Below are 273,746 nucleotides of genomic sequence, written 5' to 3' on the forward strand. Positions count from 1 at the left end.
CAAAAATACCTCAGGTTCTATTGAAAGGCTTTTCCTTCCCCTGTACATGTTTTGTGAAAATGAGACAAAAATACAGACATGACAAAGTACAAACTCCTCTGCTTCTTCTTCTTCTTCCGCTTCTTCTTCTTGTGTGCTTGCATGGGGGCTGAACGGGGAGGGAGGGGGGGGAATCCCACCAAAACCAGACGCAACAACACATTACGGCATCCCATACGAGTCCTGGAGCCTCGCTATTGATTTTGTGTTTAACCAACTCCACTCTGACCACAAAACACGGCTTCATTGATTTTTTCCTTTTTTCAAATTGGGCCGCTTGCTTCTAAATGCTGATGGCATAGTGAATTATTTAATATGGAGGATGTGATCAAAAATAACTTTAGAGAAAGGCACACCAGTCCCATTAGGAAGTTTACACCGAATGATTGCCTACAGCGTCATATTATTAGAGAATGAGAGACCTTGAGAGACCCTAAAATGATACTTTGTGATAAAAGCACAAAATTCATCAGCTAAGTGTACTTGAATACGAGGCTACAACCAGGACAGCGTTAGCTTAGCCTAGATTAAAACTGGAAACACCAGCTCTGCCGACTCGCACCTCTGAAGCTCAGTATTTATCACATCATATGTTCTTTATCTATTCTGTAAGAAAAAGAAAATATTTTAATATAAGTTTCCTTGTTATTATTTGGGCTACAGATGCTAGAATGGTATCACCCTTCTTCTCTAAATCTCTTTAAAAGAACTAAAAAGATTTCATCAAATTACAATATTTCCATTTGAAAGGAGTACTGTGCATTTAAAAAGTCAAAGCAACAGAAAATAAATTAACTACATCAAATTTATGCGAAATTATTAATTTATACCCTTTTTTTTTACCTCAATAAGTGAATTTTAGTTGTTAATAAGGATTCAGAAGCTGAAAAACAACTGGTCGGTTCCTCCATCATTGATGCCGTCTTACAGCAGAGAGAGAAACCCAGAGGCACGTATGCGACAATAATAAAAATGTGTCTGAGAATAGGTGACCTTTGACTCACACCTCCAAGCACCGTCTCCCTGTTGTTCCCCGTCTCCTCTCAGATTGACTCAATGTCTGCTACTATCCCGCTACTTCCTCTTTTCCTTTCCCCCCCAGCTTCCTTATTCCTTATTCTGTCTGCGGGCGCAGGAGTGGGGGGGGGGGGGGGGGGGGGCGGCGGGTGGGGAGTGTGCGGTGTTTGCCAATGATGTGATGTGTTTGAACAGCGCTCACCTCCAGGGGATGAGAGAACGAGGTGAGCCGGTGGTGTATGTGTGTGAGAGAGAGAGAGAAAGACAAAGAGAGGTATTTGTCCCCAGAGGACACAGAGTACACCGATGTTCCAAAAAAAAAAAAAAAAAAGAAGCGGTGTCCAAAGTTTGGTTTCGTGATGTCATGGTGGAATTTCACCCTGTGCAATCAAACAACATCCTAAAGCCAAAAACGTCCAATCCAGCCGGAAAAAAACCAGCGTGTTGTTCCACAACGAACAAGTGAGGTAAGAAAGAAGATGGAGCAAAAACACACACACACACACATACACACACACACACACACACACACACACATAATAAGGATGCAAAACCAGATGGCCCTTGGCCTTTTTTACAACGTCGTCTTAATGAGCATTTTACTGAATCCAATAGGAGACAGCCAGAGGGAATGCCATTACCAGCATCTCCAGCTGAGTCCCTCGGCTCTTCCGTTTGTGTTTGTGTCTTTATTTTATTGCCAACATGGGAATTCCCCATCACAAGACCAGTATGGTAATGGGATGCAGAGTAAATCCCGCTCTCCCTCACTTTCGTTCCCTCTAACCGGTCGGCCCGGCATGTTTGTGTCTGTATTCATCGCCTGGATCATAATGGATAATCCTTTCACAATATGCTTCCGCCGTGTGTGTGTGTGTGTGTGTGTGTGTGTGTGTGTGTGTGTGTGTGTGTGTGTGTGTGTGTGTGTGTGTGTGTGTGTGTTTCAAGGTGCCCTCGGCTGGAATTATATAGATATGCATCTCAGGTAACCTGCCCGTCGACAGTCTCCCCTCCGCTGTGCTGAATCTGCACTTCACTGCAGGTTTCTTGTTGCCAATGTACCGTCAACGCCTTCACCGGCCGGAAATAGATTTTGATGCCATTTTCGTTTTTTTAACATATCACTTTTGTCGAACCTTCATTTATAACTTGCTGATTTACTAAAATAAAATAAAATAAATAAATACATGGGAAGGTTAAAACAAGAATTACAAGATTAATGGAAATACTTGCATTAGGATACAAAGTGTGAATTTCCATGCATACATATTAGATAATCACATGTAAGTGTATTTTCATGTGTGTATAAATGTGCAATGCATATATATGCAAAAGAAAACCCAACCAGTCAGTGAACTGTATTATTTTAATTTGCGATCAACGTGCTGATTATTTACTCGACCAATCATATGTTACGTAAAAGTTTAGAAAATAAAGGCCAAGGTAATACCTTCAAATGTCTTGCATTGTCTGACCAGCAGTCCAAAAAACCTATTCAACATTAAATTATACAAAACCGAGAAGCACTGGCGTGCTGTGAACCAGAGAACATCTGGAATTTTTGCAAGAAAAAGAAAAACGTTCGTTATGCTCTTATTTAATTGGGTTGATCCTTTCATGTGTCACCTATCTGTGTATACGCATGTCGTGTGTGTGTGTGTGGCATGCGTGCTGCGAGCGTCTGAGCATGTATCCTCCCTCTCTCACGTCGGCTGATGGCTCCCAGACGTGTCCATGCTGAGGGGCTGCCTGGCGCCGGCTCCCAGGCCTTCTATATGGAAACAGTTAGGAGCTGTTACGTCAGTCGGCTCTCTCTGTCTCTCTCTCTCTCTGTCTCTCTCTCTCTCTCTCTCTCTCTCTCTCTCTCTCTCTCTCTCTCCACTAACACACATGTGCACACACACACAAACATATTTTCACAGAACATGCCCACGTTCCCGTCTCCCCCCCGTCGCTCCTCCGTTCATCCTCCAGCACACATCCATCACACACCATCGCTGCTCGAAAGTTGCGTCAGCACAGCATTCCACACTTTTCCACGCGTCACCGAGGATGACTGACTCCAAACAGCATTTCTTGCCCTTTTTTTCCATGGAAAACTCGTGTCCTTATATAACCCTGTAGTTTGGCAGCCCGCTCGCCCTACTCTCTCTCTCTCTCTCTCCCTAACCTCTCTCTCTCATTCCTGTCCATCTCTCACGCAAGCGGGCAGCAGCCCTGTGGGCCTGGAGGAGGCCGGGCGGCCGGGGCGGCCTGTGGTAGTTCCCCTCTCGTCGCTGCCAGGTCAACAAGAGCCTCGGTGCAAACACATGTGTCCAATATTGTCTCATTCACCAGTCCGTCTTCATTTCAACATGACTTAGAACCACAGAGAAATGAGCAGAATCAATGACGGCGGGCGGATCATTAGTGCAGTTTTCTGCTGCAGCAGGCAAGTGTGTGTGTGTGTGTGTGTGTGTGTGCGTGTGTGTGTGTGTGTGAGGCGGCCTGTGGTGAGGAGGAAACCCTGGCTGGCTCAGCAGGCCGCAGGTAATCCAACTTAATGCAGTTAGCGTTGTCATGGCCACCTGCGTATTACACACCACAGTGTTACAGCAGACAGGGGAGGAGGAGGGGGGGGGGGGGGGGGGGTGTCTGGACTGGCAAACCTCTGGAAAACAAAGGCTGGAAGAAAACACACTGTGCTGTTTTGGAGCCTGGATATGAACAACAACCAAAGTGCTGACAGAAATGGGTTCAAGTCATAGTCGGAGGTCCGTCTGCTCGATTTGCTGTTCAATATGATTTCTCTCTCTCTGGAGGAAACTTGCTTGATTTGTGCACAGACACCAGAAAGTAGACAGACGGCTTCTTCTTTCCTTTTTTTTTTTTTTTTTGTGATTACTCAGACAGCTGTTGTGTAACTGACTACCGCCACCTACTGCTGGCTGCCTGTCAAAGAGGAGATCAATACTTTTGTTCCACTGGTGAAGCCAGCAGCAGATTGCTTTCTTTCTGTCTGTCTGTCTGTCTGTCTGTCTGTCTGTCTGTCTGTCTGTCTGTCTGTCTGTCCGTCTGTCTGTCTGTCCTCATGTTTCGCTAAGCTTCCGCTTTCAGCAAAACTAAATGGATAAAGATTAAAGAAAAGGAGAAAGTATCTTAATTTCCTCTCTTCACTGTGTGAATGTGTGTGTGTGTGTGTGTGTGTGTGTGTGTGTGTGTGTGTGTGTGTGTGTGTGTGTGTGTGTGTGTGTGTGTGTGTTCAATGTGCTGACTGAAGCAGCTGGTGGTGCTGACATCTGTCTCTCTGTCTTTCTAACGGTGGAACAAACTGCGACTCCCTCCCAGCATCGGCCCCATCAGCACTCCCGGCTTCGGTCAGCAGCACACAGCGTCTCCTATATCTCAGCGTCTGCACCTCCAGAAACCACATCCCGGGACCACCACAGAAGAAGAAGACGGTGCTTCAGGTGGAACGGGGCACGCCAAAGTCAGACAATGCCTCATCTCCCCCGACTGTTGGAGGCACAGTATGAAAACTCTAATCACGGGTTTGACACATGTGTAAGTGTTAACAGTCACTTGTTTAAAGAGCGAGCCAGTTAAGTGGTAACTGCCCCTTTTTCTCACTGTTTATGTCCTTTTGGAAAATCTACAACGATGCACTCTTGTTTTATAGTTTTCTGTTTTGAAACTGCGTCAAACTGAAGGTGATTCATTGGAATGATCAGTGAATTATTTAAAACATCTTATCGGCATTGACCATGAAGGTATTCCTGACTGAATCAATAATACAGAGCAGTCATTTGTCTACACTTTAGATGGAGTATCAAACTTTACTTCAGCGTTAGAGGAGGGTAAACTTTGCTTCGGATAAAGGGAAAGGGATTTTTTTGTAATACAGCAGTGATTTATCTCCATTAAAATGCACATAGTTGTATTTTTTATTAAAACATACTATTAAAATGCTTCATATCTTTGAGGAATGTCCTCTTTCAAACGTATAAATTAGAAGTTCGTTTTGTCTATTTTGTAAAAGATCATCAGCTATTACAAGAGACATAATGATATGATAGAAGATCAAATAAGCGTTTGTAAAGAGCCAGCAATGTGAGGTAAGAAGCAATTCTGTGGCCATGAATCTGAAAACCAGTTAAAACTGTGTTTTGAGTGTAATATTTTAATAAAGACGACGTACATTTAGACTTTATCTCCATCATCAAACATCATGTGGTTGTTTTTTAAAACAGCAGGGACACATTTTTTTAATAATATATATGGTTGATGTTTATTTTCTGTTGATTGGATACAGCTCATCATAACAAGTTAAAGACAAAACAACAAGTCCATTTCCTGTGTACACACTCATCCATAATTAGACGTGGCGTTGGAGGAGGACTGGTTTAACAAGCGTGAAGACACGAGGACTTGGATGTTGCTAAGACAAAGAAGAAGCTCACACACAGCTGACTGTTTGCTGCTGACACACAGGGTCTGTGGCTGCCGCTCTGTTATCATTTCTCCTCTCTCTGCCCATGACCTCAGAGCCACATGCAAGCTATTTCTGTTGAGTCGCTTCTGGCAGAAAATGACTTCATGTCTGATTTGCTTGAAACAGAAAAAGGGGGCTGGGGTGGTGGAAGTGTATCACCATGGAAAATGCATTAGAACCGGATGCTTTGGCTGTTCTGTAGACTACTGAGGCAAAACTGTGCATCCATTCGTCTACTTCCCTTTATGAAAAAATCCAGAATTGCTCGCAGTGCCTTCGGTCCACAGATCCCACCGGTTTCACTTCTCTACGTTTCTGTTTCTGTTTCAAAATCCCTCCTCTTCTTTCCCGCCACCTCTCGCCTCCTTTCTGGGACGAGGGCTGGAGCCAGGTAGGTCTGCAGACATGAGTAATGTGGCTGAAGCTGACTCACAAGTCAAGACATCAGCCGTCAGTGTGGAGCCAGCAATGACACAAGAAACAAACACACACACACACACATTATGTAGCGAATCGACACAGACTTGGCGGTGCCGAAATGATGAAACCCAGTCATGCAAGTGGCCATTATCATCGCCTTAAATTATGTGATCATCATGGAGATTCTGAAAATGAATCCATCAGTGATGAGATCAGACTGCTAACAGTAAACATGTGCGTGACACACACACACACACACACACACACACACACACACACACACACACACACACACACACACACACACAGTCTGCGTGCACAAAGCCACTTAGGTTAATGCTTTTGTGTTTCACTTGTGACATAATATACAATTTTGAATTTATCATCACGGAAATTGCACTCTTATTACGGTGACGTGCTGATCTCGAGTCGTTGTTTTTTAATAACACAGGCAAGAGTTTGGAATCAAACACAAATAAAAAACATAGCTTTGGTTTTTTACGAGGACAATCAAATGTCTCTGAAAGCCACTCGTTTCTGTGTTATTCATGTAAACATACAGATACGTGCGTACACAATCCTCATCGCTAAACATTTATTATTCATGCAAGAGTAATGTGAGGTGTCTCCGATTTTAATGCTTCCTAATGGATTTTTGAGTTACCGCTGCCAGCTATGAATAAATCATATCAGTCATGGGCCAGCCAGTCCCTCACTCACCCTGATCTATAGGTATGTGGTGTGTGTGTGTGTGTGTGTGTGTGTGTGTGTGTGTGTGTGTGTTTACCGACAACTTCTATACTGCTCTATAGACTTTGTTCACAGAAAACATTTTGACGCGTTGCACTCTGAAAAAAACGACGGCTCAGGTGGACACCTGAATGCATCTGCTCTGAATGTCATTAATAACACCTGGGCCTTTCTACAGTGGCACGTCAAAAGAAAAGCCTTAGGCGGATGCTTATGCACTGACCTCCCTGCAAATTACTTTGATAGTGTAATTGAAAGACTCACAACAAATCAATTTCTCACATTTCCTGTGACAAGGAGCTTTTGTCTCTGTCATTTTGGTATGTCATAACAGGAAACGCACAGGTGTAATTAATAACAATGGTAATTGCTACTTATTATCTTGGGTGTTCCTCCTTGGGCTCCTTGGAACACTTAGAATGATTATATACTACAAAGGTTATTGTAGTAGTTGTTGCTGTGCTTTTTAAAGTAATACAACGCATTCCTACTGTGACATTTAATGTATGTATGTTGTACAGTTTATAATATTCAATCCATGCAAACACAGACAAGCTTAATCAACGACGAGTCTCAGCTAAATTGGAATATAATAATAAGTTTGACAATGCGAGTATGTAATGGGAGGCTTTTAAATCGCATTGCCTTGAAAAGTTGTTTTTATTGACTCTGCCTCTCAGATTAGGATCCGGGACCAACTGATGTAGATCTCTCTCGTGCGGCGCGCCGACTGCGATGATGGGGAATGGGAACATATCGACCCCTGGATGGCTCTGTATCGACGGCTGGATGGATTTCAGGAAGTGACCTTGGCTAACTCAGACGAGCACCTGACCAGAGCCCGGCTCGTTTTCCCACAGAGCACTTCCCTGGCACCAGCCGGCCCTCTGAAAACAGACTGCGGCTCGTATCCTTGTGAGAGGTAAACATAGTTCTCTGGACCGATCAGGTCATTGCAGACAGAGCATAGGTCAGCGTAGTCATGCCGCAGTGCCGTCATGAACTTGGGAATGTAAGTGGCTCATAAACTGTGGGTGTCAAAGAGAGTCACAGAGGATAGCATTAGCCTCTTAGGCTCTATTCTCGCCCCAGTAAAACAGTGTGAATCTGAAGCAGCTCAATGGAATTCAGACATCGTTCATTTTATTTTTTACACCTGCGTTTTCCCACTGTGATATGTGTCTGTAAAGTTTCTCAGTTATACGGGGTCATGGCCAACTTTAAAAGCTTTATCGTAGCCAACTGGACTTTCTTAAGGTGAAGCTCTTTTGCCTCTTGGAGGATTCTTAGTAATGCACAGATACGATAAACAAAGATTATTATGTTTCAAGATAGTCTCTGAGATTTCGGCTTCCAACCTAAGAATCCCAGAATATTTCATACTTAGTGAATAGTTCCCATAAGGACTTTCATAGGTCATTGTGTAGAATGAAGTTCTGAAGAAAATCATTCATTGTGAGCTTGGAAAATATTTAACCCCAACCCCAACCTGAACCCCAATTTTCACATTTTTGTGGGGCCATTCATTCTGATTGGACGACCGTTTTTTGCTTATATCTCAAGAACGGAGGGTGGTAGAGACTCGGGAGTGGGTGGCGTCTGACCTAATTCGACCCTTCTGAACATGGCGTGTCTGTACGACTTACCGTTCTGGAGATACCGCCAAAAAAAAGGAATTAACAAACCCCAACCCTCACCCAATATTTAACATTGATAAATAATAATAATAATTCCATTCTACCATTTAGATAAATCAATTTATGATGGCCTGTAGAAACAAAACAAAAATATGTAGTATTTTGGATGAACCAACCCTTTTAACTGCTTTTTCTGGCGGCCTGGTGTCAACAAACATCCCACACCGCCCCCGTGTGGCTTTTAGCAGCATTACATCGCGTTTGAGCGCTCCGGCAGCCTCCTGTCGATCATCGCCGTAACTCCGCCCCTCGCTGTGCTGATTGGAGGCGACCAGGGCGCTTGGAGGGTCGGCTAGCCAATCGTGTGACTCTGCCTCCTGTTAACAGGGCTCCTATTCTGAATGCCCTCTCAGTCACCTGCGTGCTACTGTTATTTATAGAAGCCCGAGGATGCTGAATGGAGGAATGGAGGATGAAGGGGAGGAGGAGGAACCAGGGAGGAGAGGGTGAGACCGAAAAAGAAGAAGGAAGAGAGGATGGCAACCATACGTCTCGCTCTAATGGTCTCTCAGACAGAGAGGCAGACGGGAAGAGAGGAGACCAATCATTTTTGCAGTGCAAAGTACAAATTGATCCCATCTCTGCAAACCGCATCGATGTAATTTATGGAATGGGTGAGAGAGAATATGGACTGGAAGAAGGGAAAGAGCTATTAAAAGCGATATGGAATACATGTTTAAGGGTTAAGGTTAAGGCAGGGGTACATGATGAATTACCTATATATTCCTGGACCAAAATAGAATTATATAGGACTAAATCATATTTTGTATTTCTAAATAACAGATTCAGTATCTTGTAAAAAAAGAAAGAAAAGAAAGAGCAGTCAAGCTCTGCAACTAACGATTACTTTCATGAGCAATCCATCTGTCAATTATGTTTCCGACTCATCGCTTCGTAACTTAATTGTCAGAAGATATTTAAAAAAAACACCCACACACAGTTACTCAGTGCTTAATGTGTCTTCTTGTTCTGTTCAAGTACAAACTTAAACATTTATAATCCTATAAATCGGAGAAAACCCTCAACTTTGATGAACTAATGCCAGCACTGTTCGGCAATTCTGCTTGGTGAACAACTTTAAAGATGAATAAATCATAGTCGTAGTAGGGAAATGACTCGATCAGTTTAATCAAGTCATCAGCTGTTCCAGCAGGACTGTTTCTCAGTATGTGTGGTTGATGAAGCAGCATAAAGTGAGGCAGTTGGTTGTTTAGATTATTAAAATGTAGATCTACACTACGATGCACAACCAGAGCAGTAAAGCTGATATATAATAATTGAGCGAGTGATACATTGGTCTTTTCTGTAACTGCCCCGCCAGCACAAGACAGCAGTGAGGGCTCAGTGCACACGAATGCCTTCCCTGTTGAGATATATGGCCTCCAAATGACATTTCTCCAGGGGTTTTGTTTGGAGAGTTCTTCTATTCAATATATTACGATGATGAAAACTGCACGAGGGGTCACTAAAGGCAGCGACGTGAACAGATTATAACTGGTGGGCCCCGGTGCAATAAGCGCTTGAAAAACTGCTGACCTACGACCTACGGGAGCACGGTGTCTTCTCAGGTTGCCATCGAGGTGGCACACAGCAGACTGTAGGTGGCAGCTTCATTATAGGACCCCGAGACCTACCAGTGTTTCTGAGCTGGCCCCAAGACTATTGGTGTGTCATGTATGGCGTTTGTGGTGAACTGACTTTAAGATAAAACGGCTGCTTTTGTGATGCACATTCCCCAAACCGATTCACATTTGTTGCCTTTCTTTGTCCATAAATAATTATACTGGAAGAGTGTGCACTTTTAGTATATATAGCTGCTTTAACACCATTGTGCACCTCCGAACACCAGCTATGATGACATGGTAATGAATAAAAGCAGGTTTTCCATAAAGCAGTGGTTACACTGAAAATAAAGCCTCATTGCAGGCTGGATTTTGTGTTTTGTGAGGAAGGATGTCATCTTTGATTTGAATTTTCCTGCAAATTTATTTTAATTTGATTCATCACCTCAACCTCTGGTGATGTTTTGGGGGCCCTTTGGCGTCTCTGACCAAAGGCGCACCAGCCCCCTAGAATAAAATGGCTATTATTGTGTTTTCACTAATAAACTCAGTGATCATGTACCCACTAAATACTAAAGTGTGTTAAGCTGTAGGCCTAGATGTCTACACAATTATTACGTGTATCTAACCTGTCCACTGCGCATCCCGTTACATCCATGTTCACACAGCCCTGCGTGACACGCGTTTTACGCACAGCGGAGACCGAGTGGGTCGGGTCTCTGTGTTTACTTCCGGACTCCGATTTAGACTCCGCTCAGAAAGCGGCGGCTTCAGTGGAGGCTCAGGCTGTCAGCCAGCACGGTAGCCATACAAGGCTTTCATGACAGAGGTTCGCCGAGTTGACCAGCGGCATCCCCCAACTAGACGAGCCCCTCGGCGCCACCGCACACCGGACACCGCGACTCCGGGCGGACCCGCTGTCCTGCATCTCCCTCCGCTTCCTGCTCAAAGTCACTCAATGCTGCGCTCCCGCTCCCAGCTAACAGACCGATCGGACTGTGCTGCTGCCACTTCATGATCCGAGCCAGCTGAGGATCAAAACAAGGACAATTGCTCAAAGTTTAAAGCGGCGCTTGCGTTTAAACTGACCGGGGGATCCAGCGGCTGCGAGAGACACACGGGCCCCGGGGAGTGCGACGGGACTCGGGGGTCGGGGGAGAACCAGGCAGCCAGGGCAGCGAGGGTGGTGGCTGGATAAACTAGGGGGGTCGCCTCCAGCTCCTGGTGGATTCATCCCCTGCCAGCTAACGTTAGCTAAGCTAGCTACAAACAGCGCCATGGATTGGTTAATGGGGTGAGTACAGACGGCTAACGTGCCTAGCCAGCTTTACTTCTCCTCTGTCGGGTCAACTGCGCAGTCTTCGCGATGCCGACTGCGAGTTCGCCGCAGAGTAACTGACGACAACCGACAGGTGCATTGTCGCGTTGAACGCCGTTGGATTTCCCACTCAAACACAGTGATGTAGCCGCAAGCGGGTAGCATGTTGCCTAGCTTAGCTTAGCGCTGCGATGCTAGCTTGGTTAGCGAGGCTGCCAACGGCTCTCATCCCGCGACCAGCCTGCCGTTACCCAGGGCCGGCCGGGGGGGGGGCATCTCTGTGGCCCGCAGCCATCGAGCCAACGGCGGCAGCGCCCACATTTAGGCAGTGAGAATATATATAAATAAATATCTGTAGAGGGGGCAGTGTGCTGTGCAGGGCAGCCTATTAATAGGAATGATTTAACACGGCAAAATAGCGCTAACGTTAGCAGCCTTGCCAGTCTTCCTGCTAACGCGGCGGTTTTAGTTTTTATTTCCTGTGCAAGGTGCGCTGGCCGCTTTCACGGGACCGGCCGTTATCAGTCACGCTTAACGTTACACAACGTGTTGCTTTTGGCACACAAGCGGGGTTTCTTGTTGGTTTAATTGATGGGTGTCATAACTGCCACACTTATAAGATGTTAATCAACTCGTGTTGTCCTGTAGGAACTGATTTAAAGCATCATGGTATTGGGAGCAGTGGGCAGTTACTATACAGTCTTGGGGTTACTCTACTCAAATACACCCGACAGTGTCCAGGAGGAAAACTGGCACCTCCTCAGCTACCAGTCAACACTCCATACTTGGGTCTCTGCAGGGACTTGAACCAGAGACCTGCAGGTTCTCGAGCCAAGTGGCCACTGACTGAGCTTCTCCTGCCAATGGGTACCTTGGTGAAAGATAAATAAACATGTTGCTTGACTGCAGTGAGTAATCTCCCTGAAACGCAGTCTTTATGGCGAGGTGCACAGTAGGCTACTGTAAGTTAAGGTGTATTTATTTATTGATTGCCCGTAATGGTGCAGGTGACCCCTGAAGGTTTTGGGGTGAGAGCTGGTGGCCAGTATTACTAGATGAGATACACCCATCTTAATCTGACACCAGCTACAGCCAAACATCAAGCCCATGATCGTTGTAGTCCGAAGTCACGTGCGACATCCACGTTAAGTGACCAGCCCAGTCCACTATCAAAGAACTCTGATGTGTTCTCCTGCATTTACATTTGTATTTGCTATGCAAATTTAAATGTGCCAGATTAGTCTGGTCAGAGTGCCTGTGAGTAAAGGTCTGTTTAACACATTTTCATAGGCATGGGTGAGATTTAATTTCACCTTGTGAGGCTTATTTCTGAAACACAGTGGGATCAGATATTTTTTTCCAAAAAGGAGTATATCAGGTCTTTAGAAAAAAAAGTGTTTGGACGGTAAGGTGAGATTTCCCTTTTTGCTGTCTGGTTATCAGGTTGGCTGCCTGGCTGCAGCACTTTGTGAGCAGGTCGGGGCCACGGGAGGGTGGAGGCATGTTATCAGGGGTGGTTTCTTCACGTTGTACCATTTTGACTGGGAGATAACGATGCAGTCCCTCTACATCCCCAACCAGAGCACCGGTGTTTACTATTACCTCTGGTCCAACTGGTTTGTCTCTCTGTTAGTTAGCTAGGAGGATAATAGAAACATAATTAATAGAAGATGAAACCGTTTTAATTTTCAGTAATAACTCCTCAACTGTGAGGCGTATGAGCAAAAATTATTTTCCTTCAATGTTTGGTTCATATATCTATCTCAGCCTCGCTCATATTTGTCTACACAAATGCACCATTTTTTACAAAACTTTTGTTTTGGGCCACAGATTAAATCAAGTCTTGTTAGACGGTGAATTTGGATCTAAAACGTTTTTTGTATTTCTATGGATTGTGGAGTTTTGGTTGATGGGTTCACTCTGAAAGCTTTCTTTTTATGATTTTCCGTCCTCCTCCTGACACTGGTTTTCTTGGTAACTGGTTCTTGCAAAGACTTGTCTCAACTTGCGGCAGTTCTCTCTGTTGCAAATGTGATTTATAGGTTTTAACCACCTCGTCATTTTTTTGACCCTCAAACGCTTGGTGATGTCAGACCAAGAACTGGTTTGCTTAGTGATCTGTTTAATATTCAAAGCAACACCCAGTTACGTTTTGGTGTTAGAGGAGGTGATAAAAGCGAAGAAGAACCACATAACAGTAAAAACAAAAAAATAGAGAGAAGCTAACAGTCAGGAATATCATGAATGTTACTAAATGTAGGTGGTTTTATTTCACACTGACTCAATCTAAGACGTAAAATACCTTTTTTTTGCATGTAGTGGCATCCTTAAAATAAGTCGATGTGTCATTTTGTATATACTCTCATGGAAAAATGAGCCATGCTTATATATAAACCAGAATTGTTTAATCATGACGGGTTGAGTATGGTATCTTCAATGTGTTATTACTATCAGCTGTCTATTTATGTAATGCCTTTTGCTCACTGACCATGTCTGATGGCATTTCTGCATCGCTCAGAATTGTGTTTACAATAATTTTAGAACCGCACGTTGTCTTGTGTGTGTGCGCGCGTATGTGTATGTGTGTGTGTGTATATATATATATATATATATATATATGCGGGTAAGGTGTGTATGTGAGCTGAATGCTTTGGAAGCAAGCGGGCATGCGTCCTTCGTGCGTCACTGACGGAGTGGGGTCCATGAATGAGTTAACCAAGCGTGTAATCATTCTGAATTCAGACCCAGGGTGAAAGGAAGCCACAGCCAGGACCTATGGAGGGAGGAAGTGAGGAAAGGAGAGAGAACGAGCTCAAGGTTGATGGAAGAGAGAGAGAGAGAGAGAGAGAGATGGTGGTCAAAGCAGCTGATTTGGGGAGAAATGTGCAGATGAAGGGAGAGAAACACGGGGAAAAGCATGATGAATGAAAGGGGAGCGACGGAGGAGGGAAAGGCGGGGTGATCTAAAGACATGGAGGAATGGGAGCAGGGTTTTTGACCGATGGAGGAAAGGGATATGGGCTCTTTTTGATAGAATGGTTGGTTAGGGAGAAAATGGAGGAAATTAGCAGATGGGGGGGAGGGAGTAGGTGATGGGAAGGATGAAGCTCCACAGGGAATCAAATGGAGGTTTGGAACAGATGATGGCCTGCTAGTGGTGGATAGATTGAGGAAAAAGAGGTATAGAGACAACGATATGAGCGCTTATGTTTTTTTTCCTGTGGTTTCTTCAGGATGCTTCACAATACACCTCTTAGTGATGGTGTGTATCGCCCATGTGCTTGCCTTGGGCTTGTGTCTGCGATCCACATTCAGCGTATCTGTGTATTTATTTTGGACGGAGCGCATTATTTCAGAGCCGATTGTCCTCATTCGTCCGCATTCAGAGTTAGACAGGACATTAAATCACTGGAGAGACGCGTGACGCCTAAATGTGTCTTTTCCTGCCGGATGCAACGGGCAGGCTCTGACAGATGTTTAATCCCCTCGCTTTTGAGTGATGGATTGGTAAAGCTGAAAGGAGAGTGAGAGAATGGAAACGGCAGCTACAAAAGTGGAGCGCCACTTAAGTCGGCCTGATCCGAGTGAGAGTCAGAGTTAACGTAGGCTACACTTACTGTAGCTCGCACTGCATCACCTGCGACTTAATGGGGCATCATTATCCTGCATCATCGGAGTAATGCAAGTGATGGTATGAAAGATGCATGTGATGAAGGGCTGGCTTGTTGTTTCCTCTCATTTTGTGTGAAATTTGAGGCATGATGTTTATCGTTTTTGTCAGGTTCTCATATTTGAGAAGACAATCGTTTATTTTTGCAAAAACAAGAACCGATTCTGACTAAGGCCGGATTTTGAGTTCTTGTCAGATTCTCCGTTTTGTTTATTTATATTTTGCTCAGATATATAAATAATTTCCTGATTCAAATCAAAATGTTGCTTATTTTATAGAGATATTTTAAGACAACATTGGAAAACGATGCGTTTGGTATTTTTAGTAGCGAAAAAGTGTTAATCCTCCAAAATAAGCTCTCGAAAAAAGCATTTGCTTGTATAGATATAGATAAAAAAATATGTCTCGCAGTTCAAACGTCACCAAAGTGCAACTTCAAGCAGACGGCATTTTGTCTTTGAGGTCTGTTCTGGAAAATGTTAAAATGCCTTTGAAGCAGGCGCTGCTGCAGTCGATACTGAGAGTTAAAGCGAGTTAAGGCGACGTCAGGTGATTGGCCTGATGGCAGATAGAGAAGGGGAATTTACAAGAACCACTTATAGGCTGAACTCGTCTACAGTGGACGATGTCTGTCTAGTTCACTGTGGCTGTCTAACAGTAAATATTAACTGCAGAATGTTGTTTTGAAGTGTTCTTCATCGTAACAACAGTCAATTAAGTGTATATTATTGTAGTATTTAGTGGCACTCAACACGTGAAAAAATAAAGCTAAATGTCAGGTACAAAGATGTTTAAAATAACCGATGGCTGTAACATTCACCTGTAGTATGATTGACGTTCTGCAACAACTCCTTGTGTTTCCGTGTTGAGGTTGTAATAACCTTTAAAATGTGAATTTGGAGTGGAGAAAAACACTTTGCTACTCCGTATCTGACAGGAAGTGTAGTGGCTCTACACAAGCAGAATCTTAGCAACAGTATTCCAGTGAAATGGTCTACAGAAACAGTCTTTCAAACAGATTTTTTAAAAGCCTTTGTACATTTTTTTTAATATATTGGTCTCAGAAATCTCAGAAAGTTTGCATATCAACCGATCTCTTCATTGCGGCCCTGAACTCGAGCATGAGATACCGTGATAGCATTTTGGGTGGCGGTGGTTGTAGTTCCAGTAATTGAGTAATCTCCCTTTCATGCTCCTGACTTGCTCTGCGTGTAATGTAGATGTTCCCAGTGTGGATTTTGCACACTGTCCTCAAGCAACCCCCCACATCTCTTCACCAAACATCTGACTCTGCACACACTGCTGCACACTCTCTCAGCCCAGGTGGCTGTTTCCACTGCTGATAATGCATTGTGACAGATGAGCAGACATCATCTCAAAACAGTCTGCAAAGCACCTGCTGGAGAATAGAAACTAACCGCTGCTGTCACCGTTGTTTGCATGGTCTAAACTGGGATGGGGACCGACCTTGCTGTCTTTACGTCTAGCTTTACAGCCGTCCGTGTGAGTGTTTCTCTGGTACATTATACTGTTATAAGGGCTGACCCTGGGGGAAGTGTGGTAGTCAGTTTTTTCCAGAAGGTCTCAGTTTGAACCTGGGAAAGAGCTCTTAACCAGCTTGTTACTGTTACAGTGATGACAGCTTCTGTTGGCTCTCCCTGTGTCAAAGCCCACAGTGAGAATCCTGCTCTATTAAGTATCAATTTATTGCGCCTGGCACACGAGTTGCTTTATGACTACACACACAGGGCCAAGTCTTTTTAAGACCGTGCAAGCCACCCAAACATTTTAGTGACAATATTTTTTTTGATTACAAATTTTCCGTGCGGTCAGCCCAGTATCTCTAACACATATCGGCTCTCCACAGCACCGACTCCTGAGCGAAATTACACCCATGTTTCACCCCAGTTGTTTTGTAAAAGTGTCTTCCTTTGACTGATGGTGTTCGGTGCATCACTTATTCATGAACAGTTTTAAGTTTCACGTGTTAGTACTGGAGTTGAGCTGTTGATCAAACTGTCACCAACTTTCTGTGGAGTCCTGAGCTTTTCTGTCTTCAGTTACTGTTAAATGCAATCCAGTTTTATAATGCTACCATAACTACAACTGTAGCTTTTTGTGTGAAGCTTCACGGTGCCTCAGAAAAATGTAAAGCCGTCAGATAGGTGTTGAAGTTCGAAAATATGAGAAACACCAATGTTGCACATCAAATATTGCCCTACAGTTGGTTCAACAACAAATATGAAACATTCAGTATTTATTGCAGGGGATTTCTGTCGAATTGCAATCAATTGTATGAATGAATGAATATTTAATTGGTTTGCGTGCCTCAGTTTCCAGTTGAAGCTGATAAACTCCCTGCTTTAATGGAGTTGGGCAGCGTGCTTGGGACTATTTTGGACCACCATGATGTGCTACCGTGCTGAGGGATTGGCTGGCTGTCCTTCTCCCTTTGACTCTCTTCTCTCTCTCTCTCTCTCTCTCTCTCTCTCTCTCTCTCTCTCTCTGTCGCTCTTGCTCTCGCTCGCTCTCGCTCGGGACACTGATGTGCAGAGACGGTTGCGTGCTTGACTGCTGCCTGAGCTGGTCTGCCGCAGCCGCAGAGAGCAAGACAGTGTCGAACAAAAAGCTAGCAGGGGATTTGTCTGTATGCGGCGCTGAGCATGTAGGAAGATGGCTTATATGCAGAGAAATACTGAACAAGCTGCATCGTGTGGTTTTGGGAAGGAAAACGGTGGAGAGCAGAATGGAGGGGCAGAGTGTAAACAAACAAGTCCTTAGCTCCCGTCTCTGACATCAGCCCCCCCCCCGCCCTTTGACTTTTGGAGGTGTTTGCTTCTCATCAAGTTTGCGTCTGTATTTTGGTGCGATGGATCCCTGCTCTTCCCTGGCAGCAACACCACACCGTAAAAGCTCAGCTGTCATAGTTCAGAGGTGTCGATGACACAGGAAGGTGACACCTAGAGCAAGTAGTTGATCTAGTAACAACCACAACTAGCAGCTCCGGCCCACCGGCAAGAAGTGCAGAACAACTAGCATTTGTCTTCTTTTAACTGATATATGATATATAAGATATTGCTCCCATTTGCAGTTTTCAGCTAGCTGGTGTCTGCAGAGAAGGCCTGAATACATTTTAGTGAGCCCTCTCCAGGCTTGAAGACACAATACTGTATCATGGAGTGTTTTTAGGACATCAGTGTGCATCATTGTGGAAGATATAAAGGCTCTATTGAATGCCTTTTTGAGTAGGCAAATAGCCTTGGTACAAGAACACACACTCTCTCACACACATACACTCTCTTTCTCTCACACACACACACACACACACACACACACACACACACACACACACACTCACACACACACTCCTGAGTAAATACTACTGTACTCTCTGGTTCGTCTCTTGAGACGTCTCTCTAGTTCCTTGTCTTCCCTTCCCTTTCCCTGAGGCAGGGACACAGAGAGGCCCAGAAATTAATGTGATACCAGAATGACTCGGCAGTTTGCCCTTCACTGAATATGCATAAGTGGATAATTGGAGAATCCGAATGCACGCACAGCTGTATTAAGCACTTTTCCCGAGCACTTGAGATGGAAAATCTGCGGTGCTTCTTGCCCCTTGTCGCCGGTATGTTCGAGGGAAGACGAGGTTTCAAAAGCTGGAGGACGGTGCACACTGTGTGAGTTTGGTGCAACTTAATACTGCGATGGAGGCTGTAAATGCAACCCAACTCAATTCCCGACTGCTGGCTGTGCTTGTGAAGCTTCTCAGCCCACTCAAATAGGTCCTGACCTGTTCAAAAGCATGAACGGCCTGCGTTTCACAATATCAACTGCACAGTTTGCTGACATTTAACCGGCAGGTTCTGATGCATATAGTGTGGCAGCATCTTAGGTGCACAATAGACCTTCTTTTTTTTTTTTTTTTACATAATGCGCCTTTTATATTTGGAGATCTGCAGATGCACTTTGTTATCATGTCCACTTTGAAGATGTTCTGCTCATTTAGGCCACGCTGTTGTGTTGCTCCTGGCATGGCCTGGGTCATCATCAGTGTGTGTGTTTGTGTGTTGCCTGATTTTGACTTGGCAGGAGGGCGGCGCCATGCTGTGACTGTGTTTACTCTTTCGTAACGCTCTTGGCAGCCCTGCCCAGCGCAAACAACTGGCACTGCCATCACATGGACAGGCAGGGGACAAGAAAAGACTGGCAGAGGGCAGGGACAGTCATGACTAATCAGCTACTCCCGCTCTCGCACTCTCCTCCTATCCTGCTATTGGTCAAAGCTGGACTTCACTGGTTTCTCCAGGAGACTGGCTGCCACAGGCCTGGGAGCAGCTTCTGTTCTGTCAGAGAGTATCATAGTCATGGGCTGCTGCCAGCTCGAGCTGTCTTAAGATCAGCTAAAATAAGTTGAAGCCCCTGCAGCAGGATTTAGGGTTGTTGTTACCATCCACCCACGAGGGACACACGTTGCAGTTGGCTGCATTTATTTTCAGGATGCAGTCTTTCAGATTCAGTTCGCTTTTAGTTGTATTAGTTTCAGTAAGAGGGCAGCTTCTCAATGTTTTGTATGGGATGGTAATGCAACATAAAGTGACACGCTATCAGTAGGCACATGTATAATCCTCATCTTATTTAAGCCTCATCCCACAGAGGCACAAATATGGTATCTAACCTATTGATCGGCCCTACAATTTTTGGGAATTAGCAACTCTGCTTGTTTTTCCCCAAAGCTTAATATCAAGCTTAGCTTAAGCTTAATTATTTCTGTCTCCTGAGTGGAAGCAATGTTTTGAATTGAAAAACACCAGAGGAAATAAGAGCGAGACAGAGGAAGACGGGGCAGCTGATAAGGAGGAGAGCAGCAGGAATATAGAACGTGAGGGTATAAGGCGGAGGGAAGGGGGGAAATGCAGAGGCGGAAGGTGAGATATGGAGATAAATGTGAAGAGGCGACATGGGTCAGAGAGCTGGATTAGAAACAGCAGAGGTCTGCAATAGAGGACATAGAGGGAGATTTAACAGCGGGGGCCCGGTCCGCCAGTGACAGAGAGGGAAATGGAGTTTGGAGCCGTGTGCAGGCTGGAAAGGAAGGTAAAGCTAACAGAATGAGAGAGAGAAATGAAATGAATTGGAGCCCTTCCATTCATTGGTTTGATTCCGCAAACTTTGAAAGCAATATTTTTGAGTGTTTGCCCAGCAGAACAGTAGGTCCTCGTTCAACCAGTTAGATAAGGGACGTAATTTGTCTTGGAGGAGGAAGCCTTTAATTCTGGTTTTATTTATTTTTCACCAGAATGTGGTCAGCACCCTCGGGGCAAGGCTTCGGCTGAGCGGTGAGCTGCTAAATCTGTGCAGAGCCAGTGGGCCGCTAGCTTGGTTTGTCCTTGGTGGCTGAGGCTATGCCGCTAGGCCGGCCCGGACTGTAATTGGATTAGAGATCTCTGCGTTGCATCAGGCAAGGCAAGCAGAGTATACACACACACACACACACACACACTCAGCACTTGAGGCTGTATTCCTCCTCCTTTATTCCCTCTCAAACTTTCTTCTTTCCTCAGCACCACGGTATTTTCTTTATCCCCCTTTAATCAACAACCCACCCCCTTGCCCCTGGCGGTTGTGCATGTGTAGGTGTGTGCTCGTGTTTGTGTGCACGTATGTGGATCAGCCCCTGGGCCACGGATGCTCTCTCTAAACGGGATTACAGGAGTGGCAACGGAGCCCATGCCCAGAACAGGGGGGAGAATAAAAGACAGGAAGAAGAGAGGCAAAAAATAGCCGAGTGTAAATATGATGCAAACCCTCATACTGAACATGATGGATGTGAATATAAGGATGTCCTACTGTGCTTGGAGTGAGGGTGCTGCTCTTGATCTTTTCTCAATTGGGAACTTCCTGTTTAGCAGCTTTGGACAGGAAGTGAAAATGTTGTGAAAATGCACCCGTATGCCTTTATCTGTGAAGAGTTTTCTTAAGAAGAACTGAAATAGAGCTCGTGAGCAGTTGAACTAATTTCTTTAAACTCAGTTAGATGTTAACTGGACACAGTGTGTCTCTTATTCTCTCCGTTTGCCTCACTTTGTGGCTCATACTGAGTGATTTAAGTGGCACGGAGGTGTTTCCTTGAGGGATTTAAGTAGCTGAACAACAAACAACAAATGAATGAGTAGGGGAAAGTTAAATTCCCAGGTCAACAACATTACCAGTAAAACATTACAGTAGTCACGCTCTTCACTGTGCAGTATCTTCTTCCAAGGACACTCTCTCAGACAGAGTGCACTAAAAGCGATCAGGTGTTACTGATCACTGTAATACATGAGCAGGGCGTGGTGAGGCGTGTTATTTTTTTTAGGTTTGTTGGACAGGTTTAAACATGAGATCACTGAAGAGAAGGCACGGAAGGGAAGAGCCTGAAGTTGAGCAACCCATTAAACATAAAAAGGATTTCCTGCGTGTGTTTGCACATGCATATTTGTGTCAGCACTCATCTATCACATGTGGATGCAGTTGAGGCGAGAAATTAAACGGCGGCACTGAGATTAGAGAGGCGGCGACCGAAGAGGCGTAATAGCAGCGAGGCCGCCACCAGCAGCCATATGTTTCATGTGTGTCCGCCGTATGGCTGGGATCTGCCCATATGGCCTGTACATCAGGGGCGTAGCTCTGATGTGGGATGATCTCAAAGGAAGGACACACATAGTAATTGATGCCAAAACACTCAAATCCACACCCAGCCAACATCGCTCAACGCCGAGGGTTCAATCCCGCGCCACTTACCAGCAGGGAAAATAACAGCAGCCGCAGTTACAGATTACACGATAGATGAATTTGCAAAAGTGTTCAAAGGTAACATTCAGTGTCTTCAAGCAACAAATTGAAACCTCTATTTGATTGATTAAAATCAAAATGTTACTAAAGAGGTGGGCCGGACTAATGTTCACTCTCACACCAACAGTCAAAGAAATCAGTGCTGAAGATCAATAACCAAAATCAATCTTTAGGTTATTGGATTTATGTAAAACTATAAAAAATTCCCGTTATATTTGTATGCAGCCCATGGAGATGTTAGGAACCGCTTGTTTCGTCCAACCAACAGTACACATTGAACTGCTGCAGCTACTTTCTTTGCCTTTAGGATGCAACATCAGCATCTCTATCTGCAGATCTAAAACACGACCTTGTGCTCGGCCCACTGAAGCCTGCTAAAGAGTGTGAGTGTGTCACAAGCCTGCTCCATGAGGTACATCTCATACGAATTGTGGAGGAAGATGTTTGTGAGGGTTTGACTTTGAATGAAGGCAAAGGGAGTGCAGAGAGGGAGCTGATGTTCGGGGTCATCTGATTCCCGCTGGTGGGTTAGGGTCACCTTATGGGAGCTGCTGACGGGGCTTCCGAGGAGTGAGGCTGAACAGCTCCGAGGCTGGACACCATACGAAGATACAATACACACAACAGAGGGTTTGACCCCTATACGTCCTCTGATACCCCCTTGAGGAAGTTTGTGTGTAAACACGGATGCGTCTGACTGATCGGGGATCGTGCTCCGTCCGTTTTCATACACACTGTTCCTCATTATAGTCAGTCACTGCTCACATGGATGTCACAACACTGGCCTTTTTCTTCTCTGTTGTGCGCTCGCAGCTGTAGACATGGTAAACGTGACCTTTTCTAAAAAAAGCCTTTTTGTAATCACCGCTGGTCTCTGAGCTGGGCGGCTCATGACAAATGCTAACATTGAGCCAACAGCCTGGTAGCATTAGGAGCTAGGTTAAAAGCTAGCTGCGATTAAGACTGGCTGTAAACACCGGGTATTATGAAGAGTACAGGCGTGGGAGCAGGGCCAGCAGTTTAATCCAGGAAGCAAAGGGAAAGGGAGGAAGGACTTCTTCTCACCATCGCATCCAACTCCATCTGTCAACACAAGAGCTTCACTGACATGTATATTATAGTTATAACTGCAGCTAAGTAACAACTGTAAGATTCTGTGAGATTTGACTTCTTTAAATGCCAAAGTCTTCCGGTTTGCATGTTAATGGAAGGCTTAGGTATATTAAATATTATATAACTGAATCTGCACAAACATTAAAATTCTTCATATGATACTCAGCAGTAATGCTTTTATTTTTATAAATTGGAAATATGTGATATAGGATGAGAAATGTATATTAGACAGAGATGTTGATGTTAAACTCTAACCAGGAAACAGCAAAAATGGGGAGTCTGCTCTGCTCTGCCCTTCTCTTCCTTTCCAGTTTCATCCTCTTATCTCCCATGATCTATACCTGGCCTTGTTTCCTACTTGCCGTCTGACCCGTAGTCCCAACAGGAGGGTTTCTACCTACAGTAGCCGCCTCGCTCTGGAAGCCTGAGTGGACTGAGTCATATATCAGGGGTGTGTGGGTGTGCGGAGCAGAGCAGGCTACTACAGATTAGAGGTGAGAGGAGTGTGCTGCTGATTTATTACCGGCCGTTAGCTGGTTAAATGAGGCTAAGTGAGCTGGCCGGCTCGGGGAGGTGAGATGGAAGAGATTAGCCTAGATGAAGAGCAATGGAGGGAGAAGATCACTGACTCCTGACCTCCTTGTCTTTTGCATACCGTTTCTCTTCATTTTCTACCTCGCCCCGCCTCTGCTCTGCTACACTGTCCTCCTCTTCACGCTCCCCACAAGCAAACTCTGTGTCGTCTAATTATTATGCAATAGGTCAGTGCTCGTCATTGTCGCTGACAGTGTTGCTTGTTCTTTGCGTCACTGCAGCCCCGACCTTGACTCGGTCACATTTACATAAGAAATAGACCACATGTCAAAACAGTTGTGCAGTTGATTTCCTTCTGTGGTTACAATGTGTCTGTTGGGGAGGCATTGAATGCTGTCAGGTGGTATTAGTCCACATATTTGAGCCACATCAAGGAATCACAAAAGAGCAACAATTATTTGATTAATCTGCAACTATTTTGATAAAGGATAACCTAGTTTGGTCACCATAGCTTCTCTAATGTGAGGATTTGCCACTCTTGGGAAGTATAGTAACGATAGACAACATACAGGGACACCAGGTAATAATGTGGAAAGGGCAATAATAGTTTGTCTTCCCCCCTCCCCCCTTTTGCCATTTTACAATGAAAATGCAAGCTTTCACTGAAAAAACAGCTCTTAAAGGAGTACTCCAGCAATTTCATATCGACACTTAAAAAGAAATAGGCCTATCCTTCATTTTTTCAGCTGGTGGTATTGCTGCTCTGTTCCTTTTATGTGCACATGTTTGTCCTTCAGAAATAATCATTTTTTGTGGTGATTTCTTTTATTTTCGTGTGTGGTCAGAATTGACGTATTTTAGTCCCCAATGGGCATCAAGCTCCAAAAAGCTGGATCCTATATTTCCCACAGTGCAACTTAATTGCATCTTTCCTTTCATGTACATTGCCCCCTTCTTTTATTCCAAAAACCACACCCCAGGTAGTAATGCAGGCTGTCTGTCTTATAAGTTTGTAATCTCAAACCCCTAGCCAAGATGGTTGAAATGCCACTTTAATCATCAAACACTGACACAATACAGAGTGACGGTGACTACTACTCTACTTGTGAAGCCAAGAGGGACAGATAGAGAGAGTAAAGGTCTATGTATGGCTCTCGATGAGGCTAAACGCTTACAAACCGGTGTGCTGGATATCCGCTTTGTAAGCTATTCTACCTTCAACCTCGTTGATGATGTGTGTTGCGTGTGAGAGACAATGAGAACAACCGAGAGACATTCTCCACATCCGTTTCCTCTCGTAGAGGAACAGTAGGTCAGGGGTTTTGGTATGCTCTGTTGAATTTGTGTGTTGCTCAGGGCCGAGGGGGTGGTGGTGGAGATACAGTGCACACAGATGGGACATTTCTCATAGTCACTGGAGATTGCATGTAACCTCTGAGTTAGTGGTGGCTCTTTCATGTTAAGAAATATTGAGACTTGCTGCATTGCGCTTGATTGTTATACGTGTTTTTAAAGTGAGATTTGGTGCAGTCCGACGCTGCCTGAATGAAGGGAACGTTTTGGAGGCTATAAGGTCGATGTCTTTTTTTTTTTGGTTTCTTTGCTTCTCTTTTTTCATGTTATACTTGATGTTATTGCAGTGATATATTGCTTATTTGGCCTGGGTGTGTGTCCTCCCGTACACCCGTATCTGTGCCTCTGTTTGCATATGGCCTCGTGTGTGTACGTGTGTTTTTTTCCCTTTTATCTCCCTCTCTGCCCCACCCTTTACTGTAATGTGCTCTCCTTTCCTCCTCATTGTTCTGCCTCTCCGCCAGACCAGGGAGTCTGGAGCGTGAGCTTGGAGGAAGTCTCCGTCGCTCGCTGTAGAGAAATAAAAGCAAACAGCGAGATGCACAAACACAGGAAGTGCCGCCTTCCTCGTGCGGGCTCCCGTTGGGCGTCTGTCACTCTGCGCGGCTTATCAGACAGCGGCAATAACAGCTCCCTCTCTAACCGCACATCTTTTTCTGACTCTCGGTCTCCATCTCGCTTAGACGGCGTGTCCCGTCTGTCGTCAGTGATAACCACTCGGTGCAGCTGCACTGCCTGCCTGAATACTGGTTACCAGCCTTCGTGCCGTATTTTATATGTTAACTCAACAGTGTCGTGAAGTGGCCTCTGGGGGATTTGACGTGATGTCATGCCATGTGCTGTTGTAGTTTGCAGCTATCACCAAAGCTGATAACCGTGATACTGATTTAAGGTGACGTTTTACTTACTTTATACTTAATTGCAGCAGTTTCCTGATCCTATCCATCCCAGAACTTTTAATAATGCACATCATTGTGCTTCTTCTCTGTTTCGCCCCTAGCAACAGCACATGCCATATTACTTGCCTCATATAACGGTGAGACCTTTACTTAAGCTGGTTATCCTTCTGAAGTGCATTTCCTAACAGCTGGAAGGTGAGTAGCTGTGGTCAAAGGTGGTTAGAGGTCACTGGTCTCTTCAAAGACACACACTTTTGAACACACACCACTGCACATACCAGCTGGAATAACTGCTGGCAGCTGTGGAGTACACACTTCAGCAGTGTGTGCGTGTGTGTGTGCGCATGCGTGTATGCATGGAGGCAAGGAACCTGTTTCAGTGTGGACATTGGCTACCTGGCCATGGACCAGTAGCATCCGCTCAGAGCTACTGGGACGTGCTGCATGCTCAGTGCGCGCTTTCTGTGGTGTTTTCACAAGTAGACTTTACTTTAGATTATAGTTGGGGTCCATATTTAAGCATTTCATTAGCTCCACTACATTATAAGGGTTAAATAATATTATTTGGGGAAATAGCAATAGTCTGCGTTCATTATTTTTGATTGGATCCCATTAAAGATCGCCTCTTTTTGGATGAAGCTCATGGGGATCCTTATAAGGGGAATAAAATAAATATGACCTTGATGTAGTGTCTTTTTTTCTTTTCTTATTTTCTACCACAAGAGGGCAGCACATGTCCAATTCACATGACTGTCCAGTGGGCAGGGATACTTTCAGCAGTTAAGTAACTTTATTTGATCAATCAAATTGATTTTAGTAGGTCATGAGTTCACTGTTTTCCAAGAGAGGTGTGTGTGCGTGCGTGTGCGTGTGCGTGTGTGTGTGTGTCTGTGTGTGTGTGTGTGTGTGATAAAAAAAAAAAAGATGTAGCAGACAGTTGGTGGTGGCATAGAGACAAATGTAGATAAAAGTGGATGGAAGGTGTTTGGAAGAAGAGAAAGAGGAGACATGCGAGAGAGATCCAATGAGCATGAAATCAGATCTCGTTGCATAATCATGGCTTACAGGCCTTCCCAGTGTGCACTGGGCTCTGTCTGCTCTTTCCAGTCCAGTAGCACGTGACTGCATCAAGCGGCTGCAGTATTAAACCAGCAATACCAGTCCACCACCAGCCAGAGGCAGACACGGAGATCAATAGTTCTGTTCTTCTCTGTGCTCGGGCACAGTCTGTTATTTTCTATTTTTCCTTGAGTATTTTTATTTTTTTTTTCATATTTTCAAGTGAAGTTTAGGGGCTAATTTGGATTGTCAAATCATGATTCATCAGTGGTTTCAAGCAGCAGTAATTCAATGCTAAAGACACACTGATGGTTTATGTTATCAATTTAAATCCTCTGTTCAGGATTTATTTCTCTCCACTGACATTGAGGAGGAAAAAGCCCAAAAGCGTTTAAATGTATTTCTCCACATGGGATGCTATATAGCTGCTCAACGACTCACCCTCATGGTTTTGTTGCCACTACAGTTGCCTTGTTTCTCCATGTCTCTCTCCATTCATTAGATCCCCCTCAATGTATTTCACATACCAGCAATACCAGATGTCACCGAGGCATCAGCACCGCTTTCCTTCTCCTTCCTCCCCTTGTCTTTTTCAATTCTTGTTTTAATCTTCTATCCTCACCTCCCTCCCTCCCATCGCTGGTGCAAAGCCTTTATTCACATGCCAGCAATACCAGACCGCATACCGGTCAACAGGACATCAGTGACTGCCTACACCTCTGCCTGCTGCCTTTCTCTCATCGCCTCTCCTGAGATCTGACTCACTTAGCACATCAGCTGCAGAGAGAATGAGAAAGTGGAGATGCTGGTCTGTTCTCTCCGCATGAGCGCTGCGTTATTTCTGGATAACAGCAGGTGGCGACGTAGTCTCACCGCCTGTCTCAGCAGTTCTACACTAAGCGTCTGTCAATAGTGGTTTCAGTCTTCTCTACACTATCAGGAATTACATTTTAGTGAGGAAATACAGATACAATATTTTAGTTTGCTGACCTAAAAGTAGTGAAATGTGAAAACGAAATGTTTTTCTTTCACAAATTTGATTTTTTTGGGGGGGTTTTTCAAAGCTGGTAATGTGCTTTACATTCTCAAAATGCCGAAGCAATGGTCGGTGTATGGGTACGGTTGCACCTCATTTCCTGGAATTTTAACTGAAACCAAAGCTGTCTAGATAGAGAAAGATAATACTGATTGTGTGCAGAGCCCCGACACGCCCAGACATAACATTTGCCTTTGGGAGCATCCAGGAGACCTTTGTGAAATACATCAACATCACTGTCATTTTGACTGGTATTTCACACAGAACTCTCACAGGTTTTGATATGCAGAGCATCCAGTAGCAGAGCATATTTCTAGTGATAGATGGCCAGACAGAGGGGCCCGCTGAGGTACCTATAAAAGGCAAGTTACTAGTGTCCCCTCACTGTGTGCCAGCCTGTATGTGAAAGACGGACACTCAGACAGACTGAGCGACTCCTGGCGTCACCCAGCCTGGCCTTATATATAGGCCCTTTCATACTGCGCCCCCTGGCATGGCCCCAGCTCCCATATACCTCTGAACCGTTTGTCTGTGTGCTGAAACATATTTAGGGTGTGTGGGTGAGAGAAACGGTACGTTCTTGGTACTTGGCAGCAAGACCATGTGTACATTAAATTGCGTAATATACACATGTTGGTGGCTTCATAGGGCTCATCTTTTTTGGCTTTACAGCAGGAAGGAAGGTGTGTGTGTGTGTGTGTGTGTTCTCTTTCAGTATTGCCTCTGTGCTGGGGAACTTGGCACATGCAGTGACATGGTCTCTCTAAAGCTCTCCTCTCACACATGCACTCAAGTTGCTGGAGCCTCAGGTGTGTGTGTGTCTCTGTGTGTGTGTGTGTGTGTGTGTGTGTGTCTCTGTGTGTGTGTGTGTGTCTCTGTGTGTGCGGTCCAGCGTTTGACTCTGCAATGTATTCCTGGAAAGCCTGTGTAGGAGTCGAGGGGCCGGGGCTATTCCACAGCTGCACCACGGCCAGCGATGACGGTGTTCTGGAAGCTTCTCGGTCACTTGGAATGAGGCAGAGAAAAGAGACAAGTTTTATGAGCGTCTCACTTTCCGCTTGATACCAACAATCCACAGCTTCCTCCTTTTTGACGAAGAAAGGAGGCGGCTCCGTGCGTCGATGGCAGCCTTTAAGGCCGTTCGTATGCATGGGCACACACTTACAGTTAACATTGTTCTTGCCCAACGTGCACCAGGAAGACGATTGTGGGGAGGGGTTGAGCTGGATGGGCAGAAGGGGGGGGGATGCATAGAAAAGAGGCTTGAATAGGGATTGCGAAAGAAGCAAGAAAGCTCAAATTAGCTTAATGAAGGGGCTGCAAAAGCAGCAATAAAATCAAGGGAAGTTGAGGTGCAGGCGATGAATAAGTGCAGGAAGGGGGAATGGAATGAGGGGGGGGGGGGGTTGTTTTTAACTGCGTCAATAAAGCTTAGGCTAATTGTGCCTCTGTAGTCTGCAGTATTCACCCTCTTTTCCTTCCACCATCCTCCCTTGTTATGACTCCAAGCCTTCCCTGTCCCATCCCCTCCAGAGTCTTCTCATCTTCTGTTACCCATTTTCCTCCCATAGTCCTCTTCCTCCTCCTGCCTCCCGTCTTCCTCCTCCTCTCCTTCCTCCAGTGGCTGTTGTGTAACTCTGCAGTGACTGACTGAGCAGCAGCGATGCGATGCGATTGATCAGCAGTTGTGGTGCCAGGCTGCTCTTATTGTAATAAATGAGCTTGGAGCATTTGCAACCGGCCCTGAGTGCTTTTGCGGGAGTGGAGGACTCATACACACACACACACACACACACACACTGCACTGCACTCCCATGACGTAATGCTCTACGACCCCGAATGCTCTTAAAATCACCGCTTGCCTGGATTCATCATTTTTGCACTGTAATCCCTCCAGACCTATATGCACAAAAGTTAATGAGACATTTAATTTTTGTTATAAGCGATTTATTTAGTAGGGATGGTGCTCGGGATTCTTTCAACTGGAACATTTGCTTCTAAATTACTTGTTCCTTTAATTAATCTCTGCTGTTGTAATGATGGAGAGGATTTATAGTTTTGAGGCTTTCAGCTGAAAATAGCTCCTTTTATTCTTCTTGTTTTGTCGTCACATCACCTGCAGATAGCTTCCTGAATGTTCTGAAGAAATTATTGTTTTTTGGGTGTCTTGAAGTATCAGGCCCATAAACATCTTGGATTTTAATCCAGTTTGGGACCCAATGCTTCCTCAATTGTAAGAAAAACTTTTTTTTATTTAATTGTTTTATTTTCGATTGTTTCTCTTCTGCAAATTCTCTGTATTTTTTTTTTTTTTATCAACTACCACACAAATCCAAACTTGACAAAACAAGAGCTTCGACTCACCTGAGCTGTTTCCACTGTACACACACTCCCAGAGGCGTTAAAGATCAGGCAGCAGGCTTGCTTCCCTGAGGGTATGTATATACACTCTATCATCGTAGAGCCATTCCAGTGTCACCTCTGTCTGATCAAAGTCACTTTGAGCTATGCTGCCTGTCATTTCCTCCACATTTTAACATTCCTGCAGCTCCTTTTTATTGTCCATTCTCACCGTGTTTGTCAGAGAGGAGGCAAAAAAAATAAAAAAATGCTGCAAAGCACGGGATATTACTCACGGTCATCTGGTCATTGTCCTCACTGCAGCACCTGGTGTGAGGTCAAGAGTTCATCGGTGCATTTGTAATTAGCAACAACATATGTTTTTATTTGTATTAAATCACATAATCTACTCTGTGTTAATAATTTATCGATTTAAAAAGCTTTGATTCTTCTCGTGGAGTTTAGAGGCATGTGTACCAGCTTCCTGTATCACAAACTGTAAAAGTGACTTGTCTCGTGTGTCCAACAGAAACACTTACACTTAAAAAGGCCACTTGGATTTAAACGGCATTAATGGATCCTCAGTCCTATTATTAGCCTTAAATCTGTCTCACTCCTCGGTGTTGACAAGAGCTGTGCTGGGGTGGTGGAGTCTGGTTTGTGTTCAGCATATGGAGGAATATACATGTGTGCATAGTGCGTGTGTGTTAGTGCGTGTGTGTGTGTGTATATATATTATATATCCATACATAGGAAACGCTGCTGTAACATGAGCCTCCCCAGGACCCTGAATGAGGAGGAGGAGGAGGAGGAGGAGGAGGAAGTTGGCTCGTATCGATACCCGTTTTATTCATGAAGGACTCGCCGCGTTGTACTTTTTTTTTTTTTTTTTTTTTGTACGTTGCTTTTACTTTGTTTTTATGTCGCCGAACTGAACCAGAGGAGTGGATCTAGATGTGGTCACATTGAACGAAAAGGTTCAAGTTGCATCTTTTTTGCGAGTAGAAACGCGGTGATTTGCGCCAGCGAGGCAACAGTACACAAAGCCGACCCAGCCTCAACCAGACTCCGTGTTAAAAACCACTCATTCTCGCTGCGGACCGCACGCACGCCACCGATACGAGCGGTTATTGTTTTAATGGACACGCCTGCAGTCTGAAGAGACGTTAACCCTGCCCCGCGGAAACTACACCGAGGGGGGACTGGAGGAGGAGGAGGAAGAGGAGGAGGAGGTCTGGGAAGAAACGATAGAAAGGGAGAAAGGTGCCGGAGGAGTGAGAGAGGACTGCAAAGAGCAACTCCGTATTGTTCCGCGTTTTGTTTGTTCTGCAGCCGTCCATAGAAGCGAGGGAGGGAGAGAGAGAGACGCGGCGGGGTTTGTGTCTTTCGGGGTGCGACAAAAAAGCTGAAACAACCGTCAATTCTGGATTTCTTCATCCGCTTCCTGTCGTCCAGGATGAGGTTTAAAAGGAACGGGTCCTATACGCTAAATAGGTAAGAGGGCTGCTGTAAATGTTCGCGAGCGGTAACTTGGCAATGTGTTGTATCCATATGGAAGGAGAGGAAGAGGAGGGGGAAGAAGAGGGAGGGAGCCAGGCAGCACGTTTGGTCATATGCTCGGCTCGTAAATCGCTTCACTTTCTCTGTGATATTTCCATGCAGGCTTACAGTGACTTTATAGTCTCTTTGTTGCACTTTCTTTGATGGCTCTTAAATCGTGCTAAAGCGGACATACTTTTTCATTGCAACACTATGCATACACACAATCTGTAATTGCACCATTGAGGGCTCTTTATTGTGATCTGTATCTGATGAAATCACTATGAAACTTGCATATATATAATTTTTTTCAGTTTTGATGACTCGAAACACTTGATTACAGCTTATCAGACAATGCCAATATCACTTTAATACCTTTTCAAGGGTCCCCCGATTTCAGTGTGGCACCCACATGGGCTTCAGTCTCTTAAACAGGATCAGGAGAAACCTGTCGGTCTCGTTTTAAAGTGTAAAGTCTCTCCCTTTTGTTTCCTCACTTCCATTATGGAAAAGAGCGAAATGATCTCTGCTCCCCTTTGTCTTTCTCCTTCCCCTCCACAGAAATGCCCCCCTCTTGCTGTCCCATCACCTAGCAACTTTGTATGTGTATGTGTGTAGCAGTGTGAATGATGTGCACTATGTGTGATCTGCCCCCCCCCCCCCTCAACCCACTTTCCCTTGACATGATTGCAACGGCCTCTATTCATATCCTGGTGTTTCTAAACCCGGTCACGAGTCTGGTCTTTCCCCCTTGCCCAGTGGTTCGGTCTCTCTCTCTCTTCTCATTGTGCTATCTCTCCAAGTCACATGTTTATAAGAAAACATTCTTTCTTTGTCTGGTTGCCATCCGCCAAACCGAATCACGCAGCTTTCTTGAATGCAGCAGATGTCTTTTTTATTGTTTCTGTGGATTTTTCCGATAAGACCCGCAAGTTTTGAGGAAGTACTTGTACTCAAGGCGAGCCAGTCGGAAAACTCGCTCATATTGTTGAAAGTGACGGTTAAAAAATGATGGCGGTTTCACTTCTCGCTCTTTTCCCCTGGCACTCCTTTTCCCCTTTGCCTTGTTACAGGGCATATGGCCTTCCGCTGTACTGGACACACACACAAAACCCACATCCTGACTTTTTGGTAGTGAAACAAAGGGAACTAATGAGTGCCAAACACCCACTTCATCACGCAGCCGAAAATGTGAGAACGATGTTATCGCCGTGTTCCCCTCCTGCTTTTCTCCCCTCTCTGTTTTCACTTAGGAAGTGTGTGTGCAAGAAAAGTGTGTGTTGCTACCCCCCCCTGCGATCATTGTGTGGATCACGTGTGTTGCATGTGTGTGCGCGTGTGCAGGTGAGAGGGATGAGGTAATTAAATGGTGAAAGAGGAGGCCTGTTAGTCTGTTAGCTCCTGGTGACAGGACTCCAGGGAGAAGGAGGAGGAGGAGGCGGTGTTGGAGGAAGGATGACGTCATGGGGATGTAAAAGTGCTTTGCTGCGGTCGGTCTTTGTCGTCATTTATCTCACAAAGAACAGGAGCGGGGGGACGTTGTGGAGGGAGGAAGGAGCAGCGTTGCCCTGCGGTGTTGTCTTATATCCGCTAGCTCTGTGTTGAATCCATCTCACTCTTCAGGAGTTCTTTGATAAGCAAGTGACAGATTAAGAGCAGAAGCGTCCCCCCCCTGTGGCCGCTACATAACTCCGTTACTCATCTTTCAGTCATTTTCCCGGCAGGATGTAGTGATTTTTGTTTTCTCCGAACAGAGCTGCGTCGGCCTGTTTGACATTGAGCTCCAGTGTTCACCGGGCTCGGCTGCCTTTTGTTATGGCCGGCTAATCCTGTGTCTCGTGTGACCGCAGCCTTCGATTATACCATCGCACACACCTGACCGCCGCAGTCCTTTTTTAAAGCGCGTGTGTGTGTTTTGATGTGCAAGGTGAACGGCAGAGGGCAAGAGAAAGTGATTGCTCTATTTGAACGATGCGGGGAAGAGGGGGCAAAGGGATGTATCGAGCCTCGTGATTCACCCCCGCGTCCTTCACCTTATTTGCCCACAAACCCAACACAACAGGCACTCCGCAGTGATTGGCTCACTTCCTGGAGGCTTGTCTCCGCGCTAGACCCCTCCCATCCCGTACCTCTGCATCATTTGTGTGAATGAAGAGTCACGTGGGGATCCTGCGCTGCGTGTCTGTGCACGTGTGCTGGCTGTCCTCGGTGTTGATTCAAGAGTTGACAATTAGCTATCTGCTGTTATATTTTGAGTTACATGTCACTTCCTGTTTAAGCGCATGAAGGGGCTGTCACATTGCCGCACTGATTAACTGCGTCGAGAGGTTTGACTTGTGTGTTTGTGTCTGTGAGAGCAATGGGTGGAGATATGATATTTAGGATGTATACAGATGATTGAGATTGCTCCCTCTCTCTCCCTTGCAGTCCGGCCTGTACTGCCCAGCAGTCAGCAGTTTGTTTATGGGACTCTGTTTGCCAAGCTAATCTTCCCGCCTTTCAAGTGGGAGCCAGCAAGCGAATGAGAGAGAGGGAGAGGGAGGGAGGGAGGAAGAGAGAGGGAGAGGGAGGAAGAGAGAGAGTGTGAAAGTGAGGCAGTCAGTTGCAGTAGTTGGAAAGGAGAGAGAAAGAGAGAGACATGGTCAGAGAAGTGCGTCTGCTTTTGTGAATCATTTTTTATTTTTGTTGTTGTTTTTGTTTTGGAAGTGTATTTCTGTGTGTTTGCCCGGCCGATTCCCCGATCGGCCTGCATGCGTCCATCCGTCTGTCCTGAGTGACCCGTGTCAAAGCCGTTCCAGTAGCCGTACCGCTATACAAGGTGCTATGCCGGAGCTGCTGCACCTGTAGCCGAGTTTGCGAGAGAGGAGCGGCGAGACGGGGGAGGTTAAAGGGAGGAAGGGTGCCGTCGGTTCGGTGCCTCGTCACCCCGGCTCTGCTTCACCACCGACTGGATGGGGGTCCTGGTGTGCTGCGACTGCTTCTTCTATCGGTAGTTAACAAAGTCACTGTTCACTCTCTCTTCCCTTCTTGACCTTGCCTTCCCCCTTGCTGCTGCTGTTGTTGTTGTTGTTGTCTGTCTTGGCTTTTTAGCATTCTTCAACTTGCATTGTCAGATCTATATTAATGCACCCTCCTCCCCACTCGCCCTTTCTGTTATGCTGCTGCGGTTTTGTAGGAGACATTTGAGGACAGTGCTGCTGTAGCAGGCAGAGATTCTGCTGTAGTCAGACACAAGGGGTATCTTGACTTGTGGGTGGGGAGGAGGGAGCTGAGGGCCGAGGGACAGTGATGGCAGATAGCCATTCCGTTATAGCTCGTTGAAGGGGCGGTGTGTGCTGGATGTTGTTTGGGTACTAGGTTTGTTCGGTGGCTAGGTAAAGACTAGTAGGAGTGAAATGGCATGCAGCCAGAAGTCATTGAGGCTTGCCCAACTTTCCCTCTCATCATCCTTTGGCTGTGCAGCACTGTTTGTATGAACACAGTGTCCTCTTACACGGGGGCTGGGAGGTGCTTTTTCATTTTTTTTCTGTTTTTGTTGTTTGCAGAGCATTGACTTGACACTTTGCTCTTTTTTTCCTCTTCTGGTCTAACCACCAGGATTGACCTTCTCTTCGGTTCTCTATCTGGAATAACTAATAATAAATAATAACTAATCGTGCACATGCATAGCTGGTCGTTGTGCTGGAGAGAAAGGGGGAGATGATTTAGGTTCAGCTCTCTTGCAGCCGGAGCAGAATCTGGATCTGGTTCCCCTCTCTTGTGGTTGTGGGGTTAGCCAGCCTGAGTCTGCCTGGACTGCTGTATAAAGTCTAAATATAACTTTCTGGTTCTCCAAGGAGCGTTTTGATGGTGAGGGTAAAATTGTAGCTTTAACGCAGACGCACAGCACAGCTGGAGTAAATTAGGCCTCGCTGGGATTCAGAACTTTGTTTACACTGCACTGCTACTCCTAGTATGAATAACGGCGTGCCATTTATGTGCGTATGTGTGCGTCATGTATCTGTCAGACTGCACATGTGTTATACAGTATACGGGAGGCAAAATGCACACAGAAGCCTTGTGAAGGCAGGAGCTCGGGCCAGGAGTAGGCCTACTTATGTTCTTTTCTCCCCCCGTGTCATGATCGAGGCAGGGGTGGGACCTGGACAGGGACCTGACTCATTAAGGCAAATTGGGCCGGCATGTCTATTTCTAGCGTTTCCTCTCCATTGGCGTCTCTTGTCAGCCAATCAGGCGGCTTGGCGGTGATGTTATATGGCTTGATTGATGTGTGTTTTTGGAGGCACACCCATCCAAACAGGTCCTCATTGACCTCGGCCGGGGCCGGCCCTCCGTCCCTTGGGCTCCGGTGTTTCAGCTTTCAACAGTAGCATTGTGTGCAGTCGAAACTGCCTGCCAGCACTCAGCGGTACCGCTAATGTAGATCATCCTGTTTAGAATTGGGCAATTGAACAGTCTGTCATCATATGACGTAAAGTACAATTTGTTGGAATTGGCCATTTCTCAGCCTTTGCTTTTTTTTTGTGTTACAGTATGGAGCAACGGCTTGTTCTATCAGAATATACAAGCCCTTCAGCCTAAAATGATTGAAATATAGAATATCTAATTTAATTTAATTCTGAATTATGTTTACTATTAAAACTATTACTACTATAGACAAATGACAAAGATTATTAGAAGAATTTTTGTCATCACATACATGTAAATACATTTTTTTCATTTTTTCATACTCTACATACAAAAAGACGAAGTATACAAAAAAACATTATGGTTTTACTGGGTTTATTTGAAGAGACTCAATGGAAATCATAGTCGAACATGTGTTCAAGGTTGTGACACCGTTTTAATCTTATGCCCCGTGTGTTTGCTGTCTGTTGACAGATTAGCCAGTCTGGTTAGCATTTATGTGTCAGTAGTCCAATATGGAGTGATGGAGACGGTAACTGATTCTGAAAGTAAATTAGATGTGGCTTTTAAGCTCTCAACACTTTGTGTAACCAAGAGAGCAGAAAAATAATGACTATTCTGCATTTTTTTTGCATACATTAAAGTGTATCTGCAGCCAAGCTTTGTATAAGCTTTTGTGACACCTTGTCGCCCACACGATAATCTCTACCCATTTACATAGTTTTTCTTACTCTCTCACCCAAACTCCCTGTATCAGTTTTCCAGGCCCTCCTCCAACCCAAAAGTCCTGAGGCAACTACCACAGTTGGAGTTGAATCCTGGGTCAAGTCCTCATACAGCTTTAGTCAATTTTCTGCCCCTCTACAATAGTGTCAAAGGTTTTGGCCAAAGGCCATCCTTTCTCCATGCACAATTGCAGCATGAAACAGAAAATCAACTTACCTCTCCGTCATGAGGTTTAATGTCTCTTTGCCCATAATATGTATTACTGTTGTTGACATCTAACAAAAGCCTGTGTGTGTTTGCACTCTGGATCAGTTCATGAATGTTCTAATGTGTGCTGTTGAACAATAGTTCTAAGTGTATCATCATACTGTGTGTTGTATTAGCAGAGCGGGCCGGACTGTTTTCCATGTGTCTCTCATTAAGCTGTCTTTGGCAGGCCTGGTTGCTTCCACGGAGCCGAGGCGTGCAGCTCAACAAGGACACCATTCTCCACTGACAAACCCCGCATTCGTTCCCCCCTTAAGTCCAGCAGACTCCCCTCTTGCGTTGCTGCCCCTTTACTCAGATGGGGGCTGGATTGAATCAAGCTGAAACGCTGCAGTCTTTGAAGAAGGTCGGGCTGCCTTAGCTAGCTAAATCGTTATCTATTATAAGCTTTGCCTCGCGGAATTGGATGCCGTTATTCCCCCGTGGACGTTTTTAAGGTATAATCAGGCATCTCTGTCATTCTGGCTTGACTTTTACTCAACAATGAGATCCACCCTTTCATTTTTAAATGGCTTGATGGTCTGATGGAAATCAATTTGTAGAAAAGAACTCAAGGAAAAATATTGATCCGCTCATTTTCACTCTTGAGTAATCGGTTCCTGTTTATACTGTAACCCAACTTACTGGTATATTTATCATATAATACTTACTGCAAGTAAACAAATGGGGCATGCTGTCTAAAATCAAGCATGATTCAGTGGCGCCCTATTTATCATCATTAAGCTGGAGCACAGATCAGAAAAACTGGCATAAGGTTTAGATTTGTATACAAACGGTCTGGTTTTTATCCTCATCTTTTGGATTTCCTCTCCTAGTTCCCATGATATTTCTAAGCTTGCCTTCTTTAACTGTAATCATAATGGAGGTCAGATAAACCCGTCCTAAGGTGCCTTTGGTTCACGTGATCCTGTCGGGACGTGTGTTACAGTAGACTCATCAAAGGACACCCGCTGGTCAGCACACATACAGTATAGGAGGTCTGTCAGTGTAGAAGTCGTGACTGACTGTCGTCTGTTTTCACCTGCAGCCCAATCACTGTGGAGGGCAGACCTCACACATGGGGCCAGTTGCATAACACAGACACAGTGTGTGTGTGTGTGTGTGTGTGTGTGTGTGTGTTTGTGTGTGTTTTCAGGAGCAGCCTAGTCCTGCTGGCTCAGGAGATGGAGAAAGAGATGGCCTTGCACTCACCTCACCTCCGCATTTAGATCCACACAGTCAGCAAGCACGCACAGTCATGCACCCGCTCAAATAAAAAGAGCTTTTTGCAACTCCTTTTGTTGCTGAAACAACTTAATTCAGGTTTTTTTTTTCCAAAGGGGGAATCATAGCACAATCAGGGAACATACTGAGAACACCTAATCTGTGCTGATCAGACAAGCATGAGGTGCGGCGTAGAAGTTGTCTGTGAGAGGCAGCAGGTTCCCTGTAGAAATGGAAAAAGTCACAGGTGCTTGGAGGCCCAATTGGCAAGTGGAAAACAGCTTTTTTTTGTGTTTAGTCAGGTGGCGGGAAAAGGGTGAGACAGAATTAATCATCAAACCATCGGCCTGGAGGATTTGTATGTGCTGTAAAGGTGACAGGGAAAGTGGTTGTAGCAGTTGATTGAGCAGCAGCCTATGGCTTCTCTGTGCTGTCTCTTAGGACCAAGAGGCCCATTTTCAAGGGAGACAGGAAGTGCTTGGGCGCCTCACTTCCTGTTTGTTGAGTTTCTCCCAGGAGAGAGTGAGAGGGAGGGGGGGTGGTCTGGTGCAGCCTAACTGAATGGAGAAGGTGGTGGTGAGTAGGTAAGCCTTCCTTATTCACTCTCCATCTCAAACTAAAGCAAAATCTCTCACACACACACACACACACACTTGCCTGCTGCATAGCTGTGTAATTGCCTCTGTGCTGCAGTGCCTTTGGCAGCTGTGCCCCCTCATTTGTTTCAATTATCTAACGTCTGACATGTCGCTGTTGCCAAGGGTAGACCCGAGAGGAGCACAAGAAAAAAAACAGACAAGGAAAGTTTTAAGTCATCTCCAGAAAAGCAACTTTAATTATCAACAGATCGCATTGTCATATTTCACACCTTTTAAAAACACAGCTGGAGCCCACCAGCCTCATGTTCCAATTCGTGACACACACACACATTTAATTCGTCTTTATGAGACTGCATTTAATCAGAGAGTAGCTGTGGCGAAGAGGCTGCTCTGGAGCGAGCAGAGTGCTGACTCAAGCAGGTTCTGAGGTGACGTTTGTAACATTTATTCACTTAAAGAACCTCAAGGCTGTCGGCCAAACCAGGACTAACCTTAAATACCCTTTTGTGCCGCCGGAGCGCTTCTGATTTTTGCCAGTGTAATAGACTTGAGTCGTAGTATTTGTTCCTCTTCTCTTATTGAAGTCTTTTGTGTCGCAGACAGTTGTGCACAATGCACTAGCGACCCTCCCATCCCCCTCTGGGAGAGGTGATGTCACTGCATAAGGTCATCTTCCCAGGTGGGAGCCAGTTACACCTCTAAGCCAATCAGAGGCTTGTTTACACCTGAATCCCCTGCCAAGGAGACGTGCTCTACTCCAGTGTTAGGAGCCGACGATCGTATCTGCTCATAAAAAGGGTCCGATTATATTTTTCCCACCACAGCTCATCCTTTTATCAGGACGTGATGCGTCTGTGGAGGGCGGGGGGAAATGGAAACACCGCTGCTCGTCAGTGAACTGATGTGCTGCAGCATAGCAGGAGGGCCACATGATTACCTGCTCCAAGGACATCTCTTGACCTCTCTCGTGTCCCAATCCTTCTCTTTTATTTTCCCGTTCTGAGACCAGTAGCAGCTGCCTACGCCCACTTCCTTCACTCGCTCATTGATGCACCATCTGTAGACAACAATAGTATTGTTTCCCTTGTACATATGACAGAGGACATGCTTTAATATTTTCTCTGTGCCAGTCTCTCACAAAGGGTGGGGTTTTGCTGTGGCTTCACTGTCACCTCAGCAATGCCCTCAAGGCCCAAAACATGCAAGTCTTTGTCCAGTAAGCCTCCCCCTCCTTAGAACAGCCCCTCCTCTCCTCTGTTGTGGCCCCAACATTGAAGTATATTATGCTGTCACCACATCTTACCTAACAATAACAACAACGACGACGACGGCGTTCTGCCTTCGCCCTCTGCCAAATACGTACACACTGTTTTTCCTCCTGATTAGCCCCCGGAGACTGATTTTTACTGCCATCCCAACATGATCTTCTCTCATAGCTAATTACTGGAAAACTTGGTGGAATGCATGCAAAAGTAAATTTCAGCCTGCATGTGTATGTGTACTGTCTAGCTGTGGGCTAACCAGCTCTACTGCTTGTTTTTGAGCTGCTGCTGTTTGGCTGCGGTGTTGTTGTTATGGGTGGATATCCTGGTGGGTACATCACGCCTGCCTGACTTCCACGGATCTTCCTTGGAGAGATCAGACTTCCTCTCTGGGCAGGAGAGGTGTTTTCTTCTTAAACAAACACGCATTCATTAATGTACTCTGTACTCCTCTGAGCAGATTAGATGTTTAAATGCACACAGAGCATGACAAGGCATCTTAAGTCTCCAAGTGGCAGTAAGAATGAAAGTGGGTGGATTGCTCTTCCACTTGCATATTGTCCATTAAAGCAGCACAACAGAGCATGATACTTACATACATTAATACCAGTGGTCTGAAGAATAAGCCTCCATGCTTGGGATGGGGTTTGGGCGAGTCAGGGACACTGACTCGCTCTTATTTTCCACCAGCTTGGTTTTTGGTTTGTTAATCTGTTGGTCTCCTTCAGTCACATGCTTTTCTTCACCTCTTTGCCAAATCCTGGGTGTGACCACTTCCTACTCTTTCATCCACTCTCTGTGTTAATCAAACTCACACAATGGACCAGAGTTTCCTCTGCTGTCAAATGTTGGTGAGATCATCAGAGGGGTGAATTTAGTTTTCCTACTTTTTTGTTTGTCCTCTTAGGTTTTTTGGGGGGATAAACACCATTAGAAGTCTTTATTTTCTTTACTTTGCAAGATTGGTATTCTCTGTTTTAGCTCATTATAGCCCTACTCACATCCTCGAGTCATGACGAGTCGAAGAGTACAGAATCCACTGTGTGGGTAAAAGATAAGATAATTAAATGTGTTTGATTATAGTTTTTAATCAAGCACCTTGTGAACTGTGGTACTCTGAGAGAACGCGAATGCACTATAACTCCATTTTAAATTTCGCAACTCATGTGCACGTGTACAGGGAGGCACTGGCTGTACTCTTCTGTGAAAATGTCCTTGTTCCCTCGGTTTGACCGCATGGTTGTTGTGATAAGCAGCACAGCAGATGTGAGTTGGCTGTTTTGAAAGCCAAGCAGACTCTCGGAGAGCCTCCGCTGCCGTGACGACTCCAGCGATGTTCTCCCGAGATAAAAGCTACTGTACAGAATGCACTCAAACTGATGGACACACAGTGTACGGACACTCACATCTGTGGGGAGCGATGTTAATGAGACATGGACATGAGTGTTTTCTCAGAAGCCCACGTCATTCCCCGAGATGAGAGATTGAGAGAGAGGACATGTGACAACGGAGGAAGGCCAACACAGGAGATGAGGAATAAATTAACTTTCATCCAAACAACATTATATCGATTCCCGGTTTAGGCAGCTTTGTAGACTCAACTGAATCCATTATCTCCATTAATTAAATATTGGAAAAATGGAAAACTATTGAAATACCCAAACACTGATTTGATAGATGTATAAAATTGAAAAAAAGTGTTGCATCTCGTAGATTGTTATTCAAAGATATCTAGATGTGTGCAACTTGTTCACTATTTGTCAGTCGATCCAGCTCAGCAAGTTTAGACCTGGTCAGTTAGTTTCTTGTGCTCAGGGTTAAAGAGCAAACAGGCATTGGCGGGGGGCGAAATAACAACTCAGCGTCGCTGTTTGCTCACATGCCAGACAGTCTGATGGAGTTGCGCTTTCTGCTGGAGACCTTTCCCCTGGGAAAGGGAACCCCTAAACCTCTCCTTTCATCCCTCATCTGTTTGTTATTGTTTGCATCTCGCGGGCCGAGGTAATACAGACTCGCTGTACCAGTTATGTAATATACCAGGAGACAGATTCACTATTGAAGTGAACTAATAGGATTTGACTTGTGCTCTAGTGTGTTGATCTTATCAGCTGTTTTTTAAATCATTATCGTTTTTGCTGACGTGAAGGCTTCTTTAAACTAGATTCAGGCGGGCCTCATGGCGGTAGTGTGCCATACCTGTCTTTATGAAATATAGATTTCAAACATTTTTCACATAGTCGTCTCACTTCATTGGACACGCTCAGTCAGAGAGTGATATGTGGAATATGTCGACAGTCGCTCAAACGGGTACGAACTGCAGCGCGGTCCGATTTCTCAGCATGAACTTCCATATTAACGAAGCATCCTGTGACGTGCGTGTGAGTGTTTGTACGAGTGTGTTCTGGGAAGCGCTGTAGGTTAAACCCTGCATTCCCCTGAGTAGGAAGTCTGTGACTAAATGCCCTCATTTAGGAGTTAATGAGCTGGATCAGGGTGGGCTTGCACAGCCATCCAAACCATGTGCATGAACCCCACACACTGCTCGCTATCTCTGCATCATTTGCTTTCAAGACTCGCCAACATTCCCATCAGTGCAATTGTTTTTGACCTCTGGTTCTGTCCCATCTCCTGGAGATTAATTATTTTGTGCTTTTCTGTTGTTATCAGCAGTCCGAGGTCTTCCAATTTCCCTTTTTGTATGACTAATACAGACTATCACCTCATCCCCTTATGAAGAGTTATTTCCTCTCACGCAGGCGCCAAATGTACTTGCTAGTTGTCCACTGGCTGGAGTCTGCTGTGTGTTCAAGTGCAACCTTTTGGCCAAGACGCAGGCAACAGTTGGTCTTCGTCATGGCTAGTTCTTTGATAACAGTTTGGTGTGTCTTGGTCTGATTCTGCTTCACCTCCTATTGTAAGCTTTAGCTGAGGGCTCATGCCCTGGAAATCCACGCTGGCATGTCTTTCTGGTTTTGTTTTTTATTATTATAATTTTTTCTTGGGACCATGAAAAGAGAGCTCTGTACACCCTGAAGCCCCATGGCCTACCCCATCATACTGCACCCCACACACACGCACACATCCTGTGCAAACATGGGCGCTACCCCAATCCCTTTTCCCGCCACCTCCTCTTCCTCTATCCCCATATTCCATGACGTCTCTCTCCTCCTTCCAGCCCCCTCGCCCTCATTCTCTACTGCTCTCACACACAGACTGCCTCTTGTGCTCCTGAGCAAACAGTAGCGTTTTAACCACAGCTCCCTTTGCACCTCTTCTTTACGTCACAAACTTCTGTCAACTTGCCCCCAAACCTCACCTCCCCTTGCTCAGTGGTTTCACTGTATAATTGCTTTACTACTGCTTCATGTATATTTTAATGTTTGACACCTTGTGTTCTCTTATGTTCTTTGTATTAGTCAGCCACACCAGTAGTGGAAAGTATCTCATTAGGTTTTACACTCTTCAATGGATGCTGGAGTCTATAGCGTCACCATAATGCAGTTCGGTTTCACATAAAACTGAAAGTGTCGCAAAGAGCACAGCATCCCCTCCCTTAGTATAAAATCTGGAATGGAAAGAGTGGAATGGAAAACTCGGTGTTACACTGAGGTTGTGTAAGTTTCAGACAATGTCTGCAGTGAGAGGACTTTTCCAAGGGTGGGTACCGTTCATGGTGATGTAGTTCAGTCTCAGCTTTCTTCTTACTTTTAGTACAAAAACAATCATTTTTTGTTAATGGCTCTCCAGAGTCTGGTTGCTGCTCTTTAGGTTTTAAAATGTATTCGACTTCTCTTACCTGATAAGTGAAACTCTGCACAGCACACCACATTTTGTGCCAGCAGGTGGGAGTGTTGCTCTCACACCTGAGTTGCCTCGTAAGCATAAAACAAGGAATGTTCCTCTCACAAGCCCGACACTACAGCCAAACCACCCGCACGCTGTTGTGTTACATTGGATTTGTTATCTGTTAGTAATGTTTTGGTTTGGTTGAGAAATGTTCAGAATTTTATCTGCAGTCGAGGGATCAGCAGGTTCGTGTGTCTGTGTGTACTGAAACTACCAAGGTTATCATATTCTTCCCAGGAAAAAACACATTCTTTTCCTTTTTTTTGACATTTATTGGAGTCGTGGGGAAGATTTTTAGCCTTCAGTACCCTTTTCTGTTTCCTTAACGGCTGAACACATGCAACCCCCTAAACACTTGTGCGCTCAAATGTCAAGAGTCTCGTAGTTTTGAACACACAACATTGACAAGAAGTCGAGAAAAAAAGGAAATATGAAAAACTACAATTCCATGTCCACCACCTACTGATGATCTGATTCGATCAAAAGCTTCAGGACAGCGTTCAAATGGACCGGGATTGTTTTCTTTAATCCTATTTCAAAAGTAAAGAATGAACTTGGCTGAAATTCCTCTGAACCTCACCTATAAGGACAGTTCCTAAGCTCACATTAGTTAGAATCCTCTTACTACCTGACAGTGATGGATTTCTTCACTCTTTTCCATTTTGACCTCTTAAATATAACCTTGCACCTTCACTATTAGCTGAACTTGCACCTGAGCCTCCGGTCTTAGATAACCTTGCACCTGAGACCAGGTACTTGCCTGGTTTGTGTGTGTGTGTGTGTTTGTGTGCTCTTACACTTGACAGACAGGTGTTCGGCTGCCCAGGTGGTGAATTATGGGATGGATAGAGACTCCTCTGCTAAGGAATTTGGAAGGAGGAGTGCAGCGAGCGGCCAGGGCATGCTGTGACAACCTCCCACGCCGAGCCAAACTCTTTCACTCCTTTCTTTCTACCCTAAACTTTGTTATGACTCTCTCTTCTTTCACTGTTTTTCTGTTCCATTTTTCCCTTCGCCCTCTCTTCACCCCTCTCGCTCAACTAATCTGTACAGCTCCCCCTTTCTCACTTCCTTCCTCGCCTGTTCTCCCATTTCATCCGTCTCCCCTCTTCATATTGCATTCTGGCCCCTATCCCACTGATAAAGTGGTTAATCAAAGCAGTATCCATGGAGATGGTGATTTATGAAGGTCTGCACACAAGTCTGGTATTTCTCATCTCCTGTCTTCGATCTTGCTAAAGCCCTCTCTTCCTCCACTCATAAACCAGTCAGAACATGGCCTCCTGTCTTTCAACCACACCAGGCTAAACTCTCCTTTTTGAATTTTTGCCGGAAAATAGGCCAAACATTTAAAAATCCAAACTAATATGACTTCTAATTGGATGTATTTTTCCTTTGTGCCGTTGCTGATGTGGAGTGGACCGTGAGGTTGAACCCTTCTGTTTGCTCATGACACATCTACCCCCCCTCAAACAAGTAAAAGCCAAACCAAACTTCTCAGATCACCTGCTCTTGACCTCCTTTTAGTTCACTTTTCACGTTGCGCTTCTTCCTCGGCTCTCCTCTTCTCTCCGTTGTTTATCCGGGCTCTGTGTGCAGAGAGTGATGGCATGTCTTTGCATGCAGCCGTTCCCCTGCAGGAATGCAGAGCAAAGGAACGATGAAGCCAAGGAGAAAAGGGGCGCCCATGCAAAGACAGGACGTCAAGGCCTTAAAGGTGGAAAGGAGGAGGATAGGTCAAAGAAAAACTGATATGATAAAAAAATATAAACTTTCACTAATTTGATTCTGCGTACTTTTCAGATGTGGCATACTTCATAAGTCACACATACGCAGTATAACATGCAGCGCACACAGTCCAATTGAAATGAAGGTGAAGCTTCCTTTTCCCTGATCAGATATATATTTTTTTTTTTTTAGAAGGAAAAGGTAGCAGGCTGATAATATATTTTTGTTATCATTCTTTTTTGTCTTTTTTTCCCCTCTTTTGTCTAATTGAGCAGGTTGGTCTTGTTGGGTCACTGGGTTCAGTGTGTGGAGTGTCTCCTGGCCCTGTTGACCTTTTATCCAGGCCTATAGAAAACCCCCAGACACTAAAGACCTTCAGTCTGTCCTGTTTTCACTGGCTAAGACCTTACCTAAACATACTACACCACTCCCACACACCCAGAACGCAACGCCAACTGAAGGTCTTTGAGAGCAACTTGGAACTGCTCTGATCTTTTTTTTTTTTTTTTTAATTAATTAATTTTGGTTTCAACGTGGTTAGCTGCCTGACCTGTCTGTCATTTTGATCCTGGCTATGATTGGCTGGAGATGTGCTTTGGTAGGGCAGGGACTGAGCTGTTGCCAGGCCCCAAGGCGCATCTGCTGCGGTTGTGACTCATCTGCTGCTGGCCTGGAATCAGTGTTTTCTTTGTCTCAAATAGGTGGAATGTCCGCTGACTTTCAAACCCAACCTGTTGGGCCAGTCATCCATCTCTCTTGGCAGAGAACAGAGCCATGTAGGCCAACACACTTTCTCCAAAATGTTCTTCTCTTTTGGACAGTTTTTTAAACGTGGGATTTGTTGTATTTTTAACTTCCTATAGCAGTACTCGGTTAATAGTTGCTCCAGTTTTGTTCATGAGTGTTTTACATACCACTTTGACATAGTATCCCCGCCTTGCAGGTGCGTTACAACGTCATCAATGTAATGATATGAATTACTTGCATTTTTCTCCACCGCAGTCTTTAGTTCCCTTGTGCTATCTGTTGGCCCGGTCTTTAATTGCTGTAGTTATTGTGCATATTGTCCTTCTTCATCCAACAGATTAAATATCAACACATCCATCAGTCACAAGGCCAGTGGCGTCACAATGTTTCCATACACCGCTTTTATTTCTTCCCTCCCACCCCCTCTTTTTAACGGGTGTTGTGTTTTCTAATTAAATCTTGGCCTTTACTGTCTGCGTGTATCTCCCAGGCGGTTGTTTTGAGAAATGATTAATCAAAAGTAGGCTTTTTTAATGTCTGTGTCGCTCGTGCTCCCTGTGAAAGGCGGGGGCATACATGGATATGCAGTCAACATCTGGTTTGTTGAGCAGGTGGCACATGAGTGATGCCATGTCTTGTCTGGAAAGTGGAAGGGAATGCGACTGTGACGTTCGCGGAGAGAGAAAGCGTAAACCTCTGTCCTCCAGACGATGGTATGTGGCCGTTGGTTTCCATCCACGTCAGACGTTGCGCAAGAGCGTCCACCATGTGCTCTGTTAGCCTGAAGCTCACATTACACGACAGACTACAGGTGCGACTATATGTTACCTGTTGAACCGAAGAAAGGGCAAGTTTTCAGTTTAAAAACCACCTGCTCTTTTAACGTTCATGCCTGATTCATTGGAGCACTTTGTCCAAACTAAGTCGGCATTGAATGTCGAGGCCCAGGCCAAGCTTCAGTGATCTTGAATGGATGTCTTCTATTTTCAGTGGCCGGACGGATCCAATAGTTCAAAGCAAATTAATGGAAAGTTCCCTGAGCACGGGATTTCCATTACAGCGCCACACTGCTTTCTCTTGGGTGGTCACAAGTAGCACATGACTACTTCATGTATCGGCTATAACACCAATTTTGCATTGTAATAAATCACATAACTATATACAGTATGTATGATATGCTATGGTTTGTATATAAACTGTGTATATATAGCAGCCGTACAAGAGATTTGTTGAGATAAAATAGTTGAATAACATTTTGAGTTAAATCTAAAATTGAAGAAGTTTCTAAAGCTGACCAGACACATCTTTAATACTCTATACTATACAAACGCGACCCTTGTCCCCACCACAAATCACTCTCAGACCTAGTCACAGGTCCCCGCATCCCATCACCAGTCTAGTCACTCACCTGCTTACACAGTCGCTGATTTGTGCATACCCATGCACACATGGCATGTCCCCCTCCCCTCCCTCTCTTTGCACTGTTCTCTGTATTCTTTATGGGCCAGGCCAGGCGGGCCGTTGCTATATTTAGCACCAGGGGGAAAAGTCGGTGCCCTGTTCTGGTCTCTCTACTCTCACCCCCTGCTCCTCCCCACCACTACCACAGCAGGACTCACTGGGCCCCTGAATCACCCAACTCCACCCACCAAACCCCAGTCCGGTGCAGACCCCCCCATGTGTGTAGGAAGGTGGCCAGTCGCTCATGCAGGGTGCGGGTGAAGAGAGGCGCCCGTCAGAAAAATCTAGTCTTTCAGATCATTTCTTCGGCGCCCATTAAAACATAAACAAGCGGCGCCTCAGAGGGTCCTACAGTCGGCAGGAAAAATGCTCCACCAGCATCTCTGCAGACGCTACACACACATGCATAAGCAAAGGCCATGCAACACAATCTCTTTTATCTCCCTCACTCGGCTACTTGGACCCACCCACATACAAGGAGTGCACATAGCTCCACAGATCCCATAGATTACTGTGTCTTTGTGTGCGTCGATGCTACAGCAGCCGACTGGTTCAGTATTTCTCACATCTGCAGCAACGCCGTGGCCCCAAATGTGTTGTGTGAGGAGACAGTGGGGGGAAGACAGACTTGTTGAGGAAGAAGAAGGGGAGACAATGAGAGGGAGAGGCAAGTAAAACAAACCAAGAAAGGGAGGAGAAATGTGTCAAGAGAGCAAAGGAGGAAAGAATATAAGAGAGGACGTTTGTTGAGGCAATAATTAGAGGGAATAAGGGCGAGGGAATGATAGCTGTGTAACACTAGTAGTAATCTTCTCATGCGTCACTTGACACCGAATGTTCATTTCCTCTTATTCATATCTTACTTAGGTGTTATTGGCCAGCTCGCTGTTGAGAATTTAATTATAATTGGCATTGTACTCGTAAAACTATGAGCATAATATGAAACGTCTAAAATTATGACAAACAATTCCCTCGCCCCACAGACACGCACAGAAAAATATCAATCTGCCTTCTGGCTCTCAAACAGGCTTTGGGTGATTCCCACTGGTTCCGCGGCTTTGACATGTTTGAACACGACGTAAGTGCTTTCAGCCTGTCATAGTTGGACTCGGGTGAAGTTCAGAATCGACACGAGGAATGTCACCCCACAGTGCACGCTTTGGTTGACAACGGCGACTCACACCGAAAGTTAACCTTTTTTTTTTCTTCTTCTTTTTTTTTTTCAAAACTGGAACATTACAGTGATTTTTGTCCCTGTAAAAATAAGGATGGAAATAAAAGTGGTTTGACGAAATAATCATAACTCTCCTTTCTGGAGCTTTCAACCACAGGCCTCATTAGAGTTTGCACATTTTCACAATGTGCATTTATACTCACAAAATACATGGAGTATGGGTTATTTAAGAAACACACCTGCATTTTTTAGGGTCAATAAACAGATACATAAGGCGTGATGAATTGCTGGGCTGGTCTGCTAAGAATATTTACATGTTTTAATGTCCTGTATTGTCATTGTAAAGGTCATGCTTGTTTAACCCTCTTCTATAGCAGACATAAAACGTAGCAACACCTTTTTATTCCATTGTAGTCCCCTGTTAGTGGCTGACCACCTGTTGCTACATTGTAACTACACTTCAGGGAGATGCACGAACCACGTCCACATGGGCAGACTTTGACGTCACCACAGCCCGCCCACCGGGCCCCGCTCCTCTGCGCTGATTGGAGGACGACGGGAGGAGGAGGAGGCGGCCCCTTCTGTAGACTTAACAAAGTTTTTCTTTTTGCAGTGTAGTTAGTGAGTTACAACGTCAGACTAAATCAGGACAGACTTCACCTGAACACGCTGAAGCGGAGATACACTCGCTGTACATCTCCATTCTTTAAACTATGGTCGGAGACTATTGCTCGTTTTCTGGAGATAAAACGGACATGCACTCTCAGAGAAACTCCAAAAACGGACTAAGTTGCAAAATGGTCCTTCAGGCGGTCGGGAAAGTACTACGGTAAAACTCCCGTTATTATTATTAATTTAAAGCGGTGTCTGTTATTAACGTGACATTTTTTATGAATATTCGACGGACCGAGTCAGTCGTACAGTGCGAGAAAAACATGCTTTATCGAAATATAAATGCTGCTTTCTCCGCAGAAACCTTGACTCTGTTTGTATTGCTATTTGTTGTATTTCATCTTAAGCAGTTTTATTAAAGGAAAGCTACGTGGTGTTCATGTCCCGTTCATATCCCGCCGGTAGCGGACTAAATTGAGAAGACAATAGCTTGTGTTTAATCTGTTTTTTTTTTTACTATGCCCCTATAACTCAGCCTGAAAGCTAAGAAGTTTACTCCTCTTTAATTACTGAAGTATTGGGACCCTCTGGTTCCGGGGTCACAGCTCTTTAGCAGCCGGTGCTGCTGGTAGAGGACGTGTCGCCTGAATGCCTCGCTCCTCTCTGCGCAGCTCCTCGCTAACGAGACTCAACGAGAACAAGAGAAATGTGACACTTGTCTCCTCATCTGGTGTAATACATTATTTAATACGCCTGTTAACGTTTTTAACAGACAACCCAAAGACGGGATTCATTTAAATCTGAGCTCAATTTGTTTAAACCTTTTTTTTGTTTGTTTGCTTTGTTTTTAATAGAAATGCATAAAGGAGCACATTAATGGCAGGGTAATGTGTAGCAATCCTATTAAACCTAATTGAATCCCATTTACATGGTTGGCTACATTTTACTGTGAAAATCAGAGGAAATGGGCTCAACGCAACAGCATTGGATATCTCTTGTCTGACCTGTTTTTACTTTCAACGTGCTGTTTGTTGTAAGTTTTCTGAAAGCATTTGACCTATATTTTAACGTGTGAAAACGCTGTGTAAAGTCATTATTTTTGCCGCTATTTCAAGGCCACAATATATGTGGATGCAAGACTTAAAGAATGCATAAAGAGGAGTGTTCACAGTGTGTTTGTGTGTCATAGAAAATGATGCAAACAACAACCCCAGTCATGATTAATCCCTGTGGATTCAAGAAGAATTATGTGTCACAGCGGTTTTGAATAAGGCAAATATTTAACCCAGTTTGTGTGTTTACCCTTGTATGTCATGCGAAGAAGACATGGAGTCATTATGAGCGTGCACCTCCGGGGGGCAGACAGTATTGTTAATGCTTGGTTTCCTCTTACCTTTCAAGTCTTGGGACAGGTGTGTTTCAAGCAGCAGCCCCAAAGGGCACATGCCTCAAACCTATTGTTTTCTGTGAAGATGTGGAGAGTGATAGCGAGGAGACTGTTCACCATCTCAGAGTCTCATTTAAAAGATTTATACGCAGGATGTTATGAAAGCAGCAGAGAGTGTTATTGTACAGTATGTTATGTCTGTTGCAAGACCTGTGACAGGCAGAGACATGTTTTACCGCTTCCATTTACTTGGAACTCAACCGCCTTACTAAAACAATCAGGTGGTGTTACCAGGAAATTCATTTAAGTTATTTGCCTGGCAGGGACAAAAGGGGGTTTTCACAAATCTAGAGGAAAAACTGAACTGAATCAAAGTTTACAAGGATGCATAGTTTGGAATTTTACGAGGGGGGGCAGTAGACCTGTTTATAGCTCCACTTTCAACCAGTTTCCTCCTCAAGTGAATGGTTGAATGCCCTTGGCTTGGATACAGGTGTGAATACTAGACTGGAACTAATAGTTATGGTAGCTTTTAAAAGTCCAAAAGTGTCCAGGGACTAAACATGATCATCAGTCGCTTCATGCCAAAATCAGATGTCACAGCTAACTTTCTTCCGACATCTTTTCCAAGTGCTTAACCGGTCCCGTCTCAACCCAAATCCCCTCTTTCCTGTCACACATGTGCGTTGTGATGTTGATGAGGCTCCATTATAGGGCTGGCAGGGGGTCCTTAAACACTCTGCAGGCTTGAGAGCTACTGAATGGGATTTAGCACAGGATGAACAGGGGAAGAGGAGGTAGCCAGGTCAGTAGTTGAATTACCCCCGTGTGTGTGCACATGTTTAGGCCCGCGCTCTGGCTTCAATTCCCATTTACTGATTTACAGTGCTGCTGACGCCTCCGGTGATACTACTGATTAAGTGGTGGCAGCTGTGCATTCTTTGTTTTTATTTCCTGCAGAAGTAAAACTGACTTTATTTCTCGCTGTATTTGTGCATTATTACCATTTAACAACTGCACAAAAACTTCACGAACAACTTTTGGCAGCGCAGTTACGCCGTAGACTTGAGCACTGCAAGGCAGAACCTCTGGTTTGGTCCATCCTTAACGTAGTCTCTTTTTAGCCCTGTAATGGCTGCTGTGGTTTAGCTCTGGTGTGCTCAGACTGCCTGCTCTCCTCTCTGCGGGTCTTTTGGGGGAAACGAGCCATTGAGTCTATTCAATTTGAATCCTGAAATAGATGAGGCCATGCTTGGAGAAAACTGATCCACCTCACTGAAGCTGCTCTTTTTACAAAATGGCAGAGTTCACTCAGTTCTAGTCTTATCTAGTGAGATTGGAGCGATATCCTGTTGCTATTGATGTGTTATTGCAGTTTCTTTTTAACCCTGAACAATGTGAACCCCCATAATCATTTGACAAAGCAGGGAGCAACTTCCTGACATGTGATTGATTCTTTCTCTATCAGGTCTTTGTGTAAAGGTCGGTCAGAAGTGTGTGATTGTTTTTCATCTGGTGTTCCTGGGCAGACGATCTCTGATTGTTGTCTGTGGTTGTTATCGTTCACATCCTCATCATAGATACATGGGCTGTTTTCAAGGAAAGCATATCATTGCACCTCGGGGCTTGATCTTTCCTTCTTGTTCCAGAGATGTTACATGTATTTTAGAGATGTTTTCAGTTGAAAACATGCTGAAAATGAAGTTCTTCTCTGAAATAGATTTTAGTTTTTAAGTGTAGGATCATTTTTGCCCTCCCTTCATTTTTTTTAGAGTTGCATTCAAAGCTAATCCCTTGTACGTGCTGCTCACGATTGCATTAACTGCATCCATATGCCAGTAGTTAAGATTCCTCTGCTGTTCAAAAGGTCAAATCATGCAACAATAGTTGTGCAACGCAGGGTTTGGCTTTGACGTGATCCACAATTGTTACATGATGAACAGGCTTCAGAGTTATGTTGTATTCCATCACAGAGAGCAGCAATTAAAACCAAAAAATCCAAGGCACACACGGCTGTGTGTGTGTTTGAGGAAGCTCTTTAGTGGCAAATTGTTGAATTTTCGAGAAAACACTTAAACTAATTTTCCTGCACAGCTCTGTAATGTGGCCTCGAGTGATTCCAGGATAAATTGGAACCAGGTTTTGGTAATGAGACAGGCTTGGCGTACCTGCCAGAGGGCCGCTCTTCTTTGCACAAAGTTTATATTCGAACCAACTTTATTCAGCATTCAGCAGGCACACAGTCTGCTATCATTCAACGGGTGATATATGCACCAGTGTGAGGCCAAAGAGATGCACATTTGGCACATTGAATCAAGACTGCGTGCACACACAAGGCCTTGTCGGACTGACACGTGCTCGCACAAACGCAGTCTCTCAGACCAGACAGGACGCGCTTCTTCTGGACTTTCTCGAGGTCTCTGGTGGGATCAAGCTTGTGACGCGGACAGCTGTCGTGACCAGCTGGGTCGGCTGTGAAAAGGGAGAGGGGCCATGAGATGTGTGTTAGTGTGCGTGTTCATGAAGTCACAGGTGTGTATTAGCTGGGTGCTGGTGGCGTGGAACCAGACGAAAGGTAGTGAGTGAAGACGGCAGGGGGGGTGTGGGGGGAGGTGGTGGTGCTGGGACAAGTGAAAGGATAAGAGAGTGGTTAACGGACGAGTTGAACAGCTGTCATGTCAGTCACTCCTCGGCTCTGCAGCACTGACCTCTGTGTCACCTGACTATACAACCCTATTTCCCTCTTGTTTTTTTTTTTTATTGTAGATCAGCAACAACATGTCCGTCTTCAGCAGTTTTGCAAATCTTCTGTTTCGTGTTTTATTCCACCAAACTTAACCAGGTCCTCTGGATTGTGAGACCGTATCAGAGACTGGTCCTTGTCTGTGCCTGGCCGGCTGTGGCGGCCCCCCCCCCCCCCCTAACCTAGAGACATGTGCCTGGCCCTGGATTTCCTTCCCTTCCACCTCTGCCTTCTGGCCTGCCCTGATCAGTCACTGATCTGGTGAGGGCGAAAGAGGCATCTGCTGCCTTTTATGGCAAAGACTTGCCTGGGAAAACTTTACCAAGAACAGACAAAGCTATGTGTGTGTGTGGCAATCAAGACAGGCTATGTACGTATGAGGGGAGGAGTGCTGGCAGGGAGGAAGTTTTCTTTATCCTAAAATAAACTAATGGCTCCAGAATTTCACGTCCCCTCACCACACAAATGTTCACAAGAGGTGGAGGAGGCGTTTTTATGGAAAATGATGAAATTACAGAGGGAACGAGACAGGAAATAGCTCAGTGAAACAGAATGTTTTCAGAAGGAAGGGGGTGGGGGGGGGGGGGGACTGACTTGAACCTTTTACAGAAGCTGAAGGGGTTTTTTCTAGGGGGGCTTAGCAGGGCCTTTGAAACGTTGTGAGAGCTGACAGTATCTGTGGATGAAGCTCCATCCTTGGGTAAAGCTGTTTCACATGACGGAACATGTAGCTCACAGCGCAAAACCACAAGGACCACATCAATCTGTGCTCTCATGAGCAGGAAGAGGGGTGTTGTCTGTTCGAGGGGGGAAAAGAAGCAGACAGAGATAAGGAGAAATTAAACAAATGAGGGGAAAAACAGGCATGGGAACGAGACGAGAGGAAAAATATATATTTCACCCTAATTACTCAAATTTAAAGTTAGTCAGAGTTGAGGTCACTGGGTGTGGTAAATGGGAAGCTGATGGGACAGGATAATAGTTGGTAGCATGAAGATGAAAAGAGAGGGCGAGGATGGAACTATGAGGCCTGAGGCTTTTGACCCTGAACAAGGGTCTGTTTGCACAGGTGAGCCTGCAGCCATGAGGAGAAAATGCATACGAGCCTAAAGGAACGGAAGATATCGAGGCAACAGCAACAGGAGAAAAGAGGTGAAACAGAAAGTGGCCCCTCATTAATAATTGACCAGCGTTGTAACCTGCAGTGTCCTTGGTTTTTCAATGAGGCCAAAACGTGCTCAGGAGCTGCCTGATAGGAAGAGCCGCCTACATTGAGAATCATTACCCGACTAATTAGAACCTGACCGGTGTCGCGTGTGTCCGTGGACGTGATTGTGCAAGTGTTGCTGCTTCAGATCTATTGAGGCCCAAAGCAAGTTTGCAGCTAAGCATTTCTCCTGAGTGGAATACGACAACGGCGGTCTAAAAAGGGGGAAACTTAAACGTATACAAACAGTCTCCTAATGCATCCACATGTTGACATGCCTTCCCTTGTTTGCTGGTGGAAAACAGGGTGATGCTTCCTGGAGAGGGGAATTAAACTGAGCTTTTGAACACTGCTCTGGCCAAGAGGCCCCATGCTCCACAGTTCTGTCATGTTTTGTAAGTGTTTATTAGTTCCCATGGATATCAGCTGGGCTTGTTTCAATCTACCTCCTCTCTTCATTCCTTTCTGTCCTCTGCTCTCGCCCCCCTCTTCCCTTTTTTTTTCTCCTTTCTTTCTAAATCTGTTTGTAATATCTGGTTGCATGTGCACCACTCATTGCTTCTTTCCCATAAAGTCCAGCGATAGTCACAGCAGAGCCTGAGTGAAAGTGAGAAGGGTGCTGGCTGCAGCTGGAAAACAGTGTTTATGAGGCCTCATCGTTAGCGCTGTTGGAACGGCTCCGGTCGCTCCGGGATCCGGTGCTGCCGTCTTCTGGGCGTGTGACTGGGAGGGAAAGGCGAAAAAAGCGAGAGCCAAGAACACATGGCTGGATCATTGTGTTTAGACAGAGAGTTCGGAGAGAGAGGAGGGATGAGAACTGGAGATTGAGGGTCTGAGCTCGAGACGGGGTGGAAATGAGGGTCAACAAAAGCACAGTAAATTCAGGGAGCTGAGTGAAACTCCCTTGTCCTTAAGCAAACCCAAACAACGCTAACAGAGTCAAGATGGAGTGGAATAAAGATGCATGGAACAGGAGTTAAGCCGTTACAGCACAAGGACAACCTTGGAGAGAAGGAAGATTGTTGGGCAATCGATCACGTCAGTCCCAGACAACTGTGCCTCTGTTTATTTGTCTCGCGAGTACATCAGACCTTTCAAACTTTGACCCCAGATTGCAGCGCGTCCACTGATGCAGACAGGGAGCCGGGGCTGGGGGAGGAGAGGTCACAGCCCTGGAAGTGCAGGAAGAGTGTGATGTGACATCCCCGTGCTAAAACTAGCAGTGGAAGTACAAGACGCTTGGGACGGGCGTCTGTGTGGAAGCTATAGACCTAACATTAAGTCAGAGGTCAAGTTAGGGGTCAGGTACAGCAACAGTGCACTCTTTGTTTGGTCCGATACGGTTGCCGCAGTTCGGTTTGGGAAAAGTCACAATAAGTGTCTGCTTTGTAATTTATTCATTTCAGTCGTCTGTGATTTATCGATCTTTGCCTGAGCTCATGCCTTTGTGTCTACATAATGTCCCGTCTTATTTATTTCATTTTATTGCCCGTATCAAGTCCTTTGCAGCTCCTCAACCTGCTCCGTTTTCTTCGTGTGTTGCAGGAAGTCGAAGACGAAGCCAAATGGAAAGAAGCCTCCGGCAGAAGAGAAGAAGCAGTACTTGGAGCTAGAGTACACAAAAATCCGCGTGGTGGATTTTGACCTCAAGGAGCTTGTGGTGCTGCCCAGAGAGATAGACCTCAACGAATGGCTCGCCAGCAACAGTGAGTAACTATGGCGGTTGTCAATGATAGAATGAATATATTTAGGATGCGTAGACGTGCTCAAACACACACATGGCTGAGGATATCCTGCACAGACGATATAAACCACTGCTGTTACTAAGCCTGTAAGCAATTTAACATGGACATTGTTCAAATATGAAAAGGGCATATTATCTTATTATGACATAAACAAATATTTACTCAAGCACTGTGTTTGCTCCGACTCATTAAAAATGTCCTCCAAGAGTTTTTTTTTCTTCTTTTTTGAGGAGTCGAGTCCTTAACGTGATCCAGGCCTGGCACAGCGTTGAGCCTGTTCCCAGTAACACTGCACGCCGCTTCTTTCAACATCATTGTTTACTGCCAGCGCCCTTTTTAGCTCATGTTGAAATTTATGATCGTCATTATGAGCATCATTTCCCGAGTTTTGTAAGCTCACTGCAGCGGGACTGCTTGATCGATCTTATGAGACTCTTTATTTTGTCTGTCTCTCTGACTTTGTTTTGGTTTCATATCCAAACCAGGTGCTCGCAAGGGAAAAAGCAACAAAAGAGAAAGAAGCCAGCATAATTTCCTTCTTATTTTAGACTGATGCAGCTTTGTTATATAAAACAGATGGGACATATTTTCACATGTTATGAACACAAACAATAGGGGTGAGAGATTTATTTTTGATTAAATAGTTTGTATCAATCATGAAAAGAAATGAGGCGAAATTTGAGTGATACATGATTATCGGTGGAAAATCATATACAACATATCAGTAGAGCTACAGGTACTGTGTAGGGACAGAAAAGTCACCAAATAAAGTGAACATGTAAAGGAATACCTCACTTTATAGTAGATTTGTTCAGCATATTAAAGGCTCATAAGCTGGGGGTTCAACAAAGTGTAGCTAATACCAATATATTATCTACATGATACGCCACATTCTGTTCATAATTCATGTAATTATGATATTTTAAATCGTCAAACTGTTTTATTAGATGGTCTATTTAGCAATGGAATTCTTTCAGCCGGTTATCTACAACAGTTTAAGGAGCGTCCCCATACCAGATAGATCTCTGCGTACGTCACAACAAAGTATTTTAGGCTGTAAGATACATTTCTTCTCACTGCAAACACCCCAGATTGGCCTAATGCTTTGTTTTGCAGCATAACAGGTTGTGTAGGAGTTTCCCTCGTGACAGAAAAACCTTTTAAGTGACCGGACTTAAATGGTTGCGAAAAAAATCTTCCATTATTTCCACTTTTTCTGCGGCTCACACGCTGTTGAAGGATGTGATAGATTAGTGTGTGCATGTGACTTTGCCTGTCACATTGATCACAGGGACAAATACGCTGCAGTATGCAGTAATGTAGGGTGTGTCCTCGTCATCTATTGGAGAATGTGACGTGACGCACACAGTCCTCTTTGATGTTATGGCAGTATTTAAGTTATTAAATCCTTGCAGGGGACAAAAACATATGAGTGTGTTCTCCGTATGATTTATTCTGGTGTACTACATGACCAACACTGATTAATGCGGTCTGAAATCTCCCTTTCTCTCTCAACCACAGCGACAACATTCTTCAATCTTATCAACCTGCAGTACAGCACCATCTCAGAGTTCTGCACTGGGGACACCTGTCAAGCCATGACGGCCTGCAACACGTAAGTTATCTCCAACGCTTTTGGTTTATTTATCGTTCACCTGCCGAGGCCCATTGGTTAATTCATCAGAAATTGGTTAATTCATCAAGGGATGCTCACCCGGTCAGCGAGGGACGAGTGTGCACTCGGGTTAATTTTTGTTCTTTTAACTAGTTCTCACACGGTCCATCTTGAAATGTGCGGCATGCAGCTTCAATGTGCTGCAGCGAGCTGTATATTTACTTGTCATGCTTGCTCTGACTGTGCTGCAGCTGGGTTAGATTAATCAAGTGGGTCTTTTTAATGTCCAATTCCCTCTTTCTTACCATCTCTAGCTCACTTTTTATTATTGTTTAGGTTTCAGGCTTCCGTTTTGTGCGGTTCTTCGGAAGAAATACCTTGTTTTCTAGTCAGGAAAATGCTAATTGCCACTGTCCATTTTCATTAATAATGTAGAAGCAGATGCAGAGATTCTGAGTGGGATTTAAAGGCAGAACCCCACTGAGCAGAGCAGCAAGAGTCTGAAAACATGGTGTAGCTTTACCTGTTAAACCCTGCTGTCCATCCTGTGTTTCTTGCTGCCTGTGATCAACATGCCTGTTGATGCCATGTTAAGAGAAGGGGAGGTGACTAACTGTAAGCGTTTATCCGACTAGTTTGCCCTGTCAGGGTGCGGTGCAGTCTTCATGTGTGAGGCCTTGTCGTTGGAGAGAGAGGCCGTCATTCCCACTATGTATACTGAAGGCTGGAAAAACCTGATTACCGACACTTTGAGACGCCACAACACTCACTACGCGGCTCTTAACGCATTACATGCAGTCTTCAAGCTCATGCGCTCTCCCACGCACTTGCCCCTGGTTAAAAATATGACAATGACATCAATGACAAACAACACAACTACTGAGAAATGACACACATGACAGTTGCTCTGAGTCAACAGTGGGTTTTTCCACTGCTGCTCACCTGAAGCTAGGGACCCAAACCCTGAGAAATGGAAGCAGCAGACGTGCTTCGCCTGCAGTATGTGACGAGCAGATTAACGTGTTTTTGTTTGCTGTCTCTATTGACCTGTAGAAAACCGAGGCAATGACCTAAAAACACATTGCACTCTTAGTTTGTCTGACGCCTCCACTCTGGTTCCACTAAAATGTTTAATGCATTTTTGTTTGACTTACACTCTCACTGTTAAAACTGTGATTCTAAGACAAGGCCCACCATTTATGATTGTGCCTTCCTCGCTGGCCTGCACCCCACCCCTTCCTGCCCGTGCAGGACCTGGCACCCGCGCCCCCCTCCTGTGGTGAAAAACTGACTGAGCCACAGTCGCAGCAGCGTCAGTATCCCTGCCCAAGGCAGAGCTCAGCACTATTTTTGGAAGAAAATGTTTCCATGAGCTATGAGGGAACGGAACCATTTGGTAGCTATTTAGACCCATTCTCTGTGCGTGCATGCGTGCGTGCGTGCGTGCGTGCGTGTGGTTATATGCTCAATCCGTTCATTAGCATTGGGTTCTTATAGCTAGATCCATTTTGTTTGGTAAAATACACAGATTCACTAAGCTTCGCTACAAATCTCTTATCAAATATTTAGTTTCCTATTTGCAAAGAGGTGACAAACTACTCAAGTAGTCATGTAACTCGATTGCAAACATTGAATCTGTCTACATGAAGTTTTAGTTGTGTATTCGCTGCAATCTTTGAGATGTTGTTTAAAGGTGTGTTCGTAAACATTAAATGAACCAGCCTCTGCAGCGGTGCTTCATACTGTATACGGTCATAGTTTAATGATATCTGGGTGGGTATGCTGAAGTGGAGAAGGCGTGTTATTTGGTGTGTAGATTAGTCATTGTGTCTCAAACACACTAATCCTGATTGAGTAAGTGTATTGTCAGAGTCTGGTCCTGGTGCTGTGGTCAGTCGGTTCCCCTCATGCAGGTCAGTTGTGTGGACGCTTTACATTCCTCAGGATTTGTAATGTCTGCCCCACATCCTCCCAGACGGAGTGCAAACGGCAACACCTGCACGCACATTTTTCTTTTTCACCATTCCATCAGCTCATTAATTGACCTTTCCGGCTCGCTAATCAGTCAGCAGGCCTTTTGTCTCTTTGTGTTTACCAGTCACGTTTAATTTCCTCCTCCCTGGTTAGCTTAGAGTTCATCGATTTTATTTAAGTTTGCTCACCTGCTAGCATGAGTAGCTCTGTAGCGCTGACCTGCACGGTACGCCTACAGTTCAGATATGTGGGTCACCCACTCCGTAAATGTTTGCAGGACTGACTGCAGGGTCAGTGTCTCTATAACGGTGATCTTTAGCCCCTGAGCTAACAGTTTACCCTGGGATAACGTAGCCCCTTTTCCCATTGATGCTGTACTTCTACAAGCCCCGGGTTCGAGCCCCAAGATGAATGAAAGCTAAGAAACTGGTGCCACGATTGTGCCAGTGTGAAAGCTAGAGTATCTTCATTCTTAACCTTGTAATCCAGTAAGTAAGACGTCACTATATGGGTTATTTCCTTGATGAGGAAATAGGTCAGGTGATGTTACATACAAATATGTTTTAGAGCTCTCCTGCTTGTTGTTTTCCTTCTACATGTTTGAATGATGTGTGTACCAGGAAATACTCTGCTCAGCTGTTTCAACCGCAAGCATTCTTAAACATTCATTATGATTAATTAAAACTCGGTTCACGCTTGTGTCTTACATGCTATCTTTGTCTTTGTCTTTGTAGAATATACTACTGGTATGACGAGAGGGGGAAGAAGACAAAGTGCACCGCTCCACAATATGTCGACTTCGTAATGAGTCTTTGTCAGAAACTGGTCACAGATGAGGAAATCTTTCCCACAAAATATGGTGAGTGTCCTCCTGAAGGTTTCCTGACTCCGAGTAAATGATGTGGTACTGCTGCCCCCTGCTGCTTCAGATGGATACAGAAAATCGGAAAAAGAATGACATTGATATTATTCAGGGCTGCATCATACAATCGTTTTCACTAGCAATTTTTCTGCTGTTTCTTGATCAAACATTAGGAATAAATTATTATAAAGTAGTTTAGAAAAATGCTCTTTGCAAATTACCACAGTGATGGTGCAAGTTTATCAACTGATCAAACAAACTTTTAAATTATTCAAATTGCCTGGGGTTAGACCTTTAGTCATTAAAGGATAAGACTGGTAATTATTTTTTATTTTTCTTATTCTCGACAAATTCCACGAATAGACCAAAATATATGTGACCATATTTTTTTTAGAGAGAGACATAAACACATTGTTGATGCTGGTCTTTGGTTGGTTGATAATATAAAAAACTATGGAACAACACAATCTGTTTCCTCCCTCCTGGTGATTCCTGAGCCTAATCCAGTCCCTCCTCTTTGTTTCCCCTTTTCTCCCTCCAGGCAAAGAGTTCCCTAACTCCTTTGAGTCCTTGGTAAAGAAGATCTGCCGGTACCTGTTCCATGTGCTGGCTCACCTCTACTGGGCGCACTTTAAAGAGACGGTGGCTCTGGACCTGCAGGGCCACTTGAACACTCTGTATGCACATTTCATCGTTTTCGTAAGGGAATTCAACCTGGTCGACCCCAAGGAGACCTGTATCATGGATGACCTGTCCGAAGTCCTCTGCACCCCTGCACCGCCACCTGCGCCCACCCCAGCCCCTTCCACCCCCGCCTCAGTGCCCTCCCCTTCTTCACAAAACCACGTGACGGAGAGATGAGCAGGGCCGGTGGTGAGACAGCAGCCCCGGGGGTGATTGAAGATAAGATAGAGGAGAGAAGGAAAGACAGCCTGGCCCCCTTCCTCGGTGCCAGCAGGACTTAAAGACCTTCCACTACCCTTATATTTCGCTACGACACCAACCAGCCGGAAGGAGGGGGGGGAGGGTTTTCGGGGGGTTTGGGGTAGCGGGGAGGGGTTTGTCATGCCAGCAGGAATTGGCGTGAGCATTCCTCCCAGGGGCAAATCCCTCCCATCTTCTCTGCAATTTAAACTAGGAACAAAAAGTATGTGTATGTTTTATTTTTTTGGTTTATTTCATTTTTTTTTTTTTTGTTGAAGTTTTATTCAGTTTTATTTTTTGTTGTGGGGAGGTGTGCAGTGTGTCCAGCGGCCCTTCACCTCCCTCGATCCTCTACCTAACATACAGTACAGGAAGGGGGCTCTGCTTTGCTTTCGACCTACTATTGTACAGTGTTGTTAATGTGTGGAGAAGAGTCGTCTCTCCTCACCTGCGGGCTCGGCCTTCCCCCGTTCTGCAGCGGGCGGGAGGCAGCCTGCAGGCGCACGGCCACTACGCTGGCCAGTAGGGAGCCACGTTACTGCCTGATGGGGCGATACTAGCCAATCACTGTTTGGGTTGTTTATGTGTGGGATGATTAAGCGCTTCCTGCTCAGGACCTGAGAGAATACGTCACTGCTGCCAGAGAGAAGTTACTCTCTTTTTTTTCATGCTCTCTCCCTTGTTCACCAGACTGCTCAGTCCTTCATATGACAGACGTTGGTCGTGTTTAACTACATTATAGTCACATAATCACCTGGTGTACCCTTAATAGATAATGTCCCAGAGCCTACCTATAGAGGGCAGCAAACATGAAGAGAATGCAACAGAAACGGGGAGACGAGAAGAAAATATAAAGATTGTATGATAGATATTTAATCTGATCAGAGAGTCGATGCTTTGAGACAGACCGGTGCCCATAGGGTGAGTCAGAGTTGTTTGATGGTGTTCAGCATAGCAGCAGCCCCTTGAACCACCACCGACACCCACTCAAGCAGCACAGAAGGACAAAGACATGAGGTAATGTCTGCAGGCCGAGAGAGGCAGAGATGGAGGGGTGGGAGTAGATGGTGCGGAGCTGCGCTGCTGTTTAACAGTCACCAGAACTCCCAGTGCAAAACTAAATATCTCCACTCCCTGGTTGATTGTTTTTACCTCCCTTTAAATTTTTTTTTTTTTTTTTTTTTTTTAAGATTATCAGAGGAAAATTAGTTCAGAAATAATAACAATAATGGTATCATTACACATGTATAGAAAATGCACAGTCTGCTTGGACTTTACTGTACAAAGAATCGCAAGCGGGTTCTGTCAGACATAGCCTCTGTATGGAGGAGGATTGGGTTTATAATTCTCCTTTTTTATTTATTTTTTTTTGCAGGGTTCTTCAGTTCTGGCTCTCGTTTTTATGTATTTTAATTATTAACTAAGTTAAAAGCAATTTAATATTTTAAGCTCTGCGGATTGTAATCTAATAAAAGAGAAATGCCACTTTGCCTCAGTGTCTTTTGTCTCGACATGTTTGTGTAAATCACGGGCGCTCTTTTCATTGCTTCACGATCAAATGCGTTACACTTTATCAGTAAGAGAATACCCAGACACCCACTCACAGTGCCAGCTGGTTCTACAGGCCTCGGACCAGCATTTAAAACTGCCAGCAGACACCCGCTCACCATGACATCTGGTTCTACATGCCTCGGACCAGCGTTTAAAAACTGCCAGGAGACACCCACTCACAGTGCCAGCTGGTTCTGCAGGACTCGGACCAGAGTTTAAAACTGCCAGCAGACACCCACTCACTGTGCCAGCTGGTTCTGCAGGCCTCGGACCAGAGTTTAAAACTGCCAGTAGACACCCGCTCAACATGACAGCTGGTTCTACATGGTTAGGGGGTTGGGGTTACAGTTAGGTCTCGGACCAGGGTTTAAAACTCCCAGCAGACACCCACTCACTGTGCCAGCTGGTTCTACAGGCCTCGGACCACACTTAAAACTGCCAGCAGACACCCACTCACTGTGCCAGCTGGTTCTGCAGGCCTCGGACCAGCGTTTAAAACTGCCAGCAGACACCCACTCACCATGCCAGCTGGTTCTACAGGCGTCAGACCAGTGTTTAAAACTGCCAGGAGACACCCACTCACTATGCCAGCTGGTTTTACAGGCCTCAGACCAGCGTTTAAAACTGCCAGCATACACCCACTCACTATGCCAGCTGGTTCTGCAGGCGTCAGACCAGTGTTTAAAACTGCCAGGAGACACCCACTCACTATGCCAGCTGGTTTTACAGGCCTCAGACCAGCGTTTAAAACTGCCAGCATACACCCACTCACTATGCCAGCTGGTTCTGCAGGCCTCGGACCAGTGTTTAAAACTCCCAGCAGACACCCATTCACCATGACAGCTGGTTCTGCAGGCCTCGGACCAGTGTTTAAAACTCCAAGCAGACACCCGTTCACCATGACAGCTGGTTCTACAGGGTTAGGGGGTTAGAGTTTTGGTTAGGTCTTCGACCAGTGTTTAAAACTCCCATTAGATACCACTCACCATGCCATGTTAGGGTTGGTGTTACTTCCTTTTTTTTTTACTTTCTTTTTTCTTTTACTGTATCTCTGGAACAGCAAGTCATAGTGACACGGGCTAAAGATGTGTGTTCAGAAGGGTTGAATTAGGTCAGACGCCAACCACTCCCGATTCTCTATGGCCCTCCGTTCCCGAGATATAAGCAGAAATGTGAAAATTGGGTTTGGGTTAGGGTTAAGGTTAAGGTTGGTGTTGGGTCAGGGTTGGGGTTATGCCTGGGCATTGCCACCATGTATTGAAAGAAGTCATTAGGACCCCCCACATTGTTGTTTCTTTAGTGAGTTATATAACTACTATTGCAAAGGCATTATAAAAATGTCAGTATACCATCTACTTAATTGCAAAATTTTCAGGGGGAGGACCCCCAGACCCCCGCCTAACAGGACCCCCCCACATATCAAATTCTGCTTACGCCCCTAGAAAGAGGAAAGAAATGTGATAGTCTTGTGTGCTGACTCATGAACATGATATTTTTCAAGAGGAACTTGACTAATTTTACACATGGTTTGATATACCTTTATTTATATACCGGTATCTATATATATATCGCTTCTCATGGGATATATATATATACAGTGTTTTCTCCTGTTTATATTAAGGAGCAGGTCAGAATCCTGTATTTTAATTTATTCTTATTTTTGTTGTTGGTAAAATAGTTTTCAAATAAGAGCTATTGTTTGTTGTGTTGGCCGTGGTCACCCTGAACCTTTTATTGAAAATGAATATGTGTTTTGGACTGCATCTTCTGGTCTTCATCGTCTCTGGGAGTTGGGGAAAAGGGAGAGCAAATTTTATATTCCGCTCAGGTTGCCCCTAGACCGGGAGTAACAAAACCCATCGCAACATATGCTTGGCAATGTCTGAGTGTAGTAAGTACAAAACAATCACATCAAGCCAACGTCATATTTTAGGGGGAAAAAGTCATACTGTATTTACTATGTCGCAAATTCTCGAAAAAATGATCTCGTTCGTATCATATACCTGGCAAAGTCTGAGTGTAGTAAGCACCAAAACAGTGACAAAAAGCAAAAGTGGTATGTCAAAAAAAGTCATGAAATAAAGTGAAATTTCAGTTAGTCGAAAAAGTCATAGTATGGTATGTCAATTTTTTTTATAAAACAGTCATAGTATGGTATGTCATTTTTTTTTATAAAAAAAAGTCAGTACAGCACGTCATATCGTATGTCAAAAAATGCATTGTAAATTGAAGCCAGTACAATTTACAATACATTTTTTGACTTGCTATACAATGACTTTTTTAATTACTTTTTTCAACATACATATGACATTTTCTGATATTCTTAAGTATGACTTTTTGTGACTTTTTTCAACATACTATACTATGACTTTTTTCGCTACTTTTTTCGAAATACTAAAGTACAACGTTTTTCGTGACTTTTTCGAAATACTAGAGTGACTTTTTTTATAATTTTTTTTTACATAATATCGTGTGACTTTTTCCATTAAATGTTTACGTATCGCTATACCAGTGGTTCCCAAACTTTTTCTGCAGGGCCCCCCTTTTGTAAAAAAGTGTCAAGCCTTTATCGCTATTAAATTCATGCAGTCATTCTTAAACAATAAAAACCAAGACTCCTTGTAATAGACTCCTTTAGAAACTCCTTTAAAACAGTAGTTTCTCTCACTGCATGCCTTGACACCAGTGGCGGCGCCAGAGTATTTTTTCTGGTTCAACTACGGTGGGGCTAACTCATACGACGGTGGGGCTCAAATCAATGTCAGAATTTCAATGTGAATATAAAACAACACCCAGTGGCGCTGCCAGCCGGAATCCAGTACGCACTGGGAGGACTTTTTTTGAAGGTGGAAAAAAAATTGATGCTGCTGAACCGGGCCGGATGCCGCCGCATTTGAGAGGACGATCGCGCGTGTGTGCGCAATTACGCATAGCGTGTGTTGGCCCCTCTCCACTACACAATACAGCTCGGCTCTAGTCTCGTCACCTCTCTGCTGCTGAGCACTGTGGGCCGAGCCGATGCATGTCTCTCTCCCCGGGCCGGCAGAGTTATCATACCGTACTGTGCGTGTGAGTCCAAGCGTGTGTGTGCGTGCGTGGAGTGCTCACAAGCGTGCGCTTGTGTTTAGGTCGGGGATGGAGGGCACAAAAAACTATTTGCACCGGGGCCTATCACCATGATATACACTACTGATTTCACTGATACTGAAAACATTAGATTTTGTCTTAAAAAAGTATTTTTCCATTTGTTGTTGTATTTGCCGTTTCTGTGCGTACATTGAAATTGAATCCTGGCGGCGGCGCTGACAACACCCTCCCGCAGCTATAAACACGCACACAGTGAGAGAGAGAGGGACAGCGAAACGTGAATAGTTACGTTAACAGCCGGGACCCGAGTGGTCATCTTCCCCTGCAGGTGTCAACAGTGCGTCCGTAGTTTTATCCAACACGCCCGCCACCGCCATCGGTTGTTCCGTCCGACGACGTTTAAAAACAAATGTATCCATGATCAATTTTGACCAGCTTACTAACGTTAACTTAACGTGAGTGACTATAAGCCGCTAACGCGAACTGCTAGAGCCAGGTAGCTTACAAGCTAGTAGCCTGCTGTCTCTGTGTCGAACATACACTAAAAGCGGACTCACATGAGTGACATTTACGTACGGACAGTACAGTCTGTTAATTAACCCAGATCAGTGACAGTTGTCACCGCAGCTGCCTGAATGCCGTTACGACGTGACGTGGTGGTGCTGTTGAACTCCGCACTTTCCACATGGGAGAGAGAGGGGGATGTGACATGTATCAAAGGATCTCCAGCCGGGATTCGAACCTGAGGCTGCTGCAATATGCAGACATGGGTAAATGGCATGAACTCTAACCACTCAACCACCTGCCTGCCATGAATAAGCCTTTTTATGGCTGTTTTGGACTCACTACACTGAGACTAGGCGCGTCAAGCAAGATGAGCGATTTTTATGCCTTTTAAACAATTTTAAATATTTTTTTATGAATATATCCTGACTGACTTTTTCGTGAATTTTCGACGTGCTATGACTTTTTTTTTGGGGGGGGGGGGGGGGGGGAATATGACTAAGCCTTTTTATAACTGTTTTGGACTCACTACACTCAGATTTTGATTGACACGCGATATAGAAGCATATGTTAGGACTTTTACATCATTTTTACAACATTTTATGAATTTTGTCGATTTTTCACTTTTTTTTCGACATGCTATAGTATGACTTTTTTTTTTCCTGAAAAAAATGATCATGGCTTTTTATGGCTGTTTTGGACTCACTACACTGAGACTTGGTGCATCAAGCGATAAGAGCGATTTTTATGACTCTTTAACAATTTTAAATATTTTTTTCTGAATATATTCTGACTGACTTTTTCGTGAATTTTCGACATGCTATAGCATGACCTTTTTTTAACAATATGATCAAGGCTTTTTTTTTTAAAGATTATTTTCTTGCATAGACACCTTTGCAGGGGCGGATCTAGGATTATGGGAGATCCGAGGCTTAGCCCAGAGGGACGAAAGATGTATGCGCAAAGTTCTGGCATATATTCTGCGTATGCTAACTGTTATTACAACTGACAGTAATGAAAACCATCTAGCAAAAACTCTATTTTTAAATATTTTTTTCTGGCATAGATGCCTTTTATTAGCAGTGGACAGATAGGAAACACAGCAGAGAGAGGGGGTGTGACATGCAGCAAAAGACCACCAGCCTGGATTTGAACCGGGGTCGGTTGCGTATACGTGTATTCATGGCATGCGCTCTAACCACTCGGCCACCTGCACACTTGAAAGATACTACTTTGTCAGTCAATAACTTCTCACACACCGAGTATTAATCTTAACATTCACAGACCTAAAACATCTGTTCCGACGTTGGTCGTTAATTGTTGGTCGTTGCGCCACCGAGAAAAACGTTCTTCTGTCCATCATGTAGCTACGTCCATCTGACATGTCGATTTGAACCCGCGGGCGGAATCAACACAGGAAAGAGAGAGAGGACACACTTCTTCTTGGCAGGACAGGCTATGAACGCAGGTTACTTTCCCGCTGCTGCTGCCTCTCTGTTGGACTCCGGCATCGGCGTCGCTAGACCTCTTTTACTGGGGCACGTGCCCCGGTATTGATCTGCCGTGCCCCAGTAAAATCTCCCGTTCGAGTTTTAACGAGCTACTATATTTGGCAGTGGATTCATTTATATTGATAATAACGGTAAAATAATGGATTTTCTTTCTCATCCACAATCTCAAACCAACGCAGTTTAACCCAAAATACAAGCTGAGGCGTGCACCTTGTGGTCCGGGTCCGTGCACGGCACGGCAGTGTTAGCCGGGGCACCGCGGCGCACACGCATAGATAAATGCAAAAAAAAAACATCAGTCATGTTGTTTTTTAAACGCAAGTCCGTGTTTGACAAGCTTAAACATGGTCAAAAAACCAAAGACAGGATATGGTTTACTTTAAAAATACAACAGACCCCCCCATCACGTCACGGTATGATCCACTTCTCTCTCCCACCTGCCCCGCTCGACCCGATGCCCGCAGTAGCCGGCGTGAAGCGGCACAGTGCGCGTAGTTTCTGACAGTGTTGCGGTCGTTCCAGTAAGTAACTCAAACAACGACATGTTACACATTTCTATTACCACTCAATAATCACCACCAGTCCTCATTCCTGCTGCTCTGAATCACAGATCACTCTTTGTGTTGTTTCATAGGAGTTAGATAGCTGACGGTTTACCCCATTATCTTTTAATTTGAATACAATTTCATTTATAGTACTTTGTAAACCAAGTGATGGCTCAGCATTAAAGTAAGATTTACAGTCACAGTGATTTTCCCCAACCCCAAAAGTCTGATGTTCTTCATTCACAAATGTGGGAATGATACTCCAAAATCAACAAAAACATGTTGAGCATGTTCATAATGAATGTGGAAGTAAATATGAATTAGAGATGAATATTGCTACGTTTTTTACCTTTCAGTTTTAGCAGCAGCAGTATGGCTGTGGCAGTAATAGTGGGCTAAGCAAGGTAAGTTTATATAGCACATTTCATACATGCAGCGGGAATATAAGGATGTTTTTTTGTGATTTCAGTAATAGGGGGCCTGTGCCCCAGTAGAGCTTTATGTCTAGCAACGCCCCTGGACTCCGGTACTGCAGGAAGGCTACACCAGACTCCGGTGCGGTCAGGGGAGGGAGACTGACATAAACCGCGTTGAGCTTCCCCCCCCCCCCTACTGTAAACATTCGGGGCTTTGGCAAAAACATCCGGGGCTTGAGCCCAAGTAGCCATCCCCTAACCCCGCCCCTGCACCTTTGTATTTAGCGGTGGATAGAGAGGAAACATGGGAGAGAGAGGGGGATGTGACATGTATCAAAGGCAGTGGCGGCGCCAGAGTATTTTTTCTGGTTCAACTACGGTGGGGCTAACTCATACGACGGTGGGGCTCAAATCAATGTCAGAATTTCAATGTGAATATATAACAACACCCAGTGGCGCTGCCAGCCGGAATCCAGTACGCACTGGGAGGACTTTTTTTGAAGGTGGAAAAAAAAAATTGATGCTGCTGAACCACCGCGGTCAAGCCAGCCGCAACTCCGATCTCCGTGGTCAAATCAGCCGCACTTAAATTTCGACTGAACAGTATTCTCAGCGTTGCGGTAAATGCGGAGAAACATCGTATTACTTCCGGTTTTCAAAATAAAGGTATTAAGAACAGTAAGCTATATATCGAACCACCAACCATTGAAAATAAAATGTTACATTAAAGTGTTTCATGCACCTATGATGAATAAAAAACACTTGTTATCATTTGTTTTACTGCACAAATGTGGAGAAATGCAAAATTAAAAGTACCATATTTATACCTGAGATTGCATCGTTGCCCATATTTGAGCTACTGTAAAAACACTTTGCTCAATAATTCCTGGCTATGGGTGGTATATTTGACATCTACACATAATTGACTACAAGTATGTTTAATATGAAGCATTTTTACTGTAGCAATGTGGAGAAATTCAAGTATAAATGTCCCATATTTATACCTGAGATTGCATCGTTGCCCATATTTGAGCTACTGTAAAAAGACTTTGCTCAATAATTCCTGGCTATGGGTGGTATATTTGAGTTCTACACATAGAGGACTACAACTATACTTTAAATCAAGCATTTTTACTGTAGCAATGTGGAGAAATTCAAGTATAAAAGTCCCATATTTATACATGCAGATTGCATATTTGACCACATTTGAGCTACTGTAAAAAGACTTTGCTCAATAATTCCAGAATGACACTGATTGATTTGAGTTGAGGACATCTCTGACTACATACATACCAAAAATGAAGCATTTTTACTGTACCAATTAAGAGAAATTACAAAGTAAAAGTCCTACATTTAACGAATAATAGGTAGAGGTATGAATATTTGAGGTGCTATAAAAATACTTTTCTCAATAATTCCAGAATGACACTGATTGATTTGAGTTGAGGACATCTCTGACTACATACATACCAAAAATGAAGCATTTTTATTGTACCAATTAAGAGAAATTACAAAGTAAAAGTCCTACATTTAACAAATAATAGGTATATTTCTGAATATTTGGGGTGCTATAAGAATACTTTTCTCAATAATTCCAGAATGATACTGATATATTTGTATTGAGGACATCTCTGACTACACACATACTGAAAATCAAGCATTTCTACTGTACCAATTAAGAGAAATTACAATTACAATTATCAATTCTTGATGGGGCTATAGCCCAACCAAGCCCCTCCCTGGCGCCGCCACTGCTTGACACTGAGTGAAACGCTTGTTGATGTGCACATAGCCTATCCGACTACATAGATAGATGTGATTCGCATTAACATACATCAATTATAAAATAAATGTAATTTTTATCATTTAACAACCATTAAAAACAATGACTTGTCATATAAAATGCTGGCAGACATTGTTATCATCAGTTCAATCGGAGCCCATCCTGGACCTGCGGACCACCGCGGAGGCCCGCCGCCTTCTCACAGTCGCCCGCAAGGTGACGCCCTCGTTTAGTTTAAACCGAGCGATGCCACCCGCCTCATCCAGTTTCTTGGCACTGCAGCACGGCGTCGGGACCTTCATAGTGTTGCCGAACTTGGAGTAGTCCACCGCGTACATGCCGTCCTCCTCGGAGACTGTGGGCACGAAGCGCTGCCCCCACAGGATCTCCTCCGACACGTAGGAGGTCCTGGCCTGGGTGGTGATGCCCGTGGTCTCCACAACCCCCTCCAGCACCGCGATCACCTCGATGTCCTGGTGCTGCAGCTCAAACGCCGACAGCTCATACAGAGGGCTGTGCTGGTCGATCACGTGACAGATTATGAGAGGGGACACCAGGAAGACGCCGTTGGTGCCCACCGGGTTGTCCATGTGGATGTCAATCTGGTCCAGAGGCACCACCTCGCCCTCCTCGGTGGTGCTTCTCCTGACCACCTGCAACCGCACGGTGGCGCTGATGATCATGCTTTTCCTCAGATCCCCGATGCGGATCATGAAGCACAGCTTGTTGTTTCGCACGGAGATGACCGCGTGCTTGCTGAAAATGAGCGTCTCCGCGCGCCGGTTGGCCTGCGCGGTTTTCATGAAGATGCAGCCGAGCATGATGGCGTTGATGACCAGTCCCACGATGTTCTGCACGATCAGGATGACGATGGCGGAGACGCACTCCTCCGTGATCATCCGGGCCCCGAAGCCGATGGTCACCTGGACCTCTATGGAGAAGAGGAACGCGGAGGAGAAGGAGTGAATGTCCGTTACGCACGGGACAAAGCCGCCCCCTCTCTGGTCCAGGTCGCCGTGCGCGAAGGCGATGAGCCACCAGATCATCCCGAAAAGGAGCCAGCTGCACAGGTAGGACATGGTGAAAATGATGAGCGTGTGGAGCCATTTTAAATCCACGAGAGTGGTGAAGACGTCCTGCAAGAACCGACCCTGCTCTCGGATGTTGGTGTGCGCTACGTTGCAGGTGCCGTTCTTGGCGACGAAGCGAGCTTTACGCGGTTTGGCGTTGAACAACTTTGGCTGCAAGACATCCTCAGCCAGACGTGTGAGCAAGTAATCCTCAGGAATTATTCCTTTGCGGGACAACATAGCGCTCCCATACTATGGACCCACAGCCCTTTTTGGCGTTTGAATCTTCTGATTCGTCTCTGTCCTGCTGAAGATGAATTACTGTCCTCCTAATTTCCTTTTACTAATCGGTCAGCTCCTCGGCAGCTGTCGGGCGCAAGGACGAGAGTTGTTGTCGTCCGTTTTCCTGGAGGTATGCGCGCTCCTCACGTTGCCTCCAGATCAGGCGCTCCACAAACGTGAAGTCTCAGGAGAATATTCTTCTTGCAGCTCCGCAGCTGCCGCCGTCACTCACACCAACACACACCAACACACACCAACCGGGCAATAGATGCGCCAAAACCGCCTCGTCCTGTCCACCCACCCGCCTCGGATATTCAGTGAGATGTACAATGTCAATGCGGGAAGCGTTTACGGGCCACCTGAGCTGAGTTTGATCACCTTTTGGATGAGAAGGCAGGCTTTAGTGGCGCAGTTAGTCTGTGCTGACCTCGCCACTTCACCACAGCTCGGTAACGTGATATAGGGACGCTGAGGTGGAGAGGTAGGCCTGCTCCCTCCCTCCACTATCTCTGTGGTGCCCTTCCTGAGATTTTCAATGAGAATGCAGGAGTGGCCCATTACGCATTAAGTCTAGAGGCCTCCAGGCAGCTCTGAATATATAATGGATTAAATATAGGGCACTCTACAACTAAACATCTTCAGCCATAAACTTCACCTTACATGAATAGAAAGTGGGCTCTTCACCCGTAGAACCATTAAAAAATATATCTGGGCTTCTTTCCACACCAGCCTGCTGTGTCCTCTGATATCCATATAATATTCTCATATCACATGTCATAGCAGCCACTCATCCATTGTTGTGTTTCCGGCTCTTTGGCTCGTCTACAGCCTGCTGTCATTTGTTTTGTACAGCTCACACAAGCACAAAAAAACACTTAAATCATTTAATGATAATTTATGTTTTATTAACAAAGAATTAACATTTTCATTATGTACAAATATTATACAACATGATTGAAAAATAAATGGAATATATATATATTTCATTGGACAATTGCACTTTGAATGTCTTGCTCTAAAGCTTCCCGTCCTCTTGTGCTACTTGTCTGCTCGTACGAAGGAGGTGAAGACGCTGTCCTCCTTGTCCAGCAGGGCCTCGGGCCTGTCGTACTCCAGGATGATCCCCCGCTTCATCACAATCACCAGGTCGGCGTTCAGGATGGTGTGGACGCGATGCTGTGCGGCGGAGGGAAAGGAGTCTTTTGAAACACATGTGATACAACTGGCTGTTAAATTAAGGAGCAGAAAAATGTTCCTCCACAGTAAAATACCAGAGCCTTTGCAAGTCATCACAGGTTCCTGGTTGCCCTTCTTTTATCTGATTTGTCTGAAGTAAAGAGTTGTGATATTTTAATATTCATGGATGATCATTTCCATTACTGTATCATGAAAATTCAGAGGCAAAACCATCCTGAATATTTGGCATCTGCACTGATTTCCAATTCATATTTTTTTCCCTTACTTTGTTAGTTGTCAGAATAATACCACAGAAATAGTTAGAAACTGTTTTTTTTTGTCCACACTGCAGCTTTTGCATCACTTTATAAGAACTGGATCCGCAGTGTAGAACAAAGGTCAGCGGCTCTCGGGGGGGGGGGCAGCTGCATGCATTACTGTAAATGCCTGGCACAGCGTGGGAGAGATACTCACTGCTATAGTAACGACTGTTCGGTCAGCAAACGCAGTCATCACAACCTTCTGCAGGATGCTCTCCTGTGAGGACAGAAGCAGGTCGACTTACTTTCACAAAAACATAAGAACACGCGGGAGGCAGGAAAATCAAAGAGCATCCTTCGTTCCCCTCAACCCACGCCGAAGCGTATTTTTCACACCGTCACCTCTCTCGTTCCTCATCTTGGTATGCCCCTGATTAAACGCTCGGCCGTGTTTCCTGGAGGGCAGTGCAGCTGCGTTAGAAATATCGTTCTTTGTGACCGATCGCTCCGGAGTGGGTCTGAAGTAGAAGAACACTGACTCCCTTCAGGCTATGAGTAATTTCCCCCCATGTCTTTTTTTTCCGCATCATGTCCACCTCCTCCATTCTGGTTGTCTTTATCCTTCTCTTATTTATAAAAGGCCTCAGTTAAAGCTGCAAACCGTGACCCAGAAATGATTCGACCCCACCATCACCCCATAATGAAGAATTATATTAACAGTACATTTTTCTTTATGACTGGGTTCCAACTGCGTTCCTCTTTGCTTCATGCCTACAGATATAAATGGCCCTGTGAGCTAGCTTCACCTCCCTTTCACTGCTAATTCCCTCCGCATGCCTTTCCACCACCTCACAGAGCTCTCTTGTACCCAGACAACAACACTGACCGTTGCCATGTCGATGGACGCAGTGGCTTCGTCCATGATGAGGATGCTGCTCTTCCTCACAAAGGCTCTGGCCAGACAGAAGAGCTGTCTCTGACCCTGACTGAAGTTTTCTCCTCCCTCCGTCACCATGGCGTCTGCAGGGACGAGAACACATCAAATAGAATACATAAATATGAATAGTTAATATCATTATGTACATTCATAGAGAGTATACAGATTTAAATTGGACACTGCTTCATACGTGAGCTTGGCACTATTATTTTAGCTAAATGAGAGGGGCGAAGTTAATTGGCTTTTAACTCTTGGCTTCCAGATTGATGTCTTATTGATTTTCCATTCGGGTCCCTGTGAGGTCATAAAGCAATGCTTGCAAGAGTAAACTGCTCCCCAGTGATCCATCAGTCTGTGGTTAGTCTGTAGATTTATGTCTTTCTTGTCATGTTCATCTTTATTGGGCAATTAATTAGGAGGTTTATATGATTGGTGAGGTGTGGGGAATAGTTTTAAAATAGGATTCAAATGATTATTTTACTAAACTCTATAGGAGAAAAATAAAAAATTAAATGTTTGTTGTTTAGCATTAAATATATATTCTGTATAATGAAGTAAAAAAATAATATGTTTTAATGTCACAAACCTCAACAATCTTTTATAACACTGCAGTGACTGTGGACTGCTTTACATGCGACACAAGATACTCTTACTTTAACTTAATTAAAGGGCTAAATGAATTACTCCTTAACCGTCGGGTTACGGATCAATATCGTATTGAGCTTAAACTAAAGCAGCGGGTAGCTGCACACACACACACACACACACACACACACACACACACACACACACACACACACACACACACACACACACACACACACACACACACACACACACACACACACGTGTCACTGCCACATTGACTGAAGCAGAAATACATCAAGTGACATGAGCAGCAGCAGTCTATCATTCCAACAGTGTAGTGACTGGTTTCTCTCTGTTTTTTTAAAGGAAGTGTCGAGGACGTCATGCACATGAAGAGCTGAGTGATGAACTGCAATCCAACAGCAACTAAAGTAAGACTGTGCAGAGAGGAGGCCCTATGCATCAGCATACCGATCATTCATCATGTATGTAGGTCAAAGGGACAAAAAAGCATGTCCTAGATTGTTTTTACTCTAGATAATTCATCTTTTTTCTTTCAATCATACTTTACAGGAAACAGCTCAAACCCAGGTCTGGATTATCTTGAGTAACCAAATCATGATTAAAAAAAATAAAAATAATCCATTATATTTGAGAGACATCTCCAAAACTGGGCAACTCAACAAAGAAACAATAAAGATTGATAAAAAAAAACACTTTAGGTGTGAAAACATGTAATTTTGAATTTGGGGGTGAACTGTGTCTTTAAGTCTGTTGAAGAGGAACATGGCTCTCAGCCAATATCTGCTCTGATGGTGAAACTGCTGCAGTCTGCAACCGTCAGGTCTCCTGCGACCTGCAGTGAGCTAAGAATACCGTGTCTGTAAAACCGTACAGGACGGAGCAGCGACACACATAGTACAGCTCAGACGGGGAGTTAAAAGATTCATGCGTTATCTGATACAGCAGCCTGGTCTTTGTGTCGAGGTACAAATTTGTCTCAAAAGGATTTACAATAGGTGCAGTGTAAGTTTCCGTCTGTCCTCGGACCCTTAAAAAGAATAAACCTCACAAAGACCAACAGACAAAATACAAACTACAGGTTTTCTCACCGAGGCCTCCTGGGAGGGATTTAACAACAGGCTTCAGCTGAGCGATCTCCAGAGCTTCCCAGAGCATCTCATCTGTAGCCTTCATCTCTGGGTCCAGGTTGAAACTACACACATAAACACACATGCAGGCACATACACACATATTAATACACTTTATTAGCTACATGATGTATCTTCAACATAAACCCAAAAGTAAAAAAAAATAAAAAATCTCAATCATTTTGAAATATTGTCGCTTGTGAAGTTCCAACTCATCATTTCTCTCTCTCCCTCTCTGTCTGTGTGTGTGTGTGTGTGTGTGTGTGTGTGTGTGTGAGGTCACAGCTGAGACACCACACATGTAAAAACACTTTACACTAAACCATACTTTAACATTATTTGACTTCCTGCAACCCCAAACTACACTCAGACACAATCACACAGCTTCTTTAAGCCTATCTTCATCTGTTCTCCTCCAACATGACAAAGCTTTTATGGTCACCGCCGTCTAAAAATAAAGCTCTCTGTCGGAGTACGTCCTCTTATCTACAAACCCTCGGCTCGACTCTTGCTTCGGATGAGTGTATTTGAAGTGTGTCCCGGTTTGCCAGCTGGCCCCCGCTACTGGAAATGCTCCATGTTTTCACCCTTCTACGCAAACTTGAAGCGACTCTAAACGTCCGCAGACGAGTCTTCCTGCTGATAAAAAGGAAAGGTGAGGTGATGCTCGTCGTACCGGATGGCGCCGCTGAACAGGAAGGGGTCCTGAAGGATGATGGACAAGCGAGACCTGAGGGTCTGCAGAGGCAGCTTGGCGATGTCGATGTCATCGATCACAATCCTCCCTGAGAAGGAAAGGAAATCATTTTTATCCTTTTGCTGAACTACATTTTCACATTACAAGGAGTTAAATGCAAGCGTTCGTACCCTCAAACATGTCCACCATGCGGAAGAAGGCCAAGGAGAAGGAGGATTTCCCACTGCCGGTCCTCCCACAGATCCCCACCTGAAAACAGAATCATCATTATCACCAAAATTCAGTGGTGTATTTGTTGTTTCACAGGTTTCCTCAGTTTGGCGCTACCTTCTGCCCGTGGTCGATGTGTGCGTTGACATTTTTGAGCACGGGCTTCAGCGTGGCGTCGTATCGGACGCTCAGATTCTGGATCTTGATCTCTCCCTCTCTGGGCCAACCCTCGGGGACCTGAGACACAGCTGAGACAGACGCAGGAACATCAGGGGGGTTTACACCTTAATATCATTTATCATTGTATGTTTTAAAGATTTAGACAACAAGTTTATTTTAAATTCTGTTTAAATTCATGAATGTATTTTAATGCCACTGAACTCTGTGAAATCCCTTCTGGCTGAAAGGAAACATGCAGCAAGATGAATATGAAAGCATTAATAAAAGCGGGATGTAGATTTCTCTTGAGCATTAATGCCCCTTGGATTGAAAATGATGTGGAATATACAGAATGCAGTCTAACTTTAAAATTCATCGTGAGTGAGGAAGAAATCTCGAAGCAAACATGAGCTAAACATAATGTGAATTCTGGATATTGTCACAACCTCTAATGTTGTCAGCTTTTCATTCTAATAATAAATATGCATGGCCATGGCTGCAGATGCACGTTTCCATGGAGACAATTGAAATTTGTGTACGTATATACTGAGTGATTTCAGCGGTGGAGACGTCCAGTGGTGTATCTTCATGCCAGGAAGTCAGACAGACTCGTGTGTTTATGGAGCTGGCGTCGCCGTCCAAACAAACACCTCAGGCAAGAAACCTGATATGATATTTTCTGTGCACCTGCTGAAACGGTAAAAGGAGGTTTAATTTAAGATGGAGCTGTGGGAGCGTCGCTGCACTCACTGAGCAGACCCTCATAATTCTCCGGTTCGGTTTTGAGCAGGCCGTTAATTCTCTTCACTGAGCCAAGCTGTACTTCCATGTCTGCCAGGTTACGCACCATCCAGTTCATGTAGTTGGACACCTGATACATGGAGGGAGGGGGGAGGAGAAGGAGGGGGAGGAGGGGGAGTAAATATCACTGGAGGCACACTCATGAGAGCTAAAATAATGTTCTCGACATTTAATTCATCTTAGAGGCACATTATTTTCACTGGACAGAAATGATATAGTGAGAAAGAAGCACTTGTACTAGTTTGTGCTAATTAATTGACTTTTTTTAATAAGCAGATTTGCTAGATTTGACATTAAGACATATTTAAAAGTATATATAAGAAAATAAAATGCAAATTAGCTGCTGATTATGCATCCAAAGTTGTTCTCTTTAGAAATCTCTGTATTCCCCTAAGTGTATAAAAACAATAAATGGTTAAACTGTAGTGTTTGTGTTGGAGGTGGTATGTTTTAAAACGTGTAATTATTTTATTTTTTAAAGTAATGAGTTAAAAACACAACAATATAGTAAAATATACAAAGGGCAGAAGATATAAATAATACATATTTTATTCTAAATTGGCAAATAAATGTAACAAGTTTGGAAACGTGTGGAACGAACACGATTTTTCAGCTAAAATGAGTAAAAACCACCTGTATTAAAGTGTGGAGGTAAACTAGCAGCAAAGCAAACACAGTCTCACCATGAGTGCGTACGTGAGTCCGAGCCCCACCAGACCGTTGGACAGCTCCTGGTTGAGAGACTTGGTGATGGAGGCTACAGCTGCCACCAACACCACACAGGCTCCAATGTACTCCTGCAGGGAGAGGCCATGTCAAGCAACCAGCAGGAAGATGATGCATCGCTGAATAACTTCATAAAAGAAAGGCTGATCCATTATCATGGACCAGCTGTCGACACACACATAGACAGATGTGCTGCCGGAAAACACCCGGGTGGTATCTTTTGGGTCGTGCACACCTGAAGGTTATCTCCTCCCATCGAGCCATAAAACATCACAATGCAGAATGTGATCTTAATGGAGAGACATTTAGTCTTTCATGTTGCCAACAGAGGGCGCTGGCAACATCAACAGCAGCACCGTTCTGGATGTTAAAGCACTGAATCATTACCATGCGGACCTCCAGCCATCGGTTGGCCGCTGTGAGGAAGAGAGAGGCGATGTTGTTGGCGTCGGTGAACTGCAGTAACCTCTGTCTGAACCGGGGCTCGTACCTGGAAACAGAGAAAGACTCGATTCTATTTGGGCTCTAATGTCCTGGGAGTTCACCAGAATATATGATCATCATCACAGGTTAAGTTAAACATTATAAATGATACAATTACAATTCAGTTGTTTATGGAAATGAATGTTTGAGAAGAAAATCGCTCTGACAAATGAGGTATTTTAGGTATAAGTATTTCAACAATATCTGACTATTCATATTCAACACATCTACTCCCAACCTGCAGGAAAAGTACTTTAAGTAATCATTTGTGTCTAACATGAGCTTCCAGTAAGTAAACTCTTAAACTCCTAAACTTTCTCTCTTCAGCAGATGAACATATAACATCTTTTAGTGTCAAACACGGCAGGTGGATCTGAGTTAACATTCAGTTAAGAGAGTCCAACCGTAATAATCACCTGAGGGCCCGAATGGTGGTGAGACCTTCCACTGTCTCAGAGAAGTGGCAGAGTAAAGGCAGCTGGGTGCTGTCCTCCAGCTGCTGCAGGTCCCTGACCAGAAGACAGGGGACACGGTGGAGAGGGACATGTCAACTGAAGCAAAGTTCAAATCATATCCATCCATCCATCCATTCATCCATCCATTCATGCAAACATCCATCCATCCATCCATCCATCCATCCATCCATCCATCCATCCATCCATCCATCCATCCATCCATCCATCCATCTCAGCCAAATACAGCCACTTGCATTGGACTGATGGACAAGACTGTGGGTTTAAACTGTATACATTGAAGCCTGCGTCCATTATATTTGTGGAATATAAGCACTAGAAGACAGATGTAAACAGGGTAATAAAAAGGATGAATATCACATTATTGACCATAAACTACTTTAACTGGGGAATCTGTTAAATTTAATGTCCCGTCCGACTCACCTGGAGGCCACCCGGAAGTATTTCTGGATGAAGTAACAGGTGACGGCCAGCGGTAAGAGGGCGATGAGGAAGACGGGGGTCACGTAGGAGATGACGCCCAGAGCGGAGACACACAGCAGGGTGGAGCGGGAGAGGCACTCCAGGGTGTTGGGGATGTGCTGGTCGATGGTGTTGGTGTCGGTGGAAAACCTGTTGAGGATGCTGCCCAGCGGAGTCGTCTCAAACAGCCTGGAGGGATGAAAACCTGTCATTCACTCTCTATATATGTTATCATACTTTATTTCAGAAAGTTTTTATTTCCCCAGATTATATTCTTCTTATATTATATGAATATCTATAAACTGTACAGACTTGTACTATATAAATCCATGGAGACCATAATTCAATTTTAGAGAATAATATTCAACATGCTGCACAGCCGGTTGAATTAAATATTACATATAAAATACATGTTTATTTAGCTGTATATGAGAGGGGGTGTTATTTGCACGTGAGCCTCTTAATGTGAACGAAGTCTGGTTTAGTTTAAAGGAGTCATCACCACGAAATCGCAATTTCTCTTGTTAAAACATGCATATCTGTGTTTGACCTCAGTTGAAACTTGCCTGAAAGGCTGGAGTTTGAAAGTGGCGCCGTTTTTTCGCTTCTGCTCTTTTTCCGAACAGGAATAGCACACAAGGGTGTGCATTCCTAAAGCACGAGATTTTGATTCTGCGCCTACGGTGACGTCACCGTGGAGGCTACTTGCATAAGCCCACCCCTCTTTCACCACCCAACCCCCCCCCCCCCCCAGTCCGCTACCTGACGTCCTGCTGTAAACGTGTCTCTTCAACCGTCTCTGGCTCTTCACTCTCCGGTTCGGGTTCCGACTCTGGTTCGTACATAAATGCCTGAATTCCGTAAGGTTCGTCATTTAGTGTGTGCGCCATGACAGGGGGCTGTTTATGTTTTGGAGTCTGCATGCAGGCAAGCCCCCCCGGCTCTGTCCTTCCTGCGGCGAATCAACGCGCGCCTCATTACATATTATACAATGCACATCCGGACCAGTCAAAACCTTGCGCGTAATCTCGCGTGATAAAATCGCGGTACGAAAAAGGGTCAGAACAAGCTCAATGTTTGATTAAAATTTTTTTTGTTTTTTCTAATAAGTTTTACGAATTGATCCAAAGCGATCCAAGGGGGGCTGGATACGTATAAAACCAGGTGATGACTCCTTTAAGGAAAGCAGATGGTGCTCTGAGTAATGGGGCGAAGAAAAGATGCTTTTAGCCATGTTTCGTTGTTTCAGCACACAGACGTCAGCAAGCACACAAATCTATCCGTCTCTTTCACACGTCATGAGGCAGAGCTGCAGCACACACACACACACACACACACACACACTGAGCTCCAAACCTCATGGGGGCCAGGATGATCTTGTTGAGCAGGTCGTGGTGCAGCTCTTTGGCCACTTTGAGGCCGGTCCACTCCACGGCCACGGAGGTGACCAGACACAGGACGATGCCGAGGCAGCACAGCACGCTGAACACCGACAGATACCAGGAGTGATTGAAGGCACAGCCCTACAGAGAGAGAGAGAGAGGTGTTTATTCAAGGCTTTAATGTAACTGTGTGTGTAGACAGGGGGAGGGAGCGGGTTTGCTTGTACTGTAATTACAAGCATAATTAAACTGGTTAAAAACAAAAGCCAGTGAAGCGTTCAAAGCAGATCTGGGAACTTTCTGTGTGGAGATGTTTTTCTCTCCTGAGCTTTTCTTTTCACCTTTCCACATGTCTTTCTGTGCTTTCATTGATTCTAATTAATACTTATCTATTTGTTTTTTCAGACACCCAGAGCTTGAAGTGAGCCGGTACTCATCAGTACCCACAGGCTCTTGCGCATTTTACTCTTTGCTGAACAGTGTTTTTATTCTTTCAAATCGGCACTTCTCACAAGGTGATCGTATTCTCTGAGCACATCCACCACTATGCACACATCACGCTACTCTTATACCAACGATACAATATATCAACGCGTTGGCGGCGCTTAATCCCGTCCTTGGCCATTCCCACACGGCTGGGAGCATCAAATGTTGCACTGCAAGTTGTTTTCCTCATCTACTTGCGCACTGCGGGACAGGGGAGTTAAGTGTGTGTGTGTGTGTGTGTGTGTGTGTGCACACACTATCTCCTAGTACACTCACCATCATGTGAATAAGGAGAATGCTGGCACCGCACACATCTCTATTTATGCTATCAATACAACCAGTTAAATCCCATTTAGTGGGTGAAAATTAAATTCCAATTCCAATCAGGACACTGACGTCAAGTTTAAACCGTTTACTTCAGCGTTTTATTTTGGCGGTGTGACTCATAGAACACAGACTTTCCTAGTGACCAACGAACCCCCAGCAGAGATACACGACATTTAGTTACAAGCGGTGTCAGTGTCGTGCCACCGTGTGTGTGAGAGTAGAGCAGCACTGTGAGTCTGGATTAGTGTGATTACATGAGCCTGGAAACAAGTGCACTGTTCAGTATTTGAGAGGAGGACACAGTCGACTGTATTTAGCCTCTGCATGACATGAAATGTGACTTGGCGTTTGCAATTCACAGGATGGACACACAAAAACAAAGACACACACACACACACACACACACACACACGCACACACACTGTTAATAATAGAGCTGCTTCACTGGAATAAGCTGCCAGCAGCTGGTGCGGCCCCCCGTTGTGTCAACCATATGGCTTAACCTTCGCTGTTATTGATATTGTGTTTCCGAGCACTTTCTCTAAACTTGTTTTCTGTGTGTGTGTGTGTGTGTGTGTGTGTGTGTGTGTGTGTGTGTGTGTGTGTGTGTGTGTGTACCGGTTAGAGACTGTCCTGGGGAAGAGGTCGCTGGTGAAAGACGAGCTTTAAACTGAATAAAGGTTAAAGTCGTTGATGTAGGTGATAATTTGTCTTTCACACGTCCATCTGTCGTTTCTAAATCAGGATGAGGGTTTATTCCGGGTCAGATCATCTAGGTTTATGATTTCTGTAGGTATTTAGATGAATCTACATGAAACAGATCCTCCGCATCTTTACATTTCCCAGCAGCACTCTCTCTGAGAGCCCGTCACTGTATTCCGGTTTCTTTAACATGCAGATGAGTCGGCTTCAGGGCGCATTAGTGAACGCTCCATCTGGAGCTGGCACCGTCTGTGTTTGTGTTTTAGGTCAGCTGAGATTCACAGGAGAATTAGTGAGAATGTGTGTTATGTAATTTCACTCCAGCGTGATCTAACAAAAATATATAAATACTTTTCTAACATGATTTGTTCAAAATAAGGTCCACAACCATTACACACACATCTAATCCAATTTTTTATACATTTCCAAGGCCTAAGTATCCAATACTTTACAAAAAAGTAAAGATTGGAGATTTAAATTGGCTTCATTACTTTCCAATAATACCCCTCAGAAAAGGCACAGAGGAAGAAAAGCACTTCATATTTATTTAGACGCTACAACTAAAGAATGTGGCTTTCTTGACTTACGGTACAATTACGATCTTTTGCTTTGATGACGTGCGACGTCCAGTGTGCCAGCCAGTAGTCGATGGCGACCATGAGGGAGTGTTTGAGGAGCTGCGACAGGAGGAGCAGGCTGAGCAGGAGAACCCCGGCGGAGGACAGGTAGGTGCCGCAGGAGCGCCAGGGGATGGTGGTGCGCTGACGCATCCTCTGAGACAGGCTGTCGTCATCGTCACTCTCGATGGATTCCTCTGGGATCAGGACAGAGACGTTCAAATGTTTCTTGGTTCATTCAAGTGTGAGCTATAGATTTATTTACATGATTTAATTCCATAATATATGACTGCTTTATGTAAGACATCTGGATTTAACTCTGGTCTTTTCTGCTGTGACTCACTGCTCCCTGACATTGCTTGATGTTCCTCCACCTACACTTCTTCACAGATATTTCATCATCTTGATTTTCTCTCCGTGTCCTTCTTTGTCTGTCACCCTTTCAGACACATTTCTCAGATTTGTCTGAAGAAACCACAACTCAAGAGAAAAGGAACGGTAACAGAGAAAGAGGGCCGGAGGAGAGAACGTGTCCTACAGGCATCTACTGTACATTCATGTTCTTCAACACCAAACAAACGCTCATTCCACGTGAACGGCAGCCATGACACACTGACTGGGGCTGGAGCTGCTTGCCTCCTGATGTACATATATATATCTCACATCGCATCATACAGCAAGCTTCGGTGCATGAGTCTGCATGTGGTGGCAGAGAGGAAGCAGGAGGCTAGAGGAGGGAAAGACGGGGAGAGGATGACTGGCACTGTACAATCATCTACTGTGCAATCATCATGAGGAGGAGAGACAGATGTCTGGGGGGAAAGTGATGCATGATGAGATTCTAAGATGGTGTGAGAAGCTGACACGGCTGCGATTTGCTCGCGCCGTCACGATGCCACAGACTTTTTTTTTTTTTTTCAGTCCATGCTTTCTGGCCACACCTGCTCGATCGAACACGAGGGCAGCGATTGGTGCCGGAGCCATCGCACAAGTCCACTCAGAGGTGCCACCAGCACGCGGGAGACAACACAGAACACAGATAAAGAGTACAGCTACGAAGCACCCTCCCTCTACCGCAGGAGCATTCAACAGCAGAGACACAGATAAAGGATCGGGTTCAGTGATAAGCCACAGCGGGAGGCTGCGAGAGACGACGTGGTGTCATGTCTGGTCGCTGCCGAGAGTCTCAAGGGAAGCCAAGACATGGGACACTCAAAAGAAGGTCTGGAGCTTTAACACCCATGTAATGGTTTCTTTAACATACGGGATAGAAAAAGTCAAGAATCACTCATTCACATCATTCAGCTAACATTAAAGCTCAAGCTCAAGCTTTGGTGTTGTGTGAGAGGTGCTGCTCCTCAGCAATACTTTATTATAATCAGCACACACACACACACACACACACACACACACACACACACACACACACACACACACACACACACACACACACACACACACACACACACACACACACACACACACACACACACACACACACACATAGATTCATTAGTTGACGTGATCAAGCTGTTGTCTGTGCCCTCTCACCTTCCTCGTCCTCTTCGGTCCTGGCAGCCTCTCTGGAGTACATGGCCCTCCGCAGGTTTTTCCTCTCCATGTCCGTCATACTCGCCGCCTCCGTCTCCTGGAAGAGACACAAAGACAAGCATGTGATTCTCCCCAGAATACTAAAGACCACAATCTGGTGAGACATTAAGCAAAAGACGTTCAGCACTCGTTAATCACCGTCTCAAACTCCTGGTCCTGTCTGTGCATCAGGGTTTTCCACTGCTCAAAGAGTTCAGGTTCAGATTTCTGGATGTCTTTCAGAGTCCCTTCAGCCTGGATCGTGCCATCTTTCATGGCAATGATCTAAAGAAATACATACACAGTGCTTAGTATAAACTGATAAAGTGACATCTGGGAATCAATCTTTGTGCGCTCCGGGATCGTTCGAGACAAACCGTCTGCATCCCAAATTAAATGATTACATCATGAATAATAAAACAGCATCACGGGCAGACAATCGTAGAAAGATAAAAGGGTCTACTGTTTATCTGGTTGGTTAAGATAATAGTGCGCGCACACACACACACACACACACACACACACACACACACACACACACACACACACACACACACACACACACACACACACACACACACACACAGGTCTTACCCAGTCTGCATGTGGGAGATACTGAAGTTTGTGCGTGACCAACACCACCGTCCTCTTCTCCTCTCTCAGCAGCTTGAGGATGCCGTCCTGCATCAGATGATCACTCAGATGGATGTCTAAGGCAGAGAACGGGTCATCCTGAAAAAACAGACAGACAGACATTAATAAGAATCATTCTCTATATCATTACACGACATAAAAAGCAACATTCAAAGTAAAAGTTTAGAATTAAACATCATTAGTTGTTATTTATTAAGAGTTCAGTACTCGGTTAATTATTAGATTTGACTGACGGTGGTGAGATTTGAGAAATAAATTGGTTTAATTGGTTCTGTTGAGCCCCAATTAGCTGGTTGGGCCTTTAAGATGAAACAAAACTGCAGATTAATCGATTTGAAGCCTGAATTCCAAACATGTACAACAGAGATTATTAATAACTAAGAGGCTGAATTTAAGAGTGTGTTGCTATTTTTGCCAGGACGGCTTCAGAAATAGAATCAAATAGAGTCAAAGCTCCACAAACAATGTTCCAGTGTGATGACTGATAGACCGTCTGCCTACAAGGACAAGGATTAAAGGTGCAGTCCAACAACTGAAACTGTTCCTCTTGATGGACGACGAAGACTCACCAGAAAGACCACGTGGGTCTGTTGGTACAAGGCTCTGGCAACACTGATACGCTGTTTCTGTCCCCCTGACAGGATGATGCCCTGCCCCCAGAGGAACAACGGAGATCACAGTTTATTTCCTGCGTTACCGGTGCATGAAGAAATCCAACATGACAGTGCTTCGGCTGAACAAGGTCAGTCCGGCTCCCTACACGCATACATCAAGTCCTGGCTGCACAGTAATGAAGACAAATGATTCTGCGATACAGTGAGCCACACAGAGAGCTGTGGCTAGATCTGGAATATAAAATAAGGGATTTAAAATGTGTATAGATCTAAATATTTGACTGACCCGCTCCCCGATCTCTGTCTGGTCCCCCAGAGGAAGGATGTCGATGTCGGGCTGAAGAGAGCAGGCCTCGATGACAGCGTTGTACCTGGCGGGCACACAAACAGACACACAAACACAAATCAGGCCAGAGAGCAGCTTGCTAATACCCGCCAGAAGGAAACCACGGCTCTGCTCGATATTACCCTCTTGGCTAATAATCTAGATATTGAATTCATTGAAATTGAAGTCTGAGACAACAACACTGAAAGTGAAAAGAAGAAATGAGTTGCAGCGGCCTCGGCGGTTTAACATGAAAGATATGGCCCGGAGCGCTAGAGATGAGAGGCAGACTCACACTGTGAACGAAGTCCAGCGCTGCATCAGTCATTCATGTTCGGATTGAAATGAATGGATTGAAAGTCAATGCAGCGCCGTTTCTACAGCTTTCCACATGATCCTGAGACAACAGTAAGAAATAAGCCGCCCTCAGAATCACACCAGTCGTAGTCGTACCTCCGAAGCAAGATTTAATACAAGGGCAGACGATATATTAATTATTAACGTTAAAAGTTTGAAATAAATGTGTACAGTTTATGCTCGAGTGACACCAGAGCAAACACGGCCAACAGACCTTTTAAATGGCAGAAATAAAAGTTTATGAAATTGAATAAAGTTTGGTTCAAATTGTGTTTGCCCAGAAAGATCTATCCAACAGCCTTGACCTCACAACATCTTTTGCTGAACACATCTAATGCCGCTCCTCTGAAGTGAGTCAGCTCCACTGGATCGTACCATCAAATAAACAGCAGAGGGAAAGAGATGTGTGAGGAGGAAGACAAAGGAGACAGCGAGAGAGCGCCGCGTAGGATGGGCAAACATCTCCACAGCAACAAACCACAGCGGCCCATTAGATGTATTTTATATAAAAACAACAATCCATTAGACCAGCGGAGAGAGCACCGCCACAACCATAAATCCAAGCAACTGACCTTTCAGAAAGACCATTTGTTGTGAGGATGAAAACTGTGTGTGTGTCATTAAACGTGCCGGTTTGATTCCAGCTCACACAGGCTGAAAACGGCAGATGCTGTTGAGGACGGAGCGAGACTACAGACATCTTCAGCCAAGACGACTCCTGGCTCGAGGTCTCTGAGTGCCAAAACAGTTTAGTCGAGGAGTTTATTTCTTTATCCCGGACTCAAAGCGTCGACTTCATCAACACATCCGATTTACCACAGTGGCCTCGGGGAGGAGGAAGTTTTATTGGCTCTATTTTGGCTTAATAGCTTGGCCTGACAACACATTGATTTCTGAGTTATAACTAACTCTGGATGCCATTTGCCTTTTGACTTGAGCGAACAGCAGCAGAGAGCGGCGTGCATGGAGAACATGGAGAAACTCAACGGGGTTTTAAACAGACATAACCTTTTTTTTATTTGCTGCATGTGTGAGGTCTTACCTGGGTTTGATCATGGGCATCTCAAAGGTGATGTTCTCCACCACTGTTGCATTCAACAGCCAGGGCTTCTGGGAAGCGTAGGCCACGGCACCTCTCTTCCTACCAGATGTTTTGAAACACATGAAGAAGTGTCAAACGGTCATTCATCGGTTCTCTATGTTCAAATTTTACATCTTAAGTAGTATTTTATTCTCATGCATGGTTTAATTCATTGTTTTGACCTCTGGACCGGAGGGACTCATGAGCTTTAGAAGCCGGTGATGCATTATAATAACTCCAGTCCATAAAGAAAATGGGATCATTAAAGACTGTGGTCTAGTTGTGAGGTCAATATGTAGCCGAGGATCCGGGTAAATATGTGAGCAGAGGGAATATCTTGTTCTCTATTATCGCCAGTGGACTTCTAGATAAGCAGGAGATCTGCTGGTAATGATGATGCGTCTCCATGGAGACCGTCTGGTGTTGTCTGAACTCACCTGATTTCTCCGTCACCTGCTGCATCTCTATCTGTAGGACTACAACATCACACACACACACACACACACACACACACACACACACACACACACACACACACACACACACATTAAATAAGCAATACTCCTCCCTCTAAGATAAACAGATTATTGACTCCACCTTCGTCCTGAAATGATTAACAGAAAACAAACACAGACTTACAAACATGTATAATCTTCTCTCACTATTGCAATCATTTGAACTGCTCAGCGAGCCAAACACAAAGAGGCCAACTGTTGCCCTACATGAACACATCTATCATTAGCTGTGATCTTATCTTCCCTAAAAATAACGCCCCCAACGCCACCCCACTCCCTCCCAATTTTTCTTCCTGTAATTTGCTGATATGGAAATCAGCACCAACGTGTTTGGACTCTGACGCATCCAGTTCTCAGAGGATCTGATTCCTCGAGCTGAGATTAGACCGTCAGCATGGGCTCTTACGGGATGTTTGTGTGTTGACTGGTATCTTGTTCATCTGCTGTATGTCTCTCTGCAAGCTACAACTGGAAAGGCAGGGTCGATTGTGAGGATTTGCAACACGTTGCATATCAATTAAACTTCTAAAACTGTAGAACATTACACATTTATCAAATAATCTGAATGGCTAATGTGACTTTCTGTTTTCTTGTGGCGGACTGGCACTTGAACCATGTGGTAAATAATTAAAGCTTTGCTGAGGTCATCTAATACTGTGTTGTTCATTTGATCAGATTCACTAACATGATCGGTTGAGGTGACACACACACACACACACACACACACACACACGCACACGCACACACACACACACACACACACACACACACACACACACACACACACACACACACACACACACACACACACACACACACACACACACTGCATGCCACCCTGATCCTGTGCAAAGCTTTTCTCAGTTGCAGAGCAAAGACAGCATGAGCTAAGAATACTCAAGTCACCAGAAAAATTCCCAGTGAGGTGAGAATTTATTTTCTAGATACTAGAAATACTGTTGAATGTAATCATTTATTGGGACTTTTACAACTTTTACTTTGAATGTTATATGATTGCAAAAACGTTTTATGTTCTTTATTGCTTTTATTTTATTGTCATCAAATAATAATATAAAATCTGAGCGCTGAGGTGCAAAAATTTAAAGAATTATTTCAAATGACCTGATATTGTTCATGGTTTGAGGTACTTAAAAGGTTTGCAGGATTTTCCTTGAAGCCTCCACGCAGGCGAAGGGAAGCTTTAAAAGTATTTTGTTTACACACTGAAACGGTCTTTATTTACTGTGCCCCATACTATAAAACCACATGAGTAGGTCCGTACCATTATTCACCAGATAATTCTTGTTTCTTGTACTCTCACACTTAAATATAATGATACAAATACAAGCAGAGCTTACAGATTTGTCAGTGCCTGTTTAGAGAGAAGCAGCCACTGACAAGACACCAGCTGTCAAATGCTCAGATGACAAACTGTTGCCAAACTCGGGACTTGAATGCCTACGTGTGTGTGTGTGTGTGTGTGTGTGTGTGTGTGTGTGTGTGTGTGTGTGTGTGTGTGTGTGTGTGTGTGTGTGTGTGTGTGTGTGTGTGTGTGTGTGTGTGTGTGTGTGTGTGTGTGTGTGTGTGTTTCCTCTCATTAATATTATGCACTCAGGCCTCATGTTTCTGTATTTGATTTATTTTGTCTTCAGGAGTCAATTTCAGATCTTCATGCAGCTTTGAAATGAAGTAAAAATATTAATATTAATATATATTAATAATTTTTTGCCGTTTCTGCTCTTACCTTTCATCTCCCTCAGACTCCAGGTTTGGCAGGCTGCAGAAAATAAACAGAAAAATATATTGTGGAAGTGTTTCTAACAAATCTGAAAAGCCCTTAAAACTCACACAAAACTTTTATTTTTCAGAAATAAATGCTTTAAAGCGTAAACAAATTCCTTAAAATCTGATTGGCTGTTTGGAGCTCTGCACGTGTCCCATATAAGCCGTGGTGTATTTTTAGGTTTGCTACACCTCTCCTGTTTAGAAGGTGACTCTCAGACAGTGAGGGGCTAATTTACACGAGTTTACTGCAGCAGCTTTTAGGATCCCAGAGAACTGGAGACTGATCTTTAAGAAGCTCCAACATGCCACATACGTGTCAACACGGTATGTACTATATGTTAACCAAAGACATTGAAGTAAAAGGTGTCGGCAACTCTATACAGGAGGTGTGAAGCTCAATTCAGGACAGACAGATGTATTAAAACATGTTTCTGTCATTTTACACCACGTTTCAGATTTTGTGCAACGTGGAAAATGAATTCCTTCTAAAGAAGGTCTGAAGATGTGAGATTATAATGTCAAATATAAAACTTCAGATGTCCTTAATCATCTTGGCTAAATGACCAATTTTAAACAACACAGAGAACCTGAGAAAATGAGCTGTAATGACTCTTCACTGAAGCCTGAATAGACAGCTGATTATCTTTATCCTGCAGCCTTTGTAAAAAAAACAGGGTAATCATGGAAACAGCTCTCATCTCTGTCTGAAGAACCGAGGGCCGTTTCCTCAACATGTCAATCAACACCTCAAGGTCACGTTGGAGGAGAAATCACAAGGGAGTCGCACAAGACGGTTTCCATCAAGTCCAATCATCAAAGGCAGGCGGAGACACTTCCCACAGTGTCTAACTGTCTTTAATGTTCTTAAATGTCCATTTAAAAACTAAGATTAAGACTAAATTAAGTCCCCTAATGATGAGGGAGTAATGGTGCATGTTCATCGTGATGACCACGCCTGATAATGACTGATAATGCTGCCCTATTTGTCAACATGTAAGTCTCTTAAAGATGTTCTTCACTGAAACCAGACAGATTACTTTGTGGCCACAACCTCGCTCTCCAACAAGCTTTGGTGACCTTACTGCACACAAGATACCCAACCTGCACTGCTTTCACAGGATACGGGCTACAAATAGGCATCCACTTTACAACAGAGGAATGCCAGACGCTCCCTGCTCCGTGCCATATTTGGGGAGAGAAAGCAGGGAGCAGGTGGGTGAGGATGGGTGGTGGTGGTGGTGGGTCTGACCAATGGAAATGACAGACTGTGTGTGTAAAATACGGCGTCAGTAAACCCATCAGTGATCATATAAACACGTGGAGCAGGGTGAGGTCAGGCAGAGCACCGGAGACATGAACACCTGACACTGACCAGCAGCAGCTGACTCCCGGGGCGATCGCTCAGCGTCGGGTACCGTTCAATGAGGCGGTTTCCGTAAATCTGACAAGCTTGCACACTCACTCCTCTGGTTAGTCATGCTGTTGACTCCCACAGGGCCCATGCTGCTCTCATTCATCTTAATGTGCATTTTTCCTTTATGTCCGTATCGCATCTCAGTGATTTGTAGCTGCTGGGTTTAATTCTCTAATCTGTCACATGCAGACTTTCCCTCCCAGATATAAGGTTTCCTCCACATCGAGCTCTAAATGTCCCTGACTGAAACGCAGCACAATCATAACAACAACAAACATGGTGGAGACATAAGGGGAAGCTCCTCTCAATGTGTCTGAATGCTTCAGGAGGGGGTCTCTCCATCGGACATATGATAAATGAGAGGGTTTGGCGTCCCGCAGGGTATTCAATCCAAGCTAATATCAGAGGGAGTCCCAGACCGGCCCTGGAATCTGGACAGGAGGGGGAACTGTGTGACGGCATGTTTGACACCCTGACAATCAAGGAGGAACTAAAATTGTTGACAAATGGAGAAGATAGCTACGCTATCCTAGGGAGGCGACGAGTTACACAGATGTTCGGACATCCAGGCTAATGACTCACAGAATGCATTGGGTGGCACATGACTACTCAGCTTTCAGCTGAGCTATTTAAAATTTGGCCTGGTGCTCATGATAGTTACAAGAGCACCTAGCCTTCTTCAGTGCAAACTACTAAGAAAGTGCATATAATAAAATAAAATAAAGTAAAATAAAATAAAATAAAATAAAATAAAATAAAATAAAATAAAATAAAATAAAATAAAATAAAAAAAAATAAAATAAAAAAAAATAAAATAAAATAAAATAAAATAAAATAAAATAAAATAAAATTAAATTAAATTAAATTAAATTAAATTAAATTAAATTAAATTAAATTTAAAATAAAATTAAATACAATTAAATTAAATTAAATTAAAATTAAAATAATTAAAAATAAAATAAAATAAAATAAAATAAAATAAAATAAAATAAAATAAAATAAAATAAAATAAAATAAAATAAAATAAAATAAAATAAAATAAAATAAAATAAAATAAAATAAAATAAAATAGAATGTCAGTTGGGATCTTTTCCCATCTGCATTTTGACTAATTTCTTCCTCTCCATCCATCGGTCATAAAAGCTGCGATATCAGCTCTATTTTACAAATCCATTTCTGGTATGAGATTTGATTATTCTGCAAATTGCCTTGTCAGGGACGTAGAAAATATCGCTGCAAGAATATCCCATAAATAAAAGCTCCCTGACAGACCAACCAGAGAAGCAATTCTCTTTAAATTAACCTTTCACATCTGGATTGAAGCATATAATTTGCAGTTCATGGACTTGAAGTATCAGCGTCGACTGACACAGAAAGAAAACCAACCTGTTCCAGGCGACTGATCCCGATACTCTCTGCATTTCCCCCAGCGCTGCCAGCAACAGGGACGATTTCCCACAACCCACCTGGCCCACAATCATCGTCAGCTTACCTGCAGTAAAGGAACCAGGTAAGTAAGAGAAGTAATAGACAAACAAACAAACAGGAGAAACCGAGGAGGAAGATTGTTAATCACACTGCCTGGCGCTCACCAAAAGGGATCTTGATGTCCACGTTAGAAAGTGTCGGTGGTCCATCTGTCCACGTGAAATAGCCGCTCGTTATCTGAGGAAAAGCAAAGCACAGACTCAAATGTCAAGCTCAGATTGACTCACAGTCAACATGCCATCCGCCTCCAGCGATGCAGAGTGAGGCAATAACACGTAAATGTGTCTTCATTCTTATTCACTTCATGCAGGATAATCCTGTTATTCACTTAAGTGATAGAGATTCATTGAGCAGGCAAATCACTGCAATTTTCCAAATTTTCCAGAGATGGACATATTCCTACTTTTCCTTAAAAATCTCAAAAAATGTTGATCGCTGGTGTGCAAAATATTGTGTACAATGCCTAAATGATCTTGTGATGACGTATCCTCGTGGCGAGTTAATTCAACTTTCAAAATGTTGTTGAAGGAATGAAGGAGAGAAATCAGTCTCCATTCAGAAGAGTTAGATATTAAGGATACAGAAAATACTCTAAATAATGTAGATGAAAACTAAGGTCTGGCATTCTTGCAAAGTCCAAAAATTCTTCTTCTTTTTTTTTTTTATTATGCTTGCTATCAACTGATCAATAGTGTATCTAGATTGGAGCTGAATCCAGCTGACATAACCACTACACCAGCGTGTTTCCCTATGCATGATATGATTTATGATTTTAAATTTCTATCTTTAAATGCTTTACAGAGAAGGGTAAAACATTCCCTTTTGATTGAAATAATTCACAATAACTTTTTAAACCTATAACTTCTTTTGGATTATTTTTGGACTGATTTTAAAGTTCGTAACAAAACCAGCAGATGAACTGTGTTCGCCCCATTAACTCACTCAGTGTGATTTGAAATGTCTGACCTTTAAGATGAGGTCAAATGTCCAGAATTGTGAACTCCAACGTCACCACTTATTTGGTGGAGGATGACCTGCTCTGTCCTTTTATCCTCCTCACCTTGATACAGATGTCTTGGTCCACGTCCTGGGAGGGTCTGTCCCCCACATGGTCCCCATGTGAGCTGTAGTTGTTCCAGTCGTCCCTCGGGGGGCGCTTCCGGTTCACCACCTTCAGAGGCTTGAGGTGTCGGGACAAAGAGGAGGAGGAGGAGGAGGATGAAGGGAAAGGTTTAGAGGATGACTAGAGGAGGGTTGTGTAACATCGGGCACAAAGGACAAAAGGGGTAAATGGTGATATTAATAGGAAGACAATAAGGTGGAGGAAGAAAAGTATAAGAAACCAATTCTGTCTACATTGCGTTAATGAAAAACCCCCAAAAAACCTGCGTGTACTTGTACTTACCACAGCCTGGTATCTATTTTGGTTGAGATTGTTGGAGCCAGAAGTTAACGTCACCCTGGGCTCTTGTTCATCTCCGATCTCATCGCTTGAGAAAAACTCACTGAGCTTCTGAACACTGCAGATCAAACGGAGAGAAACGGAGGAATCAGAAGTCACAAATGATAGAAAACAAATGTAAATAAACTACCTAAATGAGAAAAAAACATCTAAATCGAACTACTAAATGTGTGCTAAATGTCTGATTATTATTAAAATAGCATTATGAAATGAGAATGCTTCTTGAAACATGGAACGTCTCAGTCCACAGGAAGAGGATAAACTGAATCTAAACTGTGAACTTGTTTTAATCCTCTTGTCTGACAGAGTGTGTCAGATCACACTGTCCTAAAATAAACATCTCAAAAGGATCAAATGCAGATTTCACATTCAAAAGAATGCAGTTAAAAACAAGATGCTTACATCAGCACAAGTCCACCAGCTAGTCTCCTAGAGTCCCATAAAGGGAGTGTGTGATGTCAGTTTCATCACCCCGCTCGTTACACTCCCGGCCCTGTGATCGTTTTCGCGGTCGCTTAGGTGGAGATGATGATGATTCAAACGGACTCGCTCTCGTTGCCTCGTCGTCTCGGGGAACGGAGTTCTGCTTGGTTGACGCTATGAGACGCCCTCAGAGGACCGCTTTAATCTTTTCAGCAGTAAAAGAATTCATTCTTGATTTTGTTAATGATCCTTTATTAATTGTAGTAATCTAGAAGGCACACATAATCACCTCAGGCAGAGTAGTAGAAGCCAAATGTTGAAAATGAATTGATTTTGTGTCATTTGAATGTCTATTTAAATATTTTGCACACATTCTTGTAGATCAGGTGAATACTTTTAATGTTCTTCCCTTCAATATTTACAGTTTGGTTATGAACAAATTAAATTAAGCCTAAAATTTACCTTAGAAAATAATGTTTTTTTGTTTTTTGCTCTCGTTTTCTACAAAAGTGTATCATCTGGCGTCGTTTAACACTCCTTCCTGCAGATTGAAGCATATGGTTGATCATTTATATCCTAGCTGCCTTTCATACTGTAGATCTGTAAAATCTAAGGACTTCCTCACATGGGCAGTTATTAACTTAAGCAGTAATGGAAGGAGAGAGAGAGATCTGTAACTCTGCAGCACCAGATGACTGGAAAACTAATTGTGAAGCTAATTGCTGAAGATAAATAGGCACAACATTCCAGACCGAGAGACAAGCGCACCAAAACACAAGGAAGTGAAACACTGCGTTTCGGGAGCGCAGGCTGATCCAATAACGACTGCAGGAAAAGGTCGAGAGTTTCATCTATATAACGTCGCCTTTCACTAATCTGTTTATTGTCAGTAGTGTTTCTAACATCTCCTTCCGAAGCGTTTCCTCACCAATAAACACTCAAAAACAAAAACAAACCTGGAGGTTATGAGATTCTGTCATTTATTAAAAGAATCCACATGAGGATGATAAATGCTGCTGTAAAAATAGATATATTTGAGTTTCTCACCTAACAAGAGCCTTGACGGTGGAGCGTACCACGCTGGAGAGGAGGAAGAGGGGGGTGACCAGGATGTGGAAGAGGGACAGCGAGGCGAAGGCCACGGCCGGGGAGAGGTTGGTGTCCTCGGCGACGTGAACGTGGACCACGAACGTCTGCAGGAGGAGAGGAGGCACACAATGGTTATCTGATAGACAGTCAAGGTCTGTTCAAGGTCGAACCAGTGAAGACAAGTTATCAAGTTGCTCTTGAACTTGACTAGAGCAACAACAAAAAGAGCACTTGTCTACTTCCGTCGTGTAATATCTCCCCCTCTCCTTGGTATCAGGACTTTTTCCAATTTGTCGCCACTCGAGTTCCAACTATGAAGGACTTCTATAAATACAGGCGGGATTTAATGTGATGTCAGAGATCCCGCCGCTGTGTCACTGTGAAATGTCACCCAACACTGGCTCTGCTCTGCCCTCCACACAGTGGTGCTCCGTTTACTAGACTAGAAGCATCTTCAGGGAACCATGTTAGAGCTCAAATATATACTCACCGTCAACACAGCTGCAATGGGAATAGCTGCATTCATGAAAACTGAAAGCAGAAGAGAGACAGACAGGAGGATATAAAGGTGTTTTACAAGACTACAGTGAAATATGAACTATTTCCTCTATTAATTCTTACAAAAAAAGCAGTACTTCATCCATGTCAACTCACATTATTCTGTTAAAATATAGTTTTTTTATGTTTTACTTCAATGCACTGATTACTTGGTTAAACATGAAAATCAACATCCTTTTGATTTCATAAAAACTGAGACTCAAAAATACATGATTGGTGTTGTTCTGTTACACCAGCATCTGCCAGGTAATCACAATATTCTGTGGAGGGACATTTATGACTCACATTATTTTCTATGACCCGTAAAATCAAAATGTCATGAAATATTATGGAAAAGGTGGAACAAACAAGTTTATTCTCGGGGTGAGAGTGCAGTCTCATCTTTGCACTGATGGTGAATATATCTTGGTTTCTATTACTGTCATTAAATTGTTCTGTTCCATTACTCCTGTCAGGCGGGGAAATTGCTCGCTCCTCTTAAATCTGCACTTAGAGATGGGACACAGTCTATTAGAGGACTGGAGCCTCGGAGACTGCAGCCACTGTTCACCTTGAAGATGATAAGTCAGCAATCTGTCCCAAACAAATAAGTATTGAGTGATCCTATTGTACAGCGAGGCTGATTGCAGTACAATATTCCACGATAGTCGTGCCTCAAACAATAGTTTCCTTTACATTCGGTTATTTATAAACTTATATGTTCAATTAAAGATGTTGATGGGAAATTGTGGAGTTCAATTAAGGTTGAACGACAAGTGAAACACAACAGTTTTTATGTAAATAGTGATGTAACGCCATGTGACTTTTTTCTTTCTGCGATATTATAAAAGATGTGCAAATATGAGAGAAGTTCAGCGTAGAAAAGAAAGTGCTTTACTGGATATGGATGTGTAGAGAGCGAAGGCCTGCAGGCTGGTGAGCTCTTTGCACCGGGTTCCCTCCACACTTTCACAGAAGATGTGTTCCCAGGCGTACAGCTTCAGCAGCTTGATGCCCCGCAGCAGCTCGTTGGTCTTTTTCAGACGTTCACTGGAGTATTCCTGCGAGTGAACTTTGATTAAATCACCCAAAACACATCAAGAGGTGCAGCCAGGAGGACGGCATGAGCGTAATCACCTCGACTTCCTGGGTTCAACTGCCAATATCTTTTTCCACAGTATAGAGGAAACAGAATTACATTTGACTGGACTTATTGAATACTTTGTGGCGGTAGGAAGCAGCACAACGGCTCACGGTGAGATATATAGTGTGATTGAAAACATTTTGTGGTTTCTTCTATGGGTGAAATAAATGTTTAATTCCCTTATGGGATAATTATGTTATGAGGTGACCAGCTAAGTGTGTGTGTGTGTGTGAGAGAGAAGCATGTGATGTCATGATCATAAATAGTGTGAGATTTCATTTTGAACAATAAATGTTGGTTCTAGAGTAAAAGTCAGGGGCATCACCAAAGTTATTTCATCCTCGGGGGCTCATGATTTTTATGCACCAATCCAATATTGAGATATTTAACCCTGGACACTATATATATATAAAAAATAATAACTCACCAGGGTGCTCTTTTGTGTTTGGGACAGCTTCGTGGCCACAAAGTATTGTACGGGAGCTAACACAGCGATGACGGTGGCTCCGATCAAGGCACTGATTCCCAAGAGGTAGTAGAGCAGGAAGACTCCCACAACGATCTGAGAGTGGAAGGCATGAGGATCAATGAAGGCAAATACATTTTAACTGGAAAATGTGGAGTGAAAGATTTCCAAGGCGGCGGTCTTCAGTTACACAACGTGAGAATGACGTAACTGGAACGCTGACGTTCAAACGATTAAGTGAAGGAATTTGCAAAACAGCACATCTCTATGTCTCTCTCTCTCTCTCTCTCTCTCTCTCTCTCTCTCTCAGGAATCCCCAGGACACACCAGATGGAGAAGGATGTGACATTTCACACTCTCACACCCCCCATCCTTCATCTGTCACATGATAATGCACGCCACTGGGGACGAGGTGGGTTATGGGTAAAATAACAGCAGGTTATGAGCGGATTTTTTTGTTTTCTTCAGGTTAGCAATGGCCTTAGTAACCATGGCAATTAGCATGGCAATGTACTTTGTGGAGCCACCAACCCCCTTTCAGTTTCTGTCAGCTTCTCACATTATTCCCACCTGATTAAAGCGTTCATTCGCTGCACACAGTAACACACAGTAACACACAGTGTCATTATTCCCTCTAATACCCAGACCTAGCTTTCCCTCAAGAGCTACTGTCGTCCACTTGAGACCTCTTTGGGGTTTTTTTCCATGGTCACTTTCCCCAAAAGTCTACAGACATGGTAGCGGCTATATTTAGGCAAAGTCTTAATGATTTGCATGCATGCACCTCCACTCTCTGGCTCTGAGGGTAAATAAATTACAAATATGCAGCAGCAGGTCAATATTGCAACATGCATTAAATTGATTTTTATGGATAAAATTGGAGAGGCCAGATGGAAGGAGAACAAATAGAGCAGGTAAATATGACAACTCCAGATTCAACGACATGGCAGTATATTCAAATAGTTGCTGAAATGGTATTTTCATGATTTACCAGGACGTCTGATTTCAACTCTACTTTCTCCGATATGACAACATTGATTATAAAGTAAATGTCATGGATGTGGTGTCATGAATTACACAATCCATCTAGAGAACAGATTGCAAAGGTCACAGGATCGCAATCGACTGCACACACTTGGAGTAAATATTCTCTAACTCCCACAGGGGCCATAACAGCTGAGGCTCCTCTGAGTCCTCGCATCCCTCTATATAAGCCTTTATTCTCCACATGAGCGTAAAGTGAGCTTTGCCCAATGAACTGTGAGCCTGGCGAGAAAAGACAACATGCAGCACAACACAAAAAAAAAAAGAAATATGGTCTAATAAAAACCTTTGAAAAGTTTAACACAAATGCAATGCAATAATAGAGAGGCAGCAAAGTGGCCAAAATAACATGAAAGTAACTCTAACTGGCAACATACGGTTAAAGCAAACTCTACTCCATTAAGTCTTGAGAAAAACTCAAGACTTAATGGAGTAGACAGACGTGTTTCTCACCTGTACTGGCATGGCCCACAGGTTGGGACAGAGGAAGAAGAACCACATGAGCTGGTTGGTATCTATGGCAACCAAATTACAGATCTGCGCGACGGTCAACTCGCCCATGGACATGTTGGAGGTGCACAGACGCATGATCTTGTTGTAGATTTTTGTCTGGCGAGAGGGAAACCACATTCACATCCATGTGGACAAACAGTAGAACTTCAATAAATTACTTATGTATACGTTAAATGGAGTATTTCCTTTACCTGTATGGCCCCACGCAGGTTGATGCCCGTCTCGATGGCCACATAGTAGGAGGCCTGGAGGAAGGTCCTCTGCAGGAGCAGGGCGAAGAAGAGCAGCACAGCCAGCACATATGCATTCTCCAGGAACTCCTTGGAGGAAATGAAATAGATCCCCAGCAACTTCTTGTGGATGCATGGCCAGGTAGGGAGACGGGGAGAGAGAGAGAGGTATCGACCAGTTTATCATTGCTAGACAGGCAGGGGCCTCGGCAAGGTCGGCCACACAAGCTGAACTCTGGGAGATTGGATTCAACTCTGCCAGTAACTTCCAATTTCTCATCACTTCGAGAGCCGAGGGCAGCCCATTTAAAGTATGATTTCTATTTCAGAGCAGGCTACGACTCAAACACACATCAAACTGTATCATCGCACGGCAGATATGTGGGGAGGAAACTGGAAACCACATAAGAATGTGGCTCGGCTACAGGAGACGGACACGTATCTCCCTCAAAGATGAATTAATTAGGTGGAGGTAGAGATCATTCACTCAATTATTGATTAGAAATGTGCCTCACTCATCCTTGAAATGCATTTTCTTTCTCATCCAACTGCCAAAAACACACGTCTGACTCCATCTAAGACCCAGAAACACAATCGTGCAACAGTCTCATTGGTTCGGTGTCACTATTTTACAAAAAGGGATGTTTTCAGTCTGCATAGAGCATTTCTGTTAACCATTTTCCAATTAATGTTTAATATTCCACTGGCTCGCGAAGGATGGGAATTCCAAACGAGTTATTCTTACGGTTGGATGCCTGAGAGGCTGTCTGGTAACACAGTGTGGAATCTAGCCAGCAATAAGCCTCATTAACATTTAATGAGGAATAGATTAGTATACACTGTCAGGGCAGGTAGGTGGGAGAGTGGCGTCATAAACTCAGTCTCATCAAACTGTGACAGTCCGTCGTGTCTGCTCACGCTGCTTTGGTCGGTTTCTGAATTCCTTCAGTTATCTGTTTATTTCATTTAATTTAACACCTACGTTTTCTCAGAAATAGTTTACTTTCACCTCCTGTACCAACCAATCTCGGGACTTTACTGGTTATGTCTTTTTATTAGTTTTGTTTATTTCACATGAGAGATTTCGGTCTGTTCTAATGTTGTCAGCACTCTGTAAAAAGTGGTCAAACCACACACACAGCCCTGAGGAATCTCTTAATAAATGAGGACTACTTTTTCCCAAACCTTTCATTTAGAGCTGCTAAATTAGTCATGAGTATGTAATCCTAGTTTTTTAGGGCTTTAAGACAGAACATAGGGATACAATAATGGGTAAAAAAAAAAGAAGCAGTTAAAGAAAGAGATGTAGCTAAACAACAAACACACAAATGTAAAAAAAGATGAGACAGGGCTATTTAAATAATAATCTGAATGATGCAATAATCAGTTCAACACTTTAGTGTGATGTGGCAGCACACACAAAAGAAAAAAAACAAATCTGGGGGAATGGGTCGTATTACTGATGTTATAACAAATTGCTAGCAATAAAGAAGGTGACATGCTTGCATTCTTTGAATATATTTTTAAATAATAATAATGTGACCAGTGAAAATGGATAACAAGTTCAGTAACTCATGTGTGTCAGAGTGGTCGACCCCTCACCGGCTGCTGAATGGTGCGGTTGTCCTTGCTGATGTGGTGGACGATGCCGGAGATGCAAAGAGGGCCGGCGAAGCCCAGCAGGTCGGCCAGGAAGCGGAATGTGATGCTGAGGATGAGAGGTCTGCCGAATGCTTTCCTCAAGGCCTGCCAGATGGACTTCGGGCCCTGGGGTACTGTGCCCTGAGGGCTCTGAGGGACGACGGAAAAAAGGGGGTCAGAGCAGGAAATATAGCTGCACGCTGAGTGAATATGTTGAGAAATGATGTCGAATGGTGAATATCGGCAGTGACTGAATAACAACCCAATTCAAAAGCCTTGCATACTTCTCAATCTAAATATAAATCACCATCAATCAGAACATTTCAGCTACTAAAGAAGGCTGCAGTTGAAGCTCTAAACTGGTTTGTACAACACAAAGCAACGTCTCTGTGGAGGTGTACTGGCAGCACAAGAAAAGAAGAGGCCGCTAACAGGGCAAGACGAAGTGAATGCTTGGAGATAAAAGCTGACAGTGGCTCCACTACTGCAACAGAAACATGAAAAATTAGGTCACGTTCAGGCCTCCCATCCTCCCCGCTGCTGCTGCTGCTGCATCATGGGATGTGATGATTAATGACGACTTTCACAGTGGAGCTCGGGCAGTCGTGTTTAACTGCTCTGTAACAAATGATGCTGGAAAACCACCACAGTGATGCAGAGGATGAGGATTAAACACACAGGTTGAGGGTTCTTTTACCAGCGGAGCTACTGATCTTTATTTATAATGATTGACGACATCCAAGATTTATTAACGTCACAACAAGACAACAGTTTGCGTTCTTCGATTTAGCAATGATCAGGAAAACATCTGGACTTTCCCGGTGCAGTAAACACTCCCAGAACATTTCCTGTGCGTATATGTGTGAACACGAACAGAACTGTGAGAACAGAAGTGACCGTTCACATGTTTCTCCATCTTTCCATTCGAGCCTCCGTACGGAACATGTGTCACTCTGCGCGTCACGCACACAAACAAACACACACAAACAAACACACACACGTCCTTTCTTTGTACCTTGGGTTCAAGCGAGAAAGGAAGGAGGATGTTCCTTCTCACACACGCAGAGTGAAACTAGCTTCCCATGAAAGTGCAGTGCTTTCACTCCCACAGGGGTCGGGATGTCGCCTCGTTCACAGTAGAATGGGAACGACCCGCCGCCTCCAGGCTTTCCCTCCTTAATGCCCACCCACCACCTCTCCACTGGGATCTCTCGGTCGCTCTCATCCCTCTCTCCTACCGGAAAGGAAGCGGGGTTGCGTTCACACCGGACGCACATGTGCAGCAGTGACGAATCTCGTGACCTTCCAAACACTGGAAAACTCTGACCTCGAACAGGAGGCCCTTCAACTCTGACAGCTGACACGTGCACGGAGAGGCAGAAGAGGGAGAGGAGAGACGAAGAAACGTCGCTGGTTTGGACTCAATCGATCAGAAGGGAAAAACTGCCTTGGGTTGAGTGCAATGTGGGAAAAGAGAGAAGGGTTTCTACTGTATTCTCTATCAAACATCCTCATGATTTCATTTCATCAAAACAACCCAATCCTTGTTGTATTGAACAGCATCCACCCACTCACTCACCCACTTTCCATACAATCACAGGGAGCTCAAGTATTCCAGCATGCAAGAGATGAGACTCCCAAGAGTCTATCATCATTTTCATCTTCTGGTTCACTACATCTGCATGTCTTTTGACTGCTAGAGGAAACCCACGAACACAGAGGGACGACTCCCGGCCAGCAGGTCTGAGATAAATAGGGCAACAAGTGCGTGATGTGGACTTGTTTCCAAACGCGGGGCGATTTAAAAGGACGGAGATTACGCTGGAACTTGTGCGTGTTGAAAGGCACTGTGACATTTCAGTGTTTACACTATTGAATAATCATCTCTGTGAAGTCTGAACATAGTTTAATGGTCCCAGTTCCGTCGGGGCTGAGCCACCACAGGACAGAGATCAACAGCTGTACCAGAAAAAAACAAAGACGACGCCGCGAGATTCCCAGATCACTTCGTGCACATGTCAAACTGTCCAACAGCCATGCGACGTTACAAACACGCAATTTAATAAGACGGTTAAACTAACAAAGGGGCTCAAAGTGATGCGAAGTGGGGCCAAACAGGCTGAACTCTAAGCTCTTACGTAAATACTTCTTTCCTTATTTGTGTCTTTCAGTCAGAGATCCAACTTGATCCCCACATGAGTATTCTTTAAAATAACAAACGCCTTCACATGCAGACATTTGCTTCTTTAACATTTCCTTTCTGACAAAAGGTCAACACGGGAGAAGCAGCCCAATATTAACGCTCACTTTATTCTTTCCAACATACAATCTTCCTCTACTTTATTTCTCCACCGGTGCTTTCTACATCCACTGCTATCTATTCAGCACCGATGACGCAAATAATTGAATAGCGCTTTTGTTTTCCACCACTTAGTGAAGCTTTCAGATAAAAATAATCACATCTCACATTTGAAAAGAGCTCAAGAGACTGTCACAATGGTTGTAATTACAGAATGAGCCCTCCAGTTTCTGTGCAAATGCACCTGGTAATGGAACAGCAGGAACTTAAGCGATGCTCCTACTATATGAAGCGATGAATCGTGGTTTTCATGTGACACCAGACCGTTCACTCGCTGCCTCACCTTCTGGTCTTCGAACGCCTTGCGTAGCTTGATGTAGTTGGTGAGGGCTCTCATGGCGATGGGCAGTTTGCCGATGACCTTGAGGTCGATGGGTCGTCTGTGAGCGGCGGTGATGAAGGTGTTCATCCACCAGTAGGTGGCTTTGGACAACAGGTTGACGAACGGCTGCAGGAAGCGGACGCCCAGGTCCTGGAGGTCCTCCGGGGGCTTCACTTCTGTGGGGTTGGCGAAACACATGTAGCGCTGCGATAAAAAGGAGACAAGGTTCAGTTATTATTCCACTCACTGTGTCCTCCGCAGTGTCCCGGATGTCGATGGGGAATATAAAACCACGCAACCACTGATTAGACGAAACAGAAACATCAGCTCGGAGATAATAAGTATAATTTTTCTGCATGGATATGCAAAGCTGCAACACAATGGATATGGCAGCTGAAAACACTCTTATTAGTGGCATTGATTATAGCTGCAGAAGGATAAATTGTCTCCATTGTGTAATAATTACAGTCGATGCAGGTTTTAAGCTTCATGTAAACTAAGTCACAGATGTATTACAGAATACAAACAATTACAATAAGATCATATAAATATCATTTCATTATACTGGAGGTACTCTGTTGCCATGGTTTTCTTTTCAAATCAGTCAACATTCTCCATTTGCGTTTTACAAATGTTTTGTAGTGTATTAATTAGCTGAAATCAATTGGAAGGATGAGCAGTTTGTGATGATGGAAGCCAATCATAACCAAATCATACAAACAATTAATTGCTATGAAAGTTTATTTCAAATGTACGGATAAATGAGCTACATATGATACAGCAAAAAACAAAGTGTTTCAACAGATTGAGTGCCGGGCATGATGGGAGAATCCCTTTCAGAGGAAACGAGGGGAAAAGTGTACGCCATGTTCAAAAAGGCTTAGACAACTGAAAACGTCTGCTGTGCAATCAATACAATGCAGCCATGAAATGACAAGATAATTACATAAAGGTCATAAATATAAAGATAGATTTGAGTGTGGCACCAAGCCGGCACACCATTGAAATACATATGAGACGGATTCATAAAGCTGAGAGGAGGTTGCATTTTTGCTCGTTTAAAATGCGTAGCTTTAGGAATGGCAAAGTCCGGCTGTCAACCAATCGGTTCACCGATTTCTCAACAGTTGGATGGATTTCTGTGGAATTTTGTAGATGGATTCATGGTCCCCAGAGGATGAAGCGTACTGACTTAAGTGATCCCCTGTCCTTTCATCAGGCATCACCATGACATTTATTTATGTTTAAATAATGATTTTGGTAAGAGCTATTTTGTGACTCCTTCACTTTGAGTTGCAAAATCCATCACTATGACATCAAGATAAACACGACTTTCCTAACTTTGTGACAAGGAAAAGCAAATGTAGCATCATTTAAATCAACCTTTTTTTTATACAGCTTTAACAAATAAGTGACACAACTTTATACATGAGACCATATAGACTCACCCGTCCCAGGATGACGTTGATCTCCACAGCTAGTAGGAGTCCGTACAGCAGCACCAGCAGTCCGGTGATGCAGTAGCGCAGCTGCCCCAGGCCGATGCCGTGCTGGGTGTACTTGGCGAACTTGATGGTCTTCATGGTGAAAGCCAGCAGCCAGTAGATCAGCAGGGCTGAGGAGATTCAGCAGGGATCAGAACAAAGACAGCAGAGCACTGGCTGAGCCAAGAGCCAAATAGACGGGCTGTATTATTAATAATGTTCACCACTTTGAAACTGGATATCTATATCTCTAAATCTACACCTGTCTCTATTTCTATATTATGAAGAGTATCTATACCATGACAATAGCGGCAGCGTGCATGCCAACAGTAGAGTCTCAATTTAGGAGATTAATTTCTGTTCATGCATTGATGACCCCGGCACCGCTCCATCACATCAAGAGACTGTGATATGGAGCCTAGAAGCCAAAGGGGGCTCAGCGGCGAGATGGGAGTAGAGAGTGAAGCATCGATGGCTCAACACAGAGGAGATAATGATGCGTGAGGAGGAGAAGAGTCGAAAGAGAAGCACACAGGGTGATCATTAGGCGGCAAACATGGGACAATAGTAGTAGAAAACTGACTAAGAATACATCTGATCTCTTAATTGACCGATCTTTCTGCAGAAACTAGAGATATTCTAGTTTTCTCTAGATACAGGATACTGAATTTGAGAATACTGTACCTAATAGGAGTTTGGGGAAGTTGGAGGTCTCGATGTTATGATAGTAGATAATAGAGGTGATGCCAGCCATGAAGGCCAGACCTGCAGGCATGTACAGGTGGAGGTGGAGGGATTGGCTGAACCTGCGAATGAAAACCAGAGCGTAGAGGAGGGAAAAGTGAGTCGGCACAAAATGCATCTTCATCAATCTTCAGCGCCCGTGAAGTGACAGATGGAGAGCTCCTCTATTGCTTTCAGCAACAATCACTCTTGCATGAATGTGCCTCCAGTCTGCAGAAATGGCGGATCAACAGTAATCCAGAGTGTTTACTGGACCGACTCACACGGCTACATTAGACAACAACAACATACGCATATGGCTCATAGAGGTGATGGGGGATTTAAAGAGAGGAAGGGCAGAGGTGGATTCTCTATCCAGCCATGTGTTTCTTCATGCTCAAACTCTAAATGACATTTTCCTCAGGGACAAAAAGGTTTATAAATGGATGCTGGATTTGAAGGTAGAGGAGAATCAAACATATTGGAAATAAAGACACATTTGTAAGACTCACTCTTCTTAAGGCTTAACCATTAAACGGGGGTTTTCTTTCTCAAATACAATTCTCAAAAGAATATGAATTTGTGAGCAATCGACAAGTAGCTGCATATTTTATACTAATATTTAAAATACATAAATATGAATTAAATCAATTATAAACCAACTGTGAATATTAGCTGGAGAAATATGTATTTTTAAAAACTGCACTGGGAGTTGAAGTGGAAACTTTAACAGGGTATTTGCTTGAGGCTGTTATTTTTGATTGGGGACCCATGAAGCATGAAGCGCATGGCAACGGCGTGTTGCATCGTCAGAGCCATTATTTATCATTTGGAGATGAAGTTAATTCAGCTTGCCACGTTTTTAAATAGTCTTCGATTAGATGAAGCATGAATCAACTCTAGCTAACACTCACATTGTCAGTGTCAGGTGTTCATAAAGGACTTACACTTGCAGGTTAGTGACGATGCCCTCTGCAATCTCACAGACGAGGATGAAGAGCAAGATGAAGGTGAGGAGCCAGCGCAGGTTGTGACCAGGAAAGTGAAGCCAGGTGCTGTGGTGGATGTGGACCTTTGAACTCTGGCTGCCCCAGCCTTGAACATGGGACACAAAATGATTTTTTTAATTTTTATTAAAAGCATCAGGGGTTAAGCAGACGTATTAGAATATGTAATTACAAAGCTTCTCAATACAGTTCTTCTCCCAGTGCAACCTTCAACATTATACATGACAACATGCTTTCACAGCAAGGCTGAATGAAAAGTAAAGCATAAAGGTCTGCTTGGGGTAATAGCAGCCTGACAGGTTCTCTAAGTTCAGACAACTTGTGATATTGTCGCTTTCATTACATCGCTCGATTCTTGGCAAGTGAGCCAGTGAGCCTGGCCAGATGGCTGCTGGCCTTAAACCCGCAACTCAATTATTTGAGCTTTTATTGAGTCTCCGGCTCCTTTGTCCCGTCACTTTGCCAGATGTTGGTCCCGACCCAGACCATAACATAACAATGATTCAGTCATCAAAGCTCCATTTATGTCATTACTGTGAGTCACTGCTGTTATTTGGCACCGTAGCTGTCGGAGAGTTTATCACTCTGAAAGTGTTGGCACAGTGTATCACAAACACACACACACACACACACACACACACACACACACACACACACACACACACACACACACACACACACACACACACACACACACACACACACACACACACACACACACGTACTGTTTGACAGTCCTGGAGCCAGAGTTGAAATGATTAGTCCACAAATCTTTTTTTTGCAGAAATTCCCAAAGATTTGCTGGATATAGCTTCTCAAATATGACTATTTTATAGTTTTCTTCTTTACATGAAAGATCTTCTGGTTTTGAACATCTCAACTTGAACTCTGGGAAACCGTGATGGACATTTTCTACTATTTTCTGCATTATATAGGCTGAATAACTAATTGTTATAATCTAAAAAATTACTCAACAGATTGATTGATAGTGAAATTAATCATTAGCCCAGTGCAATAATCCTCCTGTTGGTGGAATCCACAGTCAACATGAGACAGTGGATTCCACAGCATAACACCGATATGACCATAACTCATGAGCCAGCACTCTAAAGGGCAACACATTACAGTACAAAGCTGCAGGGCAGAATGCAGCGCAGGATACGCTTTAGAGAAGCTTTCACACCCCTGAGGTTTGACAGAGTTGTTAGTGGAAGAAGTTCAGCTCAAGGTGACAGACGGATATAATTGGATATGTTGCATGTTCAGTGAACAACAGGTATGCAGAGCCGCTGTCAAACCGGTGGTGTGAGGCGACCATGTGTCGTCCTGCATGACAGTATTGTGCAGCGGTGTGTGTTGTTGAGCCGTTACACACCGATGATGACGCTGATGGAATGGCCAGCAGCCAGCAAGGGGAGCGACGGAGGTGTAACCTAATGCGAGCATGATGGCATCCCTTTGCCTCTGCACATTCATCACAGGAGTCACATTTGCTCTCAGCACAAAAAATAATATACGTCCTCCGGCAGATTCATATTTCTAACCTTGGCCACGGGACAGCCGACACCTGGAGAGGGTGTTTGAACTCGGAGAAACAAGTGCACAGTCGACCCGGCTCATTCATGGGAGAGGTTTAGTGGAAATAAATGCTTTACAAATAAACGCTCGATAGTTAATTCATCACATAACTACACAAGGTGAAAACTGAGAAGGGCAAATAGAGAGAATGTTGAAGTCCATCAATCTTTGTGTGTTGACACATCATCCGTCTGTGTGTGTGTGTGTGTGTGTGTGTGTGTGTGTGTGTGTGTGTAAAGGGACTGAGGCTCTCACCTCCCGGCGACACTCACCGATGAAGAGGATGGGGAAGGTGATGAAGAGGAGGAAGACATGTGGCACCACGTTGAGTGCATCCAGGAAACAGCCGTTGTTCAGAACCCCCACGTCCACGTTGTAAGCCGCCGAGTTATTCTCGTTCCCACAGAACGCCAGGGACATGGTGGAACCGGGGCTCTGCAGGGGAACCGGCCAGAGGAAGAGGAGTAGCAGGAGGAGGAGGAGGAGGAGGAGAGGACCGGAGACAGAGGAGAGACAGAGATTTTTAAATAGAGACTCTCAGAGCATGTCGTCCTTTCAAAGGGAACACGGACGTTGTCTTCAGTGGATAATTCCCAAAGTGCCTTCTCGAGTCCAGCTTTCCAAATACCGGATCCAAAGCAAGAGGGGAGACAGAGGGAGAGAGGGAAGGAGGGAGGAGGAGGAAGGAGAAGAGATGGGGGGGTCAGAGGCAGTCACAATCCAGTACAGCAGCAGCAGCAGCAGCAGCAGCTCTCTCTCCTCTCCGGCAGGCTAAGCTGCTTTCCCGCCCATGCTGGTGAGAAACATCTGCATCCCGTCCGCCTGCAGTCCTCAGACATCCTCTAAAACTGAAGCTTCCCTTGACGCTGCACTGCTCCGCTGAAATGCATTCAGACACACGCATGCAGAGCTAGAGCAGCGGTGGCATTCTGCAGTGCACCTGCTATTCTTGTCCCTTTGCAAACGAGAGCTCAAAGTCGACCTTGGAAGACGAGAGGGGAGGGAGGGGAGGGAGCTACAGAGCCACTGGAGGTGGGAGGGTGGGGGGTGCAGTGAATGATGAAGCTGGGAAGGAGGGAGAGGAGCGAGAAGCGGGATACAGCTGCTGAGTGAGCAGTGGAAACGCTGAATAAAAAAAAGGTACGTGTGAAGCATGAGCAAGCGCTCCAATCTGAATCCCAACACCACTTTTTTCATGTTTTTACATAACTCAACCTGTCAGTCATTTATAGCTTTGGTTCACGTTGCAGCTACAAGAGCACTAAACAAGAAAGGGCACTGAATACATATGCTGCACACATAAAACACAGTGACATTAAATATGAATCAAGCATTGTGCGTCCGGTCCTGAGGGGAGAAAAGCCCGTCGCAGCCAATAGTAGCCGACTCACTCGGAGGGGATCAGCAAAGAGCAACATGGGAGCAGATTTTAATAATCCATGAACCAACAGGGACAGACGCATGGCCTTTCCTTGCGGGTGGAAATGATTTGTGTTTAATGTAATCCACGCCACGGTGACCTGCACGTAATAACAACAGAGAGATCCGCTCAAATGTAATGAGCGTTTACAAACATGTGCTCAGGCATTCACGTAACATGACAGTACAGTAGAAGATAATGTGTTCGACAGCTCGTAAGTTGTTATAAAAATGTGTGGTGCTTGCAATGCAATTGACTGAATTGAGCAATAAAACAACGTGTGTTCTTCATGGGGACCCACTTCAGAGACGATGTTCAGCCATTTAAATGTAGATGTATTCCATTAACCAACGTCTCTGGGAGGCAAACTGCTGTCCTCCTCTTGACATATAATGCATTTTTCCCTTAGAAATGATAAATGGAGATGCTTCTTACTTTTCCATTACAATGCACTGCATTTTAAGAAGCAGAAACCTGAATGCATGTGAAATTATCTTGTGATTTTGTAATCTTTTAGGCTGTTGTAGCAGAAATATACAGTTGTGATTCACAGTGGAAGTCCATGTAGGTGGACCTTCGATGTGTTTAGCACCCGTCACATCCTCTCACACATTAATTATAATCTTCTTACTCCGAAGGCCGTAATTACATTACCTGACAGTAAACAGTTGGTCCAAACATGGGGGTTGACTAACTAATCCGACGTCACATCAGGAGGAGATCTCAACTAAATGAGAAAGGATTTCATCTCGGAATAGAATGTCAGCATTGATTCCTCAATTAAAGAAAACAGATGTGACATGTCTTTCTTCCTCTCTTCCTTTTTTTTACAGCTGGGAAACAGCTATAGTTCTGGTGGCCTACATCAGAGATACACGCTGTCCATCACTGGATTGCCTGGGGAGTTTTAAGGCTAAGAAAGAGAATAAGAGCAGCAGACATTCATGGCGACTCCCAGAAAGGAAAAAAGGTTAGAAGCTGCAGCGGCAAAGATAAAGAACAATCCTTTCCTGCAATCATTAAATATCAGAAAGGCCCCAAATACAGACTGCCATTGCTATGTGGTGACATCACATCTTTGGTACAGATGGCAACTAAATGCAGGCTAACAGGCTTGAATGTTGTGATTGTCTGTGATGATTTCATTCGTGGGATCAAAGTGAGGGTAAGAGGTGAATGATGAACCAGGTATTGATCAGTGTAAATCTATGTTGGAGGTCTCTCTCTCTCTCTCTGTCTGCACATATTCAAACAGTAATTATCTTTTAGAAATGTTCTCCATCTGGCCGTGATAACGTGTTACCACAATATAACAGCTCAGCCACGAAAACCAACACATCCAATATTTCACACACTCCCAAGAATCCACCTCTGGGAGTGAATGAATGTCAATAATGTATGATTACACATGGATTATTTAACTAACTATGACCTATAATGACTGTAATGATGACGTAATATTAGATAATCAAGGCCTATATATATATATATACTGTGCATGATGGCCTATAACTAAACAGTGCAGCCTACTATTCAAAGTGTGTATCGGCTGTGAGAGACCAGGTGGTACAACCAGCACTTACCGGTTTATATCGTGAGATCATGGTTTCAGCGGCGTTTCCCTCCCAAAACTCTGGAACTCTGTCACATAAGCCGCCTGAAACGGGGTTAAAGGGGTAAGGACAGTCTCATATGTACAGCCGACTTGGAGCTGTCCCACTCGGCGGTTTAAGGGTGGAGGCGAGGAGCTGTCCACGGTGCTGAAGTCGGATACCGAGGAGGAGGAGGAGGAGGAGGAGGAGGGGGCAGATCTTCCACCCGGGGCCACCTTTGGTCTCCGTCATGAACCGTCGACGGGAGAGTCACAGCAGCAGCGGCCAACTCAACCGAACACCACGGAGGTCGATACGACGCTCAGATGCGACTGCAGTCACGTATGTCATCATGTAGCGGTTATATAACTAGTGGGATGCTGCACATTACATGATGCACTTCTGGATTTTATGTTTTTATTTTATTTAAGATGACCTAAACATGTACATTTACCACAATAACCATCCTGTACTCTGACAATAAAAGCTGATTTAATCATTTAAGCCTCTCTAATGGTATTCGGGTTTATTATAAGGGGAACGGAGCTGGGACTCTGTCACGCAGTGAGCAGCTTGATATTCAAGGAGCACTATTGCCCCCAGTGGATCGAAGTGGAAGTTCTAAAAAATTATACAGAATGAAAAAAAATCCATAAAATCTAGAAAACAAACCTTTTACATTGTGTCTTAAAAATAAGAACTGGTACCTGAGAGTAAAGAAGGACCTAGAAAAGCACACAAATCTACACCTAAACATATATTTAGTTATTTTCTAAAAATGCTATTTCATCCTTCATTGCAACACCAACCACGATGTTTAAAACATGCAAAACAGAGGCAGCAAACAATCTGTATCCACAATAAAACTCAATTCTGTGATCATGAGCAGTTTATTGGGCTTTGAAAATAAATTGATTACAGTGTGTCAGTTTTCATTTGCCCTTTATTGTTGCACTGACAGACGTGAGACACATCTGAAGGGAACAATCAGCACAGATAGAAATGAGGTCGACCATCTACGGGCTTGACAGAGAGGAGGAAAATTGCTGGAGACAACTGAATATTGACAGGATCATTCTTTAACAAAAGACAGTGAGGATGCGTATCGACAGGAAACAAGGCTTAAAATGAGCCTAATTGTAAATCCTGAAGGAATCATTGAGAGTGAAAAGCTTCTTCATCGGTGTGGTTTTCTCGGAAGGCGGTTGACGAGACTAGAAGAAAGTTCTGCAGGAGAAGAAATAACAATATTAATTAATAACATGCAAGATACGAATGATTACAAATAAAAGCTGTTAAACCTGCTATATGGAAACAGAGAATAACATCTAAACAGTACATATTCACGATACAATGACAACATCAACAACACCAAAACAAACACAAGATTTCACATCCAGAGTTAATGTGTTTCATGAGTCGCTGCACTTTAAACACAGCAGACAAACACAGACAGGTGTTTCAGAAACTCAAGATCCTCTGGAGTTAAAGCGGCAATCCTGAAGATTTCAGTCCTGGTTGATTTACAATTTCTTTTTTAGTGACAACAATGGTGAGTCGTTTTGTTTGAGTTTGTTTGTAGTTGTCAGAATAGTCTGCAAAGTTACATTTTTTGCATATATTACAGAGAAAAACTGAAATACGGCATTTTTTCTGATGAATGTTGCCACAGACATCCAGTTTTTAATACTGCAAATATATAAATATCGCAATACCTACCTCCTTTGGCGATATATAGTGACTTAATATACATTTATTTATGAAAGTCTTCGAGATTGCCACTTTAAACTGAACCCAAGTTTTCTTGGAACAGTTTTCTGAGGAACAGAATCCACAAAAAGACACTTCTTGTTAAGCTTCAATCTAAGAAATACTGGGAACTTGTGTATTTTTACTGCAGCAGAGGAGGATCCTCCCTACAGCACCACCCGGTTACACATAGTGTGTATGGATGTCAGAACATGTAACCCTGGAAACAACATCAATCAGAACAACTGCTGAAGGCTGGCAGGAGTCCTGAGCTGCTTTAATGAGCGGCCGTGACCCGAGGACGCAGGACAATACCACAGACGCCACGCATGTTCGTATGTGTTTATATACGGCTCACTGGGTCGGGATTTGCCGGGTTTATGGTGGATGGGGTGACTGATTGCATTAGTTGTAAATGTCTTCACTTGAATAGCATGTTTGTATCGTTGAGCACATGTTTCGGCAATAAAGAAAGGCATTTTTCAAATAGAAAAACGGCATACACAGGATACATTCACTGTCACGCAAGCTTTTCTTGGAAGTAGCCACGGCGTGATATAAGATGAGGGGGAAACCAACACCAAAATACTCTTGTTTCTTCTGATTGACTGTCACGTGTGCTCAAGGAAAAAAAAGGGCTCAAACAAGAACAAAAGCCACACCAAACATCCCCTCTGCAGTGAAGAGGAGGTTTGAAGACTAAGTCGATTACCAGGACGAGGTGGGAGGGCTAGTGTTGAATCAGGTAGCCGTGTCTGTACAGTGTTGCACTGCCTTCAAACACCTTTCTGTTCACAGTGGGACTGACTGATGCTGACTTAGGGCTGAACACACACACACACACACACACACACACACACACACACACACACACACACACACACACACACACACACACACACACACACACACACACACACACACACACACACACACACACACACACACACAGAGAGACACACACAGAGAGACACACACACACACAGATCAAAGATGCAATGTGCATCTGAATATAATAATACATGTAAAATAGTATATATGATGTGAAAAATTAACGAGAACATAAATAACGATGAGTCATGCTTACACTTCATCTTCATAATCCTTTGGAGGGGAAACAGTGATCACGACATCGATCCAGTCCTAAAAAGGGGAAAAGTAACCTTTACTTTCATTTTGCGCTCGACTGAATCGACACAAAATATGAAGATTGACTGAAACCACAATAGTATGAAAACAAATGGCTTAATCAATAAAAACACTTTTGACATTTTATTTTCCTACCCCTCCACTGTTCCAGGCACGAGCCAGAGAGTTTTGTCCCTCAGTCAATGTGGCGTCCAGCAGGATCTTCCCATTCACAGCCATGAGTTCGTCCCCCGGTACGATGCCACCTAGAACAGACACGTCAGAGATGTTTACTCACAACATGGACGTACAGATCCACAACCAGCTGCAAAGAGAACCACCAAGAGGTGCTCCAACACTTGAATATCTGAAAATAGAAAACTGAAACGGACCGTGCTTATCTGCAGCTCCACCTTCATACACAGAAGATATCACCAACTTCCCCAACGGAGAGTCTGCCCCTCCCTCCAGAACAATGTCAAGCTGTCCAGTCTTCAGAGCAATGAACACAAGCATCAACAGTCAGTCGTGTGTCAGAGAAGCGTACTTTAAACAAGTGATCAGTGAGATTTCTCTCATCAATAAAGTGAGTTATCTGGAGGCGGACGATGCCGTGCAGTACCTTCTTGATCCTCAGCAGCCTCACATCTCGCCCGTCTATCTGGTCCGAGGAGAACTGTTAACGAAGAAACGATTGAAGAGGGGGAAAGCATGAAACTATTCTGCTTTCTATTCTGACTTATATTGTGGATGGTTTAACTTAAGGAGATAGTTCTGCTGTTTACTTCAGGATTGTTATACATGCTCTAAAAGGGAAACAAATATCTTATTCACACAAAAGACAATTTAAAAAAGACTACATAAGGATCACTAGCTGATAGATGTTAGTTTATTTAGCCATCAACATACTTTGATTCGTCTAAATTGTTGTTGTCTTTAGTATAACATAATTCACAATGGCTGCCATGGCAACAACACAATGTATGTCCTTCAGAAACGTTAGCTAGCGTGATTCATTTATCTTCATAGACACTAAAGGTTTCTAGTTAGCAGGAGTGAAGAAGACCTGTTAGATAAATTCTAAACATCTGTTGCATTTTTCTGCATTGCTGTAGTGCTAATAAGATCAGGCATACAATACCATGGAGTGGGGGTCGAACTCTTCCTCGTATTTCTGAAATCCCTGAAAGAGAATCAATGTAGTTCATTAAAACTGATCAACAAGTCAATAACAAAAGCTTCTCGCTGTATGTCGGCTGTGTAACAAGCTACTGAATGAAGTGCTGCTGAGATTTCCTTTGACAACCAGTTCTATGTTAGAGCTCTAATACCATCCTGAATATATACGGAAACCATGGAGACACCAAGTCATTAATAAAGCACAAGTTTAGGTTTTCCTAATCATTCCAACCAAAGACGACAGCCATTTCATTTCAAAAGTTAGGAAGCGGAACAAAACAACATTTATCCAGCTACGATGACTCAGGGAGGCATTTTTCTCCATGAAGAACAAACACAAATTAATCTAACTCTTCGTTTCCTGTTTTGCAGACATTGGACATAAAGGATGAACCCTTTTGTAATATTCATTTTTATTGGTTGTGGCTGAAGACAGCAGTGGCAACGTGGAAAGCACAAACAATCTAACAGATGTGCTATTTGGAATAACAGATAGGGTGAAATCTAATAAGACTGATGTTCTCTGTCTCTAATAAATAAAGAGGGAGGCAAAAGAAAAGGTAAAACAAGTTCCTTTCTTTAAGTGATGCACACTGGCGTAGCCCAGAAAGACAGAGGAGGACATGTCTTGACTTACAAATCCTTGCCAGATTAAATCCATTAACAGCAGTTAAGACTGTGACATGCATTCCCATACGGTGTTCACAATACAACCGTGTGCTCCTGCACAAGCTACACAACTGGGCCTAAAGGCAGTGATGCAGCCAAAACAGAGAGGAGGATAATGAGGAAACCTGATGTGTGAACATGGAGACAAACGGTGCAGAAAGAAACGAGAGAAAAAAGGAGAAAAGGAGTAAAAATAAATCAATAGAGGTGGCGATAGGTATGGATTACTTGTCGTTTGCTGTTTGATTTAAAAGACGAGTTGAAAGGCACCATCCGTTTCAGCATTTCCTGGGGCTGGAAAACAAAACCAGGTAGCAGCTTTTAATTAACAAATAAAAACAAAAACACTGCAAGGTCACTGTTCGTCAAGGTTACCGCAGGTGCAACGTGCACATATTTGACTGCAGCAAACCACAGTCCAATAGAGAAATAATGTCAGGTTGTGAGTAAGATCAGGTTTTTCGGGGGATTTGTTGATGATAAGAAAAATATAGACTACTACCATCTTTATCCTTGACGTTTAAATTCTTTGGCTGTTAATACAGCAGCATATGGTACACACCACAGCCCTTGGGAATATAGTCCTGCAATCAATCCTTTCGATCCAAAGTAAATGCAGTTTAGAAAATAAACAACATGAACACTGGAGCTTTTGGACAGAAATGAGAGATGGCTTCCCTGTGTGATCTAATAACCACAAACCGGCTTTCTGCAAAACAGCTGTGGAGTCTGGAAGACTCACGAGGACGAAGGACGAATCCCTCACCCAGCTCATGGCAAGCCGTGTCAGATATCGTAATGCTATACGAGCCTATTTCATTGAATCAGGGAGGATTCTTGCAGGGAGCATGACTGCAGTGCGGTGTGTTTCGTACCAAGGCATCAGAACGGACTGCAGGTCTGAGCGGGTCTGGCCGGTTGGTCTGGGACTGCGGCAGCATGACGGGTTTAGACATGACAGGGGCCATCTGACGCCTCTGGTTGGGGGGGCTAGGAGCTAGTTGCTATTAGGGGAAAGACCATGTTGAGGAAAGGTTTTTGGATATGTAAAAGCATCTTGTTATGATATAGCTCACAATTATAACTAACAATGGAAGGGGTCAGATATTCAAGAAAGACACTCACCAAGGGCGTGCTTGAAGAGGAAATACGACTGGCATGAGAGGTGTTTCTCATAACCTGAACCACAGTAAAATCAAATTAATCTTACAGCCCACTGGTTCTTTCAGATCGCTCCATCTCCTTCAAAAGCATTCAAAGCATAACCCGTAAAGCATATCCAAACAAATGTGTGCAAACACATTTCTTTTTAAACTCTCCACTCATGACCATAATCACCTGCTGCCTTCATCCCCACTCCATTCCATGCAACACTCGGTAAAACAACACACAGCTACAAGCAAACGTCAATATCAAACCAACTACATCTCTGAAGGACTTTCCCTGAGAGAGAAGTAAATTGTAAATCAATGGCTGCACTTCAATCATGCTAATATGGTGTTATTGCTCTCTCTTCATGCATAAAACATCCCGATAAATAAACAGAACATGCATATAAAGCGCATTACCACACAGACGGGAAAATAAGTCGGCGCAACCAATCAAATAACAAAGAGTAGAAGCCAGTCGACCACACAGCATCTCCCTGACGTGATCATCTCTAACCTTTGGACTAGAGGGGTAGGACATTTCACTGGCGTTGGACGAGTAAATCCCTCCTCTTGGCAGATAGCCGCCTGCCTCCCACTCGCTCCTGTGCTCTGGAGGACTGGGAGGGTGTTGGAGGTGGTGGTGATGATGCTGGCGGTACCCGCCGAGGGCCCCTACCCGTTCTCCTGAGTGTTGGGGCGGTGGGGGCGGAGGGGGAGGTGGAGGAGGGGGTGGAGGAGGTGGTGGAGGAGGCGGAGGCTGTGGAGTAGGCTGAGGAGAGGACGGAGGCCACGATGAATGAGACGGAGGTGGATAGTGGGAGGAAGGTTGGCGAGGGGGTTGTGGGTGAGGCTGTGGGTGAGGCTGTGGGTGAGGCCTGCGCCCCCTTGTTGCTGAAGACGGGCCAGAGGGAGGTTTTCCAGTGCTGGGTGGAGGAGGAGGCCGCCGCTGTGGGGGCGCTCGAGGGGAGGGAGGGGAGTAGTTGGGTATTGTGGGGTTCAGCTTGGGGGAGGGTGGCGGGAGAGGTAACGGAGGGGGAGGTTGGCTTGTGCCGGGCTGTGTCGGGGCCAGTCTCTTCAGAGGGCCCCTCAGGCTCTGATCCACATCATCCAGGTTAATGTCATCCAGATCAGTGGTGGCCAGGTGGAGTCCCCCAGGGAAACGTTTCACGTTGGGCACCGATACTGGCGATTGCGGCGGGGAGAGCTTAAATTCACAATGACATGAAAAATGACTCGTTTCACCTCGTGTCAATTCTTCTGTTGAACTTTTTAAATTCAGGCAATCAGGAGGAAAACGCAAAGTCATAAATCCTCTCCTGCAGACTATAGACTCATTCCCTTTTATTCTACGTGGACATGTCTTTTTATGACATGTGGACTGATGTCGCCTGAGGTAGACCATTTGTGCCAAAACAGTCATTTCTATGTAGAATTAAAAGGGGGAATTGAATAATAGTGTTTTTGTTGTATTTCACATTAAAAAAGTCCCATTTATACACATCTACTGTACTTTCCTGCTGATTTCACGCGACGGAAAATAAGTTCATTTTACTATTACCTCATCTCATGCGTCACATAAACCGTTGACGAACACAGGCTTTCTGAACTGTGAACTTTCCCACGTTATTTCACTCAGTCACCAACTAAATGGTGGGAGAGTTACATCAATGTCATCTTCATCAGTGCTACGCTACTGTATAAGAGTTCTAGTCATCTCCTTGTAACAGTAATAAAAATGGCTCATAACGTAGAATAACAACATATGGAACAAGAAGCGTTGCCGAGCGGCTCGGAGCGCTGAGAGGTTTTGACAGAGGAGGTCTCACTCTGTACCTCTGGGGATTCATTCTCCACACAGGATATCTGCTCCAACCGAGTCTGACAGAGACGCTCCACCCAGTGCTGCACTTTCTCCGACTCCTCGAGGTCTTCTCGCTCCGTCTCTGAAACCTGGCAGTTAAAACCACAAATACCATGAAAATGAACGTACATCATAAATGATTTATTATTAGTATTTAAGAACAATCTACTCCCTCTAGCCCCCTTCTCATACCTCCTGAACCAGACGATTGATCTTCAGCTGCTTCTCTCGTTCGTGCATCTCTTCCTTCTCCTTGGCGAGTTTCAACTCAAACTCCATCTCCTTCTTGTTCTTCCTCTGCTCCTGCAGTGTGTCCATGTTGGACACTTTCTTCTTTTTCTTCTTCTTCTCTCCTTTCTGAGGCGTCATCATCAGTTGGTCAAAAATGGTTTTAAAAAGCAGAGCTCAGACAAAATCTGCCACTCCAAACCACACAAAACATGCAGAAACAGCTCGACACCGTGGATAACGGATAAAAGCCCCGCAAACCACATTAAGTTTGATAAATATTTCTAAGAATGAAAGCTCTCCTCCTGAACAACAGCCACTTTGTCATGATGACATTAGAAGCGCTTATCTTTCCTTTGTAGCCACTCTCACACCACACTGAACTCAGGCAGCAGACGGTACCTTGCGGATTGATGGCAGTTTCCCCTCATATCGATAAAACCAGCCAAATGCTAAGGATGAAGATGAACACAGGTCATTCTCACATGTTTGTCTCCAAGCGGTGCATCTATTAAAAAAAGCACTGAGGAATCACAACACAACAACCCAAAGAGGAAAAACGAGGGAAACTTTCAACAGCTGCATTCTGGTTGTGCATCACACATTTTCAGCAGCATCAGCAGAACTAAATGAAATGTAAGTGAAAACTCTCCAGTGTTTACATTTTGGTTGTCAAAGGAAATCCAGCACTAGTCTGAGTGAACGCTTGTTTGCACGAACATCCTCCGACAGCAGCTGTGACAATGACAGCTCCGGACTCACTTGTTCGTCCTGCCCTTCCTCCTCCTCCTCCTCCTTGTCTTCCTCTGTGAAGGAGCTGGCTTGATCAGCTTAGAGTAGAGAGGCCATAAACAGCAACACAGCACACAGGAGTGACAGAAAGAGACACAGAGAGAGCATGCGGAAGAGAGGAGGGGAAATAAAGTGAACTCCAAAGGTTTCAGAAGAAAAGCTAATAAGTAGGTTCAGGAACAAACACAGGATTCATGCATTTCAGGGCAAAGACTCGCTCAGGTGTCCTTACGAGAGCTCTTGGCCTTGGTTTTCGTCTCAGGTGGGGCGGGGGATGCGCTCTTTGGAGTGCGGGGGCTCTTAGGGCTTTTGGGCCGGTCTTTAGCTCCCCAGTCCTCCTCCCACTCTCTGGTTTGCTTCTTTTCCACAGCCTCAATCCTACATAAGATGACAAAGAAGTGAGGGATGTACGATATGTATAAAGCAATACTGAATATTAAATAAACAACATTAGCTATATACTTCTCCATCTCCTTTTTATAACGCTCCTCTTCCTCTGCAGCTTTCTGAGAGATCTCCATCTTTCTCCTGATAAACACATGAGAGAGATTTCCAGAATAAACATGCTATAGCACAGGGCTATAAATACAGAATTTATGATTTTAATCTAGTTTATGGCAGTTATTGAGAATGTCATCCCCCGCACATGTGATATGCAGTCCCATTATTCATCCCCAGATACCGCCGCTGTCAAATTCACTGAGAAAAGCGAGTGTGTACTCTGAATTTACAACGCCTGACAAGAGTGCACAAATAATTTAGTAATAAATCAATATATTGATGTAACAACAGATCAATATAAGATATTTGGTCAATCCCCAACAAGGCATATGAGAGAGTGCTCTACATGTCTTCACAACCGAAGTAATGTCAGTCAATACCTTTGCTATCGATTACTTTCAGTCTCACATCTTGATATTTGCCAAGCTTTTAAGTCAAATCGAGCCTTTCAGCTGAAAGAGGGTTTTTGTGTGTAGGAGTTAGTGATCCCATATTTCAGGTTGTGGATGTAGTGATTCGTTCACTCACTGTTTCTCCTTCTCCTGTTGCTCTTTGATGATTTTGTTGGTCTCCAGTGCGACCCTCTTCTGGTGCATCAGCTCCTGTCGGTCCAGCTCCCTGCGGGCCTCCAACGCCAGGCGCTCCTCGTCCGTCATGAACAGCTCTCTGCCCTGAGACGGTGACAACAGCAAGAGACGACAATCAGGGGAAGACGTCGTGTAGAGCGGGGATCCTCAAAACTTCTGGTCCATAACGGGGAAAGGAAAGTCCATCCATACAACCTTCCGTATCACACATTGATTAAGGAAATGTTAAATTTGCCCTTTGTATCAAAAAGCTTGCCGACCCGTGCTGTATCGCGTGCAGTCCTGAACATTTCCTCGCGTATGTAGACACAGGTAAATAAATGCATTCATGAAATCGGTAAATAAGAGGAGACTGCTTATCTCCGAGTCCCGAGGCAAACAGCACCCGAGTGACTTGTCTGTTGATAAATGAAGCTCCTGCAGACAGCCCGGGCTGAGGCACGGGCGAGGTAATGTGATGTCTCCAAAACAAAATGGCACATTAATCCGGCTGGTGCAGGAATGCAAAGCAGGGAAGGCAGAAGGTTGTGTTCCCTCATGTATCACCGAGTTTTTACTCCCACTTCAACACAATATAAACCATTATATGCATTTTGTTTATGCTTTGTGATTTACTTTCAGTGTATTAATGCAGACAATGTATCTTAAAAGGAGTGTTTTATGTTGTGTCTTTGAGTGAATTCAGTAATAGAGTTATGAGTTGAGCTGCAAAAGATAACGTAGCACTGAATGCTTGTTACATTCTGGTTATTTGTATTAATCGTAATGCAGAGAGAGTGTACTTACGGCTCCTGTCAGGACAGTAATCGTCAGACTCCTGCTGCTCTTCAGGACTCTCACAGCCTGGAAATATAGAAACAGGAAACTTCAAATTTATAAAATATATTTAACGGGTAATAAATTCATCTTTGAGATGATTATGTGTATTTATCAAGGTGAGAAATTATCGAGCCACTTTGACAAATGAAGGATGAAGGAGTTTCTTCCGACAGCAGAACCACTTTAGCTGGTTAAATGCTGATTTGGATTATGGATCTGCAGCTCAGTGAACCGATTGTACAAAATGTATGAAATTGTATATCTATGCCCCTGCTGCCATTGTTCCAAGTGGGCAAATAATGAAGTTCACCTCTTTGTGATCCGCATTGGTGAAATCCACCCCGTTCACCTCCACAATCTGGTCTCCAACCTACATTTCAGGATGACACGTAGATGTAGTTACAGCACGCTGGTATACAAGTTGAGTTTCATAGAGTTTTCATTTCAAGCGATCACCTCAAGTCCAACTTCTGAAGAAAGGGAGCCCGGCTTGACATTACTGATATAGATACCAGGTTTCTGGGTTGGACCACTGGAGATGCTGATGCCCATACCCTTGGTACCCACGAGGCTGAGGAAAACCTTCTTCTCCTTGATTTCTTTGCCTCCAATGGACGCCAAGCCTGCAACGCTGCTTTTTTTCTCCTGTGGCGGATACAGAAAGTCCATAAGCTTGTCTGCTGATGTGATGCAAACCGAAACACAACATGGAGGAAACTCTAAATCCGTCTCTTACCCCCGACTCGGACACAAACTGGTCGACAAACTGCCACTTGAGGGGTTCGTCTGACGAGCTGGAGAAATGGAAAAACGGTGAACAACAGCAGAAAAAATCTCCACAATGTCATTCCAGCACATTAAGTCCATTAAATCACTCAATGAGCAGATTAACAACTATAATATTATCACGTCAAGTATCTTACCTCTTCACTGGGATCATCCCCACATCTGCACACGGAAAACAAATAAAATCAAATGAATGAGGCCATCGATGTGAAACTATTCATTTTGATGCACATCAATCACTGGAAAATGAGTTTGTGTTTGCCGTACGTCTGACTTTGAGTGACACGACCTTCTTTGTCTTGATGAGACTGATGACTTCCTCGTGGATGCAGGAGGAGATGGAGTATCCGTTGATGCGTACAATCTCGTCACCGACCTATAAATCGAGACAGGATGGGATGTTACAGAGTTATTGCTACACCAACAATTTACATCCCTGTCTGTTGAATAAACCAGCCGCAATATTGACTTATTGATTGGGTCATCTATTTACATTTGGACGTTTTATTTATTCATTTACATAACTGAGCTTATTTAATCACACGGATATGTCCATTTTTACAAAGCGATGTACAATACATACACATGCATTATATACACACACAATCAATTGCATCTGTCCTGCTGTTTTTATGCTGATTCAGTTTTTATCAATTAATTTGTTTAGCTGTTTTATCAAAGATTTAAAAGTTAGACATATTATATATGCAGTACATCTGTTTCATTGCTTATCTGTTTGGTCCCTGTTAAATAAACAAATAACAAGTACATGGTATTTTAATTCAAATCAGCATTTCATGTTTTAGGAGTATAAAATACACATAAACTCATAATTCAGACGTACCTGAAGGCCGACATTCCCAGCCTGACCGTCTTTGACAATCTGTGATATGTAGAGACCACTGCCAAACTCCAGCCCTCCACGGACACTCAGACCCAGTCCGTCACGATGCGTCCGATCCAAACGCACCTCTTTCAGCTTCCTGCACAATCAGGAGAGACGGGATGATATAAAAAAAAAAAAGGATATCTGAGCCAGGTAAAATTTGGGAAGTGAGAAAGATGCAGATTCAGTTTGATACCAATACAGGGAATGTGGTGATGCTCAGGGATATTATGGTATAAACTTGAGATATGTTTGAGCTACAGACCAGATACACACAGAAGCAGGGAATGAGTCTATGGTGTACTCACCGTGACCTTTTGGGAGTGAGGAGGTCGTACTCAACCTGGTGTTTGAGGGGGATGAGAGGTCGGATGGCATCAAACAACGGCAAGCGCTTTGGTTCGTTGATGACCAGCTTCAGGTCCCCCACCAACACTGCCAAATCCATGGACCTCAAAGAGGAGAGGGGGGAAATAACTATATGTTTTGTATGTTTTTTATATGACTGCAGACACAATATAATACTAGTCAAGACTAAGTGACTTCCTAAATTGTAGAAGAAGAAATAAGAAGGATATTAAAAAGTTTTGGTATCTGCCAATAAATGCCATTATGATGCACATTTCTAAGTAACATCGGCTACATTAAAACAGAACTGAGGATCATTTGAGGATATTTATCCCGATATTGTCGTCTTCAGACATAAAGCTGACTAGAGTCATCGATCGGACAGCTCCATCTGGAGCCAGGAACGGCTTCATGCAGCTTGTTTTCCCCACATATGCAGTAGTACTCCTCTTTAATGTTCCAATTTTTAAAAACAGTATTATAACTATAATAATCTGATGGAACAAAGCAATCCAATCATTATCACAATTCGAATGAAGTCAAAAGGCAACAGCAATTAAAGCAGCAACGTAAAAGCTTCTGTGTAAAATCTGTCCACCTGGTCTCCTCTTTAAATTATTAATAAGCGTCATTTCAGCCCCGTTTGTAAGGTTGAACAGAAAAAGAGCTTTTGTGGAGAACTGGTCAGGCTTGTCGGAGCACAGTGGAAACTGATCACAGGCTTAACCGGCGGGGTCACAGAGCTCTGGCTCTGTACAAAGATGAATTGAAACCTAGACCTGTAGCCCCCCCCCCTTACCCAGACCCTCTGAGACCGGGCTGTTATCAGAACCTGATGGAGCATATAATTTAAACTGCAGATCTACATCAGAAATGTGTCCGACAAGATTAACAACTTTTGAAAACCAAACATGAAAATGTGGGTGAGGATTTAGTGGAGGTTAGAAGAGGCCATCGTGTCACTGCAGCGTGCAACGAACAGGAATAAATTACAGCATGAGAACAAATGTTACTTTTTTTTTGTTTATGCTAAATGCCACATGTTGAAACACATGGGCTTCTCTAATAATGCTTTTATTCAGTTCTGGTTTAAAGACACAATTTCAATATATATTCAACAACCATCAATATAACACGATATAGAGGTGTGAAAATACAGATGTGTGTACGACAGAGACAAAACAAAAAAGAAAATGCAGCTGTCTCACAGTCGCTCACACTGAAACCACACTGAGCAGTGACGGATGGTACTCACTGGTGATACATGCGGAGGACATCGTACAGGTAATCCTTCTCAGCCTCATTTTCAATCAGCAACTCCACCTGCAAGAAAGGACAAACATCTGGTGCCAAACTTCTTCTCACTGCTGAATCAGAGGAGATGTCAGCCCACCGACACACACTGTAGCCCACCTCACTCCAGTGGTCCAGTGTGTGTGTGTGTGTGTGTGTGTGTGTGTGTGTGTGTGTGTGCGTGTGTAGGAGTCGTACAAACCTGATTGCGGCTCAGCTGCAGCAGAATTGTTTTGAGGAAACGCTTCGGCCAATCACTGATATAACACATTTCGCTGTCTGACTAAATATGTCCCAAATACAAGCTGAAGGCTTCAAACTGACCCCAAAACGTTGTTTTTTTTTGTCAGAGAGCGGCAGCTTTGGGAGAAGATGAGGCTCCTTGGACTAAAGCAGGTGTAACGGTCAGCCCTTCCCTAACCATCAAACCACTGGGAGGGAATAATGGCTGTACAGCTGAGGTGAGGCTGCAGTAGGAAGGTCAGCCGTGTCATCTTACATACAAACAGAGGTGAACATTCACACCCAACGTTCACACGCACCTCATCTTAGGCAGGGCGTACTCAAAGGTGGGCAGGCTGACTCTCATAGAGAGGAAAACACTAATACACATGCATATTCAGGCACACCAAAGTCTACAGTAATCATAAATGTATGACTGCACTACGTGGACCCTGCTGTGAGGTCGCTGTGAGGGTGTGTGCGTGTGAGACACGGTTTTTATGGTGGTCATAAATTTCTGTTGCTCAGGGCAGTGAGGCAGAGTCAGCCTGAACTGCACGCAGACTTTGGCACCATAAAGCAAAGGGCTGATTGGTCACTCACATAGGCATTTTAAAAGGTTACTGTCTAATTTAGAGGTTCACACAATAAGACCTGATATAATATTAGTATATAGACTGCAGGACGCACAACACACTTGACAAAACAGATAATAACACAATTATTTTGTGAAGGTACAGTGAAGCTACACACACACAGTGAACCACACAGAGAGCTACAGCGACTGTGATAATGTCCCCAAAATGAAACAAAGCCCGATTGTGCCATGTTGACCCCTCGGTCTCTAATTAAACCCCGTAAATTGTCCCACCGCTTCCACTCAGCTGCTCATCTCTGTGACGGTCCATCTAATGCCGATATGCCCTTTGTGAAGAGCCTGAAATATGCGACACTGTCTGCCTGCGTGGAGCACAGATGTCTCTTCAATGATCCTGCATGCTCAGGGCTGAAAACACCCTCAATGTATCATGTTTCCCTTCCTCTGTTATTTTACTCATGGTTACCTTTTCAGGCTAGTATGTGCAAACAACAAACACAACACATGGTATCATTTGTGCTGAATTCATGGAGCCAAATAACATGGATTCAAACAAACAGGGCTTGGAACAGAAACAGAAAGGTATAGCTGCTTAGAATAGACTGTTACTTACTAATACGCTTTGAAGGAAAATAGATTATGATATCTATTAAGAAAACACTGATACGTGTAAATATACACTCACAATAAGTTGATCGCAGTGAATTTGTATTATCTGGATAATGGTAAATATTAGAGTGACTTGAGAAAGCTGTCAAGCTCACTATATTGGTAGACTAATGAAAAATACAGGATATCAAAATACTTTTACAAAAAATATATATAATATATATATACCTTAAGATGTATGATAATCGTATTTAAGAGTAATGATTGTTTTACAATAAAAAGGATGCTTACCCCCCCAAAAATCATAACATTAACAGTGATTCCAATATGTTAGAGCCATTTTAAGAATGTTAAGCATTTTGTGATAATTATCGGGACAATATCTTGAATCGCAATTATTTTGCTCAAGGTAATCATTAGTTTCCCATGAATACTTAGTTATGTATTATACTTTAACCCCAAAACTACCGCCACACAATTTCAAATTTTTAATTTGACTTGTATAAATGTTTTTGGATTTGCTCTTAAAGTATAATTTTGAAAATACAAGTTTTTCATTCGTTTCTTCCGTGAGGCTGCCGGTCAGGCCTAGTACATAACATCCCACACACCTGCGCCACTGAGGTGACAACCAGGTAGGGGAAACCATTTTTAAAGGGCTATTTAGCAGGAAAATAATCAATATCCGAAGAGGAGAACGTTCGTCACGTACCTTGTGCCTAAATTCCCGAGCAACTTTCCGCTCCATCGCTGCGACGCTTTAGCAAACCGACCGACGTGAGATGCCAGTGTCGGGAAAGTTTGGCAGGACTGGTGGACCGGGGTCACTACGTCAAGTTTGCCGTAGTAAAACTACAGCTTCCGGTAAATATTTTCATAGTAAGAGTACAATTAACGAGGATAATACAGGTAGGGTGATGTACACGACCAAGGTGAACATGTACATAAACATAGGCCTACTTTAACTTACTCCCGAGTCAATAGACCTACATCGTTCACATATACTCTTTGTTCTACAATGCATGCCTTTATTGTGAAGGGATCAACGTTTACCGTCGGTTACTTTTAGAAAGCACGAATTAACAGTCGTCGTTTAGACAATTAAAACGTGTTTAATTTAATTAAAGAACACATCATTAAGGAAGAACGTTTTTGAATAACGGATACACATTTTAAACCAATAAAATAACTAGACCCACAAAAGGAGCTTGTTTTAACCGGGAAGGAAAATGCTTCCGGTGGTCCTGTGAACATAAAATAATCACTGTTATATTTTCGCTACCTGCCTCAAACTGACATTAAAAATTGTGTGGTTGTTGTCCCATTAATACCCTCACAAAGCTTAGGGGTGTGCTTGCTTAGTAAACAGGCTGCCGCTGGTGGGCGATATTTATACCATCAATGTTACCCACGAAGAAGACGAAGGGGCGTAGACTTCCGGGTTTCAAAAACTTGATCGCAACGAACTACACCGCGGTGTTGTCCTGCCCGAAGTGTCGCCTGTATTGAAAAGCTGAGGGTAAGTAACATGTTTTAGTATGTTAGCTTAAGACGCTACAGATAAAGTTACTATAACTATATGGTTTTACTATTATGTGGCTGTTTTATTCTCGCAAAAGCTGCAGATTCACTATCAGTAAATGCATCGTTAAAGACAGACAAACGTTGTGGCATATGTGTTTTGCAGCGGGAATGGACGTGGTCTTTAAGTACAAATTCAGTCCGGCAAACTGAATTGAGTTTCCTTTAATTATATGTCTTAAAATATGTCTTAAAAGCGTGAAAATGTGTGTTTTTGAGAAAAGTAGATTTTGCTTGCAAACGTCCAGCGTCCATGGCAACCGTTGCCTCTGATATCCTGTCGCCTCTTCGTCATTAGTGGCATATTCACATTTTTGATTATGTGTCATGCGTGCAACAACAAACCATATTTGCAGTATTGATGGCAGCCTCTATGTTTTTTTTATGTTTTGTTTTCAGTGTTGCCGGGATGGCATCTCCAACAAAAGATGCAACTCCACGCAGGTAAGATCTGCAGTAGGAGGACAGACTTTTTGTGGTCTCTCTGCACGAGAAATAAGTGTCCATTGTGAGAAAGCCGCAATGCTTTTAACTGTAATCTCCCTGATTGATGCTTAGACTTATTTTGTAAGTCTGATCCCCCGCTGTTAGTCCTAAGTCTTATCCCACATGGATTTAGTCTCACTCCTTAAGTGGGTTTACATGTCTAATCATTCATTTTCATTTCTTGCTATTTCTCTTTTTACTACAGAGTCAAAATTCATACCCCTGGTCAAGAACCCGACTCCCCACTTCCCCCCATCCATGAGCGGTTAGCGTACATGCGTCCCTCCAGGGAGCTGCTGGAGTTCTACAGGCAGAAGATCGCCCAGTTTGACGGAGAACATGAGGAGCTGCTGCAGATGCTCGAGAAGTACAGAGGAATCACGGATGACCAGGTGAGATCCAGCTAGGAGTCGTACGTGATGCTGCTTTTCAGGTATGCTGGAGTGTATGTGCCTGTTTTTAATTGATCTTCTCTCCGCCCTGAATGTCCCTTCAGCACAAACTACAGTGGGAGGTACGGCAGCGTGAGGGAGAGATCGCAGATCTGCAAAACGCTCTGAGTGACATCCAGGTCTACCTTTTCCAAGAGAGAGAGCAGTCTCTTCGGCTTTATGCAGAAAACGACCGACTAAAGATCAGGTGGGTGTGCACTTAAATCGAATGTAGGATTGGGGTTATAATGATTTGCTGCCTTCAGACATACTGTAGCATTTTATATATATATATATCTTAATTCATTGTTGTACAGAGAGATGGAGGACAGGAAGAAAATTCATCACCTTCTTGCACTGGTTGGTCCTGATACAGGAGAAATCACATATTTCCACCGGGAGCCTCCTCACAAGGTACACGTTTACTTTTTCATAGACCTTTCTCACAGCAGACATCTTGACTTTGCATGCATATTTAAATGACTGTCACATATGTCAGCTTCAATACAATGAAAACAAAGTTTTTCTTTTTGTAGATTGACAAAAAAACCGTGTGATGACTATATTTCAGGTCACTGTGACACAGAAGAACACAGAGTCCAGAACGGAGGAAAATCTCAACCTCAGGCCAACAAGGTTGAGATCTGCAGGGACCAGGAAAGGTTTGCAAATTACTTTTCTATGATTAATATCATTTAAATATAATGAATAAATAAAGATGTAAATGATTATTTGTTGTGTTTTTTTTTAAATCATGGTATCAACACCGTTATTGTACAAACCTGTTATGAATAATGGCAGTGTCTGATCTGGTTTTATTTTCTGTTTACTGAAACTCAGACACAGGAAGCAATGTTGCTTGTGAGAGAGGGAAGTGAACTCTTTCCAGACAAGAGAAGGGATGAATAATTGCTCCTGGCAGACTGCCATTCTGATTTCATGTCTGTTTAAGCAGAGAGCACCAGGAGAACTAAATCATCAGACGGGGTAAATGGAGAGAGCCTGGAACAATACAAGAACGATAACCAGACACTGTTACTACAGGTGAGTCTAGGTGACCACGTTCAGGGGACTGAAACTTTCCCTCACTTCTCCTGTCTATATGGCTTTGGTGATGAGTTTACCCAGATATGATTTTTGTGGCTCATGTTTCCAGGTGGAGGCTCTGCAGGCTCAGATGGAGGAACAAACCCGCCTGGCTAAAGAGCAGGTAGAGTCTCTGCTGGAGGATCGACGGATTCAAACAGAGGAGGCACAGGCACACCGGCAGAGAGATCAGGAGCGACTCACCGCTCTGAATGACAAGTGAGTCTGCATTTTTAGTCGTTCACCACAATTGTACGACCTAGTGTATTTTATTTTAGTGTAAATTATGCTCTTTTTAATGTTGTATAGCTGGATTGTGTCTTTTCTTCCTTCTGGAATGACACTCCTCACTTTGAACTCACACCTCCTCTCACATCTGCCACCTCAGGCTCCAGCGAACCCAGAACCTGTTGTATGAGAGCACCAGAGATTTCATCCAGCTGAAGTTTGGCACACGGGCTCAGGAGAAGAGCTGGATGGTGGAGAAGGACCGGCTGCTGAGGGAGCTGGACTCCTGCCACAACTGTCTGAGGAAAACTGGATCTGCTGGTGCACAGCTGGGCCAAAAGTGGCAGCCCAGCAGCAACACAGTCCTGCTGCAACCCCGGCCTCAGCCAGAGTTACAGCAGACCCGCAAGGAGGAGCTCAAAGTAATATATACATATATTTTACGTCTAACTCTCTGTATATTCTAACTGTGTTGGGAGTTTTTTATTTACCCAATTTAAATGGATCATTATCAGGCAATGCAGGAGGATCTGAAGCAAGCCCACCGTCTGGCGGAGATGTACAGGGAGCAGTGTATTACACTGGAGACAGAACTGTCCCAAATCAGAGAGGAAGGCGATGTGGGCAGGGAAATATTTAAGGTACCGTGGTTGGACCGGAACTCATATCTGTGAAATCCTCATACACATCTCTGATCGTTCACATTTGATGCTGATCCCCAACTTTATTGTTACCAATGTTTTTGTCTAACAAAATTTTTGTGTGCAGGAGCGTTCAGAAAAAATGGCTAAGCGCCTTCAGCTGATGACTCAGCGCTATGAGGCGCTGGAGAAGAGGAGAGTCATGGAGGAGGAGGGCTTCAAGACAGACCTGAAGCACCTCAGACAGAAATTCAAAGATGTAGAAAAGAAACTCATCAAGGTAAAAATACTTTCTGAATAGTCCACTAGTGTTGATTTTGTTCACATTTGTTTTGATCATGATGGGAATTATTTTGTGAGGTTTTTTTTAGCTCTGAAAAATCAAAATATGTGATGTCAGTCAATATTATTTATTCAAAAGATAACAAAATTAGAAATTATGTAGCCTCCAAGCTTGCATACTGCTGATGGTTTTTAAGAGATTGTTTCAAACTATATCTTTCACATTTATACCTGGTGTATATGTATCTACTGTTTCAGGCTACTCTGAATATCGGGCCCAACCAGGACTTAGCCATTCTGCATGAGGTACGTCAGACCAACGGCAGGACAAAGAAGGTTCAGAGTGAGCTGATGGCACTGAAGGCAAAGATCTTTGGACTGGAAAATGAGCTGAGATATAGCTGAGGACTGGACTGTGTTGTTTATAGGAGACAATCCTGTGATGTTTTCCCAGTCACGTCATGTTTGTACTACTGTGTTTTACTCAAAGGTCGAGGGAATGTTATTTCGATTTTGTACTATGGACTAATAAAGCTTTTTTCTACAATGAGTTTCTATTATGAACACCCACAGTAATTTACAGAATTAATTCTGTTAACAGCCATATGCTTCTTCACAGCAGACATCTTGAATTGTCATAGCAGGAAAACATGGTATGATGGCTATCCTAGTTCTACAGTCATCTTTTTTAGAAGTGGGAGAAACATCCATATGGTATTTAATGTTACCTTTCTCATCTCACCCAGGTGTTCTAAAATCCTTTTATGGTGTCATTTAAATATCTATAAAACTAAATAGCGCATTATATTTAAAAACCATTCGGCCACAATGATGCCACCTACCGACACTTAATTGTGTATACCTGACAGCTTGGCAGCAATTAACAACCAGATATCTAACCCACAAGTAGGTTACCATGACTACAGAGTGTGAATACAAATAATAGTTTGTGGTTAAATTACCAAATGACTATAAATTAGTCTATTATTATTATATTAGAGTTTAACTGTAAATAGAAGTTACAGTCAACTTAAATATAAAATTGAAAGGACAATGGTAATAAATGAATAAACACAATTAAAAACATGAATAATAAATAAGGGAGTTTGTCATAAATATTAGAGTAAACAGGAAAACCTACAGAAAAACGGAGTTTGTGAATAAAAAATAAAACAATTAAATCAATATCACATGACTTTATTATTATTTACTAAAATCACTACATTATTACATTTTACAGAAGGTCGAAATTGTGTTCGTGCAGTTGAAAATGTAAATGTAAGTTTCACTTGTAAAGGCACGTGCGAGGGGTTTACTTTCATTTCTACAGAACTCCAAATCATAAACAAAACTCACCGTGTTTCCGGTAGAAAACCGGCTCCGCGCATGCGCATTCGCTGTTATTAGCAGTTGCTCGCCGCTATGTGTGTGCGTGTGTGTGTGTGTGTGAGTGTGTGTATTGAATGATGGCAGGCAGCTACACGTGAAAGAGATAGCGCAGAGTTGACTATTGACTGTTTGACATACCATGACCCATTTCTTCAGTGGTAAGTAGACTGTTAGCGTTAGCTTAGCTCAAGCTAGCTCGGCTCGGACTGGCGTTGTCTCTTGTTTTAGCCGCCGGCACTGACAACACAAAGTGACAGAAGAAATGCAGAGAATACGGTCCTTGAAAGCCGGTCGGCAGCTGCTAAAATCAAGCTACGAATGGGCAACGAGACGAGTGAACGCCTCACCTCTGATCTCACGAGATTACAGCCAGGTAAGTGGATGCTTTTTTAAAAAAAAACTTTAAAAAAAAACTTTAATTAAATCAAGAAGACAAAAGTTTGTTTGATGTACTTATTTGTTTCCAATTTCAGTGTTAAAATGGAAAGACATGTACCACGTTGAAGCTAGTCACACACACCACACATTTACAACCTCAGTTATTAACAACGTATTCATCTCCCTATCTTCTGGATCTACTCCAATAAACACTGTATGTGTGTGTAACTCTGGGCACAAAGTGCATCTGTGTTCCCCTTGTTATGAGGAGCGCTCAACCTTTTAGTACTACAGATTTTCATGTTTTCACTCTGCTCATGCCCTCATCTCTCTGGCCCGGCTCCCTCCTCAGGGCTCCAGCTCCTTCGGGCTCCTCTTTGACATCGATGGGGTGCTGGTGCGAGGCAGGACGCCCATCCCCGAGGCCAAGCAGTGCTTCAGGAACCTGGTGGACCGCCATGGGAAATACAAGGTGCCCGTGGTGTTCGTCACCAACGCCGGGAACTGCATGAGGCAGACCAAAGCAGAGTTTCTGTCCGATCTGCTTGAGGTGGAGGTAAATTGAACGCCCCTTTTTTTTAAATCAGTGTTGTGTCCTCCCTTGACTCGTGTGTCTTGAGATCAATCTTTCTTTTTTTACAGGTGTCTCCGGACCAGGTGATGCTGTCCCACAGTCCTTTGAGAATGTTCACCCAGTTCCACAGCATGCGTGTGCTGGTGTCGGGGCAGGGTCCCGTGGAGGAGGTGGCCCACAAGTATCCTTGCCTTAAAAAAAAAAAAGCGACTCTCTCTGGATGTTGACCTTTTAAAAGTGTGCGTTCTCTGTTTATTCAGTGTATTTTTGTTCCACTTTATCAGTGTTTAATCTTTGCGCTCTGTGTTCCCGTTGCGGTCTCAGCTCTCTCACAGATTTCTTTTTTAATCTGTCATGAGGGATTTGTTTTATTTTCATTTTGTCATGTGAGGGTTGTCATTAATTCAAGCGTGCATCTATGAAGCACTGGATTGAATCTTGCTTTGTTCTGCACAAATCCCAGTGGTTAAAGCCTCCTCAATGTGACGACATACAGCCCCAGGAAACAAAATTATAAACGTAAAACATCCCATTGCAAGCCGGTGTTATCTGTGTTTGTCTCGTTGGACATGCGTTTGGTGGCTCTTCACTCTTCAAAGCTAATCTGTGTTGGACTTTAACCCACCAAACTCCAGCCTGGGCTTTCAGGATGTTGTTACTATAGATATGCTCAGAGAGGCATATCCTCTTCTGGATGTCGTAGATCACAACCGAAGGCCCAAAGACAGTGTAAGTGATATTGAAGCGAGTTCAAGTTCAGTTATTGATGAGTGTGACATCTTATCGAATGTGTATAACGTCTTACAGATTCCCTCCACCAAAGGCTTACCGGCGATAGATGGTACGTTTCCACACACGATCAACAAACGTATGATTTAACAATTCAAAATGAACACAGGTATGGCTATCTTTCATGTTGTTCCTACAGCTGTCATCTTATTCGGTGAGCCAATCCGATGGGAGACCAACCTCCAGCTCATTGTTGACGTGCTGCTAACAAGCGGGAACCCAGACAATGCCTGGAGTTCAACGCGGTACCCTCACATCCCGGTCCTGGCCTGTAACATGGACCTGCTGTGGATGGCCGAGGCAAAGAATCCCAGGTACAGTACGCGTCAAAAATGCACATTTTTATAACATTATTATAATTATAATGTATACGAAATGTTCCCATCCCATAGGTTTGGTCATGGGATGTTCCTGGTGTCCTTAGAGAGCCTGTACAAGAAGGTCACCGGCCACGACCTGAAGTATGAGGCTCTGATTGGTAAACCCAGTGTGGTGACTTACAACTACGCCGAGCTGCTGGTTAGACAACAGGCTGAGAGACTCGGCTGGACCACTCCTGTGAAGAGGCTGTATGCTATAGGGTGGGTCAGTTTGTCCAACGCAAACACTTACATTTGTAGGAGGAGCTCCATCTAATGTGTCGTCCCTCCCATCTCTTTTTCGTAGCGATAACCCCATGGCTGACATATACGGCGCCAACCTTTACAACCGCTACCTTCAGGCTTCTCAGCGCAGCAAGGCCCAGATGCAGGCTAAGAGTGGCAGAGGAGGTGTAGATCCCTTGGCGGAAACCGTCGACGACGCCCCGAAAATGACGTCCGCAGAACTGGGAGGGGCGTCGGTTGTGTACGGGGCGGAGGACCTCCCCGACGGCTGCAGCTCCATCCTGGTTTGCACAGGAGTGTACAGCAGAGACGAGCAGGAGCTGCCCTCGGACCCGGCGCACACTGTGACGGAGCAGCGCATCTTCCACGGGCACAGGGACTTCCGCTTCGACCCCAGCCTCACGCAGCCGTCCTTCGTGGTGCAGGATGTGAAAGAGGCGGTGGAGCTGGTGTTTCAGGAGGAAGGCTGGCCTCTGGAGTAGGACGAGTGGCTCTCAACCTCAGGCTTCGTGTTACGGCCGTCCAGGAAACTCCTCTATGACCCCTAACTGGTAGTAACGGAAGCTTTGTATTGTTTTTTTACATATCTATGCCCCTGGTTTTCACAGAAGAGATATAGTGCCATAGAATGGGCAACATATGCAGTTTTAACACAGAAAATAGGTCCCGTTTTACGTTGTTTATGCATGGTAATGTGTCACAGACTGCTGCAGGAGTTTTTTATAAGCGCACACATCAGTTTCTAATGTCTCTACCTACTACCTACCTTTATACTGTATGTCAAAGACTCACGTGTCCCGTCTTGTGTTTGTATGATACTATCTATATCAGCTTTTAAAGCAGATGGATTTTTAAAAGATGTTGAGTTACATGCATTTGTATTACACTGTCTTTTATCGAGGATCTGTAAGTTTGATGAGAGACGGAAGGCTCTACAAAGACACGTGATGGTTCGTCCGTTACACAACATGTTGTCTAGAGATAAAGATATTCTTTGCACAACCCTCTACGTTACTGGGTCATCTTGTCTTTCCAAAATGAACCCCCCTTAACTAGAACAGTCCTGCTGTTTGTTTTTACTGCTCTCGAATTTCAGCTTGATTTGTTGTTAAGATGGAGTGAATGTATAACCACTAATGCTCAGGAGATTAAGTTGTCACGGTTTGGTTTAGTGTCTCATCAATGTTGATTTTTAGCCTCAATTAAGAGCCTGGTAATTTTATTTTAGTATTCTATGAAATTGTCAGAATTATACAAAGTACCACGGTTTTAACAAAAAAATTGAAAAAAGGTGCTATTTTTCTGTTAAATGGTTGAAGTAATGAACATGTTTACAAATGGTTAATGCGAATGTTTTAAATAGAAGAGGGGAAAAGTGTACTTATATTTGCAGCACCAGTAAAATAAGTGTATAAGTAAGTGATGTACTGATAAGGCCTTACTGAATGACAAGAATAACAAAAAAAAGAATAAAGAAGACACAAAAAGTTGCTTGTCGAGTGAAAACATTCTGTATACCGTAGTACAATCTTCATCTTCAGAAAGATATTACAACACATGATTGATAAGCACCGGCCATTTAAAACCTGTGTCACTGACTCTACCAACTGTATAAATATTAAAAGTCAAAATATGTACAAAACACACACACACACTGTAACATACGTCCCAAACTGCCACTACTAAAGGACACATCTCGGCTTCAGTCCGTTCAGCACCCACACCTCTTATCTGAAGACCCGGTGCCGTGGACCGGGTGGGAGCTGTTACTCAGCATGAACTGAGGCGTGTCTTGAGAGATCTCTTCTACGATGGTCATGCCGTTGCGGGCCATCAGCTCCCGCGCCATGAGGACGAAGGCCGCCTCGACGTTCTGGGCCTCCTTGGCTGAGGTTTCCAGAGCGGCCAGAACACCGTTGTTTTCTGCCAAAGTGCACGCTTCCTCGAACAACACCTGCCTTTGATCTTGAAGGTCTGACTTGTTACCTGCGAGGATGAACGGAACAGGAACAGGAAGTTATCGATCTCTATCATCGTAATCCGACTGTCAATCTACCACAATCTTTCACAATTTACTGGATCCCAGTGTGATGTATTGATACTGCTTTCCATCAGAAGATCGAAGAAGCTGGGAACAGATCATGTTCATTTTGCTTGAAATATGACAAATGATTCATTGATTATAAAAATAGCATAATTTCCTGTTGACACATCCAACACCCAAACATTGCAATAATGTAACCGAATTGGAGGTTTTGGTTGATAAATGATGAAAAGAGTTGCAGTTTGTCCGTCAGATAAAACATTTTTAGGGTTTCTACTCACCGATGAGGATCAGTAACACGCTGGCGGCTCCAAACTGCTCCACCTCCCTGATCCAGTGGGGAACAGATTCAAACGTGGTCCGGCGCGTGATGTCATAGGCCACCATGGCCCCGTGGGCACTACGGTAGTAGCTCTGAGTTATGGTGCGGAAACGTTCCTGTCCTGCTGTGTCCCACACCTGCATCTGCAATAACGACACAAAACACACGGAAAACGTTTGCAAGGTGTGTGTAAGTGTATTCAAAACGTACTTATTCTCTCACACTCACTCACACACACACACACACACACACACACACACACACACACACACACACACACACACACACACACACACACACACACACACACACACACACACACACACACACACACACACACACACACACACACACACACACACACACAGCGAAGGTGATCAGTCCTTTCTTAAACAACGCTTGTGTGTACAGAACTCCACACTAATTAGCATAACAAGATCTCCATGCCGTTAACAAAATAACACACCCAGAAAGCTAACAACCAGATGATGTCAGTAAGCAGTCAGCCACTCCTCTTTCTATGATGGAAAAAAAAAGTACTGATATTACCCAAACAAGCAAAGGGGGTATTTAATTTAGAACTAAAGTACACAGACACTTCTCACACCAAAACATATATATATACACAAGATCAAATGAATTGATCCCTAACGTATGTAGCTTCTAAATTAATAAAAAGAGAGCAGAGTGGACACCACCTACCTTCACCTTCTTGCCATCGATGTCCAGGGTGCGAACAGTAAAATCCACCCCAATGGTGTTTTGCTGCTTCTCGATGAATATGCCGGACTTGAAGCTCTGTACCACACAGGTCTTCCCCACATTTGAGTCCCCAACCAGGATGATTTTGAAAAGAAAGTCGAAAGAGTCCTCAGTCTCTGGCACTGCAGACTGCATGGTGACGGGAGGAATATACACACACACAACAACAAAAATCACACGGAGGCTGAAACACTAGACTCCCAAGTCCTCGGTGCCTCTATGCAACAGAACTGGTTCCTTCCAAGTTGTGTCAATAAAACCGAGAGCCTTTACAGAAGCAAGCGTCACATCCTTGTCGGGAAAAAGGGGCAAATCGGGTTTACAGCTGTAGTGTAAACGTTCATGGCTTCGGCTGAATATGTGTGATCCACAGATAAAGCTGCCTCAGTCATAGATGGAAAAAAAATTAAAGTTATGTATATAAAAGTCAGCCTCCAGGAGTTGTTTCTTTATCTGGTGCTCGTTTCCACGTCTACACTACAATATCAGACACATTCACAAGTTTAGTCTGCACTGCTGCCCTTTAGTCCGTCCTGCCCTCCACACCTCCGCCCCTTCACTTTCATTCTGAAACCATTATAGACACGCCTCCTACCTGTCCTGGGAGGCGTGATCTCCAACTGCCGGCCCACCTGCACCACTGCATCTTGGGATATGGGTTTGCAGTTTTCTCTTCAGGCTTGAATTGGACACCTAGAAGAGGCAGAAATAAAACTCAGTGACCTGAAACACCCCTCATTACTAAAAGCACTGGCTCAGGCAGGTAGATGTGATGTGGTTAGATAACATTCACTAATATTTAGCTCTAGTTGAATTTAGAAATAACTGGTTATGACTTACCATTGTAATTGAAGCAGTTTAGAGTTAAAAGAGTACACAGAGGGCCACTTTGAACAGTTTCACATATCTTTATCAAGACAAGCTTTTCTTAAAAAGGTTCAGTGTGCAAATCCCCCTGAGAAAACAACTTCAATTGTGCAGTTTAGTTCCTCCTGACACCTGACATTCGTCTCCACAGCTGTCCTTCGCAGAATGTTTTTTTGTACATGTAAAAAAAAAAAATGTCCTCCACTGTTATCCCCCTCGCTGACTTCTGTCAACTGACACATTCCACAGCACTCAACAACAGTAAAACGTTAAGTGTCGCCTAAACACGAACAAAACAAGACGGACACATTGAGAAGGTGTAGTTAAATACAGGATAACCCAACATAAAGTATAATTAAAATGATTTTACCTCGGGCTGCGTACAACGATATCACAGTGTGATGTTAACACTGAATGAGCATACTGCCTTGAATCAGTCTCTCCCTCTCTCCACCCCCTCACTTGTTCTGTCGTCATCTCAGCCCACAGAAGAACAAGGCACAGCTGGACACAGAACAATGTGCGAGTATGAGGGGCACTTGACCAAGCTGGGTCTATCTTTGGCTGTGACCACCAGCCACCTTCTTTCTGCTGTGTGTGGCTCACGCCTTATTAAATGCAATGAAATGTGGTTAAGACAAGGAAAACAGGGAAACAGAACCTTGTTAATGCCTCTTTCATCCAGAAAAATTGATTAAATGTACAGAACAGAAATAAACAGCCTTTTAAATGTCTAATCATGACAACATTTATGCTTGATTATGGTTTGATCAGAACAAATCATGTACAAATCCTAAACATTTAGACTTCCTATGTACAAACGAATTTGAGCTAGGGAATTATTACAAAATTGTGACACAACATAAAGCAAAACAGGAACACAATGGAGCAAAACAGAAATATTTCTGTGATTCAACAGAGTCGGGAGCTGTGGTGGCGTAAATGAGCGGTGATGAAATCATATTTGAGCCGTAACTAAGCTACCGTATCAGTCACAGACGTCGGTCTGCTGTGTCATCGCCTCTGTGCTACACTCGCAGAGTGTCTCAGTCTCAAAGCGGCGCTGGGGATTTTTTGGCATTTTCGCTGTTTCTGAGGTTTCTTGCCAGATGTCTTATTCAGTGGCGTTTCTGGAGGAGGGACGTGAATCGGCTTCCAGGGTATTGGATTGTAGAAACTGGGTGATGGGTAGGATTTGTCATAGGGGCCTGTAAGAAATCAAAGAAATACATTACTTATTTATACATATACAAATATCTAATAAGCTACAATCACATTTGGTACAGTTTGAAGCCAACCAAAAACAATTATATTGCTATAATTATAGATTTTAATCACATGGTCAGTAAGTCACCAATTAATAAAGCTGGGTTAATAATTCTCAGATGACTGAAATGACCTTACTTGTTGGATGGCAAGGTGATTTGGGATTCACTCTGGCTTTTTCATTGGCTTTTGCCAGCCAGTCCTTAAACTTCTCCTCTGCCCTCTTGTGGCGCTCGTTCTCCTGCTCCTCCTTCAGGGCAGCTGCCTCCTGTCAAGATACACGGATCAATCAGAATCTGGTCATGTCTGCTCATTAATAACATTTAAGCAGAATAACTAATAAAACATCTACATTACTTTCTCCTTCTTTTGCATTTCTGTTTTTTCTTGGTTCTTCTTATGCATCCAGTCTCTGTACTTTTGTTGTGCTTTGTGTTCAGTTTCCCTCCGTTTCTCCCGCTGCCTCTGTATCTCCTCCTCCTCTTTGCTTACTTTGAGAAGTAGGTTGTGCTTCTCCTGGGATTGCAAGAAGAAAACAAATAACAGACATGATAGTGTAGCATAACTGTGTAATTAAATGAAAAATTATCTTCACCAGCCGTTCAGCTACGGTGCTTTATGTGGTTTAAATAAAGGTTGTCTACCTGTTCTCTTTTTATCTTCAGCCATTCTTGGATCTTCTCTTCCATGACAATCTTTTTCTGTTCCCGCTCTCGTTCTTGTTTTTCTATTTTGTCCTTCTGTAACTGCTCCTAATTCAAGAGATGTAACATGTTTGATTACTCAGAGATTCACAGGAATGCAATAAGAATGTTTGCTGTTGAGTAAGAATAGAAAAATATAAACAACTATGGTCAGCCTCATAAAAATATACAAAAAAAGGAAGGTAACCTAAGTAAATTAACCAATGCTGTGGTTACACAATGATATAACTGATAAGTAGTGGTGTCTTGCCTCCTCTGCTTGTTTTTCCAATTTGAAACGATCTTCCTTGGCTTTGTTCACCAGCCACATTCCCCAGGCACTGACAGCAGGCGAGCCTGCAGCCTCCATCGATGCATTCAACATCTGCACCGAAGGTGATCTTGGTAACTCACATCTATAACAAAAAACACACGTACAATTATACATTCATACATACATTCGACTGTAATACTCTCAAAACGGTACTTTAAGCTTGAAAAATGCAGCAGCACCTGATGGGTGAAACGCTGTGTCTGGGTGAAGTCTGTGGAGCCGGACTGGCCGGCAGGTCTTCATCACTATCGAAACTGTCATGATAGATGGGAGAGAGCAGAGAGAATGTGTCCTCGTCGTCGGATAGGACGCCGTCGTCTAGGCCCTTAGCTGTGTGGAAGTCTTTCCCCTGGCTCGTTTTGACGGGGGTCGAGCTGAAGCCCTTGGACGCAGAGGAGGGACAGTCCGGCATCGTCGCTCGATACATTGCTAGCCGATGTCTGAAAACACAATGTTGAAATGAGGAAGTTGCGTTTTTTTAAGTTGTGTCTGTTGTCTAATGTCAAACGAAACTGTGCAACTTTTTTAACGACGCACAACACACAAGAAACAACTAGCCGACGCTCACGTCCACAGCTCGTTTCGGCGGTTAGCAGACTGGGGCTAACGTTAGCACTAGCGTTGGCTAGCTAACTTAGCTTGAATAATATCTAAGGCGCTACGACGGTTTAATGCGACGTATTATGCTAACTAACCACGCAGCGCGTGAGTGTTGTATCTCTCGCTCTCCCCGAAACAACTTTAAGCATTTGGTAACCAACCTTTGAGCGTCTATTTGAAGAAAAGTCCCGCTGTTGTGCTGCTGGTCTTTAAGTCATCCAACGCTGCAACTGATTTTTTGCAAACAACTCTTTTCCCATGATACACCACGCCCCCACGCTCCACTCAAGTGCTGCCTCTGTAACCATGGTGACGCTTGAGTCATGTTTACACGTCGTCTACATCAAAATAGCGGTTATGCATTTATTTAAAGCAATATAGGATGTCAGGAAATTTCACAATCTTCTTTAAAACTATTATAAAATGTTTTAAAAAAAGGATATTATGAAGGGGAATTTTATATTATCTAAAAGTGCAATTGTATATTATATTATCAATCCCCAATGACAACACAAGTCATTATTTACTGCACAGCCTTTTGATTTCGAGTGTCTATTTGGTACTTTTATGTTTTTTTTGTTGTTGTTTTTTGCATGGTTTCTGATTGGAGATGCAGCAGGAATTTTGTTTTTGGAGGCAAATACAATTAATCTATGTTGTCTCTTGAGTTCATTTTCAGCTTGATTACAAGTTTACTTATAAAGGGGTTGAGGTGTTACTATAACTATGCAGATACTTTAGAGTTAATTATTTTACCTTATTTTGGTGATAGATATTATGGTAACACCAAACATTTGTGAGTGATAAACAGCATTTGTTTCCTGAGGCTGTACTCTTTTATTCCAGTGATATTCTATTCAGCGCTTGTCTTGGTTCAGACAAGTTTACTTCCCACGATAATAACAGGCAGTAATTGTTTATCTGATATCTATGATCCAGTTGAAGCTATAACCTGCCCATGGCCTCTGTCTCACTCCCACTTAACATTATCAGTCTAATTACAAGCAGGCGTTCCAATTTGAGCTGGCACACGTAGAGCTGCTTTCACAAAGAGATGCGGCATTTTGTGAGTGTTTGTGCACTGCAGCAGTAAATTAATTTGTTGTCCTGTTTTATGTCTTGTAATGCCAAACACCCATAGGCAACAATGTATGTTGTATGTTAGCAACAAATTTACTTAAATTATCGAAGTACTGATGATGCAGAATGGTCTATTACAGAATATGGTGTATTATGTTAAGGGATTATTCATTTTTTTATGCAATTATGTGTATGTATTATTTTGATTTGATTTTGAATTTTAGCTAGGCCCGTCATCGTTTATTTGTTGATTTTTTTATGCAAATAATCTAAATCTGCCAAGTAACTAAATTAATCAAACAAATTAAGTGGAAAAAGTAGCCTAGAATATTTCTGTCTTTAATGTAATGGAGCAGAAGTATAAAGTAGAATAACATGGAAATGATGAAGTACCTCAAAATCGTACTTTACAGTAAAGTGAAGAGTAATGTACTCAGGTACTTTCCACCACTGCTCTGTCATTAAGGGAAAAAAACATGTCTGTACCTTGTGGGTAATTAAAGGAATATTTATGGGAAGCTCGCGACATTGCTCCCATCCATCACTCCTCTTGGATACAATGTTGTATAATGTGTCAGATCCCTGTGAGGCGTCCACAGTTCTGAGTAAGATCATGACACAGGGATTACCAGCCACCAGCACGTGCAAAATGCAGGTGGGTGTGTCTGATCCAACGTGTCTCCAGAGTCACACCAGAGTGATGGATTCCAGCTCTGGCCTCTGCTGGTCCTATCCTAGAGGGGCAGAAGTCCTCATTCAGAGCTCTGCATGGTCAGTTACTGACCGCATCTAGCCAACCCGAGTAGCCCAGCAGCCAGGCGGGCCGTGGGATGGTGGTAGGAGACCTTCAGACTCTCCCAGAGGGCAGAGGCCGACTGCGTCGACTCTCTCGGGCCCCTCGTCCAGACCTCGGACCACCTAGGAAGTCCCGCAAGAAGGTTCAAGTTATCATCTGTGTTCTGCTCGTGGAGCTGTGTGAGCGATTCACGTTCTTTGGGATTGTATGCAACACGATTCTCTTCTGCACTGTGAAGCTGGGCTATAACAACTACCTGGCAGCGACAGTCAACCTGTGCTTCATAGGAGCCAGCACCCTGACCCCCGTTCTGGTTGGGTGGTTTGCGGAGACCTGCCTGGGAAGGAGCAAGGTGCTCTACTTGTGCGCTTTCCTTCATTTCTTTGGTAAGACACTTAAAGGTTTATGATGTCTGATGTGATGACATTTATAATACAACTATATCATATATGACTAAAATTATTACATGTCTTGGGCAGTATATGACAGCTGTGACACAAAAAAGAAAGATTTACAAAAAAATCTGATAGTCGTGATGAATCTGAACATTTAATGTGAGCATGATTCCAGTAACAATTGTTGGTGCTTAGTCATAGCTCTACTTCTGGGAACTCGCACTCCTGTTTGAAATCTAGCGGCGACTGCGTGCCATGACATTCACCCTTCACTGTGTTTCCAGGCACAGCCATGCTGCCCGTGGTGGCGTTCCCGTTTGAGGATTTCTACATCAACACGCATCACATGACCCACCAGCTGGAGCCTCGGGAGCAGCAGATCTTGTTCTACATCGGCCTCCTGGCTGCTGCACTGGGCATCGGTGGCATCCGGGCCATCCTCTGTCCCATGGGAGCCTACAGTCTGCAGTGCTACAATCAGCACCAGCTCCTGTCCTTCTTCAATTGGTGGGTGTTGTGATCTGAATACAGTAATTTACTTGATTAGCCAGTAATCACAAATTTATGAGTAGAAATGTTTCCATGTACTCACAAGTTTGGTGATATGTGCAATATGCTGATGATGTGATGTGAGTGTGATATTTGTTTTATTTATCTTTAGGTTCTACTGGTTGGTGAACCTGAATTCCACTGTTGTGTTTCTGGGTATCGCTTACATCCAGCAGTCTGTGGCCAAAAACCTGGGCTTCCTCATCCCATTCACCTCCGTGATACTGGCTCTAATCGCCATACACATGATGCGAAGCAAACTCACCTTCAAGCCCAAGAAAGGTAACCTACCGTACATTAAAAAAAAAATAGAGAGACATAAAAACTTGTATACCAAATAAACACTTCATTCTGTTCCTGCAGGCGGATCATTGTTGACCACACTGGGGGTTTTCTTGAACTCTTGCAAGATGTGCTGCCTCCACTATCGTCACCTGAGTGGAGACGTGGGATCTTGGCTGGACCGGGCCAAGGAGAACAATGGCGGGCGTTACAGTGAAACACATGTGGAAAACGTCAAAGTCCTGGCCAAGCTCTTCCCTCTTTACGGCCTTCAGCTGCTTTACAAAGCCTGCATCACACAGGCAGGTCACTGGGAATATCATGCTTTATTGTGAAGCATGAAAAAGTATCATGTCAATGTTTTATATCATATGCAAGGTGGCTATAAGAATATGTTTTCTACAGATTCCCTCGGGCTACTACATACAGACCATGAACTCAAACCTTCACCTGAACAACCTCCTGTTGCCCATCGGCACCATGAACGTGATCAGCATCCTTCCCCTGCTGCTCTTAGCGCCGCTGATCGAATGCGTGACGACTTGCTACCTCTCCAAGGAAAAAACTCCTCTGGCACCCGCAAAAGCCATCAGTGAGTATTTCCCGTGTGCACACATGCACGTCCCCACCAACGCACACGCAATTCTAATGTCTCTCTTGCTCTTCTGCCTCTCTCTCTCGTCCTCCCGTGATTACTCTGCAGCCCCCTCTCTCATCACCCCTCCCTGTCCATCCTCCCCTTCCAGCTCTGGGCCATGCGTGCGCCACCCTGTCGGTCCTGGTGGCAGGTTTATCTGAGCTGCAGAGGAAGGCATACCCTCTTGTGGAGCAGACCCTGTCTGGGAAAGTTCTGCAGGTGTCATCCATGCCATGTTTCCAGCTGGCTCCTCAGTACATCCTGCTCGGCCTTGCAGAGGCTCTCGTCACTCCTGCATGTGAGTGACAGACTTAAGGCCTCTATAATTCCATTTGATGCAGGTCTTACATGGTGCATGTAACCCCCCCCCCCCCCCTTGTCCGAAATGTTGTCTTTAATATTTTCCTTTCTGGCAGGTTCCCTCATATCTTTCCAGCTGACCCCGAGTCACATCAGAGGGATCTCCCTGCACTTCCTCACTCTGTCCTACGGAGGGGGCTGTTTTCTGGGAGCTTTCATTGTTCAGCTGGTGTACTTTCTCTCTGGAGGTATAGTACAAAAACTATATCGCACCTGAAAATTGTAGTGACACTGGAAATTGATTGTTGATGCTAATATGACCATGGTGATACTCGTTTACAGGTAACTTCTACCCAAACATATTGTTTGATGGGAATCTGGAGAGATTCTTCTTCCTCCTGGCCACCCTGATGGCTTTAAACACCCTCATGTTTTGGAGGGTATCAACCAGGTAAGTCCTATAGACTACAATGTGGAATAGAGGTTACAATTAGATTATTAATTTTGCATAATGAAGTCCATCATTGATCATCTCCCTGATGTTGTCCAGGTACATAGACCTGACGGTGCAAGGCAAAGCCCTGACCATCAGCCCTCTGACTGAGAAGCTGCTGCATTACAAGGCCTGTCTGCAGTTCTACGACACTGTGGATCGCTCCTACACAAACGCCTCCATTGAGTCTATTCTATGACTGTCTTTACTATTGTCTCTACTGTTGGCGGCGCTGGCGCTGCATGTTACGATGTCAAAATCTGTGAACTTGTGAAATTGTGGGCTGAACTGTTGAAATGATGTACGTGGAATGTAAATTGTATGTTGTATTTTATAATCATAATGTAATAACAGAACTATATATCATGCTGGTCATTTATTTGCATCTATGAGGCTGAAGCAAATACACTCCGCTTGGTTGACTTTTTAATAAATTGAAAATACAGATTAAGCACATCAGTATTTACAACCATTAAGGATTAAAACAGCAAACCCTAAATGGCTTATTGTGGTCCTCCATCACAGGTGGAGGAAACCCTGAGACAAGACGAACCACAGTTTAGTTCCAAGCTCTTTTCATCATATAAATCAGGCTACAAGTTCATCAGAAACCAGAGGTGTCAAGAGTACAGACATTCTATACTCAAAGAGAAGTACAGATACTCAAAAAGACTCTGGTTAAAGTACCGATTCAACTTCTTTACTCAAGTAAAAGTGAAAAAGTACAGGCTCTGAAATGTACTCAACATATAAAGTAAAAAGTCTATACTCTACTGCATTAAAAATACTTTCAAAAATGTCAGGAGTAGAAAGTACAAGTAGTAGCAAGTAAAAGTAAAAAATTGTCAGAAAAATAAATACTCAAGTAAAGAAACCTGAATATTCTACTTAAGTGCAGTAATGAAGTAGTTGTACTTTGTTACTTCCCACCTGAGAAACACTCTATTCAAGGCCACTTCAAAGACCTGCCCTGATAGGACCAATACTATTTAATTGAATGGCATTAAGTCATACGGTTTAATCATCAAAATGGAACAAAATAAAATGTGTTGAACAACCTCATGTAAAATAGGTGTCTTTGAGTGAAAAAGGGGGGATTTATGACAGAGAAAATGTCCATTCCCCACCCTTAATCAAGATTATCGATACAAAATGATGAAGTGTGGTAGGCTGAATACTTTTTATGCATACATGCCTCTAACTCATACACAAATATGTAAAACTTTGCACACTTTTCTATTATTCCCACTTGTGCTTATTTTTGTATCCCTGAATCATAAATGGTCCTGCGTCTAACATAGTAGACTGGCTTAGTGTATTTTCAGCGTTGAGCCTAAATCAACAGAGAAACCAGGATAGAGAGGTTCAACGAAGTGCGTCTCGGTGTGGTGAAGCCGTATCAAGCTGTCAGAGTCAGAAACCATGTAGAAGTCCAGCGTTCCCGCTTCGTAGTCGAGGTGTACGCCCACTCTGCAGGAGGCAACCGGAGGAATCTGGCCTTTGTGCAGATTATTGTGCCAAAACGTGCAGCCGGCCGGAGAGCAGGTTAACTTCCAGGAGAGCTCGTTGTGGCCAAAACTGCAACCTTTGTCCCAACCCTTTCTTTTAATGCCTTTGTACGACACGGCCAAGTCGACAATGCCGCCATCCCACGCCACCTCCCAGTAGTGGCTGCCCTCGAGGCCCCTTTTGCAGAGAGCCTGGTGATAGAAAGTGAATCTGTCGGGGTGATCCGGGTGAGCCTGGTCCCTGTCGCCCCACGATATCTGCGTATTCCTGTTAGACAAGTAAAGACACGCAGCTACTGTGTTGGGATCCACCTCCATGTTGGGTTCTGCGGGGAAAAACGAAACACTTGTTTAGCTGGCGAAGCTTTTCGTGTTGCAACATGAATTAACATGCTTACTCTTAGATTGGTTTGAAAGGTATCTCCTTGATGCCATTTCCTTGCATGAGCTCAGCATTTTTGTCACTGATGAAAAGAAAAGAAAACACTGATCATGGTGTCCATACAATAAAATGAAATATAAATAGCTGCAGAGGTCCAAACTGGTCACACTTACACATATTTTCTTCAGAATGATGGAATAATTCTCTCTTTTCTTTGTTGCACATATTTTCCAGTTTATCGGTCTGCGCGGCGGCAAACTCCCCCACCATGTTGAGTCCTTTCTGCAAGCCTGTGAACGCAGGGAGTCCACCCAAGGCCTTGAAAGCCTGCACAGGCCAAACAAATACACTGTGTGACAAAAACATCTGAAAATGTACATCCAATACAATATATGTCCAAAGCCTCTTAACGTGACCTGCAGAAACTGAATGGGGTCCTCTGTTGCCGAAACCTGGTCGAGTTCATCCTCCCGCCTCCTCAGCTCCAACACTTCACGCTGCAGTTGGCTGAGATGACCGGTGGTCCAGTCCACGCCGGCTTTCTCTGCTTCTCCAACTTTCTCTCTCATCTCACGGCGCTTCACGTCCACGGAGTGGACGAGGATACGGACGCGTTCCGCACACAGTCGCTCAAAATCGTCACACGACTTCCATGCAGCATCCTTGCATAAGAAACGTGCATTATTGATGCGACTGATGACATTTTAAGTTGCAACATATTTACAATAAACTCCCTTCAGTTATTCTGCAACATAAGTAAGTGGATTTTTGAGAGACACCAATCTCAGGCCACAGATTACACCCATTTCCTCTTTTTTCTTGTCTGTTATCAGCAAACAAACTAGGCTCTTGGACTTTTTTGTGTGTCAACATTTTTGAAAATAGAGACATGCATTGATGAATAAGTTTGTGTGAATAAAGTGATTAGAGACTGAGTGTAGGGACACAAAGATAGAAAATAAACAGCAAAACAAGACACAAACTGAAGGTACTTATATCAGCACTCACTCTCATAACGTCTGCAGCCTGACTCAGCTCTGCCATCTTCCTCTCTGAGTGCAGCACTCTGTCTGCTATTTCCAATTTATTCTGCTGCAGCTGTCTCTGTGGAGAAAACACACAGGAACTTTTCAGAACTTCGGAGACACTTAAAAAAAAAAGAGTCGAGCGACTAAAAACGACTAAATTACCTCCATCTCACACTTCTCCGCCTCCACCGTCACCGTGTCGTGGCCCTTGTGCTCGTCCACCACGCACAGCAGGCACACGCACCGCCGGTCCGTGCGGCAGTAGATCTCCAGCAGTTTGCCGTGACGGCCGCAGATGCCGTCCCGGGCGCGCGCAGAGGCCGGGATCAGGTCGTGCTTCTGTAACGGGGTCACCTCGAAGTGGGGCTGCAGGTGAGAGTCGCAGTAAGAGGCCAAACACACGCGACAGAACATGCGCGCTTTCCTCTTTCTGCCCGTGCACGCGTCACACTGCACATCACCGGCTGCGGCATAGACCCCATCTTCATCAACTTCATCTTCATCATGTTCACGTTGACCGTTTCTCGCCTTGTGGTCCTCCAGCAGGGCCGCCAGAAGAGTGTTCCTCATCAGCTCGGGCCTCGAGGAGAAGGTGTGCCTGCACTGAGGGCAGCTGTGACGCCTCCCCCGGTCGCCATCTACATCCCAGAAGGAGTTGATGCATCTCATGCAGTAGCTGTGTCCGCAGGCCGTCGTCACTGGGTCGTCCAGTAACTGCAGACAGATGGGGCAGTCGAAGAACTCCGCGCTGTAAGCCATTTTCTCTCCGCTGAAGGAGTTACTTTCGTTTTCTCTGGGGGAGTGGCTTGTTGTGTGCCACACATTGCACAGTGGAGGTTTCAAACTTAGTACTCCAATCAATATTTTCATGTTTGAAGTGGATTAAATGAGCATTGCAATTACTTATTGTCATGAATCCACCCCATCTCCACAGTGCATTCTGGGTCTTTCAGCTGATTGTTTTGGTTCAAAAGCCGACAACTTCGCTCCAAACAAAGGTAAAATATTATACAGTTGTAGGTTTTTTTAACAAGAGGTGCACAGCTGCACTGATAATGGAGATGCTCAACCCCTGGTATCCATGGATACCAAGGTCAGAGGGGGAAACTTGCAGAATGTCTGTCCCTGTTAGACAACACAACAAATTATTTAGGCAAGCAAAGGTCTTTGTTTCGTATCGACAGCCAATGGAAAGATTCCTACAGGAATAGCCGGTAACAAGTCACCTTATTTGTAAATATGCATTATGTTCTCCAGGGTTAAATATTAAATACAGCTACAGGAAGGAAACCTTCAGAATTATAGGGGCAGTATACATAGTGACACCACTGTGTATCTGAAACTGTGATATCCAGAAGGCTTCCTCATCATCGATCACCTCACATCCTCACAACATGAAGCTCAACATCAGCAAGACCAAAGAGCCAGTGGTGGAGACCCTTATTATTATTATTACTATACTATACTACAGTTAGCCTTATACTATATTATAATATCATTATTTATATGCTGTTAACAAAAGCCAACAACACGTGCTGCTCATAAACACACTATCACTGTGCTTTCCAATCTTGTCTTAAATTGCTCCTGCATAGTTTCTATTTTCACATATCACTTATTTCACTGCTATAATAGTTCAGCTTTATAAGCAGCTCATGTATTTAACTTGTAGTTACACATAGAGAAAGTTAAATAAATAAGACTAGTATAGCAGTGAAAGGATAGAAGGGAAAATACACTTCTAAATACTTCAAAATACTTATATATATGTCCTTGTATTCATCTGGGGATGAATAAAGTTAGTGATCTTATCTAATTTAAGTTTTATAAATACTCTTCAATAATATAATATAATAATACTTCAACAATGGGAGCGGCGTCCCGCTTTAAAGCTGATCATTTAGAAGAGTGACGTTGTGTCGTATTTTAACATTTCAAGGCACCAATGGAGGAGACGAAGGAACGAGATTACACTTTTTTTCGTGCGAGATTTGAGCGGAAAGCGAGATTTCTTTGGTATCCATGGGAGCGGCGTACGGGGAGGAAGAGGCGCTGGGAATGTTTGTTTAGCGGAGGGCTTTTTACGGCATGGAGCTGCCGGAGACGATCCGAAAACGTCTAGACGACTTTTCTCGGACGGTGTTGTTCGACCAGAGTCGGACTCAGCCCGACGCGAAAGAGAATGACGCCTTTCTGCAGCACGGTAAACTCGTTTTTGACGAATTAGCATTGACGTTGACGAAGCTAACTAGCGACGGACATAAGAGGTCGGGTTGAGCTAACGGTTGTTTCCAACATCACATCACAGTAATGTCGCTTCTGTTTCAGACAAGCGGGTCCTGTCGAGTCTCCAACTCCAGATGTCCCTGTACTTTAACATGTGGTTCTTCCCCTTGTGGTGGATCAGTGAAACTGTAATGCTGCACCTCAAGGTAAATCACATAGTGTAACATAGTATGTCAAATGTCACAAGTGAAAGAAAATGTTATGCCAAGCGAAAAATGCAAAAGACAAGAAAAGAATATGAGGTTGATTTTTTATTTTTATTTTTTTTATTTTATTTTATTTTATTTTATTTAATTTTATTTTATTTTAATTTAATTTAATTTAATTTAATTTTTATTTTTATTTTTTTTCATTTTTTTTATTTTCTATTTTCTATTTATTTTATTTTATTTTATTTTTTATTATTATTTTTATTTCTTTTCCCCCCTGTGGGTAATGGGGGCGGGACTAGATAAGCCTCGGCTTCTCCCGCTTTCCCTTTCGGCCATGTGTATTTTTACTGTGTGAGCAAGATGTGTGATGATGACTTAACGGACATGCCCGAAATAAACAAATAAACAAATAAACAAATAAATAAATAAAAATCAGAGAGGAAGCGAGAGAGGAGTGAAGATGACGTTTGTTTTATATAATTATAAAAACTCTTCTATAAAAATATTCGAAATTAAACCAAACTACTTGGTAAACATATTTGATTATTAATCAACACATTTCACATTGTCAAGACTGCATGACCATTCATCCTAAACTAAAAAAAAGGGCAATTTCCTTCATTCTTTCATTTGAATTGTCAGGATTAGACCTGGAAACAAGTGAAGACTATTTGAACGACATTTATTTAACCGTATTTGTGGTGCTCTTCGTTTCTACCAGTATCCTGTCCTGCCAGACTACTACAAGTTCATCCTGGTCACCGTTCTCATCCTCATGACTCTGATCGAGGCCATCAGACTCTTTCTGGGTTATGCTGGGAACCTGCAAGAAAAGGTGGTGCATCCCTGATGTATGTGATGGACACCACAGCACAGCGGGGAGGGGGTGAAGACGAGTGCATGAGATTGTAACTCATGTCGTGTTTGTGTTTGTGGAAAGGTCCCGGAGTTAGCTGGATTTTGGCTGCTGAGCATCTTGCTGCAGTTTCCACTTATCCTGTTTCAGCTCTTCAATGAAGCCATTCTCATACAACCCCTGGAGAGGGGCGTTCACATCGTACTCGCCTTATTCATACTGACACAGGTACGATGACGTTCCTTTTTAACTCGCGTAAATTATAGTATTCTCTAATTGCATATACATAAATGTATGTCATGTTGTTACATTTTAATGTTTTTATTTGATTTTATTTCTAGGCCCTGTCTGGTTTTGTGGCGCTCCGTGACATGGTCAGACACACAGGGAGACAATTTCATCTCCGACAGTTTGACTGAATTCTGAAGCTCTGATGGACCCTTTCTATATATTTTATTAACATTATATTTCGTGGAATTAAATGTTTTTTGTACATTTGCAATAAATTAAATCTATAAAACACAAAAAGGTTTTGTTATCCATACATCTTGTAAAGGGACATGTAATTAAACATCAAACAAAGGTTTCCATTTAAATTTAGGGGGGTTTCACTCATGATGTGTGAATGAGGTAATAAACGAGTGATTTAACACATTCTAGAAAAAATCATAGTCTTCTTGATCCATCCGAGGAGATTCACCGGCCAGAGAATAGGTAGAATAATATCAATCTGTAGTTCCCAGATCATAAATAATGTGTCCTACAGCGAGGCAGACTGACCACTGCTGTACTTTTTATTTGGCTCTCTCTTCCAGGGTGATAGTGCCTGGTGTCCTTAGCCTGAAGCCTAGCAAGGCTCTCACTCTGTGGACGTTCCATCTTCATGAGGCCTGAAGGCTTCGACACTGGGGTTAAAACACCCAGATGCCTTTTGTCCTCCAAAGTCTCTTTGCATAGTCTGAGGAAATGGAAAAAGGACAAGATCAGGGCTTACTTCCCGATCGTTGAACTGCAATAGCAACCTGAGCATTTAACATAGAGAGATATGACAGATCAGAGAGATTGCTGAAGAGTATTAAAAGTGATTTTACCCATTTCCTCTCAGGTGTGTGTCCCTCCGTACAGGCACAAATAATCTGCTGCATGATTCAGTTTCCCTTCGGGGGATGTCAGGAGTGACATCTCTCTGCCTCTGCACTCCTAGTGGTACACATCTCAACTGTGACAGACCCACTGGATAAATGATATGATCAGATGATAAAAAGAGTTGAGATTAACAGTGATTTAAAAAAAAGGTTTACAGTTTGTTTACTTTAACATCACAAAAAAAGGGATTTCTGTTCCATATATCAGTATAATATGTGAGCATATGAAACCTTCTGAGGAGTCTTCTTCCCGTTCCTCATTCTGCCTTGTGGTCGTGGTGATGTCTGCATGCGAGACGGAGGAATCCTGAGGCACAAAGTAACGCTGTAACACCCGTAAAGAGTTTCTGTCTCTTAAGTTTGGGTGAGCGTTGAACTTGTCGGTGGTGACGCTCGACAGCAAGCGCTTGGTTGAAACGATGTCTGGAACCACATTGACATACGTGGATGAGGGAGACCTGACGAAGAAGAGACACGACGATGAATCTGAATGTACATCAACGTGTAGTAATCTAGTAATCTATAGTCTCTGTGAGGCTTACCTGTGGGGCGCTGTAAGGAAATGCGGTAGCCCTGAAAGAGGGAGAGGAGCGTCACCACAAAAGAGATTAAAAATATGTATTCATTTCCATCTTGAACTGCTGTGTGCGGACGAACCTCTGTAGATTTGAGTGGGAACAAAGGATTGTCGTGTGCGGTGATGCTGTTGCTGGTTGGACTGTATGAAATTGGGTGAAGTTGGAAGGAGAGCACACAGGTGCAGCACCTGGGAGGAGCATCTCTGTCCCGTATACATCCCCAGGTCATCTGTGCAAGCAAGCCAAGTATAAGATGTCTATTCCTTATAATGGAATATTTATATACATTTATATACACAATGAAATACTTGGAATATACTTAATGAGACTTTAACAAAATCTTCATATTTGGAAGTCGAAAGGCAACATGAATAACCTATAAAATATGGCAGTGATGCATAAGACATTGAGGGTATGAGAAAGGATGAGCCTCCAAAATAAATCACCTTTGTGAGGTGACACAGCTGTGCTGGTGCTGAGATGTGGGCATGCTGCTTTCATGTTTCCGTTGTCCTAAAACACAGAAAACAGCCAAAAAACATGTTTTGATTGGTCAATAATCTAACGTTTGGTGAGATAAGGTGATTTTGTGAGTTAGATGCGGATCATCTGGGTCATCTTTACCTTGACGGGCTTGCCGCCCTGCCACAGGGTCACCTGACTGACCTCCCCAGGGTGAGTGGTGGGAGGAGGGACCACAGCTTTTCTTATCGGGCCATGTACCTTCACAAAGAAAGAAATACTGAAAGGGACAGCTCAGGAAATGTATTTTTCATTATTCATTCTCTCTCTTCATACCTGCCATTTCTTCCTCCGTCTTCTGACAGGCCTCTCCCGGACGCTCTCTTTAACTGTGTCCTCATGGCACAAGTCGGACTCCTGCAAAGGTTAGCTAATCAGTCTCAGTCAACCAGACGAGTGTGAACTAATTAAAACGTCATTTGGTCTCTTAAAATATCTTTCACGCTGCGTTGCAGGACCTTTGGCTGTGAGTTATGCATCACTCGCTCTGGTAGCAGCCGGTTCCTCTTGTTGCGACTCCTCAAGCGTTTCTTTTTCTTCTTCGCTGGAGACTGTTGTGAAAGAGAGAAGAGGCACGAGGTAAACTCATACAAGAGAAGACAGATTTCCACAAGGTGATGGAAATGTGATGTGAACCTTATGAGGAGGAAAAAAGGAGGAGAGTGGATTTATGTCATGTACCTCTGGGTGGACAGCTTGTGGCTGGTTCAGTAAATGAACTGGGAGTCCGTCAGAATCGGAACTATCTGAACCACTGGTGCTGTGAAAGCAATCAAGAAATACTGTCAAGTTGAATGAGAGCACATTTCATTTACATCACATATTTCCCAAGTCTGGTGTGTTTAAGGTAATAGTAATACATTACTGTATCACCTGGTTTCCAGGTCAGACACAGTGAAGTTACAGTCAGTGCTCAAATCTTTGCCAAGCCTCTCTCTGCCCGCCTTTGACAACAACGCTGCCAGCTCTCTCAGACAGTAAGTGATCTGAAAATAGGGCACAGAGGAAACATAAAAAAACAGCAAAACATGCACAATTTTCTTCCAACCCTCCAAACTTATTTTGGTGCATACAATCATTTCTTTTCTTGGGCTGATATAAAGCAAATTGTTGACACACAGGGTTACCTCCCACCTTGGTTGGATCCGGGTCAAAGTAGTCCAGCAGGGTGTCACAAAAGTAAAAACCGAGCGACTTCAGGTCTCGAGTAGTAAAATGTGTTCCTCTCCTTTCACCTGACATTCAAACACATGACAGATCCTCATACAAGTGACATGCAAACACAAGCACACACACACACACACACACACACACACACACACACACACACACACTTTGAAAGTATAAACTCACCCAGAGTGGAGCCTCCAAAGCTGGCCTCCATGGTGTAGCTGTTTTTGATGCCAAGTTTCCACATGGCGATTCGTCCCGTTCCCTCTTTGCTCTTCTGAACACGAAACTTACAACTCTTAAAGGAGAACTGATGCAAAGGGAGGGTGTAAATGAAATGTTGAGTATGCATGAGTTCATATTGAAACATGGTGAATATGAAGTGTTCCACGTATTGTAGAGAGTGCTGCTGTGTGCAACAGATTAGGAACTGCTGAATGAGCATGGTGTCATGATGTAAATAGGATCCCCTTCTTACTAACATGTTGTCAAAAACAGTGACTTTACCTTATTACTGGCATTCTTGCTCATCATAAGTGGAAAGACTCTCTCACGAAGCTTCAGAGAAGCATCACCTTGGTTGTTGCAACCGTACATGAAGACGTTGTTTTTACGGTTGTGGCCGTGGAAGTCGCAGTAAAGAACAACGTCCGTTTCAGCCATCAGCCTGGGGAAAATATGTCATAAAAGGACCAGGATAGATCGTGGTTTGGTAAAATCCCCCAAAACAAAAATGTAGGAGAGAAATAGAGAGCAACAAATACAGCACGAGCCATGTTTGAGAAAGCTTTGTTTTGACACAATTCACAGAGGAAAATGTTAAAGTTCCACAAAGCTACCCTCAGCTGACGTTTGTATGCATCAAAGACCCTTCTTTTCTGTTTCTACTGTCAACTATGATGAAGGAAGATATTCCAGGGAAGAAAAATAACTATTTTGTGTTTGATGCATGCATAAAATGAATATATAAAATAGACTTTGTAATATCTGACCTGCACATTTTACTGGCCAAACACACAAATAAAGTGTATATGCATTTAAAAAAAACAGAAAGAAAGACTAATGAAAACACCAAATTGCATGTAGTAAATGTACATGAAAAATGGGTTCTTTAATGTGTATTATAATTGTTCATGTATGTGTTCTGTCATACCTTTCCACCATGTTCCGGGTGTGCCACACACAGGGGAAGGAATCCCTGAGCAATGTCTTGTAATTCCTGTTGAGGTCCCTGCCTGCCAGAGAGCAGCGGTAATTGCCCACTATGACACCATCTGGGTTCAACATTGGCACCACCTGCAGCCCCACGAAGCCAAATGAGAAAAAGACAGCGTTTGATGGCAGTAAACAGCACAACAAAATATAATAAATGGCAACAGAACCTCATCATTCTACTGATTCACCATCAACATCATGTCATCAAGTAATGATCATGATAAGAAGACAAATATGAGCGTGAAGTCCCCTCACCTTAAAAACAAAAGTGTCCCTGAGTAGCTGAGCATCTTCTGAGTCCCCGAGCAGGAAGTCTAGGAACCCTTCCATCATCCAGGACCCGTTGGTTTCTCCGGGGTGTACTCGGGCCGTCACCACCACGGCCTTCTTGGTCCTGCCCTCCGCCTTGCCGATCCCCCGGGACGTTACCGTCACCACGTACACGGCGTTCCCAGCAAGGCTGTGGCACAGCACCCGCAGTGTACAGTATGACGCAACTGCTGGGTTGTCAGAAATACGCCTGAGGTAGCGCTGCAGGTGGGAATAGGTGTAGGGGTAACAGTGGGCCAGGTAGCAGGTGTCTGAGTCATGAGGGAACTGGAGAGTCCAAGTGAGTGAATGCTGGGGGTTTGTGTCGCTGTTGCTGTCCTTTGTATTCTAGAAAGAGACAGAAATTATGGGTTTTAAAAGAGATCCTGCTTCTACAATTATACACGATGGATAACAGTTTCTTCATGTTTTACTTAAGATCTCATATGGGTGACATATGGGTGATTCAATATGATTACCTATTTGAAACATGTTTGGATATTCTCTCAAATTGTAAATGCTGGAGTACAAAAAGTACAACACATGCATGTAAATTACAGTTTATAAGCCAATTGGGACAACTTTTGTAAATTTTCCAACATGTCAGAGTTCACCCACCTGATTGCAGTTGCGGTAGTATCTGATATTGGAGCCGGTGCGTTGCCATCCAACACCTTTTTCACTGGCAGCCCTCTCAGAGTAGAGGAGTGGTCTCATGCCCTGAGAATACAGGCTGCTGCTCTTCACCAAGTTGATGACAGTGAAGCGGTAGGTCACTCCAGCCTTCATGCTCCTGACCCGGAAATAAAACCACTGCGTGTGCTTTCTGGTGTACATGTCTGTGTTCAGGGTGAGCTCATAGTCATAGTCAGCCCTGAACAGGAAGGACACAGAGAGAGAGCAACTTAACCGAGAGCCACAGGATGAACAGGGATAAAATATAGATAGATCAGGCTGCAGAGACTCACACTTGCACAGCCTTGTGAAGGTTCCCACTCTCAAAGCGTGACTCAAACTCGAGGGTGACGTTTGTGTGATTGCCGTAAGGAGTGACACTCTTAACGGCCCCCCGGCTTCCTCCGACACGGGAACAGGTGAAATAGGGACGCTTGGTCGCTGAAAGAAGTGAGAACAACATGAAAGTGAAAATCAAGAGCTGAATTTGTTAAAGGGTTCAACAAAAACATGGACCTGCGTTGTTTTTCAGAGAGCAGTTGAGGGGTATTTCATGTTTATCTAGAAAATTATTTATTGTTAATATCCAACACTGCTGAGGGAAAACACTTTAGCTACCTAATGGCCCACAAAATTCCTATGATATTGTATATTAAACATAACAAGTACATTTTGAAGCATTAAGGAGCAAGGTTGGCTTGTCCTCACTAGTATACAACTTGCCATGCTATGTACACAACAACACAAAAAGGCGTGGTGCCAGAGGTTACCATGGTCAGTGCAGTATACCACTTTCCCCCTCTCCTCTCCTGCTGGCATGGGTGCCCTCTCATGCCTTGTGGGCTGGTAGAAAGGCTCTGGCTCTGGGGGGTCCCACTCTACAACACACACACCCGCTTGGTGTCATTACATGTTGACACAACAGCAAAAGGGCATGTTTAATGTATTAATATTGTGATACATACCTAATAATAACAGATTGGTTTCAATCACATTTTAAATTACCTATGTGATGGATGATGTCACCTATAACTTCACATTCTATGGGCCAGCGGGGACGGGAGATAGACGGGAAGTTGACCAGGTCCAACGGTGCCCTGAGACTTAAAATAGGTCGTCCACCGTCAAAGTCTATGAGCAGCTGCCTGGTCCGCAGGGTCTGACTTAGGTTGATCGATACTGAGTGGAGACATGAATCACACCTTCATCAACCAGTCTTTTCATGCCGCCGTTCTTCCAGTGGTGCATTATGAATGTTTCATTAGGCGTGACCCCCCTACCTGACCTTAACCAAACAAGCGTGTTCATTTAAGAAGGGATTATGCTGCACCCGGTTGCTTTAATCATCTCAGTCACAAAAGGGCTTGATCAATATATAATGATGTAGCATTCGGAAGGGGGATGCCATCAATACATAAGTACTGTTGACCACATCTCCCTTCCTGTACATGACAGTCAATAGTAGGATTCCCATTCAACACCAGACACAAGACAGTGGTGTCAAATGAGGTCGAACAGCAACACATTGACACAGATCTTATTAGTGAATTTACATTAACAATTTCAAATTTCAGCTAAGTTAAGCTATAAAGTAGGCTATGCATGCATATAAATGCAGCCCATGTTGGAAAAAGGCTTACACTGTGTCCTGGCCGCTAATTCTTCCTCTGCGTTGGAGTCATTGGTGTCCGATTTGCCCAACTGGTGGGAATTCCACAACTTCTTGAGAGCAGTGACAGCCATGGTTGTCGTTTCCTCTGCCTGATTGGAAAAACAGATGAATCATTTCAGGCATGAGGTATAAAAACTTTATAGGGCGATTGTCAATTTTTTTGTTGCTAATTTGAACGTTATTTAAGTAACATACCACTAATGATCAACAGACCAATGATGGACTCTGACCACTTTTAAAACTAGACTGAAAACTTTTATGTTCACCATAGCTTTCTGCTAAATCTTTTAATGTCTGCACTGTTTTTAATTATTGCAAATATGTTTTTATTCTCCTTGTCTTTCTGTAATGCATTTTAATTTTGCCTTTATTTTCTTTTAATTCTTCTATTTTTTTCACTTTCTTGTATGACATGTCATGATGTGAAGCACTTTGAGTCTGCCTTGTGTATGAAATGTGCTATACAATTAAAGTTACAATTAAAGTTGCCTTGCCTTGATATTATCTGTAGCTCAAAGTCCATCATTAAACATTTGATATCTTGAAAAGAAAAAAATAGATATACATATTACGATATAACTCCAGCCAGAGAGTACAAATATGGTCTGAAATAACGTCGGTATTCTGAGTGAATTCACAGAGGAAGCATACTCACATGTGAGGTGTTGATGGTGCCTTTCTGCTATAAGTAACAGCCAGGGAAAGTCGTCCTCGTGCCATTCAGTGTACCGTATTAACGTAAAGAAGCGCAGCTGTAGATTAACTACTAGTTAGCTAGCACGAATAGCAGCCAGTTGCCGTGTCCGCCTCCATCACACACATCCCTGGGTTTTCTGCACGAAACTAGCACCTTAAATCCGGATTAAACACCTTTTGTCACCGCTGCCACATTCCCCTGTGAACAATTTTCTTTAGCTTCTTCTATGACTAGTTACTGCCGCTCTCAACTCAACAACTAACAATATTTCTGAATGTCCCACAGCAACTTACCTCACTTGTATTTTAATTGCGCTACTTAAACGTTCTTTCATACCCATAAACGCGATAGGCAAACTTGGCGGCTACTACTAGTGGGAGACTCTTTCACGAAATGTGCTTTGTTGCCAAGCAACCTGTTGTCTCAACACCGCGGTTGCCCCGGATATGCCTCAACAGTGAAGCAGCGTTGGTATCGTGCTGCATTCACGTGGTATCGGAAATATGGTAAATACGAGTTGCCGACTCGGAAATTACACATGAAATCCCCTCAAATCGAGTGGTTAAACAGTATTTATTTGTTATTTGCATATTATGAGTGAGTCATCTATTAAAAACGTAATAACCACAATAAAAATAAATAGCATAAAAGACAAAAAAAATAGGTGGCTTTGAAAAAACAGTTTAATAACTTTTTTACAAAATGTACAAGTTCAGTGACCCTTCCAAAAGCATGGCTTATCCCATTATACATTATATGTACACAGTTGTAAAAATGCTCAATAAAATATACAATCCCTCCAAAAAAACAAACTGGTGGTCATCTCTGCTGTGGGGTCTATATAAAATGGTGGTGAATTATTTCTGATGAACTCAAGACTTTTGGCACATTTACAATACTGGCTACAAAAACAGGAAAAGGACATTCAAACCCTTCTGGTGAATGGCCCGCCATGTAAGGGCCTCCAAATGTCTCCATTGTTAACCAGTAAAATGGTTAAGAAGGTCTATAGATCATTAAACAAAACTTCAGTCTGTAAGTAGGATGACCTTATTGTAATGGTTGGAGTGGATTTAAAAAAAAAGAAAAAACTGAAAAAAAAAAAAAAGTTGACTGGGCGGTGTACAACCCAGGTCAAATGTTACGTGCTATTCGTCGTCTTCCGTTTCTTCAGTCGGTCCCGCCAGTTATCAGGGAGTGTTTCAAAGTTGGCATTTTTTGTAGCTTTTCCTCTGTGGAATGAAAAAGTCAACAAAAAGTTACCAAGATGTAAAAATATCAGAAGAGATTGGCATCATAGCTACGTCCTCATACCATCATCAGAACTATTACAAATATTAGTCTATTCAAACGTACGTCATGAGCTGCTGTTGCTTCCAGTCCTCGATACTCCTCTTGTTAAGCTGATCTCTGTCTTCATCACTGGAGCTGCTCTTCTCTTCCTCGTCCAACTCCTTCTGGATGCTCTGCCACTTCTTCACCAGGGAAGGCATTTTGATCTTACTCTTCTTTGACTGTAGAGATAAAGTTATAAACAGTTATTCTTTATACCGTTAAACAATTGAAAACCTGTAATACTGGGTACATGATTGTAATAATCTCATGAAACATTTCATGTACGCGGATGATGTTCTGGTCCTGAGTCAGTCTAGTGCTGGTCTCCAGCAGCTCCTTACCGTATGTGGTACATGACATCAAATACAATGCCAGTGAGAATGCTGTTGTGATCTGTAGAACTACACGGAGAAATGTCTGAAGTGTCCTGATTTTCTAATGGTCCGATAATAATCTATCAATAAATAAAAGAAAAAAGGTAAAATATCTTGGACATTGTATTGGAGAATAAATTAATGATGAGATGATTTATAGGCAAGGCTGAGGTTTGCAAAAGTAAATATTCTCTTATGCAACGTTGGCACATATACAAATGGAGCATGTATTATATGTAATGCCATGTCTTTTTTCTGGACCATGAGCTTATAATAAAGTTTTGATTGATTGATTATTGGTATTAAAACACATTTTCCCCACTAATATACTGCCCTCCTTTGACACTTGATCTAAAACGTTAACGCCAATACTAACCTTATCCTTTTTTATTTTCTTGGTCTTGTCTGTGGGCAGAGGTTTGGCTCCAGGAGGTTCAGAGGGCGGCTGAGATGGTGGCAGTGGAGGTTGCGGAGGTAGGGCCGGGAGAGGTGGTGCAGGAGGTTCACAGGGGGCCAAAGGAGCAGGGACAGCAGGCAAGCCCCAGTACACCGTTGCAGACATTAGAGGAGCTGCACAGAGAGAAATGACACTTATCTTATTATATTAACACTTAAAAGGTACTTCCCTTCCTTTTTTGAAAAAATGCCTAATTCATAGTTTAACAGCAATGTTATGTAGTGATCTTTTTACCTGCACTGAAAGCAGGCTGGGTGTAGAGAATGGGACTGCTGCCAATAGTAATAGCTTTACTCAGCTGGCTTGCTTTACGTTTCTGACCCTTCCCCAAGGGTCCCGGCGACTCCATAATCTGTTTGTGACAAGAAATATAATACAAGTTAAAAGCAGATGTCCTCTTTTATTCTGAAGTTACACATGGGGCATTATCAGGTACAATATCAACAGAAGTTCACTAAAGAACCTTGATTATTCCCATACCTTCATGCTAGCAGTGCCTGGAGGCAAAGGAGGTCTCCCACTGCCATCTTCCTCCGTTCCAGGGGCTGGCGGCTCCCCGTCATTATCATCATCCATCTCCATCTCCACCTCCATGATCTCTCCATCGCTGTCAGGAGGGGGAGGAGGTGGTGGGGGTGAGCCTGGGGGGAGAGGTGGAGGTGGGGGCTGGTTGGAAGGTGGAGGTGGGCTGTCAGGAAGGGGAGGTGGAGGTGGGGACCAGAGGGATGGTGCACTAGGCTGAGGATGTGCTGGTGGGGCAGTAGGGGGAGAAGAAATGGGTCCTGTAAAAAAAAAATTAAAAAAGAAAGAAAAAAGGTGGTTATAATAACATTGGGTGTTTGTGAGGATAGCGTTGCCACACAGTATGCACTTAATACAGCAAAGCTAAATTTTCCATGCATTTGTTTAAAGTGAAATACACTTAAGGAACATTAATACATAATTACATTTGCACCGTTTGCACATGCTGCCTTTAACATTACTTTGTTTTTATACTATTTATCTATTTTTTATACTTAGATGTTACATTGGCATTCTGTGGACAGCAAAAGCAGAATTTCATTGTACAGGGAAACATGTTTCTTTACTGTGCATATGACAATAAAACCTTTGAGTGTTGAATAGTACACAATTCGATTTTTTAAGTGACTACAGACAACATGGGATAGGCAGGTCTAATGGAGCAACAACAGCGATAATAGACTGACCTGGGACATCGCCAGCAGATGAAGTTTTGGTGTCCTCTTCTTGACTGGAAGTCTGTGCACCTTGGCTGCCTTTCGGGTCCTCCTCCTTGTCGTCCTCTTTTGGGAAATCCCACTGGGAGGCACTGGTCCGGTCGTTCACATAGAAATACCGCCTGTGCTCTCTAAAGAGTGGGACAACAGAGATAGATGGCAAGAGTGTCAATGACTGGCCAAGCAACTGGCTGAGTGGCATGAAACCCTGGGACAGTGGGGCAAGGGAGTGGACATAATGGCCACAGTTGGGGGGCAGGAGTGTTGGTATGGACAGCGACTTGAGCTGTCCAACAGAAGGGCCCAATTAGAGTGTGGTTATGGATGTGGATAGGGAACCCACCTTGCTCTCAAAAATAAAGAAAGCAAAACAAATCATCTCTAGGTCCTGAAAGGAGCATTCAGCAGCTCACACCATGGCTGTCACATTTGTTCCGTTTTAGACAAGCATTCCCTCCCAGACACAGGAAGACGCCAGAGAGGAAGCACCATCATAATCATCAATAAGCATGGGTCAGAAAATAACAAGCACACACAGTCAACTCATTTTACATCAGAAAGCAGAAAATAAAAAACAGAAGACATATGAAAAGAGTAGGTCTGACCTGCTGGATCCCCGTCATTGCTCCATCTTCACCTTTTAATTGATGCGTGACACTCCTCGCTTCGACGGCATCACTCTGTCTGCATTGCATTCGGGGTGTTGTAGTCCTGTAAAGTTCAAGGTCTCCCACGCAACCAACTTCCCTACCATTCCCCCCTCCCAATTTTCCAGTGACTGGACCCATAATCAGTCTACAAATGCCCTCACAACAAAAGGGCTTAAGAGTCTGTTATGGGGACCTGGAGTTTTCGGGGGCAGGAATACTTAACAGGAAGCAGGCTGGCCCAGAGTGGATGCTCCCTTATCAGTATGTGCAAGGCAGAGTGCCAGGATTGCATAACAGAAACCTGCAGAGTCTGTTTCTTGCAAGTATTCTGATCCTCTTAGACTGGTTAAGCTTCTCCCCAAGTCATGTAACAAAGTCTGCAACCTTGGCACTGAGAGCGGTGTAGTCATACGGTAAGCTTTTGGGGGGACGAGGGAGTTTAGAGATGTGAAAGGTAAGGAGCGCGTACCTGTCCCAGTGGCAGGACCAGCCTTTAGGGGTGGCGTTAAGTTCGTAATATTTTATGTGTTCGGCAGCTTCCTGAAGCCTGCGGCGAAGATAGACCCCATTCAGAGCGCCATCCCTCCAGTCAGCAATCCGAGTCTGGGGGAGAAAAAAGGAGAAAGGACAGGAGACCAGAATGAGACAAAGCCCCAAAAGTAGAGATAAAAGGGACAAAGCAAGAGTCACAAGATAGAGGAGTAACATGATAAAGTAATTACGTTAAAAATGAAACTGTATGATGGATTATAATGAACATGTTAAATATTAAGTACTACCACATGGCTGTGTGAAAAATGATTTGAAACAAAATTAAGCGTTAAATATTTTAGCAGTCACACTGGGATATCTACATCTGGAAGCTAGGATAATATTCCTTAGTGAATTAACCATTTGCCTCTCACCTCAGTTTGTAGCAGAAGAAACTGAAAGTTTGAGATGGCCTTTTTGTTTATCCCAAGGAACTCCATCTTGCTGGTTAATGTGTTGGCCAGTTCTCCAATCTGAAACTAAATTTTTCTCAGCATTATTAACATGTCTCAAAAGAGACTCAACATTTTTGTGGTAAGTAATACAAACATTGTTGTTACCTTGAGTTCAGGCGTTTCTACTTTGAGCTCAGGTGCTTCTGCCTCTTCTTTTACTGGAGGCTTTGAAACAGTTTTCTCCTCAGCACTGTCACTTCCCTTGTCTTCTCCTTCCTCAACACTCTCTGGGACTTTAGAAAGTGCTACAAGACACAACAGATGCATTCAAATATGCAGGACGTTTGGACTAATCATATTTAATAAGAGCATGGTACAGCCATCATGTATGCCACCCTCCAATATTGCATGAAATTGTTTGGACTCACTTGTCTCAGTGTTGTCTTGTAGGTCTGAGCCTCTGCTGTTTGAGTCGGGGCTGGGAGCAGAGGGGAAGGCAGTCTTCCACCTGTTTTTCTTCACTAGAGAGCCTCGAGAACCAGAGGCTTCTTGGCTCGTCTCAGAACAAGGACTGGAGCCCCCTGCGCTTGCATCACCCTCTTCCAGCGCCCGGAGCTCAGCCTAAGAGTCAGACAACAGGTTAGAGAGCTGTCACACTGACAACATAATACATTTTGAAAATGCTACTGCTGCAAACTAAAACTAGAAGAACCACATTGCGGTAGTATGCCTCCACCAACAGTTCAAGTTGAAGTTTACAACCAGTCTGTGAAAAATGTCATCACTTCAACAATTACTCTATTTGGCATTTGTATTGAATTGTTATAATGCGTTTTCAGGTCACAGAGACCTTAGACCAACAAAATCTAATCATCATCATCCTAGTCATCCTCCAGTCCAATACGTTGTGAATTTCCTTCCAGGCTTACTGAGATATTTTGACAGACAAAAAATGCCTTGAAGGCAATTCCTGCCAGTAATCAAAGCTGCACACTATAAAAGATCCCACTATAATAAAAACCAACCTTTTTCCTCTCCAGAGCCAGTTCCAGCTCCATTGTGTCTTCCTCTGTCTCCTCCTCAGCATCCGAGTTGTCTCCTGATTGCTTCTTGGCACAAACGTCTTTCTGGAGAGTGGGAACTGGGTCAGGTTCCACCGGAGGAGCAGAGGGGGATTCTGCAGGGCGAAGACCTTCTCCATCGGAATCCAAACTGTTCTCGCTCTCATCCAAGCCTTTAATTAGTCTTTTTCTCCATTTTTCTTCTGCTTCTTTCACTTCAGAAGGGATCAGAGGACCAAGCAGAGACGCAGCCACTCCGTGGCGTTCCTCCTCTTCACTTGTGAGGCCGACAACACTCTCAATAACCTCCTTTAGGACAAAATATGAGGGTTGTATATTAAAACTCAGAATACAAGTCCTTAAACACCACAGAATCTAGTTCATTCAAATTCGATTTGGCTTGCCTTCACTTTGGTCTCTTTTACGGAGGGCAGGACTGCAGCATTTTCCTTGGTGTGGCAAGCTACATGTGCTGTGCTATTGCCGTTGACATTGGAGCTACAAAGAAAAATACATCATATATAGCTGAATTTCTGTACCACAGACAAATTAAAAAAAATATAAAAGGAATTGTACTACAGATGCTAAGGGCAGTGACTTCAAAAACGAAGATGCTGTTCATTAAGTTGTTAATATACTATGTCTCGTCCTCCTACCTGTTGGCGTTCTCCTCCAGGCTTTTCATCTGATCAGCTAGATAGTGTGGCAGCTCCCAGGACACCTCATTGGTCACAGTGTTCCAGTAGTAATAGCAGCCAGAATTATCTTCCCACACCTCTTGCCAGTCTCCCATCTCTACACCCACTGCAACAAAAAGAGCACACAGGAGATATTTGGATACAAATCATAGCAGACTTTGGGTGATCTGTTTCATTTTTCTGTTCTCAACTGAGGCCAAACCATGCATGATTTCATCAATATGGAGCAATTTGGAAAGTGAAAAAATAATATAAAACACAGATACTTGAAAAAATATGTTGTAAATCAGGATATGACATCAGGATCAGACCAACACTTGATCCAATACAACAGAACAGACAGTTACCTCCTGCAAGTGAGTACTGTGTATTGTACTCAAACTCTGTGCTTTGTTGTTTCTGGTCTGCGTTGGCAGCTGTCTGCTTAGCATCAACCTCAGGTCTGGATTGGGTGGTAGGTGGGACCGGAGGAGGAGATACTGCATCATCTGGATTTGGCTGGGTAGTGATTGCATCAATTTCCTGTGGTAGGAAAAGAGCAACAGGAATTTACATTTTTTGACTAAATTGTTTTCAGCCCTTAGAATGTAGCCCCTCTTCTAAGCACTTCTGCACATAGATCCTTGATTTATTAAAGAAAAACTAGTCCCAGGTTAGACACCTGCACACTTGTTTGACTAAATTGATTATGCATGATTGATTGTAGGGCTGCAACGATTCATCGAGTTACTCGATTAACTCGATTATGAAAATTCCTCGAGGCAAAACATCTGCCTCGAAGCCTCGTTAAATTCCTATGACGCGCCTATGTGCAGGGATCCGATTGTTCCACACGGACCGTTGTTCAGGAAGCACCAGCGCGTCATACACGGTCATTCATTCTGAATTTAGTTGGCGCGATGGCGGAAAGTCAGACTCAGAATGTCCGTAAACGACAGAGAGTATCGGGGCTAAACAACGGTATCCTGCTTGCCCATGTGAGCGATTTATTTCTGACAACAAAACGAATACGTAAAGTTGTAAAATGTGTGACTAGATGTCTCCTCGTCTCCGTGGCGCATTTCTCCGTTTTGTTGTATATCGATCACTTCTCATCCGCCATCTTGCGAGTGACGTATAGAGTTACGTTTATGCATCGGACGCTCGTATTGGCTCCCGTAGCAGCTTTTACAGCCAATCGGAAAGCCTGATTTACGCTTGGCTGTGAGTTGTTGTGTTTGCCCAAACGGACGGAGGAGTTCAAAGCAGAGAAAAGAACGGTCAAACAGTTACTGTAGTGATAGAGAAAGCTAAATACATAAATGGCACAGAAGAAGTACACTATATACACACATATTTAGGGCAGGGAGAGGAACGGGCCATTGCTGGCAAAACAAAACGTAAATTAAATGTTATCGATGTTTTATCCAAGTTGATTTAACTGTATTGTTGTTAAATTCTCACTGGCACTTAATAAATGGGCTTAGTTTTGGAGCCAAATTTTGTAGTTGGAATGAATACCTCTGTTTATTTTTTTTAGAAATGCTTGATCATTTTACAGCCACATCATTTTCGTTATGCATTATTTGTTTTGGTTGTTTAAAAACGCAATTTTTTTTATCCGATTCCTCGATTAATCGATCGATAAAGTGCTAAATTAATCGATTACAAAAAGAATCGATAGCTGCAGCCCTAATTGATTGACCCACTGATGGAATTAAATGTGTCCTTTTAGTTCACTACTACATACTTTACTCTCCAATTTCTCATCTTCATTACATAAACACAATGGGTTTAACACACGTGTCTGCTGTTGTGAAGTGTACATATGTTAATGTGACTGCAGTAGCCTAAAGCTTCAACTGTACATCTAGCATGAAGTCACAGTCTTAAAATAAAACGTACATAAGCATTGGTTCAGATGAAGGTAACCAAAACAGATGATTAAGAGATGCAGAAAATCATACTCACAGCCATGAAGTTGGCCAATGTGCTGTCAATGTCAGTTGACTTGGCAGTTGAATGCAGGAGAGATTCTCCAGCATCCTCTTCATCACTATCCTCATAGGCTCCAAGCAAGGACAAGCCCTCTACAGGTGGGAACAAAACAACGTTGTTCAATTGAATGGCTTTTCATTGCCTGAGAAACACAGACAAAACACACAGACAACACACAGACACACACACACACACACACACACACACACACACACACACACACACACACACACACACACACACACAGACAGACATTACCTGTGGCCTTGACTGCAGAACTCTTCATGTTTGTGATTCTTCCTCTAACAAATCTTAGTCCATCACCCTCCTGTTCATCTGCAAAACAATGTCAGCCAAGAGGTTAGCCTTGATCTCCAACATTTGCTACAAGCTAGTTAGAAGCTAACGTTATTTCCCCACACGAACAACATGCTCACACTCCTAGATGAAGCAAGTCAAATGTAACGCTGTCATTGTTAAGTAGATAAACTACATTTTGGGTTAACCGGCCCAGTCATTTGTCATATGCATATGTTGGCATGCTCACACAAACTAACGACTAGCTTGCTAGCTTAGCACGCGAGCCGATAGCTTTTATTAGCATAAATAACGGTTTCGTTTCATGAGCTACCGTGTTACTATTGTCATTTGGCTATTATTGGTAGCGGTTTGTCGTTGCACCAGATGTTAACCAATTCGGCAACATATTTCTTCAAGCGAATGGATTTTTTTTTTAGCCACAGAGGCCCATTCTTCACACCTCGAGCATATTAGCATTCAGCTAACCTGTAGCTAACAAGCCACAGATGTAACATTTGACAAATACCATCAGATCCCGAGGGTGCTTCTTCCCTCTCTCCACCACGGAGCCCGGGAGGTGAAAGCTGGAGGATCGTTCTCCGACCAACCGTCCCTCCTGTGAGGCGATTTTTCTTACCCATCGGAGTCTGAGAGTCTCGGGACCAGCGCTCTTCCCTGGCGACGTCGTTGCGGCTCTGCTGCGAGGTGGCACAAAAGAAGGCATCAACTTCCGGTTCACGGTGTCTCGGATGCTAGCTAATCATCTAAAACTAGCTTAGACTCCCGAGCACGTCAAGTAGAGAGAACGTCACCGGCCAACCGTAGGGACCACGGAGTTTTTTTAAACGTTAACTCACCTACGTACCTAAATAACGTCTGCTTAACAACAAGCTAAAACTCCGACCACAGCGCCGACTTAATTGAGCTCGTAGTTGAACAGACTAGCTAACGTTAGTCACGGTGGGGAGATAAGCAATGCTACGGTTTCGAGGGGAGACGCCCACCGATGTATGAACATAAGGACCCACCGCGGACGCACCCGTCAAACGGGCTCGAAGGAGGCACAGCAGCTTAAACCAGGACCCAGAAGAAGGTCCGAATCACGCGCGACGATGGGGAGTACGATGGGACCGGTTCTGCACTGGCTCCGCGATGTGGCGGCTGTGACTCTCCTCAAAGCCCGGCGGACATTGTTGCAGGCTGCCATCCTGATTTGTGTCCTCTTCCTGCTACTTTGGGTGGCCGTCTTTCTCTATGGAAGCTTTTATTACTCCTACATGCCCACGGTGAGCTTTTCCACCCCCGTGCACTTCTACTACACCTCTGATTGTGATGCCTCCGAGTCATCACTTTGCTCCTTCCCCACGGCCAACATCTCCTTCATGAAGAATGACAGGGACCAAGTGATGGCTTACGGTCAGCCTTATCGGGTGTCTTTGGAGCTGGAGATGCCAGAGTCTCCGGTGAATGAAAATCTGGGTATGTTCATGGTCAAGATGTCGTGTTACACCAAGGGTGGGAAGACTGTCTCAACAGTGGGGCGATCCACCATGCTGCATTACCGCTCCAGCCTCCTGCAGAGCCTGGGTACTTTGCTGTTCTCTCCATTGTTTCTGACTGGGATGGCCGAACAGAAGCAGCTTATAGACGTCGAGCTCTTCGCAGACTACAAGACGAACGCCTATCAACCCTCTGTCGGTGCAGTCATCGAGATCCAGTCCAAACGAGTGCAGATCTACTCGTCTCAACTCCGAATCCATGCTTACTTCACTGGCATACGATACGTCCTGTACAACTTCCCCCTGACATCCGCGGTGTTCGGTGTGGCCACCAACTTTGCCTTCCTCAGTGCCATCGTGCTCTTCAGCTACCTGCAGTTTGTTTGGGGCGGGATCTGGCCCCCAGAGCAAGTCAGAATCAGGGTCATGATGGGGGACAACACCCGCATCCAGCAGAGGAGAGAGGAGGCTCGCAAGCGCATGGAGAAGGAAAGCTCCCAAAAGGAACCCCCTCAAGTGATCGGAGCCGTGAATGAGGGATCTGATTTCCAGGGAAATGACACGGTGGAAGAGCCGTCGTCGGAGAATCCCTCAGAAGCTTCTGGGGCTGATGTGCCTGACACCACGGAGAAAGAGTCGTCTGACTCTAAGGAACCCGAGGAGAAAGACGGCTCCGACGTGCTGGATGGATCCCAGCTTCCTCCGCCTGAGACAGCACTCCGGCAGAGACCTGGCCCGTGGATGAGCCTGTGAACCACGCCACTGCACACAATACAAGCACCTGTAGTACATGCTCCATGTCAGAATTGACTGTCATACCTCTGTCTGTTTAGGCACTGGCGCATATAGCTCTGTTGTTTTGTCTTATGTTGAGAACACTTTACCTCATTGTAACTTTCATTTCTTTCTGTTTGTTGTCTACAGCGCTTCTATAGTCTTGTATGTTTTGCGATCTTTAGTTTAGATGATGCTCTTAGCAGGCAATAATAAATTCCAGCTCTGGCTTGCCAGAGGAATTTAGCGTTACCTTCCTGCAACAACATTTTAACACACTTGTTTAAAGTCAGTCCCATGTTTTACTGTTTCAAATCCGGTGGGGTGGCATGTTCTCACATCACAGCCAGCCCATGTTAGCTGGATGCAAGAAGTGACCCCTTCATGACCAGTACAAGGCGTGAATAATTTTTTTAATGTAGCTGCTACTTCAAAATGAAGTCGTTTTTTTGGGGATTCCGAGAAAGTTTCACACACTATTTATGGTCAATTTAAAAACAAACCTCGTGATGCTTTTTCACAGAGGCTCTCTCAGAGCAATTCGATTTGGAAAATGTGCCCAAAAAAGTGTCTTTGATTTTAAATTGCCTGTAACAATGCGTGTCCAGCCTGAGGCACACAAGGAATGTGTTGCATGTATCCTACATTTTCATGTAACATATAGAGGCATTCTGTCTCCCTTTAAATGGGTGATTTAACAGTCATGGTTTATTAGTCAGAGCAATGCTTTTACAAAAATGGTTCATTCCATCATTGCCATTATTTCGTTTTCAGTGTCTGTTACAGTGCAGTTTAAACTCTGCAATTTAATAATGGGAATTAAGTTTTATTGTGTTTTCATAACAACAAAGCACCACGGTATTTAAGAGGGGTCTTTTATGTTATATATGTCTGTTAATTAAACATGTTTGTATTTAACATTAAGGAACAGTATAAGAAGGAAAAGTAAAGTTACTGTTTTAAAATATTGGTTTATAGAGCTAATAAAGTGAAGGTGATGCAGGAATTGTTGGAATATAGCTTGGCCTCCATGTGTTTAACTTACACTTCCTGGGTGCTTAGGGTTTAAGCAAGTTTAGTTGTGTTAACATAGGGTTCGGTACCAAAGAGAGAGTCAAATATGATGCACCCTTAATCTGTCGTCTTGTATTCTGTCTTGGGAATATCCTTGCAAATGTCCCGCTTTATGAATAAGTGTTATTTATGTGTTGAACAAAGCAAATAAACATACAGCTAAGCACTGAATTGCCTGAATTTGTTCCATTTTGTGTATGAGATTTGGCAAAACCAAATACGAGAACTTAAATGTCAAAGTCTTCGGCACAGAGAAGAAGTATAATATCTGTCAATATGTGGAAATTTGTCATGGTGGAATTAGCATTTATTTAATTGTTTTACTCATAATATATTTTATATTGATAGAATATAGATCACGAATAAAATCAGAAAGCATTCTGAAATTACTCTCCTGAAATGAAATGATCATATGAAATCAATATTATATGATTTCCATTAGGCGGTACATGGCGTCCTGTCCAGGGTGTACCCTGCCTTCGCCCAATGATAGCTGGGATCGGCTCCAGCCCCCCCCCCCCGTGACCCTGAATACAGGATAAGCGGTAGAAAATGGATGGATGGATGGATGATTTCCATTATTACACCTGCTTGTGGTATTAAATTGAACCGTTTATACAAAACTTCACCTCAAAATGTTGGAAATACGAGAAGATATTGAACAGATTTGTGTTTCTAAAAACACTTACACTTTAGATAAAGTCATTGTTTTTACATACAAGAATGTGTTGCACCTTTTGTATAATCTTTTTAGATGATTCTGATAAAATATGTTTAAAAATCTGGATTTTTTGGGGGGGAGAAACCTCATCAAAGAATGAAATCATGAGAATAAATGAATGGTGATATTAAATGCTTGAATACACAGTGAAAAGAACAGCACCAAAACAACGTTTGCAGTGCTTCGCTGCAGACAGCTTCTCGTAACACCACGAGTGACTACTGTGAAACGCACAGTTAGTGATGTTTTGGATTTAGGTGTTTTGGGGGAAGTTTAATAAGTAAGAAGTTCATCTCACACTGCAGCATTTGAAGGGTAAAGAGAATCATGTCTTAATATGTTCACAGAATCTCCGGGAGTTACATAATTACACAATAAAGTTGTTGTTTTCACAAGGGGCCAAAATTTAAGCTAAAACAGTAGTTCAGTGTGTTCATTCGGAGTAAAATCATCACATGTCCAGTAAAAGGGCATCCATTCCAATAATTTGCCCCTGCGCTTGACTTAAAAACATTCAAAACACCTCAAATGGTGCATTGTGGAATCTTGTTTGCAGTTTCCTGGTATGCTGAGGAACTGGAAAACTCATTTATGATTGGTTTCTATTACAAAACCGTAGGCGATGATATTAAGGACCATTAGCAGCCTCTATTCAAAGCCACAGCCCCAATCTATCAGATGAATTATGCATTGGTCTAGATAAGTAGTGCACTAATTGACTTAAACCATCCATCATCTGTATTAAAAACCTGACTGTATTTAGCCTCAGCAGGCACAGATATGATCTCAGACTCATCTCAAACAAGAATCTGTGTAATGGATCCTTTTCTTTTTCTCAATGCCTGCCATACTGACGGGCTGCACAGTTGATTTAATAGAAAAGTGTTTTCCAAGTAGCTTTCATCCCACAAATGTCATACAACTGTAAAATTATGGGGAAAAAATCCCAAGACAGTCTTCTAACATAACATAAAATAGTTACAATACATTTTGACAACAGAAATTCTGATGTGGGTGAAGATTAATAGCAATTTATGATGTCGATGTTGTGGCGGCTAATCATTCAAAGGCATATACGAGCTTTACTAATTCAAATACAAGACTAACATTTCATTCTGTGTAAGTAACAAACATACTAAACTTTTTTTTTATTTTAGGATTCAAATTTCTCCTTTTGCACAACTTGTGTCACATGTTTTTACCATATATGGACCAAATGCCATCAGCCTGAACACGCCACTCAGCGTCAAGTGTCCCACTTGAACGTCATCCTGCGCTGCCGAGCCTCGCCACAGCTGAAGGCCGCTTTGTTCCTTGACCCTAAATGTTGTGCTCTCCCTCAGTGACCTCCGTGACCTCTGCTGGAGTCTCTGCTGTCTCAGTCCCTACTTTTGACCCGTTGTCTTCCTGCTCCTCATCTGCGTTGTCCGCCCAGCGCCCGACTCTTCTGACTCCTTCGCCCACTACGGGGGCATTAACGCAGGGGTTATGGTCGTAGATGACAAGTTTCAACCCCTGCAAGTGAGACAGGCCTGGGAAGAAGCGTATTTTGTTCCGATCCACATCAATGACCGCTAGAAAGTGCATTTCCAGCAACACTGGTGGGAACGCTGCCAGCTGGTTCCCAGCAAGCCAGATACTTCGTAGCTCTTCCAGCCCTCTGAGCTCTGTTGGTAAACTCTGGATCTGGTTATAACCAAGGTGCAGGGTCTTGAGATTGGGGAGTTCGCAAACTACCTCTGGGAAAGCGGCGAAGCAATTCGTTTCTAGCCACAGAGTATTAAGTTCCCTGAGCTCTCTGAGCTCTCTGGGGAGGCTGTCGAGCCTGTTGTTACCCAGGTAAAGGATGTTGAGCTGGGGCAACCTGCAAACAGCTGCAGGGAGCTCTTCAAAGCAGTTGAAGTCGAGAGCCAGGAGCTGCAGCTTCTTCAGACCCTGCAGTTCAGCCGGTAAGCTGCTGAGGTTGTTGTCACTCAGGTAGAGTTTCACCAGCTCGTTGAAGGCACAGGCGACTACAGGCAGCCGACGCAACTGCCGGCTGCTCAGGTCCACGATCCGATCAAGTGGCATCTCCTTCAGGTCGCCTACGAGGAAGCGTTGACAGCGCTCTGAGGGAATGAAGGCAATGACGCCCCGCATGGCGTTGCCCATCTTGCCCGGTTCTCCTGATACACCGCCGGTCCTCCACATCAATTTAGTGCCAGACACGGGTTGAACTGGAAGAGGCTGTTGCCGTCTTCAAGTACATTTCATTTCATCCCATTAATACTCCTCCACCGCCCGTCCGGAGTTATTGATCTTGAGAAAAACAAAAAAACAAATTTGAAACCACGTAATACATCTTGCTAATGCTGCATCAGAATATGAAGCTACAGCAGCAGTGATATGATTGTGATGCTGAATCACACCTAATGAAAATAAGCATTGTCGACAACAAAACAAAAAGTGTAAAGATGATCGGAATGAGAATCGAAAAGCACCTACTTTCCAATGCTGCTGATGTCCATGACGCTCAGCATCTCCGACTGTAAGCCATTTGTTTATCCAACTTAATGGGCTGAAAACGTGTTGTATTCCCTGGCTGGATATTCCCTTGTGCAGTCCTCACTCTATCTCTCACTGGTTATGTGCTTCTCCCCTGACTTTCATGGCAGTAGCAACCTCTAGCTACTCTCTCCTCCCCATTTGTGCCTAATGACTTTCCCTCTTCTTCTCCGAGATGACAGAGGTGGGAGAGAGAGAGACAGGGAGGGGCAGGGTGCAAAGCCTCAGAAGTGCATTGTGATGAAAGAGCAACAAAGGTCATACACACCCTGTTTTAATAGGCCCAGGCGCAGTTCTGGGTCTGTGCCACCGGGCCAGTCAAGTGGTCCTGTGCTGTGGAATAATCTCAAGAATTTGCTAGCCTTCACGGAGAGACCAAAGATGGAGTTTGATTGTGTTTTTTTTTTTTGCACAGACTTAGATTGTAGTAAATCAAAAGGTTGCAGATAGGAAAAAGAAAGGGTGTACTGAAGTTATGTGGAGGGTGTGCAATTTGCATTTGAACTGCTTGAACATCAACTCTGTCAATCATTGTGGAGTCAAGACTTGTGTGCAATAACTAAAAAAAAACAACCTCCAAAATGCAGGCACTCATGAGTTTTTGGAATTTCATTTGCTATTCATCTTTCATGGGGGAAATACTCATGAACTGTCTGAGATGTGATTTACCCGCACTATCTTGCATGCCTTAATTAGGGCTAGTTTCCAACTCGATAAAACTGTGAAGGAATTTCATATTCCTTATCGGAGGGGATAATGGTTGTCTGTTTTCACTCACTGGCAGACTGTTTTTAGCACGTGTCCTTCACCTTATCCACTTGCCCGGGGGCCTCAAACAGGCAACGGCGGGCCAACATCTCAGACTGAAGAATACAGAAATAATTCACCCTTTTCATTGCGGACATTTTGATATTATCATAGCAGGAAAAGCGCTGTAATTAATTGTCCTATTATGAGATTACTGGAGCACTTAATGTAATAATGTCATCATTAATGTCATCTTTGACCTGAGTCAAACTTTCTGCTGTAAAAGGTCAACAAAGACTCCTTATTTCTAGACAAAAAAAAACAAAAAACGTTGATGTTTCAATAACAATAGCTACACCTATAGTTTGCTAATTACAGTAGCCTATTAGTTGGCTCTAAAATACAACCATAAAGCTAACATGTGGAGATCAACTCCATCCAAATATGGTAATTTAAGGACATGTATATCATTAACTCACAATTTGATTCTCCTGCAAATTAACACCCCAGGGGGAACCTGGATATATATAGTGAACCTGGGAGTTCTGGGGCCCTATTTGCCTGGTTGGTAAATCCCATGCAAAAACACGACCTTGATGCCAATCCTGAGGGCCTGAGTTCAATCTGAATATCCTGACATTATTATTAATCATTAAAAGAGGCCTCCTCTGAAGCCCAGCAGCACCGTGTTCTCATGTGAATGCAAGTACACGTTATGATCAGAGGAGGGAGGCAGAGGCTTTACTGCGATGTCCTTATTCATATTCGCATCTAAATGTACATCATTCCCACCCCCGGGTTTTTTTACTCTGTTCTTTGGTGACGGTTTGCTCGCGGGACCGACGGACTTTCTGTTTCTGACATTGTTAAGTTTTGTGTACGGAAGTGGTCGGCAGGTTGTAAGGTCAGAGGGTAAAGGCTATCCCTCTTTCGATTGAGAATACACACAGCCATCTTGGATCTAACGTAGAGAAGGGAAATTGATGCGGTGAGGATATTTTACTTATTTTTTAATCGTATTTAATCAATTCGGTTCACATTTAAGCATTCGGCGCGGGTGATTTATGTCTCCGTTTCGCTCTCCTTTCGATACGGAGCGTAATTTTAGCCTTTAGCTCCAGCAGTTTGTCGCTGCTGCTCCGGGAGCTCCTGCTGCTGCTGCCTGCAAACGGAGCGATAAGTGAGCCGAGAAAACGGACAGCTGACTGCGGATATATGGAGGCAGAGAGGGCCCAAATTACTGCTTTATACTGACTGCTGGTTGGTAGCTAAGTCGAGGTGTTTTTTTACGAGTCGAAAGGTGTATTTATGTTTTGGTACGCAACTCCTTGTTCCGGGAGTCCACTTGTGAACTTAACGTTAAGCTAGCTAAGCTAGCACAAACCGATTGTGAGCAGTTAGCCTGCTAGCGTTAGCTAACTACACTAGTGTCGGCTAACTAGCATATTAGCATCGCTGCTGTTAATTTTCCCAATTGTGTCAAACTCGGTGACTATTCAGTATTAAAGGCACGCTAATGCCCACCAGTTTACCGGGGAGAAACGTAACGGTTAGTTATGCTTCCACCTCAAATATGTAACTCAGGTTATAGATTATGAATTGTTTATTTGATTATAGAAGTTCAACATGTTTTTCCATTGTGCGTGTGCATCGTTACAATATGTGTGCACACACACACACACACACACACACACACACACACACACACACACACACTGTTGAGAACTTTATTTTAAAACCCCAAGAGGTCAAATGTCACTGTGATTTACTATGAAAGGAGATGATGCAGCCACACTTTAATTTGATTTAAAGTCCTAGTAAATCACGTCCTGTATAAAAAGCTGATTTAATATAAGGGTTGTGTGGTGTCAGTGAAGTGCTGGAACAACCTGATCCAGAATTTTATGCAATGCTGCCAATTATATTGTAAAAAAAAAAGTGGTTGTACATCATTGAAATAACTCAAGGTGAAACATAAAGACTAATGGAGATATATTCAACTATAGGTTTTGAAGGAAATCGGTTTATTTATATTGGGAATGTGAACTTTGCGGTAACATTTTAGTCGTGTTTGTCCAGTTGCTCACCTGTTGTCAGACTTCTTTGCCTTGCACATCTTTAACAACGACTCTGCTCTCTCTTCAGGTGACAAAAGGCATGTTTGGTGCTAGAAAGAAATTTGTAGAGTTCGTCGAGGTGGTCGATAATGACTTCACCGATGACAGCATGTACTACAGCCAGCCGTCGATGTTTCCACATCGGTCGGACAAAGATGTGAGTTTTGTCAACATTTTCTACGCACTTCTGTTCATTTCTTGAGTGAATACCAGAGGAAGTATTTTCTAGTTATCTTACTCTTTCTAGTCCTCAAATGTTTTCCTTCAGATGCTGTCCTCTCCCTCGCCGTCATCGGGTCAGCTGTCGCAGCTTGGTGCAAGTTTGTACGGTCCACAAAGTAAGTGTTTTATTTTATTTTTCTACTGTCACGTAGCAGGTTTCTCATATGTAACCTGTTTGGAGTAAAATGAAATCCTGTGTTTTAATAGTGTGGGCATGAGTGCAGATTAGATAACGGGTATTAATGGGGAAACTTCTCTGGGCTGTCTGACAATATTCGTTTTGCTCACGCTTTCTGCAGGTGCCCTCGGCTTCTCGGTAAGGGGCATGGGGAACAGTACGCCTCAGTTAAATCGAAATTTAACACAAGGCACGCAGCTACCAAGTCATATCACCCCGACGACAGGGGTCCCCACCATGTCCCTCCATACTCCTCCTTCACCAAGCAGGTATGTATGGAGGCAGACTCCGTTTGGCGCGTACTTGTGTGGTTTATAACAATAAATAATACCTAGAAATAGAAATAACACTTGCTGCTTGACTAAGTCGGACTGATGTTTTAACAGGGGGACGTTGCCGATGAACACAAGAAACATGTTGAACCACTCTCAGGTCGGTCAAGGTATTGGGATGAGCGGCAGGACCAATAGTATGGGCAGCTCGGGGCTGGGCAGCCCCAACCGCAGCTCGCCCAGTATCATCTGTATGCCCAAACAGCAGCCAGCACGCCAGCCCTTCACCATAAACAGGTAGACAGATTCTGCATAACTCTCTCATCCCTCTAGAGAGCTGCTCTTTCTGATATAGATGTTTTTTAATTTGAAAGAATGTGGATGTTTTGAAGCTGACCTCTTCTTTTGTTTTGCTTTACTTTTATCAATGCAGCATGTCGGGGTTTGGTATGAACCGCAATCAAGCTTTTGGGATGAACAACTCGTTATCAAGCAACATCTTCAACGGCACAGGTTAGTGTGTTTTAGTCAGGTGGGTATACCAAGGGCTCATTAGTTTGGGTTTTTATTTTAAAAAAACACACGCACACAAATCTATTTTGACAGGAAACACAGTGAGGATTACATTTCATAAATACACCTTACTGCACAATAACAGAGCTGTTGTCATGACAAGACATGTTCACTGTAAAATGCAGTGAACGATGTCTTCTTGAAGCAGGAGGGACAACCACTTTTAGAAATAGACAGCAAAAGGTCAGAGTAAAAATTTGTGAAAGAAAAATGTTAAGGCGACAACATTGTAACGATTTATCTTTGACTACTGAAACAGGAGAGTTACTACAATACAAATTAGCTGTTAGTAAGTTAAATTAATTACCTTCCTGTTACTGCAGATGGGAGTGAAAATGTAACGGGACTGGATCTGTCAGACTTCCCTGCGTTAGCAGACAGGAGTCGGAGAGAAGGGACCGGAAACCCAACACCGGTGCTCAACCCACTCACCGGACGGGCTCCTTATGGTAGGCCATTAGGCAGGAGAAAGTGTCATTAAGCTATAAGAAGTAGGTTTCCCTCAGTGAGGAAATTAATATTAGCTTCCTGATTGGGTTCATAATCGCAGCCACAGCTTTCTTTTAATGCACATCTAAGTCCACAGAAACAAGAATAGCGTCTGATACCGTTTTATTGTGATTTACCACTCATAACGCCTTGGGGGAATTATAATCTCTGCTTCACTGTGTTCATCATCATCAAGTTGGCATGGTGACGAAGCCATCCACTGAACAGACACAGGATTTCTCCATCCATAACGAGGACTTCCCTGCACTGCCTGGCCCAAACTACAAGGACCCCACGTTGAACAACGATGACAGCAAAACGGTAAGTGTGAGCCACTGAGATCTCTACAACACAATCTGGCAAAACGTCAGTTTTTTTCTGTCAAAGATGATTATTTATATTAATTCACATGTTTTATTTTTATGTTTAAAACGGGCTTTCTGTTTTCTTTTAGAACTTGAACTCCACAAGCAAGAGCACATCAAATGCAGATGGGCCAAAGTTCCCCGGAGACAAGACGACCTCAGCACAGAACAACAACCAGAAGAAAGGGATCCAGGTGTTGCCCGACGGTGAGACTTCTCAGCCAATCGTATCGCTCCAATTCCACTGAGACATCCCTTCTTTATCGCACAACTTGGGTGAGGCAGTCAGCTCTCTACCCTGCATTTGGGGTTAGATAATTATGGGATAGGCTGCAGTGAGGAAACCAAAAGAATACGTTCTGTATGATACAGACCATCATCATCATCTTTCCATTAGACTGTCTGTGAACACCAGTTGTTAATAAATAATTGGCTTGGTTTGCTCTCCAATGCGTGCACAAAGTGTGGGTTAATAATGTGGAGGTAATGTATTGACAGTAAGTATTGACTGTAGTTCACAGCCCAGTTTCAGCGGCTTATTGAACTCTGAATTATCCCGCCGCCGCAGGTCGGGTGACGAACATTCCCTCAGGAATGGTGACAGACCAATTCGGCATGATTGGCCTGCTGACGTTTATCCGGGCAGCAGAGACCGATCCGGGGATGGTCCATCTGGCGCTAGGAAGTGACCTCACAACACTGGGACTCAACTTAAACTCACCAGAGTAAGACGGCTGTTCTACCCTGAATAGTGTCTTAGTGTCTAGCAAATGTTATGTTTTGCGGTTCATAGTGGCAAGAACTCATTGCAACTTTTTCCCTGACAGAAACTTGTACCCCAAGTTCGCCTCTCCTTGGGCCTCATCACCATGTCGACCTCAAGACATTGGTAAGACATTCACGTGAATTATGTGGAGGAGGTTGACTTTTTTTATCTCTGTAATTATCTTAATTTAGTGATCCTGAATAGCCTTCAAGTTTTGGCATTCAGAGCGCCAGACATTTTTATGATGACAGACAGGTTGTAAGGAATCATGTGAAACCTCCTCATCTAATCGGGCACTTCCCTGGCAGGGCGGTGTGATCAGATGTGTGTATAAATATCAAAATAATACCAGCAATCAGCAATTATTATCTACTGAAATCAAGGTTGAAAGCATGAGCACTCATGTTGCACTCTGCTGCTGCTTTATTTGCCTGTAAATATAGACCAAAGGGGAGATGAGGGGTGAGCTTAAATAAATAAATAAGGTTAATCTGTTATTTCTATTAACAGTAACTAAAAGTATGATTTGTAAGTATGCTGGCAGACAATTCCAAGAGGGCACGTTTTGAATACACAATAAGAGCTGATCTCTAAAAACATTCACAGTTTTGGTGCTGCGAAAAAAACAACATGAATCTTCACACACCTCAAATTTGAGAAAAGTCTTCTAACAATTAAGATGACGTGTTTAAGTCACTCTTAATCGTTTCCTTGCCTTTTCAGACTTCCACGTTCCGTCTGAATACTTGACAAATATCCACATAAGGGACAAGGTAATTACGAGCTTCAGAACAGTGCAACAATAGGTAATTGCAGTCCTCGGATGGTGCAAAACTAATTCTCCTCATTCTTCACTGTCCTGCCTCCAGTTGGCTGCAATTAAACTGGCACGATATGGGGAGGACCTGTTGTTCTACCTGTACTACATGAATGGTGGAGACCTGCTACAGCTCCTGGCAGCAGTAGAGCTGTGAGTACTTCACCAAATGTTTACTGTCATTACTATTAAGTTCACACAGAGAAGCTTCCATCTACATTTAATCATATGTTTCTCTATCTGGACATTGTTGATAAAGCTCCATAGTCGTCGTATATATCCCTTCTTTTGAGTGAAACTTTGATTCATGTGGTTTTTGAGGTTCATATTCCTTGTTTACTCTCCAGCTTCAACCGGGACTGGCGGTACCACAAAGAGGAGCGGGTTTGGATAACAAGGGCGCCTGGCATGGAGCCTACACTGAAGACCAACACCTATGAGAGGGGCACCTACTACTTTTTTGATTGTCTTAACTGGAGGAAAGTAGCCAAGGTAGGATTTTGTTTTTTCTTTTTCTTTCCCGTTTCACCACCTGATGAAGTGGCATCATGTTTTAATGACCTTTGTTGTGGAGTAGAGCCTTTCCCATCATGTTAAAGTTGTGTTTGCGTCTTTTTAAGGAATTTCATCTGGAGTATGACAAGCTGGAAGAGAGGCCTCACGTGCCAACCACATTCAACTACAACCCAGCCCAGCAGGCCTTCTAAGGCCCGACCAGTCCGGAGGGCTGCAGCGGTTCCTGCACACAACACTGTTGAGGGGCGCTGTGGTTCACACAGCTTGGTTTTTATTCCTCGAGGATTTGACTATCTGACTGTGGGGGTCGTCACCACCATCAAAACTGCCCTGCCTTTCCAAAATTACATGCTGCCCAAAACACCAACACTTGTTCTGTTTTTATTCTTTAAGTTCCTCCTGTTTTTTTGTCTAGTTTTGAGCAGGGTCTGTGTTATGTTTACGTCTCTGAATCTGAAGCTTGTTTTCTTTTAGAAAGGAGGACTGACCTTGTGGCACAGGACAATGACAGAACAAGGTTTACGCCTCGCCAAGTGTTAAGAACAGGAAAAAAGGCGAGGACTGTTAACATCCTCAGATGCAAGCGAAAGGGTGAAAGAAATGCAATGTTTATTGTTGCACTATATTTAGTAATAAAAGAACACAAAATTTGTTTGTGATTTTTTTTTTATGTCAACACTCCCTGATATATTTTCCTTTTCCATTTTTTGTTTTGGGTTGGCGGGGGGGAGTTCATGCAACTTCTCCACAAGCATCCCTTTTCATCTCACCCTTTTCCTTTTTCCTTCTATTTACATTTATTCCAACCTCCTGTATTTGCTCCACCAAACTGTTTCCTGTCTCATATTCTCCCTCTGTCCGTGTCCGAGTTCTGTGCCAGTTGGACATGGACACAAATCTGGGAGACTACTTTGGTTTCCACAAATGTGGACAAATCCTCGCAGAGGCTAAATAGCTACATGACGTTGCTCCAGAGCCAACAAAACACTTTCCAGTCTTTGTTACAATTTTGTAAGAAATGTGTACATTTTTTGTTTCTTTGCATCACATAACTTAGTATATGTATGTACGAATGTGTATATATGATTGCTATATATATATATATGTGTGTATATATATATATATATATATATGACATATATTTTGGAAGTAATTTTGCCCTGCCTTTTACCTCGTTTTTATGAGGTGAGCATGGATCCAATATGTGGACGCAACAGGACATTTCTGGATCTGCTGGACAGGGTGTCACATGGCACTGCGGGCACTTACTGTACATCAAAATAATACAAAATTAAAATGTCATTTAAGGAAAGGCCTGATTCTCAGCCAAAACAAACAAAAAAAACGTAGAAAGGATAAACGGAGAGATCATCTGCCAAGTTTGGAGTCCAATGCAAAACAAGGGATGTATTACAATTCAAGCTGTTTGAACAGCAGTGAACAGCAGCATTTCATAGGAAACGGAAAAAATGACAAATTGAGGAGAAAAAAAACAGACCAATCTTGTATTTTCTGAAGTCAAAAGCTTCTTTTCTTTGTATTAAAGCAGAAAAGGCTTTCCTGAACCACTGCGTGCGTGTTGTTTATTGCTCGTTCTTAAAGTCAGGGATCCTTCATTAAGTTTCCTGGAGTCAGATTTAATTATAATGTACGGATTTGCTTGAGGTTAAACAAGCAGAACATGATTTGAAGATGTAATCTACTCAACTTTTAACAGTATATCAACTGAGTTTAAAGGCTTTCATCAAAAACACAATTTAGACACATTCAATTCTGTTGAAAGTGCAAGTTTTATTAGCCTTCAAAGAACTTAATCTTAAAGCAAGTCAATTCATGGAATGTCATTTTGACCAAACTATGGCCTCATTTTCACATGTACCACATGTTGATTGATACAAAATTGGGAAACTAAAATGTAATGATCTCCAGTGGAGGAAAAAAAAATGCTTTGTAATATGCTACACTCACAGATCAACAATCTCGTGTGTATAAGATGCATTATTTCCATATTAATTAGGTTATCGAATCCGGTATCCACAGTTTAGAAAGGCACATCCATACCATAACTCATACAATGTGTAAAATGGACAAAACAAAAAAACTAGCAGACAAATACAGCATCCGGACATTAAAAGATTATGCATTAAAAACATTCGAGTCCACAGTACTGTGCTATAATCTACAGAGGCATTAAGAACAGAGCTGCCATTAAAGGCCATGAACAATCACAATTTAGCAGGTTGAACACAAACAAAGATGTAGCAACAAAACGTATTCTAAATCAGACATGGATTGAATTCATCTCTCATCAGCAGAGGACAAACGTATAGCTGAGACTTCCACTGTAGAAAAATAATCCAGTCCGTCCACACTGGATGTACAAATATTAAAAAGGCAGTGTGGCAAAGGAAAGCCGTCTCTTTTACCTTGCACTCGTTACACAACCGAAATCAAATTGCAGTCACTTGCATAAATGCTACAAACTCAAACTGGATGTATTGGATGTCGCAAACACTTCAAAGCTGTGGGGATGGTACATTGATTGATGGAACACTTCCTGCAGTAGCGCTTTAAGTACAAAGTCTTTCTGTCATAAAGATGATTGCTTTATTGTGGGACGTAGAGAGAAACAATATCCTTCAGTCGTCGTGTTGTTTCATCCAGTTTCCAGCCGTTCGTCCTTGAACTACACACAAACATTTCATTGCAGTCGGCAGCTTGAAATCTTCTCTTCACACTCACTCTTCTGGCCAGGTGCAGTCTCCCCGTCGACGTACAGTACTCAGGTCAACACTGACCAGCTGTTCTCACAGTGAGCATCACTTTGAGGCTGGTTCAGTGCAGGTTGTGACAGCTGAAGTACCTCCTGCTTTGGCACCTTCTTCTGGTGGAAAGAATGGCAAGTGAGTTATTTCTGAGATCTAAAAGGAGGATAAAGACCTACTGACCTCATCCTTCGTTAATCAGAGCACCATCTTTCTATGAAAAATCATCTACAAAAAGCCCGTAGAAGAGAATGGGTGTGACAAGGGGGCTCTGCATAATTAAAAAGACTCCATTAATCTTCCCAACGCTGCCAAACCTTTATCTTTCTTCTCCTGAGTCTCCTCGGCTGCAGTCTTGTCCGCTCTGAAGAAGATCCGGGCACTGCTTAATGAGAAGTGGAGCAGCTCAAACTCCTGAAATGAAAAGGGAGACAAAAGAGGCCGGTGAACGATTATTCTACATCGGGTCAGGATGAGGTGAAACGCACAGGTGCACCATGGAGTTGTAAAAACAACAGGAAGCTTGTTATTACAGTGTGTTCTTTGGATTTGACCTGCTTATTTAAACACGCAGCAGCAGCAGCGTCACACAGATCATGGAGGCAATGACCGTACATTAAAACCCACTAGATCGCTGCAGTCTACTTTGTAACATTCCCCCTGTTAGAGGGGGTTGAAAGGGGGTTGTTGTATTGATCTCTCTTTGACAATCCAACAGGGACTGTACCTGTAGGTAGACATTCAGCCTCTTCTGAGTGAGGTTCATAGTTTGCAGCAATTTTTCATCCTGGCTGGCAGACTGGACGCTCTGCTCCTTCACCACAGCGTTCATCTCCTTCTTGTACTTGTCTCTGACGGCCTGGAACCAGTGCAGAGAGTCAAACTCCAGATACTGGTCCAGCAGCTTCAGAATGTACGCAACACCTGCCAGAGCGAGAGACAGAGCGGTGATAGAGAGGAAGCAGAGAGGAAGTCAGTCAACAGCCAAAGAGCAGCACAAGTGTGCCATTTCTGCCTATAATAATCAACCTGACACACTGTTCCTTGAAGCCCACGCACCCATAGCAAAGCCATCGTCTGTGAAAGCAGCTCCAGTCTTGTTCTTCTTGTTGAGTTTCTCTTTGCAGCTGATGGAGTGCTCCACGAAATTCACCGTCTATGGGAGAGATTTGTTGTGCAATCAATTGCTGAAAGTGCTGAATAGGCTAGTGAAAAAACAGATAGTAGGACAGAAATGAAAGGTCTCGACACTCACCAGTGGGGGTACAATCATGTAGAAGTTCCTCAGGTGCATGTTCTTGGCACTGCGAAACTCCAGAGCAAACACGGCCACCAGCATCTTGAAGTACTCCGTCCCCTCGGCAGAGTTGCTGGTCAGATCTCCCAACACTGAATCCAGGACACTGAAAATGACAACATTTGAGAAGAACTGAGCAAACAAGTGCTGTTTCATTTACATGTTATGGCTGTGGTGCCCTCTGCAGGTGTAAAAAAGGAAGTACACTCAGTATAAATAGACATTATTTGACTGTAGACAACTGAAGCTCAACCGTTTGTGCTACAGAACTATTAAGCCAAAATTAAATTCTACATTTCTACAAAACCTACAGGTGAATTTGATCAACCTCAATCCCACATCCACCAAAACAAATAAAACTAATAATTACTACATTATCTTCAGCAAACACTGAAGTAAGAGCACACATGTGAAATTATAATAGATACTACTTTCAAATGCCCTACCTAGCAGCTTTCTCGGTCTCCTCCGACAGTCCCTCCTCCTTCACCAGCTCCTCGAAGTTGACTATGTCCTCCAGGTCGGGGACGAACCTTGAGATGACACAGCCATAATGTTTGGTTAAAATTAACACTATGTATTCAGTTAATCAGGCATTTCAGAGACGTTCTCGGGCAGATTCAGCCCTAGATCTTCACATTAACATTGCAAGGGAGCACAAATATGCACAAGCAGCACTCTAATAACTATTTTACCTGATAGCACTGCTGCAACAGTGGAGGCCTCCAGAACGGATCATACGCACGTAGCCCATGGCGTTGCCTGAAAGAAAACAGAAATTAAAATGTAAACCAACACAATTTTTACCCCAAGATTATATGCAAAGAACAGATCCACATGTATGTGTTTTTCCTCACCAATCTGGCTAATGAGCTGTCGGAACTGGTCCAGGTAGCTCTGTCCTTCAGGAGTAATGCCCAGCTTCCTGATGCCACGGTTAAACTTCTCTGCTCGCTCAAATGGATACTTCAACACAAATAAAACATGGATAACTATAGCTGAACAAGAGCTGCTGGCAGGGAGCCGTGCTATTGTCCCTGCTGACATGAAAACGCAGTATTTTTTGATCAGAACTGCTTCCGAGAACAGAAAATCTAGAAAAGCCTCTGAAATCCCCCTGAAAGTGTCTGAATTTCAGCTTCAAGCTCAACTGCTATTACAACCAGCTGAACAAACTAAACATTTTCTGAAAGGTTCTGTGGAAGTGAAGTTGATCATAAATCTTGAGTTGGTGTCTACTATATAAGTCTACTAACTCTGTCTTCTACACAAAGATTCAAACAGAGGATGTGTGTCTTTAATGGGAAACAGATGCCGTCTGGAGGGGCTTGTTTTGAAAGTATCCTTTGGCTTTTGCTAACTAATGACAATGACGTTCTCTGTTCCCTGAAAAACCACAAAGGTCAGCTTGCCAAACGGATGGACAGTGCGTTGCCAACTGTGCGTCTTTCTAGTGGTTTGAGGGAATTTCCCTGACAGTTCAACCCTGCAATATGAAATAAATGAATGAATTTAGATTTCTTACCTTCTGATCAGACTGGTCCTTAGTTTCTCTGAAGAAGCGGATGTCCTTGATGAGTCTGGACTTAATGTGTTCATCGTACATAAACTGACTGAAGATGTAAAACTTCTTCCGCAGGAACTGGTAGGTGAAATTCACCTGATGAAAGAGGAAAGGAGATGTGCAACAGGTGAGGCAAAAATCACTTTATACACCCAGATCTGAGAGGCATAAACCCAAACAGAGATGGTCACTGCCTTTGTTGTAAACTCACCGTGGTGTTCATAATGCCTGTGCCATGTGTCCGGATGGAGTTGGCGATGTGACGGATGTTGATGGTGTTCAAATGCTTGTTGTTACTGGCCTTCTCTATGAAGATCTATTGAAAAGTAAAAACATGTATAATGCACAGAAAATGGCTTGGTTAAAGATACGTTTAATAAATATGGAGGCGACATTTCTTACCTGGTTGTTGAGGTTATAAAGGTAGCGCGAGACAAAAACGTGAATGTTCCTCATGATCTCCAGAACATCCAAACCCTGAGGAGAACACACCGGGGATCCATTTTAATCAACCATTTATCACCTTCACTTCTTTCATTTACACCTCTACCTCCATCACGTGCACCATGTAACCACACAGACCTGCTCCAGGGTCTGGCTGGGCAGGTGTGCCTCGGTCATCATAAGGCCATAGCGCTGCGTGGCGAGGTTTCTCATCTCACTGTAGGTGGCCCAGTCATGCAGAGCGACGGTGGTTAGGTTGTAGAACGTTTTATCCAGGTAGTGGGTCACATAGGCTGCAAAAATAAAAAAATATTTGGTGTCAGCATTACACTTAGTTCTATGATACACAGTTTACTGGTGAGATATCGCACATATTCTACCATATTTGCCCTCTTCATTTGTCATTTTATTACAAAATCTTTACACTCGAATTTGCATTAGATTATTTCACATCAATGCAAATTATAAAAAAAATAATAATGGGATAATGGGAAGTAAAACTAAATAGGATTGATATAGTCTGTGTTTTCCCATCACCTTTGATAAGGATGAAGCGGTTGAAGAATCGGATGGGTTTGACGGAGAAGAAGTGAGCCAGGTCCTTCATGCCGACTTTGAAAGGGTTCCTGTCATCCAGCTTCAGATGGGTGTGAACAGAGAGACGCAGGTCCTTCTCAATCTCCTTACAAAGCTTGTCCAGTAAGTGCTAGAAACGTTAGAATGAGAACAAGAAGTACCAATGTTAAGGATTTGGAAAAAAATATTTGAATCAAATTATCCCAACACTTTCCTCCTCATTTCATCTGGCTACTTCATCTTCATCATACTCCACATGTGTTCTCACCTCGTTGAAGACATCCATGATCTCCTTGTCGTAGCTCTCCAGAAGCTGGTCACATGATTCCATGTGTTTGGCGTGCAACATGGAGGGCACGCTGTCCCTCAGTGCACTAAACATGTACTACTCCGGCCAATCACAGACGTCATCCGATAAGACGGAACGCAGGAGCAGCCAATCAGACACAAGCAGAAGAGAAACAGATCAAATGAAGCTATGAACAAATAAACAATTGTATAATGAAGATATTCAGTCTAGGTGTTTGGAAAGCAGTAAATCCAAACTTCAGCGATGTACGTTTGCCCTTAAAATGACATCTCAAAGAAACATCTCAAAGAAAGAGTGCGTGTTATCAGTCCAGTTGGCTTACGTGCATTCGGGCCGCGTCCACGGCGTTGTCGTACACATCATCTAGGTAGATAGGGAAAACAGCTCGGTGCCAGTAAAGGAAACTACAGTCACACTGCAGCTTGACCCTGAGGGGGGGAAAAGGAAAAACAGTCTTATGTCTAGAGACTCTTAAAGTAGGTCAAAGAAAAAACATCAAACTGCTTACATGAAAGGATTTGAGCCAAGAATTTTATACACAGTTCTGACGGTCCAACATTCACATCCATGTGTCGGAGTAAACATTTTTGTGTCAACATATAATTGATGCCAAAGTCATGCATGAGTATTTGAGATGAAAACACCCTCATGATTTGGTTATAGTCTGTTTAACGAGGAAGCTCTTTGCCAATCAGACTTCACAGCACAACAACTGTGTATTACATGAAATGTTAAAAGCTGTGTTTCCCCACAAACTCCACACAAAGTGGCAGCATCTCAACTTCTAGAAGTGTTTCTGCTGCCTGGAGGGTTAATCACTTTGCCAGCTCTTGGCAGATGGTGTCCTGCACCGACTAGAAATGTTTCACTCAAAAGAAGAAAAAGAAATCCCACCTCTCACTCAGCTCGCTGATCAGATCCAGCTTCTTCAACACGAGCTGCAGCGGAAGCAGCTCCTCGTCTTTGAAAGTTTTCTAAAATAAGAGATTTCAATGTCAAGCAAAGAATGAAGTGAATTAGGAGCAAACAGAAGTGTCTTCTGTGTATTCCACCGGCTTCTCCCGACGTACCAGCTGAGTGCCGACACACAGTGCCAGAGACACCACTAGGCGGCGCTCCTTCGTGCTCGGTCCACTCAGAGCATTTTCTGCCAGCACCAAAGACGACAGCACGTCCAGCCGCTGCTCGCTGTACTTCTTGTCAGAGATCACCCTTTTCTTCAGGGAATAAAAACACACAGCGGCATATTAAATGTAGACCCATATGTTTGAACATACTGAATACCAATAACGTTATTTGTGTGTTTGTATTGACCTTGGCGTTGCCGATGGCGTGGAGAGCCTGCGACTGCAGCTGCTGAGTGATGTGTGAAACGGAGTCAGCTACAACCATGGACCGCCTGTGAAATGTGTGCTCCACAGCCTGAGGGGAGAGACGCATCACGTGGCATTAGTGTTTTTACTCAAGCAAACAAACAGACAGACAATGCACTGGTGAAAAAAGCACACAGGAACGCACCTTGAGCAATTCAACCAGTCGACACAGAGCTTTGACAGAGGTCTTGGTCATGGGCCGCTGCATCGACATGTACATGTTCATCGTGGTTTTGATAATGGTGCCGATGCTGTATGCGTACAGGATGCCCTTTGAGAAAGAGGAACTGTTAGTAAAGACAGAAACCTGAATGTAAAAAGGCTTTCCGTTGTCCGTTTATCGTGAAATGCCTCTTAAGAAGCGTACTTGCATAACAAATACAGGTATTTTTTAGGATAATCAATGCGTTTACAATGGATTTAATGACGTATAATATAGAAAAAAGACAATGACGTGACATGATGATGGGCTGGTCTTTGTAATCCCACATCCTGTTCTGCTTGGTGCTACTGAGCCTTGTAAGGGGATAAAAACATCGGTCTTTACCTGCACAAATACAATACACCTGCTGTTCAGGTCATCTGCCAACTTGTCACTTTTATGCTCCGTGGACAAGATGGACTCCATCTTCATCATCCAGGAAGTTACAAACACGTAGTAGGACTGCACATCCCTGAAGAGAAGAGACAACAGAAACCATGAGATTCAGCAAACCTTCAAAAAGTGAGATTTAAACAAAACAAGCGTGACTGATCTTTGACCCCACTGACTTCGTGAGTGTCTGAGCTCTTTGTTGGAGGTACGTGTCTCTCTGCACTCTGATGGCCTGCAGACTCTTCTTATCCATCAGTTTAGCCGCAGCCGGGACCTTAGCGATGAGGAAAGTATCGGGAAACCAGATGATGTTTGCAGTCAGAGTGACAGCTGGAACCTGGAGGAAGAAGCAGACAGAAAAAAAAACATTATTGGGATGTTTCCACTGTCGCAAGATTAAAAAAAAGAAAGTGAAGATGAGTGAGGGCTGTCGCTACCTTTTTACAGATGTCAAGCAGAGCCTTGTAGAACTTTTTGTCAACACTCCTGAAGATGTGAAAGTGGAGGACAAAGAGACAACAGACGCAAGCATATTTATCCCTCTGGTCAATCTCTGAAGGTTCCCCTGAAAACAACAAGGACACGCCGACATAAATCACTTGAAGTTGCAGCAAAGAGCAAATAGTCTATCCTGAGAATAGAAACTGACCAATTTTGGACTCAACATTGGTGAATATTGTGCGAATGTTGAAGGCGAACTCCTCGGCAAAGGCACTGTTTTTGGCAACAGCAACTCCTTCCCGGGGATCATCGAATCTCTGCTCCACACAGGCCTGTCACACAGATGTCAACGTCAGGTTAATGGTGCTCAGATGACATGAATGCATTCACTCAAGTGAAAGAAATTCATGTTCGCACTTCACAGAAAATGAATTTTACAACATAAAGGGCCTGACAGAAATGACGTCACCTGCAGTATCATGCCATCCAGCATCTGCCCCTCAAGCTTGAGCAGGAGCTTCTCAAATGGTTTCAGCTTCTCTTCAGGAATGGAAAACTTCCCAGGGTTATGGTGCACAGACTTCAGTAACCTTCAAAAGGAGGATACAATTATATAAGACTGTATATATTAAAGCAAGAATGGTGAAATGCATCATAAATTTATATCTGGTTTAAAAGCGGCAGTGTGTAGGAGTGATTAGGTGTGATTCATTGCTGTGTGTGTGTGTGTGTTTACCTTTTATACATCTTCCAATGATCTTTTAGTGTGCTGTGATTTTCCATTATCTCATCGAGTGTGAGCAGAACCACCAATAACTCTCCGAGGTGTTCGTACACGATCTGCAAAAGGCAACACAAAACAATCAGGGTAAACAAATATTTTGATAGATGATGGAACGAGAAGACATCAATAAAACTAATCAAATATCAAAACCCACCTGGAAATGGACACCCGACGACTCAATGATTTTTGTGGCACCCCTGTGATATGAAATGCTTTTGTAAGTTTTGTCACACATTGCACCAGAGCCAAAAGTACTTAAACCAGAAATGCAGTCTGTACGTTGTTGTTTTGTTTTGCACAAAAGCTCTTTTGACAACATTCAGTCGAGCCAATTCAACAAGAACACAGTAGGTTTACTGTGTAGCAGTACTTGCTTCAGTCGACGGATCTTACTTGTTGCTGTTGTAGAGAGCCGCCAGCTGATGAACAATGTTGACAACCACTTCATAACATCTGGACACAAAACAGGACAGTTCCTACCAAAGGGCAAAAGAGAGAAACAATCACTGTTTTCATCGTTTCAAATTATAGGCAGTTTGTTGCGACAGAAAGTATTAATTTCCTACCTGAAGGAATGAGATAAATCTGCCCATTTGAATCTGGGACTCTCCTTCAACCACGCTGGTGTCAGACACTGTAGCACAAAAGCATGTCTTATTGTTTTTTATCAATTGATTAAGAATTACTTTGTACCACTAGGGGCAAATGTAGCTTTAAGTAAATAGTAACATCTGACATATTACCTCCCTCTCCATAGTACAATAAGCCATTGTAGAACTTGGTTTCCGCCTGCAAGAGAACATAAAATCAGGACGTATAATCAGATTTTCTTTCCAACAGCACAACACAAACAAGGGATACCAACATTGGACCTAGTAGTGATATGGAGCTTTTTTTCCCCTATGTGTGATCCCCGTTTTGTTTATCTCGTGCACAAGCGGCACCATACAGAACCCTGTCAATGTCACACTATTCCACCGATCGGCAAGTAGCATCAACACGCCAAGATGTGCAGCGATGCGTCAGCAAAGGCAGACGAGGACGACCGCAGGGTAGCAAGCATGGATGTAAACAATGACGCATTTAAAATACCTTATTAAAAAAAAGCTTTGCAAATGTTTTCTGGAGGGACATTTGTTGGACCCCAATGATCGACAGTGCACTGTTTTGACCTCATACCTCATACTTGAGCTTCTTCACTTCACTGCAGAGAGCAGCATAAACGGTGATGACTTTGTTCAGAACCTGCAACACAAAATAACAGTCATTATATAAAAAAAGGAAAAACTGCATACGATATGTGACTTCTGTTTGTCTTTACTTACCTTGTTGTCTGTTTTAATTAACTCCAATAAGGAAGACTGCTCGTACGGGAGAAGCTGAAAGAGAGTAGAACGTAGTGGGAAGGAAGTTGCACAAGTTGTTATATTGGGTAAAAATGTGAATCTTTTCTTTTCAGTTTTGTGTTTTTTTTTTACCTTCAGGGCGATGGGGTCCAGAGTGAAGTCCCACACATCTCCAATGGAGTCATCCAGAGCCTCCTCGATCCCCCTCAGCTGAGCGGTGTACTCCTCCAGAAACTTGCTGTAGTTCTTCAGTTGAACCTCTGTGTGTATTTCTGCAGGAGAGGGGGGTGGATTAAGGACACTTCAGCAGGGCTGATGACGTAAACACCACTGTTGTTAGTTAGCAGTTAACAGTACAGTAAAGAGTTGTACTCTCTTAATCAATAATAATGTCTCGTGTTATGGTCTCCATGTGGATTTTATAAGACATAAATAGACGATAAATCAACTTCCATACCCATTTCGTCATCTCAGGAAATAGGGGAAAACATTGCTTTAATTAAAAGGCATTTGGCGTGACAGTCTGCTAGTTATGTAGTTGTTTTCATAAGTAGCTCATACTGTCATTATTTCTCAAGTGTCGTCAGGCTGTCAAACTGATCAGCTGTAGCGCTGTGACTAATGGCGGTGATTAACGTTAGCTAACGCTTTATTTTGCGACTTTACCCTTTCACGTTACAACCGGACTGGGTACCACCGACGTTAAAAACAAGCAAATTGCGTGAAATACTGTTAAAAGGTGTCAATATTTGGCGAGCATTTGTTTGCAATTGACAGCAACAATATGTTCCGTGCCAGCAAATAGACGGTGCCCAGCGGCCAAGCGTCCTGCTAGCAGCGGAAGCTAGCGCTGGATGCTAACGTAGTTTAGCACGTAGTTACGTGTCGTACTTACTCTGTGAACCGTCGTCAAAACGGTCAAACTCCCAGTCAGGGGCGATGGTTTCTACCGCCATACTGCCGGCGTCGGTGACCCAAAAACACTGCTGTTATAGAGTGGGGCTACACTGTCCCATGATGGGTCTTATGATTTTTGTGAATGGCCGCTAGTGCTCATGGGAAATGGAGTTCAGACGATGTGACTAGGCTAGATAGATAGATAGATAGATAGATAGATAGATAGATAGATAGATAGATAGATAGATAGATAGATAGATAGATAGATTTCTGATGTGAAACAACAACAATCATGACAACTAGACCATAACATTGCATCAGCGTTGGACTGCACTTAACAAATAACTGTGAAGTATGTGTGTGAGTATCCTTCCGTCTGTGTTATATAACTGCCACCGCATTTGAATATGCATGTTCTAGACATGATTGTGGCAGTGAGGGAGTCATGTGGTGTGTGTGTGTGTGTGTGTGTGTGTGTGTGTGTGTGTGTGTGTGTGTGTGTGTGTGTGTGTAAGGGGGAGTAAGGGTAATGTCACACTGAAGAGTCTGCACACCATTCAGAGGACGATAGAATCCACAAGGAATAGTCACGGCTAGCCGTGGAGTGTCAGAATAGACAGATGCCTTCTTCTCCTATAGTTTTGCGTTAAAGGTAAGGCACTTTTTCCTGGTCTATATCACTATTGAACAAATGTGGCTCAGACTATCAAATTGAAATGTATACTTAAGTAACACATTGATCGTAGCAGTATCTGTGTGAGCAGAGATGCTGGAGAGAGGGAGACACACCGAGAGACATTCAACATTACAAATGTATTTGATATGAGAATTAAAATGTTCTCTTGATTTGTTATTTTGTCCTGAACCCATCGAATGTGACCTTGAAGTACCTGTAGAACTGCAGAAATCCTTTCATTAGACAGTGTTTGTTTTGATGTACCATGCTCCCTTTAGACACCCTTGGGCTTCTGCATACAGTACTTCTTATAAATAACTTTGGCTTGAGGGATTTATATGTTTTTGACTCACAACTGTGTGGTGCTTGTAACTTTTCAGACCATTTTAAGGGTTCAACTTTCAAGAAGTTGCTTGACTATGAATATTTAACATTATACAATTATGTATTTCCACACACTGTATTTAAAGTTAAACATTTCCCCACCCACAGGATAAAGCAGGTTATTCAGAGTATATAACTGATACATTTGGTTGAAAACAAAGTTTGTTTAAAAACAAGTTATATATCATATACAATGCCTTGCTCACAACTTGATGGCCTCAGCTGGTACCTGGTCACCTCCTAGGAATTCCAAAAGAGCAGCATTGTCAGTGTCAGACAACGTAGCCTCAGTGTTGCCGATGGTAAACAGGCATGAAGAATGATAATGCAGGCAATCTGCCCCATCAGATGACTCTGCGACAGCCAAGCTCTCCACAAACCACAGTTTGCACACTTGATTTTTCATAGGACCGAAATAACACATCTAGTATAACAGAAGTTTGCTTTGATCGCTAAATGCTGAGCTTTTGACGACACTCTATTTATAGTGTCATTACAGCGAGACAGTGGTGAGAAAGAAAACTGCCTTGGCAGATTTAACTTTAAGGCAGAAATCCCGAGCAGACCACGCTCTGGGTTTCATCTGCATTTGGTTCTGGTGGTTATAAGTGTTTCTTTTTAGTGTTTCTCATTTTCCTGATCGGCCAACAGCTTGTGACCAGTGTCGGTGCCACATTGTTCTTCTCAGGAGCCAGAGTGTAAGCAGGAATACCATCCCACCAGCTTTACACCATGGTTGTCTCGCAAGATGACCAACTGTCCCCAAGTGGATCTATGGGCCGAGGCACCAGCCAATACGGATCCAACCCATCCACATCTCAACACTCTGGAAGTCCACAACGTTTCAGCTCTAATGGGAATATCTCACCAGCCGCCACCAGTCACCACAATGAGCCACAGGAGTACACCGAGACAGACTATCTTCTCCCGGATAAACTGTACGGTGGGTCACGGTTCGGTGGATCCATGAGAGCGAAGGATGCAGCCGGCTCCGATGCACCTGCTGAGTCAGTCTGTTCCATGACGCTTCAGATCCTGGTACCATTTCTGCTGGCTGGACTCGGGACCGTCTCGGCTGGGATGCTGCTCGAAGTGGTTCAGGTGAGTAGAGGAGGACAGTTTGATGAGGTCATAACTTCTTGACCTTCCAAATGCCTGGAAGCTAAACGGAGGATATTGTGTATAAAAGACATTGTCATTTGCCAGGAAGTAAAGAGATAAAGGGAGCTGAAACATGGTAAAAACATGAAAACAGAGAAGATTTACTGTGTGTTTGTTGTGTTGCTGTTGTCTGTGGTTTTGCATGGCAGAGCTGGGACGTGTTCCAGGAAATCACAGAGATCTTCATCCTGGTCCCTGCAGTGTTAGGCATGAAGGGGAACCTGGAAATGACTCTGGCCTCCAGACTCTCCACTGCTGTACGTTTGTATGCATGTTGACACAAACGCACACATATAAGTGGACACATGCCAGCAATTTAAGGAAATCAAACACATACCACGGCATAGACAAGAAGTGGCTTCATGTCAGCAATCTCGCACAATTTCAAAGAAACACTTCACACTTTGCACGTGAATGCAGTGAAATGTACAAAGATGGGCAACAGAGTTGGAGGGAAAGTGAATACTGTGGGGAATTAATTGACTGGGCAACTACAACCTCTTTCTCCGAGTCGTATTTTTGCCTTCTTGGGTCATCATGGGTTTTCTGTCCTCGTGTGAAACTCCTCACAGACCTGTGAAGACCACAGCGGCAGATCATCCTGCTGTACAATATTCTACATGACGGACTGATTCTAGTCCACTGATTCAGATAATCTGAGATTATGTTTTCCTGGAAAAGGAGAGAATATAATGATCAAATATGATCATAATTATGAACGCTGATACACCTTATTCCTCTACCATAGAGCTACAAGATTCATCCGCAGGTGAAAATAGTCCCAGCAAACACACCATTTACCCCTATTTGAGCTACATTTGCCAAAAACTACAGTGACCAGTTGTTTCAGGAAATTGTTTAGCCTTTTTAATGAAAAGGTTAAACTATATATTTGTCTCTAATTATTTTCATCTCATGTAGGAACCAAAGAGCTGTAGACGTGGTCAGGGTAGGGAAGATAATAGTAATAGGAAGATTATTGGAAGAAATTGGACCATGTTCCATACAGTAGCTGTTATATCATGTTCAGGACCTCTTTCAGCAAATTGATTTTTAATGAGCCCAGTTTTTAATGAGTCAATACATGTGATACTGATTTTGTCAGGTGAATACAGGAAAAATGGAATCCACCAGAGAAAAGTGGATGTTGATAGTTGGGAACCTGGCGCTCAAGCAGGTAGGCTACATTATTTTCTAACCCTTTCCAGCAACCATTTCTGTATTGCCTGTGTCTGCATAATTCTGTTGCAATCTACCACTTGTGGGTATTTCTCACTAACACTAATTTTACAGCTTCAAGCCACAGTGCTCGGTCTGTTAGCCTCTTTGATGGCGACGCTGTTGGGCTGGATGGCAGAAGGAAGGATGCCCTTACACCACGTGATGCTCCTGTGTTCAACCAGCGTTTCCACCGCCTTCATGGCTTCATTGCTGCAAGGTAACAACGCAACCGGTATATATCGAAGGTGCATCACGTTCCGACACACTTCACATTTGCATCTGTTTAAACCGTCTCTGCTTTGCCCGTGACTCTGGAATCATCAAGCTTAAAGGGCCAGTGTGTAGCTTTTTGGGGGATCTAACAGAAATGTAGTATAATACTCATAACCATGATGATGAGTGAGCAATGTTCAGTTGGTTGCAATCTACAACCATTCCACTAGATGTCGCCAAATCCTACACACTGTCCCTTTAGTGATTCATACATTATACATAAACAGGGTTCTGACCCTTGTGTTTCTGTAAAATCCATTATGTCCTGACTCTGTTTTGGGCCACCTTCATGTATCCTATCATTCTTCACTGTAGTAAAGTCTATCAAGGGCATTTAAGTCAATTCTGCATGGGATTTATCACTTTTGTTTGCAGAATTTTGGCTCTGAGGCAGATGTGTAGCGAGGAATTATTGTTGAATGCACAAAAAGTATTTCAAGGCCCTGCTTTTCTTTTTTCCCCTACGTCAACTTTTTTTTCTTTGTAATTAAAATTGAGTTATAAGGAAATTAAGTCATAAGAGCCATTCTAGTTCCATTCAGATACAAATGAAAGTGAGTGTATCACTGATCCCATGTCACCTCATAGATTGAGAACTGTACCTTTTCTTTAAACCTTTCTAGGTATTATTATGGTGGGAGTGATCATTGGCTCCAAGCGGATGGGAATCAACCCTGACAACGTGGCCACACCAATGGCTGCCAGCTTTGGGGATCTCATCACTCTTGCCTTTCTAGCCTACTTCAGTCAGTGGTTTTACTCCCTCATAGGTGAGTCATGTCATTTTCACTTTTGGCCAACAGATGGCACGCATGATCATGGAACTATCCCATCCATGGCATCAGAAACCAATCAGCCTTTTCTCTTGACAGACCTGTATCCATATGTGTTGTACCTGGTGGATCTGTTCTTTATATGCCTGATTCCTCTTTGGGTGGTCATCTCCTCCAAACATCCAGCCAGTCAAATCCTGCTCCGCACAGGTTGGGAACCGATCATCACAGCAATGGTCATCAGCAGGTACTCAACTAACTCTTTGAAAAGCATGCACATGTATCCAAGACTTCTTTAACTTACAGTTAGGTGTGTTGTGGATTTTGAATATTATTTGTTCTAAACATTTCCTTGGTATTCAAAATGGTCCAGGCCCACAGTTTTAAGATTAAAGTCACATGGAATGGCTCTATGTCCAAACCCTGTTCTCTGGACACGGGTGTCCCTCAAGGCTCAGTATTAGGACCGCTTCTGTTCTCACTATACACCAGATCACTAGGTTCTGTTATCACATTGCATGGATTCTCCTACCATTGCTACGCAGATGACACCCAGCTGTTCCTCTCTTTTCCCCCGTCCTCTGACACTCACATTGCAACTCGCATCTCGGACTGTCTGGCTGACATCTCTGTCTGGACAACTGCACATCACCTCAAGCTTAACCTGAATAAAACCGAACTCCTCTTCATCCCAGGGAAAGACTGCCCTCGCATGGACCTGTCGGTCACTGTCGAGGGCATCACAGTATTGCCGTCGTCAACTGCGAGGAACCTGGGTGTAATCCTCGATGACCAACTATCCTGCACCCCCAACATCACTGCTGTGGCCCGATCCTGCAGATTTGCCCTCTACAACATCCGCAGGATTCGGACCTTCCTCACAAAGGATGCAACGCAACTCTTGGTCCAAGCACTGGTCATCTCCCGCCTTGACTACTGCAACTCTCTCCTGGCCGGACTCCCGGCCTCTGCGATTAAACCATTGCAGCGTATCCAAAACGCTGCAGCACGCCTTATCTTCAATCTACCCAAATTCTCCCATGTGACCCCCCTCCTCCGTGACCTCCACTGGCTCCCTGTTGCAGCACGCATCCAATTCAAGACGATGACACTGGCCTTCAGGGCCATCAATGGAACGGCACCCATCTACCTTCAAACACTGGTCAAACCTCATGCCCCGAAGCGAGCACTTCGCTCCTCTACTTCAGCTGGCCGGCTGGTACCACCATCGCTGAAATCAAACAAATGTCGCTCAGCAAAGTCCAGACTCTTCTCTGTTCTGGCGCCTCAGTGGTGGAACGAACTCCCGACTAATGTCAGGACAGCTGAGTCATTTGCCATTTTCCGAAAAAGGCTCAAGACTCACCTGTTCAGACTTCACCTCGACTAGCATGACCCACTAACCCCCCCCCCCAAAAAAACCCTTACCTATAGCACTCTGATCGTAGCACTGTTGCTCTTGAACTACTAGTTTACTCAGATGAGGACTTAACACTTGTTCTATTTTTAGCTCTTACTTTATCGGCAATGATTCGTTGTGGTTTCTTTGTTTCCTTCTTTTGACAAATGTACTTATTGTAAGTCGCTTTGGACAAAAGCGTCTGCTAAATGACCTAAATGTAAATGTAAATTAAAGGCAAATCATCTCCCTCCCATAACTGCATGTAAAAGTAGAGGTTTTTACAAGGACGAATTTGTCTTTCAGTATTGGAGGACTCATACTGGACAAGGCTGTGTCTGATCCAAACCTGGCAGGGATCATAGTTTATGCTCCAGTCATTAATGGTGAGTTGTCCTCTTTGGAATGTGCATGAATCATTTTGCTATTTTCTTTTTCAATCCTTGGCCTCATGGTACTCCCACCCACAGATCCACAGTCACTCCCTCACTTAAAGACACTTATTAGAGCCATAAAATTCAAAACGCCTTCAAAGGAAAACTGATCGTTAACTAGTAAACTTCTTTTCTGCACAGTTGGTGCAGATGAATTACAGTCCCTCGGGGAGTTGAAGTAGAGCAAATGGTATTTGGTGGTCAGGAATTTAAGAAAAGGGAGTCATAGAGGAGGACTATGTAAGCATTTTACTTTAGGTTGGTTGTTGAGAATGATAATGCTCTGTACTTGTCCTTCATATCAACATGCCAAATTGAAGTTTTGACTTGTTGATCTGATTATGTTAATCCTTCGGTTGTGAGGACTCATCATTAGAACATCTGTGTGAAAACTGATAGAATTTACTTCGAATGGGCTTACAAGCACTTTTGCCTGTATGTGAAATATTAAGAATACCTGTTTTTTAATAGGAAGCTTATTAGATGACTGCCGTATGTCATAGAAAAGTGAAGTGTATTATGTCTAGAGGTCAAAATAACCTTGAGAGAAATTTACACATCAAAGCCTGTCTGAAGGCCTCCTTGAGAACTAATGCATATGCGAAAAACAATCTCTTTTACGGCTCTTGCTGTGGTTAGTGGGATAAAGTTCCTCTACTCTTTCTTTTCCATTCAGGGATTGGAGGAAACCTCGTCTCCATACAGTCCAGCCGCATTGCCACTCATTTGCATTTGAAATACTCACCTGGAGAGATTCCTGACGACCGCAGAGGCTGCTACAACCCTTGTCGCACTTTCTTTGGTTCAGGTAACGCTCAAATTTACATGATACATTATTTAAATAGGGAATCAAGAGAGCCCCCTTGGCCTAACGCACACGTGCGAGCACATGCATATCTTGAAAAGAACTTCAAAAAGTCTCCAGGTTCTATTGTATCACTTGCTCTGTTCTTTACTTGGAGTTGTTTTCTCCACAACATAACAGTTTCCTATCTAGTCCCTCTACGTTTTTGTTTCTCGATTAAATTAAACGCATCATGCTTTTTCCTTTTCTATCGAAACAATGCCTTGGTTTTCAACAGCCCTTTCTAATTCCACAACCCTTCTTTGTTAGCGGTGTGCATCTGGCCTTCCATCTTATTCCCTTTCTGCAGAGACTGGGTTTTTACAAATATGACCTCGATACATTTATTAACTTTTCTCTGTGAACGTGACTAAACAAGATCTTCTCACAGTCACAGAGAGGGTGCATTCTATTGTAAACCTCTACCACACACACACACACACACACACACACACACACACACACACACACACACACACACACACACACACACAAGAGAAGTATTTTATGGTCATCATGTGGTAAATGAGGCTTTTTCTTACTGAAACAGTCATTGATCTGAGAGAACAGAATAAATGAATCCAGGCGATCTATACAAGTATGCTTTCATACGGTGCTTCTCTACCACACAGAGTAAGCATTTCTTAGTTCTGATTTCTATGGAGAATAATCTTAATTAAAAAAAAATCTGATATTCAGCTTTTTCATTGCAGGAGCAAACCATCGATCTGCTCAGGTTCTGCTTCTTTTGGTGATCCCCGGTCAGCTCCTCTTCTTACACATTATTCACCTGATGAAAGGAGGCCAAACGTTGCCCAGTGCTCTCCTGACGGTCGCCTTCTTGTCTGCTTCCCTGATTCAGGTGAGTCTGACATGTTTTTATCTGCATACATGATCGCCGTTTATTAATGTCACTTGCGTCTATCTCTTAGGTCTTTTCCCTGCTGTGTATAGCCGACTGTATGGTCCACTGTCTATGGCGGAAGGGTAAAGACCCGGACAGTTACTCAATACCCTACCTCACCGCCCTGGGAGACCTGCTCGGGACTTCTCTACTCGCTCTCGCCTTTGTCATGCTGTGGTGCATTGGTGACACAGGCAGTGTATAGGTTCAACGGGAGAAAATGTTTGAGGAAGGAACAAATGCAAGAAAACATCACTTATATTAGTGATGCAACAAATAAGGACGAAGAGTCTGAAATAAACTTTTTTCGTCGTTTTTCTATTTACTCTTTTATTTTTGTTTCCTCTTTGCCATCATCATCCAGCACTGGGAATGGGTTTGACTTCCTGCTGAGAATGCAGACACAGCTCTCACTTTGGTTATACACGGACCTGGTACCCCACATTCACGCTGTCCCCCACAAAGGACTTAACGAGGGACGCTCCTACATTCCCCTGCCCCCATCGAACCGACCTGCAAGGATTAAAGAACCCCTTCCGCAGCGAGAACACATTGTTCCTCCTTTTAATTAGTCGGTGCCTCTCCAGCACACTGGAGTAAACTTTCCCAGGAGAAGGGTAAATGAAGACATTTTTTTTTTGGTGTAGAATCAGGAGGAGGGTAGACACACCTCCCAGCCACATATAATAGATTGTGTTATGTGGCTGGTAGGACCGTGTCTCACTCCAGAGACAAATCAACCACTGGTGGGAGGATGGGCTCGCAGATGACCCATCCGGAACACATTCTCACCCATGTCAATAGTTCACTTGATGGCTGAAGTTGAAATGCAAACAACTTGTTTTTCACCTTCACTTTACGAGCGTGGATGTAGAAGCTATCTCTCTAATCTGAAGTGAGTGACCCTGTCAATGAGATGTTATCACTCTCACCAATGCAGAATTAATTAAGCATACCATACCATATCAGAGAAATGATGATGACCTGACCCCAACATGCAAAAGAATACATGCAAGTAGTTCTCTATTTGTTTCTAAACAGAATATAGAAACAAAACATATTACACATATAAGGCCTGTTCAGAATGATTTGCTTGATGAAGGTGATGTTTAAACCTTATTGTTGTAACTCCTACTAAAGCCATGTGTATGAAATGTATAAATAGACATTTAGCCTGGCAACAATTGAGTCGTTTTTGAACCCATTGAACCCTTATGTAAAACCTTGTGTTTTGTTAAAAATAGGCCTCTGTCTGCCAGTTGTAAGTGCTTAGGTCAGAAGGTAGGAAGGTCAGATACTTGTCTGCGTCACAAGATAGAATAAGCCAGAAATGTTTCCATCTCTGGTCAATAAATGCGATAGCAGTTATGCATCAGAAGAGAACTTCACAGACCTCTCTACTGACGTCTGGTCTCAAACACACATCCTAGAAACAACTTGGGCCATGTGTGAAAACGGAGTCCTGTTGTCTGGTTTCTCTTGTAATGTGGATGCCCCAACAAAAAACGAGGTCCTGACCTTCCCAGTGGAAGTCTGAGGAGAAGAAGTGCTATGTAATGCAACAACAGGCATCTTTCTAAGCTTCCCCTTTGTTAAAGTAGACTAAAGAGAAGACAGACTACGACGTGCTGTTAACTATTTATTCAGAACTGTATCATTAAGGAAAAGCAAGAGCTCAAGGACTTTCTCTGTTTGAAAAATCGCAGACATCACAGCTGATAAGCAACTAAGATGTTAACTGCAACCTATCGCCCAAAGAAAGATGCACAATGCTCTGCAGCAAAAACTTTTCAGTTCAAAAAGGTGGGGAGAGGCCCTGTGGTGTAGATGCACAAGCTGGTCCCAGCTCCTTGGGAACACAACACCTTCGTTTCCTGGAAGCAACCCCCTGTTGTAAAAAAGGTTATGCTGTCTGCCTGTGTTCATGCGCAGCTGCTCTTTGCTTTAAGTTTCTCGGCTGATTCCCTAAACTCTGAGTAAAACCAGTGTTTTCTGTGGTGAAAATTGGTTTATTATTTCCTGGTGAGAAATAAGAATACTACTCCTAACAGAGCTTTGGGTCATTTTAAAGTTGTAGTCTATGATTTGAAAGATTTGTCCAAATTGAATAGTAGCCGTTTCCGTAAAATAAGAGGGAGGTGAGAGGCTGTGGGGGGAGAACGATACAAGGAACGAGGAACACAGAGGGGAGGGTGTGTGTGTGGGGGGGGGGGGGATGCTTTTTTTTCAAACCTTTCAAATCGCAGACTACAGCTTTAAATAAAGAGTCCAAAACAGGCTAGCAGTCGCTACAGACAGACCGGAAACAGACGAAGTCTAGTCAAAGCCCTCGTAAACAGGATGTCCAAGCGGACCGCGTCACCAACATACAGCTTCAGAGCTAACTATCCGGCCAGATAGGGGCAGACTCCTTAAAGGAAAACACCACCGCATTTCCATACTGAACTATGTTCTGCCCTGATCTTAGACGAGGTGATACATACCTCCCTCTCCTCTGTGTGTGCACTCAATGGCTCTTGCGCGCACTCCGCGCAGCGCTAATTTGCTAGCATGTAACTTGGCCCAGTATATTCCTTAGGATCCAAAGGGGGGTGAAGTTAGAAGAGACCAAGCACTTCCACGTTGTCCCTATTTAAATACGGTTACATGAGTAGTTACACGACCCAAGTTTGGTTACACAAAATGAAACATGCCAATTTTTCTAAGCGGATAACAAGGATAACTAGATAGTATGGCGGAATAACAACTGGAAGCACTTCGACGTCGGCGCAGTAATATCATCACTCAAAACATGACGGGACTATATACCTTCTGCTTGTTTTCACAACCCTGTACGATGCACGTTATAACCATGATGTTTGATTGTTCACAAACTATCTTACTACAACCTGATGCTTCCTCAACTGTGCACAAACTACTACAGGTAGTGCAGGCGGCGGCGTGCAGGTCACGTAGGTTCTATTGACGGAAGTAAGAGGGGGAGCGGAGTGATGATATTACTGCGCCGACGTCGAAGTGCTTCCAGTTGTTATTCGGCCATACTATATAGTTATCCTTGTTATCCGCTTAGAAAAATTGGCATGTTTCATTTTGTGTAACCAAACTTGGGTCGTGTAACTACTCACGTAACCGTATTTAAATAGGGACAACGTGGAAGTGCTTGGTCGCTTCTAACTTCACCCCCCTTTGGATCCTAAGGAATATACTGGGACAAGCTACATGCTAGCAAATTAGCGCTGCATGGAGTGCGCGCAAGAGCCATTGAGTGCACGCACAGAGGAGAGGGAGGTATGTATCACCTCGTCTAAGATCAGAGCAGAACATAGTTCAGTATGGAAATGCGGTGGTGTTTTCCTTTAAGAGTCTGACCATTCTTCAATGGACAGAAGGGCTTTTTATACAGATGTTGTGTCAAGATGCATTGTCCCGTTGTGTGTGTAGACGGTGTAATGGAAATATTATTGTGTGCACACAATCTTGTCTATGCGGCAAGCAAGCAAGACATTTTTGCCATATGTTGAATCGTTTTTCTTACTTAGTTACCTGTCGCTCAACTGTTCAAGCTGTCATCTAACCATATCCTGTCACTCACATGAAGTGAAACTGCCTGATCGTGTGCGGAATAAGGAAGGGTGGCGGTGAAGAGAAAAGAGGAACCACCCACTATTAATCCTCTCCGCACATTCTCCATCTTTGAACTCTCCTGCAGACTGTGAAACACTCGTGCCTTTGAGGCTTCAAATAAAAGACAAAGACAATTGTTGTGTTCGAAGTAAGTTTTCTTATCCAACGGAGCTGTGTTAACAAAAGGGTGGTTAAAGAATTACCACGACAACTGTGAACTTTGTCCAGGATGTGGTGTTGGAGCAACTCATCAGTGTCTATAGATCCATATTGACTTGCCAGCTGTTCTGATGTCACAACATCCATTCTACAACTCATGTAACACATGACATAAGTGCAGACTACAGGTAAGCTCATGGGACTGGAATATTATGAGTCAGAACTACTCAATTAACCTTAAATAAACCACTAAATGAAAAATTCCCATCACATCTCCTCAGTGCATGTGGCTGTAGCTCTCTCATATCCTGGCTTTACTTTCATATGCATGAATCCTTTTATGGTGTAAATAGGACCTAATCGTCTACAGGATATGTGCAACCCTGTTAATAATGTAGATGATAGGTGAAACACAATTTAGAATACAGTTCATTGGTATTGGTGCATGGCAGTGACAGTGTCTGGACTCAAAAACAGATGCATGAATCACACAGATGTTTACGCGCATGGTAACTTGATCAAGTAAACCACTGGTGCTAGGCAAGGGATCAGTGTAAGGGTCATAAAGCTCACATGATAGTGTTAAAGTAAATGGAACGTTAAAGTAAATTGAAACGTTAAAGTAAATTGAAACGTTAAAGTAAATAGAACGGAGCAAAGCTCCTCGTGGTGCAATAATAATAAAATGGCACAGGGCTCCTGGTGGTAAAGTAAAAAAAATGGAGGAATCCTAACACTGTTCACATCTTATCTTCTCAGGCTGGGCCTGCCCCGTACCGAGGTTGGACTTACAACCGAGTCTCATTGGCCAGTTACCTCTGACGTGAACTAACAAAAATGTGATATGAAACAAGTATGGGTGTCCTTGAGGCGTTTATCTATTGTAAAAAAAACCCCGACAGATTTAAGAGGACCTTGAAGATGACAAAGGGTTCCTGCTTATCAAGTTAAATGTCACATTGTTCTGATTAAATGAAAACAACCAGGAAGTTACATGAGTTCAGTGTTTAGCTGAAATCTATCCAACCCTTTTTTTAACAGGGTAAATTTGATGTAAAATCTTAAAGGAAACTTGTGAACACTCCTCAAAGCCGTAAAGCATTCACCGTCTTGACTTTGTCTGACAAGTCTTGTACGGCACAACCCTCAATAGGCCAGACCAGCTTTTGTCTGTCAGGGTCAGAGGTCCTGGGCACTGGTTCCCCCCCGTGGCACAGCCCTGTCTCCCTATTGCCGGTAGTAAGTGTGCAGACGTGTGTGTGTGTGTGTGTGTGTGTGTGTGTGTAGTATGGAGGGTGGGAGGGAGGGGTTTTCTTTATTTTTTTTGTGCTGCACACCCGATGTATGAAAGCGCTCTATAAATAAAGTTTGATTTGATTTGATGATATAGTTGTGTTGATAAATGCGTGACAATAATTTAATGGTATTTTTATTTATTTCAATCATGTTAGAAATGTTTGACAAAAAAAAAAACTAAAACCACAAATGAAATGTAAATACAGCAAACGTCAAACAGGAAGGAGGAGCTGCTGGAACTGAAGCCGGTCAGTGAACGAGCAGTTTATAAAACCAGCATGGGGAGAAGTGGACGACACGCTTTTTGTACTCCATTACTACGCCAATCAGAAGTGTCTTTTTTTTTTTTCTTTTTTTTTTTTCAATAGAAACTTTATTTATAGATTCCAACCACAGTCAGAACAATGACCGTATATAATACAAATACAAATACAAATACAAATACAAATAGTATGGCATCAAGACATAGTTAATATAAACAAAACAAAATATAAATTAAATGAGATTCAAAGAAAAATAGTAAAGAAAAAGGCAGGAAATATTACATTTCTCCGAATATTTCTTCAATTATATTAACAGTGTGTATACATTTTTTATTATCAATTCTTTTGATACATTCAAAATAGTTCTTGAAGTCGATTTCAAAAGCAGGAAAGAAGGGTCGACCTTTGGAAAATTTAGATTTATGTATGTGGAATTTAGCGATTAAAATAATCAGATAAATTAAATGTTGCAGATTCCTGTCATTATTATTATAATATAACAGTATATCTTTGGCATTCAGGGTAACTGGTTTGTTGGAATGTGCTGTGATGTAAGCTTCCAATCAGAAGTGTCAGTCATCAGGGGGCGCAATATAATGACGTAGCTGTGTAGTGAAAGTCCGTTCCTCTGTTCCTAAATTCTTCTGAGACCTCCTTCCAACTTTCCTTAACCCCGTGACGCCCCCCCCTCCCCCCCAATAAAATGTAGGTCATTAGCATACAGAAGAACTATTAAGGGGCCCTCCTCCCACGGGTGACGTCACACATTATTTTTATTACCCCGGCTCGGAGGAGCAGAGGTGCAGCAAACTTTTTCCGAGTGTCTCGCTACGAAGCTGGATGTAGCGGTCTGCAGCAACAGGGAGGATTTGTTCTATGCGCGGCATCATGGAGGCATGAACGCCAGGAAGAGGAGCGTCACCGCCGCCGCACGGACCTCCGCACAAAGCCGCACGTGAAAAAGTAAGTCTGCAGCCGAAGTGTACGCTGCAGCGTGCTCTAACTGTTTTGGGGCGGCAACCACCACATCCTGCTATGTCGTACATGCGTGGGACGAGGTTGATGCATTTATCATAAACTCAATGTTAACAACGGCTTTTCAGCCACTTCTCAACGTATATTGATGGTGGTTTTAAGGACTGTGGCTTAAAACTTTCGGGTACAATCATTGTTCCAACTTGCTGACCGTTTGGGAGCATAAAACAATGGACACAATCACCGCTCGCAACTCACTGTATCCAAGGAGTGCTAGTGAGCCAGAGACTTTTCTTTCAAACAGCAAAACAGTGACCATGCCGTCATCTACAATTGGGATGCTAAGTTTCTCAAATCAGGCTACACTGAAATTGTAGTGCACCCTTATACTCGCATTTACGGTAAACGCAGTCGGCTCGGGAGCGAGCGAGGGATTATAAAAATATGTCCGACTTCAAAAGTTATTACAGAACTGATTTAGACTACCACTTTATACAAAAGTTACGAGAAAGTGCTCGTTATCCGACTGTTATTGATTTCATAACTTATCAGGAACAATCAATACAGTCCTGCTGCTACTGCAGTGTTTTTAAAATGTAACTTTCCTCCGGTGTAGGAATACAACTTGTAGTTTGTTCTGCATTGATTGCGTGAACTTACAATATTTACAATAGGGTAATGTTGATAAATACTCAATGGAAACAAAGTAGCCACTACTGGAGCCAAATAATTAAATAAACATGCAAAATACAACTATAGTCTAAACACAACACAATTCAATAGAATCGAACAACACAATGGACTTGGAATTGGTTGACAGTGTTATAAGAATTTTGTGTAACCTCATTATTTTAGTCTTCTTATGGCCTTAAGGGTCTTGTTAGTTTAACGATTTTGACATCCTCATTGACCTAGGAGGTCCCATGTCTTAGGAGGTCCCATGTCTTAAAGCATGTGTTTATGAATTTAGTATCCCCATTGATGAACTAGAAAACCCTAAAGCCATCATTTAGCGCAGCTCATTGTTATCAGGGGCACATGATGTCTTGTAACATGTTGTCAATGACGTATTATCTACTGGACCTTTAAAAGACTCGAGTCACAACAGTGATTTGAGCACTTTCTCTGTAGCGTCCTCATACGTTGTTGCATTGTAACTGCTCCTCTTGGCCAAGTTTAAAGTCCGACGTAGACTTTCCTTCTCTGTCTATGATCTCCTCCTTGGGTGAATTTGTCCGTTCACGAACAAATTCTTTTAACAGACAGTAAAAATGTTTGATTTTCAGTATGATTGTAGTCACATAGGTCCTAAGCACAAATCTATCAGCCCATACCTGCCGTTTTTTTTATTCCACTTCAAATTAGGTTTTTGAAAATACAAATGTATGAATATTCTTCATAAAATCGTTTATTGCTAGAGTAAAAATGTTTGACTTTTAGGGTGATTGTAGTCTGAGATCCCCTGAACACAAGTATATCAGTCTGCCCCAGAGCAGTTTACCACCGATGTGTGAATGAATGGGACCTGGAACCCTGCTGGAGCGCTTTGAGTCGTTAGAGAGTATAAGTCCCTTCTGAAAAATTTGACTGGTCATTGTTCTCGTTGTATTGATGGATAGGTGGCGTGGCGGAGGAGGGGGGAGGGGGGTGTGGGAAAAAGGGGGAGGGGAGGGGATGTGGGAAAAGGGGGAGTGGGTGTGAAGGGGTGGAAGGTTTTCAGATCCCTGTGTGAGTGAGAACAAATTCTGAGCACTTTATCCGTCTGACACGCAGACATACAATAGGTGAAGGTATGCCACTATATTCCTTAAAAGCATGGGAAAATGTTGTCTATTGTCTAAAAAACAGCACTGCAACATTGATCCTTAAGCACGGTCGAAAGAAGCGGTGAAAGTTTTGAAGAAAATTATGTTCCCCCCTCTCAGGCCCCCGTTTCCTGGCTCTCTCTGAACTGTCGTGTTCATTAAAGGTGAAAATATATACAAAAAAAAAAAAATATTAAACATAACATAATTTTCTCCATCTCTCCAAGTCTTGTGCCTTACACATACACACACACACACACACACCCTCAAAAGGATTACGTAATTTTTTACTACGTCATTGGGAAAACCATATTCAATATGGTGAATATGGTTTTCCCCTTGCTTTTTTCAGGGAAGCTGGGATAGTGTCTTCAGCATAAACGGCTGGATGGAGGCCCACCTTTAGTCACAGGCGTTGGAAATTCAGACATCACCTCCACCTCCTCTTCACCAGATATCTCCTGGCTAGAAAGAAAATAAAAAATGTAATCATCTTAACACTAACCAATTTAGCCACTAAGCAATGTCCTCTCTAAAATAAAGTAAAATAATACTTACTCACAGCAGACGCACGCCATCACTCAAGCTTTGCTTGCAGAAAATTGTTATGCACGCCGTCAAGATCCGTATTTATACCTTCAAAAGGCACGGCATCGTTGCAGTACAATCCTCATATACATACATATACATACTCATGATGCCATAGCTTTTTCCAGACCCCTACTCTGCATTTCTGTAATGACACTATACTTTTTTTTTTTATTCAGACACAACGTCATTCAATTCAATACCGCTTTGTTAGTGCTAATTACTTGCGTAATCAAAGGATGGCGTAATTTTTTTTTTTATTGTATATATTTTCACCTTTAATGAACACGACAGTTGAGAGAGAGCCAGGAAACGGGGGCCTGAGAGGGGGGAACATAATTTTCTCCATCTCTCCAAGTCTTGTGCCTTACACATACACACACACACACACACACACACACACACACACACACACACACACACACACACACACACACACACACACACACACCACACACACACACACCCTCAAAAGGATTACGTAATTTTTTATTCAGACACTACGTCATTCAATTCAATACCGCTTTGTTAGTGCTAATTACTTATGTCATCAAAGGATGACGTTTTTTTAAAAATTATTTTTCATGATTAAATTTATGTGACGTCATCACATTTTGACAGAAAGTACTTACTAAATCTCTCTTGCCAGTACAGCAGAGAAGGTAGGGACTTATACTCTGTCATTGTCTGAAATGATTGAATCAATCAACCAACAAATATAGTTCAGCACAAACATGCAGGAAAAGGCCAGAAAAAAACAGGATTGTGCGTGTCCTTGAGGGACAACCAGATACGGTTTTTGATGATTTCCACAGCCCTTACTATTTTTTTATTTGCTCTTCCAGGTTATTCCGTCAACCGACATCTTCCGCGGAGATCAAAAATGCAGTCGAGTGCCTGGATGAACGGCGTGTGCCCACGTGTCGGACCATATACACAGGCCATTCAGACCGCTGCTACACACTACACAATGCAGCAAGCTGCCACTGCAAACGGCTCATGCCAGTCCATTACGACGAATACAGGAGTGCAGCCGACGCAGATCGCCATGGGTCATTATGCCGCTTACTCTAACGGACAGTCATCAACCTGGCAGAAGTCAGCAGCTCCTCAGCAGGCGGTGACTTTTCAGCAGACAGCCGGAAGGAACAATTATCACCTGCAACACTCACCCATTAATACGCAAAGTGGAAACCCTAGTACGCCAGTCACTTGTAGATTCCAGCAAAACTTCTACCAGAACCATGCTCAGAATTCACCGACCCAGGGACCACCCAATGTGATGCCATCGAACACCGCGTACCCTCAGCAAGACGCGTCGGCACATTGGAACCAATCGGTGCCCGTCAGAAGTCACGTGAACCACGGCGACACTTCCGATTGCCGTTACAGCCGGGATCAGAGCGGGTTGTACCACAACGTGATACGGGAGCCGACTAAACTCGTTCCAGTGTACACTACGAATGCTACCTCAACTCCGCGTGAACAGACAGCTTACCCTGCCGCGCCCGCCGCCGCCGAACACAACCTGCAGTTTTCTCATGACCACCATCAGCAAGGCTCTCCCCCTGCTTACCCAACGATTATGTCACTCCAAAACAGCAGCGTTACAACAAATTCATCATCAAGTGGACAGTATCCACTTCACTACGCAATGCATTATAATGGTGGAGAGGCTGCCTCCTCCTCCACCATGAACCAACTTTCATACAGCAAAGTGAATGAAGACCGCTTCAATCTTGATGTTAAGACGCAACAGGAAATTCTCAAACATGGAAAGATCACAAGAATTGTGGATTATCTGCATGACCAACGGGATTCTTTACCTTATGGACAGAGGAATTTTGTCAGAAAGACGAATAAAAAGGCGAAATGTGTCAAAGCAACGCAGCAGAGCTCTCAACCAGATGACCCTCATGTCACAGCACCGGGAGATAAAAGAGGAAATTGTGCGGCCAATCTTTTGGCTGGTACAACTCAACTGAGTCAGTTACTGGAGAAGAGATGTAAGAACTGGCCGTCTGTGAAAAACACTTGTGAAGCCCTACCGCCCGTCAAGGCAAATGACGCTGCCGTTCACTTGTCTCCCGGTCGCACGAGAGCCGTCGCTGTGGTGCAGCCGCTGTCTCAGGAGAGCTACCAGTCGTCCAGTCAGGCCGATGGAGCCCTGAGTTACCTCAAGAATTTACTTGATTCATCAGGAAATGACAAACAGGTTGGCTGTTTGAGAGTAGGACTGAACCAAAACCAGATGGCAGGTGAACCGGGATGTGTACCGGCCGTTGATATGCAAGCAGACCAGCGCGGTGCAACGACCACTCAACAATCCGCATTCTCCAAAACGGACGAGGACAAAAGTGAAATGCCGACGGATCCAAAGGGGGTTTTAGAGCTTTCCTCGGTCCCAACGATCCCGTGGACGCCCATCACCTTAAACAGGTTGATACAGGATTCTGAAAAGGCCCAGACGGAGTTAAAGGATGCTCCTTGGTGTAAAACCACACGTGAATTTTTAAGCATGCTTTGGAAAGGTGAATCGAAAAATTTTGTGTTCCAGATAAGCATGTACAGAAATTTAATGATGATGGTGAAACAATTCTGCATCCAACACGTGACCCAAAAGGCCGTCATACTGTCACAAGTGGCGGACGGCTTTGAGAAGCAGCTGGACAGCTACCGCGTCCTCAAACACAATGAAGTTTATTCACAACCGCCCTACGAATCATCCTGGTTGAATGTCAACAGGCAGCTGGATGACATTGACAAAGAGTTTGGCTTCCCGCAGTGTTTGAAAAATCCTCATCATCACAGGCTGGGGGGCGAGAACCAGCCGGATCAGGTCGAGACAGGCGACGGCATTGTTGCGCAAACTGTAAATGAGGCGTCGAGCAAGATGTCGTCATCAAAGCAACATGAACAGGTTGACTCACTTGAAGAAAAACTAGACTCCCCCGCCAACGCCATTCCAATCTCCCCAACCTCTCCTAAAAAAATGGGCTGTGACGTTTCCAGCGACCCGTACAGGTTTGTAATCGAAATTCTGTCTCCGAAAGAGGCCAAAGTTATCTTCGAGCAAGCACTAAATTGTCTGGCAGAAAATATGGACACAGACGATCGGGCAGGAAGCAACTGGACCAGCCCTGTGGAGGAGGCTGAGCTCCCTGAAGTCACAGACGCCACATTGTGTGACCCGAAATCGGAGAGGGAGTCGTTCTGTCCAATAGAGGAGGTTTGCTGCCTTGCGAGGTGGAAGGAAATAATTTGGGGGTTGAACGCAGGTTCTTTGAGTGAATGCAAGTGTAAGAACATGCAGAGTTGTGAAGATATTACTGACAAGACCCCCTGCTGGCCAGAGCTGTGCGGTGAAGTCATCAAGCCCATCGAGATCTCTGATGACGACGGGCCTCAGCCATATTCTGACGAAGTCCCAAAGAACCTTTCCCACATAAACTTAGATAACAGCGTGTCAAGCATCATACTCATAAGTGATGAGGAAGATGACACCTCCAGCCAAATGCCAGAAAAGGAAATTGATTCTGACCAAGCTAGGGCGCAAGTGATGGAAGGCGAACTGTCGAGCGGTTCAGATGAGAATGAAACGGAATTTGAAAATCTCTCTGGCGGTGAAAGTGAAGTCGCCAGCCAGATTTCAGACCTGGATGAAAATAGTGAAGTTCAGTTGACGTCTACAAAAGTGGCAGAGTTATCGTTGGAAACTGAAGTGACGGTTGAACGTGTTAAAAGAACGAAGAAGAGACGACGCAGTCATGATCTGTTTTATCCACTCTTCAAGAAATCAAAGGAATGCGAATCCCTCGTCGATCCACAGCTGGCACTCGGAGGTGCTTCAAAATGCGAGAATGTTCTTGCTCACGTGACTGACGCTGAAGTTTCAGCATCGAGCGTTCGAACGGTAAAGCTGGTTCTGTTCGGCTCGAGGGCCCTAGACAAAGGCCTTTTACCCCCCGCCGGAAAGAGCCACGTTTCATCTGCGTCTTGTTGCGTGCGGGGGGTTCCAAAAATTCTCACCGTGCAACTCAGTCCCTTGAAGAGAAAGTCTAGCAAAACCGTGCTAACGTGGGAATGTTCCGTCCAACGGCTTTACAAGAAATGGAAGATAAATTTTCCGCCGACTAAAATGCGGCACTCTTTTCCCTCTTTGAGCGAGGAAGGTCTTGAAAAAGAGGAAAAGGTCGGTTCTGCCAACGCCCAGCAGTGGTCCGTTTCTCTGCAGAACCAAAACGTCCTGAAGTTCAGCGTCTTACCCAAGTCCTTTGACTTCAGAGATGGAGCCAACGGGAGCGAGACAACCAGTGATCCCATTCCAGGTAAATCATAATCGGTGGCATTAAAAGGAACTGCATCGAATGAAAACAGTGAAGTGATTTATTCCTTTAAAGGCATATTATGCTCAACAAGAACGAGAGAACGAGACGCACACTAGTGGTGATGGTTGAGAGGAATTCCTTTCATATTATTTGGCAGCAAAGGGTGTTTCTTTTTTTGTTTTATGCTAAGTGAGTGTCATGGCTTCCTGGGAAGGACCAATTCACACCTCGGGGTTAGGTTAAAGGGGGGCAGCCAGATTCTGGACCTGGCATCTGCATTCCTTTGATGTTTGTTTGATGTTGATCTTTCCTCGCATCAGTGCACCTAATCAGGATCTGATTATCAAAGTAAAGGCAGGATCAAACAAAAGGTTACTGTCCTACAGAAAGCATCTGTCTGTGTCTGTCTGTCTGTCTGTCTGTCTGTCTGTCTGTCTGTCTGTCTGTCTGTCTGTCTGTCTGTCTGTCTGTCTGTCTGTCTGTCTGTCTACAAGGTCAAGCCACACTGTTGACAAAAGAGAGCAGGATTTATGGCCTTTTTATCTTGATATAAGACGTGACAATGTGTGAATGCCAAACAAAAGTTGCTTTTGTTGAGATGAGTAAGCCCAGGAGTTTTAAAACTCAAGGTTTTAAAACAGTTATGTTATCGTTTTAAAGAGTGTGTGTGTGTGTTTTTTTTTCCAGACAAACCCAAGTCTGACCATTTTAAGCGACGGAACAAGAGCTACAAGAGGACAGCAGCAGGTAACAAACACTAAACAAATTAGACTAAAACAAATATAATTTTGTATTGTCTTTTATATAATAATAATTCTGAATTAACTGCTCCGTAGGCACATGGTATCCCCCTTCTGAGAAGAAAAGACGTCTACTTCCCCCCCCCACTACCAAGCCCTGCGGTCTCTTCCAAGAGTTTCAGAAGAAATATATGGACAAGATCCAGTCAGATGTGAATGCATAACATGACGGGCAGCCGTTTCCCTGGCAACAGAATAATAATATTGTCTTCTTCGTTGGAAAGTCTTGGTTTGAGAAATTTACTTCCAAGATTGTTGTTGAAATTATGTCTTTGTGTTTATGTTCATTCAATAGTTTGTATATATTTGCTTTTATCAGTTGATCTGTTTGTACATAAAACAAAGTCAGTTGTTTACGTGACCGTAAAGGTTTCCATGTCATCCGTTTCAGGTACAAATACTTTATTTCAAAAACTTGACTTTTGAACATGCTGAATATTTCAGCTACATATTTATATTTTTGTATATTTTTATACATTAAGATTTTTTTTTTCTTTTACAATATTTGACATATATTTTTTATACGAACACGTGTCTAGAATTGAAGGTTTTCTTATGAGAAAATGTAGAACTGCTCATATGTGAAGCAACAGCAAAGACTGCTGACAATGCAAGCCAGAAAGGCAGAAATGTTGGTGTCTAGTTATGCAAGCAATTTTAATTGAATAAAACCAACTCATTTTTTTTCATCTGCAGAAAATCTATTTTTGTCAAATTCTGAAGTCTGTCTTGTTTCTTTGTTTCTAAAGACTAACTTGGTTTATTGAAGTGGAGGATAACATTTGGCTCAGGGATAAGGCTTTTATTTCCCCCACACGCCTGTAAACCTTCATTTTAAGGCAACAAAAGTAAATAAACTTGTAATTCAACTCAATTTCTTAAGTTATGCTTTTGCATTTTTCTAAATTTGAAGGTCCACATCTGTTTAATCTCATTGTTGGAGTAGATTATGCACTTTAATGACCATACACTCTTTCATGTGTCACTTAATTCAGTGTATTATACACTTTAAATTCCCAGTTTTCATTGGCTTTCATTGGAGATATCTGAACTGAAGACTTACACATGAGAAGGTTTGGTGTGAATGTGACCTGTGACCTGTGACCTGTGGCCTGTGGCCATTTGTGTGTGTTTTGCAACCCATGTGTGTTTTGCGACATAGGTGTGGTTTATGACCCAGGTGGGGTTTGTGACCCATGCAATTTTTAGATAAACATTTACAGTTTACGACTTCCATCCCTGTGAACTGAGTGAAAACACACCCACAGAAGATGGATAAATACCATGTTTGTCTCACAGCACGATGAGTTTTCACTTTGTAACGGACCAGCATGTTGCTCTGTGAATTCTCCTCTTGATCAAGATTAAATCCCTGTTTGGACCTTGAGCTGACTCCGATCTCCTTCCTCCAGTTCTAAATAATCGCAGAATTATTTTAACAACAGTGTTTTATGCCAGCAGCTTCTGCTGTTCACAGATTCGGCTTCATGAAATATGGTCCAGTCTCATCGCATCCTGTGTGGATGCTATGCTATGCCAACGGATCACATTTCCTGTTGCACAAAACATTACTTGACTGACATTTGACCCATGGATGATTAAGAATAGTCTTGGCTTGCCAAAAATCTGGAAAAGACATTGTTACCTGATTCATCTCTTCTTCATCTGATTCAATTAGCCTTCAGTGAAGCTAAACATGGAAACAAAGTGCTTATATAAACCAAATTTGAATGATGGTGTTGTTTCTTCCTCATAGGTTGGCGTGGGATTTGGTGTTAAATTAATCTGCTGAGGCAGGCTGGATGACAGCAATCTTTATTGAAACAGATGTCCAAAAATGGTTTATGACCTAACATTTCTGGAAAAGTTCTAGGAAATCTAATTGTGATCCTACCTGTGTGCACCTTTTTGAAGCCATTTTCACGGGAACCTGCCTGCTTCTTCTAATTGGTCACTTTGGGGGATTGAGGGTCCATCTAGCCCCTGCTGATGTCACTCCTTTGGGCTTTCCTGCCAAGTTGGTCTGTTGCCCATAAAAGCATACATTCTGTCTAAACAGACCTTGAACTGCCCAATGTTGACTCTAAGGCTATCTATCAGGCTCAGTTCAGTACCTTATATGGGTAAGACATCCTATAGCGAGCCTTTAACCCACACACAGCTGATTAATGACTCCGGTGGACTCCAGAGAGATAGATTTACATTCCTTAAACCCTCATGCAGAAGACAGTGGTTCCAGTTAAATCATAGGAATCTGTAGCAGATGAGACACCTAGATTGTAAGTGAGTTGACTTTGAGCTGAGGTTATACATATATAATGAAAACTAAGTTCGTAGTTTTCATGAGTAGTCTTCTGAGAGAGGTCTACTACAATACTTGATGGTCTACATTCTGAAAATCAGTTGAGCCTCTGAGACAGATCCGAAAAAAACATCCCCCCCAACCAAACCCCTCCCCTCAGTGTTCCATGACTCGACTAGGCGGGAGTGGGAGGGGACGAGGTGGGATGACGAGGAGCAGGGGAGACGAGGGGATTGGATGGAGGGTACGGGCCAATGGGAACCTTCCGGAACAATGGCTCCTATTAGTCAATAGGCCTACGGCTGATAGACTGAATGGATTTATTTTTATTCCAAATCGTGGACCATAGCTTTAAACTGACAAAGTTAATTGTAAAATATGAGTTGATTTATTGATTATAGTATTTAACATTGTAGATAATTCTTACATAAAGTAAACCAGGAATACATTTTTTTCCCTCATGATTTAACAACCTGTTAAAGTTCATTTACGCTTTATGAATTCTGAATTTCTACAGCATTCACCTGCGCTGTGGTGACCTGGAACTTCATTACCATCACAAATAACTCACTTTCCTGTTTCACCCAGCGCCATGTTGTTTCTCTCGCAAGATCGGTAAAAAGCCAAAGCTTATGTTCCGGGTGGAGGCGGAGTCGTCATTGCACAGACGGACACAGATCATTTCCATCTCAAACTAAGGAACTGTTGTGTGGAGAAGAGTGTGGGAAGGTTACGCCGGAGAATAACAAGACTCTTGTTACATCGCTGGAATGTGTCGTTGCTGCCAAATCCTATTTTATCTCATTTTTATCTTGAATCTTTTCCTTTTTTTGTCGTTGTTCTTTTCACACTTGACAAACTTTCAATATTCATTTGAAGTTATGATACACTCACTCCCCTGTTCTTATTCTCACAACACATTAAAAAAAAAAAAAGATAACATTGAAGACGAAACTATGTGCCGGTATCACTCAAGGCTGCTCCCTCAAGGTCTTATTGTCATAAAACAATGCCTGTCTAGTTTCATTGTTTAAAAGCTGCAGTCTGACTCACAGTCACTTGAAGTCTCTTATACTTTTGTGTACATTTTTCCATCGTTTCAGGGTTGGGATTGGGGAAATAGGAATTTCAGGTTTTAAATTTAATTTCCAAGTTCACGATTTCAGTGATTACAGAAGAAACTCTGTGATGTATCCATCAACAGGTGATCATTCATAATCCTTGTTATAAATCAGTTGTTTTGATCGTCTGAAGTCATTAAAGCAGGGGTCTTCAAACTTTTGTAGGAGGACCCCCAAGGCTGATATTGATCCGGTGGAGGGACTCCCCTGTTACATATCATATAAACGTGTGTTCCTTATTTAAGGGGGCCAGTAATAATGTGTAGTGCCAGGTACAACAGTACTTTGTAATGATGTCTGTATACAACGCTAAGCCAATGCTAATTCTTGATAGATTCACATTTTAATTCTATATTGGAGTTTCTACATCAACATAATAAACAAACAAGAAGATTTATATTTTGCTTAATAGGTTGTATTCATGTTAAGGTGTATTTTTGGACATTACTTGTGTATAAACGACCACTGCTTTCTGTGTTCTTCAACAGACCCCTACTGACTGCTTTCTACTACCATAAAGACAACTTTGTTATTCTTGAAGACTTTATTATATCACAGTGGATTACTCCATATGTGAACTGCCTTTATCGTAATGCAGGACGTCCCAGGGAGTGTGCATCAACTACAAATGACTGTACATGTTTAACTGGGATTATCGGAAGGGTTCCACTCTTCCAGTAAAACCCTGTGCACAACTGTTATGTGTGGCCAGGTAGTGTTTCTTTTCTTGCTGCTGTTTCCCCTCCCTCCTCCTTCTTCCTGCTCTCCAGGCTGGTAGACTATTTGTAATCAGCCTGGGGATAAAAAGGGGGAGGAGGGAGGCCTCGGGTTCTCACTCTGGGCTCAGCAGGAAAAGGGGAAGGTTCGTTTGGTTGTCAGTTAATCCTGGTTATTTCCCCCACTTCTGTCTTTGTCAGAAGTCTATTATTTTAGTTTGGGTTGGAGATCCCTGGCAGCCCTGTTTTGTCGTATTTGTTTTAGGTTTGCCCTATTTCTTTCTTTTTCTTAGCGGGAAAACACAGGGTGCGACGGCCCACAGCGTGGCTGGCCCTGCGTTTTCCCCTTTTATTCTTTTTGGCCGGGATCTCCTTCTCCCCTTTTGGTTGAATACTTTGAATGTTTAAAGGTTAACTTTCTTTTTCTCTTTTTTCTTCCCCAGTAATCGTTAAGTTTAATAAATAAACTTTTGCAACTTAATTCTTGTGGTGTCCCTTCTATGTGCTATGGTCTCATCGAGCCTAAGTCAACTAAAGTCTATGAGGCCGTAACATATGTGGGGGCTCGTCCAACTTTTTTTGTACACTGCTGATGGTTTTTCTTTTTCATATTGAACCCCAGTTCAGTGTGACAATACCTATAAGACAGAAAAATGGGCTGGTGTGTTGCAAACTGTGTCTAGCTTTATGTTGTGTGCTTGACACTTACTTGTTTGCTTTATTGCCTGTTGTCTTTGAGTGTTATTAGGCTCCTAGGCTGCAACTTATCATAGTGCACTTTAACTGGTATTTCCCATTGTTGGTCTATAGCAGGTGTCTCAAACTGATCCAGTAAAGGGCCGCTGTGGCTGCAGGTTTTCATTCCAACCAAGCAAGAACACACCTGACTCGACTTATTCACCTACCTGATTTGCCTTCACACCTTGATTGGTTGGATCAGGTGTGTTCTTGCTTGGTTGGAATGAAAACCTGCAGCCACAGCGGCCCTTTACTGGATCAGTTTGAGACACCTGGTCTATAGTGTACTTTTTTTTTTCAGTTGCTGTTTGCTTAGTATAGCCTGATTTTGTGAGTGTCGGTATACTCACATGTGGACGCCACATTTTTGCTGCAGTTGCTTTGTGTTATTGTTGTGAGCAAATTGTGCCTTTTTAAGATGGACTTTAAATTGTCTGACTTTGTTAAGCAACCTACGCTTGACTTGTTTGATCGCTGCACAAAAGAGCAGTTGGTAGAAATGGCCGATCACTTTAAAATCGGCATTTCTAAGCAGTTACGGAAGCCGGAGTTTAAATCTGAGTTGTGGTCTGCTTTAAGAGCACTCGATGTCTTGCCTCCTGAACCAGTCTCACCTCCTGTCGATAAGTCATTTGAAATGCTTCGTCTCAAAGAACTGGATCTTGAAATGCGCCGATTAGATCTTAAAGAAAAAGAACTTTCAAATGATCTGGAGATGCGTAAAATAGAAGTAAGAAACCGGGTGACATGGTTTGATAAGGTGCTGGTATTGTTGCCTATTCCCGGCTCGGCTCTGCAGGCTCGCTACAGCGGCCCGTATGAGATCAAAGAGAAGTTGAATGATCGTGACTACATTGTTAATACACCCGATCGCAGACGGCGTAGTAGATTGTGTCATATCAACATGTTGAAGCCATACTTGGAGAGGGAATGTGCCAATTTGCCTCCTCCTGAGGAGAATGTTAAAAGTGTCCTGTCGCTGTCCAGTACTGTTTCCACTGATGTGCAGTCTCTTGATGAAGGTGACATCCATAGTCCATCCACTGCTGTCCAAGGACGGCTTAAAAATTCAGAGATGTTGTCAAAACTTGATGAGAATTATCTCCACTTAGATGAGTCAAAACGCGAGGACGTGCTAAAGCTAATTAGATCTCATGTCTCTTTGTTTTCAGACGTGCCTACGCGTACACATGTGCTTCAGCATGATATTGATGTGGGTGATTCCCCCCCGATAAAACAGCATGCTTACCACGTGAATCCTGATAAGCGCCGCCGGTTACAAGAACAGGTTGACTATATGGTGGGCAATGGTATCGCCGAACCGAGTTGTAGCTCTTGGAGTTCACCATGCCTTTTAGCGGACAAGTCTGATGGCTCTGATCGGTTCTGCACAGATTTTCGCAAGGTCAATGGGGTTACTAAAGCTGATTGTTACCCGCTTCCCCGGGTTGAGGATTGTGTGGACAATGTTGGCAGTGCCAATTTTGTATCCAAACTTGACCTTTTAAAGGGTTACTGGCAAGTGCCACTTACTCCTCGGGCTAGAGAAATCTCTGCGTTTGTGACACCCGATGCGTTCCTGCAGTATACTGTGATGCCCTTTGGTATGCGTAACGCTCCTGCTACATTTCAGCGCCTGGTCAATACTGTTCTGTGTGGAGTAACCGGTTGTGAGGCTTATCTTGATGACATCGTGGTGTATTCAAGCACATGGGAAGAACACATTGAGCAATTGCATGTGGTTTTTGATAGACTTCAAGCTGCCAATTTGACGCTAAATCTTACTAAATGTGAATTTGGCCAAGCTACTGTCACCTATTTGGGTAAGATTGTGGGTCGTGGACAGGTTAAACCAATCCAGTCCAAAGTGGAGGCCATTCTGTCATTTCCTGCTCCTTCTACCGGACGCGAGTTGCGCCGCTTTTTGGGGATGGCAGGGTATTACCGCAGTTTTTGTACTAACTTCTCGGCTGTTGCGGCTCCACTCACTGACCTTCTTAGCCCAAAAAGGCGTTATCACTGGTCTGAGATTTGCCAGCATGCGTTTGACTCTATTAAAGCTTTGATGACTCATGCGCCGGTGCTTGCTGCTCCACAATTTGACCGACCATTTAAGTTGTCTGTGGATGCAAGTGATGCAGGGGCGGGGGCAGTCTTACTCCAGCAGGGGGATGATGGGGTGGAGCACCCGGTTTCTGACTTCTCAAAGAAGTTTAACCATCACCAACGGGTGTATTCCACCATTGAGAAAGAGGCCCTGTCTCTTGTGTTGGCACTGAAACATTTTGAGGTTTATGTGGGCTCTGTTAGTGCACCGGCAGAAGTGTATACAGACCACAATCCTCTGGTTTTCATTCACCAGATGAAAAACTCAAATCGACGTGGTCTCGTGGATTTAGTGATGTGTGAATAATTCCCCCATTATTCACCATCTTAGGGTGGGGGTGTTATGTGTGGCCAGGTAGTGTTTCTTTTCTTGCTGCTGTTTCCCCTCCCTCCTCCTTCTTCCTGCTCTCCAGGCTGGTAGACTATTTGTAATCAGCCTGGGGATAAAAAGGGGGAGGAGGGAGGCCTCGGGTTCTCACTCTGGGCTCAGCAGGAAAAGGGGAAGGTTCGTTTGGTTGTCAGTTAATCCTGGTTTTTTCCCCCACTTCTGTCTTTGTCAGAAGTCTATTATTTTAGTTTGGGTTGGAGATCCCTGGCAGCCCTGTTTTGTCGTATTTGTTTTAGGTTTGCCCTATTTCTTTCTTTTTCTTAGCGGGAAAACACAGGGTGCGACGGCCCACAGCGTGGCTGGCCCTGCGTTTTCCCCTTTTGTTCTTTTTGGCCGGGATCTCCTTCTCCCCTTTTGGTTGAATACTTTGAATGTTTAAAGGTTAACTTTCTTTTTCTCTTTTTTCTTCCCCAGTAATCGTTAAGTTTAATAAATAAACTTTTGCAACTTAATTCTTGTGGTGTCCCTTCTATGTGCTATGGTCTCATCGAGCCTAAGTCAACTAAAGTCTATGAGGCCGTAACAACAACTTCTCAGATAAGACTCAAATATTGACTTGCTGTCGGAAGATTTAAGGTGAAAAGTGCCTTTCCTAAATCTAGATTGATCGCCAACTAATCTCAAACTTTTCGATTGCAGCTCTAACAGGAATTATCTGCCAACGAGCACACTTGCATACTAATACATCTTTCACTCTATAGTCTTGCCTCATTATTGTTCATTTAATTTGTTTCTAGTTGACAAAGGTTTGTTATTCAGTCGACACCAAACGGAACAGGTATTTCAAAACCTTAACAGAATAAGCGGTTGAAGATTGAAGATGGATGGATGAAGGCTAATGTGGAGAAATGTAAATGCATAAGCTAATCACACAGCTTTAAATTACTACACATAAACTCAGATGTTCAGGCTAGTGGAAAACTACTGTGAGGGTTAGAAACTGCGTCAGGGCATTCCATCTGCACGCCATACGTTGAAAACAGGAAACACAAGAGAGGATAACATCTGGGTCTCACACACACACACACACACACACAGGCACAGGCAGGAGAGCGGCAAGGGTGGGGGCCAACCAGTGGCGGTTCTACACGGGGGCCTACAGGGGCCAGTGCCCCTGTAAAAATGTCCCAGGCCCCCCCTGTGGCCCCCCCAGAGCTGACTGAATAAGCTGACTGAATGATAAAATGAAAATGAAATAAATTGATCAAGTTATTACGATTTTATGCGCTAGCGCCAAAAGCGGAACTAATGTGACTCAGCGCTCTACACGGAATAATTAGAGCGACGCACCCAAACACTGCCTTGCCGGATGCGAGATGAGAGTGAGAACGGCAGCCACAAGTTTTGAAGAGAGGAGCTAATGTCTTGTTGCAAGAGGCGAAGGTAAGCAAAACGATTTCATCTCGTAAAGTGATTTATTGCACGTAACCGTGTTACTGTTGTTCCTCACTACGATAAGAAAATCAAGTTTGTAAATGTCTGATCTCGCTATGTTTAAATATCATTTGTTTCCATTTTTTAATGTGCCCCTCTGATCAAACATTGGCCCCACCTTGGCCCCCCCAGTAAAATTTGTCTAGAACCGCCACTGGGGCCAACATACAATGAACGGACACATTGTGTAGCTGCACCCGGAAGGAGCACATGACAAGCACATGATATGCATCTCGACAACATACACACACATACATAGATGACAGCACCCGGAGGGATGGATCGTATGAGCCAGTGTGGGTGGAGATACCCAGCGCTCCAACCAGGCCGCGGCATGCTAAAATTACGCTCCGCCTGCATCTATTGACTGAGCCAATCAGACTCATGTGGAGTCTCATGAAATAAGCTGCGCACTCTGTTGTAAGCGCCTTTTGAGTGAGCTCAACCCTATGTTGGGCTGACTAATAGGTCCGTGCACGTTTAACTGCCGGAATATGCTTTCCTGATACTTGTGCTAATAAAGCGCTGTTATTGATATAACCCATAGACTCTCCTCGTATATTCAAGCTTACTGTTTTTTTCACAACACTAAAGTTCAATGTATTCCCCAGGTTGAGTTCAGGTCATTTGAAGATTGAGAAAAAGAGAGCCATTCCCTGTCTGCTGGGATGACTGGTTGGTGAAGCTGGACTGTCTCTTCCTCCTCCTCCCATGGGACCAAGGTCAGAAGGTCAGAGGAAGTAAGCTTCACTAGACGTAAATTAGCCACCCCCCCCCCCCCCCCCTCCTAGACCAAAAAAAAAAATAATAATTATGAGATTCTTTGCTTCATAATGGTGATGGGGATTTTTTATTTAGTAGTTTATCATAGGTGAATTAGTAGGTTGAGTAGTTCTGATTTATAATATCCCAGTGTCATGAGGTCATCTGTACTTTGCACTTATGTCAGATGTCACATAAACTGTAGAATGGACCCTGTGACACCAGTACAGCTGGCAAATCAATATGGACCTATAGACACCAATGAGAGGTTTGTCAATTATGGACCCCACATCCTAGACTCGTATGTTGAATACTTAAGAAGTATGAAGTCAGCATGTCCGAGTGGGAAGATGGGGGGGGGGGGGGGGGGGGGAATACATCTTCTGAGACAATGTGAATAATACAAGTTTGGGAAGATGGGGGGGGCTTCAGAGGACAATGAGGAAGTGTTTAAATACGTTTTCTGAGACATTCTTTATCCTGAACTCGGAGCCATTTGTAAGTCTGTGTGTGTGTGACTACATGGCACCCCTCCCCCCTTCCCACTCAGACATGCTGACTTCATACTTAAGTATTCCAACACATTCAAGCCCCCCCTCCCCCTCCACACCTCCCTCTCCTCTTCCCCCACCCCCTCCACAACCCCTCCCCTCCGTCACCCCCCAGACCCCATCCATCAAATTTGACATAAGGTGTCCTATTCAGTCAGGGCCGGCCCGTGGCATAGACCGTATAGGCAAATGTCACCAGTGCCACAAATGGTAAAAAAAAAAAAAAAAAGTTGGTACAAGAAATAATCCCACGTTAATTAAAATGCAAAGCAAAGCCTATTAAATAGAAATAATATTTGTAACAACATTACAACCCCCCCCTCCCCCCTCCACCCCTCCCATGCACGGTGCGCCCCCTCCCTTCCCTATCATGATTCTTTTTGGACGTCACCACATCAAAAAATCAACACAAGATGTCAAAACGGCCAAAACTGTCCGGTGCCCAGGGAAGAAAAAAAAGAAAAGAAGAGGAGGAGAAACGAGAAAAAGACAGAGGTAACGTTACATGAAATTATTTATCTGTTACAGATAGACACCTGGCTTTTTAGCATTAGGATAACGTTACATGATTCGCTAATTGCTAATCAATAAATAGCTAACGTTAGTTGACTGTTTTAACGTCAGTTAATATTGTGGAGGGGGCTAAGTTGTTATGGAAAGTAATAATGTAACGTAATTACAGTACTCCCACCTTACATTCCTCAGGGACATTTGTCTTAGATCTTTTAAGCAGGTGTTTACATTTGTTTACATTTTTATTGCCTTCTGGTTAGCTAACATTTGGCAACCATGTGTTTTGTTCCGTGTTTTTTTTACGGTTGCCATGGCAACCATGTGTTTTGTTCTGTGTTTTTTTACGGTTGCCATGGCAACCATGTGTTTTGTTCCATGTTTTTTTACGGTTGCCATGGCAACCATGTGTTTTGTTCCGTTTTTTTACGGTTGCCATGGCAACCATGTGTTTTGTTCCATGTTTTTTTTACAGTTGCCATGGCAACCATGTGTTTTGTTCCATGGTTTTGATCTTTGAAAGGGTGTACTTGCATTATTAGTTTCTTGTGAGTATATACACTACACTGCCGATGCAAGGGGGGCGCCACCTAAAATCTTGATATGCTCTAAGCATAATGCTCAAGGTAGACTACGTACTAAACCAGGTAAATTCCCAGAAGCGACATACCCATTCCAATGTATCTGTATGGACTTTATTGAATTAAACAGAGCCGAAGGAAAGAAATACTGTTTAGTGATAGTGGATATGTTTTCCAAATGGGTAGAAATTACACCAACAGTGAACAATGATGCAATAACTGTGGCCAAAATTCTAGCTACAGTCATAGCTCCAAGGTATGGTTTTCCAGAGAAGATTTATTGTGATAACGGTCCTCATTTTAGGAATCAAGTAATACAAAAGCTATCGGAAATATTTTCAATCCAACTCAGGTTCCATTGTAGTTATCATCCACAGTCAGCAGGACTGGTGGAAAGAAACAATGGAACTATCAAAGCAAAACTAAGGAAGCAATTGGGGGCATACATCAACAGTTAGATGAGACTAGTTTAATGGCATGGCAGAATAGGATGGCGTTAGATATGTTGGTGGCTGAAAAAGGAGGAGTATGTAAAATGTTTGGAGATATGTGTTGTACGTTTATTCCTAACAATACAGCACCTGATGGCAGCATCACTAAGGCGTTGAATGGATTAACCTCCCTATCTGCAGAGTTAGGGAGGTTGTTGTATCCCCTGTTTGAGAGGACTGTTACAGAGACTCATTGACACCGCTGTGACTAAAACAACTATGCTGTACGAAAGGATCCCCACCACCGATGATCACCGAGGGGACTATGAGAATGCAGCACAAGAAAATGTTACTTCTGATCTGACAGATGATGATTTATATGGTAACCTCTTTGATGAAGATAAGGACACCACGGACTAAGAGATAATTGCTGTTATAGGTTTATTCTACTGATTATGATGAGACTACAGAAAATCTAACTGAAGTTGTAGTTTTCTGAATTGGCCGACTAGAGCCACTTAGGAGAAAAATATTCACAGCATTTGTACATATTGAAGGAGACCCCATTTCTTTTGTTCTTTTTACGTGCAAGGGATAGTTTAACTAGGTAGGGATAGGTCCGTAGCCAAGCCCGATAGGTTGACTAGCTTGGCGAGGACATTTATGTTTTGTTTTTGGGGGCAACAATGTAATCAAAATGCTTTCGAATTTATGCTTATTTTTCTATAATTTCTGTGCCTTGTTAAATGGAGTACCTGCGGGTGGTTCCCGGGGCAGCGGGACCGTGAGAGAGTTTCCCTTTCTAGAAGGATAATGGATAATAAGAATGTTTTGAACTGCCTGATAGCATTTTCGCTCTCACACTTCACAAAATGTATGTTATGATTATGCTTAGAATCAGCATAAACAGGAGGGATATGATATGGAAATTTTGTATTTCTTGATGAGAGATATCTGAACTGAAGACTTACACATGAGAAGGTTTGGTGAGAATGTAAATGTGTCCTGTGACCTGTGACCTGTGGCCTGTGGCCATTTGTGTGTGTTTTGCAACCCATGTGTGCCTTGCGACATAGTTGTGGTTTATGACCCAGGTAGGGTTTCTGACCCATGCAAGGTTTAGTTAAACATTTGAGTTTACGACTTCCATCCCTGTGAACTGAGTGAAAACACACCCACAAGAAGATGGATAAATATCATGTTCGTCTCACAACACTTTGAGTCTACACTTAGTAACAGACCAGCATGTTGCTCTGTGAATTCTCCTCTTGATCAAGATTAAATCCCTGTTTGGACCTTGAGCTGATTCCGATCTCCTTCCTCCAGTTCTAAACCATCGGGTAATTATTTTAACAGCGCTACTTAGTAACGCGTTACTGTAGTCGGACTACTTTTTCAGTAACGAGTAGTCTAACGCGCTACTATTGCCAAACCAGTAGTCCGATTAAAGTTACTTATCCAAATACACGGCGCGTTACTATTTTTGTCAGTAAAAAAAAAGATTTGCTTTCTTCTTGCACCTCAGGGGGGTGACGTACACCTTCACGGACGGTCGCGTGTAGTCGGTTATACCGGCAGAAACGTAAACAATGGAGGGGGAGAGATACGCATTTTCCAGCTGGAAATAAAAACATTATTTCGACTTCATCTCAGCAAAAGATGGCAACATAAAGGTTCGTTGTACACTCTGTGTTAACAACAAAGTGTTGTCTACTGAAGATAATAAAAGTACACCAGTGTTAGAACATATAGCAAAGCCAATGTAAATTGATGAAATGGATGTGATGAATATATGATAAATAAGTAACCTATGATGTCATCCCCAGAGAGGTCATCAGAAAGTCGTCCTCTCCGCCCAGCGGAAAGGTACACCCCCACCTTTTTGTTTTCCGGTTTCATAACCAGTCTAATAATCAACCACATAGAGGAACAAAAACAGCAGAGCTTGCACAAATGAAGCGCTTGCATAGAATGTGTTGCAGCACATGAAAGGGTGACCTAGATAGCAGAACGCGTGCACAATATTATGAACACACCGCGACACCATCACAGATATCAGAAGTGTGAGGTCAAGTGTGAGGTCATAGGAGTCAGAAGGGTAGGATGGAAGGTTGAGTGTTGTGTTCACAGGAAGAAGACAGCCGGAGGCGGAGGAGAGACAAGCAATGGATGCGGACCAGACAAGAACATCTCCACTCAATAATACACATATTGCACGCATAAGCATAACACATAACCACGCCCTGTAACAAGTATATAATCTGGAGCAGACAGAATAGACACCAGAACTTCTTGCCTCTGGTCCGGAGTGCAGTGTTGTACACAGCGCCTCCTAGCTAGAGAAGAGACAGATTCTCCAGACGTCTGTATCTGATGTTCGTCTGCAAATAAATGCCTGAAGCTATGGCGCACTAGAGAACCAACGACTTCGCTGTCTTCATGATCCTCCTGCAGAATCTGAATAACGCAATATAGACTCTGTGAGGTCCTTCTGATTGACTAACTTGTGAACAAAATTCCTACACTACTTTCAAGAATACAACGTCAAACTTGAAAAAACATTTAGAGTCACAGCATGGCACAACCACATTAAACGAGCAGGTCCCGCCCGGTGACGGTGAAAAGGCGCAGCGTGTGAATAAACAAGGCGAGTTCTCGATTTCTGCTAACTCAGTCTGTGCTGAAATGCGAGCGGAGTCTCTCGAGTGTTTAGTGGAGAAATGTCTCGCTGCTTGCTGGCCCCGCCCCCTCCCTTCATCATCACTCCTCATACTTGAGGACTGTGTTCATCCTTTGTTCCATAAAAAAACACTCCTTGCTGCTCTAATGCTGGTTCAATATTCATAAAATGTTCATTCATGATGTTACTGCCATTACAATATGCAAAATAATTATTGAAGTTACGTGAAGTCAAGAAAGACTGTCTTTATTTATATATATATATATATATATATATATATATATATATATATATATATATATAAACATGTATTTTCATTCAGGAAACAGTTTTCAAGTGCAACTTAAAATGTCAGTGGATACATTGTTGATGTTACTGTTAGTATTGGCAAAATCGGTAGTCGGCAGCTGTTGAACGTAACTAATAAAGTAACTTGTAATCTAACTTAGTTACTTTTAAAATCAAGTAGTCAGTAACTTAACTAAGTTACTTTTTAAAGGAGTAGTCAGTAGTCAGTAGTTGGATTACTTTTTCAAAGTAACTGTGGCAACACTGGTCCTATTATATCTCTAACAATGCTTCTCTAACGACACACCAACAGCATCTGTATAAAAGAAAGGTCAGACTCTTAAGGAGTCTAAGGAATCTGGTGGGATAGTTTGCTCTGAAGCTGTATGTTGGTGACGCGGTCCGCTTGGACACCCTGTTTACGAGGGCTTTGCCTTATTTTACAGTCTGTCTGTAGCGACTGCTAACCTGTTTTGGACTCTTTCCTTAATAAATGACTTAAAGCTCTGTTAGGACCAGAATTCTTATTTCTCACCAGGAAATCATAAACTGATTTCCACCACAAACTGTGCCTTTCCTAAATCTAAATTGATCGCCAACTAATCTCAAACTTTTCGATGCAGCTCTAACAGGAATTATCTGCCAAGGAGCACACTCGCATACTAATACTTCCATCAGTCTTGCCTCATTATTGTTCATTTAATTGATTTCTAGCTGATGTGTTATATTCATTTGGATGATATACTCTGCTTGCATTAAAACATTATAATCATGCATTAAAGGGACAAAAGTATAAGTTTATATGTTTATTATAATAGAAGTGTTTGCTCGCATTAAAAAGGACACTCCTTTGTGAGCGTGGGAAACAACAATTAGCTCTGTTCTCATCAAAATGTTGTAAATTCATGACCACAGGTCACAAAGAAAGGAATCGGGGAGACACTTGCTTAATAACTGCCAGTGCCTACTAGCAGAAAATATTACTCCAATACAGTGTACACATTGCAGCTGCATACAGGCCACTAATTCCAAGGCTTTGTTTTGTTCTTTTAAGCGTTAGATGTGTGGCTTTGTGGACCTGCTCCATGCTTTTGCTCCAATATGAATGTAAAAAATAAGGTGCATTTGGACACTGCATTTCACCATTCATTGTATGAGTGAAATATAAAAAAAATGTGCAAGTGAGCACACGTTAATCACATTCAAACAGGAAAGCACAGAGAATCCTTTCAGGTCCTTCAGACTTCAGGACGGTAGCACCAAACACCGCTGCACGTCAGACCGTAGTTTTCCTTCCTGACAGACTCGGGCAGCTCAAACTGAGCCAGCTGATGCAGGAGTCGTCGGATGCTGTGTTCCTCAAACTGGGCTCTTCCAGGATCTCCAATCAGGACTTTGGTGCCCTGGGTTTTGACGCAGTGGTCCAGCCAGCTGTAAAGGCTTGTGGCGAGGGCCTCGTCGTAGAACATGTCACCCAGGAGGATCAGGTCAAAGCCTTCGGGTTGTGAGCCGATCATGTTGTTAGTCCGACAAACAAGCGGCTCCAGTCCGTTCAGCTCACAGTTCATTTGGGTCGCAACAGCTGCAACTGTAACACAAACAGAACTTTCCCTTTAAAACGGCATCTTCTATCGCAGCGGCTGACCAGCCTCCAGGTATCATATTACAGTATTTTACAATTGATTTAGCTCATCTTCAACAACAGAGTTTAAATTCCGAAAGCTCTTAAAACAAAATACTGTATTCTTAATTCCCTCAAAATCTGACATGCACGTATTACGCAAAATTCAAACTAAATGTAACTTTTATTCATCATTTTATTAATTTTTGGGTTTCAAAATAAAAATCCTCTATCAAATTATACTACCAAACAAACTCATTATCATTATACAGCAAAAAAAAAACAAAGCAGATTTCAGTATATTAAATGATTTAGAGTAGGAATGACAGTTCAACTTTCACTTTATTAATTGAATTGTGCTGTATTGTAAATGTGTAAATATGCCCCACATGTGACAGCAAAGCACATCCTACATTTATGCAAAAAAGGTTTGCATTTTGAAATTCTAATAAAAGATTGGGCCGTGTGTTTGTCCTCACTGGACATCTGTGTATTGATGTTTTCCATATAATGTAATAAAACCAGAAGAGTTCAAACTAAATATACATGCATACCAACGTCAATATCATTGGCAACTACATGAGTAGCACCACATAGTTTTGCAGCGATGGCTGCGGCTCCACATCCGGTCCCCAGATCCAGAACCGTCCTCCCCCGGCACACTGCAGGGTTGTCCAGGAGATATCTGCACACAGGCGCCTCCGGATGAGACAACAGGAACCACTCAAAAAACATATATATATAATATATCAAAGTGTTACCTCGAGAGGGCCTGTCCACCGGGCCAGTATATGGCCCAGTACGGATCCTCAAACGGCCACAACTCTGGCTTTTCTCTCCAGAACCTGCAGTTCGGAGTGAGCAGTCTCAGCTTGACCTCCGGGGTCAAACTCTGCTCTCCGACGACCTCTGTGTTCTCCGAAATAAATCTGCGAGTGGACTCATGCTGCTGACAGCAGAGTGAGTAACACCTACGCACTTTTCTCTGTCCAAACGCCTTCATAAGTAGTTTAACGTGACGAGTTCGTGGCGTTAAAAGTCCCAGCATGATACGAGAACGCGTTAGCTGCTAAGCTAGCTAGCCTTACTGCTAGTTAAATTAGCCGCATAGTTGAAACTGATGGTTCTCGCTGCAGTCTGTGAAGAGCAGCACCTCTAACCATCACAACACTGACAGATCGGAGATATAAACACGTATTAAATCCCCTTACGGCTCAAACTGAGTGAGTCTCGGACCGTCTGTGTTTGCTTTCCACACGGATGCAAAATAGTGTCGGACAAAGGGTCCATCGACCTTCTGTGTCCGGGAAACACAATCTACGTTCTGCGCAAAAAAGGTTCCTAGCGTGTATGCGCTTTATGTATAAGAAAAATATGAATACATCGACATGTAGCTCATGTTTTGTGTGATGTAGGAGCCCAAAACAAATCTACCCGTTGGACAATAATATAAAGCGTATTTGTCTTATATGATAATTAATATATCTGTCAATCGAAACATTTCTCATTCTTTTGCATCTAGTCTTACATTAAACGATTAACAGTATGACACCAAACCAGCTAGGGCAGCATTATATAGCTTTGCAAGTATGCATTTTAGATTTTCACATAAAATGGCATTGCAAAGAAGAAATTGCCCCATTCTTTATTTTATTTCACAGATAGAGCATTCAAATTTGTGATAAAACATCATATTTTTGTTTAAATATTCACAAAAACCACCCAAACAAGACCCAGACTAAATCCAACATGAGACCTGGACACGCAAAAACAAAACCAAAAAAATAAAACACCATAATATGGAATAAAGTAAATGTAACTGTAAACAGCTTGTTATTTAAACAAGGTATTGTGTAACAAACTGAAGCGCGTGACTTCCACATTGTTCCTAAGAGGTTGATAATGAATATAAATAATGAAATTAAGAGTCTGTTGGATGTTAACTGATGTCACTGTGTGTGTGTGTGTGTGTGTGTGTGTGTGTGTGTGTGTGTGTGTGTGTGTGTGTGTGCGTGTGTGTGTGCAGTCATATGCTACATACTTATCTGGTGGCAGTGGGGACCGGAGCATGAGGCTGTAATTACAGTACCCTCTATGTTCTCATCTTGTGTAAAGGTATTGCTTTTTGATGGAGGAGGTGGAGGAGTCCTAATGGATAGTTTTCATCCTGACATTGAAGTAACCCAGAGCCGACCCCTGTGGACTGAGCCGGCACACACACAGATGTGCCCAGGGATTGTTTTTATAGATGGCACCTGTCTATCAGAGCCAGCGGATGGAGCGACTTGATTTCATGTGGGAATTGCAGCCTTGAGCCTCAGCTATGAGAGTCAGTGTGGCAAGAGTGCATCAATGTGATCACAGTCTGCAGATGAAGGATATCACCAGAAATACACAGACCTTTGTTCTCCGGATGATTTAGGCTACATCTCTGCACCTTCCCCAGTATTATAAGATATGAATATTTCAGACAATATGCGTGGTTCTTTCTTATTTGGTCCTGCAGAGTGCAATGTGAACATTTAAAGATAACGTTAGTAGTTTATTCTTTTTAAACAAGGTGTTTGTTATTTAAAATAGAAAGCCCAATAAGAGGCAACTTGTCACCAGCAGAATGTTTGGCTTCCTATTCATTTAATTAGTGCCTTGATTGTGATTAGACAAGAAGAAACGTGTGATTTGGTTTGGTGTTTTGAAAGCCCGGAGTCCTTCACTTATGTGAGGAGGTTCCTGGTTTTTTATTCATGCCATTGTTGAAAGAATTTCCCCGTAAACGAATAAATTCACCCAAGGAGGAGATCGGAGACAGAAGTGAAGTCGACGTCTGACTTTACTCTTGATCAAGAGGAGCAGTTACAATGCAACAACGTATGAGGATGCTACAGAGAAAGTGCTCAAATCAGTGTTATGACTTGAGCCTTTTAAAGGGTAGAAGAGATACGTCACTGGTGTCTAATCCTTGTGCAAAAACCAGACATCCAGACTACCAGGCCTCTGATAACATTTAGACACCTTGAGATACAGCTTGGGAGCTTTAGGTTAACAGTGGATTTACTAAAGCGATAACAATCCAATCCATCCTACATACATGGAGCCCCCCTCTACGTCAACGAAGGTGCCAGAGTCGTAAAACCCTCAAATATATCAATCTCTGGAATCTTAGCAATGTTAGTGCCCCAACAAGGAATAATAAACTCATGATGTTATACAAAATTCTTATAACAGCCATAGTATCTGCGTATTTAAAGTGCTTTAGGAGAGAAAGGAAGGTCCCACATACTATACTAATGATTATGCTTGAGATAAGCATAAACAGGAGGGAATGTTATAAGAATTTTGTATAACCTCATGTCTTAGGTATGGCTAATTGTTATCAGGGACCGTGATGTCTTGTTCTACACGAAGGTTAACTGTTAATGACGCTTTATCTCCTGAACCCTTTAAAAAGACTCAAGTCACGACACTGATTTGAGCACTTTCTCTGTAGCATCCTCACACGTTGTTGCATTGTAACTGCTCCTCTTGGCCAAGATTAAAGTCCGACGTCGACTTTACTTCTCTGTCTCCGATCTCCTCCATGGGTGAATTTGTCCGTTCACGAACAAATTCTTTTAAAATGTAAGATAGCATAAGATACAATGTGCCCACAGATATGATGGTACTAGTTTTACCTCAGTTTCAGTGATGCCCCCCACAAAAAAAGGATTTTGCACCAAACATGTTTTTTGTTGGTTTATGTTTGAACCCTGTGAAGCTTGACGCTCTGCATGAGTTCAACGGTTCTAACTGCATTTTCTACAGCAGTAAAAAAACTTTTGTGAGATCTCAAATCAACATGAGGGTCTGGGGGGGTCCTGAAAAGAAAGCCTTCACCTACATTCCTCCACAGGCAACCTTAGCTTATCACCCGCTCCTCTCTTTTAACGGCCTCTGTGACCAGACACCCACAACATTATTTCAGGAAATAAAGTTCCTATTTGATAAACTGTCCTGGTAAAAGCAACTTTCCCCCCTAAAATAGGGTCAGCAAACCTTTCATCAGTGTTATCAGTTGAGTGAAACACACCTCACAACCCCCTTTACTGCAGTAAATCTTCTTTGTGTCCTGTCCCACATCCCAGGAGTTCAGGAGTACAAGCTGCAGAGACAAAGCACTTGATAACTTTAACCTCTTAGAGCTGCAAACCATTTTGTTCCTTGTAGAAGAAATTGAAGAAATGTAGTTTTGTGCTTCTCAGAACATTGCCAGGGACCCGTGGGGGTCCTTAAAGGGATTGCCAGGGGCAAAGACAACATCTGAGGAATAGTTTAATTTTACGTTGGAGATCAGCGTCAGGAATCTTTTGTGAAATGGATCAATATGCAAATCTAGCCTGAATGGTCCTTCATGTAAAAAGTAAACCCAAGTATAGAATAAACAACAGCATAATTCAATACAGTGTGTGTGTGTGTGTGTGTGTGTGTGTGTGTGTGTGTGTGTGTGTGTGTGTGTGTGTGTGTGTGTGTGTGTGTGTGTGTGTGTGTGTGTGTGTGTGTTTAGACAAGTAGAACAAAGTCTTGATCTCAAAAGGCATCTTTGAAGATGCAAGACTCTAATTAATTTGCCTCCTAGTCAGACTCTCTCTCTGCACTTTGTCAGCTATTCTGCAGCAGCAACAACCACAGAATGATGTCTGGCCAGACAGTTTCAAGTCGCTGATATCATTTACAAAATACATGGGAATAATAAGGGCAATTAAAAAAAAAACATTCTGATAATTAACGTAGCACATATCGCACTGTAAAAATACTACAAGTGAAAGTCCTGTATTGCAAATATGACTTTAAAAAGTGTTAAATTAAATTCAACTCAGTACTCAGTAGATGAGTGTACCTATTTTATTTACGGTTAAATATTTTAATCTGTTCCATTGCACCAAATCTTATCAGCGTTTTGTGTGTAAAATCTTAATTTGTAAAGCAACTCCAGCTGTAATAAACACATCACACATCTCCTGCTGTGTTTCCGTGTTCCTTCTTTGTTTACTCCATTGATTTAAACTACCTTTCACTGACGGCTTCCACTTTATACCGTTTGTCCGAGCAGGTTTTGTAACAAAGAAGTTTCTTCCCCGGCGAGTGACTGATGACAACGCAGCATGTCTCTTCATTCTCCATCATGATCATTATGATAATGGAGAGCTCACCTCCCTGACCGCTGCATACGCTCCCTCGGAGCCAGCGGGCGGTTTATTCTCTTATACATGTCGACTCTGAGCGCACAGCATTGATTTATGATGAAAAAGATGAGTCCACAGTCTTCCCTCCCCTTCCTCACCTCGCCACCAGAGGAGATTCTCCGTCATGTAACCCTAAGCCGTATCAGAAGCCGGGGCTCATGTATATATTATAAAAATAATCAAGGTTTTAAATCATAGAAACATGTTTATTCAAGTTTCAGATGTCTGGATTCGTCCGGGGTCACAGTGCTGTTTCTCCTTACATCATTGGACGGGCTGACCTTTATTATAGATATGGCATATTGAGGAATATATATGTGAGCTCAGGGTCATCACTGTGGAAATGACCAGACGCCTGAGTTTAGGGTTGCTAACACTTTATTTTGCAGGGCTGTAATTTTATAATTTCCTTTGATGTTTACTTTGAAGAACTATGTCATTTGATACTAATTACAGGGGAAACACAGGCGAAGCTCTGAGAGAGTTGTTATTCGTGTTCAGCTAATTATTTTTGAATTTAGAAGCAGAAAAATAATTGCTTCATTTGAATCCAAGTAAATGTAAATATTAATATTATTATCGCTTTTACATCTTTATAATCCTTATATTTAGCTCACATTTGCACTTTCATTTGAAGCCGCTCTGCTTTGCCATGACGACAAGACTCGGGTTATGTCAGCAATTAATTAAATGCATACCTTTGAAGCATATTTCTACTTCCCCTATAATTAGTGCTAAATTGCAGATGTCAGTCTGGGCAACTATGAATTTACAGCTAAATATATGTTATTTTTCTAAGTAATTACTGTGAGTCGTATGAAAAGCTTGATCCCAATTTGATTTCTGTGTGTACAGTTAGGCAATTCAATACTCCTTTGTCTCCATTTTATATTACATGTTTTATTTCTTTCCAGAAAACGCACAAAATTATTAGGAAAATACAAGTAATTTCCCAACATGAAGGTTTAAATGCTTTTTCATCGCTCCCTTCATACTGCCAGGAATAAAATATTCGTGAAGTAACATTAAGGGATCATTTTTACAAAATGTTTAAATTTTTTAGTAGAATGCAACTCTCCCTAGGTTGCATATCCCCACAAATATCCAGCAAATACCCATGGCATGACCCCAGTGTCCACAGAGGTGTAGCTTCAGCCCTGGATGATGATGGAAATGTTGATTCAGTCCCCTGCCAGTTTTCTGCTGACTTCATACCAAGCAGGCTGCAGCTTTAATATAACACACATACATCTTTACATACTGATGACGCCAAGAAACGGGACATAAATACATCAAATACAAGCCATCCGACACCCACAAAACATGTTTTCACACCTGCTTTGAGACGAGCAGCTTCCATCGGTCTCAGCCCACAAACACACAGCAGGGTGCCGGCAGCAATACGTGCCAGGGAATTCAGCAAGCATCCTTTATTTGGAGAGCTTACTCTTTGAGTAATACGGATACAAAACAATGAGCTGTAATGAATAGATTTTCCTCAGTTAATAATTGCCGCATATGGCTGATGAAACGGTAAATTAGAATAAAAGATATGCTTGAGTCGGAGCTTCGCAGGTGTCGCCACGGCACTAATATGCTTCACTGTCAAAGAAAACTGATAAAAAAAAAACATGACACAATGGTATCTTTAATATTCTCATACAGCTAACAACTAATTTCTCCGGTTATGCAAATATCCCAATTAATATGCTTTGAAGGGAGCTCAATACTCAGTAAAACGAGTGGTCCTTTTGTTTTCATATAAGAGCATGAGGGAGAAAGAACTCTCAGTGCATAATGTTTCCTGTCCTCATAATTGTGTTGACAAAAATTCACAGTAACATGAAACATTTTTTTTCTGATGTTCCCAGCCTTCCTCTGCGTTTGTTCCATCTCTTTTTGCCTGTGTGTTTGAAATTACTCCGACCATTTGCTGAGTGGAATTTGAGTGAAATTCGAGTAATTTGGTGAAATTGGGGAAAAGCGTCATTCTTTGTTGGACATGAATTGAAAACGTGAGGAGCGGACGGCTCGGGAACACGCCAACGAATGATAGACAATGTCCTGGTGAATTACACATGTGGATGAACTGACACATAAGCTGGGTGCCCTATATATATGTGTGCCATATATATATATATATATATATATATATATATATATAAAGTTTAGGCACCCCATGCTAAAGTTGACTAAAAAGAGGAATAAAAATCATCTTTTGGGAATTGATCTCAATGTCTTAATTAAACAAATGAGGAAAAATCCTACCTTTTAGGACACCATTTTCTTTGTGAATGAATAATGTATCGTAAAGAAATAAATGGCCAGTTATTACATGGATCCAGGATACTATGCATTCTGATAAAGTCACCTGCCTTTGGAGTTAAAATAAAATCCAATACCCTTCACAAACCTGGAAAAAATCATGGTGCTTTTCAGTTAGCCTATTAGCTGGTTTGATTTGCATTGAGAAATCATTAGGCTAACTAGCATGCTATAGGCTATCTGAAAAGCACCATGCCAGTCTAGGTATGTGCACTAAACATCGCTATATGAGATGTAATTCAGCAGCACTTGTTTTATTCTCTCCCTCTGTTTTCAACACCTATTTCAGGGCACCCATGTCAAGTGTCAACAGTGCTCTGCATGACAGTTATTTTTCTTTAAAACCAGGGGAACCATGGGAACACCACAAGATGATTGATACATCAGGGTTAGGGTGTTTGTTTGTGTTTGTGTCTGTATGCATATACCAGACTAGCCGACAGGCAGATCACAGCATTAAATATGCATATTATATATGCAGGACTCTTTAAATCAGGTTACACAAGTGCTGATTGACAAATGAGGTGCTTCCAAACAGGAATACAGACTACAGCGAGGGCACGGTTCCCTATCATCCATATCCTTGTCTCGGAAAGTACAGAAAGGAAGAAAGTATCGCTGATAAAAAAAACCCATAATCTCGTTAATTAGCTTTCTTTGTAGGCCCACTGCCAGAGAAATTAGCTGCTCTTCATGTCTAAGGTCTTTTAGATTATCACCCGGATAAATCAATCAAACATACTTTTACAGAAGTGCAGTTTTTCATGTGATTCAGAGAGTTGGGGCTGTGTGTGTGTGTGTGTGTGTGTGTGTGTGTGTGTGTGTGTGTGTGTGTGTGTCTCAGACTTTATGGGAAGAAAGATACAGAGTTTTAAGAGTTATAGAGAGAGAGGCCGAGAGGGAAGGAGAGTGTCTTTATTTCTAATCTGTGATGTGAAAACGCACCTCTATTTGAAAGTTTTTTCCCCCACAACTCACTGAGCTGAAGCTGCTGCTCCCCTGCGATTTGCACTCACATAAAAATGTCACCACAAAACAGAACAAAATAGGCCGTTTTCCCCCGAAAAGGCTTGTGTTTCAAAGGCAGTTGTAAGACGTGAAGCAGGAGGAGGCAGCGAGGGGTCCCCGGTGGATACCGCTTACAGAGGATAACAAGACGGGGGAGATGTGGTGGGGGGGAGATGGGGAAGGGGGTGCAGATGGAGAGCAGTCGACTCATCTCTCTAAATACTCCCTGTGTCAACCAACCGGTTTGAATCACCAGCAGGCGACCATGTTAAACGTCCCGGGAGAGCGTTTGGAGAGCGGGCCACAGCACTGTGCGCTGCTTGATCTGATGTGAAAGGAATGTTTGCGATGATAAAGAAAAGTAGCCGGAGCACGGAGGGGAGGATTTCAAGGTTACACTCTAAACACAGTGGCTCACATGTGGCGACAACAAGCAGAGACAAGGGATGTGAGTCGCTAAGAAAGTTAGGGTGTATTGACACTGTAATTAGAAACTCATGAGGGAAATTTCCTCCCTTCATTTTGCTGTGTCATTTTAATAAGCCTTTTTAGTGCCAGAGATGACAGCAATAATCTCAATAACACACATGGGCCTTTATTTAGGTTTTAAAATAGCTTTTCACCCCCTATCTGTGACGATAAAGTGCCAATCACCGTGAAGCGGAGGATCTATTCCACGTGTATATCAAAGAAAGGGTCTAAGCTCTTAGTTAGTTGACCCCCCACTGCAGCGAGGCAATATTTTTTATCTCCATCTTCTGTATCGTGGTTTAGATGTGCTGTGGAGATGCTGGCAGGAGATGATGTTTGCTTTACTTCACTGAGAACTGTTCCCTTATTACCCTCCGGCATGCTGTGACTCAGGGATTGTCTTAAAGAGCCTCCTTTGCTGGGAGGCTCGTGGAAGCAGAAGCACCGGAGGGCTGAAAAACCAGACGCACTCACACACACACACACACACACACACACACACACACACACTCATCTCAACTCAACTTTATTCATGAATCACTTTAAAAACAACAGCAGCTAAAACAAAGTGCTGTAGGCCTAAATTAATAATAAAAAAATATATAAAAACATTACACATAAAATAAACGTAAAACAATAAAAACGATACAATAAAGATAATAAAACAAAAAGAAAGTCTCGAGCTGGGTTAAAAGCCAAGGAGTACACGCACACGCAATCCACAGCATTTACCTCTGAATAAATTTGCTTCCACATATGTTATTGCTTTCTTTCCTAAAGAGGTGTAAGTCATTTATAATTGATGATTTTATATAATTAATTAATTTCTCACTATCTAGTTATCGCCCGACTAGTCAGGTCTTCAGGATGTACACATGATCTATAATGTGAACACTCCTCATCCTGCACAATTCCTTCCTTTGCTTACATTTAAAATGTCCTCTTTCTCTTATGGATGGTGAGATTAAGTCCACTCTTGTTACGTCACACTATAAAGGTCGAAGTTGTCCCGTCCTAACGGGTTAATGGTACTGTAACAAGGCAGATCTGTATCGATCGATCAATGGGTTTGGGTGCTTAGCACACACGGCCACAACCATTCCCCTCTATCTAATTGACTCCCAGCCCTTTTTTAATTAATTGACTATCCCCCAGCTTCAACCTTTGTTTTCAGCTCAATATTATGATAAGGAACTGCACAATAAAGATTTTTTTTTAATACAACATCAACTGTGGTCTTTTTTGCCCATCTCTTCACACTGGTTGGTCAATTCTGAACGTTGTGTCCTTTAGTACTAACAGGTTAAAGCTGATAGAGAGTGATGGAGATGTTGATCTAGCACAGTTCATACAGGCCCGCACAGTCCAAAGAAAATAACATATAATCAGGCACAATAAGTGAAATCACCTGTGTGGGTGTAGGGCCTTATGTCGTAACCTGCTACTTTTTTACATGTTGTTCCTTTTGATTCATATTGTCATTAAAATAGTTTGATTGACATTGAAATAAAACATTTCTGACCTTTTATTTAAAAACAGATAATTAATTGATGAGAAAATACTCCACAATGAAAATAATTGTTAGTTGCAGCTTTAATTTGAATGTCCTCTTTTTTGAGAAGCATTTGAACCTCTCAGGTCCTTTTTCTTCGGTGCCCAGATGTTCGTTATTAGCCAATCAGAGATGAGCATCATGGCCTACCGGGTTCCTGGAGGGGGCGGGGCTAAATAAAGCGACAAACGGACGTAGCGCGAGAGAAAGCGGTGAAGTACAGATACGTAAAACTCGTTGGTTAGTTAATTTACCGTTTGTAATTAATGTTAAGAGCCGGTATTTTTAATATCCGCGTTTGACCAGTTTACACGGGTGAGTGAGCCGTGTGTTGGAGCTGCTTTCATACAGCACTACTCGACTGGCAAGGCAGCTAGCATGGACTGTTGCTAATTGGCTAACGCTCGCGCCCTCGCTAGCTGGGAGGAAAGAGCAAAGTGCATGCAGGGAAGCCTTTCAACGCGGAGTTTCTGAGTGAGTACGGGCACTGATAACTGTAGTTAACATGAAAGATATTTAATTTAGAGTTTGTGAATTTCTGGGTAGTGTGCGCATGCGCTGCAGCAGTAGAGGTGATTAGGTCTTGCAGGTAGGGTTGCCAACTCCCTGAAAAATAAATAAGGGACACCTCATTGGCCGGCGGCCCAGATTGTCTTAGCAGTGAATCTTTATAGCCCCTTTTTGTATTGTGAAGCATTTTATAACTATTTGACTCAAACCTGAATTGAATTAGATGCATATTTGAGTGATATGAACACATGGAAAATAAATAAATAATTATCACCAATTTATTTTTAATACAAAATTTACAGAACAAAATAAATATCTGTCCTGCTTGACTTAAAACTGTATAAATAAATATAAAACAATACAAAGCGGAACATCGTGCACAATTAATGCAATAAGAAAAGTTCAACCATGAAGTCTGAGGGAAACTTGTAAAAACAAAAAACACTTGTGCCTCAAAGGCCATGACTGGAGCCTGCAGTTGTAGTCAGCCTATTTATTTTTTCCAGTATGACGTCATCGTCCCTGCGTGGGAAGACGGGGGGATGAGAACGTGGGTTGAATATTTAATTAGCACGACGTCATCATCTCTGCGTGGGAATGGCGTGATGACGTCATACTGGTTGAATATTTAATGAGTACGAAGTCATCGGGTGCAGTCGAATAGTCTGTTTTGCTTAGGAAGGTTCCTAACTGAAGAAAGGACCCGGAAGTAAACAAGTGGACGCCATGATAACAGCTGTTCGAATTCTCTAAATGCATAGGAAAGGAGCTCCAATGCTTCCTTTCAGAGCTCCTTTAGCATAGGATGCAACGGACCTTCCTATGCGATAGGAAAGGAGATCACGCCGACCCATAATTCTTTGCGAGAGCAACATTTAAAGTGCCCTACACCTCTGCCGTTCATGAAAACAAACGATATGTGCATTTACATATTTAACAATGACTTTCATGCAGACATATAGTAATTGGAATAGTGTTGATAAATGTGTGTGGACGGTGATAATATTTGAATGGTATTTCTTTAATTTATTTCAATCATGTTACAAACTTGACAAAAACGAAACTAAAACCACAAATGAAACGTAAATAAAGCAAACGGTCAAACAGGAAGGAGGAGCTGCTGGACCTGAAGCCGGTCAGTGAACCAGCTGTTGATTAAACCAACATGTGGAGAAGTGGACGATGCGCATTTGTAGTCCATTATTGTAGTTTCTCCAGCGCAGACGCACACGCCAATTGCCGGTGCCGATCATCAGCTGTCAATCATCAGCGGCCGCGTTATAATTACTTTTCCTAAGTCCGTTTGTGTTCTCCTATCGCCATTTCCTTAACCCCATGACGTTTTCCCCAGAGGTCAAGGAATAGGAGTTAGGAATAGGAGTTAGGACCTTATTTGCACCTGCACCCATTGTCTCTGTGTGGGAAGAGGGGGTGCGCGATGTAGTCTCACACAGACGTACAATAGGTGAAGGTATCCCTTTATATTCCTTAAAAGCATGAGAAATGGGGAGGGATTGTGGAGGGGGTGGGGGAAGAGGAGAGGGAGGTGTGGAGGGGGATGTAGAAAAAGGGGGGTCTTTGTATGTGTTGGATATTTAATAAGTATGACGTCTCACACAGTCTCAGCCGTGCCCCCCCTCAACCCGGTGCATGGGCCAAACTACTCAGAGTTCGTAATAAACTTGTTTTATTCACAACGTATTTAAACACATCATCACTGTCCTCAGACACATTTCATGTGTAGCTCCTCCATGAAATCAGCTAAGAACACGAGACGCAACACCAATCAGATTCCATTTCTGAGACCAATTCTGCTGAGAAAGGACCAAAGGTCAACCCCCTGTAGAGAGAACCACACACACACACACACACACACACACACACACACACACACACACACACACACACACACACCCCTATGAAAGAGATGATTCCTTGAATGAAACCTTTAGGTTTTCAGATCAGAGCACACACAATCACATAATAAAGGAAGTTACGTCGTTATATTCCTTAAAAGCATGGGAAAACAGTGTTTCCCGCAGGATTTTTTTCAGCAGCGGTGGTGTGGTCCCCGAACCCTCTAGGGGGGTCCGGGGGCATGCCCCCCCGGCCTAAATTTTTTTGTACCCTTTACATTGGAATGCATGAATCTGGTGCACTTTGAGAGGAGAATATGCACTTAAATCCTATTCAAACAGTCCTGTGTATTACTGTAGATGGGATTATTGGTGTTGTAACTTTGCCTTTTGTGTCTTCATTTACAGATTTTTATATTTTTGTATAGTAATATTTAACAAAAAATGCCACATTAATAGGGCTGCAGCTATCGATTCTTTTTGTAATCGATTAATTTAGCACTTTATCGATCGATTAATCGAGGAATCGGATAAAAAAAATGTGCGTTTTTAAACAACCAAAACAAATAATGCATAACGAAAATGATGTGGCTGTAAAATGATCAAGCATTTCTAAAAAAAATAAACAGAGGTATTCATTCCAACTCCAAAATTTGGCTCCAAAACTAAGCCCATTTATTAAGTGCCAGTGAGAATTTAACAACAATACAGTTAAATCAACTTGGATAAAACATGGATAACATTTAATTTAGGTTTTGTTTTGCCAGCAATGGCCCTTTCCTCTCCCTACCCTAAATATGTGTGTATATAGTGTACTTCTTCTGTGCCATTTATGTATTTAGCTTTCTCTATCACTACAGTAACTGTTTGACCATTCTTTTCTCTGCTTTGAACTCCTCCCTCCGTTTGGGCAAACACAACAACTCACAGCCAAGCGTAAATCAGGCTTTCCGATTGGCTGTAAAAGCTGCTACGGGAGCCAATACGAGCGTCCGATGCATAAACGTAACTCTATGGCTGTATCCGAAACCGCATACTACCGTACTGCCTACTACATACTGCGTTAGTATATACTGTATACTGCGTACTGAATGTGGGATTCAGTATGCTACTTCAGCAGACCGACGCCGTTCACGCCGCAGTATGCAGTATGCAAGTTTCCCACAATGCATTTCGTGGCGACCGGCAGAGTAGTTTTAAAACAGGCGCAAAGCTGTTTTATTTCTCGCTGTAGCGCTGTTATTATGTCACTTTATTACATTTTAATATTTTTTCATGCGAGAAAGTAACCGTTTAGATCCCCAATGTGCGGTTAGTTTACCCAAATGACGGCTGTTTAGTAATTTGCCTCGATGTTTTCGGAGAAGTGAAGCTCCGGAAGGAGCGGGTCGTCTCAGAGGCAGCTGCCCGTCTCCAGAGGTGTTCCGCCGGCCAACATGCGTCGTCGTCCCGGGGGAGACGGCAAGCTAGTTATCGTAACCGCTGTTTGTAGTGGACAGTATACAGTATAGTCTCGGGAGCTCTGCATGTACAGAAATCACCAAATATTAATTAAAAAAAGTTTGAATTAACAGAGTACTTTTTTTTTTTTTACAACAGCCTGGATTTCTATTGTACCTATATAGCTTTCGTCACAATAATCAAGTAGCCTATGCACTGTACTTATGTAAACAAATATAAACGCCGTACTGCTCCGGAGTACGTGACGACGTCATGAGGCTTATGGACGGTATAAAAGGTTTGCAGAGGCGGGAAAAAACTGAGGGAGACAAAGGAGAACAGCAAAAACTAAAGAATACCGTAAATGTCATATTTATCTGTAGTAAGAGGCCACAATGTGGCACAAAGAAGACGGAGGTGGGAGAGGACCAGGATGAATCTTCTTTCATTCATATGTGAATATGAATATGAAGTCAATGTAAGTAAACCAAACATTTATAAGTGTCAGTTAGGGGTAGTTGTAGTTCTTAACCTGGGCATACAGTTGTGCCAGATAAGTCAATAAATAATATTCAGAGATAAACACGTTTATTAAGAAACAATTTATAAGGCCTTCTTGAAACAGTTAACTTAAAATAAGAGAACTTGAACAGTCATGTGAAGTGATACAACAAAGAAAACACATTTGCCCCTGCTCCCACAGGCTGCGCCTCGAGGGCAATATTTGCAATTAAATGCCCACACTCCTGTGGTCCGCCTCTTCTTGGGAGAGGGGGACTTAAGGCGAGACTTCCGCCTTTCAAGGCGGACAGTAAATGCCTTGGTCCAGGCTTTGGGGTGTGGCAAGGACCACGGATGGGGAGACGCCCTGGAGGTTGCAGTCTTCCTCTACTGGCTGGCCAGTGCCACCTCGTATCGGGTGGTATCGGAGGGCTTCGATATCCCCACCAGCACAGTCCACGATATCGTGCATCGGGTGGCAGACAGCATCATGGCCATCTATGCCAGGGTGGTGCGTTTTCCTGCTGCAGATGAGCTGGAGGGCATTGGGGAAGGCTTTGCCCACCTTGCTGGCTCCCGTGCCTTTTGCCGTGTTGTTGGCTGCATCGACGGGACGCACATCAGGATAAAGCCACCTGCAGCAAACAAGGACGATTACCTGAACAGGTATGCTGCATACAAAGTTCTATTTAATCCAAACTTAATTAGGGCTGCAACTAACGATTATTTTCATTATTGATTAATCTGAAGATTATTTAAATAATGAATCGATTAGTTGTTTGGTCAATAAAATGTTAAAAAAATGTTGAAAAATATCAATCACTGTTTCCCAAACCACACGATGACATCCTCAAATGTCTTGTTTTGTCCACAAACCAAAGAGATACTCAGTTTATTGTCATAAAGGAACAAAGAAACCAGAAATATTCACATGTAAGAAGCTAGAATCAGAGAATTTGGACTTCTTTTTTCTACTCAAACCGACACTTTGAGTATCAAAATAGTTGACGATTAATTTAATAATCGATTATTGTTCAATTTATTGATTAATTGTTGCAGCTCTATTGTTAAATTTTTCTTTTTACACAGGAAGCTATTCCACTCGATCCAGCTTCAGGCAGTCTGTGACCATAAGGGCTTCTTCCTGAACACATTCACTGGTATGGATGGTAAATCAATATTTAACAGAATGATAATAGGCCTAATTACTTTGACCTGGATTACATTGATGTGTGATTTTTACATTTTTTTTAGGAATATCGATTGCTTTTATTTGTGATTTAAAAGGTCTGTATCAGAAGTGTTTACAATCAAGTACTCACTTTCTTTTTTTTCACGACCACTACTTACAGGCCTACCTGGTGCAGTCCATGATGCACGGGTCCTGCGGTGGAGCTCGATGTACCATCGGCAGCTCTACCCTCCACCGGGCTGGATCATCCTTGGAGATGGGGGTTATCCCTGCCTGGCGACACCCATCTCCCTAATAACCCCATACAGGGAGCCGGTGCAGAATCCTGTGCAGGCCAGGTACAATCGGCATCACTCCAGGGCCAGATGTGTGGTGGAGAGGGCATTTGGGATGATGAAAACCCGGTGGCGCAGCATCTTCCTGAAGGCTCTTGAGGTAAAAGAGAGCATAAGATGTGTGTAAATGTAACTAGTACGTAATGGCTGACAGCTTAGCAGTACATTATAGAGAAGTACAGGTAAAAAAAAATAGTTTACACAGCATTTTAATAAATTAGGATTGAAATGATTTTGGTTTTATGCAGTTACATAACTCACCTCTTTGTTTCTGTAGGTTAAATCTACCTTTGTCCCGGTGGTGGTGTCCACCTGTGCCTTCCTCCACAACCTCTCCATCCACAACGGGGATTTGGTGGAGCCAGATGTGGAGGAAGGGGTGGACCATGGAGACGAGGAGGAGCAGGCATACCAGCCCGGAGACCAAATGCCAGGGGACAATGTACGAGACAGACTGGCAGCAGAGGTCTCAGCTCCTGGAGCCGTCGTCCCTGCACTGCAGGAGCATGACTATTAGTCAAAGAATTTATTTGTATCTATTATTTTGTATATAGTTGACATAAGTATAAGCCCTGTGAAGACAATCTGTAAAAATAAAATCTACTAATCAAATAGAATCTGCCTCGCCAGGATGTTTTTAGTTAAGGAATATTTGGAAATGTACCTGAGGGTTAATAGTAACCATTCTCAAAACAGTATTAGCAACTAGGCAATTAATGTCATGCGTGTACAAAATATAACATACAATAACATTTATGCAAGATGTCATACTGTTATATGACATCTTGCATAAATGTTATATGAATATGTTTTCTGGGATGACATAATTTGAACACCAGTGACACTAGAAACAAATATAAACACACAAATGCAATTTATTTTTTTAAAACTTTCTCCAACATCAGCATTAATGACCTCTCCCTTCTCTCCTCCCTTTCTGCATTCTCTTTCTCTCTTTGCTCAGTCCACTCTCTCCATTCTCTCTCCCTCTTCTCTTCTTTCTCCAATCGCTCTCTCTCCTTCCTCTCCTCTCTCTCCAGCTGCTCTCTCTCCCTCTTGTCTTCTCTCTCCAATCGCTCTCTCTCCTTCCTCTCCTCTCTCTCCAGCTGCTCTCTCTCCCTCTTCTCTTCTTTCTCCAATCGCTCTCTCTCCTTCCTCTCCTCTCTCTCCAGTGCTTCTCTTTCTCGTCTTTCCTCCCTCTCCAAACATATTCTTTCCCTCTCCTCATCCTTCTCTGACACTTTAGAAAAGAGCTGAAGCCACTCGGACCCCCTCTTCCTCTTGGCCACTGGTGGCTCTGAGGTGGCTTCCCTTGGAGAGGGAGGAGAGGCCACTACCACATCCTGGCTGGATGAATCAATTGAGACCGGAGGCACAATGCTGGGCCTCCGGCCCAAAAACTCATCCATTAATGTAAACCACCTCCAGGATGCGGCAGTGGCCTCTCCTCCCTCTGTGCTTACTCCCGTCTTGGGGGCTTTCAACTCCTACACAACACAATATACACACACACACAATACACACACACACACACACACTTGAAGCATCTTAAACATTTATACAACCTCATTTATCTTTTATATTTTCTAATTTAACATGTCTTGTGTACCTCTATGTTGACAAGTGATTGCATTGCAGAAGGTCTAACAGAACGTGTGGAGGCCACTTTGCCAGCTTGATAACTTACCTTATATTTTTGTTTGAGGTTCTCCCACTTTCTTTTAACCTTGGTGGGCTCCACCTTCCCCACCAAGGCATTTACTCTGACAAACTCTCTGAATAAAATAAAATAAACGTAGTTACTTCAACAACAAGTTAATCCAACGTACCGGTATTATAATTCAAAAATCTAACAGAGGAGCACGACAAGATGAATTATGTAAGACTATCGCCTTCATTAAACGGCTTCGGAGTAATTATGATGGTTAACTGACTTATTGCAGGAGCTACGACGTCTCCCTCTGTCCCTCCCTCTCCCGAGCAACATCAGCGCCCACGAACCGATATCCCCACCGACTGTCCCTCGTCTCAGCGGCACCGTGACAGAAATGCGCGCCGTAACATGTAAACTATTTAGCTTTTATATACTTAACTATTCAATTATTGAACTATTAACAACCAAACTTACTCGAAACCCTTTTGTGCGGCATTTCGCCTTCCGCTGAAAAGGCTGTCGTTGGCTGCGCGCCACTCGATCAGCCGCTCCGTGTCCTGCTCTGTCCCTAATTAAAAAGAAATAAAACACGATACGTAACGTGACATTAGTGTTTAGTTGTTTTCTGATCACTCGCGTACACCAAATTAAGAAGGAGACAATTTAAATGTGATACTTACATTTGTATTCCCCTGCACCGCTCTCTTGCTCCGCCATTATTGGATTTATCCAGGCTCCAGCGCATTGCATTGTGGGAAACAGTAGGCAGAGTAGACTGGTCGGATGCATACTGGAAATATTCTCCGAATCAGTACGACATCCGGGAACTTTTCGCATACTGCAGATTTTGCTTTTGTTTGCATACTGCATACTACATTTTGGCCAAATCAGTACGTACTAGCAGTATAGTATGCGGTTTCGGATACAGCCTATATGTCACTCGCAAGATGGCGGATGAGAAGTGATCGATATACAACAAAACGGAGAAATGCGCCACGGAGACGAGGAGACATCTAGTCACACATTTTACAACTTTACGCATTCGTTTTGTTGTCAGAAATAAATCGCTCACATGGGCAAGCAGGATACCGTTGTTTAGCCCCGATACTCTCTGTCGTTTACGGACATTCTGAGGCTGACTTTCCGCCATCGCGCCAACTAAATTCAGAATGAATGACCGTGTATGACGCGCTGGTGTGCTTCCTGAACAACGGTCCGTGTGGAACAATCGGATCCCTGCACATAGGCGCGTCATAGGAATTTAACGAGGCTTCGAGGCAGATGTTTTGCCTCGAGGAATTTTCATAATCGAGTTAATCGAGTAACTCGATGAATCGTTGCAGCCCTACACATTAACTATGTTACATATATACATTGTGCACAGTGCATCCCTTAAGAGCTTGTACCAGCCTTTTAACCTCTGAGCCCTAAGCCATTTTTGAGATGTTTTGGTTGGACTATCAGAATATGTGTGCTGCAGTGATGTCGTTTGAATGTAGGAAATTATCAATTAGACAGTAAAAAAAAAAAAAGCAAATAATATCTCACAATTATTTATTGATATGACACAAAAAAGGCAAATTGATTAAGCTTGTTATTGCTTAAAACACTTCTTCTTAGTCTTGGGAGTCAAAAAGTGATGAGAAAATTATAAAATAAATATAAGTTATACATAATAGAAACTATTCATGATCTTTTAAGAAGTCCTTAGGTTTTTTCCCTGCATTTATGCTAATGACCACATGCTTACAGGCGATTAGCATAAATCCCTAACTAAAATACGCGATGAAAACGGATTTTATATGGCAATAAAGAACAACATCGGATCTAACAGTATGGATTCATTTTTCAAAGTTCCCGAAAATACCTAGGCTATAAATTCCTGACTGGATATAAGCTCCTGACTGGATATAAGCTCCTGACTGGATATAAGCTCCTGTAAAGGCTATGAGTGATCCCAAAAAGAGCGACAACACGCACACACACACATAGGCCTACACACACACACACACACACACACAATACTAGAGGAAAAACGGCACGGAGGTTGCGGTTTATAGATACAATAAAATGATTGGGCTCAGAGGGTTTTTAACACTGGTGGTCATGTAGCGACACATTTTAGCAACTTACTTTCTCTCTCTCTCTCTCTGTCTGTCTGTCTCTCTCTCTCTCTCTCTGTCTGTCTCACTCTTTCCTTCTTTCTTCGATCTTCCGCTTCACTCGCTACTGCTAGAATCAATGTAACTTTGCAACCGTGTAGGGTAGCCTACTGCCAACAACTGCCACACTCGCTGTGTATTTTTCTTCTTTGATGTTGGTTACGTGACGATGTGCCGCGTGCTGCGCAATTGACGTTACGCGCTGTACATTTTCTAAAAGGAGCTACGTAAAAAAAAATATATATATATATATATATTTTTTATTTTTTTAAAGGATTTTTATTGCAGCGGCGGAGAAAATTCAGCAGCGGCGCGTGTGAACGTGGGGGAAACACTGGAAAATATTGTCTATTGTTTTGTTGTCTATTGAACTTTAGGCACGGTCAAAAAGAAGCGTTGACATTTTAAACATGGCCCCCTCATAATAATGAAAATAAAGAACGTGAATAAACGAATGATTCACATTGTCTAGGAAAACCTATTTAAACTGAGAAAAAACTCAGTATTTCACATCCTCACCGTCTTCTGAGGTATCCAAGACCAGCACTGCCGTTCAGGATGAGGACGGGTAATAATCTTTTTTTTCTCCCTCGTATATATATTTATTTAGCATTTCTATAATAATAAGTATTTATTCTACAAAAAAAAACAGTTGAACATCGCGCTAGTTGCATTGCTGCTAGGTGTATCGCCCGAGACTGTCGGCGTCACCGTCGTCCATCCTGCTTCGTAGTCTTCCGGTATCTTCTTCGCAAGCAACAGTACCTCGACCAATGAGATGAGCGTGATTCTGGATTGTCATACTTGTGTGTGAGTGTGCTGTCAGCTCATTGGTCACAGAACAGGAGAGGCTGAGAATAAGGTTACTGTAAATTTTCTTATAAAGCGCCATGTATTCATTCATTACATTGACATTTTACACACTATTTTTGATTTTCACAGTGATACGGGACAGAGTGCGTCCCTTTTCAGCTCAATACGGGACCCGTACTTTTGTTTCTAAATACAGGACGATTTCTTTTTTCAAAGGGCGGTTGGCAACCCTACCTGCAGCTGCATAAAGTAAAATGATTCATCTGGTAAAATAAGAATGATATTGGCAAAGTATAATTGCATGGAAGTTTTAACCTCACAAGAATGGTTTAGCTATAAAATAAGCTGCCTCTGCCCCATAGTCAATCATATGCCCAAATGTGTGCATTGGTGTAGATCCACACTAATTTTACATTTTGGTAACCTTTCAATTGACCTCTTATCATATGCATCATTAATTGGCTATGCAATGACACCTGTAACACAATTGGAATTGAGATGGTGCACTTAAACTAAAACCTGCAATGACTGATTTTTGTCCACCTGGGGGCAGCAGAAACGAGCAATACTCGTGTAATGGCCACAATTATGAAGTTGATATTGACTCACACTTGGCAATCCATACTGTGCCCAAACACGTTTGACCCCCAAAGTCCAGTCTGGGGGATATGGACCAAAAATCATATTTCAGTATTATTTTTGGCTGAATGGGGGACACAATATATCTTGGTATTCCGTTGTAAGTCAAAGCCACATGACTGCCATCAAGTGCTAAGTTTCCTTTCCTGTTTGAAAATCTACAGCTGTGTCACCGTGTAAATGATAAACTGTCTTTAAATAAAATAAATGACAACAGGCAGGTTTCTGAGTTTCAGTGTTTATTTTCTTTTCACCAATAACATAATGAGTCTGAATCTCCTGCTTTACAATACACAGCGGTGCATGTATCAATAATAATGTAAACAATACTAAAAAGAGAACAGATCTATTTTTTCTAAGTAGTCAGGTTTTCTTCTGCGATAGACGGACGCAATCAGTGAAAATGTTTCTTCCTGTGCATCCCTGTAGATCTCTTATATGTTTTGTGCAAGGAAAACTCATCAGGGATGCCCTGTGGCAAGTTACTATATTACCACTGCAAATGAAGGGAACTGGAGGCTACGATGCAAAGATACTTTGCCAGGTGGCTCAGTGTTGGAAAGACTACTTCATATTCCTCCCACCATTTGAGAGGATCTGTAACACACTCTACACTAGATGACTGCAAGTAACCTTGATGTTCAGGCTCAATTGCCTGTCTCTCTGTGAGTGTGCTGCTGGTGAGTGTGCTCTGCTTGAAGAAGCTTCTTCTTATCTGTTGGTGGAGCTGCCTTTTATCGGTCTGCAGGCTCGGGTACCAAGCTGGACGAGGTAGACTCTTCCCCGAAGACATCTTTGTGGTTCAATGCATCTTCACCTGTGATGTATTTGGCCTTGGAACGTGGATCCACAGTGCAGGTCTTGATGGATTTGCACAGCTGGGTGTAACGCAGGTCTCACTCATGAAAGGGTGACAGAGTGTCTATGAAGTCCTGAAGAGTCCCTTCTGGATTGCCTGCAGGACCTCTGTCCTGCCATGTAGGGACAGGGAACATGGACTATTTGTCAGCGCACAGGACTTTTTGTGAGTGCTTCTTCCTGCTCCAGGACCCTTTCTGTCATCTAATGCCTCGATTCCCCAGCGTGTGGCTGACTCTGTGATGAGCTTGTGAGCAGGCAGACCCAGCTGAATCTGGACTTCAGCCAACCCTCGTCTTTTCCTCCAGCTGTATGAGAAGCTGCTGACAACACAGAGAAATTGCCCGGGTGATGGGGTTGTTATCCATGCCAGATCCTGCAATGCAAAGTTGAGAAATCTCTCTTTCATGCTCCTATTATTTTAAGAGGCTGATCACCTGTGTTTAAAAGGGGTCCATTATTAATATACTAAGTGGTGGAGGAAGTATTAAGATAATTTACTACAGTAGAAGTACCCCATTTTAAAATGTTGCTTTAAAACGTAAAAGTATTATCAAGAAAATTGACTTAAAGTATTATAAGTAAATACTCAATGCATAAAAGTGACTTATGTATGATATTAGAATATTGTCCAAAAAGTCCATTAAGCTGTAATAGAGTAAAAAAAAGTGCAGTATTTCACTCTCAAATGGGAGTCAAAATATAAAGTAGCATGAAAAGCCAAGACTCAGTCAAAAGTATAGCAATTAGTTGTAGAAGAAAATGTGTAACCTTACAATTCTTACTTGTATCTCATACTAATATTCCTTTCTCTCGGAACATGAAATGTCCTGCTGAGCTGTTTTTATTGTGTTTAACCCTTGCCGTCTTGATGAAAAGACTCTTCGATCTTTCCCTCTTCCTGAACTGTCTCCATAACATTTGTCTCGCATACATTGATCAAGGCCCGATGGGTGACCCCTGTAGTGACATCGTCTAGCTGTCCCGAGAACAGTCACACCTTGTAGACATCAACAGATGTCTCTTCCTCTGCAGAGAGACGTGTTGATTCAATGCAAATCCACTCACGACGCCTTCCCTTTTGTTCTCCCGAATGTTCTGTATGAATCCACCTCGGCCAGGCCATTCGGGAGACTGGATCTTCATGGATACACTGTGAATTTCTTCTCTCCACTGTCTCCAGAATTGGACCTGAAGAGTTTTTCTTCCACACTACCTTCCACCACTAAATATACTGAGACAATTTTACTGTAAGTTGTTCTTAATGCAGTCAATGATAGGCCTGTGTTATTTTTTCAGTGAATTTCTTAAGCATTGCACTCATTTGTGCTTTGAGATTTTCTTTTTTATAGGTCTGTAATTTTGTGATATATGTTGGTCTGTCATGTTGTCTGTTGTTAAGCTGCGACTGGATGCTTGAAATTTCCCTCAGGACCAATAAAGTATCTATCAGTCTATCTCACCAATCGCCAGATGAAGTCGGTGATCAAACCTCTGCTTCCTCATCCACTGAGTCACTTTCCCGAGCTGGTCAGTATGTTTCTGACCTTGTGTACACTTCTGGCAGCACTTCTCTTGGAAAGTACTTGCTAGTGGGCAACTGGTATCTTGGGTCAAGAGTTAATAGCAACTTTTTAAACCCTTCTCGCTCCACTGTTGCAACATTAGTGCCTTATTAGTGCCACTTGGCACTTTTCTTTTCATAGGGCACATCTAGGGTAAATGAAGACTGCAACAGGCTTTGTTTTGAGGCAGAAGGCTGAGGGTTTGGTGACTGGGATTGTAGCAGCAGCACAGAGTTTAACACCCCTCGTACTGGACATGGTGGCGCTGTTGTTGTTGGTGATAGATTTGAAGTGCTTCCACTTTTGGATGCAACATCCGACTGGCGTTCTCTACATACTCTTTACATAGTTCTGCTGGTCATCTGCTCTTCAAAATCTTTTCAAAATAACTGAACCACTGTTTTTCCTTTTTACAAACCAGATGTTGCAGGATTCTCCTCTTCATATTGATATAAACAGTTTTGCTTAATCCTATACCTCCTTTGAAAATATATTGATATACCACCCATGCCTGGCACTGATTGCACAACATAAGCTCCTCCTGCAGAGAGAAATGCAGACATGTAGCCTGAATACATATATTGAAAAGATTTGCAGTTCTGAAGCCCCCTGCTATGCTTATTTTCCATTGATTATAGTTAGGGTCAAAAATCACGTATAACCTCCATATCTCTCCCACAGCATAAAGCTGCATACATGTATACATGTATGCAATTATTTTTTCAAGGTCAGGTGATTACTATGTGGTGTCCTGATAACGATGACTGTAAGCTTTATGTTGGGTGTTGGCAGTTATGTATCCCCAGGAGCAGTACAGCTCTCTGAAATGTGTGTTGTGACCTATGCAATTATGGGATCATAGAAGCTCTGCATGAACATCAGAAAAACCTTGGAATCCACCCGGGGTAGGGCTATAGAAAGGTGGAGGTATACCACACGCATCAGGTCGGACCCGATGCAGGGGCCGAGCTCAAGCCCTGACCTGTACAAACTGAAGAATACTCTCTTGTTTACGTACACATCTTTGTGTGACACTGATTAGACCTCTTTAGTGTATGTTAGCTTTATAATTTTAAATCAGAACTCAAATTAGTCAACTTTAAGGGTTATATGCAATAATAAAAAAATGTATTGACAAAATCACTTATGACTTGCTTTAAGTGTTTGGCTGTATCTGCAGAGACCCTTCCCTCTCCCTGAATTTTCTCTTTTATTATTATTTTCTCACTCTCACTCTGCTGGAGACGAGGACATCACAGCACAACCGAAAATTACAGTGAAACACTCAAAAGCAGGCCTCGCTGTCAACGGCTTCGACTGGAACTACTTTCTAAGAAACATAAACATGTATCACACAGCATGGGATCAACATCCTCAAGCTGTAATACAATTAAATAAAAAGTATTTTTATATTGATAATGTGTCCATGGGTCACCCCCTCTCTCAGGACTTACGCTCACTGCTTATAGCTGTAGTTCATCTGAATTATCCACTGCACATCATTCATATGTCACATGCATCGTCCTGAGCACGCATCGCCGCGCATCGCATATTTAATTTGCTTTATTGTGGCTGTGTTGTGTTTTGTAAATGATGTCTGTGGATGTTAACAGCACAGTTGTTGTTTTTTGTAAGCTGGTGCTCTCAGGTATTTGTGCTTTCATCACCCTCTTGTGTGCCGAGTCGTGTCTTCCATTACATGGATTTTGTATGTGAGTCACTTTGATTATTGCTCTTATCATCTTAGTATTACAGTTGTTGTCATCAGGCTGCAGCCTGAAAGTCCCAATGGCCAGGAAGAATGATTGAAAGGGATCATTTATCCCATCAGCTGTGACCAATAAATCTCAATAAGAGCTTGTTCACACACACACACACACACACACACGCATTATCTTAGTCATTTCCCCTAAGCCTCCTCCCAAGCATCAAGGCTACTTTTTTTTTAGGACACTACAACCAACACCATCAATTATTTTAATGTACATTTATTTAATTTATTTTTTAAATACTGCTGAGTGTCACGCACTGTTGTGATTTTTCTTTTTTTTAATGGACTTGCATGCCAGTGAAAGAAAAATCCCTTCAGCAGTTTTATTACTGCCACCTGGTCACCTTAATATTTTAAGATGCACACTTAACGTGCATTGTTGTGTATGGTGTGTGTGGTCCAGCGTAAAAGACAAATTTCCAGTTTATGCAAATCTAATCGACAATAATGTAATCTGAATCATTCTCATGCCTGTCATTACTCACTGTGCCTTATGATAATTAACAGCGTTTGTTAATTTGTGGCCACATGGGTGCAAGTCCTTTAGATGATCACACTATAAATAACTGCTCACAAAACATTTTTAACTAATTTTCTCCACAAATCCAAAATAGATGTGCTTTTTTTTTTTTTTTCAAGAGTAACAGAAATTGTTTTGTTTTTATATTTAGGTGCAGTTGTAAGTGATATTGGCAGATGCTACAACATAAAGGGCACACTCTGTCTGAAGGAATTCTATACGTTCTAATATAATATAATTCTATATGACATGAATTAAAAATATACACAACAAGGTCGATGTAGACAAAGCTGAGGGCTCCAAGGATATGTAGTGCCATGGCAGAATTGAGGGAGCAGTTGTCGGACATGAACTTATCGAAGACTGACACCATGTGTTAAAATAATTACCCGATGGTTTAGAACTGGAGGAAGGAGATCGGAGTCAGCTCAAGGTCCAAACAGGGATTTAATCTTGATCAAGAGGAGAATTCACAGAGCAACATGCTGGTCTGTTACTAAGTGTAGACTCAAAGTGTTGTGAGACAAACATGATATTTATCCATCTTCTTGTGGGTGTGTTTTCACTCAGTTCACAGGGATGGAAGTCGTAAACTCAAATGTTTAACTAAACCTTGCATGGGTCACAAACCCTACCTGGGTCATAAACCACAACTATGTCGCAAGGCACACATGGGTTGCAAAACACACACAAATGGCCACAGGTCACAGGACACATTTACATTCACACCAACCCTTCTCATGTGTAAGTCTTCAGTTCAGATATCTCTCATCAAGAAGTACAAAATTTCCATATCACCATGAACTGATAAAAAGTTGCATGCAATCCATTTGTGAAGCTCGGAGACAAGGATTTTCCTCTCTCCTTGTCTGCACTCAAGCTAAATACTAAATGAATGCATTAGACTTCTTAAGTTGTATTCACGAAGCAGCCAAGTGTGGAGCTAGAGCTGGAAGGTGGTTAAGTTAGCGTTGTTAAGCATGAAAACTCAAAGAGACAGAAACGGCATAAATTGGACTTTGAGCAACTTGTAGTTGAAAACATTTAGTCGTATTGGTATTCAGAAAACCATTGTCATTTGAATCCCTTGAACTAGTGTTTTTAGTGATAATATTGTATTCTTCACATGCTTAAGGCCGCATTCTGTACTGTATTTTTAGCATTATTTCACGTAATCTAAATTGCCATGTGATTCATCCCATCTAACCTTCAGGAATAAATAGCTCACATACATTTTTTTTTTAGATGTCTTTCCTAGAAAAGCTTTTGCTTTTCTGATGAAAAGGACATTACTAATGGTCACAACGTTACTGGTTGTGAATGGTGTCGAGCTCTTGGGGGATCAGATTGCGGCGATCCCATTAGCCATATCAGGCCTTGCAAACCATGAAAGTGAAGACTTCCCATACCTGAGAAACGAGGCGCAGCACAACATGGCAGCATAGCAACAGATTGGCATAGAAATGGGAAAAAAATGTTTCCTTTGGTTATTTATTCTGTAGGGGCCACAGCCCCACGATTCTCGGATGTGACTTCTCAACGAACGAAAGATGAACTATTCACCTTTAAAAGATATACAGACAAAGGTCCCCTCGCAGCAGATGAGTAAACATACTCCTTCAGGTCACTGGACCGACCTGGAGGAAATGGAGGCCGCTTTATTGCTCGGTTAGAGTATTTACGAACCCTTAAATCAGAGCATCCACAAGTTCTCCACGCACCCCCGAACAAGGAGGACCAGACCTTCAGAGTCACCAGACTTTGAGGCACCCAAACGCATCTGGAAACTGATTAACACCTTTGTTTGACAGAGAGCCTCGATTGAAGTATAAAGGATAACACCATGGGCCCTAGTTTCGTAGACCAGGCGCAGTCAGCTTTCAGCGCACCTGCGCCGCGCCGACGGGGTGTGTCCGCCTGGACTTTGCAAGTTTCGTGCACCGCGCAGGCACACCTCCCGTCTCGCCCACCTGCGCAAGTGGGAAAGAGGGAGGAGAAGAAGGCGTGAGTGGGAGACGAGGAGGAGACGAGACGAGGCGTGGACTGGGATTAATACAGCCGATTCAGATCTTCACCAATCAAATGAGCTCCTCTCCTCTCCTTTAATGCGTTAGGGGAGGTTCAGTGCAAGTTCCGTCACTTGACAACCCGATGACAGAAGCAGCGCCGCCGCTCCCACCACGCGCATCACGTGCTGTGCGTGCGTATCATAATAATAACAATGCCGATATTATAAAAAACAGGAGAGAGAGAGGGAGATGTTTTGGTCCGAGAGGCTGAGTTTCCGTTACGCGTGCCATCCGCCTTTGATCTGACGTCAGATGTGACGGGACAATCTATATAGATATAAATTCACGTGTTGATTCAATTAGTTCCATTAAATAGTGTTTGTTGTGATTATTTATTGCATTTAAATGTGCCTGGAACTGTGGAAACCTGCCTGTGAGGTCTCGGTGACGTGTGCGCACTGCGCGCCGGTCAACCAAACTTCCACTCCGCCAGCTGTGATTCCCCTTGAATGAATGGACTTTATTTACGCCTTGCGCCGAAAGTAGACCAGGTTGGAGCTGGCGAGCTTTCAGCGCAGTCTCGGCGAGGCTTTTTGCCACGAAACTTCCGCTACGCCAAGCTGAATCTGTGACGCCTCCCCCTGCTACGCCGCCACACCCATCTTGGCGCAGGCGATCCACCAAACTGACAAAACTGACCGTGCGCAAGGCTGCGCGGGTCGAAACTTGCATTGCGCCGGCTCCGCCGCCCTGCGCTGCGCCACGAAACTAGGGCCCCATATCTCTTCCTCACCATTTGCTCCCAAGGCATGGTGAAGACCCCTTCCTCCCCTCTTGGGAGTCATAAACTAATGACCTGGTCTGCTGGCATGCAGAGAGAGGTCACATGAACTCTGCAGGAAATCATGTTCACATTTTGACCAATTCAAGAAAAGGGTGAGATATATGTTCAACATTAGTTTAAAACCATCCATAATAATCATTGAGGAATTATAAGCATACTGGCGAACTTCCCGTCGTTCTACGCCGAAGGACAGAGAAGTTACCAAAATTGCTAAAAATTTACATTGTCATTGTAATGGACTTAACTACTGCACTCACGCAGTCAGACGAAAATATGTTTGCTCATTAATCTGCCCGCATCACCAAGGACAAAATGCTTACTAAGTTACCAAACTTGTTTGGGCTAGCTTGATGTTATTTGCTATGTGTTGGATCAAAGTTCCTTTCAACTCTACCAAAAATAATTTGTACAGAGAAATGTTTACAGTTCATGTTTCATTTGTTTAGACCTATCATTCTATGTGCCAACTTTGACCATATCGGCGAGATGGTGTTCAAACGTTCTAGTCATAGGATTGCATTTCGTTTGGTTTAACAGTTTAAATCACAAAGATTTCGGACTGTAACTTGAACGGGTCCCTCCTGGACACGCTCCCTCGGTCAGCATAAAAGCTGCGTGTTACAGACACCCGTTGAGCGTTCTTCCCTCCCGGGCGCTTCTTGCCTCCCGGGCTCTTGCCTCCCGCTCGTGCCACCAGGCGCTGGCCATCCGGCCTTCGCCTTTGCTCTTACCCTCTTCAAGTTTCGTACTTTTCTTAGTTCCCAATTTTTACAACTTTTATTAGAATAGTTTGTTCGACGTTAGATTCTTCATTTTTGCATTTTTAGCTTTTCTTTTTCCGCAAGCCTTTTTGATCAATGCTAATTCAACCAGCGGCCGCAAGATTTGGCATATTGACTAACGCTTATACCTAAGCCACCCAAGGCCGAATTCAAGGAGAAGACAGCTGTTTAACTAAGAAGGATTACGGCAAAGACGGACGCCCGCTACGAAACTACCGCAGATCGGCGCTAACGGTTCCCTCGGTCCACGGCAAGGAAGATCCCTTCGGGTCTACGTCACCGACGGAAGAGCGACCGATTAGAGTTTCAGTAAGCCGAGAAGAAGCGTCCCAAAGTAAGACCGAATCCGCATTCAACAGTAATGACCGAGTTGCAGGGTGAAACTAAGTATAGCGTCTGTTAATATCTAATATCTGTGAGGTCATTTATCCCATTATTAACTTTTTCCACTTACTAAGGAGTCCAAATTCTTAGGAAGAACACACTCGCCTTTATCGCCAAACGTGCTAGATGAGCTGTTAATCACATTTCCAGTTATATTTCTGGCGTTGTATTGGTGTTTTGTTTATTACATCTGTTATTGTTTTATTCATTTTTGTTTAATCCCTAGTTAATCAATAAATTCCCCTAAAGCATAAAGTCGTTGTCCGTGGATATTTCTTCTGTGCAGAATACAAAGATCCCTATTTCAAGAACTTATGATCTAAGGAAATGAGACTGATTCATTAAATTATATTGATTGATTGTTAATTAATTAATAAGTGGTCATTAGAGTCATTAACGTGAATTCTATAAAGTTCTGTCTGATCAACAGATGGTGCCCCTTTTACGAGAGCAGGTATTGAAATTGTAGATTAATATACATTGATATACATATTTTAACACAGTTTACGTAGGTACCATTAGGTATTAACCTTGTTATCTTCCTACAATTCCATGGCTGAAAGGGATTTGGGACATGAGCGAACAATAAGGCTCTCAGGTGTTAGGTGAATTTATAGTATATAAATTTGGTAAATGAGATGGAAAGAGCTTATATTCTTGTCTGCTGCAGCCGGCTACCATGTTAGTTTAGAGATGTGCCGTCTGTCTGCCCTCCTGGCCTCTCTTCGGCAGGATTAACGGCAAGCTTCTGCAATCACGAGGTTTCTCTGTAGCGTTTAACTGCACTGTGAACTAACGGACGACGGGAGCGACTGGGTGGCTCTTATTGAGGGCGAGGCAGGATTGCCCCTGAAGCTAAGTCACAGCTTTCCCAGGGGTCGGTGGCACGCTAGCATGCTATTCATTATCCGGAATAAACCCTGAACATGTAACAGCCCACTAAACAATTGTGGAAATATGGAGAAACATTAGCAACAAGAGGCTGGTGAGAACCAATAGGATTTTAGTTTCACAGTTGTGTACATTGTCTTAAAAGCTACTATCGTCAATATTTTTGCATTAAGAATGATTAAATGATTGTGTATGTGAAAGAGTTTTTGACAAACATACAGGAAATTATCACCAATGCCCTCCTTTCCTCTTATTAGAGCATAGAGGGTTTTTTTTCTTTCACTTAGGGCATGCTTCATAACAAGATGTTAACCCAACACCCACATAGTTTCACCTATTGTTGCTCTCCAGTAATAGGTGAAACTATGCCGGGAGCCAGATATTTCCTTCAAGAATTTGTGGAGACCAGAAACTGACAAAAGGGAGATTAAATATCTGACATTCATTGCGTTGCCAAAAAACACAACTCAAGATAAATGCAAATGTTGCTCTGTAGCTATAAGTGATATTATGTCTGTTGTGTTTACAGCTGCCCCCGAGTGTAAGTAAGTATTTCTTAAATATGTGTCTAAACAGAATACAAACACATGTGCACAGCCTGTTCAGAAGAGCATTTCCCTCCAGTTTGATCCCTACGAAACAGCACAAAGGACCCTTATCTCATATCGATGCATGTCATACACATGGTCTTAGTGCAACAATATGGTTTAAAGGTTAGCACCTTCCTCAAGCAGGGTCAGGTCATGTTCATCCATCAAATTTTGACATAATGTTTCTCATTATTCTCTCTCACGTATGTTATTTTCTCAGACGTATACGCGTGCTGTGTCTGATTTCCCAACCAACGCTCCCCTCCCAGTTTCATAAAGCATTCTTAGAATCACATTATTTCTGCACCAGTTTATTTCCCCACATTTTCCAGCCTACGTCTATTCATGAAAAATATATATTTTTTATAAGATTTCACACCATGGCTGTGTAACTTCGAGCATCACTCTCACCAGTAAGCATGAGCCTCCCATTCAGTCAATTTCTAGTGTTTTTTTATTTTTATTTTTTTATCAAAATAATGGAAAGTCTTTCATGTTCTGCATGGATGACACTGTCAGTATTTCATCTTTCAGGGCAAATGAACAAAAGATTTCTTTATGGTTCCATCCTCTCTAAAAACCCTTTTATAGCATATAGCAGACCAGTCCTGTATTATCTATCTGATGTGAGTGAATTTATTATTTCCTTATTGAAAAAGCAGACTATGAACTTCATGCTGAATAAAAGATAATGGAAATACATATATGTGCTTCTTTATTCTGATTCATTTTCCACTTTTGTTCAGCTGGGTTTCAAAAGAATATAGATCTGAATATGTAAATTGAATGAACGTAATCTATTTGAGCTATATTAATATCATCTGTTTGAAAATCACGCATGAAAGATCTCACACTGACACCATTTGATGGCTGGATTATCCAGTTTTGCTCTTTGTTTCCAGAGTGAGTAGTTGTCTGGTTGTTCCTGACAGCAGGGTCGGTCTATAAAGATGGAGCACTGTGCTGGACCACCAATCAATGCGGTTGTCTTACATTTCCTCAGGGGCGAGCCGGTTTGATAACTCAAAGATGTTGCATATTAGATTGTGCTGTTAAATATAGCTGCCATGTTGTCAAAGGGCAAGAGGTGATATTTGTGTTTTTTTGTATTCAATAGATCGACTCTTGAATCTTTGGATTGATTTGGTGCAAGATGAAATACTGGAGCACCAGAGGGAAGAACAAAATGTTATTAAACTTTTTCTCTCCCTCTAAAAAATCTCTATTTCATTGCGTTTCTATTTTGGGTGCTTTGTATGTTCAGACCAAAGGCAGAGTCATGTTAAAGCGTAATGCTTTTGGGTGCATCGGCTCAGAATGTGAGCTTAGACATGACTTATTTGGCTATTTTTAATCTAATTTAGCCAAACAAGATTGTGTTTTTCATTTTAATTTCTGAAGTGCAGATTATTTGTTTAGATGTATGTAAGCAAAGGGTTAACATCCAGTGAGGGACTTAACTTGCCAGCAGGGATAGGGCTCAATATTTTTAATGAAATTTTCACAAAAACCATGTGCCGAAGCCAGCAATTCTTGGTATCTCTTTTGGAATATATATTTTCTATTGGCAGCAGTGGCTTCACACACTCTCCCATTTAAGGCCAGTTTAGTTCATCCCATTACAGACAGCAGCTCTGATTCTAAGAGCCTGCTCAAAAATGTGATTTGTCCCGATAAGCCAATAAATGCTCCTTTTATCAGTTTAGTGTTCAAATCCATTAAAGGAGCACTCTCCCTCGCAGAACAGAGAGGGGGGGAAAATTACTAACAGCACCTCGAAAGACGCTCATTGATTTGGGGATCCGAGAAATAAGCTTCTGCATCTCGGCTGAGTGGCAGTGACTGAATCTCAAAAAAGACTAATCAAATTTCAAGTTGTTTTTCTGCAAGTCAGGGAATACATATCAAACGGGCAACTTTCAAAACATTTTATTCACTACTTTTTTTTGAGTAGACATAAGTGAAACCCAGTCTCATGTGGGCAAAGAGGACACTAATATTCAGTAAGGTGTACCCGAAATAGTTTGAGACGCCTGTGTATCTAAACAACACAAGAGGTCTGCGTGGGTCTACCAGGCCTAAACTGTCTGCAGGGAGGCAGGCAAAGAGATGGTTCACATTAATTAAATCTGCCATGTGTTGGCACTCTTTTCACATCCCAGGTTGCTTGTCTCACAGCACAGCAGATGCGCCAAATTATCAATTGTTTTGGAAATTAAATCTATCAGGACTTGAACACGAGAGAGCGAGTGAATCGGCTGCTCTGGTCCTCTTCCAGACAGGGTTTGCAGCTTGGCAGTCGTCACACTCGTCCACCCAAACGCTTCCCGAATGGAGCCAGTAACATGTTGTCATCTTACCTGTTCTTTCGGTCTTTTCATTACAATATTGCTCCAAAATATAATTAAGTAAATGTTGTTTGAGGGAGGGTTATTTTCCTTTTGGGTGTTAATTGAAGCTTCGGTGGCTTCAGATGGAGCAAAGCTGGATCCTTTCAAGTTTGTATTTGCTTTCCTGATTATTTCACACGACGTTGTGCTTCACAGAATCCACTCACAGCGCCATCGGGAGAGTCCACATTTCTGCTCTGCAGCTTCGGAGCGAGATGATCCCAGTCGAGAGCACCATTGTCAAAGGAGTTTTCGAGGTCTTTTATACGCTAATTGGATTGGCGTTTTACAGAACCCCCGAAGGCCCTGACGCGTCACGCTCCGTTCTGATCAGCATTTTCTAGGTTGTTTCATTCTCTGTAAGTTTGTAGTTCGTGGGGAAGGACTCTCTGGGTGCTTTTTGTCGATAGCATCTTTGTGGAACAAAGCTTGATGGGCCTTTGGATCAATAATTCCTCAAACTGCTTCAACAGGGATTAACTACCCCTCTGAGGCCGCTTCTCAGGTCAAAACTCAGCTCACTTAACGGCTAATTAGATGCATTCTATTGAGCATATGGTTCTTGTGATCTGTTTCAGCAGAACATACAGTTAACACTGAATTCGCACTGGTCAGTGGGAATAGTGTGGCCCTGCTTTGGCAAATAATGAATGGGACATGCGGTTTCGAGTCTATTTGCCTTCAGAGTTTTCTGTTTTATATTTGTTTTGATCAATAGTGGCTGATTGCCTGCAGTATGTTTATTCACTTGAGTTATGTCAAATTGTCTCGTGGCGTTTTTTCAGCACAATTCCTTTTCAAGCCAGAGTGGAGCATCACTTGCCCTTCCATTACCCGATCAATCAAGCCGACATGCCACCGGCAACTTCCTCTTCCTATTAGATTTCAAGACAAATGGTGCAACAGCTTCTCTGTTCATTACTCGTTGAGATACCGAACTAATGTCTGTCTGTGTTGTGCGGTAATTGTGCTCGCTCTCGTTAATGTAGCTTCAGAGAGAGTGTGTGTGTGTGTGTGTGATAATACACTAGCCACGACGCAGAGGAGACCAGACTCCACTACAGGTCCCTTCATAACAGACCCCTCTGATTATATTTATGAAATTCAATTACTCTGACACAGACAGATGGACTTGCTGTCAGTGGGGACTCTTGTCATTTGTTAGCATCAGCGGACATGTCAGCCCCGAGGTACTGATGGGGCCGAGGCTGTGTGACTGTAAACAAAAGAGAGGGGGAGGAAGAGGAGCCTCGGCTATGTGAGGTTTTACAAGCAGACAAACATACTGTAGCCCCGAAGAGACTACGTCAATGCTCTCTTAGTACACAGTAAGAGATAAGATTCACTATCAGTATCATGTCTGTGTTTTAAGCAGCAAGAAGAGGAGATGGAGTCACAACAAGCTTTGCATTCTTAGCTTTATCTTTGTTTTGTTTAAACTATAAATGATCAGAAATGTCGAATGTTAAGAGAAATGTGAAAATAACACAAACAACCTCGTGGATTCCTGGCAGTCACCGCCAAGGCCAAGAAATAGTCCAACACATAACACTTTAATTTCTGCACAGATTAAACAAAGAAAATGCAACCTGTTGTTTGGTTGGAGTTTTTAGTTATCTTCAGACAGAACCAGGTGAGCTATTTGTGCAAAGCTACGCTTAAAGGCTACTCATAATGGAGGGTACATCAGAGTCTGTGGATTTTTTTTATTTAGTTATTTTTGGCTGTGAAAAGTAACCCTGGTGACATTGTGGTTGTGTCTGAAACCACTCGCTCATTCCTCCCTTAACTCCCTATTCAGGGAGTTCTAGGACTATGAGCTCATCGCAAAATGAAAGAGAAAAACACATTCGGACACTACTCGGGTCATTTTCTCTGCGCCATTAATTAAGGCACAAAGGAAATATGCCAATGCCAATCAATGGTGGCTGGTGGACCATCCATATTAAATACAGACATACTTTTTGTAATAAATACATACTGTAGGCTATTTTGTTTAGTTGCCTCTTGTCAAAATGCTGTGAATGAGTCCAAGTTCCCCTGGTCAGCAGTGATTCTTCTAGTCCAGGGCTTTTATTGTGAAAGATGAGAAGCACTGCGGTTGTCAATGTGGTGGCAATACGTTTATTTCCCCAAATTAATTACTAAGTATTTTGTGGCAGATTGTGTCTTGATGCTCTGCTCACATTAAATGTCATTTTTGTGCCACAGCTCATGGTTTTTTCTCAGTGGCATTACTCTCTCTACTCTTGTACACCCATCATTTTTCCTTCAGCGCAATGCATGATGGTATTCAATGCTCGGTTAGTGATCATCGGTCATACGCCACCTATTCAAGATGAATTGTGAGTCCACTATATGAAATGTAGGATCCAAGTGCACCAACAGCCATCCATGTTGATGTGTTTGTAGTCAGGGTCCATCTCCCCGCTGCCCCGACTCCATCCTGTCTGTTCCTTTTCCTTTTCAACATATTGAAATTGGATGTCTCGTATGCCATTTCAATGAATATGAAATCTATTTAAATTAAACCAAAAGGAAAAGATTCCATACTTGGTTCTTTAATCCAGCTCGATGCCGTTCACTTCGGTGCCCTCTGTTCGTGAATTATGGAAGAGTCTGAAAATTAAAGCTAGTTGAGAATTCATTGAGGAACTGCTGACAGTGTTGGTATACCTTTTTATCTTCCGTGGGAGCTGCCGGGTCGGGTCAGGTGTGGTGGGAGGACGGCGGTTCAATGCAAAGTATGTTAGGTAACAGCCAGACAAAGAAAAGGAGAAGCAACAAGAAAAGAACATCAACATTGCCTTCGTCAACTGCGAGGAACCTGGGTGTAATCCTCGATGACCAAGTATCCTGGACCCCCAACATCACTGCTGTGGCCCAATCCTGCAGATTTGCCCTCTACAACATCCGCAGGATTCTGACTTTCCTCACAAAGGACGCAACGCAACTCCTGGTCCAAGCACTGGTCATCTCCCGCCTTCACTACTGCAACTCTCTCCTGGCTGGAGCCTCGGCGACTAAACCATTGCAGCGTATCCAGAACGCTGCAGCATGCTTTGTCTTGTGACCCCCCTCCTCCGTGACCTCCACTGGCTCCTTGTTGCAGCATGCATCCAATTCAAGACGATGACACTGGCCTTCAAGGCCAGCAATGGAACAGCACCATCTACCTTCAAACACTGGTCAAACCACACGCCCCGACGCGAGCACTTCGCTCCTCAACAAAGTCCAGACTCTTGTCTGTTCTGGTAACTCAGTGGTGGAACGAACTTCAGACCAATATCAGGACAGCAGAGTCACCTGCCATCTTCCGAAAAAGGCTCAAGACTCACCTGTTCAGACTTCACCCCAACAAAAAGAACTTCTATGTTCTTACC

At 43.3% G+C, this 273,746-nt stretch overlaps 21 protein-coding genes across 34 annotated transcripts; 9 read left to right on the plus strand and 12 right to left on the minus strand.

Annotated features, from left to right (window-relative positions):
* The first annotated feature begins 10,780 nt into the window (after positions 1–10,780).
* mob2a (MOB kinase activator 2a) lies at positions 10,781–63,625 on the plus strand. Of its 4 annotated transcripts, none has more exons than XM_084018092.1 (5): positions 10,781–11,250; positions 56,566–56,726; positions 58,287–58,380; positions 61,089–61,213; positions 61,758–63,625. In XM_084018092.1, exons 1-5 carry the CDS (start codon positions 11,234–11,236, stop codon positions 62,075–62,077), a joined length of 717 nt encoding a protein of 238 aa, XP_083874218.1. In that variant the 5' UTR covers positions 10,781–11,233; the 3' UTR covers positions 62,078–63,625. The 4 variants fall into 4 exon arrangements, with proteins under 4 accessions (XP_083874218.1, XP_083874217.1, XP_083874216.1 ...); XM_084018091.1 differs by lacking the exon at positions 10,781–11,250 and adding an exon at positions 31,466–31,606; XM_084018090.1 differs by lacking the exon at positions 10,781–11,250 and adding an exon at positions 34,486–34,640.
* Positions 63,626–71,527: 7,902 nt separating this feature from the next.
* Positions 71,528–73,016, minus strand: kcnj11 (potassium inwardly rectifying channel subfamily J member 11). Its single transcript, XM_084018085.1, has one exon. It carries the CDS (start codon positions 72,845–72,847, stop codon positions 71,684–71,686), a length of 1,164 nt encoding a protein of 387 aa, XP_083874211.1. The 5' UTR covers positions 72,848–73,016; the 3' UTR covers positions 71,528–71,683.
* A 761-nt stretch (positions 73,017–73,777) lies between these two features.
* On the minus strand, positions 73,778–113,542 carry abcc8 (ATP-binding cassette, sub-family C (CFTR/MRP), member 8). Of its 2 annotated transcripts, none has more exons than XM_084018059.1 (39): positions 113,375–113,542; positions 110,644–110,806; positions 108,734–108,881; positions 107,748–107,869; positions 107,028–107,194; positions 105,541–105,783; positions 102,860–103,048; positions 101,219–101,380; positions 100,968–101,123; positions 99,432–99,566; positions 98,759–98,921; positions 97,814–97,854; positions 97,282–97,427; positions 95,755–95,869; positions 95,410–95,529; positions 94,454–94,526; positions 94,248–94,353; positions 91,407–91,439; positions 89,585–89,623; positions 89,109–89,207; positions 87,671–87,755; positions 87,340–87,420; positions 86,711–86,848; positions 86,276–86,401; positions 86,078–86,174; positions 84,497–84,723; positions 82,369–82,535; positions 80,974–81,201; positions 80,494–80,586; positions 79,982–80,084; positions 79,552–79,665; positions 78,818–78,938; positions 78,026–78,156; positions 77,869–77,947; positions 77,678–77,786; positions 76,963–77,066; positions 75,212–75,345; positions 74,540–74,602; positions 73,778–74,065 (listed from the first exon to the last, which is right to left on the minus strand). In XM_084018059.1, exons 1-39 carry the CDS (start codon positions 113,393–113,395, stop codon positions 73,928–73,930), a joined length of 4,779 nt encoding a protein of 1,592 aa, XP_083874185.1. In that variant the 5' UTR covers positions 113,396–113,542; the 3' UTR covers positions 73,778–73,927. The 2 variants fall into 2 exon arrangements, with proteins under 2 accessions (XP_083874185.1, XP_083874184.1); XM_084018058.1 differs by having other exon boundaries at positions 95,410–95,592.
* A 720-nt stretch (positions 113,543–114,262) lies between these two features.
* ush1c (Usher syndrome 1C) lies at positions 114,263–129,632 on the minus strand. Of its 2 annotated transcripts, XM_084018071.1 has the most exons (20): positions 129,502–129,632; positions 127,323–127,390; positions 126,028–126,171; positions 125,678–125,816; positions 125,101–125,209; positions 124,971–124,995; positions 124,784–124,841; positions 124,504–124,692; positions 124,358–124,417; positions 124,015–124,071; positions 123,170–123,312; positions 122,603–122,668; positions 122,373–122,518; positions 122,111–122,178; positions 117,402–117,443; positions 116,883–116,936; positions 116,653–116,752; positions 116,417–116,526; positions 116,220–116,275; positions 114,263–114,610 (listed from the first exon to the last, which is right to left on the minus strand). In XM_084018071.1, the coding sequence occupies exons 1-20, from the start codon at positions 129,535–129,537 to the stop codon at positions 114,598–114,600; spliced, it is 1,683 nt and encodes a 560-aa protein (XP_083874197.1). In that variant the 5' UTR covers positions 129,538–129,632; the 3' UTR covers positions 114,263–114,597. The 2 variants fall into 2 exon arrangements, with proteins under 2 accessions (XP_083874197.1, XP_083874198.1); XM_084018072.1 differs by lacking the exons at positions 122,111–122,178; positions 122,373–122,518; positions 122,603–122,668; ... (9 more) ...; positions 127,323–127,390; positions 129,502–129,632 and adding exons at positions 118,337–118,402; positions 118,984–119,112; positions 119,234–119,287; ... (1 more) ...; positions 121,093–121,209; positions 121,313–122,081.
* Positions 129,633–130,236: 604 nt separating this feature from the next.
* ccdc77 (coiled-coil domain containing 77) lies at positions 130,237–134,065 on the plus strand. The gene is made up of 12 exons (XM_084018080.1): positions 130,237–130,308; positions 130,770–130,814; positions 131,062–131,248; positions 131,353–131,495; positions 131,605–131,701; positions 131,859–131,949; positions 132,243–132,331; positions 132,444–132,592; positions 132,762–133,023; positions 133,117–133,242; positions 133,370–133,522; positions 133,783–134,065. The coding sequence occupies exons 2-12, from the start codon at positions 130,780–130,782 to the stop codon at positions 133,927–133,929; spliced, it is 1,479 nt and encodes a 492-aa protein (XP_083874206.1). The 5' UTR covers positions 130,237–130,308; positions 130,770–130,779; the 3' UTR covers positions 133,930–134,065.
* An 877-nt stretch (positions 134,066–134,942) lies between these two features.
* hdhd5 (haloacid dehalogenase like hydrolase domain containing 5) lies at positions 134,943–138,261 on the plus strand. 3 transcript variants are annotated; one of them, XM_084018083.1, is made up of 8 exons: positions 134,943–135,285; positions 135,631–135,847; positions 135,934–136,046; positions 136,501–136,594; positions 136,673–136,706; positions 136,794–136,968; positions 137,047–137,235; positions 137,321–138,261. In XM_084018083.1, the coding sequence occupies exons 1-8, from the start codon at positions 135,176–135,178 to the stop codon at positions 137,739–137,741; spliced, it is 1,353 nt and encodes a 450-aa protein (XP_083874209.1). In that variant the 5' UTR covers positions 134,943–135,175; the 3' UTR covers positions 137,742–138,261. The 3 variants fall into 3 exon arrangements, with proteins under 3 accessions (XP_083874209.1, XP_083874208.1, XP_083874207.1); XM_084018082.1 differs by having other exon boundaries at positions 134,943–135,286; positions 135,644–135,847; positions 136,501–136,706; XM_084018081.1 differs by having other exon boundaries at positions 136,501–136,706.
* A 490-nt stretch (positions 138,262–138,751) lies between these two features.
* Positions 138,752–141,761, minus strand: rab19 (RAB19, member RAS oncogene family). The gene is made up of 5 exons (XM_084018093.1): positions 141,625–141,761; positions 140,983–141,080; positions 140,328–140,516; positions 139,585–139,768; positions 138,752–139,245 (listed from the first exon to the last, which is right to left on the minus strand). Exons 2-5 carry the CDS (start codon positions 141,031–141,033, stop codon positions 138,971–138,973), a joined length of 699 nt encoding a protein of 232 aa, XP_083874219.1. The 5' UTR covers positions 141,034–141,080; positions 141,625–141,761; the 3' UTR covers positions 138,752–138,970.
* Positions 141,756–144,393, minus strand: ccdc34 (coiled-coil domain containing 34). Its single transcript, XM_084018087.1, has 8 exons — positions 144,299–144,393; positions 143,717–143,977; positions 143,475–143,619; positions 143,165–143,272; positions 142,878–143,036; positions 142,659–142,788; positions 142,239–142,462; positions 141,756–141,862 (listed from the first exon to the last, which is right to left on the minus strand). The coding sequence occupies exons 2-7, from the start codon at positions 143,962–143,964 to the stop codon at positions 142,269–142,271; spliced, it is 984 nt and encodes a 327-aa protein (XP_083874213.1). The 5' UTR covers positions 143,965–143,977; positions 144,299–144,393; the 3' UTR covers positions 141,756–141,862; positions 142,239–142,268.
* Positions 144,394–146,057: 1,664 nt separating this feature from the next.
* Positions 146,058–148,877, plus strand: slc15a5 (solute carrier family 15 member 5). The gene is made up of 9 exons (XM_084018086.1): positions 146,058–146,399; positions 146,693–146,915; positions 147,070–147,239; positions 147,321–147,541; positions 147,645–147,831; positions 147,986–148,174; positions 148,293–148,424; positions 148,519–148,627; positions 148,727–148,877. Exons 2-9 carry the CDS (start codon positions 146,701–146,703, stop codon positions 148,866–148,868), a joined length of 1,365 nt encoding a protein of 454 aa, XP_083874212.1. The 5' UTR covers positions 146,058–146,399; positions 146,693–146,700; the 3' UTR covers positions 148,869–148,877.
* Positions 148,878–149,082: 205 nt separating this feature from the next.
* LOC311018944 (E3 ubiquitin/ISG15 ligase TRIM25-like) lies at positions 149,083–152,383 on the minus strand. Its single transcript, XM_084018073.1, has 6 exons — positions 151,750–152,383; positions 151,568–151,663; positions 150,976–151,221; positions 150,733–150,886; positions 150,576–150,641; positions 149,083–150,503 (listed from the first exon to the last, which is right to left on the minus strand). Exons 1-6 carry the CDS (start codon positions 152,344–152,346, stop codon positions 149,980–149,982), a joined length of 1,683 nt encoding a protein of 560 aa, XP_083874199.1. The 5' UTR covers positions 152,347–152,383; the 3' UTR covers positions 149,083–149,979.
* A 1,210-nt stretch (positions 152,384–153,593) lies between these two features.
* On the plus strand, positions 153,594–155,401 carry tmem17 (transmembrane protein 17). The gene is made up of 5 exons (XM_084018094.1): positions 153,594–153,790; positions 153,916–154,019; positions 154,747–154,860; positions 154,966–155,109; positions 155,223–155,401. The coding sequence occupies exons 1-5, from the start codon at positions 153,676–153,678 to the stop codon at positions 155,298–155,300; spliced, it is 555 nt and encodes a 184-aa protein (XP_083874220.1). The 5' UTR covers positions 153,594–153,675; the 3' UTR covers positions 155,301–155,401.
* Positions 155,402–155,404: 3 nt separating this feature from the next.
* On the minus strand, positions 155,405–162,987 carry agbl2 (AGBL carboxypeptidase 2). The gene is made up of 22 exons (XM_084018062.1): positions 162,823–162,987; positions 162,136–162,256; positions 161,501–161,674; positions 161,266–161,373; positions 160,789–160,936; positions 160,439–160,694; positions 159,767–160,168; positions 159,450–159,592; positions 158,804–158,963; positions 158,480–158,606; positions 158,261–158,361; positions 158,000–158,112; positions 157,808–157,886; positions 157,585–157,677; positions 157,403–157,483; positions 157,229–157,327; positions 157,051–157,117; positions 156,684–156,833; positions 156,569–156,599; positions 156,258–156,484; positions 155,973–156,114; positions 155,405–155,839 (listed from the first exon to the last, which is right to left on the minus strand). Exons 2-22 carry the CDS (start codon positions 162,236–162,238, stop codon positions 155,626–155,628), a joined length of 3,018 nt encoding a protein of 1,005 aa, XP_083874188.1. The 5' UTR covers positions 162,239–162,256; positions 162,823–162,987; the 3' UTR covers positions 155,405–155,625.
* A 542-nt stretch (positions 162,988–163,529) lies between these two features.
* On the minus strand, positions 163,530–172,578 carry fnbp4 (formin binding protein 4). Of its 2 annotated transcripts, none has more exons than XM_084018064.1 (17): positions 172,518–172,578; positions 171,839–171,916; positions 171,554–171,672; positions 169,951–170,125; positions 169,562–169,709; positions 169,310–169,403; positions 168,870–169,214; positions 168,273–168,465; positions 168,010–168,149; positions 167,824–167,928; positions 167,388–167,521; positions 166,239–166,399; positions 165,511–165,812; positions 165,265–165,382; positions 164,950–165,143; positions 164,221–164,378; positions 163,530–164,096 (listed from the first exon to the last, which is right to left on the minus strand). In XM_084018064.1, exons 1-17 carry the CDS (start codon positions 172,519–172,521, stop codon positions 164,006–164,008), a joined length of 2,559 nt encoding a protein of 852 aa, XP_083874190.1. In that variant the 5' UTR covers positions 172,522–172,578; the 3' UTR covers positions 163,530–164,005. The 2 variants fall into 2 exon arrangements, with proteins under 2 accessions (XP_083874190.1, XP_083874189.1); XM_084018063.1 differs by having other exon boundaries at positions 172,407–172,576.
* Positions 172,579–172,959: 381 nt separating this feature from the next.
* Positions 172,960–175,403, plus strand: bscl2 (BSCL2 lipid droplet biogenesis associated, seipin). The gene has a single exon (XM_084018084.1). The coding sequence runs from the start codon at positions 172,993–172,995 to the stop codon at positions 174,130–174,132; it is 1,140 nt and encodes a 379-aa protein (XP_083874210.1). The 5' UTR covers positions 172,960–172,992; the 3' UTR covers positions 174,133–175,403.
* A 778-nt stretch (positions 175,404–176,181) lies between these two features.
* lrrc10 (leucine rich repeat containing 10) lies at positions 176,182–178,712 on the minus strand. The gene is made up of 2 exons (XM_084018088.1): positions 178,433–178,712; positions 176,182–178,246 (listed from the first exon to the last, which is right to left on the minus strand). Exon 2 carries the CDS (start codon positions 178,136–178,138, stop codon positions 177,269–177,271), a length of 870 nt encoding a protein of 289 aa, XP_083874214.1. The 5' UTR covers positions 178,139–178,246; positions 178,433–178,712; the 3' UTR covers positions 176,182–177,268.
* A 1,391-nt stretch (positions 178,713–180,103) lies between these two features.
* Positions 180,104–186,206, plus strand: cnot2 (CCR4-NOT transcription complex, subunit 2). 3 transcript variants are annotated; one of them, XM_084018074.1, is made up of 15 exons: positions 180,104–180,227; positions 181,385–181,513; positions 181,604–181,694; positions 181,878–182,025; positions 182,143–182,325; positions 182,462–182,541; positions 182,925–183,050; positions 183,287–183,411; positions 183,545–183,662; positions 184,024–184,180; positions 184,283–184,344; positions 184,945–184,994; positions 185,091–185,191; positions 185,386–185,530; positions 185,659–186,206. In XM_084018074.1, the coding sequence occupies exons 2-15, from the start codon at positions 181,397–181,399 to the stop codon at positions 185,743–185,745; spliced, it is 1,590 nt and encodes a 529-aa protein (XP_083874200.1). In that variant the 5' UTR covers positions 180,104–180,227; positions 181,385–181,396; the 3' UTR covers positions 185,746–186,206. The 3 variants fall into 3 exon arrangements, with proteins under 3 accessions (XP_083874200.1, XP_083874201.1, XP_083874202.1); XM_084018075.1 differs by having other exon boundaries at positions 181,625–181,694; XM_084018076.1 differs by lacking the exon at positions 182,925–183,050.
* An 851-nt stretch (positions 186,207–187,057) lies between these two features.
* Positions 187,058–198,085, minus strand: washc4 (WASH complex subunit 4). 2 transcript variants are annotated; one of them, XM_084018061.1, is made up of 33 exons: positions 197,945–198,085; positions 197,182–197,321; positions 197,029–197,082; positions 196,883–196,948; positions 196,447–196,492; positions 196,270–196,337; positions 196,097–196,179; positions 195,858–195,900; positions 195,656–195,759; positions 195,389–195,509; positions 195,128–195,251; positions 194,916–195,043; positions 194,655–194,815; positions 194,431–194,557; positions 194,029–194,154; positions 193,825–193,932; positions 193,581–193,727; positions 193,405–193,484; positions 192,833–192,938; positions 192,469–192,585; positions 192,162–192,330; positions 191,763–191,917; positions 191,583–191,657; positions 191,392–191,496; positions 191,142–191,276; positions 190,474–190,582; positions 190,312–190,378; positions 190,063–190,149; positions 189,575–189,722; positions 189,379–189,475; positions 189,047–189,243; positions 188,637–188,733; positions 187,058–188,435 (listed from the first exon to the last, which is right to left on the minus strand). In XM_084018061.1, exons 1-33 carry the CDS (start codon positions 198,003–198,005, stop codon positions 188,374–188,376), a joined length of 3,513 nt encoding a protein of 1,170 aa, XP_083874187.1. In that variant the 5' UTR covers positions 198,006–198,085; the 3' UTR covers positions 187,058–188,373. The 2 variants fall into 2 exon arrangements, with proteins under 2 accessions (XP_083874187.1, XP_083874186.1); XM_084018060.1 differs by having other exon boundaries at positions 187,058–188,438.
* Positions 198,086–199,672: 1,587 nt separating this feature from the next.
* On the plus strand, positions 199,673–206,894 carry slc41a2a (solute carrier family 41 member 2a). The gene is made up of 10 exons (XM_084018079.1): positions 199,673–200,107; positions 200,317–200,424; positions 201,273–201,344; positions 201,461–201,605; positions 202,285–202,431; positions 202,534–202,681; positions 204,140–204,219; positions 204,944–205,075; positions 205,825–205,973; positions 206,044–206,894. The coding sequence occupies exons 1-10, from the start codon at positions 199,739–199,741 to the stop codon at positions 206,218–206,220; spliced, it is 1,527 nt and encodes a 508-aa protein (XP_083874205.1). The 5' UTR covers positions 199,673–199,738; the 3' UTR covers positions 206,221–206,894.
* A 5,263-nt stretch (positions 206,895–212,157) lies between these two features.
* On the plus strand, positions 212,158–221,083 carry amn1 (antagonist of mitotic exit network 1 homolog). Of its 2 annotated transcripts, XM_084017341.1 has the most exons (4): positions 212,158–212,320; positions 215,571–219,053; positions 219,741–219,800; positions 219,890–221,083. In XM_084017341.1, the coding sequence occupies exons 2-4, from the start codon at positions 215,609–215,611 to the stop codon at positions 220,015–220,017; spliced, it is 3,633 nt and encodes a 1,210-aa protein (XP_083873467.1). In that variant the 5' UTR covers positions 212,158–212,320; positions 215,571–215,608; the 3' UTR covers positions 220,018–221,083. The 2 variants fall into 2 exon arrangements, with proteins under 2 accessions (XP_083873467.1, XP_083873466.1); XM_084017340.1 differs by lacking the exon at positions 212,158–212,320 and having other exon boundaries at positions 215,496–219,053.
* A 13,673-nt stretch (positions 221,084–234,756) lies between these two features.
* Positions 234,757–237,364, minus strand: etfbkmt (electron transfer flavoprotein subunit beta lysine methyltransferase). The gene is made up of 3 exons (XM_084017305.1): positions 236,844–237,364; positions 236,637–236,767; positions 234,757–236,049 (listed from the first exon to the last, which is right to left on the minus strand). The coding sequence occupies exons 1-3, from the start codon at positions 237,128–237,130 to the stop codon at positions 235,700–235,702; spliced, it is 768 nt and encodes a 255-aa protein (XP_083873431.1). The 5' UTR covers positions 237,131–237,364; the 3' UTR covers positions 234,757–235,699.
* A 13,720-nt stretch (positions 237,365–251,084) lies between these two features.
* Positions 251,085–255,067, minus strand: LOC311018541 (uncharacterized protein). Of its 2 annotated transcripts, none has more exons than XR_014597734.1 (5): positions 254,826–255,067; positions 254,620–254,713; positions 252,753–252,982; positions 252,315–252,585; positions 251,085–251,599 (listed from the first exon to the last, which is right to left on the minus strand). XR_014597734.1 is itself a non-coding variant. In XM_084017549.1 (5 exons), exons 4-5 carry the CDS (start codon positions 252,370–252,372, stop codon positions 251,263–251,265), a joined length of 387 nt encoding a protein of 128 aa, XP_083873675.1. In that variant the 5' UTR covers positions 252,373–252,585; positions 252,753–252,982; positions 254,620–254,713; positions 254,826–255,067; the 3' UTR covers positions 251,085–251,262. The 2 variants fall into 2 exon arrangements, 1 of the variants encoding a protein (XP_083873675.1); XM_084017549.1 differs by having other exon boundaries at positions 252,323–252,585.
* Positions 255,068–273,746: the final 18,679 nt, after the last annotated feature.

Source organism: Eutrigla gurnardus (assembly GCF_963514095.1).
Source record: "Eutrigla gurnardus genome assembly, chromosome: 9".
Taxonomy (NCBI): domain Eukaryota; kingdom Metazoa; phylum Chordata; class Actinopteri; order Perciformes; family Triglidae; genus Eutrigla; species Eutrigla gurnardus.

Coding starts and splice junctions, on each gene's coding strand:
- mob2a (XM_084018089.1), top strand. CDS start 49,785: ATGGTCGGAGACTATTGCTCGTTTTCTGGAGATAAAACGGACATGCAC. Junction 49,901..56,565: donor GCGGTCGGGAAAGTACTACG/GTAAAACTCCCG, acceptor CGTGTGTTGCAG/GAAGTCGAAGACGAAGCCAA. Junction 56,727..58,286: donor CGAATGGCTCGCCAGCAACA/GTGAGTAACTAT, acceptor TCTCAACCACAG/CGACAACATTCTTCAATCTT.
- kcnj11 (XM_084018085.1), bottom strand. CDS start 72,847: ATGTTGTCCCGCAAAGGAATAATTCCTGAGGATTACTTGCTCACACGT.
- abcc8 (XM_084018058.1), bottom strand. CDS start 113,395: ATGATCTCACGATATAAACCG. Junction 94,527..95,409: donor ACCAAGACATCTGTATCAAG/GTGAGGAGGATA, acceptor GCTTTTCCTCAG/ATAACGAGCGGCTATTTCAC. Junction 94,354..94,453: donor GGACATCAAGATCCCTTTTG/GTGAGCGCCAGG, acceptor CCTTTACTGCAG/GTAAGCTGACGATGATTGTG.
- ush1c (XM_084018071.1), bottom strand. CDS start 129,537: ATGGAGCGGAAAGTTGCTCGGGAATTTAGGCACAAG. Junction 124,842..124,970: donor GGGATGATCCCAGTGAAGAG/GTAAGATACTTG, acceptor CCATTTCTCCAG/CTCGTCAGACGAACCCCTCA. Junction 116,937..117,401: donor AGTTCGACCCCCACTCCATG/GTATTGTATGCC, acceptor CTTCGTTAACAG/TTCTCCTCGGACCAGATAGA.
- ccdc77 (XM_084018080.1), top strand. CDS start 130,780: ATGGCATCTCCAACAAAAGATGCAACTCCACGCAG. Junction 133,024..133,116: donor CCCGCAAGGAGGAGCTCAAA/GTAATATATACA, acceptor GATCATTATCAG/GCAATGCAGGAGGATCTGAA. Junction 133,523..133,782: donor TAGAAAAGAAACTCATCAAG/GTAAAAATACTT, acceptor CTACTGTTTCAG/GCTACTCTGAATATCGGGCC.
- hdhd5 (XM_084018081.1), top strand. CDS start 135,176: ATGCAGAGAATACGGTCCTTGAAAGCCGGTCGGCAGCTGCTAAAATCA. Junction 136,047..136,500: donor GTGGAGGAGGTGGCCCACAA/GTATCCTTGCCT, acceptor ACCAAACTCCAG/CCTGGGCTTTCAGGATGTTG. Junction 137,236..137,320: donor AAGAGGCTGTATGCTATAGG/GTGGGTCAGTTT, acceptor TCTTTTTCGTAG/CGATAACCCCATGGCTGACA.
- rab19 (XM_084018093.1), bottom strand. CDS start 141,033: ATGCAGTGGTGCAGGTGGGCCGGCAGTTGGAGATCACGCCTCCCAGGA. Junction 140,517..140,982: donor GATCACGCCTCCCAGGACAG/GTAGGAGGCGTG, acceptor GTCACCATGCAG/TCTGCAGTGCCAGAGACTGA. Junction 139,246..139,584: donor CGTGTTACTGATCCTCATCG/GTGAGTAGAAAC, acceptor TCATCCTCGCAG/GTAACAAGTCAGACCTTCAA.
- ccdc34 (XM_084018087.1), bottom strand. CDS start 143,964: ATGTATCGAGCGACGATGCCGGACTGTCCCTCCTCTGCGTCCAAGGGC. Junction 143,620..143,716: donor CACAGCGTTTCACCCATCAG/GTGCTGCTGCAT, acceptor TTTTTGTTATAG/ATGTGAGTTACCAAGATCAC. Junction 143,037..143,164: donor TGAAGATAAAAAGAGAACAG/GTAGACAACCTT, acceptor TTGCAATCCCAG/GAGAAGCACAACCTACTTCT.
- slc15a5 (XM_084018086.1), top strand. CDS start 146,701: ATGCTGCCCGTGGTGGCGTTCCCGTTTGAGGATTTCTACATCAACACG. Junction 146,916..147,069: donor CTCCTGTCCTTCTTCAATTG/GTGGGTGTTGTG, acceptor ATTTATCTTTAG/GTTCTACTGGTTGGTGAACC. Junction 148,425..148,518: donor GGTGTACTTTCTCTCTGGAG/GTATAGTACAAA, acceptor ACTCGTTTACAG/GTAACTTCTACCCAAACATA.
- LOC311018944 (XM_084018073.1), bottom strand. CDS start 152,346: ATGGCTTACAGCGCGGAGTTCTTCGACTGCCCCATCTGTCTGCAGTTA. Junction 151,222..151,567: donor AGGCTGCAGACGTTATGAGA/GTGAGTGCTGAT, acceptor TTCTTATGCAAG/GATGCTGCATGGAAGTCGTG. Junction 150,642..150,732: donor TCATTCTGAAGAAAATATGT/GTAAGTGTGACC, acceptor TCTTTTCATCAG/TGACAAAAATGCTGAGCTCA.
- tmem17 (XM_084018094.1), top strand. CDS start 153,676: ATGGAGCTGCCGGAGACGATCCGAAAACGTCTAGACGACTTTTCTCGG. Junction 153,791..153,915: donor TGACGCCTTTCTGCAGCACG/GTAAACTCGTTT, acceptor CTTCTGTTTCAG/ACAAGCGGGTCCTGTCGAGT. Junction 154,020..154,746: donor CTGTAATGCTGCACCTCAAG/GTAAATCACATA, acceptor CGTTTCTACCAG/TATCCTGTCCTGCCAGACTA.
- agbl2 (XM_084018062.1), bottom strand. CDS start 162,238: ATGGCTGTCACTGCTCTCAAGAAGTTGTGGAATTCCCACCAGTTGGGC. Junction 159,593..159,766: donor GGGACACTTTTGTTTTTAAG/GTGAGGGGACTT, acceptor GTGGGGCTGCAG/GTGGTGCCAATGTTGAACCC. Junction 156,600..156,683: donor TCCCACTCAAATCTACAGAG/GTTCGTCCGCAC, acceptor TCCCTCTTTCAG/GGCTACCGCATTTCCTTACA.
- fnbp4 (XM_084018063.1), bottom strand. CDS start 172,521: ATGGGTAAGAAAAATCGCCTCACAGGAGGGACGGTTGGTCGGAGAACG. Junction 165,813..166,238: donor ATCTGCTGGCGATGTCCCAG/GTCAGTCTATTA, acceptor TTTTTTTTACAG/GACCCATTTCTTCTCCCCCT. Junction 164,097..164,220: donor AAGCAACAGCAGCTCATGAC/GTACGTTTGAAT, acceptor TTCATTCCACAG/AGGAAAAGCTACAAAAAATG.
- bscl2 (XM_084018084.1), top strand. CDS start 172,993: ATGGGGAGTACGATGGGACCGGTTCTGCACTGGCTCCGCGATGTGGCG.
- lrrc10 (XM_084018088.1), bottom strand. CDS start 178,138: ATGTGGAGGACCGGCGGTGTATCAGGAGAACCGGGCAAGATGGGCAAC.
- cnot2 (XM_084018074.1), top strand. CDS start 181,397: ATGTTTGGTGCTAGAAAGAAATTTGTAGAGTTCGTCGAGGTGGTCGAT. Junction 181,514..181,603: donor CACATCGGTCGGACAAAGAT/GTGAGTTTTGTC, acceptor TACTCTTTCTAG/TCCTCAAATGTTTTCCTTCA. Junction 185,192..185,385: donor CTCCTGGCAGCAGTAGAGCT/GTGAGTACTTCA, acceptor TTTACTCTCCAG/CTTCAACCGGGACTGGCGGT.
- washc4 (XM_084018060.1), bottom strand. CDS start 198,005: ATGGCGGTAGAAACCATCGCCCCTGACTGGGAGTTTGACCGTTTTGAC. Junction 193,933..194,028: donor GACTGGTTGAATTGCTCAAG/GTGCGTTCCTGT, acceptor CTCTCCCCTCAG/GCTGTGGAGCACACATTTCA. Junction 192,331..192,468: donor TCATGGATGTCTTCAACGAG/GTGAGAACACAT, acceptor TAACGTTTCTAG/CACTTACTGGACAAGCTTTG.
- slc41a2a (XM_084018079.1), top strand. CDS start 199,739: ATGGTTGTCTCGCAAGATGACCAACTGTCCCCAAGTGGATCTATGGGC. Junction 202,432..202,533: donor GTGGTTTTACTCCCTCATAG/GTGAGTCATGTC, acceptor TTCTCTTGACAG/ACCTGTATCCATATGTGTTG. Junction 205,974..206,043: donor TGTCTGCTTCCCTGATTCAG/GTGAGTCTGACA, acceptor TCTATCTCTTAG/GTCTTTTCCCTGCTGTGTAT.
- amn1 (XM_084017340.1), top strand. CDS start 215,528: ATGATTTCCACAGCCCTTACTATTTTTTTATTTGCTCTTCCAGGTTAT. Junction 219,054..219,740: donor AACCAGTGATCCCATTCCAG/GTAAATCATAAT, acceptor TTTTTTTTCCAG/ACAAACCCAAGTCTGACCAT. Junction 219,801..219,889: donor CTACAAGAGGACAGCAGCAG/GTAACAAACACT, acceptor ACTGCTCCGTAG/GCACATGGTATCCCCCTTCT.
- etfbkmt (XM_084017305.1), bottom strand. CDS start 237,130: ATGCTGGGACTTTTAACGCCACGAACTCGTCACGTTAAACTACTTATG. Junction 236,768..236,843: donor GGTGGACAGGCCCTCTCGAG/GTAACACTTTGA, acceptor GCCTGTGTGCAG/ATATCTCCTGGACAACCCTG. Junction 236,050..236,636: donor TGCCAATGATATTGACGTTG/GTATGCATGTAT, acceptor TTTGTGTTACAG/TTGCAGCTGTTGCGACCCAA.
- LOC311018541 (XM_084017549.1), bottom strand. CDS start 252,372: ATGGTACATCGAGCTCCACCGCAGGACCCGTGCATCATGGACTGCACC. Junction 251,600..252,322: donor TGCATCATGGACTGCACCAG/GTAGGCCTGTAA, acceptor TGTTTGCTGCAG/GTGGCTTTATCCTGATGTGC.